At 43.2% G+C, this 288,358-nt stretch overlaps 3 protein-coding genes and 1 pseudogene across 7 annotated transcripts in view; 1 reads left to right on the plus strand and 3 right to left on the minus strand.

The window, feature by feature from the left end:
- Positions 1–45,490: 45,490 nt before the first annotated feature.
- On the minus strand, positions 45,491–135,945 carry LOC141107669 (cytochrome P450 2A13-like). 2 transcript variants are annotated; one of them, XM_073598567.1, is made up of 9 exons: positions 135,706–135,945; positions 132,036–132,198; positions 119,077–119,226; positions 117,962–118,122; positions 110,447–110,623; positions 94,309–94,450; positions 92,332–92,519; positions 59,673–59,814; positions 45,491–50,563 (listed from the first exon to the last, which is right to left on the minus strand). In XM_073598567.1, the coding sequence occupies exons 1-9, from the start codon at positions 135,874–135,876 to the stop codon at positions 50,376–50,378; spliced, it is 1,482 nt and encodes a 493-aa protein (XP_073454668.1). In that variant the 5' UTR covers positions 135,877–135,945; the 3' UTR covers positions 45,491–50,375. The 2 variants fall into 2 exon arrangements, with proteins under 2 accessions (XP_073454668.1, XP_073454667.1); XM_073598566.1 differs by lacking the exons at positions 45,491–50,563; positions 59,673–59,814 and adding an exon at positions 80,780–81,340.
- Positions 135,946–141,355: 5,410 nt separating this feature from the next.
- Positions 141,356–187,336, minus strand: LOC141107670 (cytochrome P450 2C23-like). Its single transcript, XM_073598568.1, has 9 exons — positions 186,992–187,336; positions 181,616–181,778; positions 179,788–179,937; positions 178,700–178,860; positions 158,035–158,211; positions 152,129–152,270; positions 151,746–151,933; positions 149,192–149,333; positions 141,356–143,701 (listed from the first exon to the last, which is right to left on the minus strand). The coding sequence occupies exons 1-9, from the start codon at positions 187,169–187,171 to the stop codon at positions 143,517–143,519; spliced, it is 1,488 nt and encodes a 495-aa protein (XP_073454669.1). The 5' UTR covers positions 187,172–187,336; the 3' UTR covers positions 141,356–143,516.
- An 8,112-nt stretch (positions 187,337–195,448) lies between these two features.
- The window catches only part of LOC141107671 (cytochrome P450 2C44-like), a 129,657-nt gene continuing 36,747 nt past the window's right edge, over positions 195,449–288,358 (plus strand). The window contains exons 1-4 of one of the 4 annotated variants that reach the window (XM_073598572.1): positions 195,449–195,631; positions 201,199–201,324; positions 257,124–257,250; positions 274,767–274,929. In XM_073598572.1, coding sequence (XP_073454673.1) covers positions 257,167–257,250; positions 274,767–274,929 — 247 coding nt within the window. In that variant the 5' untranslated portion in view covers positions 195,449–195,631; positions 201,199–201,324; positions 257,124–257,166. Of the gene's footprint in view, positions 195,632–201,198; positions 201,325–236,026; positions 236,046–256,834; positions 257,251–274,766; positions 274,930–288,358 lie in introns of those variants that run through there. The other 3 variants (XM_073598570.1, XM_073598573.1, XM_073598569.1) reach the window with 3 other exon arrangements.
- On the minus strand, positions 208,138–222,534 carry LOC141108908 (cytochrome P450 2C42-like; annotated as a pseudogene).

The raw sequence follows: 288,358 nt of genomic DNA on the forward strand, positions 1-288,358 counted from the left end.
TAAGATCTGAGGAGGACTTACTTCCATTTGAGCGTCTGTGTAATTCACAGACAAACTCAAAGCATGGTATTTCCCAGATCTACAAGATACTTACCATGATGGCTGAACCTAAAATACCGCCATCCATGGAAAAATGGGAAAAGGAATTAGTAGCACTTGTGAATGAACAGCAATTAGGAAACATTTTGAGAATGGTACATAGCTCAGCAGTAGATATAAATACTTTAGCAATGAATTATAAATGTCTGACAAGATGATACATAATACCAGATAAAGCACATAAATACCAATCAGGAAAAACACCACTTTGTTGATGAGGATGTAAATTGGTGGGAACCATGAGAAAAACAGAAATGGAAGGCGCGCACACCTAGTGCATTACCAGAGATAATTTAAAAATAAGAAATTTTTTTGTATAAAAGTGGGTACTCACACAATGCAACACAGTGCACCCTCTTCCTCAGAGCTAGGCCGAGCTCTGAGGAAGAGGGTGCACCCCTGAAACATGTTAGCTGTACCCCGTGTTCTGTGCATGTCCATGCACTGTGTTTATGGCCTTTTGTCACTAGGTGTGCGTGCCTTCTATTTCTGTTTTTCTTGTAGTTCCTTTCGAATTACCCTGAGGAAGGCAGCATCCACCTAGTTTTGCGATACCATTATATACCTTTCACACCACCATTTTATCTGACATCTGTTACTCCATACCTTGGAAGACCTATTAGCGCTGGAAGTGACTGTGGTGGGAACCATGGCCCATTTATGATGGGAATGCCCAAAAATAGAGGAATGCTGGGGGGAGGTGTTGCAACAGATACAGGAGAATACAAATATAGATATACATGAGGACCCATGGTTTTGTTTATTTCATGGTACAAAAAGTACAATAAAACCATATAAGAATACTGTGATACCACACTTGATGAATGCAGTAAAAAGATTGATACCACAATATTGGCAAGAACCAGAGAGCCCTACAATAGAGGATTGGGTTAAAAGAGTGGAAAATACATATAAAATTGAACACTTGCATTGTAGTGGGGAAGATAAGATTGAAAAATTTACTAACAGTTGAGAAAATTGGATAGAGTTTAAGAATACAAGGAAATATGCTGAAATATGGGGAATATAGGAGATGAGGAGATGGGGGAGAGAGACAGAGAGGAGGAAGAAGGAAATGGAATAGAATTAAGGAGAGGGGGAAGGGGAAGGAAGGGGGGGGGGGGAAGATGTTGGTAATATTAGATTATATGTATTTGGTATACTGGAAAAATGAATAAAGACATAATAAAAAATTAAAAAAAGAACCCCTGTAAGTAGGGATGCACTGATACAATTTATTTAACACCGAATACGAGTACCGATACTTTTTTCAAGTAATCACCAATACCAATTACTGATACCTATCGCCTAGGAAGAGTGGGTAGAGGGGTGGTTTGGGGGGGGGGGGTTGGTAGGGAGTTGGGTAAGGCTGGGGTGAGGGCAGGGTGGGAGGGGGGGAGTAGAGGGGTAAGTGAGGGCAGGGTAGTTAGGGTTGGGGTGAAATAGGGATTGTGGGATGGGAGAGTTGGGATGGAAAAGGCTGTGATCACTAGGGGGAAGAGGATGTGGGTGGGAGGGACATTGGGAGAAATGGGGGAAGAGGTGACAGCTGGTGGAGGGAAGGAGGACACAACACAGAGAGGGCAGGAGGACACAACACAGGGAGGGCACAGTACATAAGGCAGAATGGCATAGTACAGGGTGGGCAGGAGGGCATAGTAAGGGGGGTTATAAAGGCACAGTACAGGGGGTTAGGAGAGCACAGTACAGGGATTAGGAGAGCACAGTACAGGGATTAGGAGGGCACATTACAGTGGGTTAGGAGGGCACAGCACAGGGGGTTAGGAGGGCACAGTACAGGGGGTTAGGAGGACAAAGTACAGGCGGGTTAGGAAGGCACAGTACAGGAGGTTAGGAGGACACAGTACAGGGGGGTTAGGAGGGCACAGTACAGGGGGGTTAGGAGGGCACAGCAAGGGGGTTAGGAGGGCACAGCAAGGGGGTTAGGAGGGCACAGTACAGGGGGTTAGGAGGGCACAGTACAGGGGGTTAGAAGGGCACAGTACAGGGGGTAGGAGGGCACAGTAAGGGGGTTAGGAGGGCACAGTACAGGGGGTAGGAGGGCACAGTACAGGGGGTTAGAAGGGCACAGTACAGAGGTCACTGCTGGCAGGGCACTAGGCAGAGCTCTGTCTCCCATCCCTGCATTGTACACAGCCTGAACACATAGGGGTTGATTTACTAAACCTGGAGAGTGCAAAATCTGGTGCAGCTGTGTATGGTAGCCAATCAGCTTCTAACTTCAGCTTGTTCAATTAAGCTATGACAATAAAACCTGGAAGCTGATTAGTTTCTATGCAGAGCTGCACCAGATTTTGCACTCTTCGGTTTTAGTAAATCTCCCCCATAATCACTCTTAATCATTTACACGGTTACAGGTTGGCATGCTTTAGGCATCATGGTTGACATAGATCTACATCGCTGGACGACATGATTGACAGTGGATGTCAATTATGGGACTTTTTGTGTTTCCCACATCCTGTTACAGTACCATAAGTTGCACATACTTGTATTCCCTTTTATCAATAGAAATAAGGCAAATCATTTTGGGACAATATTTACAAAAGCCAACGTATTAATTACCAAAAATTTCAGGCATTAAAGAGAGACTGAACTCCCCCTTACTGACTTACCATGCCTTATTCTGCACAAGAAACAACATAATATAATCTAGTAGCTAACATCTAAGCTAACATCAATATACAGTCCCAAAAGAATAAAATACTGTATAAAATGTAGTGCTTTTATGTGAATATCATAAAACAGTAAAAAAGTATCATCCAATTCAGGTGCCACTGTGGACTTCACTTAGGTCTAGTGTGATCACCACCACCAATAACTGAAAGTAACACTCACTGAATGGTTTTACACTATATATAACATAGGTCAGAAAGGCTGGCCATGGCATACATTATACAATTTTCTTGTACAACTTTTCTTTAGATGTACCAAAACCATATAATATGATGTCACACCTAAACACTCTTTATGCAATCAGGCAGACCCTTGAACTACATAGTTGAAGGTAAATCTATATGAAATTAAACAAGAAAATTGTATAATGTATGGCTAGGTTAAGTGCATATTGTATAGACCAGTGTTTCTCAATTCCAGTCCTCAGGGCGCACCAACAGATCATGTTTTCAGGATTACCCTCAGGTAAAACAGCTGTGGTAATTACTAAGGCAGTGAAACTGATCAAATCACCTGTGCAAAATAATGGAGAGACTGAAAACATGACCTGCTGGTGTGCCTTGAGGACTGGAATTGAGAAACACTGGTATAGACTGCCGAAAGAAGAGACCCAGTGCTATTGGAGACTATCAGGGCTGCTAATAAGGCAGTACAACCGGCCCTCCTGTACCAGGCCCGGGCCCCATAAGATTAAAAGGGTGGCCCAGGCACCTACTGAGCAGGTGGGCTGGCTGTACTGCCTTATTGTTGATAACGATGCTCTTGTGCCTCCCCCTGCAGCACTGGCGGTTTCTCCTCCTCTTTCTTCCTCTGGCTGCACTGCAGGAGGATTGGTTCCAGTATCTGCACCCCCTCTGCTCTTGGGCCCCCCTGTGTGCTCCCCTTCCCCACAGTGCTGCCAGCTCCTCTCCTCTCCCTCCAGCAGGAGGGTTATTTCAGGATGGTGAGTGGGGGTAGGGGTGGAAAATATGTCTTATTTACCTGCCCCTTACTTTCCTGAATAAACACAGTGAGAGATCAGCACCGATCACTGTTTTGTCCATTCATCACTGAATCATAGTGTGTTTACTATGCTTCACTTTGGGAATGAACAGGATTCTTCAAAGTGCTTCTTATTGATTCATCTCTAGTGCAGCTGAGGCTGTAGAGAAAGTGACTGATGAATCTGTGTCCTCAGTCTCTTTCTCAGCCTCAAATGTGAGATATTCGGGGTCTGTTTAGATATTTCACCAAAGCCCCCTCAACAGGACAGTTAAAAAATGTAAAAATAAATAAATAAATAAAATGTAAAAAAACATGACTCTAAAAAATTATTTAAAAAAAGGACTAGCTCACATGTGCTTTGCTCCCTGAAGAGCTGTCATCATTTGGATCTCAATTCAGAGAGTATTTGACAGGTGGTGAGAAGGCATATTGCTTCTTCACCGCCTACTTTAACCCCTCACTTGTGTGCTGCAACCTCATGCTTTGCACGCGGTTGCTGGGCACTTGCAGAGCAGCGCTTTTCACTTGAATGGGTCTTGTTCGACAGGGGTATAATGTTTGCCATGGCTGTGAAGCATAGCATTGCAGCTGTGGCATGTGTACACCCCTAGCCACTGCCCCTGTTGCTAAAAGGGGTAGTAGTTGGGGGCTGGTGCTAAATTTTCTTGGGAGGGCGGTCAGCCACACCCCCTCCCCCCAGCCAGCCAGCCAACCAAAATTCCCCCACACCCCAGCACTCAATCGATCGCCGCTTACCCCCCATCGCTCAATCGCCACATCACTCACCGTCTGTCGCCCACCAGGCCCCCTGCCAACCTCGCCCCTACCCCATCCAGGTCGTGGCTTCGGTGGCTTCCCCCCTGAGTCCCCTTCCATGTCCTGGCAGTCGCTTTCCCTCCTAAACGAAGCCCTGCATGTAGATTAGGGGCTGGGTGCATGGATTGGGGGGGCGGCGCCCCTGTGCCCTGCATGAGTGACCACCACTGGCTGGAGGGCTGTAAAAGTGGGCCCAACCAGCCCTAAGGACTCATTCACACAGGTACTCTGGCCATATGAAAAAATCCACTCATTGGCCATGTGAATGAGTGGATTCTTTCATGCAACTGGAGCTGCCTGTACTCTAAGGGGGCATAGTGGCTGTACATACACAGCTACAGGTCCTAATTTGCAGGTGTGCAGGTGTGGGTAAGTGTCCCCAAACGCACACTGTAATTGTTTGGGGCCATACACCTGCACCCACATGCCTGTTAAATTAGGACCTGTGGCTGTGTTTGTATAGCTGTTGCATCCCTTTAGAGTGACATAGGCTGCCTGCACTCAGCTCCAGGCGGTTCCAGACACTGATTTACACTATACAGGCCACAGCACCCATGTAAATGAGCCTCAATAGCTCATTCACACACAGAGCTTTAGCAGGAATTTTGTTGTGTTTGTGTCCACTAATAATGATTTTAGTGTATTTTTAGTGAAAATATAATTGTATATTTTTGGGGTGGGGATTAGGTAGGCAGTACGGGGCCCTGTGATTTCTGTAATTTCTAACATCTGCCCAGGAGATTATTGTATAGGTAAACCTCTCACTTCTATGTTACCTGATCTAGAAAGGTATGGACAAGAAATCCATCAGGAGCGAGCTCAGCAGCTCAATGGAGGTATAATCCAAATACTGTACCATGAAGGAGAACAAAGTTTAAGTGCAAATAATGTTCTAGAACTTATATTAAAACAATCCTAATTAAAATAATACACAACTTTCAAAGCCCCACTTGGTTAAGCTGCAAAAGAAAAAGTAAAAAGCGGAGGGCAGGAGGCGGAGCCTAGCGGAGCAGACATGCATTGTTAGAGCTCCACACCGCTGAGGAGAGAAGAGAAGGACAAAGCGGAGCCTGCAGGCTCAAAAGGTATCCATTTGAACCTTTTTGCCCCAGGGAACAAACTGTGAAAGTTTGGGCAGGAAATATGGTACTGGGAGGAAACCGTGGCAGAAATAAAAATCACCTCACAAAGAGCTCACAGGCACTCACTGCAGCTGAAGCAGCTCCAGTCACCTCACAAGATACAGCATCAGGGCGCTCTCACAGACAGAAAATGTCACAGCAAGACTCTCCATTTGAGTCAGATACAGAACAAATCCTCTCACAAACTTCTCCACAAGCCTCCTCAGTATCCCCAGTAATATTATTACAATTTGAAAAGATGCTTCATAAGGCTTTAAAACAAACCTCAGACCAAATAACAAAAAGCCTAACCAAAGAAATAAGAGAGCTGGGAAACCGCACCGCAGATAGAAATAGAGCCAGACGTTCAAACTTGCGCATAAGGGGAATACCTGAAACTGTGACAGACCTGCAATCTACTATTACTGCTCTATTACAAGAACTAAAGCCAGATATCCCTATTGAATGTTTAGAACTGGACAGAGTACACAGAGCCCTCACAGCCAAAAAGAAAGATGGACCCCCACGTGATATAATCACAAAATTTCATTATTACAGAACGAAAGAACAAATACTAATTGCTGCAAGAGAAAAAAAGGAACTTAATTTTCAAGGACACAATTATCAAATTTTTGCTGACCTATCCCAACGTACTATTACTAAAAGACGATCCATGAAACCCCAACTAATGGAACTGCAACGCCACAACATTATGTATCAATGGGGCTTCCCCTTTTCAGTCAGATTTAACTACCAAGGTACAATTTACAGAAGCAGATCAGCAGATGAACTACAACAAACCCTTTTAAAATTAAATCTGACAGAACCCACAAGCAGCAACACTCCCCCACGCAGAAGAATGGCATCATCTTCACCTTCAGGCAGCACCCAGAAAATTTCAGAACAAAATGGGAATCATCATTCTCACAAAAGAGGCCGTTATGCCACATCATCCATGGACCAAGAAGATTCAATGGACTGACATCCTAATTCCTGATATCTCTTCATTTATTATACTAAGAGATGGTTCTCTATAAAAAACCTATATTTATAACTGAATGTAACTGCATTCTGATAGTCACACACTGTGTGGGATCATGTTACATTCCAGTTATATTTCTTATTACTTCTGATTCATATAGCCTTAGAATATATAAGTGAAATAAGGAAATTCTTGTTCAGTTATATATTTTCAGGTAATAACAATAGATTTATTACTTTTTAGGACAAATATGTTCAATAATCCAGAAGTAATGGAAGCTTTTTCTTTCTTTTCTTAAAACAAATATATTATTACCTAACTAGTTCCTAGAATTATGTTTTTGTTTATTCTAATCTGAAGCAATACAACCTCAATTTTATGAGTTAACATATCTAAACAGTTACATATGAATAAAATATGTAATTGTTTACTCTAAAAGGGTTAAAATCCCAAAATAATTCAAACTATCTTCATCAATACCAAAGTTATTAACAGTACCTTTCTAACTGAATTATTTAGCCTAGGGCAAGACTAACCATATACAACCACCCTGGAATAAATAATTTCAACAAAAACTATATTCTGCACTCCAATTAATGAAACATCATTTTGATGTCTTTTGACATAGCACTTCTCTCCTGTAAGCGGAAGATCCGTGTACCCCCATTAGCCCTCCTCATTCTCCCAACCATATTATGTGGGAGTGTGACGAAGGCACTTATTCCCCTGAGAGAGATATTTATTCTCTTTCACGGGTAAATTGTGATTACTTGCAAAAAATAATTTATACAATGTATCATCTAATCTCATATGTTTTTTGTTTACTCTTTACTCCAGAATTCACTGGTTTCTTTTCTATCTATTCATCTCTTCAGTCCACACAGGTTGATCTGCGCAGTCAGCTCTGCATAACAAAAAGTAAGTCAAAACTATTTGATCTATTGCCATGGCACCACTGAATATACTTTCCCTGAATGTTCAGGGAATAAATGTCCCTCAAAAAAGGACCAAAGCCTTCCGTACTTTCCATAACAAGAAGGCTCACATAGTATGCCTCCAAGAAACACACTTCACCAAAGATTCTACTCCAAAATATATTTCTCCTTTTTATCAACAAATTTACACGGCTTCTGCCTGTACCAAGCAAAGGGGAACTCTAATTGCATTTCACCGATCCACACCATTCACCTTATCATCAGAAATTAAAGACCCAGAAGGTAGATACCTGATACTCATGGGTTATATAATGGATACAGCAATCACGGTGATTTCCTACTACGCTCCTAACAAACAACCTACACCATTCCTCTCACATATATTACAAGTGATTAATACACACAAAATAGGAACAGTGATAATGTGTGGGGATTCGAACCAGGTCCTCCTCCCATTTCTAGATAAATCACCTTTTACACCATCCAAAATAACCTCTAGATTACCTTTTTCTCAACTTCTTTCCAAATACAATCTGGTAGATTCATGGAGAGAAAGTAACCCAATGAAAAAGAAATTCACTTATTTCTCGCACCCTCATCAAACCTTCACCAGAATAGATCATATTTTTCTAACAATAGGAATGATACCAGAAATTATTGCATCAGATATAATTCCGATTCCGTGGTCTGACCATAATGCAGTATACACTACTATAGCCTCAGCCATACCAAAAGCGCATGACCCAACGTGGTACTTACCGGACATAATGCTCAAACACCCACTACATCAGATGGCCATTGAACAAGCTTTAAAGGAATACATATCAATTAATAATACAACAGACATCTCCCCAATAACACTGTGGGAAGCTCATAAGCCTGTCTTGCGTGGTACAATACAAAGACAAATGGCACTATTTAAACGGGAACGCAAAAATCTAGCAAAAAAACTAGAACTCAATTTTAATGCAGCCTACATATCATTTCAAGATAATCCATCTCAGAGTACAAAATCTCATCTGGAAAAATCTAGATTGGAATACGATCTATTTCTCACTGAGTCAGTTGATAAATCCCTCAAACGCTCCAAACACAATTTCTACATGAATACAAACAAACCAGGTACATATTTGGCTCGGGCATTAAATTCAACTAACCAATACGTTTGAAATTATCAAAAAATGTTTACACTTGTAATCCAGTTAAAATAGTCCATAAATTTCACTCACATCTCGCAACTTTATACAAGACAAACAATGAATTTAATCCTACAGAAGCTGAATCCTTCTTCTCAAAAATAACCTTACCTGAGTTATCTCAGAATCAAAAAAGCAGTTTGGATCAGCCTATAACTATAGATGAAGTTGCTAACGCCGTAAAAGACCTAAAACTTAACAAAAGACCAGGCCCAGACGGCTACTCGGCTTTATACTATAAAACATTCTCAGAAATACTCTCTCCCATTCTCACTGAAACTTTTAACAAACTTCTAGATGGACATTCTTTTCGGCAAGAAACACTAATGGCAATTGTTTGTATGATCCCAAAACCCCTTTCTGATGATACTTCCTGTGTGAATTATGGGCCTATCTCTCTGTTAAACCTCGATATTAAATTATTAGCAAAAATAATAGCAAAACGCCTCAATAGCATTATAGGAAAATTAATACATAGAGATCAAGTAGGCTTCATGCCAAATAGACAGGCAGGCGATAATATACGCAGGGCAGTGTTATTGGCACATATTGCTAAAAAACGGAAAATCCCTTTATGTTTTCTATCTCTCGATATTAAGAGGGCATTTGACACAGTATCCTGGCAATATATGCAATATTCATTACAAAAATGGGGTTTTGGACCCCATTTTTTAACATGGATCAAAGCATTATATAATAAACCCAAAGCCTATATAAAATATGCTGGATACAAATCTGAAGCCTTTAATATCGAAAGAGGTACCCGACAGGGTTGCCCATTATCTCCCTTATTATTTGCCCTTATACTCGAACCCATGGCCCAATACATCAGAACAAACCAAACTATAACTGGCATTGAAGTAGGAGGTATTACACACAAATTATGTATATTTGCAGACGATATATTACTTTTTCTATCATCACCACAGGTCTCTGGTCCTAACTTAATACCAGCTCTTGATGGATTTGCAGCCCTATCCGGCCTTATGATTAATCCTAAGAAATGCCTAGTGCTTAATATTTCACTCACAAACATGGAATTGATCCCGGCTAGGGCTGCACTCCCATTCACATGGGCAGAAAAATCAATCCCATATCTTGGAATTCATTTAACAGCATCTCATTCTGACTTATTCTCAACCAATTATCCTCCTTTATTAAGACAGATCACAAATCTAATAAAACAATGGTCGCAACTTCCTTTATCCTGGATAGGGAAGATTAATGCAATCAAAATGAATATTCTACCCAAATTGCTTTATCTATTCAGAGTCCTCCCTATTCCAATTCCTTCCTATTTTTTGAGAATAGTACAAAAAAGAGCAACTTCGTTTATATGGGGCTCTTCTAAACCACGTATACCTATACACACACTACATCTTCCCAAAAATAAAGGAGGCCTGGGATACCCTAATTTTACTAACTACTACAGAGCAGCACATTTGGCCAGTCTGTCCAAATACCATGCAAAACAGGAAATCCCATTATGGGTATTTATAGAGGCTTCAGAAAATGACCCTCTATTAATATCAAATTTATTATGGCTTGATCCTAAAGACCGCTTTAAAATTCAGAATCCCATAACTAAACACTTCTTATCTCTCTGGGATAAACTAAAAACCAAATATCAGTTACAATCTCCACACAATCCTCTCCTTTCTTTTATCAGAAATCCGGCCTTTTATCCGGCATGGATCTACCCAAATTCTTTTAAAGCTTGGACAACATCAGGCATTCAGACACTAAATGACTTCATAGCATCTAAATCATTCCTTTCATTCCCATCGCTTAGAGAAAAATATGATCTACCAAACTCTGAGATATTCAGATATCTCCAAATCAAAAATTTCTATACACCATTCCTAAAGGGGGATACACCATTATCCCAATTATCCATTTTTGAATCAATCTGTACAAAAGATCCATTTGCTAAAGGTACAATTTCATCACTTTATAATCAATTATATGGAGTAGCAAATCTTAATAGACCCTCTTACGTTCAGAGGTGGGAGGAGGACCTGGGACGAACTTTAGAAGACACGGACTGGTCTAACATATGGCTCACATCTAAGTCATCTTCACCCAACATCTTAGCACTGGAGACAAATTATAAAGTCCTAACTCGCTGGTACCTTGTACCCGCTAGAGTGGCAAAATATTCACCTAATACCTCAGCTCTTTGTTTTCGAGGATGCCCAGAAATAGGCACATATTTACACATATGGTGGACGTGCCCAGTAATCCAAACCTTCTGGAAGGAAGTCTTCGTGATTGCATCTAAAATATTTAAAAAAATAATACAACCAGATCCATATTTAACTTTACTTAATCTAAAACCGGAATGGTTAACACTCTCTCAATTCAAACTTATGATCCAACTAATAACGGCTGCAAAACAAACAGTGGCCAAGGCATGGAAATCTCCTACATTGGTACTAGCAGAAACAATTCACAGAATGAATAATACAATGTCCCATGCTAAGATGGTAGCCATCGATCAAAATCAAATTCCAAAATTTGAAAAACTTTGGCATCCTTGGATAAAACAACAGTTCCCGTCAAACTTCAATGACTCTGTCCTGTTGCCATGGTAACAGATTAAATGTCTTACAGAGACACCCATTCTAAGGCTTCAAAGAGAACTAAAAAGAATAATAAACTGACGAGCGGGACAACCTTGTGGACCATACCTCTACCTTTCAACCCTTTTTCTTCTTTCTCTTTCCTTTTCTCCACCTTACGATTAAAGCTCATTATCAGAATTTATTTGACCTATATACACTCTACCTGAAAACAATATGTATAGTAGGTATAAATCATTTAAATACCTACAAAAGTAACTAAGGAAATGATATATATCTTTAATTTAGGTTTACGTGAACCCAATGTTTAATATTTGAAATTTCATGATATTTACCTATATAAACCCTACTGTAAAACAATGAGCTTACTTTATAGATCCTTGTAAACTTACTTTATGTATCTTTATAACATTGTATACTCAATAAACTTCTTTTGACAAGGAAAAAGTAAAAAGCAATACACTCCACTATTTCCCATTTTACTCTCAGAGCTCTGACAAAGTTAGTAGCGTCACTGGCCTAACTCCTACCGATGTGTTTCATCCAAATGGACATCATCAGGGGATAACATAGTGATGCCACTGTATGCCCAACATCTGTGAAGCCAGGTATCCAAATCTGCTATTTACATTAGCATGTGTACATAAAAAAAAGTAAAATGAATATTTAAATCACATAAAATAAGCCATATTGAAACATTCAGACGACACTCGTTTTTAAACTATTAATAAAAAAGCAATTCATATCGCACTCCATGTTAAAGTGTTTGTAAAGGCAGAAGGTTTTCTTTACCTTCATACATTCTATAATGCATTAAAGTAAAAAGCCTTCTGCATGCAGCCCCCCTTATGCTTACCAGAGCCCAATTTCGATCCAGCGATGTGCACAAGAGCCAAAGCTCTCTCTCGGCTCTCTCGCTCCTCATTGGCTTAGAGACAGCAGCAAGATCAATCACAGCCAGTGATCAGGGAGCAGGGGGAGGTGGTGTCTTATGGACACACAGAGTGGGGTTTGGGAGTGAGCAGGCACAAGTACCCCATAGCAAGTGGCATTTTCTCTCTCCCTGACTCAATGAAAAGTCTCTTTTATGCTCTTTATTGCTGTAGAAACTTGGAAGGGGTGAAGGAAAGCATGGGATACCCCAGGGGCATTTAATAACATGGGGACACTTCTCCTTCTCTGACAAATCTCTGAACACAAGAGCAGGAGAGGTAACGTTTGGGTGGAGCTCCGCTTGTCTGCCTCCTTCCCCCCCTCCACTGCCACATTTGGCACCTTTTAACAGGTACCCACTCCCACTTCCAGCTCAGTTTGCCACAGCAAACTGAGCTGGAAGTTTGGCCCCCACTCCTTCCCCACAGCCAGCCTATTCGCAAAGCGCATGTGCTTTTGACAGCACACAGTCACTAGGGCCCTGAGTTTAGGTTGGTACTCATAATGCCACAGGATAACTAGCTGCCTCCTTACGATATCCACTGACCACTCTTCAGTGAGGGAGAAACAAGGCCCACAATACCAAAGGACAGCTGGACACCTCCTTCCAACCTCCACAGGGCATCCTCCAATTAATATTCTCTATTGTCTTCCTGATTCTCCTCCCGGCCAATTAGGAAGCAGGCCTGCCTTTATACGCATGTGAACTTTAATGGTATCAAAGTCTTAGTTCGTAGGGTTCAATATTGAGTTGGCCCAACCTTTGTAGCTATAACAGCTTTAACTCTTTGGGGAAGGCTGCCCACAAGGTTTAGGAGTGTGTCTATGGGAATGTTTGACCATTCTTCCATAAGCGCATTTGTGAGGTCAGGCACTGATGTTGGACGAGAAGCCTGGCTTGCAGTCTCCACTCTAATTCATCCCAAAGGTGTTCTATTGGGTTGAGGTCAGGACTCTGTGCAGGACAGTCAATTTCCTCCACCCCAAACTCGCTCATCCAAACATATTGCCAAAAGTATTGGGCCATCCCTCCAAATCCATTGGAGGGATTATTTGGCAATCATTTGGATTATGGTCTGGGGTTGTTTTTCCAGGGCTTGGGCTTGGCCCCTCAGTTCCAGTGAAGGGAGCTCTTAAGGCGTAGGCATACCAAGACAATTTGGACAATCAGATCCTGAGGATGTTGCTTATGTTTAATAACTCCTTGAATGCTCAATGTTTTTATAATGGAAGAAATAGTGAATATTAGTCACAAAATAATCTAAGTGTAATATTAAGGCCTACTCACACCACTCAGCGCTATGTTACTAATAAAGTTAGTCACAAAAATACAACAATCATGTGAATTATGTCATATAACTCAATGCATGCGTACATAAAAAGCAGCCGCTATAAAAATCACATAAATTGCATAATCTAATAGTAAAGAATCTAGTCCAAAAGCACAATATTGTGCAACATCCAATACTATAGCAGTCAGTCCTTAAAACGTCACCGGCATTCATGTGTTTAATCGTATGAGCAATTAATTTTATGATTAACCACCCATGGAGTGATTTGCAGTTCTAACTACCCTTGTTATCCTGATGACATCCCTTTGACTTTCAAAAGCTTGTGATATACTTCTTGATGGTGAGTTTGAACCCCTAGGGGAGTGTGAATCACGCGGTGTGGATCTTGGTGTATGGATCACGCTTATTAACATCAACTTGGATTACCACCTGTTATCAGAACTTTTATCACCAAGTGTCATCCATCTGTTGCTCATACGATTAAACATATGAATGCTGGTCACATTTTAAAGACTGACAGGAGTGCTGCTAATGTAATATGAGTCACAAGTTTACTATCTCCTGTTTGTGAATGAACACAGAAGTGCTCCTTACTGAGCATTTCTGTGCTCATTAGTTAATGCTGAGCTGCAGAGAAGAAGGAAATTAACCACTTCAGCCCCGGAAGGATTTACCCCCTTCCTGACCAGAGCACTTTTTACAATTTGGCACTGCGTCGCTTTAACTGCTAATTGCGCAGTCATGCAATGCTGTAACCAAACGAAATTTGCGTCCTTTTCTTCCCACAAATAGAGCTTTCTTTTGATGGTATTTGATCACCTCTGCCGTTTTTATTTTTTGCGCTATACACGGAAAAAGACCGAAAATTTTGAAAAAAAATGATATTTTCTACTTTTTGTTCTAAAAAAAATCCAATAAACTCAATTTTAGTCATACATTTAGGCCAAAATGTATTTGGCCACATGTCTTTGGTAAAAAAAAGTCAATAAGTGTATATTTATTGGTTTGCGCAAAAGTTATAGCGCCTACAAACTAGGGTACATTTTCTGGAATTTACACAGCCTTTAATTTATGACTGCCTATGTCGTTTCTTGAGGTGCTAAAATGGCAGGGCAGTACAAAACCCCCACAAATGACCCCATTTTGGAAAGTAGACACCCCAAGGAAATTGCTGAGAGGCATGTTGAGCCCATTGAATATTCATTTTTTTTGTCCCAAGTGATTGAATAATGACAAAAAAAAAAAAAATTACAAAAAGTTGTCACTAAATGATATATTGCTCACACAGGCCATGGACATATGTGGAATTGCACCCCAAAATACATTTAGCTGCTTCTCCTGAGTATGGGGATACCACATGTGTGGGACTTTTTGGGAGCCTAGCCGCATACGGGGCCCCGAAAACCAATCACTGCCTTCAGGATTTCTAAGGGTGTACATTTTTGATTTTACTCCTCACTACCTATCACAGTTTTGAAGGCCATAAAATGCCCAGATGGCACAAACCCCCCCAAATGACCCCATTTTGGAAAGTAGACACCCCAAGCTATTTGCTGAGAGGCATGTTGAGTCTATGGAATATTTTATATTTTGACACAAGTTGCGGGAAAGTGACAATTTATTTATTTATTTTTTTTTTTTTTTGCACAAAGTTGTCACTAAATGATATATTGCTCACACAGGCCATGGGCATATGTGGAATTGCACCCCAAAATACATTCTGCTGCTTCTCTTGAGTATGGGGATACCACATGTGTGGGACTTTTTAGGAGCCTAGCCGCGTATGGGACCCCGAAAACCAATCACCGCCTTCAGGATTTCTAAGGGTGTACATTTTTGATTTCACTCTTCACTGCCTATCACAGTTTCGGAGGTCATGGAATGCCCAGGTGGCACAAACCCCCCCCAAATGACCCCATTTTGGAAAGTAGACACCCCAAGCTATTTGCTGAGAGGCATGGTGAGTATTTTGCAGCTCTCATTTGTTTTTGAAAATGAAGAAAGACAAAAAAAAAAATTTTTTTTTTCTTTTTTTAATTTTCAAAACTTTGTGACAAAAAGTGAGGTCTGCAAAATACTCACTATACCACTCAGCAAATAGCTTTGGGTGTCTACTTTCCAAAATGGGGTCATTTGGGGGGGTTTTGTGCCACCTGGGCATTCCATGGCCTCCGAGACTGTGATAGGCAGTGAAGAGTGAAATCAAAAATTTACGCCCTTAGAAAGCCTGAAGGCGGTGCTTGGTTTTCGGGGTCCCATACGCGGCTAGGCTCCCAAAAAGTCTCACACATGTGGTATCCCCGTACTCAGGAGAAGCAACAGAATGTATTTTGGGGTGTAATTTCACATATTCCCATGGCATGTTTGAGCAATATATAATTTAGTGACAACTTTGTGCAAAAAAAAAAAAAAATTTGTCTCTTTCCCGCAACTTGTGTCACAATATAAAATATTCCATGGACTCGACATGCCTCTCAGCAAATAGCTTGGGGTGTCTACTTTCCAAAATGGGGTCATTTGGGGGGGGGGGTTTGAACTGTCCTTGCATTTTATGCACAACATTTAGAAGCTTATGTCACACATCACCCACTCTTCTAACCACTTGAAGACAAAGCCCTTTCTGACACTTTTTGATTACATGAAAAAATTATTTTTTTTTGCAAGAAAATTACTTTGAACCCCCACACATTATATATTTTTTTAAAGCAAATGCCCTACAGATTAAAATGGTGGGTGTTTAATTTTTTTTTTTCACACAGTATTTGCGCAGCGATTTTTCAAACGCATTTTTTGGGGAAAAAACACACTTTTTTACATTTTAATGCACTAAAACACACTATATTGCCCAAATGTTTGATGAAATAAAAAAGGCCGAGTACATGGATACCAAACATGACATGCTTTACAATTGCGCACAAACATGCAGTGGCAACAAAATAAATACATTTTTAAAAGCATTTAAAAGCCTTTACAGGTTACCACTTTAGATTTACAGAGGAGGTCTACTGCTAAAATTACTGCCCTCGATCTGACCGTCGCAGTGATACCTCACATGCATGGTGCAATTGCTGTTTACATTTGACGCCAGACCGACGCTTGCGTTCGCCTTAGCGCGAGAGCAGGGGGGACAGGGGTGCTTTTTTTTTTTTTTTTTTTCTTTATTATTTTTTTGCTTTTTTATCTTATTTTAAAACTGTTCCTTTCATTTTTTTTTCTTTAATCATTTTTATTGTTATCTCAGGGAATGTAAATATCCCCTATGATAGCAATAGGTAGTGACAGGTACTCTTTTTTGAAAAAATTGGGGTCTATTAGACCCTAGATTTCTCCTCTGCCCTCAAAGCATCTGACCACACCAAGATCGGTGTGATAAAATGCTTCCCCAATTTCCCAATGGCGCTATTTACATCCGGCGAAATCTAAGTCATAAAATGCTCGTAGCTTCCGGTTTCTTAGGCCATAGAGATGTTTGGAGCCACTCTGGTCTCTGATCAGCTCTATGGTCAGCTGGCTGAATCACCGGCTGCATTCTCAGGTTCCCTGTTGAGACAGGAGAGCCAGAGAAAAACACGGAAGACGATGGGGGGGGGCATTCTCTCCCACTGCTTGTAAAAGCAGTCTAGAGGCTAATTAGCCACTAGGATTGCTTTTACATGAAAGCCGACCGCTGGCTGAAAAGAATGATACCAAGATGATACCTAAACCTGCAAGCATCATTCTGGTATAACCACTCAAAGTCGTGAATGCTGTACCTGAAGACAAAAAAATGGTTAACAATAAAGCACAGTAAACGGTAAAGTATAAAAAATTGCATACCTGAAAAGCAAACATGATAAAACATAATAACAATAAAACATTGCAGAATAGAATACAGTAAAAAAGAGCAGAACAATAGAGAGAATAGAGAGAGAGAGAATAGAGAGAGAACAATAAAACGACAACTATTATTTTTTATTTTATATTTTTGTTTGTGTTTTTTTTTTTTTTTACACTTTTTTTGTAACTGTAACTTTTATAACTGTAACCGGTTCCAGATTCGGGTCTCTCAAAATGCGATGGCATCTTGGGAGACCCTGTGAAAGTGTGTCCTAGTCTGTGCAATGCTGTACCCTACGCTAATACTCAACTAGTGAATGGTAGCGTTCAAAACATTCACCAATGCAAAGACCAGGATTGTCAGGACAGGAGGGACAATAATAGCGGGTGTCACGCCTATATCCGCGCTTGCTGCAGACACAACATCTTTTTTGGGGGGGTTCGTTGGGTAGGGGTACTCGGGAGGACATAAAGAAAATGCCTCTCATGCAGCCGACTGCATTTGGTTGGGGATATGAATGGGGGAAGTACGGGCGCTGCAGAAGTGGTGGGTTCCCAATTAGGATTGGCGAATGCAGCAGGAAGGGCATTATGGGCACGACGGGCCTGTGTTTGTCTTCTTTGTGGCAGCGGGACACTATTTGTGCTTGCCACCTCACCAGCTTGAACTGCACTTATGGGACTCGCCACGTCACCAAGTGTTACTGCAGTGCTGGTTTGACTACGACCGGGGTGTACTAGGCCGCTGGCGCTTGCCAGTTCACCAAAACGCTACCAAAAAACTGTTAACGATCGCAGGGATCAGGCCTGACTCTGCGAACGCTGCAGTTATGCGTTTAGTGTTTTGTAAGTGACAGTGATCGATCGATACTGCACTTGGGTGGGCTGGGCTGGGCCGGGCGGAGGGGCAAAACGCAGGTGCTAGCAGGTATCTGGGCTGATCCCACTAACACTGCGTTTTTGGGAACCCTAAACTGCTGGGGACGCCAGTATAGATCTGATCGGATCAGATCAGATATTGATCAGTTCAGATACTATACCACTAAGGGAGGTGTACGGTGCGTGCGTGGGTGTTAGCACTACTGGCACTAACCTGACGCTGCCTGGGGCTGGTGCTTGCCAGTTCACCAAAACGCTACCAAAAAAACTGTTAGCGATTGCAGGGATCAGGCCTGACTCTGCGAACGCTGCAGTTATGCGTTTAGTGTTTTGTAAGTGACAGTGATCGATCGATACTGCACTTGGGTGGGCTGGGCTGGGCCGGGCGGAGGGGCAAAACGCAGGTGCTAGCAGGTATCTGGGCTGATCCCGCTAACACTGCATTTTTGGGAATCCTAAACTGCTGGGGACGCTAGTATAGATCTGATCGGATCAGATATTGATGCGTTCAGATACTATACCACTAAGGGAGGTGTACGGTGCGTGGGTGTTAGCGCTACTGGCACTAACCTGACGCTGCCTGGGGCTGGTGCTTGCCATTTCACCAAAACGCTACCAAAAAAACTGTTAGCGATCGCAGGGATCAGGCCTGACTCTGCGAATGCTGCAGTGATGCGTTTAGTGTTTTGTAAGTGACAGTGATCGATCGATACTGCACTTGGGTGGGCTGGGCCGAGCCGGGCGGAGGGGCAAAATGCAGGTGCTAGCAGGTATCTGGGCTGATCCCGCTAACACTGTGTTTTTGGGAACCCTAAACTGCTGGGGACGCTAGTATAGATCTGATCGGATCAGATATTGATGCGTTCAGATACTATACCACTAAGGGAGGCGTATGCTGCGTGCGTGGGTGTTAGCGGTACTGGCGCTAATCTGTCGCTGCCTGGGGCGACGCATATCACCGCCGGGCGATCAGGGGGCTAAACCTTTATTCGGTAATAAACGGCGGGTGCCCTGACACTATAAAAAATAAACAAACTAACCAGCGTCACCCGTAACGGTTATACAGTGATCAGTGGTGAAAGGGTTAACTAGGGGGCAATCAAGGGGTTAAAACATTTATTAGTTAGTATATGGGGGTCCCTGACGCTATAAAACGCTGACGGCGAACCTAAATATTTACCTCACTAACTAGCGTCACCAGCGACACTAATACAGCGATCAGAAAAATGATCGCTTAGCGACACTGGTGACGGGGGTGATCAAGGGGTTAAAACTTTATTAGGGGGGGTTAGGGGGGTATCCTAGACCTAAAGGGGGCCTAACACTTACTGCCCTAACACTGTAACTGTCACAAACTGACACCAATACAGTAATCAGAAAAAAAAAACCTGCTTGGTGTCAGTTTGTGACGGGGGGGGTGATTGGGGGGGGATCGGGGGGCGATCGGGGGGGGATCGGGGTGTTTTGTGTGCCTGGCATGTTCTACTGTGTGTGTAGTGTGTTGGTGCACTCACATTGCAGTCTTCTCTCCTCGGCCCGGAAGGGAAAATACCGAGCTGAGGAGAGATGACATCATTTCCTCTGCCTCTGTGTACAATACAGAGGCAGGGAAATGATCCCATTGGCTGGGAGCGATCGCGAGGGGGGGGCCACGAATGGATGGCCTCCCCCTCACCACCGATCGCCGGGGGAGATTTGCCGACCGCCGCAGGCACCGGGGGGGGGGGGGTCCGATCGGACCCCCCACCCGCGGGCAGGCAAGGACATACCTGTAAGTCCTTTTGCCTGCCCGTGCCATTCTGCCGACGTATATAGTCGTGCGGCGGTCGGCAAGTGGTTAAGGACTCTGTGTCCTCAAAAGTGAAATATCAAGGATTTGTTTAAACTCCTGATATTTCCCAAAAGCCCATTGACAGTACAGTTTAAAAAAACAAACAAACAGTAAAAAAAAAAGAAAAAAAAAAAGTAATATTTAATTTACTCATTCAATAAAAAATGCTTAAAGTAGAACTATTGGCCAAACTTTTTTTTTCATTTTGGATAGGGTAAGGTTATAACCCCTGTCATCTGTGTCCCATTGCAGAGATTTCCCTTTATTTCCTGTCCAATAGCCAAAAGGAATTCCATGCAAACTAAGGGGGTTTCTTGGGGACCCCCAGGTCATCAGAACTAGTGTCCTCATTGGAAGATTTCCTCTCTATTACTTTTCTTGGGACTACCCAAAATGTGGGATTTTCTTTTACTTTCATTTTCAATGATAATGGTAAATAGGACAAATAGAGAGGGTGAATCCACTTAACGGGGGAACAGACAGCAATAAAAACTGACAATCATTCTAATTCCATCTCACTTTATCCAAAACTATATAAAAATAAAGTTTTGTCTTTAGTTATACTTCAGCTTAAATCAGGAACTTCTTATTGAACTATAACATTTCTATTGGACTATGACCACACTAGATAAAACAACAAAACATTTGAAAGTGTACAATGCCTTTCACAAATAAGGGTATAGTCATTCGCAATGAAAGGTCTAATTTTACATAAAATGCACAAGAGGAATTGTTCACAGTGAGTTCACAAATTTTAATGTAAAGCAATTTAAAAAATACATAAGTGTGGGATGAGTATATGTTTACGTAAAATAATTAATAGACATGTGCATTTTGTTTCATTCTGAATTGAAATTTGGACACATTTTTTGATACAACCAAATTTCCAAATTACAATAGTAATGAATTGAAAAAAATCCGAAATAACAAAACGGAATTTTAATCCAATTTGAACAAATTCCAAATTGAATTAGAAAACAAGAATAGAATAAAAGAGAATAGAAAATAAAGGAATAGATAGAAAATAATAGAATAGAGTAGAACAGAATAGAATAGAAAACAATAGAATATAATATAATACTAAATAAAGGAATATACAGGTAATACAAGATAATACAATAGAAAATAATTTATTAGAACAGAATAAAATAGAAAATAAAATATAATAGAATTGAAAAGAATAGAATAAAACAGAACTTAATAGAATAGAAAATAAAAGAATAAAATAAAAAAGAATACAAAATAAGGAAATAGAAAAGAATAGAATCCTATAAAATGACTCTTTGAGAATGGATTGTTCATGTTCCAAAACTGTTCTTACAGAGATTGGATAATTTTTGATTATATAATATCTTTTACATGAAGATATTACACAATAAATCACAAACCACATATTGAAAGTTTTAAAGTACAGTAGAAAGTCTACAGTCACATCAATTTGGTGAATAAAAAAAACTATTATGTTTATAAGAGGTTGAGATTTATTACAAGATTTGATCACTTGATCATGCTTACTGATCCTTTTGGCAAGGACCTAAATTAGGCCTCTGTTTGCCACGTAACACTTTACTGAAAGATCTAAGCGGTACATTTTTTTTTTGGTAACGTAGATTCATCAAGTGATATCTGCTGTTAGTAAGCCCCCTTTGTAATTTAGTGTATGTGTGTCAGCAAATGAAAGTATGATTTGATTCCAGGGCCAGCAGGATGTCTGATGTAAGAAAATGTTGTGATAGGTCGAACACCTGTGATCTGTAGCTCACAAAATCGGACAGTTCTCAAGATTGTGAGCAGCACAGAAAATGCATCAGTAAGTAATAACTTACCTCTGAAAAAATACAAATGTAGACGTAGTTGTACCTTTGGTGCATTTATCCCCTTCACGCCTAAGGGTAAAACAAATATTAACACCTGAGCACAATTTTGCACCTTTTAGTCCAAATGCCCTCATGTTCTTTTGGTGGCCTGATTGGGGACCAGGCTCCCAATTTCTTTATACAACTACTTTGTGCATCCAGGTGGATTATACCTTGCTTTTTTCAGGAAAAATTGGGCTTTCATTTGGTGGTTGTTATATTCTTAATATCTAAATTTTAATTTGGTCCTATAAGTATATAACTAAGGTTATGAAATCCCCTGTAATTTTGTGTAATTGTAAGGTCTTTTGAGCTAATGACTTACAGATGGTGACATTTGAATTGAGTTCTCAATTTCAAGAAGCTGTCAAGACATTTTGATTGATATTCTAAGTATATAGTTCATAAAGGTATTCCTTAGTAACCGATATCTTGTTTGAGAAACTGGGTGCTTATATAATTACTCTGAGCCAAGCTGTCTCACAAACTCACTTCTTGCTTTGTCTTTATTAGTCATGCTGTTCATATTATATTCCTGCTCTTAGTCCCCACCCTTAGAGGGGAGATGAGGAGGGGAGTAATATGGGAGTGTTTATTTTTAGGCATGCTTTCAAACAAAGAAACTGAGTTTTTTTTAAAGGAAGATGTAGGCTTAGACGTGACTTCTGCTACACTTCTACATTTCTTTCTTACTCTTCACTACTATAGAAACCCAGCATACAGACATTTTTACAGCTGCTCTCAGGACAAAGGAAATTGCAGCCATTTTAAGCATGTCTTGAATTTATTTTTTGAAACAAACAACTTTATCTCATATCTTGTTTGATCTTATTTGAAACCACATTTATTTTGTATTTGAACGTACAACTTTTGTAAATAGAAAGAGGGAATTTTGTGGGACTTTAAATGAGGGTACCCCATGTTAAGAGAAAATGACAACCTAAAAAAGAAAGTACAGTGCATGATTTATTTATTACAATCTAGAATACATATCAGATATTTTGTATCAAATAGATAGGTAGTCACCAGACTTATGCCCCGTACACACAGTCGGATTTTCCGATGGACAATGTCCGATCGGAACATGTTGTCAGAAATTCTGACTGTGTGTGGGCTCCATCGGACATTTTCCATCGGATTTTCCGACACACAAAGTTGGAGAGCAGGAGAATCCGTTGTCGGAAATTCCCATCGTGTGTACACAAATCCGACGGACAAAGTGCCACGCATGCTCAGAATAAATAAAGAGATGAAAGCTATTGGCCACTGCCCTGTTTATAGTCCCGACGTACGTGTTTTACGTCACCGCGTTTAGAACGATCGGATTTTCCGACAACTTTGTGTGACCGTGTGTATGCAAGACAAGTTTGAGCCAACATCCGTCGGAAAAAATCCTAGGATTTTGTTGTCGGAATGTCCGAACAAAGTCCGACCGTGTGTACGGGGCATTACACTAAATATGCTGCTCATAGCATGCAATACAAATTAAAAGTAGACATGGCAAATATACATGGTATTATACATCGATTGAAAGACAAATGTAATAAAGATAAGTAACTGTTGGCATCTAGTGGCACTCTACGCGTTTCCTGGCATTACAGCCATTCATCAGGAGTGTTATGAAGTAATATACTAGGAAAGAAAGAACAGGGATTAATGATAATACCCTTAGAATAAGGGGGGACAGGGGAATTATGTCCCAACAAAATGGAGATAGATTGGAATACTTACTAACAGCCTCAAGGCCAAGTCCGGTATCAGCCAAGGAAGATGGGGGTAAGAGGCATGATATCTCCCCTGGGGTTGAAATGGGGGAACCCTCCAAGGATGGAGAACAGCGCCTGGAGCTCAACATAGTGGTCATAGCATGATCCAATAAACTTTGTGTACACCAAAAGTGCATGGTGTTCCTAGAAAAAATGTGTCAAAATTGTCTTTATTACATTTGTCTTTCAATCGATTTATTATACCATGTATATTTGCCATGTCTACTTTTTATTTGTATTGCATGCTATGAGCAGCATATTTAGTGTAGGACTGGTGACTACCTATCTATTTGATACAAAATATCTGATATGTATTCTAGATTATAATAAATAAATCATATACTGTACTTTCTTTTTAATGTTGTCATTTTCTCTTAACATGGCGTACCCTCATTTAAAGTCCCACAAAATTCCTCCTTTCTATCTACCAAATCAGGGATGGAGGCCGCCATGTGTTTCTTATAGTGTGTGTCAGGTCACGTCCATTTACTGTATACAACTTTTGTTAAGTATTTTTGTAACTTTTATGTGGAAATAAATCACATGGTTTGATTCAAGCTGGCTCATCATACAACTAAGAAATTTGTCTTACAATCATCCAGAAAAGGCAGAATAGTCTTTTCACAGCTGTATATTGACTTATTACATTGGCGCATGCCAGTCAGTATCAATTTGGCAGAAGTTTTTTTTTTTATTATTTGAGATCAGTGCATAAAGGAAAAAGTCCTATATTCGGTGAGTAGAAATCATGGAATGTGTTGATTGTCTAGCTAATGAAAGCAAATTGGATTTTAAGGGTTTAGTGAATCATGTGTCTGACACTATTTTGTGGAAATCAATGTATGAATAATGTTTACATGCAAATGTTGAAATTGATAAGGTAGATTTTCATTAGCTGAAACAAAGAAAAAGTTACGTAATGTAATGAAGCTGGTTGCAGGTTTAATTCAATGGTTTATGATGTGCCAGAAAAAACATATGATTTGTTTAGTGAACAAATCAGGAGGTGAAAATGTTTCAGAAATTACACAAACACATAAGAATTTATCTATTGAACCTAATTGTTCAAACTGTGATATTGTTTATAACTATATTGAGCATTTGGAGAGTGAAAAGGAAATGCAGGATGTTACAATTTCAAAAAACAAACATATCTCGGTGGTTATGACGAGATATATCAAAACGCAGTCAGAAACAGCAAACGATTCTTATATACCAGATTCTCCTATTGAGGTAAACGATGCGACAGACGTGGATGTACGAAAGCAAAAGTTATTCAATAGAGCGTCTAAGCTTAAGTTGCAAATACTAGACATGTGCACACTGAAATATTTAGTTTCTGAATTTTGTTTTCGTCCGAAAAATAAATTTATTTAGTTACTCCCGAAATTCGTTTTTATTTATTTCGTTTTTCGTTAAAAATTGCATTTGTCCGAAAATCTAAATTAAGGTCGAATCTGTCATTGAAGGCTTATGGTGTCTGTCGAATGTTCAAAGAAGATTCGACGGAGCAGCTAAACTGTACGACGCCGTATAATTTACCTGCTCCATCGAATCTTCTTAGAACTTTCAACAGACACCATAAGCCAAAGTACGTGTGTACTTAGTTCTAGCTATTTTACTGCTCCTCCTCTTTGGTTATAATCAGCCAATAACATTCATCATCATCATCATTATTTTTATTTATCTTTTTTCCCCTACGTCGAATCTTTTCTCTCTATGTTGAATCTTTTCTCTCTATGTAGAATAATCTTGGACTAATAGAGTTAAGGTTAGGCACATTCAACCACAGGTTTGATGGACACAAATTGTTATTGTCATCTTAATGTCGAATCTCCTATCTATATCGAACTGTTGTAGCAACGAAACCGAAAATAAAGCATTTGTTTATGTCGGATCTTTCATTTTTCGGACTCTGCACTTTTGTTATCGTTTGTTAAAACGATAACGAAAATACCTGACATTCGGACGAAAATGCATTCGGACGAAAACGAATGCACATGTCTAGCAAATACATGATCAGTTGATGAAAATTTTGGAAGATATCCCACACTATGATTTAAGAGCAGATGCGTTTCACAATGGGGATGTCTTTGAAAGTTTTTGTGATTGTTTCAACTTGAGTGATGATCAAAGGAATATAATTTTCTGTTTATGGGTCCCTAATTTTATGGCACGGCGTTTAATCAAATTACCATATCTTGATAATCATGGAACTGGACTCCTTAAGAGTTACAATACATGATGACCGTTTTCATTTTAGAGAGAAATTCGCTAAGGCATTCAAGATGGTATATGCGTTGGAGGAAGAAAATTCAGCTTTAATAAGGGCATATGTTTGAAAATGTACATATTTAGATCCTGCGTCAATGGTGTTGGCTAGTCAAAAAGAAGATTTAGATGAGGCAGCTTCCGTTATAGATATTGTAAGAAGACAATTAAAACAAAGTAATTTAAAAACCAAGATATCTTTTATTCAAAATAGCAATTTTAAAAGAGACACCCAGACTAGGTTTAAAGAATATGATGCTGCCCCCTTCAGGAATGACAGGGTAAGACAGTTTGATCATAAAAAGCCACTTGTTTCTATTGTCAATGAGTAGGTCATTATAAATCGCAGTGTAGAAAGTATTTAAGAGATATTGAGTTGAAAAACATTGGGAAAGAAAATGGATTGATATCCATTCTACCTTCTGCCCCACCTTCAACAGAAGAAGTCAAGACGTTTTCTTCTTACACTCCTCTGAGGAAAGAGCTAAGAGAGATTGGTATGAATATGAATGCACATTCAACCAGTGAAATCAATGGAAGACAGCTATTATTGGCTTCCAAATGACAAAGAGAGGAAAAATAATTAGTATCTCACAATCTAGATTATGTAGCTCCCATATTTCTAGACAAGAGTGGTTGTCCTTTTTTATAAGCGAAAATGAATGGACAAAAGGTGAGAACTTTATTGGATACAGGAGCTCAGATCAGTGTCACTGGTTTGAAATTACCTGTTTTATTGGATGCAGCAATTTGTACAATTGTTGGGTTTAATGGAATAGGTGATTCTCAGGCTAAAATGTGTAAAAAAGTTTCTTTTGAAATCCCAGGTTGTTTGAAAACTGAAATAAACATGTGGTTTTGCCAGGGAGAAGAGAATATAATCGGTACAGATATTTTGTTTCAAAGAGTGTGGATAATTGATTTAGGCAATGAAGTGATTTGGAAAGTTTCAGTAGGCCTGTGGTAATTGATCCAGCCGATTTATTCAGAAGTGGGAAGCATCTGTCTGACAGAAGCAGTTGACATTGGTTACAAATGGCCTGATACAGGAGATAATTTGAAGTTAAAACAAGTGGTACAGTCACACAAAAAACTTTGGAGTCAGAGAGCGAGGTTGGGTTTTTTTAAAGGTATTGAGGTTAACATTGAAGGTAAAGACCATCCATTTGTCAAGCCATACAAATTACCACCAGAGTCTGATAAACCTGTTTCAATAATTATTCAAGAGTTTTTGGAACAGGGAATCATTGGAAAAGCTAATTCTGTGACAAATAATCCTTTATGGGTAGTGACTAAACGAGTGCATACAGATTCTTAATTGACTTAAGAATGCCGAACAACTACATACCATGTTGTTCGCCTATTGTAGTGAAAACACCAGACATCACAATTAAACGCTAACGCAAAAGTGTTTTCTGTACTAGACATTGCAAACGGCTTTTTTAGCATTGCTCTGGTCAAAAGCTGTCAATATAAATTTTCATTCATTTTCTATATTTCACCAGGCGTTGGAAAATTCTCTAGACCAGATTGTTTAATTCAGTATGTAGGGAACATTCTTCTTTCACGTGAAAATCAGGAGGAGCACTTGACTTTTCTGGGAGAACTGTTGACACTTCTGCAAGAAGAATGTCTCAAGCTGAATACACACAAAGTTCAGCACAAAGTTCAGCTCATGAAAAGTGAAGTAACATTTCTAGGAATTTTGATTGGTCCAGGGAAGAAGCAGCCTTTACAGGAACGTATTGAGGCTATTGCATCTTTACCAGGAACGTATTGAGGCTATTGCATCTTTACCTGTACCAACAACATTCAAACCATTGAGTTTTGGGGTTTGGTAAATTTCTCCAGAGATTTTATCGAGTCATTGGCAGAGAAGGCAAAACCGCTATATGATTTGTTAAAACATAAAGAGGAGAATAAATTTGGTCCCTGGCAGAAGTCCAGCAAAAGCTTGTGAAATGTTGAAAAATGATTTGCAGTCAGCTCCTGCACTAGCTACTGTGGATAAATAAGTACCATTTGCTTTGCAAGTGCATGCTTCAGAATTTGCCATCTCATTGGAGAATTCTTGGGTATTTTTCTCATTTGATTACTCCTGTAGAGAAGGGCTTCAACGAATGTGTCCAGCAAGTAATGGGTGTACATTATGCAGTAAAAGCAACAGAGCATACATTGGCAAGCAAGGCGCGTGCTCAGTGGTGCACAAGTGGCGTGACAGACCCTGTTGCCAGTGGCCCTATTTAAGCCAGCCTGTTACTACAGATTGCTGGATTATCTCCTCGGCTCCCTTGTGTACCTTGACCTTGCTTCCTGATCTGTGATTACCCGTTGTGCCCGGCCTTGCCTTGACCTCGCTTCCTGATCTCCTGGTTTGACCCTTGGCCTGCTCCTGGACTCTGCTTCTGCTTCCTGATCTCCCGGCTTGACCTTCGGCTTGTACCTGGACCCTGTGTATGACCTTGGCTCACTCCTGTGTATGCTCTGGACTGATTTATCTTTATGACCCCTGGCATGTCTCCTGGTTTCTCTGTTTACCTGAACTCAGCAAGTTCTGCTCTGCCGGCTCAGTGGCCAAGCTCATCAGACTGCAAACACGCACCTGGCCAACCTTGCTTCTTTGGGCACCGCACTTCCTGTTCCCAACTCCAGGAACACGCTGCACTTAGCCGCAAAGGGAGCCCTCTTAGCATCTCGATCTCCATACATGCACCTGACACCTCTCTTCTGTAGAGAGTCTGAGAAAATTGATGAACCTGTATTTGTTGATGGTTCGCGATATTGTATGTCAGGTAATTATAACAGTGGGTATTCAATTTGGTATCCAGAGCATAATCTTGCCATACAACACAAGTTGCCAGGACATTTTTCAGCTCAACGAGCAGGACTTGAAGCAGTAAAAACAGTATTGACAATTGACAAGGAAGAGAATAGAAGTCCATTAGTGATCTATAGTTACAGTTCATATGCTGTTCGTTCTCTTACTGACTACCTACCTATTTGGAAATGTAGAGGTTTTGTAGATTCATCCAATAAGACTCTTGTGCAGAAAGAGACACTTGAATTAGTTTTTGCAGAGAAAAATCCTCTTGCATATGCTATTGTAAAAATTCCATCACAAAAAAAAAAAAAGACAACAGTGAGATAACTGTAGGCAATCGAACAGCAGAAACTTTAGCAAAGGAGGCAGCTTTGCATGGAGAATTAGTGATTCAACCTTAATCGGTCCCAGTTAATGTTGTGAGGAAAACAGACACACAGATTCCCTCATTTTCAAAGGAACAGAAAAGGGATGCTTCTCTTTTTTTTCTTCTTCTCCGGGTGACCCCAAATCTTCCTTTGTTTGTGAAAATGGTATCATGACTTAGATTGATTTCTGCATCCTGTTATACCACAACACCTACAGGTGGAATTCACTAAATTCAATCATGAAAGTTTAGGTCATATTGGTAAGCAAAAATTGCTTGAAAAACTTAAAGAGAAGTTTTATTGGGACAAAATGGAAGAGACTGTAGACAATGTAATTAAATCTTGTCTAATTTGTGCACAAGTGAATCCTAGACCAAAGGGTCAGAAACCTCCTTTACAAAGAATTCCTCCAGCAGACGGACCTTGGTCCACTATACAAATAGATTATATAGGACCATTACCATCAGGGAAAAATGGATTCAGATTTGCTTTAGTTTTGGTTGACATTTTTTCAAAGTGGATCAAGATCTTACCAGTTCGCAAAGATGATGCTTTAACAACTGCTAGGATACTAATTAATCATGTTTTTCCAGTTTGGGGTATACCAACAAACCTCAGTAGTGACAGAGGATCTCATTTTACAGGTAAAATCATGCATTCAATGTGTAAAATCTTGGGAATAGAACAGAGATTTCATGTATCATATCATCCACAGTCTGCAGGTATTGTGGAAAGAATGAATAGGACTATCAAATCTAGAATTGCAAAAATGTTGTTAGACAGAGGAAATACTTGGGTTGATGCTGTACCATTTGTTCTTATGAGTGTCAGAAGCTCAGCATCATCAGCAACACAGTATTCTCTTTTTGAATTAATGACAGGAAGGAAAATGCCGCTTGTGTTTCCCAATGAACCTTTTTTGTCTACGCTGCAAAGAGAGGCAATAGAGAAAACAAAATGTTTACAGATGTTACAGGACAATTTGAACAATATTTTGCAACATGCAGCTACTTGTATGCAAAAATGGTTCCTTCACATATTTCTAAGTTTGAGAAAGGAGGACAACTTATGATAAAAATTTTCAGAAAAAGTGGACTGTGGCAAAGTAATTGGGAAGGTCCATTTGACATCTTGAATATTCAAGGTGTAATGGTGCAAGTCCAAAGACCTCTCAATTCAGTGAAAAATGCACGTAGATAACAAAAAATGGGTACACACTGATCAATCCAAATTGCATATGCCAAGATAATGATGCTGATTTCTTTTTTTAGGAATTATTTCTATAAATCTGACCTGGAAGAGTCATGGATTCTAAAAAGAAGGAAAGATGACAACAAAAGAAAAGAAAAGTTTTAAAGAGAGAAGACTTATCATCATCATCACAGGATTCATCTTTTCTCTAGTGACAATTTTATCTGTGGTAAAATTTATCACAAATTGTTCCAGCTATGCAGAGATGAACAGGATTGAAGATTTACACAACAAAGACATTACATTTTTCAGAAATAAAAGAGATGTAGACATTGATCTCAATATAGATAACAAAAGCGAGCAAGATTTTTTTTCCTCAGTTTAGGCTGATACGTATTCTTCTACATATTTTTGGTAAAAAAATCGCAATAAGCATCTATTGATTTGTTTGCGGAAAAGTTAAAGCGTCTACAAAATAGGAGGTAGTTTTATGGCATTTTTATTATTATTATTTTTTTTTTACTAGTAATGGCAGTGATCAGCGATTTTTATTGTGACTGCAACATTATGGCGGACACGTCGGACAATTTTGACACATTTTTGGGACCATTGGCATTAATACAGCAATCAGTGCAATTAAAAATGCATTGATTACTGTAAAAATGTCACTGGCGGTGAAGGGGTTAACACTAGGGGGCAGTGAAGGGGTTAATGTGTGTCCTAGGAAGTATTCTATCTGAAGGGGGATGTGGACTGTGCAAGGAAACTAACAGATCGCCTGTTCATACTCTGTATGAACAGAGGATCTGTCAGCTCTCCCCTCAGAAAACCAGAAACTGTGTGTTTACACACACAGATTCCAGGTTCTCCGTGTGCCCCGAGCGAGCACGGGAGCCCTGTGGTGATTGAGACAGCCGGGCACTCGCATCGGCTCCTTGGGCGAGCAGGGGGCGCACGCGCCCTCTCGTGGCCGTCTATGGTACTGACGTACCATGATGGCAATTCGCCTGCCTGTGCCATTCTGCCGCAGTACAACTGCGGCGGACGGTTGGCAAGCGGTTAATACAGATAACAAAAGTGATAAAGACAATGATATCAATATAGATGACAAAAGAGATAAATTTAGATATACTAATATCAATACAGCTGAAGATTTGTTTGGACAGGGATATGATTGCTATATGGAATTGTATTTCATTCATAGTAATCATGTTGAAGTCAAAGTTAAGATAGAATCTAAAACAAAATTTGTTCAAATGCAGGGATCTTATAAACTAAATAACAGAACCAGAACTTTTGAATGTATTATAATGGAAAGGGGTTTCTGGTCAGTATTTGTAAAAGGTAATGATTCAACAATTTGGTCTGGAGATGTTACTAATAATATGATAAGGTCTGGGAAATTACTTTACCCAGAAGTGCAATTTTATTACCTATTACAAAATGTTGTAAAAATATTAGATCCAGAACATTTAAATATAATAGGAGATGGAAAAGGGGACATTGTAAGAATATGGGATTTTAAAGTAACAAGAAAATTAGCTCAAAAAGTGTTAAAATTAGTATTACTGTGGTAGACATGATTGTTCCAAAAATTAAAGTGTCTCCACAGTCTTTAAAAATCATTGAAGATGAAGTTAGTTTGCATTTGATATGCAGTACACAGATATATTTACCTCAAAGTTCTGTCGTGAATAATAAGTCAGAATAAGTATGTGCCTTTTTAATGACAGGTTTCCAGCACAATAATTATTATTGAGTAATTTTTAACGAGGATATTTTTAAGATACAAAATCAATCTATATGACACAGTCTATGCATGTGAAACTTATTCACGGAGACATGTGATCATACGAAATAGTCATTTATTGGTTAACAAACACAAATAATCACATGAAATTAAGATACCGATTGCGTTACATGAACATCATGAAAATCAATAAAAACACTTGCAAAAATGGGCGTACCGTCCCTTTGACATAATACCACCATGATAACTTCTCGGTAGAATCAATAACCTTGACAATTAAACAGAACGTCTGTATTTCACACGTACAACCGTTACTATACTGCAGGTAAGTAAGTGGTTAAAAATGTGAAATAAATTAGACGTTTGTTTTGTCAATAAATGTGGCAACTATGCAAAAAGAAAAATATAATGAAAAATTTGAATCTTTAGAGAAAAATCTACAAGGCGGTTATTGATTCGGGAGAATGATTATCAATTGTACAATATTCAACACATCAATATTTGAGAGAACATATCAATATTTGAGGGAACATACAAGATAAAATCAACATGACATAATTACCCATTCCAGGATGGCTACTGTTCCTATTGGCTGGTTACCAGAGTTAAGATGGCTGCCGTAGTTTCAAAATGGATACTCTTAAAGAGGATTTACTTCTTGTGACCTCCGAGTTCTAAGTATTAGGTGTTGAGGAATCTTCATGAATGTAAAGATATGTATTCATGCATGGTGCATGAGTGTCAGTCTGGGAGTGTGTGTATCTCCCAGTGTCCCCCCTCAGGATGGATCCCTGAGCTTCCTTCTGAGCTCTCCCCCTGAGCTCACTTCCTCTCCATCTTTTTCTCTTTTCTCCCTCCTTTTTTCCCCTTTTCATGGCCTCTCCTTGCCTCTAAATACCATTTTAGATAATAAGACCATAAAAATTATAATGGCTCTGCCCAAAAGGATGTGGCTTCTTTTCTACTGGTTTAAGAGACTTAATTATTAACCTTTCCTGGGAATTTAGTGAGTTTAAATAATACCACCTTCAACCACCAGATGTCTCACATGTGTTTTGAGTTTATCCTTTTAAGTTAATACGTTCTATTTTCATAATGTGTATAATCTGTATGGTAAGAATAGTATATATCTTTAAATATTCTGGTAATCGGTCTAATGTAAAATACACTCAGTATAAGTTTGATTAGTCACCATTACATAACTTGGTTATATATATGTATGTCTTTAAATGTATGTCTATCAAAACTGGTCTATCTATGAAATACACACATTGTTATATATATATTAATCAATACTACATAAAAATGATTATCTATATGGATACCTGTATAACTTCTGGTATCTCCAATGAATATTTGTTTATCTAAACATAGGCTACAGTCTTACATAATTATAATCCTAATTATATATTTTTCCTACTACTAATTAGTTTCTTAAAACGCTTCTACTTATAAAATCACACTTTCATATATATTTTCTTCATACCAAAGTTGTTGGGTCCGCAGATGCCAAAATTATAATATGTCTCTGTGACCTACAATGTCATAGATAGTTTGAAATGACTTATAATAACCTTATAGATACGTTTAAAATATTTTTGACTTGCACCAACTTCAAATCTTTCCCACTGGATGTTTAGAGATGACTTGTTTATCTAAACAGTTCCTAAAAATTCACACAATGGGTTTTGTTAGCCAAGGTGTTAGCTATTTAAACAGTCCCTCACTTGAACACAATAGGTTTAGGCCAGGTGAGGTTATTTCTATGTGAGAATAGTCTGTATAACCTTGTTTCCTATGGCTGTAAGGGTAGTTTTCATTTATTCACTAATACCATGTAAATATCTCCTTGTTTTGTGACGAGAGCAGCCATTGGTTTTCCTCACAATACATGCTTGTAAAAGTCTTCAATATTTGACGTAGTAGAAAAACTTGGAAAAACATGAGAACGTCTATTTTGTTCTAAAGGTCTCCAAAAGGGCAACAGTTCAATGACTGCAATATCAGACAAAGGGCCTAGTGCTAAAGTACCTCAACAAACAGGGTGACTCTGCAGGTACTCAATAGCAATTTGTGCCAGTGTCCCCAACATTATAATTGTGAATGCATAGAGTCTAGGAATGGGACTTTGAAGGCACAACAGTATTGAACTACAAAAAAGTAGATTTGTTTAGGGGTTTTTTATTAATAAAGTATAAAAAGGACAATGGACAAACATGGATATTTAAAAACAAATCAGGCTAGGCATGAAACCTAATATTGGTACACCATAAGGATCCTGTCCTGCAAGCTTGTGTAGCATTTAGAGAGATTATAAGTATATAAACAAATCACTTAATTCAAGTGGAGGAGAAATACTTCCCCGAACATTGAACAGTGGACAGTCATACAGGTCTGGTGATCCAAGGTGAGATGCTCTCTAGTTGGTCTACATGTTTCACGTTACACAGAACGCTTCCTCAGGAGCTAGAGATTCAATTAGATATGGTAAAATTAAAGAAAACTGCCAATAAAAATTATGTGCAGATGATCGCGATTTGATCACAAGTAACAAATGTCTGATTTAAATTGAAGACAGCAAACGGCCACAACCTGGGACCTCTCAGATAAATGTAGCATCAGGTGTCCATGAATAGGAGAACAAGGGCTTTATAATTGTAATGCCTAAAGTAGTTGAGAGGGAACATAAGGATGCGCCGTCCGATCTAGCAGGGACCGGTGCTGTGGACGCATTGATCACGGTTCATCTGCTTTCTTTTGAGGCTTAAGAAACTCTCATATTTCTGCCAGTAAATATAAAATGTATTCCTTCATGAATTCACAACAGTTCATTATTAACTTGGAAAAGGAATGGTGAATTTTTGGGTAGCTTTCTTCACAGTACTACTAATATAATTCATAAAGGAATTTTTGGTAGTGTGAATTGGATTCATGATAAATTTATTTATCATCAAATAGGTGCATCGTTAAATGATACCGGTATATATGAGTGCTGCATGTCAATAGAAAATTATACGTTGAAATGTGCTTATGCATGTGTTGTTGTAATGTCTCCAAGGAAAACTCCATGTATTGATAAGAAAGGTGTTCCTGCAAATCCTCTCCAGATTAACCATTTCCTATCCAGAGCTCTCTTGAGATAGGGAAAGTTTGTCATTATATTGTGGAACTTTAATATTTCAGAATGGAAAATTTCTGCAAGGTTTCCACAATGTCAAGGACATTTGATAAACATGGAATTGAGTATTGAAAGATGGTTTGGAATTAATATTAGGAATCATAACAGAAATAAGCGTGGTATTGTTGAAGGCATTTTAGGAGGAGTTGGTACTATTGGATGTATAACAAACAGTATGGATGTTAGCAATTTAAAGTCTGATCTTGAAACAGCTGGGTTAGTAGGAAGTAAAGGTATTAAGGTACAAAGAAATTTAAATCAGATATTAGAAGATATGGTTATTAAAACAGCTAATGTAATGGGTCCATCTATATTACATCTTCAGAATATTACTCTTAATTTAATTACAAGCGAACAACATTCTCATATAGCCAGAGCATGCTTAGAGATCCAGACTGAATATTCCACTAATTTTTAAATAATTGCACAAACATTTCAGAGTGGAATAACTCCTCTTGGCATTTTACAGAATTTACCCAGAGAATATGTATATGCAATAAATCATACAGATTGATGGGTAAATAAATGGATAGGATGCAATCAGGATGTATGTTATAGTTCTTCTATGATTCCAATAGTAGGGAAAGAACAAATATTGGTTCAATTGCTGTCTTGGGATTACCAGTCAGCAATACATAATTATTATATTATAAATTACAGTATACAGATTTTGCGTTTAACAAAGAACAATTGGATCTGTCATCATGTTTACAATTCCACTCTAAAGTTAATTGTTTACCTAATCAAGACGAAAGTATATTTCATTCTTGTTACCATAATCATACATGATGTTCAGCAACAATAGAAAAAGTTGAAACTACTTTTAAATTAATTACTCTTGTAGCTAAAAAGAAGGTTTGTTTTCAAATCATGACAGACACAGAAAGGGTTAAAACTTTTTTCTCCGCTTGTACAAATACAGAAAACCTAAATCAAGGTTTGTATTGTATAAAAGGAGACATTGTAGCAATAAGTGTTAATGGGTTGAGGACAAATTTAACAAATATGCTTATGAAAAATATAAGTGTTCTTCCCTCACAATACAATATATCTCAGATAGATGAATTTCCTTCGGAAGAATGGGCAAATGTAATTCAAAAGGATAAAGGTTTATTAATAGCTTTAGCTAAAGAAACTTCAGAGTGCAAAAATATTGTTTAAACACGAACAAGGAAATTTGCAAGAAATAGCTCATCAATGGCCAGAGTTCTCAGGTAATAATTGGTGGAAAAAATTCAGTAATAGTATATCAATTTGGGGGGAAACTTCAAATACTTCAGCAGCAAGAAATATTTTATCGCATCCTATAGTTTTTATTTTTTATTATTAATATTATTATGTTATGCATTATTTTTCATTATATTTTTTATATGTTTAATGTTTAGAATGAAAAAATTATATTATCAAATTAGAAATGAAATCAAGAGAGGTGATGATTTGTTGCAAAATATGCTTAAAATAAAAATGGGTTCTGGAGTAGGGATGAGCTTCAAGTTCAAGTCGAACCCATATTCGACTCGAACATCGCCTGTTCGATTATTCGTCGAATTGCAAACGTTATGGGCCGTTCACGCCAAATTTGAGTGGCGCGTCACGGCCCATAATTCACTGCGGCAGCGCAGTGCATTGCTGGCTGATGATTGGCCAAGCATGCACTATGCCCCGCATGCTTGGCCAATCACAGTGCCGTCTGTACAGAGAGCTGTAATTGGCCAAAGCCAGGGTGGCTTTGGCCAATTATGGCTCAGGGGGTTTAGTACATGCCCCACACTATATAAGGCCGCCTGCATGGCGGCCTTGTGTAGTGTGTTGCGGTGGCGGCGGAGAGATAGACAGAGAGACAGTGTCATTTGATTTAAGTTAGATAGAGTAGGTAGGCGAGTCAGTTAGCTGCATATATATACACTGTATTCAGTTTAGCTAGATCCGTTCCTGTTATTCTCTTCCTAACATACTGACAGGCAGGCAGGTGTTTTTATAGTATTTACAGTTAGTGTACTGTGTCCTCTGCACAGTGTGCACCTAAAGCTACCTGAAGACAATTGCTGGTGTTCTTCTGATCCTATTAGTACCACAGGCAGGCAGCTACAGTATTTACAGTTAGTGTACTGTGTCCTCTGCAGAGTGTGCACCTAAAGCTAGATCCGTTCCTGTTATTCTCTTCCTAATATACTGACAGGCAGGCAGGTGTTTTTACAGTATTTACAGTATTTACAGTTAGTGTACTGTGTCCTTTGCACAGTGTGCACCTAAAGCTACCTGAAGAAAATTGCTGGTGTTCTTCTGATCCTATTAATACCACAGGCAGGCAGTTGCAGTATTTACAGTTAGTGTACTGTGTCCTCTGCACAGTGTGCACCTAAAGCTACCTGAAGACAATTGCTGGTGTTCTTCTGATCCTATTAGTACCACAGGCAGGCAGCTGCAGTATTTACAGTTAGTGTATTGTGTCCTCTGCACATTGTGCATCTAAAGCTACCTGAAGACAAATGCTGTTGTTCTGATCCTATTAATGCCACAGGCAGGCAGCTGCAGTATTTACAGTTAGTGTACTGTGTCCCCTGCACAGTGTGCACCTAAAGCTACCTGAAGACAATTGCTGTTGTTCTGATCCTATTAATACCACAGGCAGGCAGCTGCAGTATTTACAGTTAGTGTACTGTGTCCTCTGCACAGTGTGCACCTAAAGCTACCTGAAGACAATTGTTGGTGTTCTCATACTAATAATACTACAGGCAGGCAGTTGATTCTGCTAGCTGCAGTATAATCAGTATATATACATCCCAGCTTTGTACAGCTACATCTCACTGCAGGCTGTTATGCCCCGTACACACGGTCGGACTTTGTTCGGACATTCCGACAACAAAATCCTAGGATTTTTTCCAACGGATGTTGGCTCAAACTTGTCTTGCATACACACGGTCACACAAAGTTGTCGGAAAATCTAAACGCGGTGACGTAAAACACGTACGTCGGGACTATAAACGGGGCAGTGGCCAATAGCTTTCATCTCTTTATTTATTCTGAGCATGCGTGGCACTTTGTCCGTCGGATTTGTGTACACATGATCGGAATTTCCGACAACGGATTTTGTTGTCGGAAAATTTTATCTCCTGCTCTCCAACTTTGTGTGTCGGAAAATCCGATGGAAAATGTCCGTTGGAGCCCACACACAGTCGGAATTTCCGACAACACGCTCCGATCGGACATTTTCCATCGGAAAATCCGACCGTATGTACAGGGCATTAGTATGTCTGGAAGGCCAACAAGGAGAGGCAGACAGTCACAAGCCAATAAAAGAGGCCAAGCAGGCTCTGTGTCTAGAGGCAACAGTACTAGTCGTGGAGACAGTGCATCCTCATCAGCTTGTGGGCGAGGGACATGCTTGTCCTTTTTTTTGGCAGCTGGCCGCGTTGACCACCATGTCCTCCTGAGGAGTCCCCCGAACCGTTTGACCACAGTGTTGGGTACATGCTCCAGGAGGATGCCCAGCATTTTGAAGGCTCCAATGATGGTACCCAGCTAGAGGAAGGCAGTAACGTGAGCCCAGAGAGAGGGGGTGCCCAAGAAGGACAGCAATCTGGCAGTCATGTTCCCCCAGCTGCAGCATACTGCCAGGTTTGCTCCAGTAATGAGGAGGGAAGGGATTATGAGGAAGTCACTGACTCCACGTGGGTGCCTGATAGGAGAGAGGAGGAGGAGGAAGCACATCTCCAAGCATATCTCGCGTGGCCAAAACATCACACACTTGACCAGACATATGTCGACCTGCCATGCAGTTCGTTGGCAAGCGTACCTAAAAGACCCACACCAAAGGACAAAGTGGACCTCTCCTTGCTTCTCATCAGCTGGGATCTCCAACCCCACTATACCTTCAGTCCTCCCTGAAACCTGCACTGAGAGGAATGAAGGTGTAGAATTAGGTGTGTCACAGCCAAGTACTTGCGGGCAATCTGCTATCGGTACACCGACGTCAGATTGTACCAGGCAAATTTCCCTGCCCCAGCTGCTGCACTGCTGAAAGAAGTTCGCTCCCAGCCATCCACATGCCCAGCGGTTGAATGTTAGCTTGGGTAAATTGCAAGCACTTCAACTGCTGCCTTTTCAGTTGGTAGACTCTGCCCCCTTCCATGAGTTTGTGGAATGTGCAGTTCCTCAGTGGCAGGTTCCCAAACGCCACTTTTTCTCATGGAAGGCGATTCTGGCTCTCTACTGGCATGTGGAAGGCAATGTCTTGGCCTCGCTGGACAGGGCGGTCAGTGGTAAGGTGCATATTACCGCTGACTCATGGTCCAGCAGGCATGGACAGGGAGGTTACCTATCTTTCACTGCGCACTGGGTGACTCTTCTGGCAGCTGGGAAGGATGCAGGACAGGGTGCAGTAGTGTTGGAGGTTGTTCCGCCACCACGCCTCCAAAATTCTACTAGTGGTGATTCTGCCACACCTCTCTCCTCCACCCCCTCCTCTTCTTCTTCCTCCATGGCCTCTTCCTGTGCTGATTTGTCCTCGGAACCAGCGGTGCTCCGTAGGCATTCAAGGGGCTATGCAAGCACTCAGGCAAAAAGATGCCAGGTGCTTGAGCTGGTGTGCTTGGGGGACAGGAGCCACACTGGGGCAGAGATTCTGTCAGCTCTGCAGGGGCATGTTCAGAGGTGGTCGACGCCACGCCAGCTTAAGCCAGGAATGGTGGTTTGCGACAATGGCACCAACCTCCTCTCCACCCTCCAACAGGGACAACTGACCCATGTGCCCTGTTTGGCTCACGTCCTTAACTTGGTGGTGCAGCAGTTCTTGGTCAGGTACCCGGGCTTACAAGATGTCCTGAGGCAGGCCAGGAAAGTCTGTGTGCATTTCCGCCGGTCATATAATGCCAGTACTCAGCTGGCTGACCTCCAAAAGGAATTTAACCTGCCCAAGAACCGCCTAATCTGTGACATACCCACCCGGTGGAACTCAAGGGCGGCCATGCTGCAGTGGCTGCACACGCAGCAGAAGGCCATCAATGAGTACCTATGTGACTATGGCACCAGGACAGGGTCAGGGGAGCTTGGTTGTTTTTCCCCACGCCAGTGGGCCATGATCAGGGACTCATGCACTGTCCTGTCACCATTTGAGGAGGCCACGAGAATGGTGAGCAGTGACAGTGCATGCCTCAGTGACACTGTCCCTCTTGTCCACATGTTGGAGCACACGCTGAGTGGAATAATGCACAGGGCACTTGAGGCAGAACAGAGGGAGGAAGAGGAGGACTTCCTTACCTCTCAAGGACCCCTTTATCCAGACAGTGTTCCTGCGTGCCTGCCGATCACACAGGAAGAGGATGAGGAGGAGGAGGATTGTGTCAGCATGGAGGTGGAGCCTGGCACTCAGCATCAGCAGCAGTCTTCAAGGGATCATTTACAATCCCAAGAAACCCATGGACTTGTACGTGGCTGGGAGGAGGTGGCTGTGGATCATGTCGTCCTTAGTGACCCAGAGGACCCTGGACCGAATTCCTCAGCAAACCTATGCTGCCTGGCCTCCCTGATCCTGCAAAGCCTGCAGAAGGATCCTCGTATTCGTGGTATCAAGGAGAGGGATCATTACTGGCTGGCAACCCTCCTTGATCCATGTTACAAGGGTAAGGTTGCGGACCTTATCTTGCCGTCGCAGAGGGAGCAGAGGATAAAACATCTTCAAGAGGCCTTGCAGAAAGGTCTGTGCAACGCGTTCCCAGAGACAAATTCCTGTTCCTGGACAACATGTTGCTGAGGCTTCGATCAGTAGAAGGGGGTGCAGGGGAGAAGGTGGCTGTCTGACCGATGCGTTCAGATATGATTCAGATATGATTGATTCCAGCAACCATCGCCAGCGTCTTTTTTACATGGTGCAGGAATACCTAGGGGCAAGATCAGACTTGGACACCTTTCCCACCAAAAATCCTCTGGGTTACTGGGTCTTGAGGATGGATCACTGGCCAGAGCTTGCACAGTATGCAATTGAGCTACTGGCCCGTCCTGCATCCAGCGTTCTTTCGGAATGCACATTCAGTGCTGCTGGAGGCTTTGTAACCGATCACAGGGTGCGCCTATCCACCGACTCGGTCGATCGACTGACCTTCATTAAAATGAATCAGTGACTATCCTCTTCTTCCTCAATGATCATGCTGATAGCTTCTAATAACATTTTTGGTTCTGGGTGCCGCCACCAGTTGCTAAGGCCCAATTTTTCAGCCCCTGTTTAACAGGGGCGTGTAGTTACAATTTTTCACGCAATACTTTGCAGCAGGGCTCATTCCTGCACTCCAACTAGAGTATCTGTGAGGGGTTGCAGTGTTGTGGGACCAGTACCAGTGCCTAAGCCCCAATTTTTCAGCCCCTGTCTATCAGGGGCATCTAATTACAATTTTTGATGCAATATTTTGCAGGAGGGTTCGTTGCTGCGTTTAACTACAGTATCTGTGAGGGGTTGCAGTGATGTGGCACAGCACCAGTGCCTAAGGCCAAATTTTTCAGCCCCTGTTTAACAGGGGCGTGTAATTACAATTTTTGATGCAATACTTTGCAGCAGTGCTCATTCCTGCGCTCCAACTAGAGTATCTGTGAGGGGTTGCAGTGTTGTGGGACCAGTGCCTAAGGTCCAATTTTTCTGCCCCAGTTTAACAGGAGCGTGTAATTACAATTTTTGATGCAATAATTTACAGCAGGGCTCATTCCTGCGCTCAATCTAGGGTATCTGTGAGGGGTTGCAGTGTTGTGGGACCAGCACCAGTGCCTAAGGCCCAATTTTTCTGCCCCTGTTTAACAGGGGCGTGTAATTACAATTTTTGATGCAATCATTTACAGCAGGGCTCATTCCTGCGCTCCAACTAGAGTATCTGTGAGGGGCTGCAGTGTTGTGGCACCAGTGCCTAAGGCCCAATTTTTCTGCCCCTGTTCAACAGGGACATGTAATTACAATTCTTGATCTAATATTTCATAGCAGGGCCCCTTCCTGCGCCCACCAAGAGTAACTGTGAGGGCTTACAGTGTTGTGGCAACACCACCACCACCATGAAAGGCCCAATTTTTCTGCCTCTGTTCAACAGGTGCATGTAATTACAATTCTTGATATAATATTTTGCAGCAGGGCCCGTTCCAGCGCCCACCAAGAGTAACTGTGAGGACTTAGTGTTGTGGCACCAGCACCACCACCACCAAAGGCCCAATTTTTCTACCACTGTTCAACAATGGCATGTAATTACAATTCTTGATATAATAGTTCACAGCAGGGTGTTTCAGCGCCCACCAAGAGTAACTGTGAGGGCTTACAGTGTTGTGGCAACACCAACACCTAAGGCCCAAATTTTTGCAGAGTATATAGGGCAGGCCCCTACTTTCAAACATCCAACTTACAAATGACTCCTACGTGCAAATGGAAGGAGACAACAGGAAGTAAGATGAAATCTACCCCAAGGAAGGGAAATTCTCTCCTGTAAGAGTTAATATGGGAAAAACGTGTCTCCTCTTCACTGATGCTTTATCACCAATCCTTGTTTCAAAACCCCAAATTTTCAAAAAACATTTGTCATTGGGATAGAAAGTGAGGTGAAATCTTCTGAAGAGGTACACAGACAGCAAAACAAATGTTACAGGGGTGATAACCCTTCCCTATGTTTTCCAAAAAGATTAAAAATAGATTTTTTGGCTGGAGCTACACTTTAAAAATGTACCAGTTCAAAATTACAAACAGATTCTACTTAACAACAAAACTACAGTCCCTATCCTGTTTGCACCGCCTGTATACTGCTGTTCAGAGTATATAGGGCCTGGGGGCCCCACGCCTTTCCTTTTTTTAATTCGGGTGCGGAGTTCCCCTTAATATCCATACAAGACCCAAAGGGGCTGGTAATGGGCTGGGGGGGTACCCATGCCATTTTTCTCAATGATTTTCATCCATATTGCCGGGACCAGACATTACATTAAAGCAGTTTTAAATGACTTTTTTTCCTTTATAAATGTCATTTTGTGCAGGGACAGTTCTAATCACAGGAAACGTGCCACTTCACAGGCATACTATAGACACCCCCCAGGTACGTTATTGAAAGGAATATTTCACTTTTATTTTTTTCACTTTAAGCATCATTAAAATCACTGCTCCCGAAAAAACTGCCGTTTTTAAAACTTTTTTTGCATTGATACATGTCTCCTGGGGCAGGACTCAGGTCCCCAAACCCTTTTTAGGACAATAACTTGCATATTAGCCTTTAAAATGAGCACTTTTGGTTTCAAACGTTCGAGTCCCATAAACTTTAACGGGGTTATAAAGTTTGCGCAAACTTTCCGTCCGTTCGCAGGTTCTGGTGTGAACCGAATCGGGGGGTGTTCGGCTCATCCCTATTCTGGAGTTGCAAGCTCAGTTACAAATGACAAAACACTTGGAATTATTAGATCAAAGCCAGAGTATTTGTGATATGAATGGAAGTGTGAATTATATAAAATAAGAAATATGATTATTATTCATATTTCAGAGGGGAATGTTATATTCTTAATATCTAAATTTTAATTCGGTCCTATAAGTATATAACTGAAGTTATGAAATCCCCTGTAATTTTGTGTACATGTAAGGTCTTTTGAGCTAATGACTTACAGATGGTGACATTTGAACTGAGTTATCAATTTCAAGAAGCTGTCAAGACATTTTGATTGATATTCTAAGTTTATATTTTCATAAAGGTATTCCTTAGTAACCGATATCTTGTTTCAGAAACTGGGTGTTTATATAATTACTCTGAGCCAAGCTGTCTCTCAAACTCACTTCTTGCTCTGTCTTTAATTAGTCATGCTGTTCAAATTACATTCCTACTCTTAGCAGTCCATATGTGTGATGAACTAAATATAAGCAGACTTCACAACACTTGGGCGGTACCTCGAATATTCCTCCAGCCAAAAGATATATCAAAAAGTCGCTTACCAGATCAGTTGGACCTCAAATTATAGAGATCATAAGAGCCTGATGCATCAGCTTGCCGGCCACTGTAAGAGAACTGTTAGAATGCGCCCGGCGCGCACACGTGCGCATGCACGCATTCACGGGCATCGGCAGATTCCCTCGCTCACCAATGCGCATGTGCATGCGCTTGCGCGTCGCACTGCGTGCACGTGCAGGAGCACACCTCTGGCCACAATTGGTGCCAGACAGCCTATTTAAGGGTTTCTCTGACTTCTGACAAGTGCTGCTTGATCGTCAGCTGTATCCTGAGATTCTGAAACCCTGTTTATCTACTTGATTTCCTGTTGCTGAACCCTAGCTTTCCTGACCCTGTTTCTGGACTCTGATTACCGGTTCCTGATCCTGGCTTCCTGTTTGACCTTGCTCCTGTTAATGCCGTGGTACCTCGCTGCCCGCCCGTTGCTGAACCCGGCTTACCTGATGACCTTGCTCCTGTCTCCTATTTGGCTCCACGCTGTTTCTGAGTACCTGTGCTGGCCGTCCATCCTCTCAGTTTTGCTGGTTCCAGTTCTTTACCAGAAACCTTGCCTGCACTTCCCAGTCTGCAACACTTCCTGCAAGTTCCGCACGCAGCATTCACAGGCACTCGTGTTCCTCCTGATCCTAGCCGCCATCTGTTCCACCTCCAGTGGGGCTTGGATTGGAGATACAAGAGAGGCTGACCTCATCATTCCAGACTCCTACCAGGTACGTGATAGCCACGATTGTTATCACCTGTTCTTTAATCAGGGAGATACGTTCCCATCCAGCCTGAACGACCCAAAGTAGGTACTTTTATCCTATAGACTTGGAATTCAGGATCAAGGAATAAATTACGAGGTTTCCTCACAAAACGATGGTACTGCAAGCTTCTTTTTGTTCCCATTGCTTACGAATTTTATGTTTTCTGTAAATGCTTGCTGTGATCGGTTCAGTGACTCTGTAGTGAAATAAACCCTTTTGATGTTTATCTGCACTATGAAGCCTTCCTTCTTTTTTATCCTCCACTGAGTGGCCAGCTTGCAGTACCATCATTTTGTGAGGAAACCTCGTAATTTATTCTTTGATCCTGAATTCCAAGTCTATAAGATAAAAGTACCTACTTTGGGTCGTTGAGGCTGGATGGGAACGTATCTCCTGGATTAAAGAACAGGTGATAACGATTGTGGCCGGCAGGCTGATGTATCAGGCTCTTATGACCTCTATAATTTGAGGTCCAACTGATCTGGTAAGCGACTTTTTGATATATCTTTTGGCTGGAGGAATATCCGAGGTTCCGCCCAAGTGTTGAGAAGTCTGCTTATATTTAGTTCATCACACATATGGATTTTTGTTTTATATCAATATTGACCACAAGCCTCATGGCGTGATTATTGCTCACTGTTCACATGGACGTTTTGGGTTGTGTTTTTTTATTCATGCTTTTGTTTTAATAATTTTTACATTTTTTTTACTCACTTGGATATGTTTATTTTTTTTTTGTTTTTACACAAGTTTTTTTTATTCTAATGCACATTAGGATATTTGCTGTATAGCTAATTGATCACTGTATTATGATAAGATCACTGTTCACTGGGATGTTTTTTTCACTGTGTTTTTTCTTTTCTCTTGTTATTATATTTTTTTTGTTTTTACACAATACCTATATGGTAACATTTGGTTATTTAGATAATTTATGGTTACACTGTTTTCACTTATGTTCACTGTTTGATTAGTGTGAATTAGTGGATGCGCGCCTGTTCTTTTGGAATTATACAGACATTTTTACAGCTGCTCTCAGGACAAAGGAAATTACAGCCATTTTAAGCACATGTCTTCAGTTTATTTTTTTAAACAAACAACTTTATCTCATATCTTTGATCTTATTTGAAGCTACATTTATTTTATATTTGAATGTACAACTTTTGTAAGTATTTTTGTAACTTTTGTGTGGAAATAAATCACATGGTTTGATTCAAGCTGACTCAGTCATACAACTAAGAAATTTGTCTCCCAACATCCAGAAAAGGCAGAAGAGTCTTTTCACAGCTACATATTGACTTATTACAGTGGTAAATAGTAATGGATATCTCCCGATTTTTTTTTTAATTATCAAAGAAAAACGTGACCAAAATAGTAAAAAAAGAAAACATTTTCTTTTAAATTTAGCTGTATATTTCTTTTTACTACCATAACCTGCCATCAAAGAGCAACCCAAAATAAATTCTCCTGCTCCTGATGATTGCAGCGATACCACATACACTATATTACCAAAAGTATTGGGACGCCTGCCTTTACATGCACATGAACTTTAATGGTATCCCTGTCTTAGTCCGTAGGGTTATACTGAGTTGGCCCACCCTTTGCAGCTATAACAGCTTCAACCCTTCTGGTAAGGCTGTCCACAAGGTTTAGAAGTGTGTCTATGGGAATGTTTGACCATTCTTCTGGAAGCGCATTTGTGAGGTCAGGCACTTATCCTTAAAACCTACATAGTTACATAGCTACATAGTTACATTGTAGGTGAAGTTGAAAAAAGACACAAGTCCATCAAGTCAATTGTGTGATTTTATGTCAGTATTACATTGTATATCCCTGTATGTTGTGGTCGTTCAGGTGCTTATCTACAGTGATAGTTTTTTAAATTATCGATGCTCCCCACTGAAACCACTGCCTGTGGAAGAGAATTCCACATCCTGACCGCTCTTACAGTAAAGAATCCTCTAGGCAGCTTAAGGTTAAACCGCTTTTCTTCTAATTTTAGTGAATGGCCGTGTGTCTTATTAAATTCCCTTACCCGGAAAAGTTTTATTCCTATTTTGGGGTCACCAGTACTGTATATGTACATTGAAATGATATCCCCTCTCAAGCATCTCTTCTCCAGGGAGAAAAAAGTAGGTGCTCGTAACCTTTCCTCATAACTAAGGTTGTTCAGTCCCTTATTAGTTTTGTTGCCCTTCTCTAGACTCTCTCCAGTTACAGCACATCCTTCCTGAGGACTGGTGCCCAGAACTGGACAGCATACTCCAGGTGTGGACTGACCAGAGTCTTGTAGAGTGGGAGAATTATCATTTTATCTCTGGAGTTAATTCCCTTTTTATTGCATGCCAATATTCTGTTTGCTTTGCTTGCAGCAGCTCGGCATTGCATGCCATTGCTGAGCCTGTCATCTACTAGGACCTCCAGGTCCTTTTCCATCCTAGATTCACCCAGAGGTTCTCCTCCCAGTGAGTAGATTGCATTCATATTTTTGCCACCCAAATGCATTATCTTACATTTTTCCACATTAAACCTCATTTGCCATGTAGTTGCCCACCCCACTAATTTGTTCAGATCTTCTTGCAAGGTTTCTACATCCTACAGAGAAATCATTGCCCTGCTTAGCTTAGTATCGGTCGCAAGTACAGAGACTGAGCTGTTTATCCCATCCTCCAGGTTGTTTATGAATAAATTAAATAGGATTGGTCCCAGGATAAAACCCTGTGGGACCCCTCTTTCCACCCCTGACCATTCCGAATCCTCGCCATTTATCACTACCCTCTGAACTCGCCCCTGTAGCCAGTTTTCAGTCCATGTACTCACCCTATGGTCAATGCCAGCTGATCTTACTTTGTACAGTAAACGTTTATGGGGAACTGTATCAAATGCTTTTGCAAAATCCAGATACACCACGTCTACGGGCCTTCCTTTAGCTAGATGGCAGCTCACCTCCTCATAGGATATATATATATATATATATATATATATATATATATATATATATATATATATATATGGTTTGGCAAGAACAATTCTTCATGAATCCATGATGATAACTGCTAATGATGCTGTTGTCATTACTAAAATCTTGTATATAGTCCCTTACCCTAGGACCCTACGGATTAAGACAAGGGTGCCATTGAAGTTCATGTGTTTGTAAAGGTAGGTGTCACAATACTTTTGGTAATATAGTGTACAGGCCAGAAACAATAGTGCACATGTTGCTTTGTTGTCCTCTGACACTAACTGACTGACACTGATACTAATTAACAAAAAACATTTTTTTTTAAATCCTGTCCAATATATATACTGACCCTGACCTTTGACCCAAACACAAACCTTGGTACTGACCTAGATCAAACCTTGATCAATGTATTTTTTCTTTATTTTATCTTTTATTATTATTATTATTTTTTACACACACTTTTTTCTCTCTGGAAGGAGAGAGAAAGATACAATGTATCTTTCCTCTCCATTCACAGAGAGAGAAACAGAGGGGCAGGCTTCACAGTGACTAATCACTATGGTAGCCAATCAGAGGCTACCACAGCGATCAGGTGACCCAGAATCGGGAGACCCTGGTCTTTGTGCTGGGCAGTTATATCTGTTTTTTTTTTGGGGGGCACAAACAATCACCCCCCCTCGCCGGCCAACGGCCCCTCAACCTCCCCCCCGTCCGCTTGCTGTCTGCCAGTCGGTCCGGCATTTACCCCATCTAGTTGGCAGGTGATAGGCAGCCGGCATCAGGCAGCAGTTCCTGTGTCCTCTCCTCCTGGTTTCCACAGTGCATCTTCTCCCCTCCTCCTAGGCGTCCAAAAGGGTCGCCTGTCCTTTCAGCCAATCGGGACCCGCTTCCTGATTGGCTGGGAGGAGGATCAGTGTTTCAGTATCGAATATTCATTCGCTATTGTAACACACCTGGGTGGGTTCACATTTTCTGTGCCCTGAGCCCACCCAATTTTGAAGCCTATTAGAGCCTCTAACTGTAATCAGGTGCTTCAAAACCCCCTATTGGAATTCATGCATCCGATAGGGGAGGCGGTGCCCATGCGCCCTTAATAGACGGGCCGTCCCTGGTCCTGGGAGTGCGCTGTATGGCGTGCTCCCTGCACAAAGACAGAGGCATATATGTGGTCCCGCAGCAAAAAGCCCAGTCTAGTGAGGCTGCATATATGTGTTCTGTCGGCATGAAGATGTTAGACTTAAATCAAAGCGCCTCTAGCCACCCTCCTCCCTTATACTCACCTGTTCTAATCCATCAAGATATGGCAAATATTTACAGAAAAGATATTACAGATATAAGCAACAGTAAAATAAACAGGACAAAAAAGTGAAAAATACTTTAGTGCACTTTTCCTGAGTATTTGGTTCCATGCAGAATCCAATTTGCTTGCAGAGTAAGTCCAGTCTGATGCATCAGAGTCACTAGCTTTCAGAAACATGACTATCTCATTATCCTTAGTTTTGATGTAAAATGCATCCATCATTTCTGGTCCCTGATGAGGGCATTTACAAAATAACCACAACCAATCAAAGGGTCTCAGGGGTGTGCTGATTATTTCATTATGCTCCAGAAGACACAACTGTAATGCCATTTTTCTAAATATATCTTTATTTCCATGTTACAAGGTTTTACAACCCAACAACCAACATAAGGTATAACTGAACAGAACAAAATAATGATTTGTTAGAGAACAAATAAGATATGAATATTTTGTACATCTCACCTTAGGGCTGATGTGTTGTTTGGACCTTGTAGCATAGACATGTTTGGGGTCTAACTGGTTGGCACCTTCCCATACATCAGTGTAACCACTTTTTATGAAGGTAACTGCATAACATCAGAACTTATTGAGTATGGATAGCATTTTGATTCAGGAAATTAAAATGGCCAGATTCAGGATATTAGTTATATTATTGAATAATAAACAGTGGTAGCCTAAGTAGGTGTCAGGACAGATTTTCTTATAGGTCTGGTTCCTAATGACGTGTTTGGTGCTGTATCTCAAAAAATATACTAAACTTCAACTTTAGGCTGGCTGTGCATTTTTGTCAAAGGTGTCACCTTACATAGTTGCCTAGTAGAGACATGGGATTTAAATCTGACTGTTTTTGTCAATGACTTGCAAGTTTTGGAGAAAAGAGAGTGCCACTGTGTTCAGTATGATTCACCATTCAGACCACACAGTTTGGGGTTCATTAGACCTCTTAATCATCACAGCCATGCTTACACTGAGCTTGCCAGTTGGTGAGTTCTTGAAGTTCTAATATTTAATTGTTCTAGTTTATTATGTCCAGGGTGACATTCTTATCACACAAATTCCTCTCAGACTCTGCGTGGTATAAAGCCTATCTTGAAAGGTTTTGGAAAATTGGAAAACCCAATCATCTGTGGTGTGATGTCCAACTCTTTGTGGTCCACTGGTGAAGTAATATCAAAGTTCTGCAGAAGTGTGGTGAGAGTGAGAAAAATTTCCTGACGGGCCAGTCCTTCTCCTAAGCACATTCGCTTCCCTGGGGAGAGAAGAAGATATGAAAGCATTTCAATTTTACAAGGCACCCATGGATGGAAGAGGCATGCAAAGACTCCAATACTCCAATCAAGCCCAGGTTTATATGGAATTTTAATTTCAAAGCTAAATAAATAGATTTTTTGGGGGGACGGGTCATTGCACAACATAAGTTATTAAATTAAAGGATAAGATCACTTTTGAAACATGTTACATGTTCCACCTGTTTTTAGGGTCTAGCTCCTGCCTCCTTTGCCACCTCGATCCTCCCTCCCTGTGACAGTGGGCGGGGGAATCTTCTCCCCGCATCGGCTGTCATAATTTAAAAACAGTGTGGCCATGTGAGGCTTTGCCCACACAGCTGCATTATTCATTCACAGAGTTCTATGAATGAATTACCTACATCAACAGCCGGCCTCCGAGGCCTTCGGCTTGTAGTTCTCAATGAACTGTAAGGGAGCTGGTAGGCACTCTTGTAGACTATTAATTCTTCCTGCCATTCAGTAACTGCCTGCCATATGAGGTACAGGCAGACAGCTTGCTGAGAGTCTGCAGGATCCAGGCATTGTACCCATGATCTTCTTATTGCGAGTGCAGTACCTTACAGGCTCCTGTTTTAAAGAATAATACATGCGTGGTTTTTACCTGAAAAAGATGTGCATCTACAATTTTTTTGTGATAAAAGGTGAACTTATCCTTTAATCTTTTTAGGATTTTTGTAACTTTTGGGCACTGTGGTATAAATAAGTCCACCACTAACTGTCCCATGATATATATATATGTATATATATATATATATATATATGTATATATATATATATATATATATATATATATATATATATATATATATACCGTTATGCTCATAAGTTTACATACCCTGGCAGAATTTATGATTTCTTGGCCATATTTTTCAGAGAATATGAATGATAACACAAAAACTTTTCTTTCACTCATGGTTAGTGTTTGTCTGAAGCCATTTATTACCAATCAACTGTGTTTACTCTTTTTGAATCATAAGTAAAACACAAATTACCCAAATGACTCTGATCAAAAATTTACATACCCTGGTGATTTTGGGCTGATAACATGCACACAAGTTGACAGAAAGGGGTTTGAATGGCTATTAAAGGTAACCACCCTCACCTGTGATCTGTTTGCTTGTAATTAGTGTGTGTGTATAGATGGTCAATGAGTTTATGGACTCCTGACAGACCCTTGCATCTTTCATCCAATGCTGCACCGACGTTTTTGGATTATGATTTATGGGTAGGGATGAGCTTCGAGTTCAAGTCGAACGTAAGTTTAATTTGAACATCAGTCGCTCGTCCGTTCATCGAAATCCGAACATTATGGGCCGTTCGCGCCAAATTTGAGTGGCGCGTCACGGCCCATAATTCACTGCGGCATTGCATTGCTGGCTGATGATTGGCCAAGCATGCACAATGACGGTAAGAACGGAGAGCCATAATTGGCCAAAGGCAGGGTGGCTTTGGCCAATTATGCCTCAGGGGATTTAGTACACGCCCCACACTATATAAGGCCGCCTGGAAGTCAGCCTTGTGTAGTGTGTTCCGGCATTGAGAGAGAGATAGAGAAAGAGAGAGACAGTGTCATTTCATTTGAGTTAGATAGAGCAGGCAAGCGAATCAGTTAGCTGCAGTCAGTGTACTGTGTATATATATGCATCCCAGGTGTTGTATGTATATATATTTATATATATATATATATATATATATATATATACACTGTATTCAGTTTAGCTAGATCCGTTGATGTTATTCTCTTCCTTATATAGTTACAGGCAGGCAGCTGCAGTATTTTCAGTCAGTGTGCTGTATCCTGTGCAGTGTGCAACTAAAGCTAACTGCAGACAATTGCTGGTGTTCTCTTTCTAATAATACCTCAGGCAGGCAGCTGCAGTATTTTCAGTCAGTGTGCTGTATCCTGTGCAGTGTGCAACTAAAGCTAACTGCAGACAATTGCTGGTGTTCTCTTTCTAATAATACCTCAGGCAGGCAGCTGCAGTATTTTCAGTCAGTGTACTGTATCCTGTGCACAGTGTGCAACTAAAGCTCACTGCAGACAATTGCTGGTGTTCTCTTTCTAATAATACCTCAGACAGGCAGCTGCAGTATTTTCAGTCAGTGTACTGTATCCTGTGCACAGTGTGCAACTAAAGCTAACTGCAGACAATTGCTGGTGTTCTCTTTCTAATAATACCTCAGGCAGGCAGTTGATTCAGCTAGCTGCAGTATATTAGTGTACTGTATACTGGGCACAGTGTGCAACTAAAGCTAACTGCAGACAATTGCTGGTGTTCTCTTTCTAATAATACTACAGGCAGGCAGGTGATTCAGCTAGCTGCAGTATAATCAGTATACATCCCAGCTTTGTGCAGCTACATCTCACTGCAGGCCATTCCTTGTGTACCTATTCCAATACATCAAAGCTCCCATGCAAACCTCTCTCCTCCACCCCCTCCTCTTCTTCTTCCTCCATGTCCTCTTCCTGTGCTGAGTTGTCCTCGGAACCAGCGGTGCTGCCTAGGCGTTCAAGGGGCTACGCAAGCACGCAGGCAAAAAGATGCCATTCAGTGCTTGAGCTGGTGTGCTTGGAGGACAGGAGCCACACTGGGGCAAAGATTCTGTCAGCTCTGCAGGGGCAGGCTCAGAGGTGGTTGATGCCATGCCAGCTTAAGCCAGGAATGGTGGTTTGCGACAATGGCACCAACCTCTTCTCCTCCCTCCGACAGGGACAACTGACCCATGTGCCCTGTTTGGCTAACGTCCTTAACTTGGTGGTGCAGCGGTTCTTGGGCAGGTACCTGGGCTTACAGGATGTCCTGAGGCAGGCCAGGAAAGTCTGTGTGCATTTCTGCTGGCCATATAATGCCAGTGCTCGGCTGGCTGACCTCCAAAAGGAATTTAACCTGCCCAAGAACCGCCTCATCTGTGACATGCCCATCAGGTGGAACTCAACATTGGCCATGCTGCAGCAGCTGCACATGCAGCAGAGGGCCATCAATGAGTACCAGTGAGACTATGGCACCAGGACAGGGTCAGGGGAGCTTGTTTTTTTTTCCCCATGCCAGTGGGCCATGATCAGGGATGCATGCACTGTTCTGTCACCATTTGAGGAGGCCACGAGGATGGTGAGCAGTGACAATGCATGTATCAGTGACACTGTCCCTCTTGTCCACCTGTTGGAGCACACACTGCGTGGAATAATGGACAGGGCACTTGAGGCAGAATTTCCTTACCTCTCAAGGCCCCCTTTATCCAGACAGAGTTCCTGCGTGCCCGCCGATCACACAGGAAGAGGAGGAGGAGGATTGTGTCAGCATGGATGTGGGGCCTAGCACTCAGCATCAGCAGCAGTCTTCAAGGGATCATTTACAGTCCCAAGAAACCCATGGACTTGTATGTGGCTGGGAGGAGGTGGCTGCGGATCATGTAGTGACACAGAGGACTCTGGACCGAATGCCTCAGCAAACCTACGCTGCATGGCCTCCCTGATCCTGCAAAGCCTACGGAAGGATCCTCGTATTCGTGGTATCAAGGAGAGGGATCATTACTGGCTGGCAACCCTCCTTGATCCACGTTACAAGGGTAAGGTTGCGGACCTTATCTTGCCGTCGCAGAGAGAGCAGAGGATGAAACATCTTCGGAGGCCTTGCAGAAAGGTTTGTGCAACATGTTTCCAGAGCCTGGGAGGTTAAAATTTCCTGGTCCTCCTGGACAACGTGTTGCTGAGGCTTCAGTCACTCACAGAAGGAGTGGTGGGGAAGATGGCCGTCTGACCGATGTGTTCAATTTTTTAGTCCACAGCCCCAAGGTATGATCGGTTCCAGCAACCATCGTCAGCATCTGATTCACATGGTGCAGGAATACCTAGGGGCAAGATCAGACTTGGACACCTTTCCCACCGAAAATCCTCTGGGTTACTGGGTCTTGAGGATGGATCACTGGCCAGAGCTTGCACAGTATGCAATTGAGCTACTGGCCTGTCCTGCATCCAGCGTTCTTTCGGAACGCACATTCAATGCTGCTGGAGGCTTTGTAATCGATCACCAGGTGCGCCTGTCCACCGAATAGGTCGATCGTCTGACCTTCATAAAAATGATTCAGTCTTGGACCACCAGCTACCAAGCACCTGATGCTGATGTAACCGAATCATTTTTTTTTTATGTGAGATCCCTTTAAGACTGCCTATGCTGATGCTGAGTGACTATCCTGTTATGCTGAGTGACTATCCTCTTCCTCCTCAATGTTCATGCTGATAGCTTGTAAGAACATTTTTGGTTCTGGGCACTGCCACCAGTGGCTAAGGCCCAATTTTTCTGCCCTTGTTGTAAAGGGGTGGGGTTTACAATTTTTGATGCAATACTTTGCTCCAACTAGAATATCTGTGAGGGGTTGCAGTGTTGTGGCACCAGCACCAGTGGCTAAGGCCCAATTTTTCAGCCCCTGTCTAACAGGGGTGTGTAATTACAATTTTTGATGCAATACTTTGCATCAGGGCTCATTCCTGCACTCCAACTAGAGTATCTGTGAGTGGTTGCAGTGTTGTGGCACTAGCACCAGTGCCTTAGGCCCAATTTTTCAGCCCCTGTTTAACAGGGGCATGTAATTACAATTCTTGATCTAATATTTCACAGCAGGGCCCGTTCCTGCGCCCACCAAGAGTAACTGTGAGGGCTTACAGTGTTGTGGCAACACCAACACCTAAGGCCCAAATTTCTGCAGAGTATATAGGGCAGGCCCCTACTTTCAAACATCCAACTTACAAACCACTCCTACTTGCAAACGGAAGGAGACAACAGGAAGTGAGAGGAAATCTACCCCTAGGAAGGGAAATTCCTGTAAGAGTTCCTTGTTTCACTAAAAAGCCCAAATTTTCAAAATCCAATTGTCATTGGGACAGAAAGTGAGTTGAAATCTTCTGAACAGGTGCACAGACAGCAAAACAAATGTTACAGGGTAATCCTTCCCTATGTTTTCCAAAAAGCTTAAAAATAGATTTTTTGGCTGGAGCTACACGTAAAAAATGTACTAGTTCAAAATTACAAACAGATTCAACTTAAGAACAAACCTACAGTCCCTGTCTTGTTTGCACCACCTGTATACTGCTGTTCAGAATATATAGGGCCTGGGGGCCCAACGCCTTTCCTTTTTTTTATTTGGGTGCGGAGTTCCCCTTAATATCCATACAAGACCCAAAGGGACTGGCAATGGGCGGGGGGGGGGGGGTTCTCAATGATTTTTATCCATATTGCCGGGACCAGACATGAGATTAAAGCCGCAAGCAGTATAAATGACTTTTTTTCCTTTAGAAATGTCATTTTGAGCAGGAACTGTTCTAAAGACAGGAAACACTTTATAGGCATACTATAGACACCCCCCAGGCACGATATTTAAAGGAATATTTTACACTTATTTTTTCACTTTAAGCATCATTAAAATCACTGCTCCCGAAAATACGGCCATTTTTAAAACTTTTTTTTGCATTAATACATGTCCCCTGGGGCAGGACCCGGGTCCCCAAACCCTTTTTAGGACAATAACTTGCATATTAGCCTTTAAAATTCGCATTTTTGATTTCTCACGTTCAAGTCCCATAGACTTTAATGGGGTTAGAAAGTTTGCGCAAACTTTCGGTCCGTTCGAATGTTCTGATGCGAACCGAACCGAGGGGTGTTTGGCTCATCCCTAGTCATGGGGAAAGCAAAAGAATTGTCAAAGGATGTGTGGGAAAAGGTAGTTGAACTGTATAAAACAGGAAAGGGATATAAAAAGATATCCAAGGAATTGAGAATGCCGATCAGCAGTGTTCAAAATCTAATCAAGAAGTGGAAAATAAGAAGTTTTGTTGAAACTAACTCACAGTCAAGTAGACCAACTAAAATTTCAGCCACAACTGCCAGGAAAATTGTTCAGGATGCAAAGAAAAACCCAAAAATAACTTCAGGTGAACTACGGGACTCTCTGAAAACATGTGGTGTGGCTGTTTCAAGATGCACAATAAGGAGGCACTTAAAGAAAGATGGGCTGCATGGTCAAGTCGCCAGAAGAAAGCCGCTTGCAATATGCCAAACAGCACAGAGACAAGCTTCAAACCTTCTGGCACAAAGTCATTTGGAGTGATGAGATAAAAATTGAGCTTTTTGGCCACAACCATAAAAACTACATTTGGAGAGTAGTCAATAAGGCCTATGATAAAAGATACACCATTCCTACTGTGAAACACGAAGTTGCATCGCTGATGTTTTGGGGATGTGTGAGATACAAATGCACAGGAAATTTGATTAAAATTGATGGCAAGATGAATGCAGTATGTTATCAAAAAATACCGGAGGAACATACTTGGACATACTTGGGACATACTTGGACATTCCAACAAGACAATGATCCAAAACACAAGGCCAAGTCGACCTGTCATTGGCTACAGCAGAATTAAGTGAAGGTTCTGGAGTGGCCATCTCAGTTTTCTGACATCAATATCACTGAGCCACTCTGGGGAGATCTCAAACTTGCAGTTCATGCAAGACAGCCCAAGAATTTACAGGAACTGGAGGCTTTTTGCCAAGAGGAATGGGCAGCTTTACCATCTGAGAAGATAAAGAGCCTCATCCACAAATACCACAAAAGACTTCAAGCTGTCATTGATGTTAAAGAGAGCAATACACGGTATTAAGAAATGGGGGGGGGTATGTAAACTTTTGATCAGGGTCATTAGGGTGTGTCTGTTGTGATTATGATTTAAAAAGAGTAAACACAGTTGATTGATAATAATGGCTTCAGCCAAGCACTAACCATGAGTGAAAGAAAAGTTTTTGTGTTATCATTCATATTCTCTGAAAAATGGCCAAGAAATCATAAATTCTGCTAGGGTATGTAAATTTATGAGCACAACTGTATATATATATATATATATATATATATATATATATATATATATATATATATATATATATATGTGTATATTCCTGTATATCTATATGTATATATCTATGCCTTGCAAAAGTATTCATCCCCCTTGGCATTTTTCATGTTTTGTTGCCTCACAACCTGGAATTAACATGGATTGTTTGAGGATTTGCATAGTTTAAATTACAGAACATGCCCATAACTTTGAAGATGTTTTTTTTTTCATGTTTCCTTGTGGGGATGGTGTTGTTTGGGTGATGTGATGTGTTGGGTTTGCGCCAGACATAGCGTTTTCTTTGATGGCCAAAAAGTTCAATTTTAGCCTCATCAGACCAGAGCACCTTCCATTTTGGGAGTCTCCCACGTGCCTTTTCGCAAACTCAAAATGTGCCATTTTGTTTTTTGCTGAAAGTAATGGCTTTCTTCTGGCCACTCTGCCATAAAGCCTAATGCCGTGTACACATGAGCAGACTTTTTGACCGGACTGGTCTGACGGTCTATCCGACGGACTTTCCTAATGAATGGACTTGCCTACACACGATCAAACCAAAGTCTGACAGATTTGTACGTGATGACGTACGACTGGACTAAAATAAGGAAGTTGATAGCCAGTAGCCAATAGCTGCCCTAGTGTTGGTTTCACTCAGTTGGACTAGCATACAGATGAGCGGATTTTTCGACCGGACTGGAGTCCGTCAGAAAGATTTAAAACATGTTTTATTTCTAGGTCCGTCGGACTTTCGGGAAAAAAAAGTCCGCTGAAGCCCACACACGATCGAATTGTTCGATGGAGTTTGGTCCGCCGGACCAAGTCTGCCAGAAAGTCTGCTCGTGTGTATGCGGCATAACTCTATGGAGCGTACAGCTTATTGTTGTCCTATGTACATACTCCAGTCTCTGCTGTGGAACTCTGCAGCTCCTCCAGGGTTACTTTAGGTCTCTGTGCTGCCTCTCTGATTAATTCCCCCCTTGCCCAGTCCGTGAGTTTTGGTGTGCGGCCATCTCTTGGCAGGTTTGCTGTTGTGCCATGTTCTTTCCATTTGGTTATGATGGATTTGATGGTGCTCCTAGGCATCATCAAAGATTTGGATATTTTTTATAACCTAACCCTGACATGTACTTCTCAAGAACATTGTCTCTTACTTGTTTGGAGAGTTCCTTGGTCTTCGTGGCAGTGTTTGGTTAATGGTGCCTCTTGCTTAGGTGTTGCAGCCTCTGGGGCCTTTCAAAAAGGTGTGTATATGTAATGACAGATCATGTGACACTTAGATTGCACACAGGTGAACATCATTTCACTAATTATGTGACTTCTGAAGGTAATTGGTTGCACCAGAGCTTTTTATGGGCTTCATAACAAAGGGGGTGAATACATACGCACATGCCAATTATCATTTTTTTATTTCTGAAAAATAGTTTTATGTATATATTTTTCTAATTTTACTTTACCAACTTAGACTATTGTGTTCTGATCCATCACATATAATTCAGATTAAAAAACAACTAAAGGCTGTAATGTAACAAAATAGATAAAAAGACAAGGGGGGTGAATACTTTTGCAAGGCACTGTAGCTCCAAAAGAAGCACAGTCATATGCACGAAACTAGTCGAGCACGCCACTAGTATCTTGAAAAGCAGAAATGACATCTTCTGAGTTGGCTACTGTTACCCATCACTAACTACTGTTAGGAATTTACCTATTCAGATTACCATACATGCTATTGTATTGGGTTGATTGCCGTACTCAGAATGTTTCCAGGCCCCCTAATGTATCTATCAAGCCCGTTTGGACCCTGGATAGACAGTGGACTGGGGAGAAGGTTTTAATCACTTTTACTGATTTACATGTATTTTATCAAGTGTTTGTTTATGTTTTTCTAATAAACTTTGTGATACCCTTCTTAGTATGCCTATAAAGTCAATTTTTTTCATACCCTAGTTCTTGACATAATTTTGTATGAAGATTTTACATGATGTAAATGATTGCATTGGAGATTGTGACCTCACGTTTTTACATTTTTGTACGGTGGAAATTTGGGAGCCCACTGTGACACCTCTCCTACAATTGAAGCAGACACGAGAGGAGTGACTCATCCGTTATTTGGATATATATTTTATATATTTAGAATGTAATATTGACATGTTTGATTTATGTGAATTTTGCTGAAATTAAAGATTATCTTGTACCTGCAGAAAATGCTAAGAAGGCCTCATTCTTTTTAAAGCTCCCATTTTCATCTAAGAACCGCTCTGGAGTAAAAGTGAATGGATCAGAAAAGTACTTTGGATCATGTAGAATGAAAGACAGGGGGACAAATACATCTGTACCCTGCATAGAAAAGGAAACACAAATGGTCAGGTTACTGCAATATTAAGTGAGGTTAAAAGCACTTGGAATCTAACAGATAAAGTCCCAGTACACAAGGAATAGCCTAAAGGACCCTAGTGCAAACATTTATAATGGCTAAATTTAGGCCCATTGCCCTCCAAGCGGTTCTTTAGTCTGAAAAAAACAAAAAACAAATATTGTAGCTGCTGATGTTTAATAAAAGGCAGGGCCCTCTCTACTATTGATTGGACCCTGAGCAAACATTTTCTTGTGCTCTCACCTAAGAAATACAATAGATAGCAGCTGGACTCAAAATCAGTTTACTGCAGCAGATCAGGTAGTGATTGCGATTGGTTGCCAGAGGTTGCAGCATATCATTGCAGCTCACCAACTGGCTGCTAGAGGTTACTGCACATAATTTTTGCTCACTGATTGGTTGCTAGAGGTTACTGCACATCATTACTGCTCACTGGTTGGTTTCTAGAGGTCAAACAGGGCAGGTCAAACAGTAGATTACATATTCAGAAGAGCATGTAACAAAAATCAGGTATTAGATACTGTTTGCCTTTATGGTAAAAATACTTTTGTCTATGTGTTACATGGGCACATGTAAGACAGAGGTTTTTTGAATTGGTACATACAACATAAGGGGCAATCAAAGGTTCAGCAGTTCATTACTGTTCACTGATTGGTTGCTAGAGGTTACTGCACATCATTATCTCTAGAGGTTACTGCACAATTGTGGGTGTGGCTAAACTGCACTAAACAGTGAGGCATTGTTATATACCAGGATTTTGGGAGTGCACTATATACAGACTGCAGGGTTCTGGAGTACACTACAAACAGAGTGCAGGGTTGAGGAGTGCGCTATGTGCAGAGTGCAGGGTAGAGGAGTGCACTATATGCAGAGTTGAGGGGTACACTATATGCAGAGTGCAGGGTTGAGGAGTCCTCTAAGTACAGAGTGCAGGGTTAAGGGGATCGCTATGTGAAGCTTTGAGGGGTCTTCTATGTGGAGAGTGCAGGATTGAGGGGTCCTCTATGTGCAGGGTTGAAGGCTCCTCTATGGGCAGAGTGCAAGGTTGAGGGCAGAGGTATAACTAGAACCTTTAGGGCCCTGGCGCAAGGAACCATGAAGAGCCCCCCTGACCCCCCCCTCCACCCAAGCCCCGGGCTCCAGTTCTGGGAGGGTATTCATGGACACCCGCCCAGAGCCCTGTCTCCTGCGTGCCCCATGGGGTAAAGGGCTAATCGCAGCGGCCCTTTACCATGTGATCAGCTGATCACATATAAACAGACTTGCTGGTTATCATCAGTTTCCTTCCACAATGTGTCTGTGTGAGGAAAGGAGAGCCATTAAACGGCAAGACTGTCAGTACACTGATCATCAGTGCCCTGATTATCAGTGCAGCTCCATTAGTGCCCATCAGTGCCGCCTATAAGTGCCCATCAATGCCGCCTATCAGTGCCCATCAGTGCAGCCTATCAGTGGCACCTTTCAGTGCTCATCATTGCCAGCTATCAGTGCTCCTCAATGCCGCCTGTCAGTGGCACCTACCAGTGCTCATCAACGCTGCTTATCAGTGCCCATCAATACCGCTTATCAGTGTCCATCAATGCCACCTATCCGTGCCCATCAGTGCCGCCTAACAGTGCTACCTATCAGTGCCACCTATCAGTGTCCCTCAATGCTGCCTATCAGTGCCACCTGTCAGTGCTCATCAATTCCGTCTATTAGTGCCCATCAGTGCTGCCTTTCAGTCCTCATCAATGCCATCTATGAGTGCCACCTATTGGTGCTTCTCAATGCTGCCTATCAGTGCCACCTATCAGTGCTCATCTATGCCGCCTATCAGTGCCCATCAGTGCCACCTTTCAGTGCTCATCAATGTCGCTATCAGTGCCCATCAATGCAGCCTATCAGTGCCAACTATCAGTGCTTCCTCAGCAGGACTCTGAGCTGAGAGCATCTCTCTCATACAGCCCAGAGCCTGCACTGACAGTTCCTCCTCCCTCCTCACTTGCACTGATGGGAGATGAGAGAGCGGATCTGCTCCTTCTCCTCCCGCCACTCTCCCCCTGTGTGCAACGTGGGAAGTGTGAATGATCAAATTCAGCTACTGGGCTTCACACTTCTGGTGGTGCACACAGGAGGAGAGGGGCAGGAGCAAATCAGCTCTCTCCTCTCCCATCCGTGCAAGTGAGGAGGGAGGTAGAACTGTCAGTGCAGGCTCTGGGCTGTATGAGAGAGACGCTCTCAGTTCAGAGCCCTGCGATCAGCAACCCCGCTGGGGCCCCCTACAGTGCCGGAACACCAGGGCTGGTCGCAAGTGCAACCTTTGTGACCCAGGTAGTCCCGCCACTGCCCCTAGGTCAGTCTGTCACCATTATAATTCCCCCATGTCAGTCTGTCCCCTAGTATAATTCCCCCCAGGTCTGCCTGTTCCTTAGTACAATCCCCCCAGGTCAGTCAGACTGACCTAGATGGATCACACTGGGGTACATACTGATGTAGGGGGATTATACTGGGGGACAGACTGACTTGGGAAATGGGAGGACTGCACTAGGGGATGGACTGATTGGGGGGATTATATTAGGGGACATACTGGACGGTCACAGTGTGCACAAAAACAATCTAACCCCCCACCCAGATCAGCCTGTCACAGTGTGCACCCCCCCAGATCAGCAAGTCAGTGTGCAACCCCCCAGATTAGCAAGTCACAGTGTGCAACCCCCCCCAGATCTGCAAGTCACAGTGAGTACAGCCACAATCCCCCCCCACCCCGATCAGCCTGTCAGTGTGAAACCACCCTCCAGATCAGCAGGTCGCAGTGCGAACCCCCCCCCCAAGTCACAGTGTGCATAACCACAATCCCCCCCCCCCAAGATCAGGCTGTCACAGTGTGCACAATCACTCCCCCGTCCATATTTACACACAGTACCTAAGCTGCATGTGGAATTTCTTTTCTCCCGGGCACTTGCAGGTGCAGTTAGAATGGCATTGTTGCCCCCCCCCCCAGTGATGCTGATCCCACCCACACACAGCCGCGGTCTGCTCCTGGAAAGCAGCTGATCTGTGTATGACTGGAAGGGAAGTCGCACGATCCTGTTGTGACAAGAAACATAATTTACACAGGATGCCCGTGCAGGCTGCTGGCTTCACAAGGAACTTGTGCCTGTGTAGAATCCCTGCCCCCCTCCCTCTCCCTCGTCTGTTCTCATGTAGAGATCTGTAGAGCAGAGAGGGTTCTGAACGGCCGCTGACAAAGCAGAGCAGCTAGCAAGTGACCAGCGCAGGTCGCAGAACTCTGGCTTAAAAAAAGACCTAGCAGGCAGCAGCGTGGGTTTCGGTGCAGCTGCTTTTGGCCCCCCAACATCGATTGGGCCCAGGGCAGCTACCCCATGTGCCCCACATTAAAGATAGCCCTGATAAAAGGACTACCTGTCCAGGAATCCAGTGCTCACCTGTGCTAGTTCTTCACTAGTCTTCTGTTCCCTGGAGTCGGCATCTTAAGTGTGGGAAGCCAGTTGTGACTTCTTTATAGCGAGCTTCCCACTGTGCATGTGCGAGCCACACTGCACTTTGTGAATGGTCTTACAGCCTTCTGGGGTCTGTGACATGTCTCAGAAAGCTGTGTTCAGGTAGGGAGGTGGGTAAACTTCAGAACTGTCAAGACCAGTTATTTGCTCCCCCAAAAAACATAAATGTGTCCAAATATGGTAGAGGAGGGGGAAGGAGGCAGAAAAGCAGAACTTTCCCTTTTAGGTGAAGTTACACTTTAAAGCACAACTAGTCAGTGAAGCTACCGATCCTAGCTATGGACCAGTAATGAGACCTGTAAGGTGGGAGGCTTTAGAGCTCCCAAGGGCCTACAAAGTATGTCAAAATACAAGCAACTAAATGTGGTGCCTACCTTTCATATCTGTTGTACATGTTAGCACACTAGGGGCTAATCAAATGTCTTCCCCAATATTATAGCACCAGCTGAAAGATCCCCACAATTCCAGTAGGGAGATAACATAGACATAAAATCAGTGCTCACTATCAGCAATCCTAAAAGTGGTCCTAAAAGTCCCAATCCATAAAGATGTCCTTACAAAAAATTCTCAATCTTTTCCAAGTCCAATGTAGACCAAACAGCTTCAGCAACGTCCTCTCTGGTTGTGAATCCCTTGTAGTACTCCACTCAACAAGGTGAAAACATCTTGAAAAAATAATGCTATATAGTGTAGTATGTCTAATCAAATTGGTGTGTTTAAAATAATGCGTTTACAGTATATTGTGCTTACATCAAAATCATAAAGTAGTTTCCACTGAATCCAAAGATGTGTTCTTATATACAGGTAGGTACTCTTACCCTCATCTTTCTCAAACAGAGCCTTTCATAAAACTCCAATATGGATGTTTCTCGGTGTCTCTATCTCTCCTCCAGAAGAATTCTTCCTCCCCCTCTCGCCAGATTGCCGTTGGAAGCAAATGTAAGATTAATAATGTACAATCAATTAGTCCTCTCTGATAAGAAATCCTTGTTCTTACATCCAGAAAGACACATAAAAAAGAATGCTATTCAGTAAGCATTGTTATCATGGATATAAGTGCAGGCCTGGTGCAAGGATTTTTGACACCCTAGGCGAAACCTCATTTTGCCAGCCCCATACTGGCTCTGCCCCTGACTCCACCCCCTTTGCCCTGCCCATGTATACGGTGGAGGTGGCGGGGTGGAGAGTAAACAGACCTACCTGATTCCTACATTCACCTACCTGACCACTACACTGGCCTACCTGACCACTACGCAGACCCACCTAACCACTACGCAGACCCACCTGACCACTACACTGACCTACCTGACCACTACAGAGACCCACCTAAACACTACACTGACCCACTTGACCACTACCCTGACCTACCTGACCTACCTGACCACTGCACAGACCCACCTTACCACTAGGGATGGGCAAACGGTTCGACCCGAGCATAACTTCGGGCTGAACTTTCTTTTTGTTCGGACGTTCATTTAACAGCCGAACAAACAGGTCGTTCGACCATTTGTTTGCCCCCCCCGAACCGACCACAAGGCATTGCGGCACTGAACAGTGCATTGCAAGCCGTGATTGGCTGAAGCAGTGAAAGCTTCAGCCAATCACAGCACAGAGCAAAGTCAGAGTCATGATTGGATACTGTCATCATGACTTTATCCTATCATGGCTCATTCCCGCCCCACAATATAAAAGTATTCTTTCAATGGCAGCCATTTTCAGTGTGATTTTGGTTTGGAGAGAGATAGAACAGGGTTCTGTTCAGTGCTATTAGTTAGTGTGCTATAATGTGCTTTTTTGCTTCAATTGTCAGTGGAGAATAATAGTTTAGTGTCAGTCTAGGGATAGTGTGAGTGTAGTGAGGAGGACCATCATTCAGCTTTTCATAGTGTGCAGCTAGAGTAGGGACAGCTCAGATAGTTTCAGTGTAGTGTAGTGAGACCGTGTTAGTAATCTTGACATTAGTATATAGCTAGAGTAGGGACAGTTCAGATAGCTTCAGTGTAGTGACAGTTGAATACTGTCTATTTGATTGTGTTACTGCCAGTTTAATGCCAAATCGTATTGCTTGCGTCACTGCCAGTTTAATGCCATATAGTTTTGCATGCGTTACTGCCAGTTTAACGCCATATAGTTTCGCGTGCGTTACTGCTTGTTTAAGGCCATATCGTTTTGCGTGCATTACTGCCAGTTTAACGCCATATCGTTTTGCGTGCGTTACTGCCAGTTTAAAGCCATATAGTTCTGTGTGCGTTACTACAACTTTAATGCCATATAGTTTTGTGTGTTACTGACAGTTTAACGCCATATAGTTTTGCGTGCGTTACTGCCAGTTTAACGCCATACCGTTTTGCGTGCGTTACTGCCAGTTTAACGCCATATAGTTCTGTGTGCGTTACTACAAGTTTAACGCCATATAGTTTTGTGCGTTACTGCCAGTTTAATGCCATTTACTTCTGTGTGTGTTACTGCCAGTTTAACGCCATATAGTTCTGTGCGTCACTTTATGTTTGGCGCATTATATTGCAGTATATTATATTGTATCCCTGGAGTGTGTCTGTGTAGTGTGAGTACTCAAATTAAAGGGCACCAAACACCTCTTTACATTGATTAAAGTGCATCTACGTACAGATTTCAACTTCTCCTTTACATTTGCTTATAAGCACCGCCCTCTCCCTCCCAATAATGTCTGGGAAAACAACAAGGAGAGGCAGATGTTCCCTTGGCACTGTAAGGGGGCCAGCAACAAATGTGTCCACAGGCAAAGGTGGACGTGGTGGTCAGTCCTCAGGCAGGGCATAATTTTCTCTGTTTAGTGAATTTGCCCGTGCTATCCAGCCACAGCATGCAGAGGAGGCGGTGGACTGGCTTACTAAACCTTCCTCATCCTCTGTCACACAAGCAGAGACAACCTGCCTCCTTGTCCACATCTTATTATTTATTTGATTGAGTTATTTGACCACAGCGTCAGTCACTTGCTCCTTGATGATGCCCAGCCATTACTGGATTCAAATGCTGGTTCTGAGGTTGAGGATGACAGGAACATGAGCCTAGAGAGAGGGAGGAACACTGGTAGACAAATTGGCATTCGTGTTCCCCAAGCCACAGCGTATTGCCATGTTGTCTCCAGTGGTAATGATGGAGATGGAGGAGATAGAGATGATGATGATAATGTCACTGATGCGACTTGGGTGCCAGATAGAGTAGAGGAGGAAACTGAAGGTGAGGCGGCACAACCCCAAGGAGGTCGGCATCAAGAAAGAGTAGAGAGCAGCCACCCAATTCCCTCACATTCTGCAGCTGTTATCTCCCGGCCCAACCCCCACAGCTCAGCTGTCTGGGCCTTTTTCAGCACATCTGCAGCAGATTGCACTGTTGCTATCTGCAAACTGTCACAGTGTCACAGGCACATCAAACGTGGAAAAAACACCGACCATTTGGGTACCACATGCCTAACAAGGCATTTAACGTCCAACCACTCAGCCCGTTGGCAAGAGCACCTAAAAGCCACACAAAAGGGGCACAAATCTGTCCCTCCTCCTCTTCCTCCTCCTTACCCACTTCAGTCTGCCCCTGCGATACTGAGTCATTACCTTTCAGCAGCCTCCACTGACAGGGATGATGGTATAGCACAGGGTGTCCAAGGTCCTAGCAGCTCATCTACCAGCAGCTGTAGACCATAGGCGGCAAATTGTTCTGCCCCATCTTCTGCAGCGGAAAAAAAAATACAGTCCCTGCCACCCACATGCCCAGCGCCTGAATGCAAGCTTGTCAAAGCTGTTGACTCTCCAACTTCTGCCTTTCAGCCTGGTGGATTCTGCCCCCTTCCGTGAATTCGCACAATGTGCTGTACCACAATTACAGGTTCCCAGTCGATACTACTTTTCACATAAGGCCGTTTCATCTCTCTACCATCACGTGGAAGGGAATGTTCTGTCATCATTGGGCAAGGCAGTCAGCCGTAAAATCCACCTTACTGCTGACACATGGTCCAGCAAGCATGGGCAGGGATGGTATATTTAATTCACAGCACACTAGGTAACGCTGCTTGCAACTCAAAAGGATGCAGGACAGGGCTCAGTGCTGCAGCTTATTGTGCCCCCACGTCTCCATAGAGCTGCTGGTGATGATGCCAGACCTGTGAGCTCTACCCCCTCCTCCTCCTCCTCCGCCACCTCCATGCCCTCCTCTGCAGAGTTATCCTATGAACATCAGGTACCCCCTAAGCGTACAAAGGGCTTTTCCCAGAGTCAGGCTAAAAGGTGTCATGCAGTGCTTCTCCTGGTGTATTTTGGGGACAGGAACCAACAGTGGATTCTAGTGTGGAGTGTCTTTTCCAACCCAGACTGGACAACCACGCAGGAGGACCGCGGGAATTGTGCGGTAAAAGCATGAGAAAGTTGCAGGTAACGGAATATGTAATAATTTGGTAATTATACGTCTGTGAAAGTTGGGACAAAGGGAAACGAGTTGATTCTTACCAGGGTGGCCAGCTGCCTTGGGAGAATGGTAAGTCTGGAGCACAGCAGTACGGAGACACTCTGGGACAAAGCAGCGGTCACAAGGTTTCTCAGGAGGAGCATCGACCTGAGCAGCAAGAATTTTGTCACCCAAAGGAGAAGTAAGACTGGTGCGAACCACAGCCAGAATACGATCAGGAGGAATCATAGGAACCGGACCCGACTCCAACTTGGAAGTTTAGGAAAATTGTCGTGACAAGGCGTCAGCCCTTACAATGAGACAATGTAAATTGATCAGAATCCCAAAACTATACCTCTCACATGTGTTAGATAGAGATAGTGGCGCTAATATAAATTGTGTAAAATAATGAGTCAGAGCAGCATGATGCCTATGACCCTCTAATTATACATAAAAATAATTGTAATAATAGTGTCATGAAAAAAAATATTTTTATCATGAAAAAATTTTTTTTTCAACACCCAGTGAAAAGTGTCACTATAGATAATAAATTACAAGAATTGAATGATTAAGCTCAACAGTTGTTTTTCAATATAGATAGATATATATATAGAGTAGATAAATATTCTACTCTTCCACCACACCACCGTGATAGTGACACCACTCCCTCTGAAGAGCGAACTCACCAGATTGTATAGCCTCCCACTCTCGTGTTCGGCAAAACAGCAATTGAACCACACCTGGATTGCATGTGATGAACCGTGACTCCAATCAAGCCAGCTCCATATGTGAAAAAATGAATAAAGTGCTCCACATAGCGTGATACCATTTTGACAGATTTATTAAAATCACTCCAAACACTCTTCAATGGTTACACTCACTTTTAAACTGAAACAAAAAAGCCTTTGAACCAAAACCACAGCAAGCACAGCAAACAACAGGATCAGTGATCCAACGGTGCACCGCGGTCATAGCGGACCTGAAGTGTGATGTGGTGTATCTCTCAAATGGGATCCCATTTGAAGAAGTCTTTGACGAAACATATCTGGGGCATGGTTACACGGTATTCCATCGCACTGATATTAGACACCGCTGTCTGAGGAGGACTACACCGATTGGATTGCTGGGCCTTAGAAGGTTGGGTGAGAGATACACCAGATCACACTTCAGGTCCGCTATAACCGCGGTGCACCATTGGATCACTGATCCTGTTGTTTGCTGTGCTTGCTGTGGTTTTTGTTCAAAGGCTTTTTTGTTTCAGTTTAAAAGTGAGTAACCATTGAAGTGTGTTTGAAGTGATTTTAATAAATCTGTCAAAATGGCATCACGCTATGTGGAGCACTTTATTCATTTTTTCACATATAGAGCTAGCTTGATTGGAGTCACGGTTCATCACATGCAACTCAGGTGTGGTTCAATTTCTGTTTTGCCGAACACGAGAGTGGGTGGCTATACAATCTGGTGAGTTCGCTCTTCAGAGGGAGTGGTGTCACTATCACGGTGGTGTGGAAGAGTAGAAGATTTATCACACAAGAAGATTGAAAAACAACTGTTGAACTTAATCATTCAGTTCTTGTAATTTATTATCTATGGTGACACTTTTCACTGGGTGTTATAAAAAAAAATTTTTTTCATGATAAAAATAATTTTTTTCATTACACTATTATTACTATTATTTTTATGTATAATTAGAGGGTCATAGGTGCCACTTCCCCTGATCTCCCTGTCAAGATCAACGGCTCAACTATCAACCCATCTCCCCACGCCAAGGTCCTAGGTGTAATCCTGGACTCTGAACTAACCTTTCGACCCCACATTCTATCACTATCCAAAGCTTGCCGCCTCTGTCTTCGCAACATCTCCAAGATACGCCCCTTCCTAACCAATGACACCACAAAGCTTCTAATCCACTCCCTGGTCATCTCCCGCCTCGACTACTGCAACTCCCTCCTCATTGGTTTACCTCTAAATAGGCTATCCCCACTTCAGTCCATCATGAACGCTGCGGCCAGGCTCATCCACCACACAAACCGCTCAGCGTCTGCTACACCCCTCTGCCAATCCCTCCATTGGCTGCCACTCAGTCACCGAATTAAATTCAAGATACTAACTATAACTTACAAAGCCATCCACAACCTGGCCCCTAGCTACATCTCTAACCTAGTCACAAAATACCAACCTAATCGTTCTCTTCGCTCCTCCCAAGACCTCCTGCTCTCAAACTCCCTTGTCACCTCATCCCATGCTCGCTTTCAGGACTTCTCCAGAGCCTCCCCCATCCTCTGGAATGCTCTACCCCAATCCGTCCGATTTTCTCCTACTTTATCCACTTTCAGACGATCCCTGAAAACTCATCTCTTCAGAGAAGCCTATCTGGCCCCCACCTAACAACTGTACATTTATCTTCTCAATTCAGCACATCACCCACAGTTATTACCTCTTGTATCTCTTGACCTTCCCTCTTAGATTGTAAGCTCTAAGGAGCAGGGCCCTCTGATTCCTACTGTATCAAATTGTATTGTATTTGTACTGTCTACCCTCAAGTTGTAAAGCGCTACGTAAACTGTTGGCGCTATATAAATACTGTATAATAATATAATAATAATAATAGGCATCATGCTGCTCTGACTCATTATTTTACACAATTTATATTAGCGCCACTATCTCTATCTGTACACATGTGAGAGGTATAGTTTTTGGATTCTGATCAATTTATGTTTTTATTTAAGTGGCAGCTTTTTTCACTGTACACTATGTATGTACACACATTTTGTATTAATTTACATATCTTTTATATAGCTTTGCACTTTTCTTTGGCTCAGTGGAGTAAGAGGGATTCAGGGACGGCTTATTTGTATTTCTCTTGCTACAAACCAATGAGACAATGTAATTGAAACTTGACAAGAAAAGAGCCCGTCGCACCCTTCTGGGAGAGAGGCGTTTAGCCTCAGACAAGAATGTGAGATTCTTATGGTCAGTAAGAATGAGAACCGGCACAGTGGTACCTTTGAGGAGATGTCTCCATTCTTTCAGGGCTAAAATGATTGCCAACAACTCTGTGTCTCCAATCTCGTAATTGCACTCGGCAGGTGACAATTTCTTGGAAAAGTAGCCACAAGGATGCATAGCACTCTCAGAGGTAGGACGTTGAGACAGAAGGAGCGCCAACTCCAGTCTCAGAAGTATCAACTTCTAGGATAAAAGGTAACGTAGGATCAGGATGTGCCAACACACGAGCAGAAACAAAGGCAGCCTTGAGACTTTCAAAGGCCTTAATGGACTCTGGAGACCAACTCTGTGGGTTACCGTTCTTTCTGGTCATATCGGTCAGGGGCTTGACCAGAGGCGAGAAGTTACGAATAAACTTCCGATAATAGTTGGCAAAACCCAGGAAACGCTGCAGAGGACGTAACCCCACGGGTCGAGGGCTCTGTAGGACTGTCGAAAATTTCTCTGGGTCCATCGAAAAAAACAGCAGTGGAAATGACATAGCCCAGGAATTTAACCTGTTCCCGATGGAACTCACACTTCTCCAGTTTACAATAGAGATTTTTCTCTCTTAATTTCTGAAGCACACGACAGACATCTGTGTGGTGGCTCTCCAGGGACATGGAAAATATGAGGATATCATCGAGATAAACCACCACACATAACTACAACAAATCTTGGAGGACATCGTTAATGAATTCCTGGAAAACTGCCGGGGCATTACAAAGGCCAAAAGGCATTACGAGATACTCACAATCGCCTGTTCTGGTATTAAATGCAGTTTTCCACTCGTTGCCCTCCTTAATCCTCACTAGATTGTAAGCCCCTCTCAGATCAAGCTTAGTGAAAACCGTTGCTCCCTTGAGGCAGTCAAATATATAAATAATCAACAGGATCGGGTAAGCATTCCTAATCGTGAAACGACTGAGACCCCTATAATCAATACAAGGTCTTAGTTCACCGCTCCTCTTTTTCACAAAGAAGAAACCAGCAACAGCAGAAGACAAGGATTTGTGGATGAAACCCCTGAGAAAGTGCGTCTGCAACATTCTCCTCCATGGCTTTATCCTCCAAGACTGACAAAGGGTAAACCCGGCCACGAGGGGGAGTGGCACCAGGTTGAAGGTCAATTGCGCAATCATAAGGCCGGTGTGGAGGCAAACTACCGGCTTGACCTTTGTCAAAGACATCGCTAAAATCACGGTACTCCTCTGGCAGGTAGGAGAGTGAAGAGGTACACAGGACCTTGGCTACCTTCCGGAAGCATGTTTCACTGCATTGTGGTGACCAGGAGAAAACCTCAGCATGGAGCCAATCAAAAGAGGGGTTGTGCCTCTGTAACCAAGGATAACCAATAACCAGCGGAAACTTAGAAGAGGAAATCACTTCGAATTGGATTATCTCATGGTGAAGAGCCCCTACGCCCATGGACAATGGAACTGTCTCATGAGTCACATGGACAAGCTGTAGAGGTTTCCCATCAAGAGCCTCAATGGCAAGTGGAGTGTCACGCAGCTGCAGTGGAATCAAGTGCTTTGATACAAAGGCAGCATCAATGAACAGGCCTGCAGCCCCAGAGTCGATTAGAGCCTGTATCTCGATAGACGACTTAGCCCAAGAAAGGGTTAACCAAAACCAGGGGCTTATCCTTCAGGATAACTGGGGATGACACACAACACCACCTAAGGTCTGTCCATGACAGAACCTCAAGGTTCAGGTGTTCCCAGGACGGGTAGGACAAGACTTAAAAAAGTGACCTGCCTGGCCACAATAAAGGAACAGTCTCTCCCTCCTCCTAAAGGCTCTCTCATCCGCAGAGAGATGCGTGAAGCCCAAGTGCATGGGTTCATCTTCACTGACCGACTAGGTGCCAGGAGGCATGGGAGATGAGGGAGGCACGGGTGGGACTGCAAAGCTCGGAGGCAAATGTACAGGAGGCTTCCACAAGCACTCCTTAAAAGAAAGTCTTTCTCTGAGTCTGGAGTGAATGAGGATGGCAAACGAGATCAAGCTCTCCAGCTCAGTGGGTATATCGCGGGCTGCTATCTTATCCTTGATGGAATCTGAGAGACCATGAGAAAAAGCAGCAACGAGGGCCTCATTGTTCCAAGCAACCTCTGCTGCCAGAGTATGGAACTCAATGGCGTAGTCGGCAACAGTTCTCGTACTCTGTTTGATGGACATGAGGCACTTGGCAGCAGAAGCGGAGCATGCGGGAACATCAAATACCCTTTTAAAGGAGGCCACAAACTCAGGGTAACTCAAGACAATGGGTTTTTGCATCTCCCATAGAGGGTTAGCCCAGGCCAAGGCTCTCTCAGAAAGCAAAGATATCATGAACCCTACTTTGCTTCTGTCCGTGGGAAACGCCTGGGGCAGCATCTCAAAATATATCTCAACTTGGTTAAGAAACCCTCTGCATTGAACTGGATCGCCCCCAAATTGCCCCCAAATCGCTGGGGAAGTGGGGCGGAACCAGACATACCTCTTATAGAGGTAATACTCAAGGCGGGTGCCTGCACAGAGACTGGCCCAGCAGCAGGGAAGGCCTGCAACTCAGGTTGTAACGGAGCAGCCACAGTGGGGGATTCCAGGTGAGCCGTGCAACTCAGGAGCGTTAGTAACGCCATGGCAAACTGACCATGCAGTGATCTTGCTCATCCAATCTGGAAAAAATATTACCAACAAGTGGATTCACTGTATCTTCTGAATTCATGGCCTTCGCCTACTGTCAGAAACCATGAACCAGACCGAGACAGAAGTACAGTAAAATCACACTTGTTTATTAATAAAAATAAAAAGGTAAATAGAGTAAGCGTAGTCAAAGCATAGCCAGAGTCCAGTAACTGGATTGGGTAGTCAGCCAAGCCAGAGTTCATTAACCAGATCGGGTAATCAGCCAAGCCAGAGTTCAGTAACCAGATTGGGTAATCAGCCAGGCCAGAAGTCAGGGATCCAAGTAGAAGAACAGCAAGCAGGATAAGGAGCCAGAAGGGATGTCAGCAAAGCCAGTCTTTAAACAGGTACGCAGGAGATGGTTTCTTGTGATGTGACCAAGGCGAAGGCAGTAATGAAGTGAGCTGGAGATCTTTAAGTAGATGGGACTGACAAGCAGATCCATAACAGCTGGTTAACTGTGGAGAGAGATGAGAGCTGGCAATTAGCCGACAGCTGAGCGGCCAGCTCAGAAAAGGAAGGGCTGAGCCAGCCCTGACACACACACAGGTTAAAATGGCTATTCAAGGTTAATTTCCCACATTTGTGGCTTTTTAAATTGCAATTAGTGTCTGTGTATAAACAGTCAATGAGTTTGTTAGCTCTCACATGGATGCACTAAGCAGGCTAGATACTAAGCCATGGGGAGCAGAAAAGAACAGTCAAAAGACCTGGTGATGAAAACTTTACAAAGATGTAAAAGGATATAAAAAAATATCCAAAGCCTTGAATATGCCAGTCAGTCAGTACTGTTCAATCATTTAATAAGAAGTGGAAATTTTGATACCAAGCCAAGGTCAGGTAGATCAAGAAAGATTTCAGCCACAACTGCCACAATAATTGTTTGGGATACAAAGAAAAACCCACAGGTAACCTCAGGAGAAAAACAGGCTGCTCTGAAAAAAGATGGTGTGGTTGTTTTTAAGGAGAACAATACAATGATACTTGAACAAAAAAGAGCTGCCAGAAAGAAGCCTTTACTGCACAAGTTCCACAAAAAAAACTGGTTACAATATACCCAACAACTCCTTGACATGCCTCATTGGGCTTTTTTGTGGCATTGGCACAGTAAAGGCTTCCTTCTGGGAGCTCTTTTTTGTTCAAGTATCGTTGAATTGTGCGCCTTGAAAACAACCACACTGTGTTTTTGGAGAGCAGCCTGTATTTATCCTGAGGTTACCTGTGGGTTTTTATTTGTATCCTGGGCAATTCTTCCACCAGTTGTGGCTGCAATCTTTCTTGGTCTCCCTGATCTTGGCTTTGTATCAAAAGAGCCCCGAATTTTCCACTTCTTAATACTGATTGGCATATTCAAGGCTTTGGGTATCTTTTTATATCCTTTTCCATCTTTATAAAGTTCCATTACTTTGCTACGCAGGTCTTTTGACTGTTCCTTTATACCACTTCATGGCTCAGTGTCTAGCCTGCTTAGGACATCCAAGTGAGAGCTAACAAACACATTGACTATTTATACACAGACATTAATTGTGATTTAAAAAGCCACAAATGTGAGAAATTAACTTATTACCATTTTAACCTGTGTGTGCCAGCTTCTGTGTCTGTACAAGGCCAAACATTCCAGGGTATGTAAACTTTTTATCAGGGCCATTTGTGTGATTTCTGTTATCATTATGATTTAAAAAGGATCCAAAAAACTATGTGATAATAAATGGTTTCATGTGATCACTATCCTTAAAAAAAAGACAGTTTTTTGGCATGATCATTCATATTTTCAATATTAATGCAAACTTTTGAGCTCAACTGTACCTGACCAATACACAGACCCACCTGACCACTACACTGACCTACTGGACCACTACACTGACCTACCTGACTACTACACTGACCTACCTCATCACTACACTGACCCACCTGACCACTACACTGACCACTACACTGACCCACCTGACCACTACACTGACCCACCTGACCACTACACTGACTCACCTAACCACTACACTGACCCACCTGACAACTACAATGACCACTACACTGACCCACCTGACAACTACACTGACCTACCTGACCACTTTTGAGCTCAACTGTACCTGACCACTACACAGACCCACCTGACCACTACACAGACCCACCTGACCACTACACTGACCTACCTGACCACTACACTGACCACTACACTGACCCACCTGACCACTACACTGACCTACATGACCACTACACAGACCCACCTGACCACTACACAGACCCACCTGACCACTACACTGACCCACCTGACCCCTACACTGACCACTATACTGACCCACCTGACCCCTACACTGACCACTCTACTGACCCACCTGGCCCCTACACTGACCCACCTGATAACTACACAGACCTACCTGACCACTACACTGACCTTCCTGAACACTACACTGACCTACCTGACCACTACACTGACCTACCTGACCCACCTGACCACTACACTGACCACTACACTGACCCACCTGACCACTACACTGACCTAGCTGACCACTTTTGAGCTCAACTGTACCTGACCACTACACAGACCCACCTGACCACTACACTGACCTACCGGACCACTACACTGACCTACTGGACCACTACACTGACCTACCTGACTACTACACTGACCTACCTGATCACTACACTGACCCACCTGACCACTACACTGACCCACCTGACCACTACACAGACCCACCTGACCTACCTGATCACTACACTGACCCACCTGACCACTACACTGACTCACCTGACCACTACACTGACCCACCTGACAACTACACTGACCACTACACTGACCCACCTGACAACTACACTGACCTACCTGACCACTTTTGAGCTCAACTGCACCTGACCACTACACAGACCCACCTGACCACTACACAGACCCACCTGACCACTACACTGACCTACCTGACCACTTTTGAGCTCAACTGTACCTGACCACTACACAGACCCACCTGGCCACTACACTGACTCACCTGACCACTACACTGACCCACCTGACCACTACACTGACCTACCTGACCACTACACTGACCCACCTGACTACTACACTGACCACTACACTGACCATCCTGACCACTAAACTGACTACTAAACTAACCCACCTGACAACTACACTGACCTACCTGACCACTACACTGACCTACCAATTTCCTACACTGACCACAACACTCACCCACCTGATTTCTACTAACTGGCTGAAAAGTCCTGTACATTTCCAGCCTTCAGGACAGCCCTGCACTGCATACAGAACACCCACCCCCACCTCCCCAGTACAATGTACATTGGTGGATCCGCCTCACCTCTCCATGGCCTCCAGATTACATCATCAGGCTCTACCCAGCACTGGACACACAGAGTACTCCTTTGGGGTCCCACCACCCAGCCACTCCTCGGTATCCCTCGCTGGTCCACCAACAGCCGCTGTACCTCTGCACCAACTGCTCCTCCATCTGCACCATGCACCGCCCCTCCCTGTCCACCATTCTCGTACAACAGGCCACATCAGACCAGAGGATTCCCAAGGCAGGGGGAGGGGCAATAGGCTGCTGCGGAGGAACACACCTCATCGCAGGGAGAGGCAAATAGCCGCAGCGCAGCACACTCGGGCCGGCACTGAGAGGCGGGGTGAGTGGACCTGGCCCATAGAGCAGCCTAGCTGCCTTGGGCCCCACAAATATATGCAGCCCCAGGCCAATCTGCCTCTGCTGGCCACGCCCCCGACTAGGCCGAAGCTTACCTCGCCTATTGGTAGTGCCTGCCCTGTATAAGTGTATCATCAACAATACTCCAATGATAAGAATCTCCCATGCAAGACATTAAAAAAGGGCCCATAGCGCAGCAGTACAAGTTAAAATCCAATGTTTAAAGTGCAAAAACTTACTTACAAACAACAGCTTGTAAAAATGCCTGTAAACCTCAATTAAGATGGCTGCCACAGCACTTCTGATTTGTGATTATGCCACTTCCACATTTGATGTCCTTTCCGATGTGTTTTGTCCATTGGACTTCTTCCCAGGATGTGGGTTCCTAGAAAGAAATCTATTGGACGAAATACATCCGAAGTGATGCCAGAAGTGACATAATCACACACCAGAAGTGCAGTGGTGGCCATTTTGCAAGTACGTTTTTGCACAATAAACATTGGATTTTAACTTGTACTGCTGCACTATGGGCCCTTTTTTAATGTCTTGTATGGAAGAGTCCTAACATTGAAGTATGTAGGATCGGGGGATTGTTGATGATACAGTTATACCCATGATAACAGCGCTTACTGGATAGCATTCTGGTTTTATGTTTCTTTCTAGATGTAAGATCAAGGAATTCTCATCAGGGAGGACTAACTGATGGCACATTATTAATCTTACATTTGCTTCCAAAACCAATCTGCAGAGAGGGGAGGAGAAATTCTTCTGGAGAGGAGATAGGCACAGAGAAACAGACACATTTGAGTGTTATGGAAGGCTCTGTTTGAGAAAGATGAGGGTAAGGGTACATATATAAGAACACATATTTGGATTCAGTGGAAATTATTTTATGATTTTGATGTAAGCACAATATAAACACATTATTTTACCTCCTTCAGATCTGCGCTATAGCGGAATGATGGCTACAGCATGGACCTACTTTGCCGGGAGGCCGTCAGTAGACGTCCTCCCCTTTGCTCTGTGATCACAGAGTCAATGAGACCCGATCCCGGACCCTTACCATGTGATCAGCTGTCAGCCAGTGACAGCTGATCACATAATGTAAACAGAAGATCGGTAATCGTTTTTTGACAGCGTGAGGAGAAAAAAAAGCGGATCACCGGCTTCAGTGCAAGGTACATCGGTCCTGAAGGGGCCAATCAGTGCAGCCTAATAGTGGCCATCAGTGCAGCCTCATTAGCATACATCAATGAAGGAGAAAAATTACCTGTCTGCAAAATTTATTAAAAAAATATAAAACGATTTTCTATTTTTTTTTAACAAACAATAAAAAAACCTAGAGGTGATCAAAGACCACCAAAAGAAAGCTCTATTTATGGGGAAAAAATGATAAAAATTTCATTTGGGTACAGTGCTTTATGACCGCACAATTGTTGTTCAAAGAGCGACAGCGCTAAAAGCTAAAAATTGGTCTGGGCGGGGGGGGGGGGGGGGGTTAGGTGCCCAGTAAGCAAGTGGTTGAATACACCAATTGGATTAGACATACTACACTATACAGCATTTTCTTTTTTGAGATCTTTTCAACACTTTTTGAGTGGAGCACTACAAGGGATTCACAACCAGAGAGGACGTTGCTGAAGCTGTTTCGTCTACATTGGACCTGGAAAATATTTTTTTGAAGGACATCTTTATGGATTGGGGCTTTAAGGATTACTTTTAGGATTGCTGATGGTGAGCACTGATTTTTTGTGTATGCTTTCTTATCTGCTAGTGGTTTAATATGTTGTACATAACCATAAACTTTATTAGTACAAAAAGCAAAATCCCCACATTTTATATTTTAAAAGAGAAGTATGTTTTTTTTCAGAATCATACTTACCTAGGTGAATGCAGCATCGGTCTGATGCTGCATCTGTCCCATGCCGCCTCTGCACTGAGAACCGAGCGATCGACCATTACCGATGGATTGGTTCTCACAGCTCCCCAAGCAGAGAGCTGCTGACTGTCAATCAGCAGCTCTCTGCTCTGCCCCCCCTGCGCTCACTGGAGAGCTGAGCTGTGGAGGGGCGGGGAGCGGGCGTCTCAGGCTCTAAGCGGCTCGCTGAGAAAGGAATCAGTCCAGGCACCTGGCGGATCCAGGCTTTATTGTCATGATGATGCAATGCCTGGACTGATTCCAGTGATGTCAACAGAGAGTGGACTTCAGCCCGCTCTCTGCTAGAAACAGGTCACAGGAGTGCAAAATGAATTGCACTCCTGTGACCCATAGGGGAAGCCCAGCCAAACAAGCTCAGGCTGGACTTCTCCTTTAAGGCACCTCCCCCGTTCCAGATTGTCCATAGGTGCCCCAAACCAGTGCTGATGGGTACTGGGCATTTTGGCACCCCTGGTGGCCAGAAGGGATGCTGTCAAGGGAAGACTTGTAAACCAGTTACCTCACCCCCATGGGAGGAAAATATGTGGTTGGTCCTAATTTGTGATCTGGTTTTAAGGTCCCTCAGACCTCTTTCTAGCTCACTATGCATGTGAAAGTATATAAATATAAATAACCCACATTGATAAAAAAAAAGTAATCTATTTAATTAATATTTACCCTTTAGGTTCTGAAGTCAACCCTTCAAGTGTTGTGCATAAACACAAGTTCAGTACCATGGAGAGTTATTTCTGAATGACCTACAGAATGACCTACAGGATAATGCCCCGTACATACGGTTGGATTTTCCGATGGACAATGTCCGATCGGAGCGTGTTGTTGGAAATTCCGACCGTGTGTGGGCTCCATCGGACATTTTCCATCGGATTTTCCGACACACAAAGTTGGACAGCAGGAGATAAAATTTTCCGACAACAAAATCCGATCGCGTCAATTCCGACCGTGTGTGGCCTGTTCCGACGCACAAAGTGCCACGCATGCTCAGAAGAAATTCCGACACGGGACAGCTCGTTCTGGTAAACTTAGCGTTCGCAATGGATACAGCACTTTCGTCACGCTGCAATGTTAAAAATGGTTTAATACAGCGCACTCTCTTCTTCTTTATAATGTGACAAGAATTAAGTCGTTTTGCTGCTCATATTCACACACACTTCTCACAAACTTCTTTTGTTACTATTTATCGGGATTCCCTCAATATATTTTGATTTCTCACATCTGACAACATATTTTTTTTTTTTTTTTTGACTTTAATGTAGAATCTTTTTTTGTGTTTCTCTTTTTTAATTTTTTTTTTGGTGCTTTTGATTTGTACTCCCAAAAATGTTTGTGTGTTTTTTGTGACAAGTTCCCACAACACCATTGATATGTTGTTCTATTTAATCTGTAGGAGATTGTTTGGTGTTGTTGTCCCTTGTTAATTTCACATTTTATGTTAGAAATGTACCTGAATCCTCACCAACAAACTGTCCTTTTTGGATGAAAACACACACAGGAGAGTAGAATTTACCTAAAAATATTTTATTAAGGGGTCACAACTATAAACAAAGAGGGAGGCAACGCTGGAGAAACTGCAGAAGTGGGCGAAGCCTTGGACCCCCAGGGCAGACATCAATTATTTAAAAGCAAAATTGGTGGCCTGAGGAGTCCATATCTAAGGGAGGGCAGTCTGGTCCAGAAGTCCCAGAGATCCGGAAAGCAGCAGATGACATCTGTGTCCCCAGGCTGTGGTCATACGAGAGACTGCATCTTCTGTCAGACTAGACTGAACCCAGGGTCATCACTCTTTGGTCTTCCTTCCACGCCTCCTTCCACGCTGTGGCTGTGGTGGTGGAGTTGTGGCAGCAGGAGGAGGAGGAGGATCCTCGATCTCAATGACATCCGTCTTGTGTGTCAGTTCCCCACTCTCCCCCTTACGAAGGACTTTATAAATCAGGTCCTCAGAGATCTTGCGTTGGCCCTCCTGCATGCCCAGCAATTTGGTGGCAGCCATGCAGGCAAAGGCCTCTTCAGGACTGGGGAAGGCTCTGAGGGACGCCGAAGCCTCCTGGATCAGCCTGTATGCTGAATCCTGCACAGGACTGGGAGTGGCCTTCCTTGCTCGTTTATGTGGCAGGTGGAGGGGAGGAACCTGAGACTCAGTCAGGCTGCGACTTGTCCCAGGCTTCTCTTGGCTGACACTTAGCCCCGCCTCCTCCTGGCTGCCACTAATCCCCGCCTCCTCCTGGCTGACACTAATAATCCCCGCCTCCTCCTGGCTGACACTAATAATCCCCGCCTCCTCCTGACTGCCACATTCCACAGCCTCCTCCTGGCTGAGGTCTTCCTGTGTATGAAAAAGGGACATAGTTTTAGTTTTTTTTACATCAATCACACACAATTTTCACCTCCTGACTGCTGCAAATTCAATGTTAACAAATATAACAGACTATCCTTCTGAGCCCAGCATTTTGCATTCTTGTCCCAATTTTGGGTGACCACTACTGTCTATTGATATGTAAAACACTTTTTTTAATCAGCAATTAATGATCAATAATAACATCTAGTAAACATCATTTATTTATTGCCCAGAAATCTGTCGAAGAATGCTATACCTGACTCCAGCTGGGCTCCTCCACTTCTTCCTGGCTGGAAGGCCCAGGTTGGACATCGGAAGCCTCAGCTGGGGTGGAAGGAAGAGTGGAAGGAAGAGTGGAGAGGGATTCCCTGACTTCAGTGTGGTCTGACAGAAATCGCAGTCTCTCGTAGTACCACAGCCTGGGGACATAAATGTCATCTGCTGCAGCTCCGGACCTCTGGGAATCTGTGACCTTCTTGCGCTCCCTAAGATAAGTGCTCCTCAGGCCACCAATTTTAGCTTTTAAATAAGGGATGGTTGCTGTGGGGACCACCGGCTTCACCAACTCCAGCAGTTTCTCCAGCGCTGCCTGCCTCTTCTGTTTGTGATTATAGTGGGGGTGTCTCACTTGCCACAGACAGGGCAGCTCCCTGTACTTGTCAATAAACAGGGGCAGGAAATTGTGGTCCTTGAACCCATCCATTTTCTCTGCAAGACACAACACAAGACAAACCCTAATGTCAGGCCAAACTCCCCTAATCTTGTTACAATATAGGCTTCCATTTCGAAGCAGTATAGGCCCAAGTTTAGATCCTACCTTCGTTAGCACGATCGGCGTCTCCGATGCTCCTTCCTCCACTCACAGATCGTACGTAAGACGCGCGTGTTACGATTTATACACACTGCGCATGCGTATAACTCCGCCCGCCCCTGACGTTCTTTCTATTCTATTCCCCGCCCCTTTTCGTTCGGCGCAGTGGAGGAAGAGCACATGGCGGATAGACAGCAGGATAGTGCTAATTACAGCAACGAGGAGGAGGAGGAAAGGCCGGAGCCTGAAACGTCCCGATCCAGAAAGAGATTAAAGGACTCAAATATGTCCTTTGGGGAGATGTGGGAGATGGTGGACATCCTGAAGAAGGCCGACTATGATGGAAAGTATGGGCCTTACCCCAACCACAATGTCTGAAAGGCCAAGATCATGGCGAAAGTGGTCAGAAGTCTGCACCGGAAATTCAGGGTACGACGATCGAAAGATCAGCTCAGGAAGCGGTGGTCGGACCTGAAATTACGAGAACATGAGCAGTACAGAAAGATCCGGAGAGTGCTGCAAAAAAGTAAGTAGTTGTGCTGTGTTCCTATTGTTCTTGTGTTTATTACGTTCGTGCTGCTCCATGTGCTTTTAGGAACTGTTGTACAGTTTAAAATGGCAACTTTCATGTTCATGGGCACATTATTCGTTCGGATCACACATTTTTATTTCGGACGATAAAATACCATTGTTTAGGCCATATGCATTTGGCCACCATTTTGAGGCCCTATACTTGTCTTCAAAGAATTGGGTTGTGTAGATGGGTTTGTTACTAGAATGAAATGCACACTAGATTGTGTGTAAGGAGAGGACACTCAGCAGCTGTTTTCACATCTGGACACTGGAGCACTAGTGTGGGATACAAAAACGCCATTTTTATTAGGGGGCCACACAGGTGCTCCAGTGTATACTATAGGGGGGGGCTACATCTGTGAAGCTTGTACCAAACAGGTAAAGTATTGCAGCTTGACAAAGGACACTAAAAAAGCTACATCTTGGAACTCGGCTAAAATAGACAATTGTACACCACTTCCAAGCAATGTTTCATCTTTATAGTTCTGCCATCAAATATCTGTGTGCTAAGTATACCATTTTTGTTTTACATAGGGGAGAAAAGACTCGGAGGACACCCCTCATCCGAGGAGACCAGAGCCCCCCACCCACCCCCCCTCTGGAAGAAGGGGAAATCCACCCAACACAAGATGAGCAGGAGGAAGAAGACGTGGTGGAAGTAGTCACCACAACAGGTGAGTGTCTGCGACCACAGGCTCAGATAAGAGATGGATGGCGGCATATTTTTTAGACCTAATTTATTTTGGGTTTCCTCTCTTTTTAGGTGATCGTGAGATTGTGGATGAAGATCCTTTCACAACCGAAAGTGCCCAGATCCTGATCGGGGAGATCATGGGGTGTAATTTACAATTGGAAAACATCAAGCAAAACATCAATGATGTTATTCCAAAATATAAAAACATCATTGATGTTTTGGGGCGAGTTTAAAGCCCCTCCAAATCACTTTCTTCTTTTGTCTGCTACAATGTGCGAAATGTTTTTGTGATTTTTCCAAAAGCCAAATTTAGAGGATGCACACAGTGTGTCAACATGTGCTATCTGCCATCACGGGAGATCAATGGACGCGTTTTGGGGGTGCAACCCCTTCCTCAATAATAAAGTAGCGGTGAGGAAGAGCTTTCTCCCCCAAAACACGTCCCTTGATCCCCTGTGATGGCAGATAGCACATGTTTACATTGGGAAATTTGTGTGCATCTTCCAAATTTGGCTTTTCCTGGGGTGATTTCCCCCCATCTGAACGCAATATCAAACACAGTTCCTAAATACTCATGTCTGATATTGCCTTCAAGTTCTACCAAATGTGAACTTTGTAAGATCAAGATTTGTGTCTTTCTTGTGGGTTTTACACAGGCCTGTTTTCTATAAAATGCACATTTTGATTTTGGATAATGACACCACAGAAATTGTTATACAACAAACATGTTGGTTTGTCAGAAAAACCTTTGGTAAATGCACATGTGATTGTGCAGGTATTAAAAAGATTGCTCATCAAGAATGTGTGGATTATTGTCTCAACACTACAACACTTTTGGGGTGATGTAATTGTTGTTTTATGAGAAAATGGGGGTAATTTCCTAAGGGCAAATCCTCTTTGCACTACAAGTGCAGTTTCAGTGCAGTTGCAAGTGCACTTGTAGTGAAAAGTGTCTTTGCATTTAGTAAATAACAGCCAATAGTGCTTTGTATAAGGTTACACAATCACGACATTTTCTGGACTCCACACATTTCTGTCAGGGTCAGCTCAAACAAACACAAGCAGTAAATGTCCACAAAGAAGAGCCTGGGGGGAGATGCCTGTCGAGAACTTGAGGTCCTGCAGGCTTCTCCCTGTGGCCAAATACCGCAGGGTAGCGACCAACCTCTGCTCCGGAGTGATGGCTTGCCTCATGCAGGTATCCTGACTGCTGATATAAGGGGTCAGCGAAGCCAACAAACGGTGAAATACGGGGTCCGTCATCCTGAGAAAGTTCCTGAAATCATCAGGATTATTCTCACGGATCTCAGGGAGCAAAGGCATATGACAGAACTGGTCACGCTGAAGCAACCAATTCTTGGTCCATGAACTCCTCCCCACCCTGTTCATGGACTGGACTTGTGTCAAGGTCAGGACCCCAACACCAAGCCCCCGCACAGCACGAACTCTACGAGGAGTACGCATACGAAACATGGCTAGAAAACGGTCGGCTGCTCAGAACGAAGTAACAGAACGCACTGAAGAACAGCAAGGCCTGTGAAGAGCGACCTGAAAACCAGTAACGAATGAACAAGAATACAATGACTACTTAAAGTCACGTGGAACTTGCTTGCACGCACTGAAGAGCAGATACAAACCCACAAGCACAAACTGAACGGCAGAAAACGATCTGAAAGCCACGAGTCTGAAAAAGCGCGAATCGTCTCTCACCAAACTTTTACTAACACGAGATTAGCAAAAGGAGCCCAAAGGGTGCCGCGCTTGGTTCTGAACCGGCCTTCTCTAGTCTCGTCGTACGTGGTGTACGTGACCGCGTGGTTGTCGATCGGAAATTCGGACAACTTTGTGCGACCGTGTGTAGGCAAAACAAGTTTGAGCCAACATCCGTCGGAAAAAATCCTAGGATTTTGTTGTTGGAATGTTCGAACAAAGTCCGACCGTGTGTACGGGGCATTAGTGTTATGCCGCGTACACACGATCGGATTTTCTGACAACAAATGTTCGATGGGAGCTTGTTCCGACCATGTGTAGGCTCCATTGGACATTTTTTGTCGGAATTTCCGACAACAAAAATTTGAGAGCTGTACACAATTCCGACGCACAAAATTCCACGCATGCTCTGAATCAAGTACGAGACGGAATCGCTCGGTCTGCTAAAACTAGCGTTCGTAATGGAGATAGCACATTCGTCACGCTGCAAATTTTGAAATCTTTCAATGCAGCACATTCTCTTCTTCTTTATAATGCTAGAATTATGAAGTTGTTTTGCAGCTGATATTCACACAGAGTTCTGACAAACTGATTTCTTTATTATTTCTTGTGATCTCATGAATATTTTTTTTTTTTTTGCCAGATCTCCAGAATAATGTTTTTAATTTTTGTTTATAGTAATCTCCTGTTTTTATTAAATCAAGATCTCCTGTTTTTAATTTTTTTTTCTAGTGATCTCCATAATATTTTTTTTCGTATTGTGTGTCAAGTTACCACAACAAAATTATTAGCTTGTATTTTTTAACCTCAAGGAGATTGGTTGGTGTTGGTGTCCCTTGTTAATTTGACATTGTCTTTTTGAAATGTACCTGCCTACTCACAAACAAACTGTCCTTTTTTAATTTTAACACATATCCAATGATTTTAGACAAAAAATAGACATTTATTAGGAGTCAAAACAAAATAAACAGGAAGGCAACACTGGATAAACTGGTGAAATTGGCGAAGCCTTTGTACCCCAGGGCACACATCAACTATTTGACAGGAAAAATTGGGAGCCTGAGGAGTCCATTTAATAGGGAGCACAATCCGGTCCAGAACTCTGAGAGATCAGGAACAGCAGCAGGTGACATATATGTCCCCAGGCTGTGGGCTTACAACAGCCTGCGTCTTTTGCCAGACCAGACCAAACCCAGGCCATCACTCTCTTGTCTTCCTTACACATGCTTGCTTTCATGCTTGCTTCCAGGCTGTGGCTCTGGTGTTGGAATTGTGGAAGGAGGTGGAGGAGAAGGAGGACGATGGTCCAACTCACACAGCTGGGTTTTGCTTGTGAGTTCGCCCCTCAACCCCTTATTTAGGGCCATATATATCACTTCCTCACAAAAGAGGCGTTGGCCCTACCTCCATTTCCTGCATTTTGATGGCAGCAATGCAGGCATAGGCCTCAAGAAGACTGGGGGGTTCTGAGGTCCGCAGAAGCCTGCAGAATTAACCCAAGTGCTGACTCATCCACGTTCCTCCCCTTCCTGGGCCTTTTTTGTTGAAGGCGGAGGGGAGGGACCTAAGATTCGGTCAGGCTACTGGGCCCGGCCACCTCCTGGCTGCCACTTCCCTCCCGTCACCTCCTGGCAGCCACTTACCCTCGCCACCTCCTGGCTGCCACTTACCCCCGCCACCTCCTGGCTGCCACTTCCCCCTGCCACCTCCTGGCTGCCACTTTCCCCTGCCACCTACTGGCTGCCACTTTCTTCAGCCTCCTCCTGGCTGAGGATTTCCTGTGTATGAAAAAGGGACATAGTTTTAGTTTATTGTTCATCAATCACACACAATTTTGAAAAATATGTTGAACAATGCTATACCTGACTCAAGCTGGGCTCCTCCACATCTTCTTCCTGGGTGAAAGTCCCAGGTTGGACGTCGGAAGCCTCAGCTGGGGTGGAAGGAAGAGTGGAAGGAAGGGTTGAGAGTGATGGCCTGATTTCAGTCTGGTCTGACAGAAATCACAGTCTGTCATAGTACCTGAGCCTGGAGACATACTGTAAATGTCATCTGCTGCTGCTCCTGATCTCTGGGAATCCTGGACCTTCTTGTGCTCCCTATTATATGTGCTCCTCAGGCCACCAATTTTGCACTTCAAAAAGTTGATGTCTGCCGTGGGGATCTGCGGCTTCATATATTCCAGCAATTTATCCAGTGCTGCCTTCCTCTTTAGTCAATTTGTATAAAAGGGGTGTTTTGTCTGCCACAGACATAGCAGCTCTCTGTACAAATCAATGAATTTGGGGAGGAAATCATGATCGTTGAATCGATCCATTTTATCCGCAAGACACAACACAAGTCAAACCCTAATGTCAGGCTAAACTCGCATAAACTTGTCCCAATATAGGCCTCAATCTCTAAGCAGTATAGGCCACTGATGCCCCAAGTCCAAATTGTATCTTCGTTAGAACGATCGGCGCTTCCGCTACTCCGTCCTCCACTCACAGATCGCATGTACGACGTACGCGTGTTACATTTTATATACACTGCGCATGCGTGAAACTCTGCCTGCCCCTGACCTTCTATCTAGTATATTCCCCAGCCCTTCTCTTTCTGCACAGTGGGAGAGCACATGGCGGAGAAAGAACAAGTGCATGAAGACAGCAGCAACGACGAAAGCCCGGAGCCACAAACGTCCCGATCCCGAGGAGATTTAAGGCCTTTAATATGTCCTTTGTAGACATGGTGGATATCTTGAAGAGGGCTGACTATGACGAGAAGCATGGACCTTACCCAACCCCAAATGTCAGAAAGGCCAAGATCATGACTAAAGTTGTGAAAAGTCTGCAGAAGAATTTTGGGGTACGGCGATCCAAGGATCAACTGAGGAAACGCTGGTCAGACCTCAAATTGAGGGAGCAGGATCAGTTCAGAGAAATCGAGAGAATGCTGCAAAAAAGTAAGTATTTTGTCGTGCGTTCCTATTCTTCTTATTACGTTCATGCTGCTCCATGTGCTTTTCTTTACTGTTGTGCAGTTTAAAATGGCAAGTTTCAGGTTCGTGGGCACAGTAATCATTCGTAGTAAACATTGTTTGTTCGCTCACTAATACAATGTTTTTGGCAGATGCAGGTTAACTACATTTGTTCATGCCTATTTGGATTAAAAGAAGTGTATGACATTGTTGTCTAGATGGGTTTGTAACTAGAATGAAATGCAAACTTGATTCAGTGTAAGGAGAGGACACTCAGCAGCTGTTTACACATCTGGATACAGGAGCACTAGTGTGGGACACCAGAACAAACTTTTTGGGGTGTCCCACACAGGTGCTCCAATGGATACTAGGGGTGTCTCCATGTGTGAAACTTTACCCAAAAAGGTAAGTATTCCAGCTTGAAGAAAGGGAAGAAATCATGTCTTCAGCTTGGAACCCTGCCAAAACAGACAATTGTACGACACTTCCAAGCAATGTTTCATATTGCTATTTCTTGCCTCAAAAATCTGTGTGCTAAGTATACCTATTTTGTATTGTCATAGGGGAGAAAAGAATCGGGACGTAAGAGGACACCAGGGACCCCCAACCTCCTAAAAAAGGGGAAGTCACCACACCACAACCTCAGGATGTGGAGGAAGGAGAGGTTTATGAAGTGGGCGAAATAGTGACCACAACAGGTGAGTGTCTGAGATTACAGCTTCAGGTAATAGATGTGTGCCTGCATATTTATAATACATGGTGTGTTTTTTTTAAATTTTAGGTGATGTGGACGTTGTCGAAGAAGAATCTCATTCCACAAGTGCAAGTGCACACGTCCTCATCGGGGAGATCATGGTGTGCAATCGGGCTTTACAGAAGATCAAGGAAGACATCAATGATGTTGAAAAAAGTCTCAAAAATATTGTTGATGTTTTAGGCAGAATATAAAACACATCAAAATTATTGATTTTTTTTTTTTTATTTGAACTTTTCTAAAAAAATGTTGAAAGCCAAATTTTGAAGATGCACCCAGTGTGTCAACATGTGCTATCTGCTATCACAGGATATCAAGGTGCGTGTTTTGTGGGTGCAACTCCTTCCTCGCAACTTAAGTAGCTGAGAGGGTTGCACCCCCGAAACACGTCCGTTGATCCCCCATGATGGGAGCTAGCACATGTTGACCTTAGGCATGGGATCAGTAGTGAAATCCCCATTTTGTCTGCCAATTTGTGTGCATCTTCAAAATTTGGCTTTTACAGGGGTGACATCACCCCATCTGATGAAGGCAATATCAATACAGTTTGGACATACTAATGTCTGATATTGTGTTCAATTTATCAAAGTTGAGCTTTGTAATTTCCTGAGTTGTGTATTGTTTTATGTTTTGAAAAACGTGCCTGCTTACCACAAAAATATGTTGGTTTGTTCAAAAACCCTTTTCTAAACGCACATGTGAACGTGCACAGAGTACATTTTTTTCTACTCAACAATGTGTGGCTTCTTCTTTCAACGCTCAAAAGCAGTTTTTTGCTTAAGTTGGTGTTTACAGCGACAATGGGGGTTATTTCCTAAAGGCAAATCCACTTTGCACTACAAGTGCACTTTCAGTGGAGTTTCAGTGAACTTTCAAGTGCACTTTTGCAGTGCACTTGTAGTGCAAAGTGGATTTTCCTTTAGTAAATAACACCCACAGTGCTTTATAATTTGCATCAATCAGGCCATTATCGTCACGCCAAAAAATTAATTCAGGGTGATGAAAATGATAAATATTATTATCATTAATGCATTACATACATTAACAACAAAAAGAAGGTGTGTGTGTAGCAGACCCACAACATAATAGTGAGCTGAAGAAGAGATTGTCACCTCATGTATCAAAGAAATTACGTTGGAACTATTGAAGAAAATGGCCAAAAAAACCCACATTTTTAGAACCTAAGAGACAGCTAAAAGAAAAACAAGTAGTAAATCAAAGGAAATATTTTTCAGATTAAAATACACATTTATTTTAAAAATACATTTATTTAAATACATATAATGTGATGTTAAAGGATAAAACTTACCCTAATATAGTCCTTCTGCAGAACCTGAATGATGGCAGAACAGGTCTCTGGAATAATGATCCCCAGAGCCTGGGGGGAGATGCCTGTCGAGAACTAGCCTCTGCTCGGGAGTGATGGCTTGCCGCATGCAGGTGTCCTGCTTCGTAATATAAGGGGACAGCAAAGCCAACAGACGGTGAAAAACGGGGTCTGTCATCTGGAGATAATTCCTGAAATCATCAGGATTATTCTCCTGGATCTCCCGCAACAAAGGCATATGAGAGAATTGGTCATGCTGGAACAAACAATTCTTCGTCTATGAATTCCTCCTCGCCCTGTTCATGGACTGGACCTGGATCAAAGTAAGAACCCCAACACCAAGCCCCTGCACAGCACGAACTCTACGATGAGTACGTACCCGCAACATGGCTTAAAAACAGTTGGCTGGTCAGAACAAACTAACAGAACGCACTGAATATCAGAAAGGCCTGAGGAGAGCGAGCTGAAAATCAGAAACGAGCGGACCAGAACGCACTGGAAATCAAATACGTAATTAAAAATACACACTGAAAACCAGATACGAACTGACTACATGCACTGAAAAACAGATTCAAACCCACAAGCACAAACTGAGGAGCAGTAATGAACCGAAAAGCACGAAAATCGCGAATCATCTCTCACCAAACTTCTACTAACACGAGATAAACACGAGATTAGCAGAAGGAGCCCAAAGGGTGGCGCACTGGCTATTGAACTTCCTCTTTATAGTGCCTTCGTACGTGTTGTACGTCAGCGGGTTCTTGAGGATCGGAATTTCCAACAACATTTGTGCAATCGTGTGTATGCAAGACAGGTCTGAGCCAACATCCGTCGGAAATAAATCCCAGGATTTTGTGGTCAGAATGTCCGATCGTGTGTACGCGGCATTAGACAAGCGATTCCCCCATTACCACAGTCAGTGTTGATGGGGGAATCCCTCCCACGGTGCTATTGTGTTCTCCTGGTGGGGGGAGCCATCCCTGTCTGGAGAACACGATTACTGCTAACAGATATACTGTAGTCACAGTCAGTAATCGCATGCTAAAAATCCAACATGCTGGTTGTACCCAAGTCGAGTGGTGGATCGACTTGAGTAAAATCAGCTGGCCCATAGATGGATCAAATCTCAGCTGATCCTTGATCCATCTATAGCCAGTTTTAATCTTTACTGTTACTATAGGAGTTCCTGGCGGTTTGCAGACAGCTGCATTTGCCTGGTACACATTTAGAGCACTTTCACACTGGGATGTTGGGGGCGTCGGCAGTAAAGTGCAGCTATTTTTAACGGTGCTTTACTGTCGTTTTAGCGGCGCTTTTTGGCTGCTAGTGTGGTGCTTTTAACCTCCTCTAGCGGCCGAAAAAGGGTTCAAAGCGCCACTGCGGCGGCACTTTGCCGGCACACCGGCGGCACTGCCCATTGATTTCAATGTCCCACAAGCGCACCGTTCCAGTGTGAAAGTCCCCGGGCTTTCACACTAGAGTGACAGGAGAGGTGCTTTACATGCACTATTTTTAGCGATATAGCGCCTGTAAAGTGCCTAAGTGTGAAAGCAGCCTTATCCTATTAAATCTCACTTGGGCAAGCTCCCAAAAAGTGAAGAATAATGTCCTTAATGGGATACAGACAGAAAAAAAAAAAGCTTGATGAGATTCTGACCTCTAACTAGAGGGTCCTTTCACACTGATCAGTTTTTGATCAGTTTTTCAGTTAAGGAAAGAGAGGAAAAAATGCATGAAAAATGCATCCCTTTAAATCCTATGGAACTCTTCGCACTGGTCAGTTGTGTTTCAGTTGCGTTTTTAAAAGTCCTGCTTGCTACGTTTTTGGTGCGTGTTTGGTGCGTATATAGAGTCCTGTTACACTGATTTGTTTTTGATCAGTTTTTTAGTTAAAAAAGCAGAAGATTATGCATTTGTACCACGTTTTTACAATAGAACAGCGTGAAAGCAGCCAAAAATTCAACTGAATTGCAACTGACCAGCCTGAAGAGTTCTACAGGATTCAAAGGGATCTCCTTCTTTTTTTTTTTTTTTTAACTGAAAACTCATCAAAGACTGATCAGTGTGAAAGGGTCCTAAAATCTCTAAAATACAAATATGTTCTGCGTAGAGATACAATTAAGCAAACAAGCTATCTCTGCATAAATATTTTACCTTGGGAATAGTAAATCCACGAAACTGAGTAGTCCTGGAGACCTCATGTGGCAGGTTCATGGGCAGCACATCAGCATATCTCTGGATTTCATGAATGATGGCATCCGTATAAGGCATAGACTCCCTGTCTTGGGATGCTGGGACTCGCAAACTTCCAATCACTTGATCAATTTCCTCTTGTACCTTAACTAACATAGATACTTGGTCAAAGTCAGTAAGAAAAAATAAATAAATCAACCTTTAGCTAGAATATTAAAGCAGATCTTCACTGCATCTGAGCACCAGAAACCAAAACACATGATTTAATTCATTTTTTTAATATTCAAAGCAATTCTCCCCCCAACCATTCATGTCTCCATGCTTTATTTTGTTGAGAAATCACTTTGAAAAACACCCCCTAGCATTTCTGGCCGTGGCCATCTTGAGTAAGGGTAAATGATTCATGTAGCATTTAATTCTTGGAATTCATCTGCCCTTAGCTCAAGCATAGACACAAGAGAGTCTGCTTAGCTGAGATAACCTCCCCTCCTTAAGACTCCTGGGATCTATGACATAATTTGCTTAGGCAAGAAACCAGGACGTAACTCAAGAAATGTAAAAAAAACGGTTAAAACAAGTAAATATGATATACCTTCCTATCTACTTACTAATGCTAGCCACACGATGATTAACAAATAATCAATGTTTATTGGGATAGTGAAGTTTCACTTTAAAAAAACGCATCACTCAGAATCACAGTTGGGAAATGAACAAAGAATTCTACTTCTGCCGCATACACACGATCGGACTTCTCGTCGGAAAAAGATATGATGGCTTTTCCGAAGGGATTCCGCTCAAGCTTGACTTGCATACACACGGTCACACAAAAGTTCGCTGAACTTTCGACCGTCAAGAACTTGGTGACGTACAACACTACAACAAGCCGAGAAAATGAAGTTCAATGCTTCCGAGCATGCGTCTAATTGTTTCCGAGCATGCGTAGGAATTTTGCGCGTCGGAATTGCCACAAACGTTTGCATTTTCGGATAGGAACTTTTTCCAACCGAAAAATTGAGAACATGCTCACAATCTTTTGCTGGCTGGAAGTCGGTCAACAAAAGTCTGATGGAGCATACACACAGTCACATTTTTCAACGAAAAGCTCTCATCGGTCTTTTGCTGGCCAAAATTCAGATCGTGTGTACGCGACATTCCAGTATTTATCTCTTCTAGAGTGTTTCTCTGCTACAATGTGTCACAATTCCTGTTACCTGAAGAGCAGTTTCAAAAAGTTCTAGTGATATACATAAAAAAAAAAACCCAAATGTCCATGAACTTCAACCTTTAAAAACCTTATTAACTATAATGGATCTAGAAAATCAAAAATAAAAAAAATATTTTTAGCTTAAAAGACAAACAGGGCCAAAACTCTTTTGGCCCTATTTTCACCTGGGGAACAAGGTGCCCTCCATGACCCATATTCAGCTAAAATCTGCTGTCGGCTGATGCCATAGAAGTAATTCAGACTCTGGAGAGATCCTGAATTTAAAGATGGGATATACCCAGATGCCTGGACGGGCAGCTGGCCCAGCCTCTCAGCGAGCCTCTGAGAGCCTGAGCTACCTCCTGACAGTCACCGGCTCTCTGCTCACTGAAGACCAAGAACTGATTGATCAGCAGTCTTTGATTGCTCTGTTCTCTGTTTTCATTAGATTGATGCTGCATCCACTTAGGTGAGTATAAAAGTTTTTGTTTTTTTTAATCTCCAACTTCCCTTTTAAGATGGGATTGACAACCCATTCATAGATCTCCGTTCCAGCATGTTGCATTAACTAGCTAAAGTTGTACTGTACTTAAAATGGTATTAAACATAAAGATAAAAGCATTAAAGGGGTTGTAAACCCTTGTGTTTTTTCATCTTAATTCATCCTATGCATATCCTATTTAAAATAGATACACATCCCTCCACATTTAAAGCTCTCTGCCTTGGACTCTTACGTTTAACATCTGGATGTTTGAGAAGAAGCAGGAATCCATGTCTCAAGGTGGTGCTCACTGTCTCAGTCCCGGCCACAAATAAAGTTAAAGCAGTTCCATAAAAATTCTTCATGGTGAAATGTGTGGATGGATTATGCTTCTCCTGCAGGTAAGGAACATAGAATTTCAGTCATTGTATAATCTTTAGTGGATCAACTTAAGTGACCCTGGCTCAAAATAAAAATTAAACAAAAGACACACTGTAATGGAAGAGGACTACTACGTCTTATAGTGCCACTTGTTTTAGCCTAATAAATGCAGGTTTACCAAAGTTTAACCACTTCCCGTCGGTGGGCCTTATACGGCCCCAGGTTGAAGTGGTTATACCCATAGGTATGCACAGCCCATTGCATTAGGGTGTGCACCTCAAATCTCAAACACATATGTGTGTGTGCATGTGTATTTATACTGACGGTGTCAGAAGAGCATTGGATGTTGCCAGTAATATTTATTATTTTCTACAGCTTTATTTTATTTATTTAATTTGTTTTTTACATTTTTTTAGGAGCCTGGTGAAATATCAGGGGTGTAAACAGGGGGAAGCTGCACCACACGGGGTGATTAGGGTGTGCCCAGGCACACCTGGCACATCCTGTTCGCACACGCCTATGGTTATACCAGGATTATGGTTGCAGCTACAACCATGATCCTGGTATCAACCTTTGCAGCCGGTGATTTCCTACAATGTAAAAGAGATCTGAACGGCTATACAGCCAATGGATAACTTTTACAGGTGTCGGAAAGGGGTCCTCCATCCTGCCTCCACCGTCACCTTCAGGGGGCTCTCCCGTCCCAATGGGGAGCCCGGTAATTATGTGAATGGCTGCATCCGATGCCAAAGACAGAGAAAAAGGAACTGATATTGTTCCTTTTCCTCTGTGATATCAGAAACCAGAAGCAACTAGGATCTGTGCCTTCCAGTTTTGGTTCTTTGTTTACAAGCCGTTTCCATGCTTTGGAGGCCAGAGGAGAGATCTGGGGGTCTAATAGACCCCAGATCTCTCCATACAGAGGATCTGTCACCTCCCATGCTATCACAAGGGATGTTGCTCATCCCTTGTAATAGCACTAAAGATGATCCAAAAAAAAAAATAATTTAAATAAAGTAAAATAAATAATAAAAAAAATGTTTAAAGCACCCCTGCCCCCCCCGGGCTCATAGCAAATGCAAAAGCACACAAAAGTCCCCCATGCATATGTAAACGATGATCACACCACACACGTGAGGTATCGCCACAAACATCAAAGCATGAGCAATAATGCTAGTACCAGACCTCCTGTTTAACTCTAAACCTGTAATAGCTTTTAAAGCATTGCCTATGGATAATTTAATGTACCATAGTTTGTTGCCATTCCACAGGTGTGTGCAATTTTAAAGCATGACATGTTTGGCATCTATTTACTTGGCATAATACCATCTTTTATATTTTGCCAAAAAATGTGTTCTATATTGTGTTTGCATTCACTAAAATTCATGAAAGTGTATTTTTTCCCCAAAAATTGCATTTAAAAAAACGCTGTGCAAATATTGCATGACATTAAAAAATATGCAACACACACCATCTTATTCTCCAGGGCCTCTACCTATATATATCTATATATATAAAGGTGATACTCGAAAAATTTGAATATCGTGCAAAAGTTCATTGTTTCACTAATGCAACTTAAAAGGTGAAACTAATATATGAGAATGACTCATTAAAAGCCGTGATTTGTCATAATTGTGATGATTATGGCTTACAGCTCATGAAAACCCCAAATCCACAATCTCAGAAAATTAGAATATTGTGAAAAGGTGCAATATTCTAGGCTCAAAGTGTCCAAATCTAATCAACTAATTAAGCCATAACACCTGCAAAGGGTTCCTGAGCCTTTAGGTGGTCTCTCAGTCTGGTTCAGTAGAAATCACAAACATGGGAAAGACTGCTGACCTGACAGTTGTGCAGAAAACCATCAATGACCATCCATAAGGAGGGAAAGCCTCAAAAGGTAATTGCAAAAGAAGTTGGATGTTCCCAAATTGCTGTATCAAAGCACAATAATAGAAAGTTATGTGGAAGGGAAAAGTGTGGATGAAAAAGTTGCACAAGCAGCAGGGATGGCCGCAGCCTGGAGAGGGTTGTCAGGAAAGGCCATTCAAAAGTGTTGGGGACTTTCACAAGGAGTGGACTGAGGCTGGAGTCAGTGCATCAAGAGCCACCACACACAGACGGATCCTGAACATGGGCTTCAAATGTCGTATTCCACTTGTCAAGCCACTCCTGAAGAACAAACAACGTCAGAAGCGTCTTACCTGGGCTAAAGAAAAACAGACCTGGTCTGTTGCTCAGTGGTCTAAAGTCCTCTTTTCTGATGAGAGCAAATTTTGCATCTCTTTGGAAACCAAGGACCCAGAGTATGGAGGAAGAATGGAGAGGCACACACTGCAAGATGCTTGAAGTCCAGTGTGAAGTTTCCACAGTCTGTTGATTTGAGGAGCCATGTCATCTGCTGGTATTGGTCCACTGTGCTTCATTAAGTCCAGGGTCAATGCAGCCGTCTACCAGGAGATTTTGGAGCACTTCATGCTTCCTTCCGCAGACGAGCTCTATGGGGATGCTGACTTCATTTTCCAGCAGGACTTGGCACTTGCCCACCCATTACTGTACTTGATTGGCCAGCAAACTCGCCTGACCTGAACCCCATAGAGAATCTATGGGGCATTGCCAAGAGAAAGATGAGAGACATGAGACCAAACAATACAGAAGAGCTGAAGGCCGCTATTGAAGCATCCTGGTCTCCCATAACACCTCAGCAGTCCCACAGGCTGATAGCTTCCATTCCACACCGCATTGAGGCAGTAATTGCTGCAAAAGTGGCCCAAACCAAATACTGAGTACTTATGCATGCTTATACTTTTCAGAGCTCCGATATTGTTCTATGTACAATCCTTGTTTTATTGATTGCATGTAATATTCTAATTTTCTGAGATTGTGGATTTGAGGTTTTCATGAGCTGTAAGCCATAATCATCACAATTATGACAAATCACGGCTTGAACTATTTTGCTTTGCATGTAATAAGTCTATCTCATATATTAGTTTCACCTTTTTAAGTTGCATTAGTGAAATAAATGAACTTTTGCACGATATTCTAATTTTTCGAGTATCACCTGTAATGTTTGGGGGGGGGGTTTAAGTAATTTTCTAGCAAAAAACACAGATTTTTACATGTATGACACAAATGTCAGAATTGGCCTGGGGGTCAAATAGTTAAATTAATATATGAGGTCAAAGCATGTCCTACTAAATTTACAAAAATGTGGGGTTCATGGTTGCTCTGGTCATATATACTCCTTCTAACTGGCTCATCATAAACCCTGCCACTGCTTTGATGCTTAAACTGTTCTGGTTACTCATTCAAGGTATTCTTGTGATAGAAGTGGGTGAGGAACTATGTGTTTCTATTTACACTATGAGTGAATGCGTGTAAAAGTACTTCACCCATTTTTGCCCACATACCACAGCCTTTTAGCTGGGAGGGGGAGGGCTTGCCGATCGCCACAACCACTGTGGTTGTCACATAATCGGGAGCCCAATCTGATGGCTCATGATCATAACTAGAGACCAGGAGTCCATTTCTTGCAGATCACCAACAGGTATTTTTCTATATTTGCAGGGTCTTAAAACATGGGGAAATGTCTACCTAAAATCTAAACTACAGCTTGGGGAGTGTTCACAGACCATGACTATAATGCGTTGCGCCACATGTGTGCCAAGTTTAATGCAGTATGATGAGTTGACAATCAGCACCACCTTTGGCTCGTAGTTGTGAAACATTGATCCCATTGTAAACTGCCATTTGGCAGTAGATAGCAGAATTGCCTCCTTCTCCTATATGACTAAGCCCTGTGGGTGGGGCAAAACGCGTCAGGGTCATGGCCTAGATGGAGTCAGGCTGAAGCCACTTTCACTTGTCTGACATCTGGGCTATTTTGGGTGTGTGGCGTTTGGGTTTTCATCTTTTCATGTGCTTATATCAAGCTGGGATGGGCTCTCTTCATGCCAGCACCCTTTTAGTGTGAGTCACTGGAGTTAATAGGGATGGGGCACCCTAAGCTTTCTCATTTTATGGGCACAGTATTGGATAGGTAAAATTGTAAATACATACAAACTGAGTTGTAATCTAAAGTCCATTTATCAATGAAGATACAAAATGAGAGAAGAAAACAATCTATATTAAATAGATTAAAGGGTTAAAGTATAATAAAAATATATTATATCCATTATTTAAAATGCTGCCTTTCTGTTCTGAAGATAGGGTTAAGAAGCCCGCCAACTTTAACGTAAGAAGAGTCCAGACGACTCCAGCATGTGCACAAATAACACACACTGGATACATGACATGTTCAGATCAATCATTGCTAACCAGTCTAGCTCAGAGTACACTACTAAAATATTCCTTCAGCTTTATGACGAAAGATCCACTGACCTCTTTAGAGCGAAGACCCTAGTATAAACCTTTTGTTTCTATACTAAATTTATATTAAGTAATATTAAGTTAAAATTAGAAGTAAAATATGCATACAGTACATACAGTATCGCACACAAGTTAGTACACCTCTCACCTTTTGTAAATATTTTATTATATCTCTTCATGTGACAACACTGAAGAAATGACACTTTGCTACAATGTAAAGTAGTGAGTGTACAGCTTGTATAACAATGTAAATTTGCTGTCCCCTCAAAATGCCCAAGAGGGTTAATGCAGTGCTTGAAAAATAAAGGTGACCACACAAAATATTGACACTTTGGGCCCAATTTGGACATTTTCACTTAGGGGTGTACTCACTTTTGTTGCCAGCGGTTTAGACATTAATGGCTGCATGTTGAGTTCTTTTGAGGGGACAGCAAATTTACACTGTTATACAAACTGTAAACTCACTACTTTACATTGTAGCAAAGAGTAATTTCTTCACTGTTGTCACATAAAAAGATATAATAAAATATTTACAAAAATGTGAGGGGTGTACTCACTTTTGTGAGATACTGTATATGTAAAACATAGCATAACTTATATTAAACTTAAATTAAAGTTTTTCATAACAAAATTCAACATAGTTGAGCAAAAATGTAATATATAATAATAGAAAAAAACATATATCTGAATGGAAGGATAACTGAATAGCAAAAAGAGAATAAAAATCTTCAGTTATACATAAACTTATGAATGAATTGCACAAACAATTACAAAAGAAATTGAAGAAGGCTGAGGAAGATTTCTACAGATTGTTATACTGCGATACTTCTGTCCCATCACAAAAAATATTACAGCTGAACTCCGGAGGAATTGTAAAATTATTTATTAGACCCTTCAACTCTAGCATGGATTTTAAGGGGAACCCCACACAAATATCTTGAAAAAAGAGTAGTGTCCCCCTAAAATCTATATCAGACCCTTACCTAAGCATGCAGTTTGGTCGGTCAGGAAAAGGGGGGGACTACCTTACCATGGTCAGTGCCTCTTCCCCACAACCCTGCCCTGGTGGGCAGTGGGCTTATCTGAATCTAGAAGCCCCCTTTAAAATTAATGGGAACCCAAAAAATAAAGGGTATATAGTACCCCTACTCATTTATAAAAATATGTCAATCATATATAAAACATGCACAAACAATAAAAATTAAGAAAAACCAAAAAGTCCCACAATATAAATCCACTAACATTCATATTAGGGATGAGCTTCGAGTTCGAGTCGAACTCATGTTCGACTCGAACATCGGCTTTTCGCAAATTCGCCGAACAGCGAACAGTTTGGGGTGTTCACGGCAAATTCGAATGCCGCGGAACACCCTTTAAAAGTCTATGGGAGAAATCAAAAGTGCTAATTTTAAAGGCTTATATGCAAGTTATTGTCATAAAAAGTGTTTGGGGACCTGGGTCCTGCCCCAGGGGACATGGATCAATGCAAAAAAAATTTTTAAAAACAACAGTTTTTTCAGGAGCAGTGATTTTAATAATGCTTAAAGTGAAACAATACAAGTGTAATATTCCTTTAAATTTCGTAGCTGGGGGTGTCTATAGTATGCCTGTAAAGGGGCGCATGTTTCCCGTGTTTAGAACAGTCTGACAGCAAAATGACATTTGAACCAAAAAGAAAAAGAAATTGCGCTAAGTGCTAAGTATAAATGATAATAAAAACTGAAATAGGGGACCGTGAAGGAAGTCCTGCAGCTAAAACACAATAACCCCAATACAAGGGCACATAGAATATACAGAAAAAACAGTGTAGCACTGGAGCAGTGAAGAAGAACACATATGCTGATATATGTAAATATACCAGAACCCACAAAATTATCATGAGTCAATAAGTAATACTAAACTAAATCAGTGTAACGCTGGTTTAAAGTGATACAATGCACATATATAATAAGGACACGTGTGAATTATTCACCTAAAATTTGTATCATCATGAATAATAAAATTCATATGAGTGATAATCCTTATAAACGTGAGTCCATATCCTAAAGGGTGTATACAAAGAAAAAAGTGCAAAATAGAAAATAAGGTTCATAAGTGTCTCAAACAAGAGGATGAATTCAAAAAAATCCAAAAAAGGCTATTGCAGGGTTCAGGATTGCATGATCCACCTTTAGTGCAGCCCACCACCAGATGGTAAAATTAAAGGCTTACCAGAAAGCCTGCAACCGCCCTTACTCAGGGGGGGTCAGTACAGGCTTAGTAGTGGAAAATATCCGAAGATGATGTATTCCCTGAACTGTTCTCCTGCTCTCCTCACCAAACAAATGGTCCTCAACAACGGGGACTCCAATGTGGAAAAGGTGCTCCCATGGATTCCTTCAATACTCCTGATGCACGAAGAGTAATCTCAGAGAATTCTCGGACCAGAGGCTTGCAGCAAGCGATCACCCACACTACAGACACATTCAGTCCTTGGCATTGAAGATCTGACAAGTGGATGAGTGAAAAGTTTAAATGATGAGAGAGATAGTGGAAAATATCCGAAGATGATGTAGAGTAATCTCAGAGAATTCTTGGGTGAAAAGTTTAAACGATGAGAGAGATCTGCCAGATGCAGCCAAATCCGTGTGGTGTGGAGCCCCCCGAGTGATCCTATACGATGGGGGTCTGCAGCGTTCAGATGAATGGGCGATCAGGGCGTAGCTGTCTATGCAGCTGCTCTAGACAGCTACGCCCTGATCGCCCATTCATCTGAACGCTGCAGACCCCCATCGTATGGGATCACTCGGGGGGCTCCACACCACACGGATTTGGCTGCATCTGGCAGATCTCTCTCATCGTTTAAACTTTTCACCCAAGAATTCTCTGAGATTACTCTTCGTGCATCAGGAGTAGGGATGAGCCGAACACCCCCCTGTTCGGTTCGCACCAGAACATGCGAACAGGAAAAAAGTTCGTTCGAACATGCGAACACCGTTAAAGTCTATGGGACACAAACATGAATAATCAAAAGTGCTAATTTTAAAGGCTTATATGCAAGTTATTGTCATAAAAAGTGTTTGGGGACCTGGGTCCTGCCCCAGGGGACATGGATCAATGCAAAAAAAAGTTTTAAAAACGGCCGTTTTTTCAGGAGCAGTGATTTTAATAATGCTTAAAGTCAAACAATAAAAGTGTAATATCCCTTTAAATTTCGTACCTGGGGGGTGTCTATAGTATGCCTGTAAAGGGGCGCATGTTTCCTGTGTTTAGAACAGTCTGACAGCAAAATGACATTTTGAAGGAAAAAACTCATTTAAAACTACCCGCGGCTATTGCATTGCCGACAATACACATAGAAGTTCATTGATAAAAACGGCATGGGAATTCCCCAAAGGGGAACCCCGAACCAAAATTAAAAAAAAAAAATGACGTGGGAGTCCTCCTAAATTCCATACCAGGCCCTTCAGGTCTGGTATGGATATTAAGGGGAACCCCGGCCAAAATTTAAAAAAAAAAATGACGTGGGGTTACCCCTAAGGGTCTGGTATGGATTTTAAGGGGAACCCCGCGCCAAAAAAAAAAAAAAAAAAACGGCGTGGGGTCCCCCCAAAAATCCATACCAGACCCTTATCCGAGCACGCAACCTGGCAGGCCGCAGGAAAAGAGGGGGGGACGAGAGTGCGGCCCCCCCTCCCTCCTGAACCGTACCAGGCCACATGCCCTCAACATTGGGAGGGTGCTTTGGGGTAGCCCCCCAAAACACCTTGTCCCCATGTTGATGAGGACAAGGGCCTCATCCCCACAACCCTGGCCGGTGGTTGTGGGGGTCTGCGGGCGGGGGGCTTATTGGAATCTGGAAGCCCCCTTTAACAAGGTGACCCCCAGATCCCGGCCCCCCCCCCTGTGTGAAATGGTAAGGCCATTTCACGAAAAAAGTGTCAAAAATGTTAAAAATGACAAGAGACAGTTTTTGACAATTCCTTTATTTAAATGCTTCTTCTTTCTTCTATCTTCCTTCATCTTCTGGTTCTTCTGGCTCTTCTGGTTCTTCTGGTTCTTCCTCCGGCGTTCTCGTCCAGCATCTCCTCCGTGGCGTCTTCTGTCTTCTCCTCGGGCCGCTCCGCACCCATGGCATGGGGGGGAGGCTCCCGCTCTTCTCTTCTTCTCTTCTTCTCTTCTTCTTTTCTTCTTTTCTTCTCTTCTTCTCTTCTTCTCTTCTTCATTTTCTTCTCCGGGCCGCTCCGCAATCCATGCTGGCATGGAGGGAGGCTCCCGCTGTGTGACGGCGCTCCTCGTCTGACAGTTCTTAAATAACGGGGGGGCGGGTCCACCCGGTGACCCCGCCCCCCTCTGACGCACGGTGACTTGACGGGACTTCCCTGTGGCATTCCCCGTGACGTCACAGGGAAGTCCCGTCAAGTCACCGTGCGTCAGAGGGGGGCGGGGTCACCGGGTGGACCCGCCCCCCCGTTATTTAAGAACTGTCAGACGAGGAGCGCCGTCACACAGCGGGAGCCTCCCTCCATGCCAGCATGGATTGCGGAGCGGCCCGGAGAAGAAAATGAAGAAGAGAAGAAGAGAAGAAAAGAAGAAGAGAAGAGCGGGAGCCTCCCCCCCATGCCATGGGTGCGGAGCGGCCCGAGGAGAAGAAGATAGAAGACGCCACGGAGGAGATGCTGGACGAGAACGCCGGAGGAAGAACCAGAAGAGCCAGAAGAGCCAGAAGAGCCAGAAGAACCAGAAGATGAAGGAAGATAGAAGAAGCATTTAAATAAAGGAATTGTCAAAAACTGTCTCTTGTCATTTTTAACATTTCTGACACTTTTTTCGTGAAATGGTAGGGGTACTTATGTACCCCCTTACCATTTCACACAGGGGGGGCCGGGATCTGGGGGTCACCTTGTTAAAGGGGGCTTCCAGATTCCGATAAGCCCCCCGCCCGCAGACCCCCACAACCACCGGCCAGGGTTGTGGGGATGAGGCCCTTGTCCTCATCAACATGGGGACAAGGTGTTTTGGGGGGCTACCCCAAAGCATCCTCCCAATGTTGAGGGCATGTGGCCTGGTACGGTTCAGGAGGGAGGGGGGGCCGCACTCTCGTCCCCCCCTCTTTTCCTGCGGCCTGCCAGGTTGCGTGCTCGGATAAGGGTCTGGTATGGATTTTTGGGGGGACCCCACGCCGTTTTTTTTTTTTTTTTTTGGCGCGGGGTTCCCCTTAAAATCCATACCAGACCTGAAGGGTCTGGTATGGAATTTAGGGGGAACCCCACGTCATTTTTTTTTTTAAATTTTGGCCGGGGTTCCCCTTAATATCCATACCAGACCTGAAGGGCCTGGTATGGAATTTAGGGGGACCCCCACGTCATTTTTTTTTTTTATTTTGGTTCGGGGTTCCCCTTTGGGGAATTCCCATGCCGTTTTTATCAATGAACTTCTATGTGTATTGTCGGCAATGCAATAGCCGCGGGTAGTTTTAAATGAGTTTTTTCCTTCAAAATGTCATTTTGCTGTCAGACTGTTCTAAACACAGGAAACATGCGCCCCTTTACAGGCACACTATAGACACCCCCCAGGTACGAAATTTAAAGGGATATTACACTTTTATTGATTGACTTTAAGCATTATTAAAATCACTGCTCCTGAAAAAACGGCCGTTTTTAAAACTTTTTTTTGCATTGATCCATGTCCCCTGGGGCAGGACCCAGGTCCCCAAACACTTTTTATGACAATAACTTGCATATTAGCCTTTAAAATTAGCACTTTTGATTTCTCCCATAGACTTTTAAAGGGTGTTCCGCGGCATTCGAATTTGCCGCGAACACCCCAAATTGTTCGCTGTTCGGTGAACTTGCGAACAGCCAATGTTCGAGTCGAACATGAGTTCGACTCGAACTCGAAGCTCATCCCTAATCGGGAGTATTGAAGGAATCCATGGGAGCACCTTTTCCACATTGGAGTCCCCGTTGTTGAAGATCATTTGTTTGGTGAGGAGAGCAGGAGAACAGTTCAGGGAATACATCATCTTCGGATATTTTCCACTACTAAGCCTGTACTGACCCCCCTGAGTAAGGGTGGTCGCAGGCTTTCTGGTAAGCCTTTAATTTTACCATCTGGTGGTGGGCTGCACTAAAGGTGAATCATGCAATCCTGAACCCTGCAATAGCCTTTTTTGGATTTTTTGGATTCATCCTCTCGTTTGAGACACTTATGAACTTTATTTTCTATTTTGCACTCTTTTCTTTGTATACACCCTTTAGGGTATGGACTCACGTTTATAAGGATTATCACTCATATGAATTTTATTATTCATGATGATACAAGTTTTGGGTGAATAATTCATATGTGTCCTTATTATATATGTGCATTGTATCACTTTAAACCAGCGTTACACTGATTATAGTTTAGTATTACTTATTGACTCATGATAATTTCGTGGGTTCTGGTATATTTACATATATCAACATATGTGTTCTTCTTCACTGGTCCAGCGCTACACTGTTCTTTCAGCAAAATGACATTTCAAAGGAAAAAAAGTCATTTAAAACTACTCGCGGCTATTGCATTGCTGGTCCGACAATATACATAGAAGTTCATTGATAAAAACGGCATGGGAATTCCCCACAGGGGAACCCCGAACCAAAATTTTAAAAAAGAATGACGTGGGGGGTCCCCCTAAATTCCATACCAGGCCCTTCAGGTTTGGTATGGATATTAAGGGGAACCCCGGCCAAAATTTAAAAAAAAATGACATGGGGGTCCCCCTAAATTCCATACCAGACCCTTCATGTCTGGTAAGGGTATTAAGGGGAACCCTGCACCAAATTTTTTTTAAAAAACGGCTTGGGGTCCCCCCAAAAATCCATACCAGACCCTTATCCGAGCACGCAACCTGGCAGGCCACAGGAAAAGAGGGGGGGATGAGAGAGAGCCCCCCCTCCTGAACCGTACCAGGCCACATGCCCTCAACATTGGGAGGGTGCTTTGGGGTAGCCCCCCAAAACACCTTGTCCCCATGTTGATGAGGACAAGGGCCTCATCCCCACAACCCTGGCCGGTGGTTGTGGGGGGCTGTGGGGGGGGGCTTATTGGAATCTGGAAGCCCCCTTTAACAAGGGGACCCCCAGATCCCGGCCCTCCCCCCTGTGTGAAATGGTAAGGGGGTACAAAAGTACCACTACCATTTCACTAAAAAACTGTCAAAAATGTTAAAAATGACAAGAGACAGTTTTTGACAATTCCTTTATTTAAATGCTTCTTCTTTCTTCTTTCTACTGTCTTCCTTCATCTTCTTCTGCTTCTGGTTCAGACCTGAAGGGCCTGGTTTGGAATTTAGGGGGACCCCCCACGTCATTTTTTTTTAAAATCTTGGTTCGGGGTTCCCCTGTCGGACCGGCAATGCAATATCCACAAGTAGTTTTATATGACTTTTTTTCCTTTGAAATGTCATTTTGCTGTCAGACTGTTCTAAACACGGGAAACATGCGCCCCTTTACAGGCATACTATAGACACCCCCCAGGTACGAAATTTAAAGGAATATTACACTTTTATTGTTTGTCTTTAAGTATTATTAAAATCACTGCTCCCGAAAAAATGGACGTTTTTAAAACTTTTTTTGCATTGATCCATGTCCCCTGGGGCAGGACCTGGGTCCCCAAACACTTTTTATGACAATAACTTGCATATAAGCCTTTAAAATTAGCACTTTTGATTATTCATGTTCATGTCCCATAGACTTTAACGGTGTTCGCGTGTTCGAACGAACTTTTTTCCTGTTCGCATGTTCTGGTGCGAACCGAACAGGGGGGTGTTCGGCTCATTCCTAATTCATATCAATGCAATGTAATGCAGGTCACATAGTTACATAGTTACATATTAGGTGAGGTTGAAAAAAGACACAAGTCCATCAAGTCCAACCCATGTGTGTGATTATATGTCAGTATTACATTGTATAACCCTGCATGTTGCAGTCGTTCAGGTGCTTATCTAATAGTTTCTTGAAACTATCAATGCCCCGCGCTGAGACCACCGCCTGTGGAAGGGAATCCACAGGCCGCTCTTACAGTAAAGAACCCTTTACGTAGTTTAAGGTTAAACCTCTTTTCTTCTAATTTTAATGAGTGGCCACGAGTCTTGTTAAACTGCCTTCTGCAAAAAAGTTTTATCCCTATTGTGGGGTCACCAGTATGGTATTTGTATATTGAAATCATATCCCCTCTCAAGCGTCTCTTCTCCAGAGAGAATAAGTTCAGTGCTCTCAACCTTTCCTCATAACTAAGATCCTCCAGACCCTTTATTAGCTTTGTTGCCCTTCTTTGTACTCGCTCCATTTCCAGTACATCCTTCCTGAGGACTGGTGCCCAGAACTGGATAGCATACTCTAGGTGCGGCCGGACCAGAGTCTTGTAGAGCGGGAGAATTATCACTTTATCTCTGGAGTTGATCCCCTTTTTAATGCATGCCAATATTCTGTTTGCTTTGTTAGCAGCAGCTTGGCATTGCATGCCATTGCTTAGCCTATCATCTTCTAGGACCCCCAGGTCCTTTTCCATCCTAGATTCCCCCAGAGGTTCTCCCCCCAGTGTATAGATTACATTCATATTTTTGCCACCCAAATGCATTATTTTACATTTTTCTACATTGAACCTCATTTGCTATGTAGTTGCCCACCCCATTAATTTGTTCAGATCTTTTTGCAAGGTTTCCACATCCTGCGGAGAAGTTATTGCCCTGCTTAGCTTAGTATCATCCGCAAATACATATAATGTAATGGTGGTGATGTGAAAGTGGAACTGTGATAGGTAGGCAGGGAATCTGGCCCTAACAGACACTGGCTGGGAGGGTCACTAACTGACACTGACGTCGCTAGTGACACTAATACAGCGATCAGTGATAATACTGTACTAATGACACTGGCTGGAAAGGGGTTAACATCTAGGGGCGGTTAAGATGATACTAAAGGTTGTAATAATAAAAAAAATAACAAACATTTTATACTTACCTGCTCTGTGCAATGGTTTTACACAGAGCAGCCCCAATCCTCTTCTTTTTGGGTCCCCCACCAGCGGTCCTGGCTCCTCCCTCCTGCCAAGTGTCCCCAGTAGCAAGCCTCTTGCTATGGGGGAGCTGGATCAGGCTCAGCCCCGCCCCCACTCTCTCCTCATTGGCTCACTGGCTGTGATTGACAGCAGCAAGGGCCAATGGCTCCCGCTGCTGTGTGAGCCAGTGAAGAGAGAGAGATCCGGTAGAGTTCCTGCTCTCATGCACATTGCTGGATCAAGATGGGGCTCAGTTAAGTATAAGGGGGGGCTGGGGACCCAGAAGATATGTTTACCTTAATGCATAGAATGCATTAAGGTAAAAAACATTCTGAATTTAGAACCACTTTAACCACTTCAGCCCCGAGCCTCTTTCTGAGATTTGGTGTTTAACAGGTTTTTTTTGCTAGAAAATTACTTAGAACCCCCAAACATGATATATCTCTATATATAGATATATATATATATATTTTTTTTAATACCCTAGAGAATAAAATGGTGGTCATTGCAATACTTTCTGTCACACCGTATTTGCGCAGCGGTCTTGCAAGCGCAATTTTTTTTGGAAAAAAATACACTTTTTTAAATAAAAAAATAAGAAAATAGTAAAGTTAGCCCAAAGTTAGTAAAGTTAGCTGCCGATAAAAGTGATCTTGTGGCTTTTATCTGAAAGTGGATCGCCCACTGAAGAAGAGGATACCGGGGTTATGGTAGCTAGCTGCTGCCATAACAACGTTATCCCTCTTCAAAGTACTGACATATAACAACGGCGGGCAGTCCATAAGTGGTTAACTTTGTAATGTGTACTGTGTTAAAGTGGTTCTAAAGTCTCAATTTTTTTACCTTCATGGATTCTGTCCATGAAGGTAAAAAACATTTTTTTCTGTGCAGCATCCCCCCCCCCCAATACTTACCCAAGTCCCCTCTGAATCCAGCAATGTGCATGAGTGCCTCAGCTCTCCAGGGACTATGTCTTCTCTTTGGCTAAAACAGCAGCTCCCGCTCACACCCGCTAAGCCAATCAAGAGAGAGAGGGGGCAGGGCCAAGCTACAGCTCTGTGTGTGAATGGACACGTAGAGCTGCAGCTGGGGAGCGCGCCTGCTTGTGTGCCCCCATTGCAAGCTGCTTACTCTGGGGGCACTCGACAGTAGGGAGGGGTCAAGAGCACCGGCAAGGGACCCGAGAAGAGGAGGATCTGGGCTGTTCTGTGCAAAACTACTGCATAGAGCAGGTAAGTATACCATGTTTGTTATTTATTTATTTTTTTTAAGAGACTTTCATATCACTTTAAATGTGTAATGTGAGCTGCTTTTACTTACTAATCTGCACATTTGTTTTGCCCTGCTTTTCAGGGAGAAGAAACAGCCAGATCACTATTCCTATGTACACAGAGTTCTATGTGTTTGTACACATAGAACTCTGTGTGTGATTGTACACAGCCGATCAGCAGGTTTCAGCTGAAATCATTTGCTGAATCCGCTGCCAAACTCATGCTGTGTTAAATCACAGCAAAGGTTGACAGGGGGCACGCACATACGCACCCCAATCCGGGAAGAAGGCCGGTAATGTACATGTACGTGACCGTGCCTGTATATGCCCTCTGCTCGCAGTATATGTACTGTGAGCGGTCAGCAGGTGGTTAAGCTGATTCTGTCTGCCAGCTCCTGCCGGAATGACTGACTCCTGTGCGCACATGCAGGATGACGTCATCCCCCACTGTCCAATCAAAAGGCTTAAAATCAGGCACCTGGAAGTAGCTCAGTGAGAAGAGACAGCAGGTGGCGAGGGATATAATGATCACATCAATGGAAGATGAAGGTGAATATTTTTAGAAGTTTAGTTCCACTTTAGGTAATAAGTATTGCAAACACATGTAAAGGTGTTTTCATTGGGACAAGCGGAGTTGACGGTAGGAACGCATCAAACCAATCAACAACCAACTGTCATCTTGCAGTTTTTTTCGCTGCACTTTCCAGAAATATAATCAATATGTCTGTACAAGTACTGAAGGGGAGGTGACAACACAGTTTTCTCTAACTCTAATGCCCTGTACACGCGATCGGAATTTCCGTCAGAAGAAACTTGGATGACGGAATTCCGCTCAAGCTTGCCTTGCATACACACGGTCACACAAAAGTTCTCTGAACTCTCGACCGTCAAGAACGCGGTGACGTACAACACTACGATGAGCCGAGAAAATGAAGTTCAATGCTTCCGAGCATGCGTCGAATTGTTTCCGAGCATGTGTCGTTTTTTGCACATCGAAATTGCATACAGACGAACAGAATTTCCGATAGGAACTTTTTCCGACGGGAAAATAGAGAACCTGCTCTCAATCTTTTGCTGGCTGGAATTCCGCCAGCAAAAGTACGATGGAGCATACACACAGTCGGAATTTCTGACCAAAAGCTCACATCCAACTTTTGCTGGCGGAATTTCTGATCGTGTGTATGGTGCATAACAGAGAATGTGTTGTCACCCTCTTGGTTGGGTTGTCTAGCAGAAGTGTGTGACTCAGAAAATTGTCTGGACAGAATGACAAATCTTTTGGTTGTAACACAATTCATATGTGTGTATTTCAAGTTGTTCTTTAAAAAATAACCCAAATAATAATGTAGCGTACCTTTTCCATCTGGATAAGGAAACTGTCTATCAGGTGACGCGGACTGCTTGGATTCAGGGTGTCTTGGATGATTTCTATTTTCTCTTTCACAAACTGCTCCAGCTGCAGAATACTCCTGTATGCCCTATGATGGGGGCCTGGCACATATCTCATCAGTACATCATATATATCATAGAGCTGCGTGACAGAAGAGAGGAAATTAGCATTATGCATATGAAAAATTTACTTAATCTCAAACCAGATGTGAACCTTAGAGTGGTACTACATATACCCAGAAAAACATCATCGTAGTACTTTGTATAGTACGACCCCCCACCCCACAGCCCCGCCCCGCAGCCCCGCAGCCCCGCAGCTTCCTACTGTATACTAGCTGTCATCTTGACAGCTGATATATGCAGCTAAGAAGATAGTGTCCGCAGTTAGTGAGAGTTACTGTATGATGCAGAAATGTTATCATTGATTCATTGTAACCTTTAATTTGTATATTGTGTCAGTTAAAGAACATATCAACCCATCATTTCATATGCCTGATATGCGTCTGCGTACCATGTGCTTGTATAAACAAGCATCCGGTTCTTTTTGTATTGCTTCCTTTATGTGAAATCTCTGGTGTTCCTGTCAGTCCCTCTGCTTTCCTAATAAAAACTGACGCCACTAAGCATGAGAGCACAGCGTGGTCAGAATTCTGGCTGTGCTGAGAACTCAGCCTGCTCTCCTCCAATGATCAGACTTGTGCTGACAGACCCCCCTCCTGCACAGTCAATCACTGGGAAGTGAACTACAGGTTCTCCTCTTACAGATCTCTAAGCTCCTTATGCAACTGAGAACAGAAGATATGTGATCACTTAAAAAAAGGGGAAAAAAGGTATTTGTAATGTTTATATATATATATATATAAACATTATATATATATATATATATATATATATATATATATATATATATATAAGTTTGCACCAGTTTTGCCTTTCATTTATTTTTTAACAAGGTGAGGGTTTACATAAACTTTAACATAACCTTGCAAGGCTAATCTGCTGTGGCTATGTCCCTCTGATCGAAAATACACTCTCTAATCCTATCACCAAACATTTTTTAGCTACATTGGGTAAGTTCAAGTCAACTCATGGTCTTCAGTCACCACACATACCTATCCTTTCAATCCTTAAAAATCCCTCGTTCTACCATGCCTGGAGTTCTCCTATCTTCTTTCAGGTGTAGACTGCAGCTAACCAATTTGGACCACATAAATTGGTAACAGCTATGTCGAATAAATCATTCCCTACGTTATGTGAGAGTCACGAGTTACCACGCTCTGAACTGTTCCACTATCTTTAAATCAAAAATGTCTATGTGCCCTATATACTAGCTTGAACTATGCCTACTCACATGACCGCTTCAAAAGCATCTGCAAGTATGATCCCTATGCCAGAGGACTTATTTTGTTTCTCTATGCTCAGTTGATAGCTAAACTTGGTGCAGGCCCACCATCCTATGTTGTAAAATGGGAGGATGATATAGGGTGAACTTTGGATACAGCGGGATGGTGTGTGATTTGGACTGTGACCAAGTTCTTCTCCCCAAATGTTATGGCTATGGAAGAAAACTATAAAGTACTTATCCATTGGTACCTGATTCCTGCCAGAATAGCAAAGTTTGTCCCTAACTACTCTGCGGCTTGTTTTCGGGCTGTTCTGACCTAGGCACTTTCATATATAGTGGAAGTGTCCAGTGGCTCTTGCAATCTGGAAGGCTATCGTTGATCTGGCCTCACAGATATCTGATGCTGCCATCTTGTCTGTACTTTCCGTGGTGCTTTGAACCTTAAACCAGCCAACCTACAGTGGATATAAAAAGTCTACACACCCCTGTTAAAATGTCAGGTTTCTGTGAAGTAAAAAAATTATACAAAGATAAAGAATTTCAGAACTTTTTCCACCTTTAATGTGATCTATAAACTGTACAATTCAGTTGAACACAAACTGACCTCGTTTAGGTGGAGGAAAGTAAAAATAAGAAACTAAAATAATATGGTAGCATAAGTGTGCACACCCTTAAACTAATACTTTGTTGAAGCACCTTTTGATTTTATTACAGTACTCAGTCTTTTTGGGTATGAGTCTATCAGCATGGCACATCTTGACTTGGCAATATTTACCCACTCTTCTTTGCAAAAACATTCCAAATCTGTCAGATTGCGAGGGCATCTCCTGTGCACAGCCCTCTTCAGATCACCCCACAGATTTTCAATCAGATTCAGGTCTGGGCTCTGGCTGGGCCATTCCAAAACATTAATCTTCTTCTGATGAAGCCATTCCTTTGTTGATTTGGAAGTATGCTTTGAGTCGTTGCCATGCTGAAAGATGAAGTTCCTCTTCATGTTCAGCTTTCTAGCAGAAGCCTAAAGGTTTTGTGCCAATATTGACTGGTATTTGGCGGGGACGTGCAGTCAGGGAAGGCAGGTGAGGCACCTGCCATGAACATAAAGAAAAAAAAAAAAGGAACAACTTTGAGGGTTGTAGCTTGGCGAGAATTTGGGGGGTAGGTAGCTGAAGTCCTACCTCACCACTGGTCAAAATTTGGGGCTCCTATCACCTATGGTTCTGGAGACAAGGGGCTCCTTGTGCAACCTGCCAGAATCTACATAGAGAGCAGTTTAAATACAAGCTGACACACTCTGTTTGCAGACTGAGAGGATGAGCTCACAGTGCCTCTCCCCACTTCTTGTCAGAAGCACTGAGCTCAATGGACAGCTTGGAGCCTTGGACCAATGGTAAAGTACCATTGGCCCAAGCTGTCCAATAAAAATGGACACGCCTCTCACTGCAGTGTCATAGAAGGAGGGAAGTGTCTAAAAGACAAATGCTCCCTTCCAGCCCAGACCTCTTCTCTACAAGGTATAATATTTACCCATAATCCCATGTTTTTCTCACATAGTTAAGAGGCGGAATGAGAATCTTCTGCTGCTGAAAAGGTACAAGCTAAATCATATATTATTATGCTATATGTTATAAGATAATAATTTATTATGTATCTATTTACTGTGAAATTACTGGTATGAAGTTATAACTTCAAACTTCAGTAATTTGTCCATCAAGCCACCTGCTTGAGTACGGTTTTTGAAAATATAGTAAATTACTTTAAAAATAATATATAATAAATATTTGTATATTACTTACTTATGGTAATTAACCCCTTGCCACCCAAGCCAATTCTGACACTTCTTTCCTACATGTAAACATCATCATTTTATTGCTAGAAAATTACTCAGAACCCCAAACATTATATATATTGTTTTAGCAGATACCCTAGAGAATAAAATGGTGTTCGTTGCAACTTTTTATGTCACATGGTATTTGCGCAGCAATTTTTCAAACGCATTTTTTTGGGAAAGAATCTGTTTCATGAATAAAAAAAAATTAAAAAAAAAACATTAAAGTTAGCCCGATTTTTTTGTATACTATGAAAGATGATGTTACGCCGAGTAAATAGATAAATAGATACCTAACATGTCATCCTTTAAAATTGTGCACACTTGTGGAATGGCGCCAAACTGCAGTGCTTAAAAATCTCTACAGTCGACGCTGTAAAAATGTTTACAGGTTACATATTTAGAGTTACAGAGGAGGTCTAGTGCTAGAATTTTTGCTCTCGCTCTAAGGCTTACGGCGTATGTAACCTGTGTGTATCTGGCTCTGATATTAGCCAGTGCTTCCTCAGCCACTGACCACACCGCACATCCCTGGTATTTGGAACTGTTCATAATTCCCTCTATCTTGACTAAGGCCCCTGTTCCAGCTGAAGAAAAACAGCTCCAAAGCATGATGCTGCCACCACCATGCTTCACTGTGGGTATGGCGTTCTTTTGGTGGTGTGCAGTGTTGCTTTTGTGCCAAACATATCTTTTGGAATTATGGCCAAAAAGTTCAACCTTGGTTTCATCAGACCATAACACATTTTCCCACATGCTTTTGGGAGACTTCAGATGTGTTTTTTCAAAATTTAGCCGGGCTTGTATGTTTTTCTTCGCAATAAATGGCTTCCGTCTTGCAACTCTACCCCATAGCCCAGACATATGAAGAATACGGGAGATTGTTGTCACATGTACCACACAGCCAGTACTTGCCAGATATTCCTGCAGATCATTTAATGTTGCTGTAGGCCTCTTGGCAGCCTCCCTGACCTGACCTTTTCTTCTCGTCTTTTCATCAATTTTGGAGGGACGTCCTGTTCTTGGTAATGTCGCTGTTGTGCCATATTTTCTCCACTTGATGATGACTGTCTTAACTTTTGTACCCTTCTCCTGACTTATACCTTTTAACAATGAGATCCCTTTGATGCTTTGGAAGCTCTCTGCAGCCCATGACTTTTGCTGTAGGATACGACTAAGAAAATGTCAGGAAAGACCTACTAGAACAGCTGAACTTTATTTGGGCTTAATCAGAGGGGTTAAATGATGGCAGGTGTGTGCTGACTCCTATTTAACATAAGTTTGAATGCGATTGCTTAATTCTAAACACAGCTACATCCCCAGTTATAAGAGGGTATGCACACTTCTGCAACCACATTATTTTAGTTTTTTATTTTTACTTTCCCCCTAAAAGATTTCAATTTGTTTTTCAATTGAGTTGTACAGTTTATAGGTCACATTAAAGGTGGAAAAAGTTCTGAAATGATTTATCTTTGTCTCATTTTTTTTACATCACAGAAACCTGACATTTTAACAGGGGTGTGTAGACTTTTTATATCCATTGTAACACATAGCCAATTCAAACTTTTATTGCAGCTCACAACAGCCCCAAAACAAACCGTAGCTAAATATTGGAAGTCCCCGACTCCTATCGTAGCTGAAGCCAAAAATAGAGTGAACCACGCCCTGATCCATGCCAAAATGGAAGCCATCAGTCAAGACAAAATTTGTAAATTTGAAAAAATATGGGATCCCTGGGTAAAGCATTGCCTTCTCCTTGATTTCGACAAGTCAATATTGTTATTGAAGAAATGTATTCTGGAGAGCCGCACTCTGATAAAAGCCTTTATTGTAATGAATAGTCAACGTGATGTGTGACAACAGAAGCAGGACAAATACTGACGCGTTTCACAACATCATTGTTGCTTAGTCATAGCTAAGTCAATATTGTTACCTTGGTAGACCTTCCTTTTCGCTGTCTCCTGTAATCTTTCCTCCCTATTTTTTGTCTCTTTTTCTTTTTGTCATGGTGCAGTAATGGCATGGTTCCCAATCGAGGACCTTGTCTTTAACTACACCAGTTTACCACAGCTGGTCCTTCTCTATTGCAAAGATTGTAGAGATTTGCTCTTTACAGTATTTCACTTTTTATTTTTATTTGGAGATGGCCACTTCAGCAGTTTTGTCAAAAGTAGCTTTATGTTTGCTGCCTACAGCGAGTTTTGTGTCTGACCTCGACTTTTGTAACTTTTGATCTCTCTACCTGATGCCAGACCAGTACATGTCTATGTCTATTTATGTATCATTCACTGTACCTGAATTGTTCCTTTTACATTTAAGCATTAATGAACAAATTTGACAAGAAAAAATAAATAAATAAATAAATAAGTAATTGTGTTCCTATTCAAAAAGGAACTCTCCCAGGCACTTGGGATTTGCTCGAGATCAGTGGTGCATCTGTGCACATGTGGCAGGTTTCCGCACATGAACACAAATGCCGCCAACGTCTGACGAGGAACGCTGTAATGCCCCTTGTGGTATGCGCACATGTGCCATAAACTCGTGACTTACTAACACACTGCCCCCTGCGATAGCTGTGACGTAGCAATCCCAGGTGGCAGCAGAGCCCAGCCTTAGCCAGAAGCCCTGAATGAAGGAGAATTAACCAAAAAAATAAAAAATGTTAATAAAAAAATAAAAAATACATTTTTTAGCAATTTGTGGGGAGGAGACAAAGTACGACATTGTTGTTTAGGTGAGTTCAGTTTCGCTTTAACTTCTTTGCACAGAGTGCAAACAAATATGCAGCCTCTCGGTGGCCGCATATTTGCGTGCTTCGACAGTGCTGTGCCGACACAGTGACTGGCGGCTCATGGAAAATTCCCGATCACAAACGTTTTGGATCATGTGGCCACCGTGACAGTCAATCGCTGCGGTCAAGTAGCCATAAGCCCTACCCCACCTCCCGGCATAGCCAACCACTTAAAGAGCCGGAGGCAGCACGCGCCAATGGGTTAAAGTATAGCCAAGTAAAGTAAGATCATAGTGCACTGTTAACTATAACTATTGTTTGTATTGCTATTATAATACTAATGTTATAAATTAAAGCAGAAATGCACCCAAAAGGGGCAGTGTCATTTTCCACCACCTCCCCCCTCCTCTAAAACTCTTGGACTCAGGTAGGTGTCCTTTTATTAAGTCAGCAGCTACAGTATTTTTATTTTTTTGAGGGGGAGCCTGAAGGTCCCCTTTCAAGTATATACTATGAATCCAGATCTCCTTTAACCCTATTGCTGCCAGGTCCGTATGTCTTACGGACCTGACATCGGGATTGTGCGTGAAACTGACACAATCCCAACACAAATAAAGTTACACCCAAGCACATAAAATCCCCCCCCCCAATTTTTTTTGAGGCCCCCACCCCCACATATACGCACATACGAAAGTAAACACATGCGTTGGGGGCGCCTACGCATGAAAACGTTGATACACATGTCACATATCGCCGCACACGCCAGAGGGAGAGCAGAAATTCTAAAACAAGACCACCTCCGTAACACTAAACTGATAACTATAAAGAGCTTTTGAAGCGTTGCCTGTAGAAAATATAGGGTGCTGAAGCTTGTCCCCATTTCACGGGAGCAATGTAAGGTTGGACATGTTTGGTATCTATTTACTCGGCGCAACCTCCTCTTTTATATTTTACCAAAAATGTGGATAGTTTATTGCGTTTTTTTGTGTGCCCTAAAATTCACTTTAGTGTGTTTTTTACTGAAATTTAGCATTCCCTAGACCTTTGCAGTAATAACGTGTGATATAAAAAAATTGGAACTACCAAAATTCTCTAGGGTGCCTGCTTTCAGAAAATATATAATGTTTGGGGTTTTTGCGTAATCTTCAGGCCAAAAATTATTTTTTAAACATGTGTGCAAAAACGCAAAAACGGCTGTGAAAAGGTTAAGCCTGCCCACATGCTACAAAAGAGTAAAAGAAAAAACTGGGGACAAAAAATGTGCAAGGGATGATGTGACCATCCTTCCATTGAGATCCTGAGTAATGCTAAATAGCCAATATCCCATGAGAAATTACTCCTGAAGTGTGATTGGGGTTACTTATCATTTCCCTGGATCTTGTTGGAAGGACGATGATGTCGCCTACACTCAGGCACTGTAGGCAGAAGCTCCACCATTTTTTACATAAGTCATCCTTACAGATATTTGGAACATCCAGTGTACCACTCAGAGTTGTCTTTTGTACATTTCTTGTATAAATACACCTCAGTGTGTAGTTTGGATTCTGATAATATACAAAATGAGCTGTCTAATTACCTGACCCCAGAATGAAGACATGGCTTCAAATATGTTATACACAATTTGAAGCATCCTTTGGAAATTAGGGTCTTCATAACTGTATCTGTCGCCAAACATTATGGAGCACATGATATTAGCTGACAACTGGCTGCAGTATATTATGGGATTGAAGGGCACACCTGAAAAAGGAAAAAGAATACAGCTACCAGTTAACACAGTTAACACATGCTAAAATGAGTGCTTATTCATGAATCTAAAGAAAGCAGTCTCCTTGCCAGTGTAAAGCAATCTACTTGTACAATCTTTGTACAATTGTCTTAAGATTTAACTAAATGATGTAATATGACAACCTAATTAAGCAATTATATACTGTGTGGTCAACCAAAACAGTTTTACCTTGTGCTGTTATGTATCTCCGTGTTAAGTTTGCTTAAAGTATTAAAGAGAAACTCAAATGGTTTTGGATCAATTTTATCATTGATATATAAGTAAATAGAGAGAGAGAAAATAAAAATCCAATCTGCAGCACCTTGTAAGTTATCTGACTTGAATTTCACTTTGTTTTAGCCCTGTTGTTTCACTATACAAGGTAAATAATGGATTTCAAACACAATGTGCCATTGTTGAGTTCTCAAGGAAGGAAGGGATGCAGGCTGTCCAACATCCAAAGAAATCCACAGAATGTTTACGGAGATGACACAACTGACAAGAGTCACCAATGACAAGACATTGCTCCTGTCAATGGTGTAATTTCCGTAAACATTCTGTAGCCTTCTGTGGATGTTGGACAGCCTGCATCCCTTTTTCATCAAGAGCTCAATGACAGCACATTGCATCTGCTTGGAATCCATTATTTACCTACAATGAAAAAGAAGAAAAGTTACTATAGAGGGAGAGTTACTCAACCAACATGTGAAATTTGAATGACCTATGTAAGTTGATAAGAAAAAAAAAATCATACCCAATTTTGGATTACCTTTGGTACAGCCCTTGTATAGGACTACTCTAGTCAATAGGAATATGTTATGTTAAATTAATAAAATCGGTAACTTTTTTTATCCTATCCAAAGCCTGTAAATGTGACCAAGCTGTGTAGATTTTATCCAGTGGTTTCTGTGTTAAGATCCACATACCATGGGTTCCTTTAAGGGCCTCCACCAGAATTTGAGCTTCCTCTTGAATTCGTTCCTCAATGCTTCTTTTACCCACGCCAAAAGTTCTCAGGGTCTGAGTTGAGAAACGACGAAGCTGCTTCCAACGCTCACCATTACTGAATATTATGCCTGAAAGATATATTGAAATGATGTTCCAAAAGTTTCTTACCAGTTTTCTTGGCGTAAGGAAAATTAAAAAGAATGGGTTTGGTAACAGTAGAGAAAGTTGGGTCAAGAATGGCACTGGATCTCAAGGTTGTTTAGATTCTCAATGAACTTGAAACAGGTGATGGACCTCAAATAGACAGTATAACAAGCATAATTTAATTATATAAGTGCGCTAATAATGAACTTCCTAATAAATAAACCGTGAAGTAAAATAAGTGATAGATGATAACCAATCAAAATTCAAAAATTAAAACAATACTAATAATGATTAAAAATATATAGCTATCTTCATAAAAACATCCAGGTAAATTTCAGAAGAAAAAAATGATGAAGAATAATACCAGCAAACATATAATAATCTCAATCCTTAATAAATCAAACAATTGTTTTCTGTATGTTCAGAGAAAAAAATCCATTATACTAGTTTTGGCCGATTTCTTCAACCAAACAATCAAAACGGGGCTGCACATCTCAGCCCTGCAGTTCTGAGGCTTAATGGATGGCGAATTAAATCCTCCCAATTCGTATTTAAAATAATGCAAAGAGACAAAAAGAGAAATCTCATTGCGCAATGAAGCTACTTTATAGAATCATCTGCATCCGCAGCATATTCACTCACATTTCAACAGAAGAATAAACAGCGCTTGTGAAACAATCAGGAATTTTTTGTTTTCCTTCCTCTCAACGCTGACACTGTGTATCGGATAACGTCACTAGCTCCTCCCAGTGACAAGTGATAACAAGCATACCTCCCAATTTTCTGGAAAGCTAAAGGAAACACCTTTTAGCACACAGTATGTAGGCAAAGGGCATGTCTCTGCCTCGGCCTTGGTTAAACAGACCACAAAGATCTGATATACATAAAATTATTGGTTAACCCCTTGACGCTGAGGTCACACACGGGGCCCCACTAGACTGGGCTTTTTTTCTGTGGGGCCACATAATCGCACTTCTCCTTTTGTGCTGGGAGTGTGCCGTATGGTACGATCCCAATACAGACACCTGGTTCTCACTGTGAGCCCCGTACTTGAGCTTCACGGTCACCTGATCGCTGTAGTAGCCTCTCATTGTCTATCACAGTGATCAGTCACTGTGAAGCTCACTGTCACATACCTGGTGATGGAGCCTGATGTGGAGAGGAAGGCAATCTCTTACACCTCCGGCTCAGTACTCCTGATAAGGTAACAGGAGGTAAAAGAGCCTGGAGTGGCACGGGTGCCTGGTAATTCTGGTGATGACAGTTGCAGATGAGAGGTCTGTGTGCATTTGGATGCAGGCTGGAACGTGACGCATGGCAGCAGGCACAGTGGATTGGAAGACAGTCCTTAGGCACTTGCCGGTCATGGGCAGCAAGCACTCGGTAGGCTGGCAGGTGGCAGACGCAGGTACTTGGCAGGCTGCAGGGGTAGGGATAGCCTCCATGGGCAGGACACAGAGCAGAGTCAGGCAAGCCAGGTCAGTTACAGAGCAGCAGGCAGAAGAATATTCAGGCTCAGGTTGAAGTTAGCAAGAAATTTGCCGTTCGTGCATATTTATGCACCTATGCACATTGGGTCTTTCCTGACAATCGGTATGGCTAATAGGAATTCTCCATTTGCACATAACTTTTTGCCTGGGTTGATTTCATCTTTCCTGAAACCCGTCCCCTGTTTTCCATCTCTATGAATGGATGAAAAAGATACAATGTACCTTTCTCTGTCTTTGCAAAGAGAGAGAAAAAAAAGTGCGTGTAGAAAAAAAAGAAAAAAATAATAATTAAAAAAAAAATAACTAGATCAAGGTTTGATCTAGGTCAGTGCCAGGGTTAGTGTTTGGGTCAAGGTTAGGGTCAAAGGTGAAGGTTAGGGTCAAAGGTCAAGGTCTGTATTTTTTTGATATATTTGATATATTTTTTTAAAATTAATATTAGTCTTAATTAGTGTCAGTGTGTTTTGGCTAGGATTAAAAAAAAAGAAAAATGTGCACTATTGTTCCTGAGCTGTACTAGGGGTACAAACAACAAATGACATACACATATGTGGTATCACTCCAATCGTCAGGAGCAGGAGAATTTATTTTGGGTTGTTCTTTGGTGGTAGAATATGATAGTAGCAAGAAATATACAGCTACATTTAAAAAATATATACATTTTTTTACTATTTTGGGCCAGTTTTAATTTGATAATAATACCGTAATTAAAAAAAAAAAAAAACGAAGATGTATCCATTACCATTTACCACCAAATGAAAGCCCAATTTGTCCTGAAAAAAAAAAACAAAGTATAATCCACCTGGATGCACAAGTACAGTTTTACTAACATGTGTCAAAGTTGCAAAATTGGATTTAGGCATTTAGATTTGCACGAAATGGTTAAACCATACAAGCACTTTTTAACATCTATTTTTCCTTTCTTTTGGCTTTTCAAAATAACAGATGCAGTAATATTGAGGTTGGATAAAACGTTTAGTGCGGCATAACAATTTTAGTAATAAAGTAATACATTTTACATAGGGATATACCCATTACAACAAAAAAGGGATAACTGAGGCTGAACAAGGGACAGAGGTATTTGATCTCAAAAAAGGGACAGTCCCTTCATATGAATGACAGTTGGGAGCTGTATGACATGTGCTGCTTCTAAGATTCCAGTTGCCCCTGCAAACCAAGAAAAGTGGGTTAAAACCTTCAAGTGGGTCTATGATCAAAATAAAAATGTTTATTTCTGCAATGTATTTTAATTATTCCTAGCCTACTCCCAATAATCGGAATGATCTTGATGACCCCCCACACATTTACTTCCTTGAATTCGGTAATAAGTAGTCACTATGCCTTGTAAGTAGGCACTGCTGTGTCACGCATTTCACAGAGCCTGCCTTCTGACTTACAGAGGTGCTGAGAGGAGGAGTTTCAGGAGTCGGAGTCTGCATGCTACAATGCATTCATGGCTGAAGCCTGCCTTCAATCTGTGTGCTGACTTGTTCTCTGTAGCCTGACGCAGCACTGCTAATAAAAACATCCAAATCTGAGAAAGAATGCAAAGCAGCAGGTCTGTTTTGCCTTTCTTGAACTCGGTTGTTTTTGTTCATATACCGAGGGCCGATCCTAGGGTCATAGATGCCTAGGAGCAGAAATATTTCTGGCGCTCCCACATGGACGTGGTCATCTTACCAACTCCTCCCATTTAAACATGTTTCTATGGCAACAATTCAAACACAGAGATGTCCCCCTAAGGAGTCTTTGTTAGCCTGGGATCCTCCCAAGATCTCTTAACAATAAACAAAATACAGGAAGAGAAGCAGAGTACCCTAATGGGACCTGGAGGGGGGGTCTCTCTAATGGACACAGAGAGGGCTTCTGTTAGAAAATCTGTTAGAAAAAGCCCTCAAACATACTGCAGGAGATGGTCAGAGACTGCAGACATGATACAGGAGATGGTCAGAGACTGAGGAAATGAAACAAGAGATCAATGCAGCCTACCAGTGCCCACTAAATGTAGCTTACCGGTGCCCACCAAAACCAGCCCTATCAGTGCCCACTAAATGCAGCCTACCAGTGTCCACCAAATGCAGCCTTATCAGTGCCCATCAAATGCAGCTTATAAGTGTCCATCAAATGCAGCCTTATCAGTGCCCATCAAATGCAGCTTATCAGTGCCCATCAAATGCAGCCTACCAGTGCCCACCAAATGCAGCCTACCAGTGCCCACCAAATGCAGCTTTATCAGTGCCCACCAAATGCAGCCTTATCAGTGCCCATCAAATGCAGCTTATTAGTGCCCACCAAATGCAGCTTACCAGTGCACATAAAATGCAACTCACCAGTGCCCACCAAATGCAGCCTACCAGTGCCCACCAAATGCAGCTTAACAGTGCCCACAAAATGCAACCTACCAGTGCCCACCAAATGCAGCCTACCAGTGCCCACCAAATGCAGCTTAACAGTGTCCACAAAATGCAACCTACCAGTGCCCACCAAATGCAGCCTACCAGTGCCCATCAAATGCAGCCTACCAGTCCCCATCAAATTCAGCCTACCAGTGCCCACCAAATGCAGCCTGCCAGTGCCCACCAAATGCAGCCTTATCAGTGCCCACCAAATGCACCCTACCAGTGCCCACCAAATGCAGGTTATCAGTGCCCACCAAATGCACCCTACCAGTGCCCACCAAATGCAGCCTTGTCAGTGCCCACCAAATGCAGCCTTGTCAGTGCCCACCAAATGCAGCCTATCAGTGCCCACCAAATTAAGCCTTATCAGTGCCCATCAAATGCAGCTTATCAATGCCCACCAAATATGCCCACCAAATGCAGCCTACCAGTGCCCACCAAATGCAGCCTATCAGTGCCCACCAAATGAAGCCTTATCAGTGCCCATCAAATGCAGCTTATCAATGCCCACCAAATGCAGCCCACCAGTGCCCATCAAATGCAGCCTATCAGTGCCCACCAAATTAAGCTTACTAGTGCCCACCAAATGCAGCTTATCAGTGCCCACCAAATGCAGCCTTCCAGTGCTCATCAAATGCAGCTTATCAGTGCCCATCAAATGCAGCCTACCAGTGCCCACCAAATGCAGATGACCAGTGCCCACTATATGCAGCTTATCAGTGCCCACCAAATGCAGCCTTGTCAGTGCCCACCAAATGCAGCCTTGTCAGTGCCCACCAAATGCAGCCTATCAGTGCCCACCAAATGAAGCCTTATCAATGCCCACCAAATGCAGCCTACCGGTGCCCATCGAATACAGCCTATCAGTGCCCACCAAATTAAGTCTACTAGTGCCCACCAAATGCAACTTATCAGTGCCCACCAAATGCAGCCTTCCAGTGCTCATCAAATGCAGCCTTATCAGTGCCCACCAAATGCAGCTTATCAGTGCCCATCAGATGCAGCCTACCAGTGCCCACCAAATGCAGATGACCAGTGCCCACTATATGCAGCTTATCAGTGCCCACCAAATGCAACTCACCAGTGCCCAACAAATGCAACTCACCAGTGCCCACCAAATGCAGCCTACCAGTGCCCACCTAAAGCAGCTTACCAGTGCCCACCAAATGCAGCCTACCAGTGCCCACCAAATGCAGCCTACCAGTGCCCACCAAATGCAGCCTTATCAGTGTCCATCAAATGCAGCTTATCAGTGCCCACAAAATGCAGACTACCAGTGTCCACCAAATGCAGCCTTATCAGTGCCCATCGAATGCAGCTTATCAGTGCCCACCAAATGCAGCCTATCAGTGCCCACCAAATTAAGCCTACTAGTGCCCACCAAATGCAGCTTATCAGTGCCCTCCAAATGCAGCCTTCCAGTGCTCATCAAATGCAGCCTTATCAGTGCCCACCAAATGCAGCTTATCAGTGCCCATCAAATGCAGCCTACCAGTGCCCACCAAATGCAGCCTACCAGTGCCCACCAAATGCAGCCTTATCAGTGCCCACTGAATGCAGCCTACCAGTGCCCACCAAATTCAGCTTACCAGTGCCCACCAAATGCAGCCTACCTGTACCCATCAATTGCAGCCTTCCAGTGCCCACCAAATGCGGCCTACCAGTGCCCACCAAATGCAGCCTTATCAGTGCTCCTCAAATGAAGCTTATCAGTGCCCACCAAATGCAGCCTACCAGTGCCCACTGAATGCAGCCTACCAGTGCCCACCAAATGTAGCTTACCAGTGCCCACCAAATGCAGCCTACCTGTACCCATCAATTGCAGCCTTCCAGTGCCCACCAAATGCGGCCTACCAGTGCCCACCAAATGCAGCCTTATCAGTGCCCCTCAAATGAAGCTTATCAGTGCCCACCAAATGCAGACTACCAGTTCCCACCAAATGCAACCTTATCAGTGCCCATCAAATGCAGCTTACCTGTGCCCACCAAATGCAGCCTACCAGTGCCCACCAATTGCAGCCTACCAGTGTCCACCAAATGCAGCCTTATCAGTGCCCACCAAATGCAGCCTACCAGTGCCCATTAAATGCAGCCTACCAGTGCCCACCAATTGCAGCCTACCAGTGTCCACCAAATGCAGCCTTATCAGTGCCCACCAAATACAGCCTACCAGTGCCCACCAATTGCAGCCTACCAGTGCCCATTAAATGCAGCCTACCAGTGCCCACCAAATTCAGCCTACCCGTGCCCATCAAATGCAGCCTACCAGTGCCCACCAATTGCAGCCTACCAGTGCCCACCAAATGTAGCCTTATCAGTGCCCACCAATTGCAGCCTACTAGTATCCACCAAATGCAGCCTACCAGTGCCCACCAAATGCAGTCTACTAGTGCCCAACAAATGCAGCCTTATCAATGCCCATCAAATGCAGCCTACCAGTGCCCATCAAATGCAGCTTTTCAGTGTCCACCAAATGCAGCCTTATCAGTGCCCACTAAATGCAGCCTACCAGTGCCCACTAAATGCAGCCTTATCAGTGCCCATCAAATGCAGCTTATCAGTGCCCACCAAATACAGCCTACCAGTGTCCATCAAATGCAGCTTATCAGTGCCCACCAAATGCAGCCTACCAGTGACCACCAAATGCAGCCTACCAGTGTCCACCAAATGCAGCCTTATCAGTGCCCATCAAATACAGTTTACCAGTGCCCACCAAATGCACTCTTATCGGTGCCCACCAAATGCAGCTTATCAGTGCACATCAAGTGCAACTTGACAGTGCCACCAAATGCAGTCTACCAGTGCTCATCAAATGCAGCTTATAAGTGCCTGCCAAGTGCAACTTATCAGTGCCCATCAAATGCAACCTACCAGTGCCCATCAAATGCAGCCCACTAGGACCCACCAAGTGCAAACGACCAGTGCCCACTATATTCAGCTTATCAGTGCCCACCAAATGCAGACTAACAGTGCCCACCAAATGCAGCCTTATCAGTGCCCATCAAATGCTGCTTATCAGTGCTCACCAAATGCAGCCTACCAGTGCCCACCAAATGCAGCTTATTAGTGCACATCAAATGCAACTCACCAGTGCCCTCCAAATAAATGTAGCCTACCAGTGCCCACCAAATGCAGCTTATCAGTGCCCACCAATTGCAGCCTACCAGTGCCCATCAAATTCAGCCTTATCAATGCCCACCAAATGCAGCCTATATGCAAATATCCATGTACTGCATTTTAACAAATAAAATGGTGTTTGATTAAACTGCCGTGTCTTATTTGAGAGTTGAGCTGTCTGTGGAGGCAGGGGCGTACCTGCCGCTGAATGCCTGCAGGAGGGAGAGGAGGAGAAGTGAGCATTCAGCGGATGCAGGAGGAAAATGAGAGATTGATTCCTCTAGATGCAGTGATCCCCACCGCTTTTTCTATCCAGCTTCCTTCTGCTGCTCAACTTGTGCTCTCCAACCCCATGTGCCCTTTCCTTGCTTTCTCATAGTTACATAGTTACATAGTAGGTGAGGTTGAAAAAAGACACAAGTCCATCAAGTCCAACCTATGTGTGTGATTATGTGTCAGTATTACATTACATATCCCTGTATATTGTGGTCATTCAGGTGATTATCTAATAGTTTCTTGAAGCTATCAATGCTCCCCGCTGAGACCACCGCCTGTGGAAGGGAATTCCACATCCTTGCCGCTCTTACAGTAAAGAACCCTCTACGTAGTTTAAGGTTAAACCTCTTTTCTTCTAATTGTAATGAGTGGCCACGAGTCTTATTAAACTCTCTTCTGCGAAAAAGTTTTATCCCTATTGTGGGGTCACCAGTACAGTATTTGTAAATTGAAATCATATCCCCTCTCAAGCGTCTCTTCTCCAGAGAGAATAAGTTCAGTGCTCGCAACCTTTCCTCATATCTAAGATCCTCCAGACCCTTTATTAGCTTTGTTGCCCTTCTTTGTACTCGCTCCATTTCCAGTACGTCCCTCCTGAGGACTGGTGCCCAGAACTGGACAGCATACTCCAGGTGCGGGCGGACCAGAGTCTTGTAGAGCGGGAGAATTATCGTTTTATCTCTGCAGTTGATCCCCCTTTTAATGCATGCCAATATTCTGTTTGCTTTATTAGCAGCAGCTTGGCATTGCATGCCATTGCTGAGCCTATCATCCACTAGGACCCCCAGGTCCTTTTACATCCTAGATTCCCCCAGAGGTTCTCCCCCCAGTGTATAGATTGCATTCATATTTTTGCCACCCAAATGCATTATTTTACATTTTTCTACATTGAACCTCATTTGCCATGTAGTCGCCCACCCCATTAATTTGTTCAGGTCTTTTTGCAAGATTTCCACATCCTGCGGAGAAGTTATTGCCCTGCTTAGCTTAGTATCGTCTGCAAATACAGAGATTGAACTGTTTATCCCATCCTCCAGGTCGTTTATGAACAAATTAAATAGGATTGTTCCCAGCACAGAACCCTGGGGAACCCCACTACCCACCCCTGACCATTCTGAGTACTCCCCATTTATCACCACCCTCTGAACACGCCCTTGTAGCCAGTTTTCAATCCATGTACTCACCCTATGGTCCATGCCAACGCACCTTATTTTGTACAGTAAACGTTTATGGGGAACTGTGTCAAATGCTTTTGCAAAATCCAGATACACCACGTCTACGGGCCTTCCTTTATCTAGATGGCAACTCACCTCCTCATAGAAGGTTAATAGATTGGTTTGGCAAGAACGATTCTTCATGAATCCATGCTGATTACTGCTAATGATATCATTCTTATTACTAAAATCTTGTATATAGTCCCTTATCATCCCCTCCAAGAGTTTACATACTATTGATGTTAGGCTAACTGGTCTGTAATTCCCAGGGATGTTTTTTGGGCCCTTTTTAAATATTGGTGCTACATTGGCTTTTCTCCAATCAGCTGGTACCATTCCAGTCAATAGACTGTAAAAATTAGGAACAATGGTCTGGCAATCACCTGACTGAGTTCCCTAAGTACCCTCGGATGCAAGCCATCTGGTCCCGGTGATTTATTAATGTTAAGTTTCTCAAGTCTAATTTTAATTCCGTCCTCTCTTAACCATGTAGGTGCTTCCTGTGTTGTGTCATGAGGATAAACACTGCAGTTTTGGTTACTGAAGCCCCCCGATTCACTCGTGAAGACTGAGGAGAAGAATAAATTCAATACCTTTGCCATCTCCCCATCCTTTGTAACCAGATGTCCTTCCTCCTTCTTTATGGGGCCAATATGGTCTGTCCTCCCTTTTTTACTGTTTACATACTTAAAGAATTTCTTGGGATTTTTTTTGCTCTCCTCCGCTATGTGTCTTTCATGTTCTATCTTAGCCAACCTAATTGCACCCTTACATTTCTTATTGCATTCTTTATAAATTCTGAATGCTGTGGATGATCCCTCAACCTTGTATTTTTTGAAGGCCTTCTCCTTTGCTTTTATATGCATTTTTACATTGGAGTTAAGCCATCCAGGATGTTTGTTCGCTCTTTTAAATTTATTACCCAATGGGATACATTGGCTAATGCCCTTATTTAATATGCTCTTAAAGCAAACCCATATTCTTTGTTCCTAATATTTTATCCCAATTTATGCCTTTTAGCAAGGTTTGTAGTTTAGGGAAGCTCTTTTGAAATTCAGTGTCTTTGTGTTCCCTTCATGTCTCATCCCCCACAGCTCTGCTGGGTTCCTCCTCCCCCCTCTCACCGGCTGCTGCAGGGTATCTGTCAGGATGGAGAGTGGGGAAGGGGCCAGCAAATGTGTCATTTACCGACCCCTTCCTTTTCTGAAAGGAGAATCAGTGATCCGATCACTGACTCTGTCCATTCATAATTGAGGCATAGTAAGCTGCTTCAGTTTGTGAATGAATGGAAAGCTCTGTACAATGCTATTCCTATCCATTCATTCTGTACAGCTGAGGCTGCAGAGATGGAGATTGAGGCTTGTGTCCTCAATCTCCTTTCTCTGTCTCAAAGGTGGAACATCGGAGGTCTGTTTAGACCCCTGATATTTCACCAAAGCCTCCCAACTGAGCTCCTAAAAAATTGTAAAAAAAGAATCCAAAGATAATATAAAAAAAAGTAAAAAAATAATTTAAAAAAATAACAAAAATAAAAAAACTACTGACACCAGTGGTGGAACTACCAGGGTCACAAAGGTTGCACTAGCGACAGTGTTTAGCCACCGGGCTTGGAGGGAAGGGCACCGGTCAGGGCTTCATGGTTTCTTGCACCCAGTCCCTGAAGGTTGTATTTACGCCACAGTGTGGAGGGTGCTCTTTTAACAAGTGACCAAACTGGCCAGCTGGACCAAGGTCTAAAGGGAGGTATGTCAATCCATATATAAGAGCTGTTTTACCTGTCAAATAATATATATTTCTGCCTAGCCATTCCTGCGATTTACAGCCTTACTAGGAAGACTTTTCTTTACTGCAATTAGGCAATAGGGACGAGCCGAACACCCCCCCCCCCCCGTTTTGGTTTGCAGCAGAACATGCGAACAGGCAAAAAATTTGTGCGAACACTGTTAAAGTCTATGGGACACGAACGTGAAAAATCAAAAATACTAATTTTAAAGGCTTATATGCAAGTTATTTCCAAATAAAAGTGTTTGGGGACCTGGGTCCTGCCCAGGGGACATGTATCAATGCAAAACAATGTTTCCGGTTTTTTTTAGGAGCAGTGATTTTAATAAGACTTAAAGTGAAACAATAAAAATGAAATATTCCTTCAAATATCGTGCCTGGGGGGTCTCCTTAGTCTGCCTGTAAAGTAGCACATCTTTCCCATGTTCATAACAGTACAACAGCAAAATGGCATTTCTAAAGGAAAAAATGTCATTCAAAACTGCTCCTGGCTGTAATGTATTGTCGGATCCCAGCAATATACATAAAAATCATTGAATGAGTTCCCTCCCCCCAGTCCATTACCAAGCTCTTCAGGTCTGCTATGGATTTTAAGGGGAACCCTGTGCCGGCTCTCTTTTCCTGCGGCCTGCCAGGTTGGGGGGACCCCCATGCCTTTTTTTTTATAATTTTTGTGCAGGATTCTACTTAAAATCCATACCAGACCTGAAGGGCCTGGTATGGATTTTGGGGGGACCCTCATGCCAAAATAAAAAAAATGGTGCGAGGGTCCCCCCAAAATCCATACCAGACCTGAAGGGCCTGGTATGGATTTTAGGGGGGACCACCACGCCATTTTTTTCTTACATTTTGGCCAATCATGGCTCTCACAGCAGAGCACGCTGTGATTGGCCAAAGCATGCAGGTCAGGTGCATGCTTTGGCTAATCAGCAGCCGTCGATGCACTGTGATCTCACAGTGCATTGACGATCTTGCAGTTCATTATGGGGCATTCCACCGGTGCTCGAATTTCCATCAAACGCCTCATAATGTTCTAAGTTCTGCGAACGGGTGAACACCCAATGTTCGAGTCAAACTTAAGTTCAACTCAAACATCGGGCTCATCCCTATTAAGCAACATAGCGTGGTCTCCTCCCCACCCTCAGTCTGCAATTGGTCAGTGAAGATATAGCAGCACAAAAATTAACGCTTTGCTCTCACCTTCTGCTAGCAGGCTTCTTGTAAGCACATGTGCATGCATGACACGTGATTGGCTCTTTGCTGCCCCTCGCTCTTCCAGTCGGAAGGATGGCAATTCAGCTTTAAAGTGTTTGTCAAAACTTTTTATTTTTATTTTAGATAAAGTAATGAATGATTAAAATATCTACCACCTAGAAGGTTATTTCTTGTGTTGCCTATGCCCGGTGGGGAGATTTCCTTCCTTTCCTTCACTTCCTGTCATGGAGGTGCAATGATAAATTAAAGGAAATCTCTCAAAAGTGAACAGAATTCCCATCTTGGAGAGTTGTCACAAGTTAGAGGATTTTTTCCTAACTTCCTGCTCTGGTAACGGTTATAAAATGTTGGATTTCCTTGTCCGTTTTGTCTAGGTGACAGTGGTCATCAGGACAAATAGGGAAGTCAATCTAGTGGGCACACAAACAGCAATGAAAACCTGATGGACAGTCTAACCCATGGGTGCTCAACCTCTGGCCCTCTAGATGTTGCCGGACTTCAGTGACTTTGGGAGTCATGCTTGTAACTATCAGCTTTGCAATGCCTCATGGGACTTGTAGTTCTGCAACAGCTGGAGGGCCACAGGTTGAGCACCCATGGTCTAACCCTTCTCTACTATCCGAAGAAAAAAACAAAACAATAATCATTCCCCAAAGTGGTAAGCCCATGCTTTTAATCTGGACTGAGATCTCAGCATGTTCTGAATGTTTCCTTAACATTCCTTAAAGCATATCTAAACCCAAAAACAAAAAGTTATATATTGCAGCCAACCTGTTCCTAGATGCGATGGCTGCATTAATTTTCTTTGATAGAGCAATTTCCTTTATTATCATCCAATGATCCGCACTCTCAGTGCTGTTTGTCCATATCATAGAGGGGCATGGTTCTGTACTCCTCAAAGAACAATTTCATTGTTAACAGTCAGCAGAGGCAGAGAGCACAGAAATAAAAGCACTGCTATCAAAGTCTCCAGCAAGATCAACAGGTATATTCTGAACTTATCAAACTATTATAATAAAAAGTTTTCAATTATATATTTACCAGACCAAAAGAAACCAAGAAAGAGAAGTTCCTTCTTAGGGTTTACGTACACTGTAATGAATTAAATGCTCACTTTAGATACTGCACCTCAATTGGGGATCTGTATCTGAACATCTGGAACATCTGGTTACCCCAAAAAATATCGGTCCATAGAGTTTTTTATTGCAATGAGACCTTTTGTCCATAAAGACATTTCATGAAATGGTCTGACCTAGAAGTAATAACAGCTAGTGCTGAATGTAGCCGTGACATGACTTACCATGACCTTTGAAATATTGCTCTATAGATGGCGTTAGACCTCTCATTCCAAACACATCACTTTGGTCAACTAGAGCTTCTTTTACAGCATCATAGCCACACAGGACAATGACTCTCCGTGGACCAAGATATATGGTATATACGTCACCATACTTCTCTTTGATCTAAAACACAAAAGACATTTTACATGTTAGGGTATACCAAAAAAAATATTTTTTTAATGAGCCTTTGTCCCATAAGGTAAATGCAATTGAATGGCCTTTTCATGGTAGGGGCAATTTCATGTGGGATAATGGAAGTGCACTTCATAAAGTCTGCTGTGGTGCTGCAATTATTAGTGTCATGGATGTATTGTATATTGGACCATATATATTGTATACATGTATAGGTTAAAAAAAAAGTAAAATATAAAAGCTCTGTCAAAAAGCTGTGGCCTCCTTTATATAAAATATTAAATATAATACCATGAACCAAAATGAATCCTTATCTTTCAGTTTCCTTTAACAAATGAGCCAACACATTTCACAATTTTGCATTCTTCCAGAAATGCATCCCTCATAGAAATCACTGCTGGAACCCAATTTGAAAGGTCTGCACCCATGTGGGAATGGTTACCAAATTCTCCAAGGTAATAGGTAAGCAGCACAAGCTGAAAAAGGGACTGCCAAGGGAGAACACTGAAACCCTCACTACAAGACAGAGAGACTGCCAAGACCAAGAACCCGTTTTCTCTGCAAGGTTGAATAAAGACACAATTGCATCCAGTTTAACCTGTGTGGGTGTGTGTGTATTATGTCATGTCATGGCTGACAGCGCATGAGTAGAGAAGAGCCGACAAGCAGCTTTCCTGACAGGAGATCTGCACTGATAATCAGTGCAATGATTATCACTGCAATGATTATCACTGCAGCCCCATCAGCGATGCCCACAAGTGATGCCCACTAGTGAGGCCTGCCAGTGCCTCCTCATCAGTGCTGCCTATCAGTGCCCATCATTGCCACCCATTAGTGCTGCCTATCAGTGCCCATCAGTGCCACCCATAGTGCCACCTATCATTGCCGCCTATCAGTGCCCAAAAAGGCTGCCCATCAGTGCCGCCTATTAGTGCCCATCAGTGCTGCATATTAGTGCATCCCCATCAGTGCCACCTTATTAGTACCCCTCAGTGCAGCCTCATTAGCGCACATCAGTGAAGGAGAAAAATTACTTATTTACTAAATGTTATAATGGAAACAAAGAAAAACTTTTTTGTCAAAATTTTCTGTCTTTTTTCATTTGTTTAGTAAAAAATAAAAAACCCAGTGGTGATTAAATACCACCAAAAGAAAGCTCTATGTGTCTCAAAAAATGACAAACATTTTGTTTGGGTACACCATTGCATGACCACGTAATTGTCATTCAAAGTGTGACAGCTCTGAAAGCTGAAAATTGGCCTGGGCAGGAAGGGGTGAAAGTGGTCGGTATTGAAGTGGTTAAGTTCCTCACCAGATGATACTATATGTTAAATGAGTAGGGGGCGCTAGTGGTTACCAGTGAAAGAATTTGAGTGAAAAATTACGCTTCCCTGAAGACGTTCATACGAAACGTACGTCGGAGCGGTACCTTGCAAGATCTCTATTTCTTCACTGCCATTATTGTGTTCATTCCAACATTGGGACTTTAACATCACTATTTTTGTTTTATGATTGTGTGATAATAATTTTTCACTCAAATTTGGTACAACATATGTTTGCATGCTTATGTCAAGTTTTTTCCCACATTGAGACTTAGCTGTTTCACTGTTTTTTCTTTCACTGGTAACCACTATCGCCCCCTACTTATTTAACATATTCATTGATCTCTTGCTCACCAAGGAGAGCAGCTTATTATCAAATTATTTTCTATTAAGTTTTTCACAATTTTTGGCGCCGAGTTTGTATTTTCTATATCAGATGATACTATACTCTGGTTAAGCTTCATGCTATCTTTCCTGATTCGTCATATGTGTGTTTTGGGGACAGCCCATCTAGGGGCTGTCTAGATCATATTTTCTGGTCTTGCGACAAAATACAATTGGCCTTGGGCACTGTGGTATCATTATCATATAAGTTGGGGGAGCACCACAAGGAGATTGGGGGGAGGGGATTTGGAGGGAGGTTGACAGGGGATAAGAGTTGTTCTAGGAGGGGAAATTAGGGTCTGTACTAGGAATGGTGATTTGGGAGATTTGTGTTGTTGTGTTGGGAGGGGGATGGGGAAGAGAATTTATGCTAGGAGGGGGGATTTGGGGGGTTTGTGCTAGAAGAGGTGATATGGTAGAGGGGGGGGGGATTTGTGCCAGATTTGTGCCAGGAGGGGAAATTGGGGGAGAGGATTTGTGCTAGGAAGGGGGATTGAAGGGAGAATTTGTGCTAGGAGGGGGGATTTGGCGTATGAGGAGAGGATTTGTGCTAGGAGGGTGATTTTTTTGGGGGGGATTTGGGAAAAACAGTATTTGGAGGGGAATGAGGGGGCAAAAATGTGTGCTGGCAAGGGGGATTTCAGCAGGGGGGCAGATTTGTACAGGGAGAAGCGGGAATTTATGCTCAGGGGATAAGCATTCAGATTAGTGCTTGATTTTTTTCAGGGGGGGGGGTGGATATTTGCTGACCCATAATGCTTATACATCTTGAGGGGCGCAGTTTGGTATGTTTGCCCTGGGCTCTAGATGACCTCGTCCCGGTACTGGCCTAACGTTTACATTGCAAATAGTTTGTAAATATTTGGCTGTTCCTATTCAACAGATCTAATGATCGACTTTTGTTGAACGGGTTGTTGGAGAATTTTATTTTAACAACGGCTGTAGCCAATCGGCTGCAATGCTGATCAGTGTATTCTGACAGCGGACAGTCCCCAGTCCCTGCTGTCAGACTGCAATAGCACAGTGGGGAAGATGCCTCCATCCACTTTGCTTGTGTGGATGGAGGAATCCATTTTTTATCAATCAATCCATTGGCTGGACAAAAAAACAAACAAAAACCAATCCATTTAACACTGTACATCCACACATTTCTGCTTTAGCTGACAACACAGCTGCGCGACTGCAGATACCGTGCCAGTGCATACTTTTGCACTCGCTGACACCACAACAACAGACAAAGCCATACACAACTCTGCTCCGAGCTACATCACCAATCTCATCTCCAAATATCACCCAAACTGTCCTCTTCGCTGCTCTCAAGACCTCCTGCTCTCAAGCTCCCTTGTCTCCTCCTCCCATGCTTATCTCCAGAGCCTCTCCCATCCTCTGGAACTCTCTACCTCAGTCTGTCTGGCTATCTTCTACTGATCCCTGAAAACTCATCTTTTCAGGAAAGCCAATCACGCATCTAACTAATATTTTACCACTTCCATCAGCTCATTCCCCACAGTTACAACCTTTTGTACCACCTGCCCCACCCTATTGGATTATAAGATCTTCGGAGCAGGGCCCTCTTAATCCTCTTGTATTTTATTGTATTGTAACTGTATTGTTTCCCCACTATATAAATCCTGTATCATAATAATATTAATAATTAATCACATTCAGTAAACGTTCATACTTTTTCTAGTCCAAAGCCATATATACCCTTTATTGTGGAATGGTAAATATATACTGCTTGGTACAGAAAAGGGTTTGTGATGGTAACATATGGTTTACTGCTTTCATTTACCTGCTTCAAGGAGTCCAACAGTTTTCCTGGTTTAAGTTGAAGAAGATTCCCAAAGAAAGGCAGTGGGGTAGGTCCAGGAGGTAAGTTGCTTTTCTTGTACATGTGATTCCATGTGTAACGACACAGGATGGCAGAGACCAAGAATACCAGGAACAGAGTGAGAAGCTCCATCCTGAGCCGGGGATACTTCTGATCTGTACAGTGACTGTCTTATGTGACGGTGATGAAATAGATGTTGCATGTAATTAGAGGTATATAATGAAACTTCCCTAAAGCTATTTAGAAAAAAGGATTGGTTAACATACTTAAAGGGAAAGTATAGTATATTATCACTGAGCACATGTTCTAAGTTATTATTGTTGTATTAAGCTTATAGCTAACCTCCAGGCCAGCAACTAAATACATACAGTGCTGTAAAAAAGTATTTGCCCCCTTCCTCATTTTTATTTTATTTTTTTGCATATTTGTCACACTTAAATGACTCAAATCATCAAAGAAATTTTAATATTACACAAAGATAACCCAAGTAAATCCAAAATGCAGTTTTGTAACCATGATTTCATTTATTAAGGGAAAAAAATGTCCAAACCTGCCTGGCCCTATGTGAAAAAGTAATCGCCCCCAAAGCTGACAACTGGTTAGCATTTGCGATAACTGGCAATGAGTCTTTCACATCTCTGTGGAGGTATTTTGGCCCACTCTTCTTTGCAGAATTGTTTTACTTCACCCACACTGGAGGGTTTTCGAGCAGGCTTACTGAACGGCCTGTTTAACCACTTGCTTACTGGGAAATGACAACTGTGTGGTCATGCAACACTGTAACCATATGACATTTTTATATATTTTTTTTTTTACACAAATAGAGTTTTTTTTGCTAAACAAACAAAAAAGACTGAAAATTTTGAAAAAAAACTAAAGTTTTTCATATTTTGTTATAAAATTTTGCATACAGGTAATTTTTCTCCTTCACTGATGGGTACTGATGAGGCTGCACTGATGGGCACTGATAGGATGAACTGATGGGCACTGATAGGTGGCACTGATGGGCACTGATAGATGGCACTGATGGGCACTGATGAGGAGGCACTGGTGGGCACTGTTTAGGTGGCACTGATAAGTGACACTGATGGGTGCTGGTAGGCGGCACTGATGATAAGGCACTGATTGGCAGCACTGAGGGGCACTGATAGGTGACACTGATTAGCAGTACTGGTGGGCACTGATAGATGGCAATGGTGGGCACTGAATAGCACCACTGGAGGGCACTGATTAGCAGCACTGGTAGGCACTAAGGGGACCGATGTCCCTCTAACAGAAGCCGGTTAACGGCTTTCTTCTTTTCTTCACGCTGACAGCGTAAGGGGAAAAAAGAGCCAAGAACAGACTTCTGCTTACTTCCGTGATCAGATGTCATTGGCTGACAGCTGATTATGTGGTAAAGGGCCCGCTGTTATTGGTCCTTTACCCCAATCTCTGACCAGCCATGTCCCAAGGACAGAGTATGGGTGCCAAGTGGCTAAGGTCATGATATAGCATCTTAATTAGATTTAAGTCTGGACTTTGACTAGGCCACTTCAAAACCTTCATTTTGTTTTTTGAGCCATTCAGAGGTGGACTTGCCGGTATTTTTTAGATCTTTGTCCTGCTGCATAACCCAAGTGTGCTTCAGCTTGAGGTCACAAACCAATGGCCAGACAATTTCCTTCAGGATTTTCTTGTCAGGACCTGGACGACTTGCCAAAATTGATGGAACCATGAATTTTGCGCTCTACCAGAAAATCCTGAAGGCAGGTTTGGACAGCTTTTTTTTAACTTAATAAATTAAATCATCATTTAAAGAAAAGCATTTTGTATTTACTTGGGTTATCTTTGTGTGGTATTAAAATTTCTTTGATGATCTGACTCATTTAAGTGTGACAAATATGTAAAAAAAAAATTAAAAAATCAGGAAGGGGGCAAATACTTTTTCACAGCACTTAATATAAGGAAGCTGCCAAAAGATTTGCATTTCTGTCCATTCAGTTCTGAGATTCAGACTGCCCTGCCACACAACACAGCCCTGTCTGGCAGGGCAGAAGACCTGACCTTTTTCTGTTGCAGTTAAGTAACACTTGCAGGTCTCTCTTTCAGCAGGAACATGGTCCGTTCCGGCACCTCCAGCACTGAATGTATGTAATGGCAAGGGGTGCTGGGATGTACCGGAAGGTCTATTGGTGCTGACTACTGGGGATCTATCGCCACTGGGGGGGGGGGGTTATTATTGCTGAGAGAGATTTACTGTTGAGGAAGGGGTCTATTGTTTCTGGCTGCTGGAGGGTCTATTGATGCTGGCTACTGGGAGATGTATTGTTGCTGGTAGGGGGTTTATTGTTGCTGGCTGTAGGGGATATATTCTACTACTTTTCTTGCTATCATTTACCGATTCCATAGAAATTACTTAGCACCACAAAATGATACTTGGGTCTGTCTGGGGCAGAATTGGGGGGTGGATAGGTTGTGGAACTAAGGGACGGTGCTTGGAGTTGGGTAGGGGGCAGAAACAAGGCGTGACTCGGAAGGGGGGAGTACCTGCACCTATTCTCTGAGAAAAAGAGCCCTGTATATAAAATCAGACATTTAGGCAGTGTTGTATTTATTTTTGCATGATTTTTAAATGCAAGTGATGCAAGTATCTAAGTTTGACTTGCTATCAGACTCTTCCAATCTATAGTGAGGGGGAAAAGTATTTGATCCCCTGCTGATTTTGTACATTTGCCCACTGACAAAGAAATGATCAGTCTATAATTTTAAAGGTAGGTTTATTTTAACAGTGAGAGACAAAATAACAACAAAAAAATCCAGAAAAATGTATTTTAAAAAGTTATAAATTGATTTGCATTTTAATGAGTGAAATAAATATTTGACCCCTTCGCAAAACATGACTTTGAACACATCTCAGGAGGGATTTTGTCCCACTCCTCTTTGCAGATCCTCTCCAATAGGGATGGGCCGAAGACACCCCCCAGTTCGGTTTGCAGCAGAACATGTGAACAGGCAAAAAATTTGTGCGAACACTGTTAAAGTCTATGGAACATGAACATGAAAATCAAAAGTGCTAATTTTAAAGGCTTATATGAAAGTTATTGCCATAAAAAGTTTATGGGAAACCGGGTACTGCCCCAGGGGACATGTATCAATGCAAAAAAAGTTTTAAAAACGGCTATTTTTTCAGGAGCAGTGATTTTAATAATGCTTAAAGTGATACAATAAAAATGATTATAAATAAAATAAATAAATAAATAAAATGAAATATTCCCTTAAATATCTTGCCTGGGGGTCCCCTTAGTCTGCCTTTAAATTAGTGCATCTTTCCCATGTTCATAACACTACCACAGCAAAATGCCATTTCTAAAGGAAAAAATGTAATTTAAAATTGCTCGCGTCTGTAATGTATTGTTGGATACCGGCAATATACTGTGGATAAAAATCATTGAAAAACAAAAAGCGTGGGTTCCTCCCCCCCAGTCCATACCAGGCCCTTTGAGTCTGGTATGGATATTAAGGTGAACCCCGTGGCAGAATAAAAAAATAAAATGGAGTGGGGGTCCCCCCCAAAATCCATACCAGGACCTTATCCGAGCACGCAACCTGGCAGGCCGCAGGAAAAAGGGCGGGAAGAGACAGCCCCCCCTCCTAAACCTTACCAGGCCACATGCCCTCATCTCTTGCCCGATGGTTGTGGAGGTCTGCGGGTGGGGGCTTATTGGAATTTAGAAGTCCCCTTTAACAAGGGGGCCCCCAGATCCCACCCCCTCTATGTGAATGGGTATCGGGTACATTGTACCCCTACCCATTCACCAAAAATAGGTATAAAAAAAGTTAAAATGACAGAAGACAGTTTTGGACAATTCCCCCACGCCATTTATAAAAAAAATTTAGTGCGGGGTTCCCCTTAAAATACATACCAGACCTGAAGGCCTGGTATAGATTTGGGGGGGGGGCACGCCATTTTTTTAAATTTTGGTGTGGGGGTTTCCCTTAATATTCATACGAGACCGAAAGGGCCTATTATGGACTGGGGACGGGGAACCCACGCCGTTTTTTTCAATTATTTTTATCTATATTGCCGGGATCTGGCAATACATTACAGCCGCAAGCAGTTTTAAATGAATTTTTTTCCTTCAGAAATGTCATTTTGCTGCTCTCATTCATTACACTATGTTCGACTCGAACATTGGGCTCATCCCTACTCTCCAAGTCATTAAGGTTTTGAGGCTGAGGTTTGGTAACTCGAACCTTCAGCTCCCTACACATATTTTCTATGGGATTAAGGTCTGGAGACTGGCTAGGTCACTCCAGGACCTTAATGTGCTTCTTCTTGAGCCACTCCTTTGTTGCCTTGGCCGTGTGTTTTGGGTCATTGTCGTGCTGGAATACCCATCCATGACCCATTTCCAATGCCCTGGCTGAGGGAAGGAGGTTCTCACCCAAGATTTGACGGTACATGGCCCCGTCCATTGTCCCTTTGTTGCGGTGAAGTTGTTCTGTCTCCTTAACAGAAAAACACCCCCAAAGCATAATGTTACCCCCTCCATGTTTGAGGGTGGGGATGGTGTTCTTGGGGTCAAAGGCAGCATTCCTCCTCCTTCAAACATGGTTGATGCCAAAGAGCTCAATTTTGGTCTCATCTAACCACAACACTTTCACCCAGTTCTCCTCTGAATCATTCAGATGTTCATTAGCAAACTTCAGACGGGCCTGTACAGGTGTTTTCTTGAGCAGGGGGACCTTGCGGGCACTGCAGGATTTCAGTCCTTCACCGCGTAGTGTTACCAATTGTTTTCTTGGTGATCCCAGCTGCTTTGAGATCATTGACAAGATTCTCCCATGTAGTTCTGGGCTGATTCCTCACCTTTCTTATTTTCATTGAAACTCCACAAGGTGAGATCTTGCATGGAGCCCCAGTCCAAGGGAGATCGACAGTTATTTTGTGTTTTTTCCATTTGCGAATAATCGGACCAACTGTTGTCACCTTCTCACCAAGCTGCTTGGCGATGGTCTTGTAGCCCATTCTAGCCTTGTGTAGGTCTACAATATTGTCTCTGACTTTTTTTAACAGCTCTTTGGTCTTGGCCATGGTGGAGAGATTGTAATCTGATTGATTCATTGCTTTTGTGGACAGGTGTCTTTTATACAGGTAACAAGCTCCCTTAAAGGGAGTGCTCCTAATCTCAGTTTGTTACCTGTATAGAAGACACCTAAGACACCTAGGAACCAGAAATCTTGCTGATTGATAGGGAATCAAATACTTATTTTACTCAGGGCTGAGTTCTGCTGTCTGTGTCAATGGAGCATCTTTCCTTGGGAGCACTCAAAGAGGAGGGGCCTGGAGCGTTGTTGGAGAACCCCAGAAGAAGAGGACTGGGACTGCCCTGTGCAAAATGACTGCACAGAGGAGGTAAGTATAGGCATGTTTCTTATTTTTATAAAAACAAAATGTGAGGGTTTACAACCCCTTTAACATTTGTAAGGAGATACACATGTAAAGAGAATTCAACAGCAAGTACAATGAATTACGCATGTAATTAATAAGGAAAACAGTAATCTCTGCTCAGGGTGAACAGCGTTGAAAGTTTATTTAAAAGAGAAGAGTTACACACTAAAAGTAAAGATTAGAGAGTGGAGCAATTAGCGTGCACATGTGGAGGTCAGACATAGTTAATACATAGCTCCCAACTGTCCCTGATTTCAAAGGACTGTCCCTGATTTCGAGGGACTGTCCCTGATTTGGAGCAATGTCCCCTCTGCCCTCTTTCCTCCTCATTTCTCCCTCGTTTTGGTCTGATCTATATAGTTGTATATAAAATGCACTATTTATCTTTCAAAAAGTGTTTCCTAGTGCTAACCTCCTTTCATCCAGTTTCTAAATTGCTGCATTTGTAAATTTCAAAAGCCAATATGAAAGAATAGTAGTGGTAGCAAAAAACCACTTGTGGGTTTAACTAAGCTTTCTTTATTTTGTTTAATTCTCCCTTTAGGGGGCGTGACAGGGAGGCATATTCACAGAAACACATGCTTTTAGGCTTAAAGTGATATTAAAGTCTCGTTTAATTTCGTGCTCCTGGCTCCTCCCTCCTGCTGAGTGCCCCCCACAGCAAGCAGCTTGCTATGCGGGCACCCGAGCTGCTGCTTTGTGTGTGCCTGCCGCCTTTCTCTCCTCATTGGCTCACTGACTTTGATAGACAGCACCAGGAGCCAATGGCAGCCGCTGCTGTCTCAGCCAATGAAGAGGGAGAGTCCCTGGCCTTCCTGGCTCTCGTGCAACATCGTTGGATTGAGATGGGGCTCAGGTAAGTATTAGGGGGGCTGCTGCAAACAGTTTTTTTTATCTTAACGCATAGTATGCATTAAGATAAAAAACCTTCTGCCTTTAAAGTGGTTCTAAACCCTTAAATATACCCAGTAAAGTGACTGGCCTCAGGTGATACGCAAATCCTCCTACATAAGTTGTACTTGTTTTTCTGCAGCATTTTTTTCTCTACATCCGGTCAAAGTCTAGAATGTATGAAGCTTGTCTGAGCTGTCAGAAGACAAGGGGCAGAGAGCTGTAATTAGACACTGCAAAACTCAGTAAGCAGAGCTCTAAGAGCTGATTGGAGGGAAGGGCTTTTTTCTCTTTGTAAGAAATGATTCATGCAGATAGCAGAGGAACAAAGCAGCAAACAAAAATCACACTTAGTCCTCGTTCACATTGACTGTGGCTTTGAAATCACGCGACTTCATCTGAAATCGAACGATTTCAAAGCTGCATATCAGTGGGATTTTGGGTGTGACTTGGAAGACATCTGTCTGGCTTCGTGCACAGATGTCTACGCAAGTCGTACCTGAAATCATCAAAAGTAGTGCAGGAACTACTTTTTTCAAATCGGTGCAGCACCGCAAAGTCGGCATCGCACCAATTTGAACAGTGTGGTTGCCAGCAATAGGGTGCAACTTGTCATGCGATTTGACCTGTAAATTCGCATGACAAGTCGCTCCAAGGTGAACGATGGCTTAATTATTTGGATTGAGACAAGTACACATTGTAGAGGGATAATGCTTTATTCAAATATCATGTTTTTAAGTATACACCCACTTTAAATCTTGGGAAGTTGCCACATAAGGCCTACCAACATATAAATATTTAGCATTTATCACATTCACTTAAACATGGCCAAAGATGAATTGAGGTTTGACCTCTAGTCTTCAGCAGGGACTGGCCGAATTTCGATCCAAGCATGGCCATCCTCCTTCAAAAAAAGTCAAATGTTAGATCGACTTCTCATGATGGAATTTTTTTTCTTGATCAGCAGCTGCAGCCAATCGACTTCAGCCACTCATCAGTGTATTTTGACAGTAGTGAGTCCCCGTGGGGAGGGTTCCTCTATCCACTTTGCTTGTGGCTGAACATAGAAAATGAATAACCAGGCCAGCCTTTTTGAACAATTAACACATGGAACAATAACAAGAAACATTAATTTCTGTTATTTTGGAACACCTTATCAGCTTTACCACAACCTACACTCTGGATGCAGAGTGTCGAGACTAACTATCTTTAAACATTGCACATCAAGACCTGGAAGAAGAGAGAACAACAACTTAATAATATATTTCTGCAAAATAATTCCAACACGCAAAAAGAGCCTAGCGTTAGCATATACTGTAAGCAAGTAATATTGCCAATTGTTCATTAGTAAAACTATAATCATTATTTTTCTTTATAATAATTAATATTTTAATGCTGGGCTATTGCAGTTTACATTCTCTAATTTTTCTCGTCCCCTCTCATAGTCCTACTCTCGGGGAAGAAAGATGACCTTGTAGTTTGGTGGGATGTTTTCTAAACCAGTCTCTGTTGGAGTGATGTCAAGATTTTTTGGATCCATGGCAGACTTAAGTGTGAATTTTTGTAGAAGGGTGGTGAAGAAGAGGAAAAGCTCCATGCGTACCAAGCTTTCTCCAATGCATAATCTTTTTCCTGAAGCAATGACAATATACATATTAAAGTACATATAAAAGAACAGAAATTCCAAATGCTAAAGAAAATGTAAGAGAACTTGGGTCATTCAGTATTCGGTGTAAAGCCTGAATTATTTGAGGTTTCAATAAAGAACTATTTTATTCTGCACTCTGGAGATTGAAGACCCAGGACATGGAACATCATGTAACTAAAAAATTAAGGTATTTTGGGCATTTAGAATAGTTTCTTTTTTAAAACTAACTCCGCCATTAGTTGGGGTGGGGGGCGGAAAGAGTGGTCCCCAGTGCAAGTAACCATGACTGGCCCTTCCCTCTGAGCCAGGGGCCCTTCCCTCCAAAAAAGGGGATCTTCCCACTGATCCTGGTGCCCTTTATTCCAGTTGTGAGACCCTTTATTACAGTCTCCCAACGGGACCCTTTAACATGTTCTGCAGCAGGCCTCCTTCCTGCTGTCTTGGGTCCTCCCCACAGTGGTGGAAGGCCAGGACCCAATTGCAAGTGTGAGCTTTGTGACACTGGTAGTTCTGCCACTGGTGTCAATAAGTTTTTTTATTTTTGGTATTTTTATTTATTTATTATTTTAATTATTTTCTACTATTATATTTCATTTATATTTTATTTTTTATTTTATTTTTCATTTTTTTTAGGAGCCTTGTTGGGGGACTTTGGTAAAATATCAGGGGGAGCATCGTGCTATGAGAGAAGACTTATTACAGCCACTTCCCGTGCTATTCTGCATGTGTTGGCTGGGACCCGATCTACCCATCTGCTGTCTGATTGACAGGTAGATCGCCTCAAAACCCCTGGGGGCTTCTCAGTTGAGAAACACTGGTCTAAACAGACCTCTGGTGTTTCACCCTTGAGATAGAGAAATCAGATTGAGGACACAGGCCTCAATCTCCATCTCTGCAGCCTTAGCTGCACAGAATATATGGACAGGAATAGCTCTGTATAGAACTTCCTGTTCATTCACTAACTGAAGCATAGCAAACACCATTTACTATGCTTCAGTTATGAATGATTAGACAGTGATCAGTACCAATCACTGACCCTGTCCATTCAGAAAAAGAAGGGGCCAGTAAATTGCATTTACTGGCCCCATTCCCCACTTTCCATCCTGACACATTCCCCACAGCAGCAGGTGGGAGAGGAGAGGGGGAAAGCTGGCAGTGCTGGGAGGGGGGGACCAGGGGAGCATACAGGGGTCCAGGGGGAGCAGGAAACAAGTAACCTGGATAGGAGGGGCATCATAAAAAGGAACCAATGCCCTCCATTTTTCTGTGGGAGCGAGAGTAGGAGAAGCAGGCTCTCAATGGCTGCAGGAGGAAAACGGAGGGCATTGTTCCTCTATATGCCACTCCTCCTATCCAGGTGTACAGGGGAGCCACACTGGCCCCCTGGAGCATGGGGTCGGGTCGCAGCTTGCAACCCCCGCGACCTCTATGGTTACACCTCTGGCTTAACCTCCCTTCTTTGATAAGCTCTACACACAGCAAGGATGACTTGTTGAACATTTTCAATCTCCTTTCTAATTTATACAACAACAAATAAGGAGCATATTTATTATACCAAGCCAAGGAAGGTTATCTCGAAGCCAAACCTTATGCCGCGTACACACGGTCGGACTTTCCGGCATACTTGGTCCAGCGGACCAGAGTCTGCCAGACAATCCGACCGTGTATAGGCTCCGGCGGACTTTTTCCCAAAAGCCCGCCGGACCTAGATTTGAAACACGTTTTAAATCTTTCCGTCGGACTCAGTTTCTGGTGGAAAGCCCGCTCGTCTGTATGCTGGTCCAACGGACCAGATACGACGCAAGGGCAGGGTATTGCATTTCGCGCTCGCTGCACTAGGAAAAACAAGTTTTCCTATTGCGGCGAGTGCGGGGCATACCAGGCCCTTAGGTCTGGTATGGATTATAAAGGGAAACCCCTACGCCGAAAAAACGGCGTGGGGTCCCCCTTAAAATCCATACCAGACCCCGATCCGAGCACGCAGCCCGGCCGGTCAGGAAAGGGGGTGGGGACGAGCGAGCGCCCCCCCCTCCTGAACCGTACCAGGCCGCATGCCCTCAACATGGGGGGTGGGTGCTTTGGGGGAGGGGGCGACCTGCGGGGCCCCCCACCCCAAAGCACCTTGTCCCCATGTTGATGAGGACAAGGGCCTCTTCCCGACAACCCTGGCCGTTGGTTGTCGGGGTCTGCGGGCGGGGGGCTTATCGGAATCCGGGAGCCCCTTATAATAAGAGGGCCCCCAGATCCCGGCCCCCCACCCTATGTGAATGAGTATGGGGTACATGGTACCCCTACCCATTCACCTAGGTAAAAAGTGTCAATAATAAAACACACTACACTGGTTTTTAAAATAATTTATTAAACAGCTCCGGGGAGGGGGGTCTTCCTCCGGCTTCGGGGGTCTTCTTCCGGCTTCGGGGGTCCCTCCGGTTACTGTTCTCCCGGCGTCCGGTTGGTTCTTCTCCGCTCTCTCCGGCCTCTTCTCCCGGTGTTCCAGTTCTTCGGCCGGCTCCTCCGCTGTCTTCATGCCGCTCTCTTGCCAGCAGAGGTCCGGACTTCTGGGCTTCTTGGCTTCTTCCCTCTTCTCTTCTCCAGATGTTGACACGACGCTCTCTCCGGCTGGACTGCTCTCTGAGGGCTCCATTGTGACTTATATAGGCGGAGACCCTGCCCCCTTTCGATGTCACAGTCCCTGGGCATGCTGGGACTGTGACGTTTTAGGGGGCGTGGTCACCGGGTGATGTTGACCTTGCCCCCTAAAACGTCACAGTCCCAGCATGCCCAGGGACTGTGACATCATAAGGGGGCGGGGTCTCCGCCTATATAAGTCACAACGGAGCCCTCAGAGAGCAGTCCAGCTGGAGAGAGCGTCGTGTCAACATCTGGAGAAGAGAAGAGGGAAGAAGACAAGAAGCCCAGAAGTCCGGACCTCCGCTGGCAAGAGAGCGGCCTGAAGACAGCGGAGGAGCCGGCCGAAAAACTGGAACACCGGGAGAAGAGGCCGGAGAGAGCGGAGAAGAACCAACCGGACGCCGGGAGAAGAGGAACCGGAGGGACCCCTGAAGCCAGAAGAAGACCCCCGAAGCTGGAGGAAGACCCCCCTCCCCGGAGCTGTTTAATAAATTATCTTAAAAACCTGTGTAGTGTGTTTTATTATTGACACTTTTTCCCTAGGTGAATGGGTAGGGGTACCATGTACCCCATACTCATTCACATAGGGTCAGGGGCCGGGATCTGGGGGCCCTCTTATTATAGGGGGCTCCCGGATTCCGATAAGCCCCCCGCCCGCAGACCCCGACAACCAACGGCCAGGGTTGTCGGGAAGAGGCCCCTGTCCTCATCAACATGGGGACAAGGTGCTTTGGGGTGGGGGGGCCCTGCAGGGCGCCCCCTCCCTCAAAGCACTCACCCCCCCATGTTGAGGGCATGCGGCCTGGTACGGTTCAGGAGGGGGGGCGCTCGCTCGTCCCCACCCCCTTTCCTGACCGGCCGGGCTGTATGCTCGGATCGAGGTCTGGTATGGATTTTAGGGGGGACCCCACGCCGTTTTTTCGGCGTAGGGGGGCTTCCCTTTAAAATCCATACTAGACCTAAGGGCCTGGTATGACCCGCGACGGGGCTCGCAAGGTGTCAATCTCGCCGATAAAAGCGGCAAGATTGACTTCCTTTTCTAGTCCCGTCGCACCTGAGTCACATTCAAAATGAACAGACTTGTCCATGTCTCTGATGATACTTTGCAATGATTCCTTTCTTGTGTACTACTTATAGTGCCCCCTATCATTACCCATAGGAGCTACCTTGGACTCATAACCTACCCTCTTGGCCAATGCTGCTCTCCTCCGAGTGACACTACATGCCATAGGGCTTACTAGGTAAGATACTCTCTGTCCTCTTATCAATTCCACCTGCCCAATAGAATCTATGTTGCCCTAAAACTTCCCTCCCGCATTTACTCTATCTAGGTAGGCATCGTAATTGCAGCCTTATTTCAAAGACTACCTAATTAAAAAACCTCCAAGCCAGACACTTCATACGTGTCACTGCATCACCATTACATCTTTAGTTGGTAGCTGATTACATTAAGTAAGTACCCTTTTGATGACTCGTGTCTAGTCAAATTTAAAGTAATCATTAGTACTCTCTTTCAAGCAATTCATTCTTTCACTCAGGCTCTTTTTCAACTGATCGCCGATTTGGCTTACTCCAGCGACTGTCTTGCTGTTTAAGTGTGTATCCACCTGCAGGCACTCTGTGTCCTTTCTATTCTACCTGCTTTTAGAGAAAAACGTGAGTTTATACTTTTTCAATGAGATTCAGTTACACTACTCATACACTTATACACATTTTAGCTTCATGCAACCGACATGTAACTATCTCCTGCCCTTTGTATGTTAAACTCAATAATTACTTATATAATGTCAATACACTCCATTGCCAGGTTTGCTGCATACCCCCTGCAGGCACAATTTACGGCGCGGCCTGCTCACTCCCCTGTGGTGACGCCTCCGTGCGGCCTCCCCTTGGCACTGACGCCGCAGGTACATTTGCATTGCCAGGATCGGTGGGTTCCCTGGGTTGCATGTCTATCCAGCCACAATATTGACTTTTTTGAATGTATACGATGTACTGTATTGATAAATAATTGTCGATTACATGATGTCTTCTATATTTTCATATACAGAACCCCCTTTATATATCCACTTCTTGAGCTCTTGTTCCCTGAAGAAGCCAATGTCTTGGCGAAACATGTAGGAAATTGAGCCCCCTCTCTGTCGGCCACTTCCATCTGGCCTGCTCCATCATACTATGGGTCATATACAGTATACGTATTGATTTTAATGTGTTTATTGTTCTAAGTGTAATTTTTGATTTTTGTATTACCATTAATAAACTTTGTAACTTTTGTCTTTTACAAATTTTCTTTTCTCGTGCTTTTCTTCTACATACCCCTTGACCTGAGCACCGTTATAATCCCCCGTCCACATACCCAAATAGCTATCTGATTATTTTGGGGATGAGGTGCTGCATCCTATGGTACCACCTAGCCACCCTTACAATGTGTGGTCAAGTCTGTTCATTCTGAAAGTCCGCCTTAACTCCGGCGAAAGTCTGTCGGAAAGATGGGCGGACTTAGCCCGCCGGAAAGTCCGGTCGTGTGTGGGCAAGTCCATCCATTTTAAAGTCCGGCACACCTGGCGGACAAAGTCCGTCAGAAAGTGTGCCGGACCAAGTATGCCAAAAAGTGCGATCGTGTGTACGGGGCATTAGAAGTAATGTGCTTCATAAATCATAGGGGTCCTTTTTTAAAGCAGAGAATGTGACTTTCAGTAACATCTTTTGGTGGAGAACCATCCAGGTCCATGTTTTAAACCAGAGTAATTGATTCTCCACCAGTGAATGTTTGTGAAAGTCACATTTTCTACTTAGTAAATAGACACCCCGAGTATAAAAATAGTAAAACAAATGTGACATACCTGCAGCAAATGGCATGAAACCATTATTTTTCTTAAATTTTCCATTCTCATCCAAAAAGTGATTGACATTAAATTTTCCTGGAGTTTCAAACTGTGATGGGTCATGCAAAACAGTGGTCAGCACCGGTAGAATGTTTGTACCCTGCAATAGAGATCTGAGTTAATGTATGCCAGGCTAGATTAAGTGATTGGACCTTGTGAGGGATAGGCTTCTTCAACAAAAACAAAAGCTCATGCATACAACCTGCATAGTGCATGCACATGGACAAGCTTGCATAGAAAGCATCATTGTCTTCTTCTCTTTTCTCTTTTCAAACCGCCAATACCTCAGGCTCTTATCTGTATGTACTGCATGCCCCCCTTTCTACTTCATTGGCCAGAGCTGTGTAGAGGAAGAAGTGGAAAGCAGAGACTGAAGAGGAGTCAAACACGGCATCATCACAATGCCAAATCTTTCTACTGGCTGTGGCCCATTTATTGGGCTTGTCCAGAGGGAAATCATCCATCTGGCAACTCAAGAGATAATTCCATGAAGCAAGCAAAGAACAGAGATAGCATAAACCCTACCAGGCTTCAATAACACAAATACATTCTAAAACACTCAGATACTGCGACCTAGAGCTACCTTGATCTCAAAGTAGCAGCTCAGTAGATTGTAGTGTTGGTATTCAGAAGAAGGGATACAGCCAGTTGGCTGGTGTGTCCAAGGTGATGTCTAGAGAATGACTACATGTAGGATCTTAAGGTAGATTTTACCTTTGTTTTTCAAAATACCAGGTTTACCAGGAAAGAAGGAGGTGGCAACTTATTAGGGCATGTTCAGTAAAGAAAAATGTATCCTTAAAACGGTATTAAAGTGATTGTAAACGATCACCTTGTAAAACAACCCATTCAGTTTAAAATATAAATGAAAGGCAAAACATTTGCGTATATATAAAAAAACAAAAAAACAAACATTTTTCCCCCATTTTTATAAGTGATCACCTTCAATCCGTTCCCTCTGATCTCAGCTGCATAGGAGCTGGGGGGAGGAGAAGCAACAGCACACTGATCTTCCTAGTGAATGGCTTGGGGGGGGTGTCAGGTCTGATCATTGGAGGAGAGCAAGCTCCCAGCATAGCTAGAGAACTGACCATGATATGTTCTCCTGCTTAGTGTGGTCAGTTTTAAATAGAAAAGCAGAGGGTCTGGCAGGAATCATTATAGTATTGTACTACTCTGGGGAAGGTAACATTGTACTACTCTGGGGAAGTGATCAGAATTTTTTTTACACATTATGATTGCTTATACTAGTGAATTCCACGGGTATAAACAACCATTTTTACTAAATTAAACTGATTCCTTCAGTATTTATTGTAATTAGCTGTGATTGGCCATGGCTAATCACATGGTACACATGGTAAAGATGGGCTGTGATTGGTCCTGTCTGTACCATGTGATCACTGTGAACAATCACAGCTAGCAACACAATTATACACAATGAATGGTATGAAAGAAAGCCATTCATTGTTTACAGTTATCATGTGATCTGCCGTGATTGGTCACAGCAATCACATGGTACTGACAGTGGGCCGGTACACGGATCAGCCATCGGACGTGTCCGGTGGACACAGCTGGTGACAGATTGCACTGAAGTGCGGCCACAGGGCTCCACATTCCTGGAGCACATCATATGATGTCCAGCTGGAAAGACAAAAGTGGTTAATACTTCTCTGCAAATTTTTATTTTTTATCTTAATAGGGCCCCAGGAGGTTTATGCCATAATGTGCTAGTATGCACCCCATATTAGCACTTTATGTCAGATTTACACAGTTACCACTCCAGTTGGTCCTGGGTGCTTCCATTTTCACCTGGTCTTCCTTCTAGGTTCCCTCTGCATACACACGGGAGTCACTTCATTATGGCACAGAGGGGGTGCTGTAAATGTGGCCTGTGCTGCACATGTACAGCTCAGATTACATTACTGCTGACAGACCAGGAGAGGTATTTATGATAGAGATTTATAAAAATCCCTGTTTGTCAGTGGTTTTTCAAATTTTGAGGTGTCATAGGCTATAACAGTGATGGTGAACCATTGGCACCCCAGATGTTTTGGAACTACATTTCCCATGACACTCATGCACTCTGCAGTATAGTTGAGCATCATGGGAAATGTAGTTCCAAAACATCTGGGGTGCCAAGGTTCGCAATCACTGGCCTATAGCAATCACAATGAAACTCTCATAGATCCAGCTTCAGTAAACTAAAATGCATTGGCTTCTTTTTGGACATTGTCACTAACCTTCGTCCTGCCTGTTTGGGTTTTACACAGTGCCATGGCTTTGACCGTCTGTGGCTCAATGATTAGTTGTGAATGAACTGCCTAGCTTTGCTACTGCCTTACCAGTATGTCAATTCAACATTGCAATTACAGAGTAAAGTACAATAATCTATCCACCAAACAGCGCTCGTCTGTCATTGATCTGGCATCATGAAAATTAAAATGTAATTATTTGAATGGATTATTGCAATCATATAATAGCTGTCACATACAATAATCCTAAGAGCTTCTACCTTGGGGAGGTGATATCCACGGAGGGACACATTGTCCACGGCTGATCGAATACACCCCATAGGTAATACATCACTAATTCTTTGAACCTCATGTATAATAGCATTCATATACGGCATCTGGTTCCTATCTTCCACCCTTGGGTCCCGTGTTCGACCAATGACCCGATCAATCTCCTCATGAAGTTTATCTACAGTTAACAGGAAAATATCAAGAATTAGGACGGTGGATGGATGAAATCCCTGATTTCACCAAGCTAAGACGCACTGAGGATAAGCATAAGACACACTTTGGGAGAAAGAGCTACAATGAAGCGATCCCCAGTGATAGTGGTGCCCTGTAAATACTTTTCCTGTTTGATATTTAGATAGATGGCAATGATTACCTTGTATCTCTGGATACTTTATAAAATACAAGACTCCAAAACTCGTTGTAACCGATGTGGTCTCTGCTCCTCCCAGGAACATGTCAAAAGCTGTGGCCAGCAAGTGTTTGTAATGAAAACACGTATCGGAATCCAGTTTTTCCTATGGTTAAAACCAGACGTACAGATTGTAAATATTTAATAAGCTTGAATATCAAATCAGCAACAATAGAGTGGGACACTGATCTGGCATCAGAGAAGGAGAGTTTTGGCATAATTTCATTCAATTATCCTATAAGAGCATTTTAAATATATCTCTGAAGGTAAAAGTCCTCACCAGATGGTATCTGGTCCCATATCGTTTCTCCAAATTCTGAACTCCTCACCTCTGTTTCAGGAATGTCATCTTCAAGTCACTATGTACCACATATGGTGGGAATGCTCTAGAACAGGGGTCTCCAAACTATAGCCCCCAATTTGTTCAGAAACTACAATTCCCATCATGCCTAGCAGTGGCGGCTGGTGCTCAAAATTTTTGGGGGGGCGCAAACAAACTGAAAAATACTGAACCCTCCCCCATCAATTGCAGCCTCACTGTGCCCATCAAATGCTGCCATTCTGCCCATCAAATGCAGCCACTGTGCCCAACATGTAATAAGAATATTCCTGCGCTACCCAATTGGAAAAAGAAAAGAAAACAAGAACTCAGAAAAATAGTAAAAACGCACGTATGCGACTGGACAGCTGCATGCACCAAAGCAAGGGTCAGACATAAGCCCAAAATCAAACTGAAGTATAGGGGTGGGGGGGGTGCTGCGCTAACCAGAAGAAAGCTGTAAATCTCTGTCTAGCGGTGCTAGGTCAACTGCTTGAATTGTAGCTAAAACGCCAGGTCCTGAGCCTCAATCGCGTCCCTATATCCACGCTTGCCGGTGTTGGGTTATCCTAATGGCAGCTGATTACAAGTGGCTATGGTCCTATCAGGGGTCCTGGACCAGCGCGGATCCTAGCTCAGCCTCCACATCTCAGGTATGTATGTACAGGAATATGCAGGACAAAGGTACTTGATAGTGAAGTATGTATTAACCAGTTAATGCTTTATTAAAAATCTTTAAAGTGGAGTTCCACCCACTTTTACAACTCTTCAGCATCCCTCACTAAACTGTGCACTGTAAACAAATTGGATATTTTTTTTCTCAGCACCTACTGTATATCTGCTGTATTCTTTTTTCACTTCCTCCTCCCTGGCCGCGGCCCATCGCATCATTTCCTGTTTGCAATGCCTCCTGGGAAGGGGCGGCAACTTCCTCTGAAACTGCCGTTGCTATGGAAACCTGACCTGAAACCTATTACACTGCTTGTGCTGCACTGAGCATGTGCAAGATCTGCAAGGATGAGATCCAGGAAGAAATACAGTCTGGCTTCAGCTTCCCACACTTAAGATGGCCACGGCCTGCTGTAAGTTTATAAAATAAAAAACTACTGCTATAAACTAACAAAACAGAGCTTAGTTTACAGACTAACTTTACTAGAATACATTAGGCTTGTGTATTATAGGGGTATTTTTATTTAAAAAGTATAATTTCGGCCGGAACACCACTTTAAGTAGATGTACTCACATAAAAACAATGCAGAGCAAACCTCTCTCCTACGAGCAGTGAACTCGTTCTGTGTCTAGCAATGTGAAACAGCCTATTCCGTCCCTACGCGTGACATCACCGATCACGTGACTTCTTCAGGGGAACTGAAGAAGTCACGTGATCGGTGATGTCACGCGTAGGGACAGAATAGGCTGTTTCACATTGCTAGACACAGAACGAGTTCGCTGCTCGTAGGAGAGAGGTTTGCTCTGCATTGTTTTTATGTGAGTACATCTACTTAATGATTTTTAATAAAGCATTACCTGGTTAATACATACTTCACTATCAAGTACCTTTGTCCTGCATAATTCTGTACATACATACCTGAGATGTGAAGGCTGAGCTAGGATCCGCGCTGGTCCAGGACCCCTGATAGGACCATAGCCACTTGTAATCAGCTGCCATTAGGATAACCCAACACCGGCAAACGTGGATATAGGGACGCGATTGAGGCTCAGGCCCTGGCGTTTTAGCTACAATTCATGCGGTTGACCTAGCACCGCTAGACAGAGATTTACAGCTTTCTTCTGGTTAGCGCAGCACCTCCCCCCCTATACCTCACTGTGCCCAACATATTCAGCCATTGTGCCCATCATATGCAGCCACTTGTGCCCATCGTAAACAGCCACTTGTGCCCATCATATGCAGCCATTATGCCCATTAAACGCAGCCACTTGTGCTCATCATATGCAGGCACTTGTGCCCAATATATACAGCCACTTGTGCCCATCATATGCAGCCACTTGTGCCCATCAAATGCGGCCACTTGTGCCCATCGTAAACAGCCACTTGGGCCCATCATATGCAGCCACTTGTGCCCATCAAATGCAGCCACTCGTGCCCATCATATGCAGCCACTTGTGCCCATCAAATGCGGCGACTTGTGCCCATCGTAAACAGCCACCTGTGCCCATCATATGCAGCCATTATGCCCATTAAACGCAGCCACTTGGGCCCATCAAAAGCAGGCACTTGTGCCCATCATATGCAGCCACTTGTGCCCATCAAATGCAGCCACTTGTGCCCATCATATGCAGCCACTTGTGCCCGTCAAATGCAGCCACTATGGTGCCCATCATATGCAACCACTGTGCCCACTGACCCCCCCCACTCGCGGGGCTCGCAGCTCTGGCAGCACAATCCAAACCCCCCCCACACTCGGCTCTGACATTATGGCACTTACCACAACCTCCACTCCAACGTGTGTCTCAGAGTCCTCCGCTCCTCTTCCTAAGCGCTAGGTATCCAATAGGGTGGCCTGGCGCTTTGGCCAATCAGGAAACAGGTCTGACGCCCTGCCTCCTGATTGGTGGGGAAGAAGGTTAGTGTGAAAATAGCGAAAATTAATTCGCTATCATCACACAATTGGGTGGGATCAAGACGCACTCTCTGCACCCCGAGCTCACCCTATTTTGAAGCCTATTAGAGCCTGTGTCTCTAATCAGGTGCTTCAAAAAGTACCACCCCCTCCCACCCCTGCCATAGGAATCTATGCATCCGGCATCCTGAAAGGGGCCGGGCACATGGATGGGGGGGCAGCGCCCGTGCACCCACAGTGCACGGGCCGCCACTGATGCCTAGTCAAGTCTGTGAATGTCAGAGTTTTACAATGCCTCATGTGACGTGCAGTTCTGTAACAGCTGGAGGGCCGTAGTTTGAAGATCCCTGCTCTAGCATTAAGGGATTTCTTTAATAGAGCCTTTGCCTTACTGGGAAGGGTTACTGGAGTCTTAGTACCACAGTCCTCATGTATTGCTTTTTTGAAGGATCCACGTGCAACTCAAAGATTAATATTTTTTTATTCTCTTGTTTACTAAATTAACTATAGCCTGATTGTGGAAAAAGGCTTCAGTTTCCATAACTCTGATGAGGCAGACAGTATCTTGCATTATGACCCACAAAAAACTAGCCAACATCCTTAATGATACGGGTAAGTGCTTTGAAAAGGTTTGGAGCCCATGGGCGCTCTAAATGCGTATATTCACCTCTAACTCTTCTACATGATTTATCAGGTGGTCACTACAGTCCCCGGGATTCTTCTTTCTTCTCTCTATTCTCTCCTCCCCCCTAATCTCCCCCTCTTATTTCTGACTTCTCTATTACTTCTCTTTCCTTCCCTATTTTTGATTATATATAATTTGTTGATTGTTACACTGCAGATGCATGCTTTATAGTGACAACTACATTGTCCTATGTGAAGTAAATAGGATTTTTCAGACCCACTTTTATATTTATTTTCTGAGTCACTTTAGCAATCATTGTTCAAAGGTCATTTTCTATCTGCCTGACATGGACTCTGGTCGCTAATGCAGTGATATATGGGAGAGATTTGGATACGGGGTCCTGACCAGTTTGGGGGCGCCAATATCACTGACTATACATGTGTACAAATATTCATACTTGCCATTACCTGTATACTCAAGACCTTTGGTTCCATATTTTGATTTCTTAAATATCACACCATTTACTGCAGACCTGGACATGGTGGGCTACTCCTATGGGCCGTTTACCCTCATCTGGAGATCCTTTTCAGCTTTTTATTTTATTTCTATGATGCCTGTATGAGCTACATACTTTATCTTAAATTAAGAGTCACAGACTATATATGCTTGAATGGTCCTGAGGAAGCAGGAGTCCCACGAAACGTGTCGACCAGACCAAGCTCTCACTGAACTCTTGTATCTTCATAATATGTACTCTATACTGTATAGTATTAACTGTATGTCTTTTATGCTATAAGGCATCTTTTAGCTGTATAAAAAAAATTTTAATAAAAAAACTTGTTTTAAACTATATGTACTGTGTAAAATGTTCTTAGAGCCATATGTAAAGTCTCACCTCCATTGCTCTTCCCTATTTCTTTTGCAAACATATTTTGGGATGATGCCAATGAGAACATGATATGATATGGCATGTCATTCTCAGTCAACTCTTTAAAATCCGTTACACTAGCTATAAATGTTGTTTCAACAGAGGATTATTGTCACATTGATATTAATCCTGCTTGTCACAATCATTTTTCTATTGGCTTTCTCTACAGGATTGTATTCTTAAGTCCTTACTAAAAAATATTGAAAGTAAAATCAACACAAATAGAACAAATTACAAAAGAGATAAGTGTGCCAAAATATAAGGCACAGCAATGTTTAAGCTTGCACAATACGGATGTTTTTTTTTTTTATGGAGGGTATTTGAAGAAGAATTCCAGTTATGGATAATTTGCAATAGTTACACTGGTCCAGCTTGAATCAATGTGACTATATACCATATCTGTGTGATCCCTCTCATCTCATGGAACGCTCTACCTACTCACATTCGCATGGAAGAAAACCATCAGGCCTTCCGAAAGAAACTCAGGACCTACCTCTTCTAAGAAGCCTTGAGGCGATTCAGTTCGCATTTGCAGCGCTATACAAATCATTCATTCATTCATTCATTCATTCAGTGGAAATCACTGAAGTAGATAACACTACTCCAGTGATCTCCATTAGATGCTCAGTCCTGGGCCTAGCAACTTCCCTGCTGCATTGTGAACACAGAAGGTCGGCTGATTGACATGGACGGCATTCAGAGATCACTTTGCATTTTCTCAATGAACAGTGTTCTCTGATTGGATGAGGGGAGAGGCAGGGCAGTGAAGTCACTTTCTCCACCTTTTCCAATCCACTAAGAAAATGCAAAGCGTTCTCTGAATGGGGCCTGTTTCAACCTCCTGTGTTCACAAAGTAGCAGAGAAGCCACTCAGGCATGGTCAGTAGAGTGTCCCTGGATTTAATTTAGAAAATCGAGTCATTTTACAGTACAATAGAATTGCACTTTACCTCCTCACAAGTCTACAAATCGGCTGACTTTTTGGAGAAATTGCACTCAACTAATGTTGGGGGTGACACAGTATTTGCCATGAGCCACAGAGTGCTCCCTCTAAAGGCTAATCTACAAATCTCTAAATGTAATGCAATCACAAAATCAAGTGCAAGCATAGTAAATGCGATCAGAACATGAGAATTACTTACAACAACCCATTGTAGTAAAGGTGAGATTCAGTGACACATACAGAATAGATTTACAATGAAGGTAGAAAAAAATTGACAGATATTTGAGCTAATTGACAGCTAAAAAGTAGCCCAGAAATAATTGGCAAAAGTAGACCTAGAAATCCAAAGGATGAACCTCCTTTGGTTCTGGTCAAATATTTGGTGATTACAGAAAGGTCTTATCCTTCCTTTACTATGGGTTCAAAGTAAACACATTGTATGGAATGCCAACTGAATAAAATTATTTGTTTACTTGCTCCATCCTGATGAGGAAACAGTCAATGTAATCTCGGGGGCAGGCTGGATCCAGAGTGTCTTTATGGTTCTTGATGCTCTCCCTCACCATTTCTTCTAGATCTTTTAAAAGTGGAAAGATTTTTTGGTGTGGTCCAGGTATATATTTCATGATACTCGGGTACATGTCATACAACTGTGGAATACAGAACAGAAAAATATTACACCAAGCAAGATAGATAATGATTCAAGAAAGGGGCTAACATGGTATGGTTTGGATTAGACTCTATTTAATTTGTCTATAGTGTAGATATATTCTACACTAAAGACTAGTCTCTCTCAATCCTTTAACATGGAGGAACCCTTGAAGTAACTTTCTGGTCTCAGGGAACCCCTGCTATAAATTACTATATTTACAGCTTACTGTATATTAGTGTGATGGTCAGTAGGAAGAATGCTCCTTACATCATTAGTATCAGTGAGAACTTATCTGAGAGGCAGAAATTGTTACTAGCTCAAGGAACCCGTAGCAACCTCTTGAGGAACCCTGGGGACCTACAGAACCCTGCTTGAAAAAGGCTGCCACAGACAAATCAAATAATGAACTTTGAATATTGTATAACATGAGTTGTTTGTCCACTTAAAGGCATATTTTTCTTTTTGGCAGATGCTTGAATGTCCAATCATGGTTTTTAATGAATCTTAGGGACCTGAGCATTCAGATGTGCATAGCTCTAGTAGTATTTACAAGCAGGTCCCACTCTTATGTCAATTATATATTCATATACAGTATCTCACAAAAGTGAGTACACCCCTCACATTTTTGTAAATATTTTATTATATCTTTTATTGTGACAACACTGAAGAAATGACACTTTGCTACAATGTAAAGTAGTGAATGTACAGCTTGTAAATTTGCTGTCCCCTCAAAATAACTCAACACACAGCCATTAATGTCTAAACCACTGGCAACAAAAGTGAGTACAAAGTGAAAACGTCCAAATTGGGCCCAAAGTGTCAATATTTTGTGTGGCCACCATTATTTTCCAGCACTGCCTTAACCCTCTTGGGCACGGAGTTCACCAGAGCTTCAACAGGTTGCCACTGGAGTCCTCTTCATCTCCTCCATGATGACATCACAGAGCTGGTGGATGTTAGAGACCTTGAGATCCTCCACCTTCCGTTTGAAGATGCCCCACAGATGCTCAATAGGGTTTAGGTCTGAAGACATGTTTGGCCAGCACATCACCTTTACCCTTAGCTTCTTTAGCAAGGCAGTGGTCGTCTTCGAGGTGTGTTAGGGGTCTTTATGTTGGAAAACTGCCCTGCGGCCCAGTCTCCAAAGGGGGGGATCATGTCACAGTACATGTTGGCATTTATGGTTCCTTTAATGAACTGTAGCTCCCCAGTGCCGGCAGCACTCATGCAGCCCCAGACCATGACACTCCCACCACCATGCTTGACTGTAGGCAAGACACACTTGTCATTGTACTCCTCACATGGTTGCTGCCACACACGCTTGACACCATCTGAGCCAAATAAAGTTTATCTTGGTCTCATGAGACCACAGGACATGGTTCCAGTAATCCATGTCCTTAGTCTGCTTGTCTACAGCAAACTGTTTGCAGGCTTTCTTGTGCATCATCTTTAGAAGAGGCTTCTTTCTGGGACAACAGCCATGCAGACCAATTTGATGCAGTGTGCTGTGTATGGTCTGAGAACTGACAGGCTGACCCCCCCACCCCTTCAACCTCTGCAGCAATGTTGGCAGCGCTCATACGTCTATTTCCAAATGACAACCTCTGGATATGACGCTGAGCATGTGCACTCAACTTGTTTGGTCGACCATGGTGAGACCTCTTCTGAGTGGAACCTGTCCTGTTAAACCGCTGTATGGTCTTGGCCACCGTGCTGCAACTCAGTTTCAGGGCCTTGGCAATCTTCTTATAGCCTAGGCCATTTTTATGTAGAGCAACAATTATTTTTTTCAGATCCTCAGAGAGTTCTTTGCCATGAGTTGTCAAGTTAAACTTCCAGTGACCAGTATGAGAGAGTGAGAGCGATAACACCAAATTTAACACACCTGCTCCCCATTCACACCTGAGACCTTGTAACACTAATGAGTCACACAACACCAGGGAGGGAAAATGCCTAATTGGGCCCAATTTGGACATTTTCACTTAGGGGTGTACTCACTTTTGTTGCCAGCGGTTTAGACATTAATGGCTGTTTGTTAAGTTATTTTGAGGGGACAGCAAATTGACACTGTTATACAAGCTGTACACTCACTACTTTACATTGTAGCAAAGTGTCATTTCTTCAGTGTTGTCACATAAAAAGATATAATAAAATATTTACAAAAATGTGAGGGGTGTACTCACTTTTGTGAGATACTGTATATACTGTATACTAGAAGTTGTGGAAAGACCCAGAAACACTCATAATCTTACTGTCAAAGTCTCATAAAGATGTAATGATTCAGTGGGTAGCTCTGCGTTCCTGACCAAATCTACAAAGGAATATACTGTAACTTTTCGGTGATTTGTTTATTCTGTTGCTGGTTAAATTGAAAGGAGAATTTCAGCTTTTGGGTGGACATTGATATGTCGAACCAATTATTACCCTCTTTTACTGAATCCAGCAATTTCACCATGACTGCTTGAAAAAAGGCTGACGCGTCCTTCAGAGAAAATTCTACTGGTAAGAGTAATGCCTGGTACACATGATGAGATTATCGGACGAATGATCATCCATTTTTTTATTTATTTTTTGCATGCTAGTCTCATATCAAAAATAAAAGAGGTTACTAACGAAAATTCTCGTACAACAGAATAAAAATTCGGAAGTGATTATATGTATTGTATTTGTATTGTATTTTCAGACGACAACTGTACTGAATCGTACAATCTGGTACCGTATGAGAAACATTTTCGTGCTTGTCCCATAGGATTATTTTGCATAAATTGTTGTGATTGGCTCTCCAAAGCTGTGAACTAACAATCAGATTATCATATGGTCCTTTTGAAAGTCGCATTTTTTGTTCGATTTTCTGATCATGTGTATTGGCCTGAAGGATTTTTTTTAGTAGTGGCTGTGGCAAGTGGAAAGAACTGGGAGCTTGGGTGTAGAGGTTTCATCTGTGGAATTCCAGAGAGATATGAAAAGCATAAGGGGGTTTAGACCACCAATATTAACCAAGAGCCAAACAAAAGCAAAGTTTTGGCTGGAGGTTGATGGGTCAATTAGTAATATACGGTAATTATGTTGATGATTCACCCAGGCAATGATACCTAAATGATCATGTTTTCCTAAGGAAAAGTAATTTAGAAGAAAAATCATCATGTCTAAGGCTAACCTTACTCTTTTAAAGTTATACTATAATGGCTTTGGTTCAGATTTATTTCATGACCATTGTAGGGACATCACAGCAGCGGCTGCTTGATTTGATGTTACCTTTGTCTGACTGAAACATCAAATGAAGACAAACAATAAAGAATGGGTCACTGCTGATGAGTCACTCTGATTAGCTGCCCACGTCTGTGTATAAAGTGTAGCTTGCGCTACTGAGGTACGTAAACAGGCATTTTACTATACCTACCAACTCAAAAGTAAAATGCAATTTTCAGATGCAATATTTTATATTTGTTTGTCAAGACCTGCTATTTTTATAGTCCTGATGATAGTAAAAAAAGAAATAATGTACAAAGCCATTACGCTTTTCCTTTGTTCACATAGAGGAACATACGGTAGTTATATGAAAGTTACTATGGAATTAAAAAGGAAAGCTAAGTCTGAGATATAGAAGCAGTTAAAAAAAAGAGGCTTCCAGTTAAAGTACTGTGAACCTAGCCTGTGTGATGAAGTGTCCCTCAAGGTCACAGGAAATGGGCAGAATGATGTGAGTGTTGCTCAGTCTAAAGCATGGGTGCTCAACTAGTGGCCCTCCAGCTGTTGCTGAAATACAAGTCCCATGAGGCACTGCAAGGCTGACAGTTACAAGCATGACTCCCAAAGGCAGAGGCTTGATGGAACTTGTAAATCAACAACAGCTGGAGGGCCTAAGGTTGAGCACTTATGGTCTAAAGAGTACTGGGAGCACTAGAGGGTAGAGGAAGCTGAGGACATAGCTGAGGCGTGCAGAGGGTGAATACAGCTTCATCATTAATTTTTATGGGGAAAGGGGGAAAAAAAACTTAAAAAATTAAAAGTGGAGTTCCACTTTAAATATGAGGTATAAAGTCAATGACATTAATAGGAAAGAAAAATTACAGGGAGATCAACAGCAGGATTTCAAACCGGCCCAAGACATGGAGTACTGCAATGAGTATTATAAACTATAGGGTATAGTTGGAGAATTCATAACATTCGCTGCTTGGATGTTTTACTGACCGCTGAGCGTTTAGAGTGTCCAGGGTGAATGAACATGATAGCTTACTGCTGTCAATGGCTGCTAAGGAAGCAGGGGTGCCTGCATCTGCTGCGTCCTTAGCAACTACTGGCATCACCCAGCCCATTTACTTACATGGCTGGGAATCCCTGGCCATGTAAACAAAGGGGCAGGAATGGGGGAAGGGGTGCCATAATTTCCTAAATATGGCCAACTGGCCATATTTGGGAAATAACATACAAGATCAGATCTGTATTGGCATTTTTTTTCTTCTAGCAAGTTGTCGGGTGTCAGGTATTGTGATTGATGTGGATCTACATTGCTGGGGGACATGACTGACACATTAGATGTACATTACATCATGGAATTTTTTTTTTTTTTAATTAAAGAACTTGTCAAAAACTGTGTGTAAATGTATTTACACTTTACATTTTTTTATGGGTAGAGGTACTATGTCTGCTTTACCCAATCACATGGGGGAGCGTTATATGGGGGGCTCCCTTATTGGTAATAGTGGTTCCAATAAACCCCAAGTCTGCAGTCCCACACAACCACTGGTCCAAGGTTTTGGGGAAGAGGCCCTTGTCCTTATCAACATGGGGACCATTTGCTTTGTCAGGGTGGTCTTCCCTGGCAATGTACACCCCCAATGTTAATAGCATGTGGCCTGGTATGGTTCAGAAGGAGGGGGGGGCACACACTCTAGGATTATAATCTGGTATGGATGAAGGGAACCCCTGGCACCTCTGTTTGAAAAAAATTTAGTTCTGCAATAGGTTGTATACATCATATAGGTGTGCCACTTCACAGGCAGGGCATCCCCTAGGCCAGTGATGGAGAACTTTGGCACCCCAGATGTTTTGTAACTACATTTCCAATGATGCTCATGCATTGTGCAGTGTAATTAAGCATCAGGGGAAATGTAGTTTCAAAAGATCGGGGTTGCCAAGGTTCCCCATCACTGCCCTAGGCAATGTATTTAATGGAGATTTTCATTGTTAATGCTTCACTTTAAGCATTAGAAAAATTGTCTCTCCCGCCAAATGGAATTTAAAAAATGTGCTTTGCTTTGGAACATGTGCATCAGGTCAGTGCCCAGCACCCCATGCCATTTGTTTGACAATCCCTTCCTTATTAGCCTAGACCAGGGGTAGGCAACCTTTTGAGCACAGTGTGCCGAAAAATGTTTTCAAAGAAATTGAGCATGCCTATTTTATAACAAAAAATGTCAACTTCACACTCCTAATCACGAAAAGGTTTTTTATAAAGTAAATGCTGTAAACTACTTTAGTAGTGAGAAATTAACATCCTGCACTCTCACGCCTCAAATGATCCCCAATGCCTGCAACTCCACACCTCAGATCACTGTCCCCCCTGCAAATCTGTTTCACCACTGTACCCCCCTGCTCATCTGTCCCACCACTGTAACCCCCTGTACATCTGCCCCACCACTGTACATCTACCCCACCACTGTACATCTACCCCACCACTGTACTATCCTGCACATCCGCCCCACCACTGTACATCTGCCCTACCACTGTACTACCCTGCACATCTGCCCCACCACTGTAACCCCCCTGCTCATCTGCCCCACCAATACACCTCCTTTCACATCTGCCCATCTGCTCTACCCCCTGCTTTTCTGCCCCAACACTGAACCCCCCTGCTCATCTGCTCCACCACTGTAACCCCCCTGCTCATCTGCCCCACCACTGTAACCCCCTATACATCTGCCCCAGCACTGTACCACCCTGCTCATCTGTCCCACCACTGTAACCCCCTGTACATCTGCCCCACCACTGTAACCCCTGCTCATCTGCCCCACCAATGTTCCCCCTTTCTCATATGCCCCAACACTGTGCCTCCATGTTCATCTGTCCTAACACTGAACTTATCTGCTCATCTGCCCCACCACTGTAACCCCGTTTCTCATTTGCCCCATGACTATAGTTCCTGCACATCTGTCCCACCTCTGTTCCCCCTGCTCTTCTGCTCCACCTAGTACCCCCTGCTCCTCTGCCCCACCAATGTACCTCCTTTCTCCTCTGCCAAAACACTGATGCCCCCTGCTCATCTTTCCCACCATTGTAACCCCCTCCTTATCTGGCCCAACACTGAACCCCCCTGCTCATCTGCCCCATCACTATACCCCCTGCTTTTCTGTCCCACAGCTGTACCCCCTTCTCATCCCTTCCACCACTGTACCTCCTGCACATCTGCCTCACCACTGTACCCCCTTGCTCTTCTGTCCCACCACTGTAACCCCCTGCTCATCTGCCCCCCTCAATGTACCCCTTTTCTCATCTGCCCCACCACTGTACCTCCCTGCACATCTGCTCCACCGCCGTATCCCCATGCTCTTCTGTCTCACTACTGAAACACCTTCTCATCTGTCTTAACACTGAACCCATCTGCTCATCTGCCCCACCACTTAAACCCGCTTTCTCATCTGCCCCACCTATGTACAACCTGCACATCTGTCTCACCTCTGTACCCCCCATGCTCTTCTACCCCACCTCTGCTCCCCCTGCTCTCCTGCCCGACCACTATAACCCCCTGCTCATCTGCCCCACTAATACACCTCCTTTCACATCTGCCCCACTGCTCATCTGGCCCAACACTGAATCCCCCTGCTCATCTGGCTCATCACTGTACCCCCCTGCTCTTCTGTCCCATTGCTGAACCCCCTTCTCATCTCTTCCACCACTGTACCTCCCTGCACATCTGCCCCACCGCTGTACCCTCCTGCTCTATTGTTCCACCTCTGTACCCCTCCTGCTCATCTGCTCCACTGCTGTACCCTCTTCTCATCTATGATATGCGTGATATGCAGACTGGTAAAAGGAAGCAGAGATGAGACACATCTACCTGTCCTGGCACACTCATCCTGCTGATCCACCTCTCGCATCCAGTCCATGTGCTTGTATGTGATGCATGTGATGTCACATACAAGCATCTGGAATGGATGCGTAATGATGAGCTCAGGTCAGGGGCATTTTCTGAAAGCAGTGGGCATGTGTGCAGGATCATAAGTTGGGCCCCCGCAGCTGAGAAAAAGTGGTTGGGTATGATTATCATTGCGCTGAATACTGGCTGTGGCTCAAAAGGGACACAGAGTGCCGGGGTTCAGTAGTAAGTGACGCAAAGGTTCAGGAATAATTTCAACAAAGTTCCCAGAAGCTCAACAGTAATTCCACAAACTGTCACCTGATTGTGGTTTTCTCAATCACAGTGAAATCCCTTCTGAGATTGGTAGTGGCAATCAAGCAAGTTGTCTTCCTCCAGATGGTGGACGGGGCTAGCAGGACTGTGATTGACCTCCTCCTGGAAACAGGGACCCCATCCCCCCTAGCAGAACTGCACCCTATCTCTTCCCCATCACAAAAGCTGACGATCGCAGTTACAGCAAAATTAGAGAACCGAACAATGTTCCCCATCTTTTACAATGTGTGGGGGCACAGTCTCTCCCCCTCAGTGCAGGTGTGGCATGGGGAATTCTGAAATTGGAATGCATTAGTGTCTCACTGACACTTCCCTGCGTTGCTCTGCTGATGGGGAGGGAGTCGAGTGGCGGCAAAAGAGGCTTAGCGTGCCGCTTGCAGCACCAGTGCCGGGGGTTGCCTACCCCTGGCCTAGACAATTGCCATTGCTGTTTTTTTTCTTTATATTTATAGTAGGTGACCACGATATTGTGTCAATCTCGCCGCTGTTATCGGCGAGATTTGACACCTGCGAGCCCGGTCATGGGAGCCAGCGTCAAGCTAGCTCGCTCATCGGAAAAGGAAAAATGAGCGACAAGCAATACCGACAGGTGTTTGGTATGAATCATGAGGAGGAACTCCATGACAAATTGTAAATAAAAATCGGCATGGGTTCCCCTCCAAGGGCATGCCAAGCCTTTAGGTCTGGTATGGATTTTAAGGGGAACCCCCTACGCCAAAAAAAAGACGTGGGGGTCCCCCCAAAATCCATACAAGACCCTTATCCGAGCACGCAGCCCGGCCGGTCAGGAAAGGGGGTGGGGTTGAACGAGTGCCCCCCACTCCTGAACCGTACCAGGCCGCATGCCCTCAATATGGGGGGTGCTTTGGGGAACGGGGGTGCCCTGCGCCCCCCCACCACAAAGTACCTTGTCCCCATGTTGATGAGGGCAAGGGCCTCTTCCCAACAACCCTGGCCATTGGTTGTTGGGATCTGCGGGCGGAGGGCTTATCGGAATCCGGGAGCCCCCTTTAATAAGGGGGCCCCCAGATCCTGGCCCCCCACCCTATGTGAATGAGTATGGGGTCATCGTACCCCTACCCATTCACCTGGGGAAAAAGTGTCAATAAAAAGACACACTAGACAGGTTTTTAAAGTAATTTATTAGGCAGCTCCGAGGGTCTTCTTCCGACTTCGGGGGTCTATTCTGACTTCTCCGCTCTCTCCGGCCTCTTCTCCCGGTGTCTGGTTCTTCTCCTGCTCTCCGGCCTCTTCTCCCGGTGTCCGGTTCTTCTCCCGCTCTCCATCCTCTTCTCCCGATCTCCGGCCTCTTCTCCAGGTCTGCGGTTCTTCTCGCACTCGCTCATCCCCACCCCCTTTCCTGACCGGCTGGGCTGTGTGCTCGGATAAGGGTCTGGTATGGATTTTGGGGGGGACCCCCACGCCGTTTTTTCAGCGTAGGGGGTTCCCCGTAATACCTAAGGGCCTGGTATGCTCCTGGAGGGGAATTCCTCCTCGCGCTCACTGCAATAGGAAAATGTGTTTTTCCTATAGCAGCCAGCGTGAGATGTACAGTACCCTGTCGCCAAGAACCAGCGCGATGGGATCGTGCTGGAAACACAATATCGCGGGCAGGTACTGTAGCTCTCATTGACTTCAATGGGTTTGGATTCAGCCCCCAAACTTTAGTAATGTTCACTGAACCCTGCTCAAACCCAATCCAGGTATGTTTGGCTCATCACTAGAAGGGACCAGTGGCAGAGCAGGCTAGTGGGGAGTGTACAAGGATTAAGTACATTTTAAAGCGGAACTCTGGGTTGGAGAAAAAGTTACCCCTTCGTACTGTGAGGGTTAAATGCTCATCTTGAATACAGGCATAAGAATAAGGAGAAATATTTACGTATTCTTTGTTTTTTGGCTTTATCCTCTTAGTAAGAGTGGTCTCCCAAAGATGCATTGTTGTCCAACCAGCCACAGGTCTTTGACATCATCACATGCTATTACTCATAGTTGTCATGCTGCTGTTCCAGGAATTGCCTGTGTTTCCCAGTCCAGCCTGTGGGGCACACTCCTCCAGGGTCTGTTCCTCCTATACACTGCACATACAAAGTCGGGAGCTGAACACCAGTTCCTTGTAGATAATAAGCAACATAGGTGTGCATAGCCTATTGCATTAGGGTGTGCACCCCTAAGCTCAAACACCCATTCCTGTGTGTGTGTGTGTATGTATATGTACATATATATATATATATATATATATATATATATATATATATATATATATATATATATATATATATATACGCACACATATACACACACTCTTATAAATAAAAGTAAACAAACATTTTAAAACATGGACGGTGTTAGTAGAGCAGTGGACGTGTCAGTAAGGTAGTGGATGGTGTCAGTCAGTAGAACAGTGGACGGTGTCAATAGAGCAGTGGACTTTGGGGAAATCTGCACTGCACAGGGTGATTAGGTTGTGCCCATGCACACCCGGCACAACCCCTGCACACACCTATGATAAGCAATCTTATTGTACCAGCAGAAATACAGACACTCCAAACAGCTGCTTCTTTCTGATGCATGCAACCCCTTCTAAGAAAAAAATAAAAACACAGAGAGAGGCAGCTGGATAGTGTGTCTGTTTATGCTGGTATAATTGCTTTTTTACTACAAGGAACTGGTGTGCAGCTCCAAATCGTCACATACTAAAATAAGGCTAAAACTAAAACAATTCAGATGACTAAAATACAACTAAAAGTAAAATGGCATTTTAGTCAAAAGACTAAGACCCCTTTCACACGGACTTTCCGATCAGGTCCGCCTGTCAGTTTTTCAGGCGGACCGGATCGGATGCTCCATTCACCCCTATGGGGCAGTGGATGTCAGTGGTGACATGTCCGCTGACACCTGCTGCTATCAATCCGATCCTGTCCGGCAAATACAGATGGATGGTGGCCCTATTTTATATCTGTCTGGCGGATGGGATCGGATGGGATTGGATGAAAACAGACAGGCGGTCCATTTTTATCAGATCTCCCCATAGAGGAGAGCGGGACTCTGACATGTCCGTTTCAGCACAGTGAGCGGAGATGGACATGTCATCCGCCTGCTCAGCAGGGATCAGCGGATCGATCCCCGCCGTGCAAGCAGAGTCCTTCAAACGGATCCGCCCCGTATGAAAGGACCCTAATGCCATGAACACACAATCGGACATTCCGACAACGAAATCCTGGGATTTATTTCCGACGGATGTTGGCTCAAACTTGTCTTGCATACACACGGTCGCACAAATGTTGTCGGATATTCCGATCGCCAAGAACCCGCTGACGTACAACACGTACAACGGCACTATAAAGAGGAAGTTCAATATCCAGTGCGCCACCCTTTGGGCTCCTTCTGCTAATCTCGTGTTAGTAGAAGTTTGGTGAGAGACAATTCGCGCTTTTCAGCCTCGTGCTTTTCAGATCGTTACTGCTCTTCAGTTTGTGCTTGTGGGTTTGTATCTGGTTTTCAGTGCATATTTTTATATTACGTATTTGATTTTCAGTGCGTTCTTGTCCGCTCGTTTCTGAATTTCAGCTCGCTCTTCTCAGGCCTTTCTGATACTCAGTGCGTTCTGTTAGTTCGTTCTGACCAGCTGACTATTTTGAAGCCATGTTGTGGGTACGTACTCATCATAGAGTTCGTGCTGTGCAGGGGCTTGGTGTTGGGGTTCTTACTTTGACCCAAGCCCAGTCCATGAACAGAGGGAGGAGGAGTTCATTGACCAAGAATTGGTTGCTCCAGCGTGACCAATTCCCTTATATGTCTTTGTTGCGGTAGATCCGTGAGAATAATCCTGATGATTTCAGGAATTATCTCCGGATGACAGACCCCATTTTTCACCGTCTGTTGGCTTTGCTGTCCCCTTATATTACGAAGCAGGACACCTGCATGCGGCAAGCCATTACTCCAGAGCAGAGGCTCGTCGCCACCTTGCGGTACTTGGCGAAGGGGAGAAGTCTGCAGGACATCAAGTTCTCGACAGGCATCTCCCCCCAGGCACTGGGGATCATTATTTCAGAGACCTGTTCTGCCATCATACAGGTCCTTCAGAAGGACTATATTAAGGTAAGATTTCTCCTTTACCATCACATTATATGGATTTAAATAAATGTAATTGTCAAATAAATTTGTATTTTAAACTGAAATATATTTCCTTTGATTTTCTGCTTGTGTTTCTTTTAGCTGTCTCCTAGGTTATCCAATGGGCTTTTTTTTGGCCATTTTCTTCAAAAGTGCAAACGTAATTTCTTTGATACATGAGGTGACAATCTCTTCTTCAGCTAACTATTATGTTGTGGGTCTGCTACACACACACCTTGTTTTTGTTGTTAATGTATGTAATGCATTAATGATAATAATATTCATCATTTTCAGCACCATGAATTAATTTTTTGGAGTGACGATAATGGCCTGATTAATGCAAATTATAAAGCACTGTGGGTGTTATTTACTAAAGGAAAATGCACTTTGCACTACAAGTGCACTTTCAGTGCACTTGAAAGTGCACTTTCAGTGCACTTGTAGTACAAATTTAATTTGCCTTTAGTAAATAACCCCCATTGTCACTGTAAACACCAACTTAAGCAAAAAACTGCTATTGAGCATTGAAAGAAGAAGCCACACATTGTTGAGTAGAAAAATGTTTGCTCTGTGCACATTCATATGTGCATTTAGAAAAGGGTTTTTGAACAAACCAACATATTTTTGGAATAAAAATTTTTTTTGGACAGTAGAAATATCCTTTTTTGTGGTAAACAGGCATGTTTTTAAAACCATAAAACAATACACAACTCGGGAACTTACAAAGTTCAACTTTGATAAATTGAAGGCAATATCAGACATTAGTATGTCCAGACTGTGTTGAAATTGCCTTCATCAGATGGCGTGATGTCACCCCTGTGAAAGCCAAATTTTGAAGATGCACACAAATTGGGAGTCAGAATTTGGATTTCCCTCCTGATCCCATGCCTAAGGTCAACATGTGCTAGCTCCCATCATGGGGGATCAATGGACGTGCTTCGGGGGTGCAACTCCTTCCTCTTAGCTACTTTAGTTGCGAGGAAGGGGTTGCACCCACAAAACGCGTACATTGATATCCCATGATGACAGATAGCACATGTTGACACTGTGTGCATCTTCAAAATTTGGCTTTCAAAATTTTTTAGAAAAGTTAGAAAAATAAAAACAATTACAAAAATTTTGGTGTGTTTTAGATTCTGCCTAAAACATCAATGATGTTTTTGAGTCTTTTTTCCACATCATTGAGGTCTTCCTTGATCTTCTGTAAATCCCGATTGCACACCATGATCTCCCCAATGAGGACGTGTGCACTTGCACTTGTGAAATGTGTTTCTTCTTCCACAACATCCACATCACCTAAAATAAAAAAAAAACATGTCATGTATTATAAATATGCAGGCATACATCTATCACCTGAAGCTGTGGTCTCAGACGCTCAACTGTTGTGGTCACTATTTCGCCAAAATCAAACCTCTCCTTCCTCCACATCCTGAGGTTGTGGTTTTGGGATTTCCCCTTCTTTAGGAGGTTGTGGGTCCCTGGTGTCCTCTGGCGTCCTAAGTCTTTTCTCCCCTATGTGAATAAAAAAAGGTATACTTAGCACACAAATATTTGAGGGCAGAAATAGGAATATGAAACATTGCTTGGAAGTGACGTACAATTTTGGCAGAGTTCCAAGCTGAAGACATTATTTTTTCCCTTACAAAAGCTGGAATACTTACCTGTTTTGGTAAAGTTTCACACATGGAGACACTCCTATAGTATCCACTGGAGCACCTGTGTGGGACACCCTAAAAAAGGTGTTCTGGTGTCCCACACTAGTGCTCTTGCGTCCAGATGTGTAAACAGCTGCTGAGTGTCCTCTCCTTACACTGAAATGAAAAGTTTGCATTTCATTCTAGTTACAAACCCATCTAGACAACAATGTACTAAACTTCTTTGAATACAAATAGGCCTGAACAAATGTAGTTAACCTGCATCTGCCAAAAACATCGTACGATGTTTACTACGAATGATTACTGCGCCCACGAACCTGAAACTTGCCATCTTAACCGCCATCTTAAACTGTACAACAGTAGAGAAAAGCACATGGAGCAGCATACAAGTAATAATAATAATAGGAACTCACAACAACTACAACATTTTTTGCAGCACTCTCTTGATTCTTCTGTACTGATCCTGCTCCCTCAATTTGAGGTCTGACCATCGTTTCCTCAGTTGATCCTTGGATCGCCGTACCCCAAAATTCTTCTGCAGACTTTTCTCAACTTTAGCCATGATCTTGGCCTTTCTCACATTTGGGTTTGGGTAAGGTCCATGCTTCCCATCATAGTAGGCCCTCTTCAAGATGTCCACCATCTCCACCATCTCTACAAAGGATATATTTGAGGCCTTAAACCTCCCCCGGGATCGGGACATTTGTGGCTCCGGGCTTTCGTTGTTGCTGCTGCTGTCCTCATGCACTTGTTCTTTCTCCGCCATGTGCTCTCCCGCTGCGCCGAAAGAGAAAGGCAGGAAATATACTGTAAAGAAGGTCAGGGGTGGGCGGAGTTTAACGCATGCGCAGTGTATATAAAGCGGAACACGCATGCGTTGTACGTACGATCTGTGAGCGGAGGAAGGAGCAGCAGAAGCGCCGATCGTTCTAACAAAGGTACAATTTTAACTTGGGGCATCAGTGGCCTATACTACTTATAGATTGAGGCCTATATTGGGACAAGATTATGCGAGTTTAGCCTGACATTAGGGTTTGTCTTGTGTTGTGTCTTGTTGATATAATGGATCGATTCAACGATCATGATTTCCTCCCCCAATTCATTAATTTGTACAGAGAGCTGCCCTGTCTGTGGCAGACAAAACACGCCTTTTATACAAATCGACTAAAGAGGAAGGCAGCACTGGATAAATTGCTGGAATTTGTGAAGCTGCAGATCCCCAGGGCAGTCATCAACTATTTGAAGTGCAAAATTGGTGGCCTGAGGAGCACATATAATAGGGAGCGCAAGAAGGTCCAGGATTCCATGAGATCAGGAGCAGTAGTAGATGACGTTTATGTCCCCAGGCTGTTGTACTACGACAGACTGCGATTTCTGTCAGACCAGACTGAAATCAGGCCATCACTCTCAACCCTTCCTTCCACTCTTCCTTCCACACCAGCTGAGGCTTCAGACATCCAACCTGGGACTTCCACCCAGGAAGAAGATGTGGAGGAGCCCAGCTTGAGTCAGGTATAGCATTGTTCAACATATTTCTCAAAATTGTGTGTGATTGATGAACAATAAACTAAAACTATGTCCCTTTTTCATACACAGGATAGCCTCAGCCAGGAGGAGGCTGTGGAAAGTGGCAGCCAGGAGGTGGCAGGGGAAAGTGGCAGCCAGGAGGTGGCAGGGGAAAGTGGCAGCCAGGAGGTGGCCGGGCCCAGTAGCCTGACCGAATCCCAGGTCCCTCTCCTCCGCCTTCAACAAAAAAGGCCCAGGAAGAGGAGGAGTGTGGAGGAGTCAGCACTTGGGTTAATTCGGCAGGCTCCTGCGGCCCTCAGAACCCCCCAGTCTTCTTGAGGCCTATGCCTGCCAACAAAAAGCAGGAAATGGAGGTGGGCCAATGCCTCTTTTGTGAGAAAGTGATATATATGGCCCTAAATAAGGGGTTGAGGGGCGAACTCACAAGCAAAAAAAAGTGCAGCACCGACCTCAACTGAGTCTCCTCCCAAACCACCCATTCCACGAAGGTGCTGAAGACCTCAAAATATGCGCAAGAAATGGAACAGCCCATCGGAAGACACCGGTCAAGATAAAACTGCCCTTCCCAACGACAACCCAGCAAATGCTGACTGTCCGGGTGCACTGGTAGCAAGCGAAAAGCGGATTCAATATCCGTCTTTGCCATCAATGAACCCTGGCCCAACTTCTGAACCCAACGAATTGCGGCATCAAAAGAGGTGTACGACACTGCAGCCAAATCCGGAGAAATCGCATCATTCACCGACGTCCCTTTTGGATACGACAAATGATGAGTTAACCAAAATTTGTTGGGTTCCTTTTTGGGGACAACCCCCAAGGGGGACATGTGTAAGGACGACACGGGGGGGGTGCTCGAATGGTCTAGCCATTCTCCCGAGTTCCACCTCCTTCGCCAATTTGTCAGAAACAACCTGTGGAAATTGGCGGGTGCCGAGGCGGCGGGGTCACTGGCCCCGAACACGGGATCCGAAAACCATGGGCAAAACCATCAGCTAAAAAACGTGCCGCCTCCCTCCGCGGATACCTATCTAGATACGGCGCCATCGCGGGGAGGTTTACCGGCGTCTTCCCTTTTTGAAGCTGACTCGGCGGGTTGGGACTTTCCCTTCTTAAAACACTTGGCATAACTGTGGGAGCCCCCGCAACCAGAGCACTCGTGACGGAAGCGACAGTTCGTGCCAAAACGGCACGACCCCTCGTTATACTGCCAACAAATTCCTTTTCGTTGTGAGGCCGACTGTCCAGCGGTACCTGAACCGCCGCCCCCCCCAAGAAAGGGCTGTCCCGACACCCGTGCTTGGGACATAAGCTTCATCCAAAGCCCAATGTCCTTATGATCCCAACGCAAGCCCGGACGCAAAGCTTTGCGCTGTCGGAATTGCTCGTCATAACGCAACCAAGCAACACCCCCATAAACCCGATAAGCCTCCCCAATGGCATCCAGATAACAAAAAAGCGGAGAACAATTCTCCAGCGCTTTTTCGCCAATCACACTAGCCAAGATGGCAAACGCCTGAAGCCAATTCGCAAAAGTGCGCGGAATAAGCCTCCAGCGACGCTTCTCTTCCTCCTCCTTCTTGCTTTCGTCTGCCTACCCTTTGTCAATATTAAATTTTTCCAATGGCAAAAGAGAGAATATTTCAACATATTCCCCTTTCCAAATTTTTTCCCGTACGTCTGGCTTTCGAATGGACCCCCAGTGGGCCCTCGAAGCACACGTAAATTTCGCACTTCGCCGCATCCGCCAACCGCACCTTATCCTCAGCAGACTCCTTCCCTTTACTCGCGTCCGCCCCAGTCACTTCTGTCTGCGACGCGGCCGTTACGCTATCACCGGGGGACGCCCTTGCCCCCGAGACCGCCACCGGCCCCGTTGAGGGAACCGTGGTGGGAAAACTAGAGATCCCGCCCAAGGCAGCCGGAGCCCATGCCCCAACAGGCCCTTGAGATGTGCTAGGAGTTCCCGCCGGGTCAAAACGAGCCAACAAATCCCGAAAACCTGCAAAAAATGCGGACAAAACCGGCGCGGCACCCGCATCTCCCCCCACAATTCCTGATCCACCTGTACCAGCCCCCGCAGAAACCCCCACTGCACCCCCCCCACCTGACTACTAAGTATAGGTAAAATTGGCGACTTACCAGGCTGCAGCCGCACCGCCACACGACTAGCCGTCTGTCCGGATCCCAGCTGACTCCTCAAGGCAGGACGCCTCCCGACTGACCGATCATCATCATCATCTGCGCTGGTAATCTCGCCGGACTCAGCCGAAGAATCTTGCCGTGGTGACGTCCCCTGCCTCCCTCGCAACGACGACTCTTCACCTGGGCTCCCGGAAGCCTCCTCTTCTGCCCCAGGCACAGTTCTCACCCCCGAAGAGCTGCTGGGCACTGTAGTACCCCCAGCTGCAGCAGGGACGCGCTGTCTCTTTAAGGGGCGTGTCCCCCAGCTTGAAGCCTTGTACTGCTCCCGGCCTGCGATCCCGCTGGCGAACCAGCAGAGGGCGCTCCAACCCCCCTGCCGTTCGTGTCTGTTCCTCTCTCATGCTGAATCCTCTTCTGTGCAGCGGCCGTGGAGGGAGCCGAACGCTCCGGAGCCCTGCGTCTGCGGCTGGCGGGGGACGATGGCGGCACCCCCCCAGTGATAATCCACCGGTCCTGTGGCTCCACATCGCTCTGAGCAGCTGAGGGGTAAGTCCGCCCCCACCGCTGACACCGCTGCTTCTCCCACGCCGAGCCGTCCTCCCCACCGTGACATCCATGCGGGGGGGGAGGGGGATGGCTGCCGCCTGCTCCGGCCTGTGTTGCGAGCTATAGGAGAGCGCCGGGGGGTAGGATTCCTCCCAGGGCCCCCACCGGAACTGATAGGATGCAGCCCGGCAGCAAGCCCTGGAGGGTCCCTGGGATAGGGGCTCCTTCTAGCCTGTTGAGCCCGTGGGACAGGAGATGGGCTCAGGCGCTCCAGAGGGCGCACCTTCCTGGCTCGTTTTCGCCCTGGGGGAGAAGGGGCAGGTGAGGGGGAAGCTCCCGACCCCCCAAGCACATCAGATAGCTGCTGTTGCAGCCACTGAGGGCCCCGCTCGACCGCTGCGGCCCTGACCTGAGCCAACAAGGCATCAAGATCACTCATCTCCCTATTTCTCTAACCTGCAGGTGATCAGCAAGGGTGTCCCTAGAAGATGTCTCCTCTCCAACTTCTCTGAATGATGAAAAATCCACCCCCTACACCGGACCCCAAGCCTCTGGACCCTGCCCCATCTGCTTCCTACCTCCAATCAGGTAAGAGATGACTTCGTGCCCCCACCACTGACCTGACTGACCGTTACTTGACCCCTGTTCCTCCCATAGCCATGCAGCCCCTGCGTCCATTCTCTTCTATGCGTCTCACTGTATTAGTGTCACTAGCGATGTCAGTGTCAGTTAGTGACCCTCCCAGCCAGTGTCTGTTAGGGCCAGATTCCCTGCCTACCTATCACAGTTCCACTATAAGTCGCTGATCACCACCATTACATTGTAGCATTTATAGCTGCGTAAATTGCAGTATTCATTTATTTTAGCCACTAGAATGCATTTGCATCTATGCGCATGTGTAAAAACTACAAATACGTTTCTCAGGGAGCGTGAGTTTGGAGCATTCTTTTCATGCCCCTGAACACAACACACAAATAAGCATTTGACGCTTGCATGTGTATGGACACCTTAGCTAACAACACTTTGTTTTTCATGCCCATGTGCATGGGGCCTTGGTGGGGACTTCCTTTGACTTTGGGAGATGTTTCTCTAATTTTCTTCTGCATCGCTGGGACAGGAAGTAAAGGGATATTCCCCCAATGGCACACAGACAGCCAAAAAATAACCTGGTAGGGGTTTTAACCCTCCCCTACTCTATCCACAACCAAAAAACAAAAGATTAATTTTAAATTCACAATCATTGAGTCATTACTTATTTGTGAGAATTCACAGGCAGAAATAATGTATGGTACTCCGTGTTCTCAGGAGAAGTTACTCCGTGTTCTCAGGAGAAGGTACTCCGTGTTCTCAGGAGAAGGTACTCCGTGTTCTCAGGAGAAGGTACTCCGTTGTTCTCAGGAGAAGGTACTCCGTTGTTCTCAGGAGAAGGTACTCCGTTGTTCTCAGGAGAAGGTACTCCGTTGTTCTCAGGAGAAGGCGGTATCCCAAAACATGATAATCCTTGAAATACCAGATTAAGGCTGCTCACCCTCCAACATGCAAAAACATAACCGAAAGCAAGCAGTGTTTTTTTTTTGGTGGTGGTGGTTAAAATCGTGAAAAAAAAAATCATGCTGATCTTGGCATCCTTAACTTCTAGGTATTAAAAGATTTAGGGGTCTATATATTAAAGCAAACATTTTGTGAATGTCTTCTCTTTTGCGCAAAAGTAATAAGTTATACCTCTTGTGTTTGCAATTTGTATGTAATGCCAGTTTATTTGTTGCCTTTCTGCATGTGAATGTTGCATTTCCTAACATTCGATACTAATAAAGAAATAGCCATGAACATTCAACCCTAAGGCCCCTTTCACACGGGCTTTCCGATCAGGTCTGCCTGTCAGTTATTTTTTTAGGTGGACCGGATCGGATGTTTCATTCACCCCTATGGGGCAGCGGATGTCAGTGGTGACATGTCCGCTGACACCTGCTGCTAACCAATCCGATCCTGTCCGCCAAATCCAGATGGATGGCGGCCCATGGTGGTAGTGGAAAACAGACAGGCGCTCCATTTTTATCAGATCTCCCCAAAGGGGAGAGCGGGACTCTGCCAGGTCCGTCTCAGCACAGTGATCCTGTCATCCGCCTGCTCAGTGGATCGATCCTCATCGTGCAAGTGGAGTCCTTCAAATGGATCCGCCCCATGTGAAAGGACCCTAAAGCTAAATTGAAATTTGACGTCAAAATGAACACTGCTACCTAAAACCCAGGTGTGTTGGAGAGTGGAGGAGAGCACCAGCTGTCGGGGGGGGGGATTGTGCTTAATTCTATCACCCAATACAAAGCGAGCATTAACCCTTGCAGTGAGAAGGATAACTTTTCTCCAACCTGGACTTCAGCTTTAAAGTCCCTACTGTACGATGAACCTGTTATGTTTTCTAGTATGGGATAAATATAGGTTCACTTCAAGAAACTTCTATCACGTTTCTCAACCTTTTTTCATATAAGCCACCCTTTAAAAATTATGGACAGTCTTGAGGCACCCTTTAAAAATCATGGACAGTCTCAAGACACCTCTTAAAAATGATGGACAGTCTCGAGGCACTCTATTCAAAAATGTAATGTAAATGTAATAGTTTTACATAATGCAGCACCATCCACACAAGTAGAACACCCAACATTAGCGGTGATTTATTCTTCCAAAGCAAATACACTTTTGCAAACTGGTACTGATTGTATTCCAATGTTTCTCATATCCTTCAATGTTTCTCTATCACTCAGCTAATGTGACCCCAGTGCTGATGGAGGGGGGCAGAGGAGGAACAAGCAAAGATGCTTTGCAGGCGACTGACATCCTCCTTATCAACTGATGATGCCATTGGTCATTAGGATGCCGGCAGCTAATAGGTTGTAATGTTGCACAGTAAAAACCTGTGGTTTTGTGTAATAAAAGGCAGGCTTTATCCATACGCCAGCTTGCATGCAATTTTTAGGCATTTTGCCAAGGCACCCCCCGAAGAAACCTCAAGGCACCCTGGTTGAAAAAAGGCTGGTCTATCATACTAGAGTTTGTTTGTTATTTTAGTCTGATATCTGATAGTGTTTTGTACTTGCCTGGCCCCATACGGAAGAAATTTTTTCAAACGAATCCCTCATGTCATGCAGAATCTTCATCCATTTTTCATCAGTGTACTCAAAACGTCTTCCGACCACCAGATCAGCAATGATATTTGAAGAAGCACAACTGAGTACAGTGCTGGGGTTAAAAGGCTGCTCTGAAGAGATGAAATAGGAATGATGGTAAGAAGAAACCAATTCTATAAGTCACCAGCCTGTCCCAACAAATGTCTTGGTACGGTAATTTCATGCGGTGCTGTGACAAGATCACCAGCAACCCTGTGGGCCTGATTTACTAAACTGTAAAGTGCTATGAGCTGAAGTGATTCTAATGCCGCGTACACACGAGCGGACTTTTCGACGGACTAGGTCTGACAGTCTTTCCGACGGACTTTGCAGCGTACGTCCGCCGGACTTTCAAACGAACGGATTTGGGCACACACGATCACACCAAAGTCCAACGGATTCGTACGTGATGACGTACGACCGGACTAAAATAAGCAAGTTGATAGCCAGTACCCAATAGCTGCCCTAGCGTTGGTTTTAGTCCGTCGGACTAGCATACAGACGAGCGGATTTTTCGACCGGACTCGAGTCCGTCGGAAAGATTTGAAACATGTTTTATTTCTAGGTCCTTCGGACTTTTGGGGAAAAAAAGTCCGCTGGAGCCCACATACGATCGAATTGTCCGCCGGACCAAGTCTGCCGGAAAGTCCACTAGTGTGTACGCGGCATAAGCCAGATTTAATGAAATGCCAAGTGAGTTGAAGTGAACAAGTGTGCGCTTCAAACATCCAATCATGCTATAGGAATTTTGAAAATATATAGAGCTTTACAATCACATGATGAGATGTTCAAAGTGAGCACAGGTTCTCTTCAGGTCAGGTACCTTGGTGAAGCCATAAAGCCAACTAGATGCCCTTTGGGGTGCCTCAAAATGCAAGTTATAGCAACCTGTCACTAAATTAATGGTCACATACCATCCAAATTTTGGTAAATAAGTTTTCACTCTAGGCAAATATTTATTTTTGAAATGTCCTTTCTATATCTGTGTATATTTAATAATGTAGTTGTATGATACTCACGGTTAGTACTTCTGAAATAATCCACTAAATATTGTGCCTCTGCCTGAATAGGCTCTTCCAATGTTTTTTTGCCCATTCCAAAGTCCCTAAGAGTCAGTAGGGAAAACTGTCTAAGTTGCTTCCATAGCTCTCCATTGACAAGAGTCAATCCTTGAAAAAAAAAAAGACCTTTTCAGAAACACAGCAAAAAGAGCAATATTCAATAGCAACAAACAAGAAATCATCTATTGACCAACTGAAATCCGATTGTTTGCTGTAGGTTGAGGCACGTCCACTTCCTTATTGCTACCATTTTATTACATAAGCCTGTTGGAGTAGTAGAATATGTATAAAGAATCAAATTGTGAACAATCAATTTAAAAGATGCATATCTAATTACCTACATATTAGAGTTGATTTACTAAGACCCCTTTCACACTGGTGCGCTTTTCAGGCGTTTTAGTGCTAAAAATAGTGCCTGAAAAGTGAGTGCTTTCACACTGGGGCGGTGCACTTGCAGGACGGGAAAAAAAGTCCTGCAAGCAGCATCTTTGGGGCAGTGCCGGAGAGGTGTATACACCGCTCACAAAATGCCCTGCCCATTGAAATAATAGGGCAGCGCTGCCGAAGCACCTGAAAAGTGATTCAACAGCGCTATCAACACTTTCTTCGGCTGCTAGCGGGGGGGTTAAAAGTGCCCCGATAGCGGTCGAATAGCTCCGCTATAACAGTGGTAAAGCGCCGCTAAAACTAGCGGAGCTTTACCGCTAACATCAGCACCGTCCCCTTGTGAAAGGGGTCTTAGGCCCCATACACACTATTACATTTTCTGCAGATTTTTGTCTTCAGATTTACCAAAACCATATAATATGAGGTCAAACCTTAAGAGTCTTAATTTGTATGCAATCAGGCAGGCCCTTGCACTACATGGTTTTGGTAAATCTGAAGACAAAAATTTTCAGAAAATCTAGTGTGTACAGGACCTTAAACTGGAGAGTGCACAATCAGCTTCCAGGTTTTTTTGTCAAAGCTTAATTGAACAAGCTGTAGTTAGAAGCTGATTGGCTACCATGCACAGCTATATCAGATTTTGCACTCTCCTGTTTTAGTAAGGCTGGCCATACACTATACAATTTTCTGATTCAATTTCCTTTAGATTTACCTTCAACTATGTAGTGCAAGGGCCTGTCTGATTGCATACAAATTGAAAGGGTTTAGGTTTGACCTCATATTATATGGTTTTGGTAAATCTAAAGGAAAGTTGAACAGGAAAATTGTATAGTGTATGGCCAGCTTAAGTCTCAGTTCACACCTATGCAGTTTGCTTTTGATCCGTTCCTGCAGTGCTTTTTGCTGTGTGTTTTGAGTTTTTGCACATGCGATTTTACCGCAGTTTTCCCACGCTTTGCGTTTTGCTTTTTTTTTTGGGCCAATTTGTTGGCATATTAAAAACTGCAAAACACAAATCATGGCAAAATCGCGGTAAAATCATGACAAAAACACACTACATTCTTTTCTGCAGCTTCTCCATTGAAGTCTATTGAACCAAAAAAGCAAAAAAAAGCACAATTTTGCCTTTAAAAAAGTCCCTGACCCTTTCCAAAAATGCAGCGGCTGAAAAAAGCATAGATGTGAATGTGTCCCATAGGAAACCATGTTCAACGAACAGTAGTGTGTTTCTGCAAAAAGCACCAAAAAAAGCATTGGTGTGATCCATGTCTAAGTCAACCCCTATTGGGTTTTTATGCAGTATAAAAAAAACACTCAATTTTCTTTAGAAAACATCTCATAAATTTAAGTGAGCCATTTCTTAGTAAATATTGTCTTTGCGTACATTTTTATCACTTACCACTTTTGTTATAAAACCTCTCAAATACAGGAATAGTTCCTCTTCCTAGGAAAACATCTCCAAGGTCCAGCAGGACCTCTTTGACCGCTTGGTATCCAACCACAATGACCGTGGGTCTGCTGCCAAAGTGAATGGTGAAGATAGGACCATACTTATCTCCCATCTGTTGGAGAATTAGACAGATATATAGATACGTTTTTAGTAGGTAATTTCTCTGAAATCTACAGACGTAGATAAGTTCATGGTGGTCCATACAAAGTCTGCATTATTATTCATGAAGGAAAACCAATGGATTCACTTATCATCACTCCCTGCTTCACTAGTCACCAATGGAAGCAAAGAGCAATACAGTGTGCACTTTTGAGTATGAGGAAGAATGTGATTCACTCTCCTCTCTTCATGTGATGGCCCAAGGGATTGGTCGTTGGTTGCTCAGGCATCATTGCTGTCAGATGGGGGTGGGAAGAAGGCACAAACTTCAGTGTAAGCTCTAATTTCAGTAGTAGTACTAACATCACCCTGTGCCCCCCCCCCCCCCGCAATTAAGTGATGAGTACCTGAGTGTCCCCTCCCTCCCGGCAATCTTCTGGGACACATCACAGGTCCCAATGGCTCTTGCCATTGAGAGAGCGCAGCGCAACTCGCGCATACGCAGTGCGTGTCCCCGGTTGTGAAGCCGCAAACTGTCACAGCCGGGCACCCACACTTACAATGTCGGTGCCGCGAAGAGGAGGGGGAGAGAACGGAGGCTTCGGGGGGCCTCATCACTGGACCACTTTTTGTAGCTGCTGACTTTTAATAAACTCAACAACCAGTAGAACTCAGCTTTAAGCCACGGTCCCATGATTATCCAATGCCAGGTCCTTCTCCTCTATGTTTACTTCATGGATGGGTCCTCCTTCCAAGTGTCCACATTACTACCTGTGTGCGGTGGACAATTCCCATTAGCCAGCCAATGGAGGGGTCCTCTTAGGATCCAGTAGAGGACTGATGTCAGAAATAGAGGAATGAAGGGGATGGGTCGGCAAGCGTTAACATGCAGAGCTGGATCGGCCGCCCCTGCAGGTGAGGGACCTTTGAGGGTGATGACACAGGTAAAAAAACTGGCTTCACTAAGTAAGCAAAGCATAACACCTGGAAGGATGGGTTGAGGCTGGGTTCACATATGAGCCGCATGCGGCTCACACCAGGGGTCCTGTGCGTCCTGGTTCACCGTTTCAGGTCCAATTTCAGCCAAATTTTTGGCTGAATTCGGACCTGAAAGGGACCAAAAGATGCAAATGCACCGTAGAGAGCTGGTCAAAATCTCCTGCTATTGCCAATTGGATGTGGGGAACCTGTATCCAATTTGCAATGGTGTGAACCCAGCCTCAAGAGGGGAGGGAGGGTTTGGTAAAAATAGATTTTGCCTGGAGTTATGCCGCGTACACACGAGCGGACTTTACGGCAGACTTTGCCCGGCGGACGGGATTTCTTCGGACAATTCGATCGTGTGTGGGCTCCAGCGGACTTTGTTTGCTCAAAAGTTGGACGGACTTAGATTTGAAACATGTTTTAAATCTATCCGTCGAACTCGAGTCCGGTCGAAAAGTCCGCTCGTCTGTATGCTAGTTCGACGGACAAAAAGCCACGCTAGGGCAGCTATTGGCTACTGGCTATGAACTTCCTTATTTTAGTCCGGTCGCACGTCATCACGAACGAATTCGACAGACTTTGGTGGATTGTGTGTAGGCAAATCCGTTCATTCAGAAAGTCCGTCGTAAAGTACGTCGAAAAGTCCGCCAGGCAAAGTCTGCCGTAAAGTCCGACCGTGTGTACGCGGCATTAGGCTTTAAGCAGTTCTATAAGCCTTTCAGTCACATCAGCAATACACCTGAAGTTATATTATGGAGAGGACGAGAGGAGGAGGGGGTTGTTCTGTGGTCCTAACTTACTTCCTATCCCAGGGTGACAATGCTGCTTGTCACAGTACAGTGAGTGAGAGTTGTCACTCTGGGACAGGAGGTGTGTTACTGGCAGGATCACCAGGTGAAAATAAAGGGAATAAAGCCTGAAAAAGAAAACTGATGGAGCCACCATATCTAAGGATTGGAAAGCTGCAATATATTATATTTTGTTCTGGGAGATTAGATGTGCTTTAACCCCCTTTTTTTACAAGGTAATTAAAAAAAAATCCCTGGTACTCACAGGGTTAAAACTGCAGCCATGAGCTTAGTGTTGTTTTTTAAGCTGGCATCATGCAAAAGTGATCCAAGAAGCTGTAGAGCCACCCAACCACTTTTATGGTACTGAGAAGGTACTTCTCTCCTCTGGCAAGTGCCGCAGAGGTTTCAGGCTCTCCTGTTCCTCCGGATAACACAGGGCCACAACCCATTGTCTGGGAGGAGATCAAGGAATATCTATTCCCCAATCTTCTCTGCAATTAATGAACCCAAAAGCAACTTGTATTACATCACTTCCAGATTTACAGCTGTAATTCCTCGGCAACTGTACCCCAGATGATGACCGTGGAGTCGAAACTCGTCGGGTGGACCTCCTGTTTGCATCGCTCTTTGTTACATACATGCTTTTTTCTACTCTTCCAAATGTGAGTGTTTTATTCTATTTTTAATAAATTGCCTTTTTTATACGGTATCACGCTATGTTAGCCCATCTTTTCATTTCATGATATATCCCTCCTGACATTTATCTTCCACCCTCCTCATGATGATTCGAGCCTTCAAGTCACTATTCTGTGACAGTCCAAGGTCGATTGATTGATACAGATCTAGGACCAGTTGTTTCCAACAGATGTGTTCAACCTAATAAGCTCTGCAGACTTGGGTGGTGTAAGCCCCGCCAAGTCAATAACATCTGGTAAGCCTCCCCCTGTTTATGGTGGTGGTACTTCTGTTTTTTCCTTCACAGTTCATACCGGTGATTGGAATCCCCCATATGTCTACCGGGACTGCACATCTAATTGGATTTCTTTGGACTTTACAATTCACCATTTCTGTTTTTTGAACTTTGTTTATTGCGCAGTTATACTAGCACATTATTATACTAGCACATTTTCAGAAATTATTCTCATTTTTTCTGAGTTTAAACTCACACTCACTATGTGTTAATCCTTGTTTATTTGATGTGTTTCTGTTCAATATTAACACCCTAATTTCTATCTCTCACTTTATTTATGGTATAGTCACCATACTAGCACATTTTTCATTATACCAGCATTTTTTTCTTATGTTTCTTTTTTAACGGGGCTGCACATCTAATTGGATTTTTTTGGACTTTATAAATCACCATTTTCGTTTTTTGGACTTTGTTTATTGTGCAGTTGTTATACTAGCACATTATTATACTAGCACATTTTTCAGAAATTATTCTCATTTTTTCTGAGTTTGGACTCACATTCATTATGTGTTAATCCTTGTTTATTTGATGTGTTTCCGTTTAATATTAACACCCTAATTTCTATCTCAAACCTGATTTATGGTAAAGTCACCATACTAGCACATTTTTCACCATACCTGTATTTTTTCAGAAATTTCACTTTTTCTTTGGTTGATTCACATTTCACCATGTATGAATCTCTGTTTATTTGATATATTTATGTTTAAGTCACATTTATATAATTTATGCAAATTTGCTTTTTTGCAACCTTAGCGCTGCACTTACCATATTTATTGGCGTATAACACGAACAGGCGTATAACACGCACATTCATTTTAAGAGGGAAGTTTCAGGAAAAAAACTTAAATTTTAAATAAGGGACTTTGCAGCAAAATAAGGGTCAGTGCCCATCTGCAGCCTCACCATTGCCATCAATGCAGCCTGATCAATGCCCGACTGCAGCCTCACAAGTGCCATAAATGCAGCTTCATCAGTCCACATCAATACAGCCTCACCATTGCCATCAATGCAGCAGCCTCACCATTGCCATCAGTGCAGCCTGAACAATGCCCATCTGCAGCCTAGAGGAGACAGGGAGGGGGTGGGACGAGTGCCGACAGATTACATACAGTGAGAATCTCCTATGATAGACAGAACAGTGGTCCAGTGGCAGCCCAGGAGACGGGACTTCCTATTACAGAGGCTGCCAAGTAAACAGGAGATTCTCACTGTATGTAATCTGATGGCGCTTGTCCCGCCCCCCCCTGTCCCCTCCAAGGCAGCTAAAATTGAAGTATTGGCGTATAACACGCACACGCTATTTGCACCCAACTTTCATGGTGAAAAAGTGAGTGTTATACGCCAATAAATACAGTATTTATTCACAGTTTTTGCTTTTTGTCTACAAGCTGTGCTGGTTGCTAGGTTGCAGGTTCACAGCGCAGTATTCCTTTAACTTTATTAACTGTACTTATAGGGAACAGCTAATCAAGCACTATCTGTACTTGATTAGCTGCAATGGAGGGCAGGGAAGACACTGGGGGTCAAATAGACTGCTGAAGTCTCAAAAAAGATAACCTGATGCCTGATTCTATGAGAGAGGGGGCTTGTTTGCCCCCTTGTGATGGCAAGAAAGGTATTTTCTTTTATATAATACTCTTTATTTATAACAACTTATTAAAAATTCTATATATTCATAAGTCTTAATATACAACAGATCAAAACAATAACCATAAATATACACTATATAATCTAATTGTCAAGTACAATATACACATATACAATACACCCATATGTACCTGGCATGCTTGACCAGCTCAAGAAAGTTAAGTTTTAAAAAATTCAAAGAGTGTTAAAAAATGCATTTGTACAGCAATGCCAATGTGCGTGTTGCAAGCACACCTGTATGTAAATAGCAATTGTGCCACACATGTGAGGTATCACCACAATTGTGTCATAATTCATGGTTAACTTTAAATTAATCATTTTTCCCTATTCTGCGGGAGCATGCAATTTTAAGTCTTGGCATGTTTGGCATCTATTTACTAGACACAATCCCACCTTTTTTTTTTCAACCAAAAAATGGGTATTATATTTTGTTTTTGTTTATCAAAATAAAGTAATTTTTTTTTCCAAAAGTTCTGCATTTGATAAATAGTTGAACAAATATTGTGTAACATAAAAAAAATGTACATGCCTACTTTGAAAAAAAAAATATGTTTGTGGGTTTAAATTCATTTTCTAGCAAAAAATGCAGATTTCAACATGTGTGTAAAAAAAAAAAAAAAAAAAAAAATCTGCCATGTGTTATTGTCCCTCCTAAAATTGAACTATTAATGATCTCCTAAAACTGAACCCGTTACTTTGCCTAATATGGTGAAAGAACAGGTGCGCTTTAAGATAACTACCAGACATGAAGACATACCTGTAAGAGTGACTAAGGTGGGTATGGTGACACTTTTTATGATGATTACATTAAGAAGACAGTAAATCCTTCATTACCTTTATTAAGCTTGGCAGTAGACCTTTTGACTGAAGTTGGAGAAAGTTCCCCAGAATGGGCAGAGGAAAGGGACCTGGTGGCATGTTCCTTCTCCTCCATGCATACTTGCTGTAATACAAGACTAAGAAGAAAATGACAAGTCCCACCAAAACAAAGGTGACATTATTCAGATCTAGCATGTCTCTACCAATAACCAGAGCAGCTGTGGATCCAAGCTTCTCCTGCCGGTGTCTTTCTTTCTATACATTAACTGGGAATGTGGGCGTTTCACTGTTTTCATGGATATGTGCAGAGGAAATCTGTCTTTGAATGCTGCTTTTGTGTATTTACATCAGGGCTCTGCAGGGTCCCTAAGCGGCAGAACCACTGAGTGTGTACAAAGGGGACAATTCCAGCTATAAATAATTATGTATAAAGGTGATTGGACTGTATACAGAGAACCGAGACAGGACTCCCGATCCCTAAGGTAAATAGGAAAATATAAAGAGGGAGATAAAACTCACTCTGAAGGAATAGTGGGACTTTAAAGGGAGATGATGTGTCTGTTTGAAGGTGAGCAGTATCACAAAAGTTAATATAAATTTTATTGAAGACATATAAAATGTACAGTAAAAAAGTTCCAATCAAGCGACATAATACGACCGTACAGAAACTTTTACTATGAAATCAGTTGTAGTCAGCCAACATGTTTCACATATTTGCTTCATCAGGGCATTACAAGCATCACAGATTTCATCTGGTCTATTAAAATCAGGGGGGGCCAGGGGAGCTCAGGCCCCGCTGCAGAGTGCAGGGTGCGTCTGTCGCATTCGGACCGCTGCTGTACTTTCTGTAGAATTTGGCCACACTTGCACATACTGCTACAAGATTACCATTTACTGTGAACACGGTCCAGTTCCCCTACTGGCATGGCCCACTAGGACCTGGCATCCATGGGTCAATTAGCGCTGGGTGGTCCATAGAGAGGCGTTTGGTTGGTTGTGATGTGTATTCAGTGGCCCCCCTGATTGATTTTTGGGAAAGATGCAACCAGTTTTTCACACCTGGATTTGGGGATCCTCTGCCATTCCTCCTCGTAGATCCTCTCCAGTCCTGTCAAATTAGATGGTAAACGTTGGTGGATAGCCATTTTTAGGTCTCTCCAGAGATACTCAATTGGGTTTAAGTCAGGGCTCTGGCTGGGCCATTCAAGAACAGTCATGGAATTGTTGTGAAGCCATTCCTTCGTTATTTTAGCTGTGTGCTTAGGGTCATTGTCTTGTTGGAAGGTAAACCTTCGGCCCAGTCTGAGGTCCTGAGCACTCTGGAGAAGGTTTTCGTCCAGGATATCCCTGTACTTGGCCACATTCATCTTTCCCTTGATTGCAACCAGTCGTCCTGTCCCTGCAGCTAAAAAACATCCCCACAGCATGATGCTGCCACCACCATGCTTCACTGTTGGGACTGTGTCGGACAGGTGATGAGCAGTGCCTGGTTTTCTCCACACCTACCACTTAGAATTAAGGCCAAAAAGTTCATTCTTGATCTCATCAGACCAAAGAATCTTATTTCTCACCATCATGGAGTCCTTCAGGTGTTTTTTAGCAAACTCCATGTGGGCTTTCATGTGTCTTGCACTGAGGAGAGGCTTCCGTCGGGCCATTCTGCCATAAAGCCCGACTGGTGGAGGGCTGCAGTGATGGTTGACTTTCTACAACTTTCTCCCATCTCTCGACTGCATCTCTGGAGTTCAGCCACAGTGATCTTTGGGTTCTTCTTTACCTCTCTCACCAAGGCTCTTCTCCCCCGATAGCTCAGTTTGGCCGGAAGGCCAGTTCTAGGAAGGGTTCTGGTCGTCCCAAACGTCTTCTATTTAAGTATTATGGAGGCCACTGTGCTCTTAGGAACCTTAAGTGTAGCAGAAATTTTTTTGTAACCTTGGTCAGATCTGTCCCTTGCCACAATTCTGTCTCTGAGCTCTTCGGGCAGTTCCTTTGACCTCATGATTCTCATTTGCTATGACATGCACTGTGAGCTGTAAGGTCTTATATAGACAGGTGTGTGGCTTTCCTAATCAAGTCAAATCAGTATAATCAAACACAGCTGGACTCAAATGAAGGTGTAGAACCATCTCATGCATGATCAGAAGAAATAGACAGCACCTGAGTTAAATATATAAGTGTCACAGCAAAGGGTCTGAATACTTAGGACCATGTGATATTTCAGTTTTTATTTTTTAATAAGTCTGCAAAAATGTCAAAATTCTGTGTTTTTCTGTCAATATGGGGTGCTGTGTGTACATTAATGAGGAAAAAAAAAAAGAACTTAAATGATTTTAGCAAATGGCTGCAATATAACAAAGAGTGCAAAATTTAAGGGGGTCTGAATACTTTCTGTCCCCACTGCACATCATCCACAACGCATATAGCGTCTCTGTTGTGATGCCAAATCCTATCTTTCTCTGGACCGGAGAAAGATGGTACAGGACTGTGATTATATCGCTCCATGAATGGTCGGGTGAGTGAACCATAGGCCTTTTAGCTGCCTTCTTTTACTTTGCCTCCTGCTGTTTGTTACTTTTCAGCCAGTATTAGGGCTCTTTCACACGGGACGGATCAGTGATGATCCGCCCTGTGAACACCCACTTGCTCAGCGGGGATCGCTCCGCCGATCCCCGCTGCGCAGGAAAATGACAGGTCCGTCGCTGCACACTGTGCTGCGACGGACCTGTCAGAACGCCGCTCTCCTCTATGGGGGATTGGGTTATGACGGACCGTAGAGTCCGTCGTCACCCGATCCGATCCGAAAACGGATGGAAAAGTAGGGTTTTCCTCCGTTACACTTTTCGGATCGGAGCGGGTCGGATGTCAGCGGACATGTCACCGCTGACATCCGACGCTCCATAGGGATACATGTATGTCCGTTTTTCATCCGAAAACGGAAGGATGAAAAACGGACATACGGATCCCCCGTGTGAAAGAGGCCTTAGCCAGCTTCATAATAGCATCATTGAGCTATTGTTTTTCCAACAGCTAGATCCTGTGAATACATGCAATTCCATTCTGAGAAACTGTATATCTATGCCTTCGGATTGGATACTAACTGTGGATTATAATCATCTCCCAACACTGACAGCTATGTCTTGCTATAATCTTAATTAAGGCTGTTTCTGTGGGACCAGCATCTTGTCTCAATCAACCACCGTTTACCAGGGTTTTTTGTTAAAAGGGTTTCTAATTAAATATAGTGACAAAACAGACTTTGCTATGTATGGTGCATGTCACTGAAACCATTAGTATGATCCATAAAACACTATTTACTCCAATTAACAATAGCCTTGCTATAGGTATGTGCATGCATGGTTGAAGCGTGATGCAGCTGCTCTTAAACAGACAACGTTGTCTATTTTTAATATGATCTTGGTGTTGGTGGTGTGTACCTGGTCTTGCCTTTTTTTGTATTAAATATATTTTTCTATAATATAATTCATCTCTTATTAAGCAGCATGGTCTGCCTGTGTCTCTTTTCAGTGGGAATCTTTCCCCTGTAATCTTCTCTTTCAATACTTTGTCTGATCCTATCTTAAAGAAGAACTTAATAAAATAGTTGGGGACTACATAGCAACTAGCGACTGTTAAGACAAGTAAAACTGTAGTCAGGAGTATGTAATGTACAGCCAGGGCTGGTGCAAGCATTTTTGACACCCTAGGCGAAACCTCATTTTGCCGCCCCCCCACTTTGGCTCTGCCCATGACTCCACCCCCTTTGCCTTTGTAACACATGTGACTTGACACATACTCTGACCTACCTGACACATACACTTACCTACCTGACCAGGGACAGTGCTAGCCTATTTTGTGCCCTAGGCAAGACCAGCTAATTGGGGGGAGGGGAGAGGGGGGCAGGAGGGAGGGCTGAGAGAGAGGGAGGCTGTGAGAGAAGGGGGGTTGCGAGAGTGGGGGCTGAGAGAGGGAGGGCTGGCTAAGAATGGAGGGAGGGCTAAGAGAGGGGGGTTGAGAGAGGCGGGTGGGCTGAGAGTGACGGGGGGGCTGAGAAAGAGAGGTAGGAGGGATGAGAGAAAGAGGTAGGGCTGAGAGTGGGGGGTTAAGAGAGTGGAGGCTGATAGAGACGGGTGGGCTGATAGAGACGGGTGGCTGAGAGAGAAGAGATGGGGCTTAGAGAAAGGGGGGCTGAGAGAGGGGGGCTGAGAGAGAAGGGAAGGGGCTTAGAGAGAGGGGAGCTGAGAGAATAGGGAGGGCTGAGAGAGACGGGTGGGCGAGAAAGGAGGGGGGCTTAGAGAGAGGTGGGTGGCTGAGAGAGAGAGGGGGGCTGAGAGTATAGGGATGCCTAAGAGGGGGGGGTGGCTGAGAGAGAAGGGAGGGGGCTGATCAAGGGGGGAGGGGGCTTAGAGAGAGGGGGAGGGCTAAGAGAAGGGGAGGATTAAGAGGGGGGTGAGAGGGGAGGGGGCTTAGAGAGAGGGGAGGGGTGAGAGAGAAGGGAGGGGGGCATGAGAGAAGGGAAGGGGCTGAGGGAGAAGTGAGGTGGGCTTGGAGAGGGGGGGCAGAGAGATAAGGGAGGAGGGCTGAGAGAGGGGGGAGGGCTGAGAGAGAAGGGAGGGGGGCTGAAAGAGAAGAGAGGGGGCTTGGAGAAAGGGGGGCTGAGAGAGAAGGGAGGGGGCTAAGAGAGGGGGAAGGGGGGCTTAGGGAGAGGGAGGGGGGAAATGGGGGGATGAGAGACCCCTAGCCCTGTTCCTGCAGTCCCACCTCTGTCCCAGTCTCTGTCTGCAGGTGTGTATGATGATGACAGACAGTACCTTCCATACCATGATGCCAGTCTCCTGCTTCGATCTGTACAATTCGAGCGACTCCCGCAGCAGCCTGCGTCTCCTGCCTGTCCTCTGTGATAGCTCTGTGCCCCCAGTGAGCGGCGAGCCTGTCCTCCAGCTTCGGGCCTTCACAGCGTGGAGAGGAACTTGGAGCAGCCCATGCTCTGGAAGCATGGGGTACGCTGCGCCCGATTGCCTCCTGGGGGAGGAGGGGTCAGGGGGCGAGGTCAAGGAGGAGGCGGTGCCACGTGGAGATCTTTTCCCGAGTCTCGGGCTCTCGGGCTTATCTGCCCTCAGCCGGCCCCTCGCTGTTCACTGCCATGTAGCGATGGATGCCCGGCCACCCACACCTCCCCAACTTCACCCATCAGAGAGCGCACCGGGGGCTGGGGGTTGCTGGACTTGTGACACTCGCTGGCTGATATCCTGATAGGAGAGCAGAGAGGGGGATTACTGTCTGGACTGGAAACACATTAGAGCGGAGAGCCAGGGCGGGGGTGCTGCTTGACATGGCTCTGTGGAGGACAGTGCGGGAGTAAAATAGCCAACGGCCGGGTGCCCTAGGCGGTTGCCTAATCCGCCTAGTGGTAGCACCGGCCCTGTGTTACAGCACAGATTACAGCGTGCAGCGGTCATAACTAGTAACGTAAATCACAGCATATACAGTACATAAATAAGGAGTATGTAAAGTACAACAGTGTAAAGAAAAACACACAAAACGATGGTGGGTAGTGGAAAAAAAAAAAAAAGACTGGTCAGTGAGTGAAAGAATTTTCTATTGTCAATGTCAGTGGAAGTTAAAATTTTGCTTCAGTGCGATAAAAAATACCACCTCCCGGGGCATTGGTGGTCAGTGGGAGGGAAATTTCCCCCAACCCTTTCCAGGCAATAGTAGTCAGTCTCCTAACTCCACTGCCCCTCTTCCCAGAGTTTGGCGTTCAGTGAGGGCCCATTCAAACCAGGGTTTTGCAGTAAAACACTTTATGTGCAATGGTGCACTGCTGTACTATTCATTGTGAATCGTACTCCAACGCACCTTCTCAGCGGAACTTGGTGCATGTCTGATTTTTGGTCCACTGTGGTGTGCTGGCAGCCTCAATGCAATTCACGCTAACGTGTGACATAACATGCATTGGATGAATGACAGCAGTTCACCCTGGTATGAATGGGTCCTAAAAGTCCCCACCCTTCTTCTCAGGGTTTGGCGGTAAACGAATAAGCCCTACTTACCTTCTTCCCGGGCATAGGTGGTCACTGAAGGCCCTCACCTGCTTTAAAAGCATTGGTGGAATGGGCAGAGCTTAAGGTGTCGCAATGGTAACCCCGCCTAAGCTCCAGTGGGTCCATGCGACCTCCCAGTCACATTAAGTTGGGGGTCAGCAACTCAGTGATTGTGATCTACCCGTTGATCATGGGCAGGTCATGCTTGATTGCATCCCTTCCCTAGAACCCAGACAGCATTCACTGCCCTACTAACACCAACCTCTGCCCTACTAACACCAACCTCTCCCCTACTGACACAATCCTCTCCCCTACTGACAAAGTCCACTGCCCTACTGTCACCGTCCACTGCTTTACTGACTGACACCGTCCAATACCCTACTGACACCAATTTCTGTCTTACTTACATGTCCACTGCTCTACTGACACCATCCACTGCTCCACTGACACCACCTACTGCTCTACTGACACCATCCATCTGGCACCAACCTCTGCCCAAATGACACCATTCAGCGCCCTACTGATACTGTGCACTGTTTTACTGACACTGTCCACTTTAATGCAGACTAAGTTTATATTTTTACAGTGACATTTGTTTTATTATATTTTTCAAAGTTTTAATTACTATTTAGTTAGGCCTTGCTATTTAATTTCCTAAAAAAAAAAAAAAAAAATTAAAAAAATAGGACACCAAACCCCCGTGATCTTTGACCTCTTTATGTTGTTCAGGTAGATCTCCACCTCTCAAAGGCTGCCTACCCCTGCATTAGGTTTTAAACTGTATTGCTGGGGGAAAAGTGCTTGCCGTGTCACCCAGTATAGGCAATTCAGTAAACTAAGAGAGCCTGGTCCAGCCAGGCAGGGGCCTGCCCAGGCCCATCCCGACCCTCTCAGTTTACATTTTCACCTACACAGGGTGACAGGGCAAGCCCTTTACCCCATTGGTGCACTCTCTGCTCAGCACCCCCGGCCAGCCCAAGTAAGCCTCTGCATGCAAGGTGGGCAGTGAAAGTGGTAAGCTTGTACCTCAATCTGGAGGTCAGAATGCTTCCCCACCCACCCTGGGGAGCCCAAGGTCAACTTTTGCATCAGAGCCCACATGCTTTAAGCTACGCTTTTGATTTTGTGGTCAGTGGTGAGTTCCATACTACCCCCCCCCCCCCGTCCCCCCACCCCTTGAAAAGCAATGGTGTTCAGTAGTGTTTCTTTAGTGGTGTTACCACCTCACTGTCAGAAACCATGAACCAGACCGAGACAGAAGTACAGTAAAATCACACTTGTTATTAATAAAAATAAAAAGGTAAATAGAGTAAGCGTAGTCAAAGCATAGCCAGAGTCCAGTAACCAGATCGGGTAGTCAGCAAAGCCAGAGTTCAGTAACCAGATCGGGTAATCAACCAAGCCAGAGTTCAGTAACCAGATCAGGTAATCAGCCAGGCCAGAAGTCAGGGATCCAAGTAGAGGAACAGCAAGCAGGATAAGGAGCCAGAAGGGATGTCAGCAAAGCCAGTCTTTAAACAGGAACACAGGAGATGGTTTCTTGTGATGTGACCAAGGCGATGGCAGGAATGAAGTGAGCTGGAGATCTTTAAGTAGGCGGGACTGACGAGCAGATCCACAACAGCTGGTTAACTGTGGAGAGCTAGCAACTAGCCGACAGCTGAGCGGCCAGCTCAGAGAAGGAAGGGCTGAGCCAGCCCTGACACTCACCCCATTTCCCCCCAACCTGAAAACCCAAAAAGCATTGGTGGCAGTGGGGTTCTCTTCCCCAGAAAAGCATTGGTGGTCAGTATTATTCCCCACCCAGAAAAAGCATTGGTGGTCAGTGGTATTTCTCCCCACTCCTTCCTCAAAAAGCATTGATGGTCAAGGGAAACACAGAGCACATTTACCTGTTTCAGGAGATCACTTTGTCCGGCAGTATGTGCATAGGTGTGGAGCCAAGTATCAGAACAACCATTTTGTTGAAATCCTGGCACAGTCCCGCAGAACCTGGGACAGTTAAGTAAGGGGTTGCTCTAACCTTTGTAATAAGGTAGGGGATGGCTCTAACCTTTGCCTTGCTGTCTGCGTCCTTGTTACAGATTTTTCTTACCTTCCTTGAAAGCATGTGTGTGCCATCTGAGAACATGGTGATAGTGCACATACTAGCTGCCTAATACATTATGGAACCCCCCTCTTATGGGCCTGGAATACATGCCATTTTGTGGTAGGTCTCCTTTGAAATACATGTTGACCTCAGCTTGTCAGTCCACTTTTGCTGACCTTGACTTGTCATGTATAAACCTAAACCTGATCCACCTGTCTTTACCTAAGTGTATCTCTACGTGTATAATTAGCCATAATCTGTCTACTCTGGCCTGGACCTGTCCTATCATGAGTACATATCCTGATCTTTGGCAGCATGCTAACGCCAACCCTCACAGTTCAGTAAATCCTGCCCAGAATCACATATTTTCGCTACACTTCAAACTACTTATTGTATTTTGGTTGTTACAGATTCTATACGATCACATCCTTTGAAAGCTATCACATTTTGCAGCCATCCAACAGGCCCTACGGAATGACCCAACTATGGACTTGCTATGATATGATCTCTGTGTGGTAGATATGGGTAAGTGGATATCCTGCTTCCGAGATTCTATACAGATTTCATCAGCACATTAAATATTTTCAGAGCTGTTTTTCAGACTGCTGACCATTCCCTGTCTTATTTAGTTTATCTCTGTCCTCTGATGACTCTGTAAATGCTTAAATGCAAGATTTGCTGAAACAGTAGAGTTCTGTTTGGTTTGGCTTGTGTCCATTGTAGACATAGCTTTCTGCTGAACTGCATTAAAGAGAAGGAGTTTCTGGGGCCTTTAGGGGGGATTGTAATTCTGCAGCAACAAAAGCGATAATCTGTATTTGCATAAAAACAGATTACACAATGATGTAAAGATTAACGGAACAATCATTATTTATTTGTTACTTATTTTTAGCGCTACACAATATCTCTCATATATAGACAAATAGTCTGTGTCCTCCACACAACTAAAATAGTTGTAGTACTACCCTTAGGGAGATAAAACACATAGGGGATGATTTAATAAAGGAACTGAGTCAGCACTTCAATAGCTTTTCCACTGTTTCTGGATAGTCCCGTATACCAAAGACAGAATCAGTTCTGTCAAATAACATATAGGAATATACACTCACCGGCCACTTTATTAGGTACACCCGTTCAATTGCTTGGTAACACAAATTGCTAATCAGCCAATCACATGGCAGCAACTCAATGCTTTTAGGCATCTAGACGTGGTGAAAATGACTTGCTGAAATTCAAACTGAGCATCAGAATGGGGAAGAAAGGGGAATTAAGTGACTTTGAACGTGGCATGATTGTTGGTGCCAGATGAGCCAGTCTGAGTAGGCATAGTCCACCTGTTGCAAAAAAATAAATAAATGCACCCATGTCGAGTGATAAAAAATAAAAATGTCCTTTTTATTTTGCTTTGGAACCTGAAAAGCATTGTAGCTGTGATCACCAGATCGTGGTTGCAGTGCCCTGGTTCAGAGCAAACAGAACAACGGTTCACAGGTTTTACTGGTAAAACTCAGCTTAACAGGTAACAAGCAAAGAGTCCTTTCCCTGACTGACGCTAACTTTGGCTATGCCAGCATACCTGCATAGGTAGAGTCCATGAGTGCAGTCCAGAATGCATGTCCAGAATGGCAGGTGTGCAAGGAGATGGGGTCCCGACAAGTCAGTTTCTAAAAGCGGATGCAAGTTCCAGCAGCCCTTCTACATAGTGCCAATAAGCAGCTTCCCAAGCCGAGCTTGGTGGAAGTCTCTCCAGCGTCTCACCGATGGCTCTCTAAAGACCCTTTGGGCTCACACGTGCTCTCTCGGGATTCAAACCCCTGTCCCTTTTATAATCACCCAGGGAGGGCTGGACCCGGAAAAGCTCACAAAATTAGCCTGGGGAAAGTAGTAAAAATATTAACCACTACCCCCTGTCTAGGGCAGCCATAACTAACTAACTTACAGTGGGCAACCTGCCTACAAGAGGACTGTGTCTACATCAAACAGCTACAGCCTCTGGCAGAATGTCTAGCCTTCCACACTTACCAGAGTGTGTCAAAGGTCTATTTACCCCAGTTTTACAGTGTGGTTCCATCCTCCAAACCCTACTTCCCTACAAGACACAGTAATGCCGCGTACACACGAGCAGACTTTTCGACCGGACTGGTCCGACGGACCGAGTCCGGCGGACAATTCGACCGTGTGTGGGCTTCATCGGACCTTCAGTGGACTTTTTCGGACGAAAATCTGACGGACTTTAGATTTGGAACATGTTTATCTTTACGTCGGAACTCCGCCGGACCCAGTTCCCATCAAAAAGTCCACTCGTCTGTATGCTAGTCCGACGGACAAAAACCGACGCTAGGGCTGCTATTGGCTACTGGCTATCAACTACCTTATTTTAGTCCATCGTACATCATCACGTACAAATCCGTTGGACTTTGGTGTGATCCAGTCCGCTTGTGTGTACGCGGCATAAGAGGTCAGACGATGGAAGCACAACATACAGCTGGGTTCACAAGAAGAGATGAGTTTGGGATAAGTCTGAACCCAGAAGGAAGCTCTCAGTTCTAGCCAATCAGCTAGGGCGGAAAAGCTGCTGCACGTAGACAAAGGGGCAGGGATGCTCATGACATATTTGAGCTTATAAGACCATATTAGGTCAATAACATTGAGGAAAAATTGTAGTAATTCAAGGTTGAGAAAAAAGGAGACCTGGACCGCCAGATAGGGAAATATAATATACACTAAATTGTCAAAAGTATTGGGACACCTGCCTTTACACGCACTTGAATTTTAATGACATCCCAGCCTTACGCCTCGTACACACGATTGGGTTGTTGGCCAACAAAACCGCGGAATTTTGCCCGAAGGGCGTTGGCCCAAACTTGTCTTGCCCACACAATTGTTGGCCAACAATTACGAACATAGTGATGTACTAGACGTACTAAGTGGTTTTTCAGCTCTTTAGCGCCACCCTTTGGGCTCCTTCTGCTAATTTTGTGTTAGTAGATTTGGTGATTGTTGATTGTATTGTGTACTGTGTACACCACCAGAAAAGTAGTAGCAACTGTACTATGGGTGCACGGTACTGTGTACACCAACAGAAGTGTAATAACAACTATGGGTGTACTGTATTGTGTACACCACCAGAAAAGTAGTAGCAAATGCACTATGGGTGCACGGTATTGTGTACACCACCAGAAGTCTAATAGCAACTATGGGTGCACTGTATGTATTGTGTACTGTGTACACCACCAAAAGTATATTAGTACACAGTACACCAGGAACGGCCTTCAGTGAGATATAGCTAAACTGTATGCAGTGGATAGATATATATATATATATATATATATATACAAGACTATCTGTATATATATATATATATATATATATATATATATATATATATATATATATATATATATATATATATATATATATATATATATATATATATATATATATATATTAAATACACTGCAGCTAACTGAATCACCTGCCTGCCTGAAGTATATTAGAAACAGTACAACAGGAACAGCCTGCAGTGAGATATAGCTAAACTGTATGCAGTGAATATATATATATATATATATATATATATATATACGAGACTGACTGTATATATATTAACCACTTCCCGCCCGGCCCATAGCAGATGACTGCCGGGCGGTGGTTCCGTTATCCTGACTGGGCGTCATATGACGTCCAGCAGGCGATCGGTGGCGATCGGTGGAGCGGTGTGTCAGCCTGACACACCGCTACACCGATCTTGGTAAAGTGCCTTCGGCGGAGGCTCTTTACCATGTGATCAGCCGTGTCTAATCACGGGTGATCACGATGTCAATAGGAAGAGCCGTTGATCGGCTTTTCCTCACTCGCGTCTGACAGACGCAAGTAGAGGAGAGCCGATCTGTAGCTCTCCTGACAGGGGGGTCTGCGCTGATTGTTTATCAGCGCAGCCCCCCCTCAGATGACCACACTGGACCACCAGGGATCGCCACTAGACCACCAGGGAAGGGGCAACATGTGGATGGCCAGGTATGTACCCCATGGCCATCCACATGTGCCCAATGTGCCCAATCTATGCCAATCAGTGCCCACAAATGGGCACTGATTGGCACCATTATGTTTCAGTTCTGCCCAGCAATGCCACCAATCAGTTTTATCAGTGCCACCAATCAGTGTCACCTGTCATTGCCCATCAGTGCCCATCAGTGCCACCTATCAGTGCCCATCAGTGCCGCCTATCAGTTGCCATCATCAGTGCCTGTCAGTGCCACCTCATCAGTGCCACCTCATCGGTGCCCATCAGTGCCGCCGTATCAGTGCTCGTCAGTGCAGCCATATCAGTGCCCATCATTGAAGAAGAAAACGTACTTATTTACAAAAAGTGTTAACAGAAACAAAGAAAAACTTGTTTTTTTTTCAAAATGTTCGGTCTTTTTTTATTTGTTGCACAAAAAATAAAAACCGCAGAGGTGATCAAATACCACCAAAAGAAAGTTTTATTTGTGGGAACAAAATGATAAAAAAATTGTTTGGGTACAGTGTTGCATGACCGCGCAATTGTCATTCAAATTGCGACAGCGCTGAAAGCTGAAAATTGGCCTGGGCGGGAAGGTGTCTAAGTGCCTGGTATTGAAGTGGTTAAATACACACTGCAGCTAACGGAATCACCTGCCTGCCTGAAGTGAATTACAAATGGTACACCAGGAACGGACTGGATACAGTGGATATATATATATATATATATATATATATATATATATACGAGACTGACTGTATATATATATATATATATATATATATATATATATATTAAATACACTGCAGCTAACTGAATCACCTGCCTGCCTGAAGTATATTAGAAACAGTACACCAGGAACAGACTGCAGTCAGATCTAGCTAAACTGGTTACAGTGGATATATATATATATATATATATATATATATATATATATATATATATATATATATATATATATATATATATATATATATATATATATATATATTATATTAAATACACTGCAGCTAACTGAATAACCTGCCTGCCTGCTCACTCTAAATGACACTCTCTCTCCGTCCACACCAATGACACACTACACGAGGCCGACGTGCAAGCGGCCTTATATAGTCTGGGGCATGGACTTAGTCCCCCTGAGCCATGATTGGCAAAAGGCACCCTGCCTTTGGCCAATTATGGATCTCTTAGCTGAGGGCGCTGTGATTGGCCAAAGCATGCAGGTCATTGTGCATGCTCTGGCCAATCATCATACAGCAATGCACTGCGCTCCCGCAGTGCATTATGGGGCATTACACGCTGCTCGAATTTGGCACGAACGGCCCATAATGTTCGTTTTTCGAAGAATGGGCGGACAGCCAATGTTCAAGTCGAACTCATGTTCGACCCGAACAGAAAGCTCATCCCTAGTCAGCATACAAAGATATTTTGGACAATTTCATGCTCCCAACTTTGTGGGAACAGTTTGGGGATGGCCCCTTCCTGTTCCAACATGACTGCGTACCAGTGCACAAAGCAAGGTCCATAAAGACATACATGAGCGCATTTGGGGTGGAGGAATTTGACTGGCCTGCATCAGAGTCCAGACCTCAACCCGATAGAACACCTTTGCAATGAATTAGAGCAGAGACTGCGAGGCAGGCCTTCTCGTCCAACATCAGTGCCTGACTTCACAAATGCACTTTTAGACACTCATAAACCTTGTGGACAGCCTTCCCAGAAGAGTTGAAGCTGGTATAGCTGCAAAGTGTGGGCCAGCTCAATATTGAACCCTATGGACTAAGACCGTTATGCCATTAAAGTTCATGTGTGTGTAAAAGCAGGCGTCCCACTACTTTTGGTAATATATTGAACTTTTATATGCAAGGAATTTTTTTTTTGAGATGACATTGTCACTTATAAAAAAAATTAATAGAAGCCCCAATGGATACTGTCACTTTAACCAGTACAGCTGCTTTTGCGGGGTTTGGTGGCCTAGCCTATTACATTCACATGGATATTTAAAAAAAAAGCATTGAATTGAAAAGAATGTAGTTTCCTTTTTAAGGAGCATTTTCATCTAAGTGTTCTTTGATCTTGAACCCATTAGGAGTTTCAAACTGTGAGGACAGTGCTTCACAATGGAAAATATGTCAGAAAAACAAACCTAATTCAGCAAGCTTCCCTCAATTGTATGTCAATAGACACCACATCATGTCTCTCAGTACATTATACGGTCAGTATGACAAAAAGATGACCCCGAACAATAACTCATTCTAAGTAAATGGGTTCAGATGTGATGGACTTGGTCTATGTTTTACTGTAGTTTTTTTTTAGCCCGATACTTACTACTTATATTTTTTGTTTTCAAACACAACAATTAAAGCCCAACTCTCCGATCCCTTACAATTAAGCTGTGTCCACACTGTAAGGGTTACTTGTTTGTTTTGTCTAGGGGAGAGGAGACATACCTTTACCTACTCTACCCTGGTAGACAATGCTCCCTCATGGTTCAGGGGTGCACTATTCCTCTGCGTAATCATGCCCAATGCAGGGCTATGAACCGTAGACACTACAAGGACCAGTCTAGTAGCAAGGAGCAGCGGAGGATTGTGTAAGGAGATTTTCTTTTTTGTGTCTACTAGACCCAAACAAGCAATTAATCCTTGCAGACCAATGCAGTCACAACACCACTACAAGGGATCATTTTTACGTTTCCCAGTGTTTTGGCTTTAAACACTGGGAGGTTATGGAAAATGGTTAACTTTAGCCTTGGATATGTCCATTAATTTGTAATGAAAGAAGAAAACAGAGGGCGGGACCATTTAAGTGTAGATAATTTGTTCACAAAGGATTAACAGAAAAAAATACACAGTGAAATAAAAAAAAAATATGTATGAGTACAGTTTTTCTATGTGACTACATTTGAGTGCATTTTTTCATGTTAATGGGTTTTTTATGTGAGTGCATTTTATTTATTTATTTTTAAATGTGAGTGCATTTTATTCTTTTAACTCTTTGTAAAAAAAAAAATATCTACACTCAGATGGTTGTGCCCTCCTTTTTCTTTTTTCAATACAGTTCCGGAAGACTCACCCTGACTCTGGGCTCTAAAGGAGCAGCAAGCTATCTAAAAGTGAATCTTATTGACATTTGACCATGTAGGGGGCCACACTTGTTAACATTCAGGTGACCTAAGGTGTTCTGCGCCATAATACATTGTTTTTCTTATCCTTTGTCCATTAATTTTCCTTTGTATGAACAATTTATAGCTAACACAAATCATTCACGAGGAACAACCAATACTATTTTTATATTGTGTAAAGGCTGCCATACTGTTTATGGCTTGACTTTCAAAATTCAAGCCATGGTTGCCCCTGTTGGCACCACCCGGCATGACAAAAGTCAATTGTTCAATCAACTTTTGTTAAAGGAGGCAGGTGGAAAAATGTCAAAGGGTGGCTACAGTCAATTACCCGCAGGTACTGTTTGGCTAGTCTGACAACCACGGCATCAGAATACAATAGCTAGCAAGGGAGATTCCTCATCTCTGCTGTTTTGCTTGGAAGGAGGATTCTGTGTAATTTCTTTTGTAAAACCACAAAGGAAATGTATGTGTGTATTACCAGCTAATTTGTTAATTTTAGGATCCTTAAAGTATCTCTGCTGATAAACTCTTATGCCACGTACACACGAGCGGACTTTTCGACTAGACTGGTCAGACGGACCGAGTCCGGTGGACAGTTCAACCGTGTGTGGGCTTCATCAGACCTGCAGTGGACTTTTTCGGTCGAAAATCTGACGGACTTTAGATTTGGAACATGTTTTAAATCTTTACGTCGGAACTCCGCCGAAAACAGTTTCCAATCGAAAAGTCCGCTCGTCTGCATGCTAGTCTGACGGATGAAAACTGACGCTAGGGCAACTATTGGCAACTTGCTATCAACTTCCTTATTTTAGTCCGGTCGTATGTCATCACGTACGAATCCGTTGGACTTTGGTGTGTTGGCAAGTCCGTTCATTGGGAAAGTCCATTGGAAGTCCGCCGAAAGTCCGTCGAATAGTCCGTCGGACCAGTCCGGTCGAAAAGTCCGCTCGTGTGTACGAGGCATAACAAGTAAAATGTTTCAGAGCTAGAGAGGAGAAAAAGGGGTCTAGTTATAAAAGATTTGCTGTGTGAGTACTTCAAGCATTTGCACATCTGCCATGAATAATCATCATAAGGGTTACATGTATTCTTCCTATGATCGTCAGCTCCCTTTAGTGGCCATAATGTGTTATTATCCTTGATTGAGGCATTTAAGGAAAATACCACATTATGGCCGCTAGATGGAGATAACAATCAGAAGGAAATAAACATATTACACGCATTACGGCGATTTATTCATGATGGTTGTGCCAGTGCTTGAGGCACTCACACAGCATTTTTTCTAAAGGATAAGTTCACATTTTGAACATGTTACACCCGAGTTTAGGGTGTAACATGTTACATACTGAAGCACCTCCCCTCCTTGCTCCCCAAAACTCTCCCCATTGACATAAGGCAGAGGTTCTTCTTCTCCCCTGATCCCGCTGTCACATTTTAAAATTGGTGTGGCTGTGTGGGGCTCCACACGCACATCTGCATAATTCATTCACAGATATCTGTGTATAAATACACTACAAGTGCTTTCTGCCATTGCAGCAGATGAACTTTTATTTTCAATGGACTGCAAGCATGCTGATCAGCCTGCTCCTAGTCCATGCATACTTCCCATAGCTCTGACACTGACAGCCCATACAGAGGTACGGGCATAAAACTGTAGGCAGTGTCTGCAAAAGCATGACATTGCACCCACGATCCACTGATCACAGGTGCAATACTTTGCAGGTTCCTGTTGAAAAAGAAATAAATGCAAATTTTTTTACCTGCAAAAAATATGTGAATGTATTTTTTTTTCTTTTTTTAGAAAGGTGAACTTTATCTTTAAATAGACCACTTTGTGTGTCTTCATAAACGTGCAATAATTTTCATGGCCATGCTATAGGCAATCCAGGGAGTCCCATTTCAACTCCCTCTTTGTTGTTTAAGGTATAGTGATTTTGAACATATTTCCTTTATTTTTTTTTATTTATTTTTTAAAATTTTATTTATTAAACACTTCAGCCTCGGAAGGATTTACCCCCTTCCTGACCAGAGCACTTTTTACAATTTGGCACTGTGCTAATTTAAGCTGCTAATTGCGCGGTCATGCAATGCTGTACCCAAACTAAATTTGCGTCCTTTTTTTCCCACAAATAGAGCTTTCTTTTGGTGGTATTTGATCACCTCTGCGGTTTTTATTTTTTGCAATATAAACGAAAAAAGACCGAAAATTTTGAAAAAAAAATTAAAATTTCTACTTTTTCCTATAAAAAAAATACAATAAACTCAACTTTAGTCATACATTTAGGCCAAAAAGCATTCAGCCACATGTCTCGGGTAAAAAAAAAAAAAATCAACAAGCGTATATTTGTTGGTTTGCGCAAAAGTTATAGCGTCTACAAACTAGGGTACATTTTCTGGAATTTACGCAGCTTTTAGTTTATGACTGCCTATCTCATTTCTTGAGGCGCTAAAATAGCAGGGTAGTACAAACCCCCCCCCCCCCCCCAAATGACCCCATTTTGGAAAGTAAACACCCCAAGGAAATTGCTGAGAGGCATGTTGAGCCCATTGAATATTTTATTATTTTGACACAAGTGATTGAAAAATGACAGAAAAATAAATAAATACATTTTTAAAATTGGCACTGAAATTATATATTGCTCAAACATACCATGGGCATATGTGAAATTACTACCCAAAATACATTCTGCTGCTAATCCTGTGTATGGGGATACCACATGTGTGAGACTTTTTGGCAGTCAGCTATTTGCTGAGAGGTATGGTGAGTATTTTGCAGATCTTGCTTTTTGTCACAAAGTTTTGAAAATTGAAAAAAGAGAAAAAAAAAAAAGTTTCTTTTCTTTCTTCATTTTCAAAACAAATGAGAGCTACAAAATGCTCACCATGCTTCTTAGCAAATACCTTTCGGTGCCTACTTTCCAAAATGGGTTATTTTTTTTATGCTATCTGGACATTTCAGGGCCCCTGTAACTGTGATAGGTAGTACGTGGCTAGGCTCCCAAAAATTGTGAGAAATTCGACATATTCCCATGGCATGTGTGAGCTTGGGATGTCTACTTTCCAAAATTTGGTCATTTGGGGGGGGGGGTTTGACCTGTCCTGGTATTTTATGCACAACATTAGAAGCCTCTTTCACACATCACCCACTCTTCTAACCACTTGAAGACAAAGCCCTTTCTGACACTTTGTTTACATGGAAAAATATTTTGTTTTTGCTAGAAAATTACTCTGAACCCCCAAACAATATATTTTTTTTTAAAGCAAAGGCCCTACAGATTAAAATGGGGGGGGGGGTGTTGCAAATTTTTTTTTTATACCGTATTTGAGCAGCGATTTTTCAAACGCAATTTTTTTGGAAAAAAAACAACACTTTTTAATTTTAATGCATTAAAACACACTATATTGCCCAAATGTTTGATGATCTTATGCCGAGTACATGGATACCAAACAAGGCATGCTTTCAAATTACTTACAACCATGCAGTGGCGACAAACTACATACATTTTTAAAAACATTTAAAAGCCTTTACAGATTACCACTTTAGATTTACAGAAGATGTCTACTACTAAAATTACTGCCCTCGATCTGACCTTCACGGTGATACCTCACATGCATGGTGCAATTGCTGTTTACATATGACAACAGAAGACGCTTGCATTTGTATTTGCGCGCAATCAGGGGGGGGGGGACAGGGGTACTGTTTTTTTTTCCTAATTATTTATTTTGCTTTTTTATTTTACTTTTACACTGTTCTTTTAATTTTTTCATTTTTTTTTTAATCATTTTTATTGTTATCACAGAGAATGTAAATATCCCCTACGATAGCAATAGGTAGTGACAGGTACTCTTTTTAAAAAAAAATGGGTCTATTAGACTCTAGATCTCTCCTCTGCGCTCAAAGCATCTGACCACAGATCTGTGTGATAAGATGCTTTGCCAATTTCCCAATGGTGCTATTTATATCCGGCAAAACAAAAGTCATGAAATGCTCGTAGCTTCTGGTTTCTTAGGCCATAGAGATGATTGGAGCCGTTCTGATCTTTGATCAGCTCTATGGTCAGCTGGCGGAGCCACCGGCTGCATTATCAGGTTCCTCATGGGACAGGAGAGCCTGAGAAAACCAAGGAAGACGACGGGAGGGGGAACGTTCCCTCCTGCTGCTTGTAAAAGCAGTCTAGCGGCTATTTGCATGTCACAAAATTGATCTTGCAATAGCCAATACCTGGTCATATATAAAAAAGTGAAATCTTGCTGAAAAGCATGCAAGAAGCTGGCATAACAATCAATACAAATGTGTAAAAATATTAAATAAATAAATGGGGCACTAAAATGTTAAAATGATCAAATGCATAAAGTTAGAATGCATGAAAACGCAAAAAAAGCAATAAAAGAGAAATATATAGTCCCAAAAAACAAAACCAAAAAAATAACTTATAGAGATTGTCCCTAAAAAAAAGAATCTTGCAGGGAAAAGTTTGGTGCACACCATAAACTTTCAAGTGCTCCACCACCTCAATGTGCAATAGAAACTCTTACTGTACCAGAGCTGATGCTCAAAAAGAACAAAGTGATAGCAGCGTAGGATCCTCATTATAATGATACAGTCATTTATTCCATAAAAAACAAATAGTGCACTTACATGTTAAAATCTTGGCAATCAGCACAGGTAGATGAGAACACCACAGGGCTGTTAGCAGAGCAAAGGAGGGAGAGACCGCAAAGCTGTCAGTCATCTTTATGTAGAGCAACAATTCTTTTTTTCAGATCCTCAGAAAGTTCTTTGCCATGAGGTGCCATGTTACATAGTTGGTGAGGTTGAAAAAACACACAAGTCCATCAAGTCCAACCTGTGTATGTGCTTTTATGTCAGTATTACATTGTATATCCCTGTATATTGTGGTCGTTCAGGTGCTTATCCAATAGTTTTTTTTAACTATCAATGCTCCCCGCTGAAACCACCGCCTGTGGAAGGGAATTCCACACCCTTGCCTCTCTTACAGTAAAGAACTCTCTACATAGCTTAAGGTTAAACCTCTTTTCTTCAAATTTTAATGAGTGGCCACGTGTCTTGTTAAACTCCCTTCCGCGAAAAAGTTGTATCCCTATTGTGGGGTCACCAGTACGGTATTTCTAAATTGAAATAATATCTCCTCTCTTCTCCAGAGAGAATACGTTCAGTGCTCGCAACCTTTCCTCAATATCCTCCAGACCCTTTATTAGCTTAGTTGCCCTTCTTTGTACTCGCTCCATTTCCAGTACATCCTTCCTGAGGACTGGTGCCCAGAACTGCACAGCATACTCTAGGTGCAGCCGGACAAAGGAGAAGGAAAACCTCTGAAACTTGTTAGCGCACCCCTCCCCCCAAAAGCACCCCCACTTTTCAAAGACATGAAGGGGTTGCCACAAGGCAGACTGCTTCTGACAGCTTTGCGGTCTCTCAATCCTTTTCCCTGCTAACAGCCCTGTGGTGTTCTCATTTTCTACCTGAGCTGATCGTATGTTTAACATACAGTATATGTGTGCTATTTGTTTTAATGGAATAAATTACTGTATCATTCTAATGAGGATCCTGCGCTACTATCTATTTGTTGTTTTGGGCTCCTTGGATCTTCCCGAATCTGCTCCTGACAAGCTGCAGAATCCCTGAGAATTTGTTTTGACCCCTCTCTACTTCAAATTGACGCTAGAGACTTCCGATTGTTGGAACGGGACCTTGTAGTGCGTTTTACTGGTAATAGTAAGTGTCAAAATAAGCATGTGTATATCAATGGTCCCTGTTGAGGAAAAAGGCATCCTCCAGATCAACTGTGATGTCCTCTAGCACCTCCTCAGTAAATGGATTAAACCCATAAAACCATAAAAGGAAAGCCAAAAGAGCCACATAGTGTAAAACCGTATGAGGATTTTTTATTAAAACATGTACCAACTACTTACAGAAATCACAAGTGAAAGGTGGCTGTACAAACACTCCTTCCTGGGAGTCGGATAAATAACTTCCTGGTTTCAAACTACATGATGACGTCAAACATAATAGCTCCACACTACGCGTTTCATCACATCTGACGTTGTTGGGGGCGTGGAACACTTAGGGTGATCAAAAAGGGTACACAATATTTGTATGTATGGGACTTTAAAAAAAAAATCAACAAAATAATGCATATATTTAAAATTACAAATAATTATACAAATGTTATAAATAAGATGTGGTGCTTTGATCGCCCATCAATCCAATAAAAAATGTCTTTTCCTAGCATTCTCAAAAAACAAGGTCCACAGTGGCAAACTTATATCTTTTTTCTAATGCCAGGAATAGCAAAATGCATGAGAAAAGTTGACTGGCTGTCATGAGTGTCACAAAAACCTCCACTTGCCAAAATTCTGCATGGGTATTTAAAGAAGCACTGTTGGTTTTTACTCTCGAGGGATGAAGATGACCTCTTGAGCTGGAGGGATATTTTCTATGCCACTTCCTGTTGGAGCAACATTGAGTTCTTTGGGGTCCACGGGTGACTTAAGAGGGAATTTTTGTAGAAGGGTTGTGAGGAAGATGAAAAGTTTCATTCGTACCAAGCTTTCTCCAGTACATGCTCTCTTTCCTGAGATAGGGATGTAAAAAAAGCAAAGAACATAAGGATGAAACTATCTTCATATCTACCACCAAAAAAATGTACATAGAAACAGTAAAGCACAAAATGCAAATGGCATACATCCATTATTGTTTCTAAATTTTCCATTCTCATCTAAAAAGTGTTTGACATTAAACACTTCAGGAGTTTCAAACTGTGAAGAATCCTTTAAGACGGTGGACAGTACTGGCAAAACATCTGTACTCTGCCAAAAAAAAAAACAGGATTTTCAAGTTTCTGTGACTTACTTTAATATTCACCTCCTCTCTGGCATTGTTCCCTGCAGAAACTCTACTCCTGCCAGCCACCAGTTCTCCTCTATGTTGAATGAAAGACAATATTGCTTAATATACTTTGTTTTAACCCAGGACGTCATGAACACCCCTGGGGGTTTTTTGACTACCTTTATTTTGACTACCTTAATCTAGAAAAAGAAGCTGGCACAATGGTATATGTTAGTTTTTGTGCATCCACCTTTGTGTTGTTATTTTAGTCCCTGGTAAGAAATTTATACTGATATGTATGTTTCAATTATGTTTATTATGTGTGTATATTATGTTTAGGCAGTATTTTCTTTTTTCTTTCTGGTATGTTGTTTTTGTGTCCATTGTTCCTTTTTGGTTCGCACCAGAACTTCCAAACACTGCGAAAGTTCAGACCTGAATAACGAACCCCATTAAAGTCAATAGGGCCTGAACATCAAAAATCAAAAGTGCCCATTTTGAAGGTTTATATGAAAGTAATTGAGCATACAATGGTTATAGGGGTCCGGGTCCTGCCCTGGGGGACATGCATCAATAAAAAAAAAGTTTGTGAAAAACGTCATTTTTAAATGAGCAGTGATTTTTTTTATTTTTAAAGTGAAAGCATACAAATGAAAAATTCCTTTCAATATAGTGCCTGGGGGGTCATCTGAGTCTACCTGTAAAGTGGCAGATCTGTACCATGTCTAGAATCTGCTGCAGCAATAATTGCATTTATAAAGCCCCCAAAAAATTAAATTTTCCCTGCAAGCTGCCTTTAGTTTGCTCAGCAACAGCTGGGGAGCCATTGTGTATGATGAGACCACAATGTAGTGCACTGGGAACAAGATTAGAGGTTTTTTGGATACATTCTGGTGTCACTTTGACTTTGGATAGAAGTAACGGGTGCGTAAAAATTAGTCTTTGGGTGTCGGTGGCGCCTTCCCACCATAACTCTATAGAGGCAATCTTGGTAAAAGCAAGAATTGGCCTTGCTGTAAAAAAATTGCAATGATATGCAGCTATCAAACAGGTGCAGAAAATTGTTCTTTGGGTGTCGGTGGCGCCTTCTCACCATAACCCTATAGAGGTACTCTTGATGAAAGCAAAAATTGGCCTTGCTGTAAAAAATGCAATAATATACAGCTGTCAAACAGGTGCAGAAAAATTGGTCTTTGGGTGTTAATTGTGTCAATGAAACCTATACCAAAAACATTCTTCCAGATGAAATGACTGAGCACCCTCAAAGCTAGGCAGCCTCGAAGTCCTGCAGAGATTCCACATCCCAAAAAGACTTAATCAGTGACATCGGCATCAGGGGCTTCATAGCTGGTAATCCAGGACTGATTTATTTTTATAAAAGTCAAACGGTCCACGAAGTCTGTGGAGAGACGCGTTCTATGATTAGTAACAAAACCTCCTGCAGCACTGAATGCCCATTCTGAAAGCACGCTGGATAGTAAGGGCAAACTCACTAAACAGAGAAAATGATGCCCTACCTGAGGACTGACCACCACGTCCACCTTTGCCTGTGGACACATTTTTGCTGGCCCCCTTACAGTGCCAAGGGAATGTCTGCCTCTCATTGTTGCCCTCCCAGACATTATTGGGAGGGAGGGGGCAGTGTTTATAAGCAAATGTAAAGAAGAAGTTGAAATCTGTACGTAGATGCACTTTAATCAATGTAAAGAGGTGTTTGGTGCACTTTAATTTGAGTACTCACACTACACAGACACACTCCATGGATACACTACAATATGCTGCAATATAATGTGCCAAACGTACAGTGACGCACAGAACTATATGGCGTTAAACTGGCAGTAACACACGCAAAACTATATGTAGTTAAACTGGCAGTAACGCACACAGACGTAAATGGCGTTAAACTGGCAGTAATGAACAAAACTATATGGCGTTATACTGGCAGTAACGCACACAAAACGATATGGCGTTAAACTGGCAGTAACGCACAGAGAAGTAAATAGCGTTAAACTGGCAGTAATGCCGCATACACACGATCGGAATTCTCGTCGGAAAAAGCTATGATGGTTTTGCACCACCAGCCAGTGCACCATCCTTTGAGCTCCTTCTGCTAATCTCGTGTTTATCTCGTGTTAGTAGAAGTTTGGTGAGAGATGATTTGCGCTTTTCAAACTTGTGCTTTTTCCGATCGTTTTACTGCTGTTCAGTTTGTGCTTGTGGGTTTGTATCTGTTTTTCAGTGCATGTAGTCAGTTCGTATCTTTTTTTCAGTTTGTTCTTGTCCGCTCATTACTGATTTTTAGCTCGCTCTTCACAGGCCTTGCTGTTCTTCAGTGCGTTCTGTTTAGTTTGTTCTGACCAGCTGACCGTTTTGCTCGTCGTAGAGTTCATGCTGTGCGGGGGCTTGGTGTTGGGCTTCTAGCTTTGACACAAGCCCAGTCCGTGAACAGGGCGAGGAGGAGTTCATGGACCAAGAATTGTTTGCTCCAGCGTGACCAATTCTCTCACATGCCTTTGTGATCCAGGAGAATAACCCTGATGATTTCAGGAATTTTCTCTGGATGACGGACCCCATTTTTCACAGTTTGTTGGCTTTGCTGTCCCCTTCTATCAGCAGGCAGGACACCTGCATGCAGCAAGCCATCACTCCCGAGCAGAGGCTAGTGCCACATTGCGGTACTTGGCGACTGGGAGAAGCCTACAGGACCTCAAGTTCTCTACAGGCATCTCCCCCCAGGCTCTGGGGATCATTATTCCAGAGACCTGTTCTGCCATATTGTATTTCTTTCATCATTCCCTAATTACCATGATTGTAATATGCTGTGAATGTCCCTTTTGTCCTCATGCATGCTGGAATTTTTAAAAGTTTGTTTTTTGTCCTTCATGCATATTTGCCTTCACTAATCTCCCCAGCATGCTATCCTGGGCCCATATACACCTAGCCTAGTCACGTAACAATGTATTTTGTCAGTTCCATTGTAGTACTTTACCTTTTTTTTGGCGGGGGGCCAAAACTTGTTTGGAACCCTTCCTCCCCCAAACCGCTAAGTCAACTGATACCAATCCTCTGTCTGCTGACTTTGCCAAACCCGTACACATAATACCTACCTCTTTTGTGGTCATATTTATGGATGAATTCACCAAAGTGTGTAGTGAAAGAGCCTGCCTGAATACTTTCAAATGGTACTGTTTAAAGTTTTGTTCTCCTATTATCTTGATAGGTAATTGCAGAGTGTAAAAATGTGCTTCCATTTGTACAGTGTGTATTCATATTTTTGTATTATGACACTTCTTACCTGTCCAGAGGGTTGCCAATAGTGTAAGTAAGCAGGGGCTGGCAAAGTAACATGCATTATTTATGCATTCAGCTCTGAATGAAGTGGAGAGGGTTACCTGTCCAAAACAGACCCCCCTAAAATTTTTACAATGGGCCATCAGAGAGGGTGAGAAATCTGATAAGTGGGCCTTATTTTTTTGCCTTTAAATACTCCTTAAAATAAATGTTATACTGATGTTGGCCAAGAATGTTTGTGTCTAATCTGCTTGCAATGTTTATGTGCAAAATTACTATTTTTTTTTTTCTTGTTTGACTCCACAGTTTCCTTCAGCGCCACAGGAATGGCAGACTGTGACTTCCCAATTTGCCCAGCGGTGGAACTTTCCTAACTGAGGAGGGGCAATTGATGGGAAGCACGTCCACTTCATCCCACCACGTGATACTATTATAATTACAAGGGGTTTAATAGTATTGTGTTGATGGCGGTGGTGTTGGCGACATATGAGTTTCTGTATGTGGACGTGGGGAGGAATGGCCAGATGTCAGATGGTGGAGTTTTGGCCCGGACCGAGTTCTATCGACGTCTCGAGGTTGGTGGCTTGGGATTGCCACCTCCGGAGGAGAACATGGAAGGATTGCCATTTGTCTTTGTCGCAGATGAGGCATTCGGTCTGGGTGACCACGTGATGAGGCCATTACCCCAGGGGACCCTCACCCCAGAGAAGAGGGTTTTTAATTACCGGCTGACCAGAGCCCGAAGAGTCGTGGAAAATGCATTTGGGATACTGGCCAGCCGGTTCCTCCTATTTCAAACAGCCATAAATATGGCAGAGCACAAACTAAATCACATAATTTTATGTTGCTGCATCCTGCATAACTTTTTGAAATGCAATAATCCTAATTATGTTGCCTCAGTTGGGCCTGAGGCCGTACTTCAGGAAATAATGATGGCCCTGGAACCTGACCATCCTGGCTTGCCCCCCCAAAGTGCCCGTGAAGTGTGAGAAAAATATGTAGAATTTTTTATGGGTAGGGGGGCCATTGCTCTGCCAGCAAATTTTGAATACATTTTCTCTTTTATCAGATAAAATCTTTATTTTCATTTACTGCTTGGGTTTATTTTTGCTGTCTCCTAGGTTCTCCTAGTGCACTTGTAGTGCCAAGTGGGTTTTCCATTATTGAATAACACCCATTGTCACTGTAAACACCAACTTTTCGGGGAAGGGGTTGCAGCCACAAAACGTGTACATTGATATCCCCTGATGGCAGATAGCACATGTTGACACACTATGTGCATCTTCAAAATTTGGCTTTTAAAATGTGTAAAAAATGTGTCCGCAAATATCAAAAATGGTGCCATTTTTGGGTATTTATATTCTTCCTAGTACATCAATCATGTTCTTCAGTTTTTGTTCTCATTTGTTTTTTGCTTTATAAAGTCTAAATCCCAACTACAAAACATGATGTCCTGGATTAGCCTTTGGGCACTGTCACTGGTGAAATGATGTGTTTGTTCTTCCACAACCTGCACATCACCTAAAATAAAAAATACACCCCATGTATTAAAAATATGCTGGCATACATCTATTACCTGAATCTGTGGTGTCAGACACTCACCTGTTGTGGTGACTATCTCCACCACCTCTCTTTCCTCCACATCCTCAGGTTGTGACATCTGTTCCCCTTCTTCAGGAGGTGGGGGGGTCCCTGGTGTCCTCTGATGTCCTGAGTTTTTTCTCCCCTATGAGAATGAAACAAAAGGTATACTTAGCACACCGATATTTGAGGCCAAAAATAGGAATATGAAACATTGCTTGTGGGGGACAATTGTCTGTTTTGGCAGAGTTCAAAGCTGAAGACATGATTTTTTCCCTTACTAAAGCTGGAATACTTACCTTTTTTGGACAAGTTTCACACATGGAGACACCCCTAGTATCCACTGGAGCACCTGTGTGGGACACCCTAAAAAGTTTGTTCTTGTGTCTCACACTAGTGCTCCTGAGTCCAGATGTGTAAACAGCTACTGAGTATCCTCTCCTTACATTACACTGAAGCAAGTTTGCAATTCATTCTAGTTTCAAACATATCTAGACAACAATGTCCTAAACTTCTTTTTATACAAATTATCATGACTAATTGTAGTTAACCCTGTATCAGGAAAATACATTGTATTTAGTTGGCAAACGAACGATGTTTACTACGACCGATTACTGTGCCCACAAATATGAAAGTAGCCATTTTAAACTGTCCAACAGTAAAGAAAAGCACATGGAGCAGCATGCAAGGATTAATAAGAATAGGAACACACGAGAACTACTTACTTTTTAGAAGAACTCTCTTGATCTTTCTGTATTGATCCTGCTCCCTCAATTTCAGGTCTGACCAGAGTTTCCTCAATTGCTCCTTGGATCGTCGTACCCCAAAATTCCTGTGCAGACTCTTCACAACTTTAGTCATGATTTTGGCCTTTCTCTCATTAGGGTTGGTGTACGGTCCATAATTCCCATCATAGTCAGCCCTCTTCAATATGTCCACCATCTCCACCATCTCTACAAAGGACATATTTGAGGCCTTAAATTTCCTACTGGATCGGGACGTTTCTGGCTCCGGGCTTTCCTCCTCGTCGTTACTGCTATTATGCACCTGCTGTGTCTCCGCCATGTTCCTCTCCCCCACTGCGACGAAAGAGACAGGGAATATTCTAGAAAGAACGTCGGGGGTGGGCGACGCAGGCGGAGTTTCACGCATGCGCAGTGTATATGAAGCTAACACGCATGTGTTGTACCTACGTTCTGTGTGCAGAGGAAGGAGGAATGGAAGCAACGAACATAATAATGAAGGTAACATTTTAACTTGGGACATGAGTGGCCTATATAGATTCTATATTGAGGCCTATTTTGGGATAAGATTAGGAGAGTTTAGCCTGATATTAGTGTTTTTGTATTTTGTTTGGTCTTGAAGCAAAAATGAAACAATTTAAAGACCCAGACTTCCTCAGCGAATTCATAGACAGATACAGGGATATATGCAATTTGTGGGAGGTGAAAAACCCCTTATATCGCAACAAACCAGCAAGGAAAGCATCGCTGGAGAAACTGCTGGAATTTGTGAAGACTCGGGTCCCCGACGCAGACATCAAGTTTGTGGATAAGAAAATTGGTAGCTTGGGAAGCATGCATAAGAAGGAGCTTCAGAAGGTCCAGAAGTCCCTGAGATCAAGAGCAACAGCAGAAGACGTGTATGTACCCAGTCTGTGGTACTATAACAAGATGCGTTTTCTAGAAGACCAGATTGAAGCCAGGGAATCACTTTTGACTCTTCCGGCCCCCCTTCCATCCACACTTCCCTCAACCCCAGCTACGGCTTCTGAGGACCAACCTGGGCCTTCCATCCTGGAAGAAATTGAGGAGCCCAGATGGAGCCAGGTATAGTATTTTTAAACATATTTTTTGTGGGAAAATTATTGTTGTTAACTAGATGTTATTATTGCTAACAAATGATTTAACAAAAAGTGTTTTACATATCAATAGACAGTAGGGGCCAAAAATGATTGTGACAAGAATGAAAAATGCTGGGGTCAGAATGATAGTCTTTTATATTTATTAACATTCAATTTGCAAGAGTCATGAGCTGAAAATTGTGTGTGATTGATGAACCAAAAACTAAAACTGTCCCTTTTTCATACACAGGAAGACCTCAGCCAGGACGAGGCTCTGGAATGTGGCACACAGGAGGAGGCAGGGGTTAGTGTCAGCCAGGAGGTGGGGTTCGGTGTCAGCCAGGAGGTGGTGGGGCCCAGCCTCACCCAATCCCAGGTCCCTCCCCTCCGCCTTCCAACCAAAAGGCCCAGGAAGGGGAGGAATGTGGAGGAGGCAGCACTTGTTCTCATTAAGGAGGCTAATGATGCCTTGAAAGACCCCTCGATGCTGTAGAGGCCTATGGCATCTATATAGCCTCAAATTTGCAGCAAATGGAGGAGGGCCAACACCGCAAATGTGAGAAAATCATTTTTGAGGCCATCCATAAGGGGTTGAGTGGCCAAATGACGGATGACGTCCACTTATGTAGGCTCGCCCATCCTCCTCCTTCTCCTCCTCCTGCCACACCTCCACCTCCAGAGCCACAGCCTGCAGGAAAGGCTGCAGGGAAGGCTGCAGGGAAGGCTGCAGGGCAGCATGGAGGGAAAGTTGCACGGAAGACAAGAAAGTGATTGCCTGGGTTCAGTCTGGTCTGACAGAACACGCAGCCTGTTGTAGTACCACAGCCTGGGGACATACATGTCATCTGCTGCTGTTCCTGATCTCTGGGAGTCCAGGACCAGCTTGTGCTCCCTTCTATATGGACTTCTCAAGCTACCAATTTTTTTATACACAGAGTTGATGTCTGCCCTGGGGGCCAAAGGCTTCGCAAATTCCAGCTCTTTCTCCAGCGTTGCTTTCCCTCTTTATTTTGTTATTATGAGCTAGAATAAATGGCGATTTTTGGTTATGAAAATACTTGCCGATGTGTTTTTCTTCAAATAGGACAATTTTTTTGTGAGTAGGCAGGTACATTTCAAAAATACAATGTCTAATGAACAAGGGACACCAAGCAACCTCCTTGAGGTTTACAAATACAAGATAATAATAGTGTTGTGGAAACGTGACCTAAAAAAAAAAAATATGGAGATGACTATAAAATAATTACAAAAAAAAAAAAATACAACAGGATATCTTGATTAAAAAAAAAATGGAGATCACTATAAAATAATTAAAAAAAACAACAGGAGATCTTGATTAAAAAAAAAATAACTATAAAAATTAATTCTAAACATTATTAGGGACATCTGGCTTGAAAAACAAAAAAGATTATTCAGGAGATCATGAGAAATAATAAAGAAATCAGTTTGTGAGAACTCTGTGTGAATATGAGCAGCAAAACAACTTCTAGCATTATAAAGAAGAAGAGAATGCGCTGCATTGAAAGATTAAAAAATCTGCAGTGTGACGAATGTGCCATCTCCATTACAAACGGTCGTTTTACCAGACTGAGCGGCTCTGTCGCCTACTTGATTCTGAGCATGCGTGGTTTTTTGCGCGTCAGAATTGCATACACACAAACTAAATTTCCGAACATGCTCTCAATCTTTTGCTCGTGGAAATTCGGCCAGCAAAAGTCCAATGGAGCATACACATGGTCGCATTTTCTGACCAAAAGCTCTTATCTGTCTTTTGCTGGCCAAATTTCCGATCGTGTGTACGCGGCATAACGCAATCAAATAGACAGTGTTCAACCTACACTGACACTATCTGAACTGTACCTACTCTAGCTATACACTAATATAAAGATTACTGACATGGTCTCACTACACTACACTGAAGCTATCTGAGCTGTCCCTACTCTAGCTGCACACTATGCAAAGTTGAATGATGATCCTCCTCACTACACTCACACTATCCCTAGACTGACACTAAACCAATATTCTACACTGACAATTGAAGCAAAATTGCACAGTATAGCACACCAACTAACTAATAGCATTGAACAGAGCCCTGTTCTATCTTTCTCCATGCCAAAATCACACTGAAAATGGCTGCTATTGAAAGAATACTTTTATACTGTGGGGCAGGAATGAGCCATGATTGGATAAAGTCATGATGACAGTGTCCAATCATGACTCTGACAGTGCTCTGTGCCCTGATTGGCTGAAGCTTTCACTGCTTCAGTCAATCAGGGCTTGCAATGCACTGTTCAGCGCCGCAATGCATTGTGGTCAGTTCGGGGGGGGGCGAACAAAAGGTCGAATGACCCATTTGTTCGGCTGTTTGGTGAACGTCCGAACAGCGAAAGTTCGGCCCAAACCATTCGCCCATCCCTATCCAGAACCTACTGGATAGTTCTGGGACTTAGAGGTCACAGGAACAGAGTTCAAGCCTGGATATTTATGGAGTCTCCTCCAATCCCTGGGTAGGTAAAGCTCAGCAGGTGGGGAGATATTATATCAATTTTCTGGAGCCTGATCATGTGGGAGTCCAGGGTCCAGTTGCCTGGAATGGATCACTCTTTGGGGGGCTCTGCCCCTGGGCAGAAAAATAAGTCGGCACAACAGCATACTGTATGTCAGCCTTTTTGTGAATTCACCTTCTAGTGTTGTTTTTTTGCTACAGTTCCTGTTGAGAACTTTATAGGGATATATACAGTGTGTTTATATTATGTTTATTATGTATGTTTATTATGTTTAGGCAGTTTTTTCTTTTCTCTTTCTGGTACATATGTAGTTATTTTATCCATTATATATACTTTTTTTATGCTCATGTAGCATAAACTTAGAGGACAAAGAAACAGAGATTAGGTCTGAATATTTATGGAGTCTCCTCCAATCCCTGGGTAGGTAAGGTCCACTAGGTGGGGAGACAGGATATACATTTTCTGGAGCCTGACCATGTAAGGGTAGGGTCTAGTTGCCTATAGGGGACCGCTGTGTTGGGGGGCTCTGCCCCAGGGCAGGAGGAAGAAGCTAGTAGAAGAGAGTGAGAGAGAGCTGAAGACTTATATCCCTACCCAGCCTTAGCAAGGTTTAGCCGGGCCTGTTCATCAGGAAGCCTGTGCAGCAGCCATCTGGACTTCAGGATTAACTCAAAAGAGACTGAGTGAGTAACTTTCATTCTTCACACCCCAAGCTTGGACAGAGGAGGGGCAGCAAGGTGCAATATTCTGCTAGCCCATAACTGGGTGACTGCTTGGAGCCATTAAAACCACCCTACACTTTTAGCTGGGGATTCAAGAGAAGCCAGCTGCATTAGCATTTCCCTGTGGAGAAGCACCTGTATTCAGCAGTTGGAACTTTTGTTATCTGTTTTGCTGTACTATCAATCCTATGAGAGGACATCTTTGCAACGTAAATTCCTAGCAGCCAGAAAGTTAGCAAGTCCTCAAGTTGTGTTCAAGTTCTACAGTTTTGGGCATCCCATGTTTCCACTCCCCATACAAGTTTTAACCCCTTAAATAAACAAAAACATCCCCTGGACTAGTTCTTGAGTCTGCATGAAAGCTGCAAAAATCCCTGTAGCCTGGTTGTGTGCTTAAGGGGGAACCTGAAAATTCAGCGCCCTTTGTGGGGGTAGTGCTACACACATTTGTGTATATTTTTGAACTGTGATTGCACATGTAATTTGGATTTTCTATTTAACATTTTTGGTTGGAGGTACATGTCAGTCATGAATAAGGCCTGGATGGTCGAAACATGTTGACTTATTTGTGGCTGTAATACTCTGCATTAAATAAAACTCATCCCGCTGACATATTCTGTCGCTTTTTTCTGGATCCAGTGTTCGAGAGGTCTCAGCAACCATTTTGCCAGAGTACTGATTTCAGAGTTGAATTGGATGATTAAGGGGGGTATTTGCACTGCATACTTTATTTCTACTCTGTGACTACCTTAGTCTGGGTTCACGGTACAATACTACAAAAAAATGATGCTAACACTTGTGCTTCCCCCTAAAATACTGAAGGCCATAGATGATTCATTTTTTCCACTTAGCCAATGGAACTGAATCCCCCTTTCTGGGATATTGTATTCTGACTGCACGGTCAGAATACTAGTCCTGTAGGGGGAAGTGAAGAGGTCAGGATTCAGAAAGCCTCACCCTGCCACCGCTCTTCATTGCACTGTGCTGACCAGGCTCCTGCTGTGCTGATGTGAGTGGGAATTCAGTTGGATCTGGCAGCCTTTTTCAACTAGGTTGCCGCAGCACCCATGAGAACCTCAGACAGAACCCTACAAAGGCTGGTCTAGAGTGCACCTTTAAAATTTTGTTTTGGCTATTTATAGATTGTGAGCCAATGTAATGCAGCTATTACAAGTGCATGATGCCAAGCTCCTTTACCTTTGGAATTCTGTATCCATGGAAGTCTACATCCCAGGTAGTGGAACGGATACACCCAGATGGAACAGCATCAATAATTCTTTGGATCTTATGAATAATGGTATTCATAAATGGCACCATGTTTCTGTCTTCTTCCTTTGGTTCCCGTGCATGACCGATCACTCAATCAATTTCCTCATGCAGCTTTTTTTGTTTAAAAAATAAAAAAGAGTCGATATCAAAATTTTTTAGATGTTCAAGTTATGGCACTTGTACATTTTTTTTTAAAGAGCAATGATAGAATGGATGTAAAAGAATACAGATTACAAATACAATCTGCCCTGAACCACAGCTGCATGAGATCCTATATTTGATAACTAAATAAATGAAATTACTTTTTTTTTAATCAAATCCACTGTGCCCTGGACAACATAAAACAGACTTTGAAAGGTCCTTCTACAGTACCTAAGCTGCTCATAGACATTACAGGGCAGAAAACAGCTGTATCGGATGGCAATGAACTCTGCCTATCGTTGTCATTGCTGTTCAAACACTGAACCTGTTAGAACCTTAATCACAGATGTCAGTGTAGCACCCTGATGTTTAGGCAGGTTTGCTCCTAAAATTAACCTGCCAGGTGTAGTTACCTTGGCTCATTGTTAGGGATCTATTGAGTTCACCCTAAGTCTGGAATTGCTGCACTTCTCTCCTCTCCTGCTAGGTGGCCGGGTACCTGGTGACATTAGATAAGAGAAGGGCAAAGCGAGGAAAGATTAGGAGTATATGGGGTATCTCAGCCAATGGGCAGGGGTTTTCTTAAATCCCTTGGCCTGCTGGGAGAACCTATATATTTATTTAGGTGGAGTCAGGTGATCAGGGTTCTGTGCCACCTGGACGGCTGTCATGTATTGTATTACTCTGGCCTATCCCGGGCACATCTGGCTACTAGGCTGTCTAAGGGCCTATCCAGCAGCAAGAGAGCAGTGCAGTCCAACCAGAAGTGACAGTTCTGCCGGTCGGAGAACTGGTCATGGTCAAAGGTAGAGGGGAAGCTGTCGCCACTAAGGGACCATCCACCTTATTAACAGGGACCACAGTGAGTAGCTGAAACAAGTACCAGAGCAGAAGAATTCTCACCAACCAGGGATGGTGAAAAATCAGGAAACTTCAGCAGGTGTCAAGCCAGGGACCCAGCCAGCAGAGGTGACATTTGCAGAGCAGCGTTGTGTGTCAAGCCAGAGACCGAGCAGGCTAGTGGGGTGAAGCTTGATAAGTATCTGGAGTGCCAAGCTAGGGATCCAGCAGAGAAGTGGGGGTGACGCTTGAGGAATATACTACAGTGAAGATTGGAAGAGCTCAAGGGATTCAGTGGCAGTGAATCATCTAGTTTCGTGAGCGAGAGACTGGGAGCTCAGTGGATTGAAGAACTACAAGAAGTGATTGTAGTGGAAGTGATGGAACTGTTACACCTTGTGTTTATAAACTTTTAAAGACTGTTGCCAAAGGAGACAGCATTCGTACACATGCAGATGTGGCGTCTTGCTGGATGCCTTTCCCTGCATGGCTGTCTTCCTGTAGAAGTCTTGGAGTCTGCCAATTAACATTGCAACTGCTTAAGGGTGTCCTAGCCCTGACCCTCTCTCCCAAAGTTCTGTTTACTAGAAATAAAATCTCTTTGCATTCAAGAAGTGTCTGGCACCCATGAATCTAACTTGCACTACACCCACTATGCCTCATAACCCACTCTGTATGGAAGGATGTCAGCAGTTCTTGGCTCTAAAGGTTCTCATTAGACTAGAGTAGGCTTGGGACCTTGCTACATCAGCATTCACAAACTCTACTATGTCATGTAAGAGGACTGCTTGCATTGCATGATGAGAAAATGGAGCAGTCCTCCAAAGGATAATAAAGAGTTATAACAAATTAGAACACATCTTCAGAGTTATTGACCATATTAAAATATCCAATATAAGATGTTAAACTATATATTCATTTTAACTACTGTTTTTATTGTCTTACTGAAATTGTGCCCATATTGAGCCTTTCAGACACAAAACATTTATTGGACACTAAGCAATAAAAATCTGTTTCTTTGTGTTTTGATGGCCATTATTATTATTATTATTATTATTATTATTATTATTAATAATGTTATTGTTATGTTTGGCTGAAATTCAGAATTAACCTCAAGTATTTCCTACCTGTGGATTTTGCAGTGTTCATGTTGTACTATATTTAATTTTTAAAACGGTATTGTTATGATCTCTCAAAACTAAACTAAAATGTATTGATCCAGGAAGTGTAGTCATGGATGCTTACCTTGAACATCTGGATACTTTATAAGATGCAAGACCCCAAAATTGATTGTAACAGATGTGGTTTCTGCTCCACCAAGGAAGGTGTCAAATACTGTGGATATTTGGTTGGGTTTGTCAAAACAAGTTTGAGAATCCAGCTTTTCCTATGGAAAAAAAGGTCAACTTGATCAAATTGTAAAAATGTTATTTTCCAGTTGCACTCATTTAAAATAATTATTTACAAAGCATACCCACAGTTGAGCATAGGTTTCCAGTGTCATCCCATCATAAAAATAAAAACAGAGACGGTCTTGTTTATCCAAACGAGAAGGAGCTGCTCTTGTATCCTATAAGACAACCTTTCTTATCCTGGAGAACCCTTGAAACAATTTTTAGGTCTTGGGGAACCCCTGCTGAAACCAATTTACTAGGGGTCAGTAGGAAAAATGCCCCTTACTTTGATGATCAGAAGTAACCTCTACAGTGGTGGTTAGAATGCCATCACTAAAGATCACTGGTGTTATGCCTCTGATTGTGACAAGTGGTGTTTTCCCTGGAACTATACAGGCACCATCAAATTGGAGGTCACTCAACCACAGCTCAAGGAACCGCTAGCAACTTCTGGGGGAACCCTAGGGCTCCATGGAACTCTGGTTGAGAATGGCTGCTATAGCAACTAGACTCACCCTTTTCTTCTTCAAGTGTAGTGTGTAATTTATGGCCATGGACCACAAACATTTTTGTTTCATAAATACTTTAATAAAGAGTCTGAAAGTTGTGGGACTAGGGCTAGTAAACAAAAATCAGATGATAACCTGCTCCATTCTGATGAGGAAGCAATCAATGTAATCTTGTGGACATGCTGGATCCAGAGTCTCCTGATTGTTTCTGACACTCTCTTTCAAAATTTCCTTTAGGTCTTGTAAAAGAGAAAACATTCTTTTGTGGGGGCCTGGCAGATATTGCATGATATAAGGAAACAGCTGCAGGAGAGAAAATGTTGACATTGTACAACAGTGTTGTTCAGACCTCCTCTGTGGTGTTTGCCAATAGTGCATATATTCCAGTTCTCTTTAGGAAATCTCTGATAAAGTTGATATGCATCTTTCCATCTGTTACTAGTTAGAAAAGTTATGCTTCTACCCAGAGTTCTGGAAAGCATGAACTTTTGGTAGTCATCAAGGAAATGAGTTGTGAAAATCCGGAATACAGTTCTAGAAAAGCTGCTAGTTCTATGAAATTATAATAATTATCATAGGTTCTTTTCTCAGGGTCATTGACAGCTCTGCCCCAACTTTTACTGGGGAACCTATCAGGGTGGTTCCTGATCTTATGAATACTGTGTTATCTGTGTCATGGTGATCGCATGCTGGCTGGAAGCTTCATTCACAAAATAAGCCATCAGCCTGCATGCAGGTGGCATTGCAATCAGGAGACAACATGCTGCCAAATGCATTTTTTTAATATTGTGATTGTATCTAACTCTTATGCCCCGTACACACGGTCGGATTTTCCGATGGAAAATGTCCGATCGGAGCGTGTTGTCGGAAATTCCGACCGTGTGTGGGCTCCATCGGACATTTTCCATCGGATTTTCCGACACACAAAGTTGGACAGCAGGAGATAAAATTTTCCGACAACAAAATCCGATCGCGTCAATTCCGACCGTGTGTGGCCTGTTCCGACTCACAAAGTGCCACGCATGCTCAGAAGAAATTCCAAGACAGGACAGCTCGTTCTGGTAAACTTAGCGTTCGCAATGGATACAGCACTTTCGTCACGCTGCAATGTTCAAAATGGTTTAATACAGCGCACTCTCTTCTTCTTTATAACGTGACAAGAATTAAGTCGTTTTGCTGCTCATATTCACACACACTTCTCACAAACTTTTATTTGTGTTTTTTTAGTGGGATTCCCTGAATATATTGTTATTAGTTGTCACATCTGACAGTTTTATATTATTATTTTTTTTTTTTTTTTTGATTTTCTGCCTTTTTTTTTCTTTAATGTTTTGATTTTTTCCAAGGCTGATCTTTGTTCAATGTTATTTTTATTTTTACTCCAGAATATTTTTGGGTGTGTTTTGTGTGTCAAGTTACCCCAACACCATTGATATCTTTTATTATTTAATCTCAAGGAGATTGTTTGTTGTTGGTGTCCCTTGTTCATTTCACATTGTATATTTGAAATGTACCTGAATCCTCACAAACCAACTGTCCTTTTTGAAGTAAAACACATAGGAGAGTATAATTCAAAACAAAAATCCTTTATTAAGGGCTCAGAACCAAACAAAGAGGAAGGCAACACTGGATCAACAGGAGAAATTAGCGAAGCCTGGGACCCCCACGGCAGACATCAATTCTTGAACATCAAAATTGGTGGCCTGAGGAGTCCATATGTAAGGGAGGGCAGTCTGGTCCAGAATTCGCAGAGATCCAGTTAGCAGCAGATGACATCTGTGTCCCCAGGCTGTGGTACCACAAGAGGCTGCATCTTTTGGCTGACCAGACTGAACCCAGGGCAATCACTGTCTGGTCTTCCTTCCACGCTTCCTTCCGGGCTGTGGCTGTGCAGTTGGAGATGTGGCAGGAGGAGGAGGACCTGGCGGAGGACTGGGGGGACCTGGAGGAGAAGGAGGAGGAGGAGGAGGACCTGCAGGAGGAGGAGGACTAGGAGGACCTGGAGGAGGACTGGGGGGACCTGGAGGAGAAGGAGGAGGAGGAGGAGGACCTGCAGGAGGAGGAGGAGGACCATCCCAAAGGTGTGTCTGAGGTGTCATTTGGCCCCTCATACCTTTCTCAAGAGCCTCCAATATGAGGGCCTCACACATGACTTGTTGGCCCTCTTCCATCCTCTGCATTTTATATGCAATGAAGGCAGCAATGTTCTCCTCCATGGTGTGGGGTGCTCCCAGGACCTCTGTAGCCCTCCAAAAGAATCCTATAGCAGCCTCCTCTAGGGCACTCCTCCTACTGCCACTTTCTCTTTTCAGGGGGGGTGGAGGGACCTGCAGATCAGCCAGCCGGCTCAGCCCGGCCACCTCCTGGCTGAGCCATCCCTGTGTATGAAAAAGGGACATTGTTGTAATGTTTTGCATCATCAATCACAATCCTGAATTAGTACTCCCAACTAACATCTAGTTAACATCATTGATTGGACAAGCAGAAATATTTAGAGGAATGCTATACCTGGCTCAATCTGGGATCCTCCACATGTGGCCTGGAAGGCCCAGGTTGGGCGTCAGAAGCCTCAGCCGGGGGGGGAAGGAAGCGTGGAAGGAAGACTGGAGAGGGATGACCTGGGTTCAGTCTGGCCTGCCATAAAATGCAGCCTGTCGTAGTACAACATCCTGGGGACATAGATGTCATCTGCTGCTCCGGATCTCTGCGAATCCTGGACTTTCTTGCGCTCCCTTAGATATGTGCTCCTCAGGCAACCAATTAATATCTTTAAATATGTGATGTCTGCCGTGGGGATCACCTGCGTCACAATTTCACACAATTGCACCAGTGCTGCCTTCCTCTTTGTTTGGTTCTTGAAATGGGGGTGGTTAATCTCCCACAGACAGGGCAGCTCCCGTAACATATCTATGAATACTGACATGAAGTCATTATCTTTGAGTAGCATATCCATGTTCACTGCAAGACACAACACAAGACAAAGCCTAATGTCAGACAAAACTCTCCTAATCTTGTTACAACATAGGCCTTAATCTAGAAGCAGTATAGGCACAAGTTTGTCTTTTACCTTCGTTCTTATGATCGGCGCGTCCAATGCTCCTTCCTCCGCTCACAGATCGTACGTAATACGCACGCGTGTTACGCTTTATACACACTGCGCATGCTTGTAACTCCGCCCGCCCCTGACGTTCTTTCTAGTCTATTCCCCGCCCCTTTTCATTCGGCGCAGTGGGTGAAGAGCACATGGCAGAGTTACAGCAGGTGCATGCTAATTCTAGCAACGAGGAGGAGGAGGAGGAGGAAAGCCCGGATCCGGACACGTCCCGATCCAGAAGGAGACATTTTAAGGCCACAAATATGTCCTTTGGGGAGATGTTGGAGATGGTCGACATCATGAAGAAGTCCGACTATGACGGAAAGTATGGGCCTTACCCCAACCCCAACATCAGAAAGGCCAAGATCATGGCGAAAGTGGTCAAAAGCCTTCACAGGAATTTCGGGGTACGAAGATCTAAAGATCAGCTCAGGAAGCGGTGATCGGACCTGAAGTTGAGAGAGCCAGAGCAGTACCGAAAGATCCGGAGAGTGCTGCAAAAAAGTAAGTAGTTGTGCTGTGTTCGTATTCTTTCTGTCTTTATTACGTTCGTGTTGCTCCATATGCTTTGATTAATTGTAACGTTTAAAAGGGCAACTTTAATGTTCATGGGCCCATTATTCGTTCGTATCAAACATTTTTCTTTCGGCTCTAGAACACCATTGTTTAGGCCATATGCATTTTCCTACATTTTTTTTGGGCCTACTTGGATGCCAAATAGTTGTTTGTGCAGATGGGTTTGTTACTAGAATGAAATGCAAACTAGATTGTGTGTAAGGAGAGGACACTGAGCAGCTGTTTTCACATCTGGACACTGGAGCACTAGTGTGGGACACAAGAACACCATTTTTATTAGGGGGCCACACAGGTGCTCCAGTGTATACTATAGGGGGGTCTCCATCTGTGAAGCTTGTACTAGGTAAAGTATTGCAGCTTGACAAAGGGCAATAAAAAAAATACATCTTGGAACTCGGCTAAAATTGACAATTGTACCCCACTTCCAAGCAATGTTTCCTATTTCTAGTTCTGCCATCAAATATCTGTGTGCTAATTATACCATTTTTGTTTTACATAGGGGAGAAAAGACTCGGAGGACACCCCTCATCCGAAGAGACCAGAGACCCCCCACCTCTGGAAGAAGGGGAACTTACACCAACGCAAGCTGAGCAGGAGGAAGAAGAAGACGTGGTGGAGATTGGCACCACAACAGGTGAGTGTCTGCGACCACAGGCTCAGGTAAAAGAGATGGATGGTGGCAGATTTTTGAGACCTGTTTTTTTTTTTTCTTTATCTCTTTTTAGGTGATCGTGATGTGAGGGATAGAGAACGCTTTACTTCAGAAAGTGCCCAGATCCTGATCGGGGAGATCATGGGGTGTAATGCCGAACTGCAAAACATCCAGCAAAAAATCTATGATGTTATTAAAAAAAATAATAACATCATTGATGTTTTGGGGCGAATTTAAAACCCCACAAAATCACTTTTTGTATTGTGGTTCAATCTTTTAAATTTTTTGGAAATGTTTTGAAAAGCCAAATTTGGAGGATGCACACAGTGTGCCAACATGCGCTATCTGCCATCACGGGAGATCAATGGACGCGTTTTGGGGGTGCAACCCCTTCCTCAATTATAAAGTCGCGTTGAGGAAGGGCTTGCTCCCCCAAAACACGTCCCTTGATCCCCCCTGATGGCAGATAGCACATGTTGACATTGGTAAATTTGTGTGCATCTTCCAAATTTGGCTTTTCCAGGGGTGATTCCCCCCCCCATCTGAACGCTATATCAAACCCAGTTCCTAAATACTGATGTCTGATATAGCCTTCAGGTTTTACCTAATGTGAACTTTGTAAGTTCAAGTTTTTTGGCATTCTTGTTGGTTTTACACAGGCCTGTTTTATCTGAAATGGACATTTCAATTTTTGATAATGCTACTGCAAAAATTGTTATACAACAAACATGTTGGTTTGTTTTAAAAACCTTTGGTAAATGCACATGTGATTGTGCAGGTATAAAAAAGTGGCTTACTCAAGAATGTGTGGATTATTGTCTCAACACTACAACACTTTTGGGGTGATGTGATAGCTGTTTTATGCAAAAGTTGGGGTTATTTCCTAAGGGCAAATCCTCTTTGCACTACAAGTGCAGTTTCAGTGCAGTTGCAAGTGCACTTGTAGTGAAATGTGTTTTTGCATTTTGCATTTTGCATTTAGGACCTAACAGCCAACAGTGCTTTGTATAAGGTTACCCAATCACGACATTTTCTGCACTCAAAACATTTCTGTCAGGGTCAGCTAAAACAAACACAAGCAGTAAATGTCCACAAAGATTTTCTTTTTTTTTTTTTTATTTTAAAAAGGCTTCACATATTGTCTGGCATATTGATAGCCCCCCTACGCGCAAAGAACTCCAGGTAGCGTAACCGGACATCACGGGCACTCAGGGAGGGTAAGCCAGGACGGCCACTTTCAAGCGCCGTCAGTGTGGTTTGATGTAGGATTCCGGCCTCAGGCCCAACTGAGCCAGCATAGTTGGCCGAATGTTTCCGTAAAAAGTTATGGAGAACACAGCACGCAAGTATTATATGGTTCAGTTTATACTCTGCCATATGGATAGGTGTCAGAAATAGGCGGAACCGGCTGACCAGGATTCCGAATGTGTTCTCCACCACTCTTCGGGCTCTGGCCAGCCGGTAATTAAAAACCCTCTGTTCCGGGGTGAGGGTCCTCATCGGGAATGGCCGCATCAGGTGGTCCCCCAGCGCAAATGCTTCATCAGCAACGAACACAAATGGGAGTCCTTCCACATTGTCCTCTGGAGCTGGCAAGTCCAAGCTGCCATTCTGGAGACGCCTGTAGAACTCCGTCTGGGTGATGACTCCACCATCGGACATCCGGCCATTCTTCCCCACGTCCACATACAAGAAGTCGTAATTAGCTGACACCACCGCCAACATCACTATACTATTAAACCCCTTGTAATTATAATAGCACGACCCCGAGTTGGGTGGTGGGACGATGTGGACGTGTTTCCCATCAATTGCCCCTCCGCAGTTAGGAAAGTCCCACCACTGGGCAAAGTGGGAGGCCACAGTCTGCCATTCCTGTGGCGTGAAAGGAAACTGTTGAGGAAAAAACAATAAACATTACTATTTTTACTCTGAAACATGGCAAGCAGATTAGACACAAACATTATGGGGCAACCTCCAGATAGCATTTATTAAGGGGAATTTAACAAGGCCAAAGTATAAGGTACACCTATCATACCCCCCCCCCCCCTCATGGGCCATTTCTAACATTATGGGGTGTGTGGAAATCTTGGACAGGTAACCCTCTTCACTTCATTGAGAGATGAATGCCTAAATAATGGGTCTTACTTGGAACAGCCCCTCCTTAGTTACACTATTGGCAGACCACTGGACAGGTAAGAATTGTCATAATACAAAGATATAAATACACACTGTACACATTTGAGGACATTTGGACATTATGCTATTACCTATCAAGATAATAATAGGATACAAAAACTTTAAACAGTACCATTGGAAAGTATACAGGCAGGCCCTTGCACAACATGCTTTGGGTAATTCAGCCATAAATCTGACCACAAAAGAGATGGGTATAGTGTGTATGGGTTTGGCAAAGTCAGCAGATAGATGATTGAGGATAGAGAATTGGGATCAGCTGACTTAGCAGTTGGGGGAGGGAGGGTTACTAAAAATTATTTTGGGACACCACAAAAAAAGCCTGAATTTAAATAAAAAATAACATTACCAAACATTTTAGGGGGTGTTTGGGGTAAAGCACTACTATGGAGCAGAAAAAATACATTGTTAAGTGACTACATGAGGTGAATATAGGCGAGGAGATACCATGCTGGGGAGGTTATTGAAGGGCAAATATGTATGAAGGACATAAAATAATAATTACATAAAAATCCAGCATGCATGAGGACAAAGGGGACATTCACAGCATATTCCAAGCATGGTAATTAGGGAATGAGGAAAGAAATACAATATATTATCAAACATTAAAGACAATAAAATGTGATATAAAAGGATAAAAATCTTACCTTCATATACTCCTTCTGCAGGATCTGGATGATGGCAGAACAGGTCTCTGGGATGATGATACCCAGAGCCTGGGGGGAGATGCCTGTCGAGAACTTCAAGTCCTGCAGACTTCTCCTTGTGGCCAAATACCGCAAGGTAGCGACCAGCCTCTGCTCCGGAGTGATGGCTTGCCTCATGCAGGTATCCTGCCTGCTAATATAGGGGGTCAGCAAAGCCAACAAACGGTGAAATACAGGGTCCGTCATCCTGAGAAAGTTCCTGAAATCATCAGGATTATTCTCACGGATCTCACGGAGCAAAGGCATATGACAGAACTGGTCACGCTGAAGCAACCAATTCTTGGTCCATGAACTCCTCCCCACCCTGTTCATGGACTGGACTTGTGTCAAGGTCAGGACCCCAACACCAAGCCCCCGCACAGCACGAACTCTACGAGGAGTACGCATACGAAACATGGCTAGAAAACGGTCGGCTGCTCAGAACGAAGTAACAGAACGCACTGAAGAACAGCAAGGCCTGTGAAGAGCGACCTGAAAAACAGCAACGAGCAGGCAAGATCACACAGAAAACTCTGATACGAACTGACTGCACGCACTGAAGAGCAGATACAAACCCACAAGCACAAACTGAATGGCAGAAAACGATCTGAAAGCCACGAGTCTGAAAAAGCGCGAATCGTCTCTCACCAAACTTTTACTAACACGAGATTAGCAAAAGGAGCCCAAAGGGTGCCGCGCTTGGTTCTGAACCGGCCTTTTCTAGTCTCGTCGTACGTGGTGTACGTGACCGCGTGGTTGGCGATCGGAAATTCCGACAACTTTGTGCGACCGTGTGTAGGCAAAACAAGTTTGAGCCAACATCCGTCGGAAAAAATCCTAGGATTTTGTTGTCGGAATGTCCGAACAAAGTCCGACCGTGTGTACGCCCTATTACACTGCTATAGACCTGTAGGCTTTACTGACCTCTGGTCATAAAAAGGGTTAATGCATTGGATAGAAATTCATAAGCTTATAATAAAGACTATTCAAATAAAATGTACCTCAAATCATTATACTTCACCTTTACAATACGATATTCAGCTGGTTGATACAGGTTACCACATACCCAAATCTACTCTCTCTACTCCTCACCTCACTCCTTCAGTCTCCTCTCGCATTACTAACTTATTTACTGACATATCAGCATGAATGTCACACCACTTCCTCAGACTCTCTAAAACTGAGCTCATAATATTCCTTCCTGCCCATGTCCCTCCCCCAACTTCTCTATCAAGGTCAATAATACAACCATCAGTCTCTCTCCTCATGCCAGGGTACTAGGTGTAATCCTGGGCTCTGACCTGTCCTTTCAGCCCAAAATCCAATCACTGATCTTGAAGACTTCAGCTCCATAATATCTCCAAAATACGTCCCTTTTTAACCGTTGAAACTACTATGCAACTTATTCACTCCCTTGTCATCTCTTGCCTTAAGTATTGAAACTCCCTTCTCATAGGCCTACCTCTTTACAGGCTATCCTCACTTCAGTCTATAATGAATGCTGTTGCCAGACTCATCCACCTTACCAACAGTTCAGTGTCCGCCTCACTGGCTTTCCCTGCTCACTGGCTTACCGTTGGACAATGAATAAATTCAAAACACTAACAATGACATACAAAGCCATTTACAACGCTGCCCCAAATTTACAACTCTGCTCCTCTAAAGACCCCTTGCTCTCTATCCCCCATGTCTCCTCTTACCATACTCATCTCCAGGACTTCTCCAGAGCCTCTTCCAACCTCTGGAACTCCTTTTCACAATCTTGGCAGCTATCTCCTACTCTGTTCGCTTTTAGGGGATCCCCCAAAACTCATCTATTCACAAAAGCCTATCCTGCCTTCAGCTAATAACCAAATCTTTAATTTTTCCCATCAGTTCACCCCCCACAGTTATTACCTATTGTTCCACCAGCCCCTCCCTATTAGATTGTAAGCTACCAGGAGCAGGATCCTCCTAACCCTTCTAACCTAACTCCTGTAGGGTTTTTACTGGTTTTGTTAAAGGGATTTACTATCATTTAGTGTCTCAACGGCTATAAATTAATGGGATAGGAAGTAAGGAAAAATCTGCAGCCGCAACATATATATATATATATATATATATATATATATATATATTATATATATACAGTATGAGAGCACCACTGACAGTGCTGTATTGCTGTTTACCTAAATTTACTTCCTGTGTGGTAAAACAGTTGTCACCATGACAGAGAGCTAGGGCCACCAAGCTTTTTAAAGAGAGAGTGCTGCTGGGATGTACTGGGCCAGTGAGCAGCGCAGAGAACTGGGACCTGTGTGCAGAAGGAATGCTGGAGACTGTGTTGCTGTACAGATCTGCAACTCCTGACTTTGATAATGAGACTGCTGCTGCTCCTGACTCAGAGAGAGACTGCTGTCACCATAGATGCACCAGGACCATCGGCAGTGGTATAGAAACTTTGGCACTTTTTTTACATTGATCTTTCTACTATTGCTAACACTCAAAATTTGCCACCCGAGGAGAGTTGGCACTGCCTTTTTGTAATTTTCCTGTTTACCACTGGATTACAAGTACTCCTAGTTAGGAGAGAGCGCTCCTACTGGAGACCCAAGACTGTGGGTCCACTGGCCAGTAGCTTAGATAGAGCTTTGTTATTTCCAGAATAGGGGTACCTATGTAGTTTGTCTAACCACTCAGTATTGCTTTACCTTGACATGCTTGTATTCAATGTACTTTGCATTAATTGCCCTATTGAGTTGCCACTACTCACTTTATTTCCCTGCAGGGCTTTTGGTTTTCATTAAAGCCCATTTAAAACTACAGGTGTGTTGGTGAGTTAGGGTTCAACTGGGATGGGTTATCACTTAGGACACAGAATGATCTATACAACCAGCAGCTCCTCTGGGAGTAGCTATTAGCTCATATACTGTAAGCTTTAACATTATAATATGACTTGGAAAACTTTTATTTTAATCGCTATGAAAATAACAGCTGGTGATACTAAAATAACGGTCTCTGTCCGGGCACTTTGTGTTATGGGGTGACAATGCTCTGTCTGTCTCCTGTCTGTAAATCACCCCTTCACATGGTCTCCCAAAGGAAACTATAAGCTTCTGTGCTGATGCACATTGCCTAGGCATATTCCATTGTTGTTATCATTAAAGGGGTTGTAAACCCTCAAGGTTTTTCGCCTTAATGCATTAAGGTGAAAAACCTTCTGTGCTGCAGCAGCCCCCCCCCCCAGAGCTCCCCCTTTTAACTACCTGAACCCGATCGTTCCAGTGACGGGGATGAGCACAGCACCTCCATCTGCTGTTCCGGGTCCTCATTGGATAGATTGATAGCAGCAGGAGCCATCAATCAATCAAATCCAGTGACACTGGAGTCGGGAGCGGGGCCGAGTCCTGCTGTGTGTGTCAAGGGACGCAGGAGCAGGACTCGGGAGTGCACCCGCACGAGTGCCCCCATGGAATGCGGCTCTCCGTGGGGGCGCTCGAGAAGAGGAGGAGCCAGGAGCTCAGCAAGGGGACCCCAGAAAAGGAGGATCGGGCCACTGCAAAACCCTTACACAGAGGAGGTAAGTATAGCATGTTTGTTTTTTTTGTTTTTTTAATGAACCTTTACAACCTCTAAAAAAGGCCTTTGAAAAAAAATAGTTACAGCCAGCAATATAGTGATGGGGCTGGATTATCCAAAAGGACCCTTTTTGGCCCTGCTAACCCAGCTTGACCTAAGTTCAAAGGCAAAGCAATGCATTATGGTCACAACAAATTCAGTCTGACAAATGTACCCATTAATTTGCTTGGACCATAAAATTCATACCCAATGGATCTGCCCACAACTCATAGCAGCAATGAACCTAAACCTCACTCCCATTCCTGCCCCTGAGATGTAAGTGAGAGTAAATCTCAAAAAAGCATCATTAGGAACTCTCCTCTTAAGCTGGCCATAGATGGATAGAATTCCAAACAAATATTCTTAGGAAACATCTTAGGAAAATTCTCAGAACATTTGAATGCCTTTCAAAACATTTACTTTTAACATTTGATTTTGGAATAAACAAAGACTTTATGGGGGGGCGCATGTGCGGAGCCTAAGCGAGCGGTAATGCTGGCTTAAAGCTCCGCTCCAGGGAGAACCACACTGGAGTACACCGACTAGCATTGGCTCCCCAAACGACACCCACAGATGTCTTCTGCCACAGAGAGATCTATGCTATGCTGCTATGGTCCTCGGAGGCTCCAAATCGAAGATTAAGTCCAGGAACATCAGGGACGCTCTGTCCCGGCCTTCTGCCAAGCACACAGCCTTCACAACCAAGCACACCACGCTCTGTCAAGTCTCAGCTCCACAATCAGACGCTCCAGGACATTAATGGCGAGTCAGATTCAGATGCTGGCAGCACACACACAGTGATACAATCTGGAATGTTTAAGCAGTTTGAATGGATGCTGCAGAAAGCACTTAAGCAAACTTCAGACCATATCATTGACAAACTGGCACGCGAGATCAGGGGTGGATGAGTTAGAGAATCACACACAGGACTACACTGCTGACTTTGAGAATCTCAAGGAGGAGAATTTGGTATTGCAGTCTTAGAAGACCAGGAGAATAGGGCCCGTCGATCTAATCTACAGATCAGGGGGGTCCCTGAGACAGTGTTGGATCTGCAAGCTACTATGATGGCCCTGTTTCAAGAACTGCAACCTGCCATCCCCGTGGAAAGACTAGAAATACACAGAGTCCCCACGCAAAACCAATGGTCCATCTCCGGACATTATAGCCAAATTCCACTACTACTGCACCAAGGAGCAGTTACTCGCAACTGCCAGAGGCAAAGATTCCCTGTCCTTTCAAAGTCATGCTTACCACCTATTTGCGGACTTACAGTGGCAAAGAGACGCTCTCTCAAACTCCATGTTCAGATACTTCAATGTAATCAGATTGCATACCATTGGGGATTTCCATTTTTTGTCCGCTTCACCCATCTAGAAACCAAATATTCCTGCTGCACGGCTGAGGAATTACAGACAGCCCTGCAAGACTTGGGCCTACTGGACCGTACCCCACACAGGGACACGTCGCGCAGATGATCGGCCTCTTGCTCCCCACAAAACTCAGCAGCTGCCAGCACAGATCACACACGCCAAAATCTCTACAAACGTGGTCGCTTTGATAACCTTGCAACACCCGCCAAAGACTCGATGGACTGACTTCACCTAAAAGATATCAATTGGTTACAATTAACCCTCTTTACTATCCTCACAAGCAGATGAAACTCTCCTACGATGGTCTGGAACATTCCCTTCCACATACTCTGGCTTTCCTCTGTTACCAAGCCGTAGGGATCTTTTTTGCTTGAGTTCAACGGGGCCCATTTACCTGGACTGTTCAGAACTCCCCTCTTTGGTCACTCCTGACCCACAGGTTTTTCTGGTTGGCCTCGAACAAGTCACTGATATTTTTACCCAGGACCCCTCTCTCAACCATAGGCCACGTCGTTGCACAAAATTGCTTCCACGAGTCCGTATATGTATATATATATTTTTGAATAATCTCCTTTTTTTTTTTTTTTTTTTAATTATTTATTTTCTATTTATTTTTTTCAGGCCTTCCACTACTTTCTTTTGGTCATTGTCGTTCCAGAGTGACGAAACAGTAGCACCATAGGTCCTTATGGTATGATTGATTTGTTGTTTTGGGCTTTGCTATCCTTTCACCTATGTTATTGAAAACCAGTTCCACCTCAGGTGCCTCTGTAACACCGACTGTTATAAGGTTTCTGACAACCATACACTGTAAAATGTTTAGTTCTAAGTTTCTCATAAGTCTGATGCCTGGGGTGGATGCATATTGTCCTTAATAATGCCATGTTGCATATATATATATATATATATATATATATATATATATATATATATACACATACATACAGTTAATTGTTGTTTTTATCCTCTGGTTTTGTTCCCCCATGGGAACCTCTTGCTCCCCCATTTACTGCCCTCAGCCTCCTGCTCCTAGCTTGCAGGATCCTGATAGTAGCTACGGAGCCTCTATGGGACTGCTAGACGCTAGCCTAGTACACTCCTGTTATGTTATTGTTCAACAATGTGTTGTGTTTTCCTCACACAAGGTAAACTTAATTATCCCTTCGTTATGGTTACTATTCTTCTGAATGTGACACTGCTTTCTAAATACTCTGCTCTCTGTATTTCTTTAGCAGTGATGAGTATTATGCTAGAGAATTTTATTATTTAAACACCTGTTACCGTCTCTTAAACTTCCCCCTTCTCAAGTGGGGGAGACAATCTGTAAACAGGACTTTGGTCTGACCTCAATATGGTCAACTAATAGCACTAACTAGCATTTACAATCTTTAGTGTTAAGCCCACTATGGCTATACATTATTTTTTTCCTACATGTGTTTCTCCACACTTAGCAGTCAATCCTTGTAGCCCTTACCTTTACTATATTGTATTTCCCTATCAGACAAACATCATTATCTGGCAGCCCTTGCTCCCCTTTAGACATAGCCGGGCTCTCTAAATATTTATTCTGCTTTCCTAGTCTATTTTGATTACTTTATCTCACCAACCCAGCATGTTCCTACCTTGTTCACCACCCCATTGGGACTTCACATCTCCAAACACACATTCCTTACTCTTCTTACACCAGTTTGCTTTCACATTTCCACACCCCCTTCCCTTTTCCTCTACTATCCTTCTAGTACTTACTTTCCTTTCTCCCTTCCTTTTGTATTCCCCCCCCCCCTATTTCCTTCCCTCCTCCACCCCCTTCTCTCCCCCTCCCCCCCACTCCCTCTCCTTCTTCTCCCCCCACATCCTTTCCCTCCCTCCCCCCCCCCCATTCCCTTCCCCCCCTTTCCTCCTCATTTCCTCCCTACTTTTGCCCTTCCTTCTCTAACCCCCTCCCTATATGGTAATCACAGATCCCACGGCTGTCACCTGGGTTCTCCCAGACCTAAAACTTCTCCAGTACAGAGCAAAGTCCGCTTTCCTACACCTGGCTTGAGTCTACTAGCAGGTAACTATTTATTAGATGGCAGCTCAATCAACCAACTCTGGACAACCGTTAATGCTTTCATTTATATATACTTTTTTATGAATATTTTTTTCATGGCTTTTAATTGTATCCAATTTCATGCAGCCACATATCCACTTGGGTCCCTCAACATATCCCCTGAGGAAGCCCCCACTGGGCGAAACATGTAGGGATTAGGGACTACAGTACCGAGTGACTGTCTATACCCAAATAGATTTTGATATGTACTGCTGTATGTCAAATCCATGTCATTATGTCTAGCCAGCATAATTTTAAATTTTTGTACATGTTAAATAAAATATGAATTTTATTTTATACTTTGATGTCTGTTGAAACTTCCTTTCCTGCCACCCATAAAGTCCCACCAAATTATTCTCCTGACTAAATCTATTGTTCAACAATATTTCAGACTACTAATAGTTTTGTTCGATTCTTCTTTGTTCTTTCTGGTTCTGTCTCTTTCTTCTCTCTTCAATTTCTTCCCACGGTAGATGCGGTTCTTTATTTGGGATTTGTCTTCACCATTCTTACAACCAACGCAAAAGTACTATGGCCCCCTTAACCATTCTCTCTTTGAATGTTCAAGGCTTTAATAGCCCACACAAGCATACCAAGGCACTAGGCTCATATTATCTGCCTACAGGAAACTCATTTTATGGGAAAATCTACCCCAAAATACCTTAGCACCTTTGAAGTAAATCATACAATAAATATTATTGTATCTGTGTATTAATTTGTCTAATCCCTATAGTTAGTTAGTCTATTAAAACTCAGGGCAGATACCTGATTCTAACTTGTCATATATCACTGCGATCACAATTGTGTCATACTATACTCCTAATAAGTGCCCGACAGCCTTTATCTTGCATCTTCTCCAGGTGGTGGATAAGCATACATTCGGAATGGTCGTTCTGTGCGGGGACTCAAATCAAGTGATTTTCCCATTCTTCGATAAATCTTCACCAGACCCGACCTCTAGCCCAATCGAATTGACATTCCAACATCTACTTTACAAACATAACTTAGTTGACACTGGGTGTGAAACCAATCCTGTTAGTAGGCGATATACGCATTACTCTCACCCGCACAAATTTTTCTCTCGCATTGACCACATTTTTTTTACGGCAACCATGAACCTGGAGATCATATCTGCAGTTATCACCCCTTTTTCTTGGACAGACCATTGTGCAGTATGCACCACAATAGCCTCCTCAATCCCCCAGACTTAAGATATGTCCTGGTGTATCAACAACACCACTCTCTCCCACCCCTCTCACCGCTTGGACCAGGGCCGGCCCTACCATGGGACCCGATGGAGCCATGGTTCCAGGCGGCACATTCAGGGGGGCGGCAAATTGCCGCCCGCCAGCCAGCCCGTTCCGCCTGCTCCACTGCAGATCCCACTGTGAGGATTCGCCGAGAAAGGTCCCCCATCAGGTACTGTCTGTCCTGTACTGCGCAGGCGCAGTGCTTGCGCAGTACAGAGGACAAAGGAGACGCCGAAAGTCTCCGAACATGAACAGCTGTTGATGAGCTCTACACGGCGCCTGCGCTTCAGAGTACATTGTGCCACATGCTCCTGCTGTTCATGTTCAGAGACTTTTGGCGTCTCCTTTGTCCTCCCTACTGCGCAAGTGCAGTACAGGGTGGACACTATCCGATGGGGGACCCTTCTCGGAAGAACACCGGGCTCCTCACAGTGGGATCCGCAGCAGTGGCAAGTGACAATCCGCAATGTGTGCCAGGTGACGTGGCAAGCGACAATCCGGTACGTGTGGCAGGTGACGTGGCAATCGACAATCCGGTACGTGTGGCAGGTGATGTGGCAAGCGACAATCCGGTACGTGTGGCAGGTGACGGTGCAAGCGACAATCCGGTACATGTAGCAGGTGACATGGCTATCGACAATCCGGTACGTGTGGCAGGTGACGTGGCAAGCAACAATCTGGTATGTGTGGCAAGCGACAACCCGCTACGTGTGGCAGGTGGAGTCGTGGCAAGTGACAATCCACTTTGTGTGGCAGGTGGTGTCGTGGCAATCCGCAATGTGTGGCGGGTGGTGTCGTGGCAAATGACAATCCACATCTGAAGGCAGGTGACGTTGGCAGGTAACACGCTTAGGGCTCCCACTGATTCTGCATTATGGTGAGTTGAACTATTTTATTTTATATAACAATGTAATAATAGAAATATTGCACTTCAATCATTTTTTTTGTGATACGGCACTGCATCGCTTTAACTGACAATTGCGCTGTCGTGCGACGTTGCACCCAAACAAAATTTACATCCTTTTTTTTAGAGCTTTCTTTTGGTGGTATTTGATCACTTCCGCAGTTTGTATTTTTACAGGTCCTCTTTATACTCCTTTACATGTATAGAGCCATTACAGGTCCTCTTTAGTTACCATGATATAAATTAATGGATGTGGGGGCATTTTGGTGGGCGTGATTTTTTTTTTTTTGGGGGGGGGGGGGCAGCATTTCATTATTGGTACCAGGCAGCACAATGTCTTGGGCCGGCACTGGCTTGGACATTGAATGCGCTCTCAAAGACTATTTCTCTAACAATAATACCGACGATATTTCTGCCCTGACATTGTGGGAAGCTCATAAAGCTGTCATTCAGGGTAGATTGATTTAACAGGCTGGATCCCTAAAGCGGGACCATAAAACCCTATTCCAAAAACTAGAAGCTAATTTTAATGCAGTAAATTATAAACACATATACTGCGCTGTCAAAAAACCAAATGAACCAAAAAAGTGTAAAAATGTAGCAGCCAGCAATGCAATAGATAAAGTTGCAATAAAGGTAAAAGAAATGGGTGAAATGTGCAGCGCTTAAACAATCATTTAAACCATGAACAGATATGGGCAATCAGCCCCACCGTTAAAAGAAGAAGGCATATAGCGTAATTCCGTATAGGAACATGTTTAATGTATAAAAAAGCAAAGGAAATACACTCACGTTTAGCAGTAAAAACAAGCGCTTATAAAAAGGATGACAGTGGTCTCAGCATGTTCTCCCGACGCGTTTCAACTTAAAAAGTCATCATCTGGGGTGCTGGACCACTGTACTAGCTGAGTATTTATAGGTACTGGTTACCCCCATAACAAGTAGCAGCTCCGTCTGATTTGGAATGCAAAATCCCCATAATTTGTTTTTACTGCTAAACGTGAGTGTATTTCCTTTGCTTTTTTTACTGTCACACTTTATGCATACATCTGAAGTTAAAGACTGTCACCATATTATATGCACTTACAGTATATGTGGTTGAGGATTATCATTATATTTTATATATGAAGTTGAAGATCGTCACTGATTTTTTTTGGACATTGCACGTTGAAGTTTCCTTTTTATAGACATTATATGTCCTATTAGAGGACTCTTTGGACTCACTTGTGCACATTATTCATTTATTTTATTCATATTGTTTGTCACGGTTTATATGATTGTTTAAGCGCTGCACATTTCACCCATTTTTTTAATTTTAATGCATATCATGCTGTTTTTCAGTCCACTCCTAATTCCACCACTAACTCACATCTCGATAAGGCCAAAGTTGATTTTGATCTGTTTCTTACCGATTCTGCTGATAAACTTATTCACAAACACCAACATATGTCCAATCTCAAGGCCAACAAACCCGACACACTTATGGCACGCACACTGTGGGCGATCCACCGCTCCATGATGTCTATGAGATTAAAAACAACACACGATACCTATACAAGTAATCCTGTTAAATACTGGAAGTGTTTTGCTCCAATCTCGCCAAACTCTATTCACCTTCTCCAGACTTTGACCCTGCTAATGCTGACGCCCTCTTTTCCCGGATTACCCTTCCAACACTTAACCAAGCACAGCAGGATCTACTTGAGTGTCCTATTACAGACATGGAAGTTACGGTGGCCATTAAAGCGTTGAAGCCACACAAAAGACCGGGACCGAATGGTTTTCGCTACTTATTATAAACATTTTGCACCCATCTTGACTGAAACACTAACTTCTACAATTTCTATGTTACCCAAACCTAGATCAGATTCCTCTTCTTGCACCAACTACTGTCCCATCTCTCTCCTGAACCTTGACATCAAACTGCTAGCCAAGATTCTTGCTACCCGATTGAATACCATTATAGGTCAATTAATTCATCACGACCAAACAGGCTTTATGTCAATTCGTCAAGCCGGAGACAATGTCATACACGCCCTCTTACTCTCCCACGCAGCCAAGACCAGACGCATCCCAACATGGTTTCTATCCCTTGACATTAGGAAAGCTTTTGACTCTGTCACTTGGCCGTACCTACAATACACTCTTCAACGCTCTGGTTTTGGGAGTCACTTCCTGACTTGGTTCTCCTCCTTATATAATAACCTGCGAGCATACATTAAATAAGGTGGCTATAAGTCAGCGATGTTTGACATTAGGAGAAACATTAGGCAAGGTTGTCCCCTTTCCCCAGTACTGTTTGCCATACTCATTGAACCTTTGGCACAATTAATCAGGTCAGTCCCTGATGTCAAGGGGATAGAACTGGGAGGCCACACCACAAAGTATGCCTCTTTGCAGACGATATACTTATCTTTTTAACCTATCTACACATCTCCGCCCCCAAATTGCTTTCCATGCTAGGGAGATTTGCTCATATCTCCGGTCTGCACGTCAACCCCAAAAAATCGAATGCGCTCAATATATCCCTGTCAACACCAACCAACACCAACTTCAACAAGCCATGTCCTCCCTGTCATTCACTTGGGTGTCACATCATCTTCCATACCTAGGGGTACAACTCACTGCCTCCACCACTGATCTCTTTGCTGTTAACTACTTACCCCTACTAAGACAGGTAAATAATCTCATGGCTCATTGGTCCTCCCTTCCCCTATCCTGGCTCGGTAGAGTACATGCTACTAAAATGTCAATACTGCCCAAATTTTTATATCTGTTCAGAGTACTACCCATCCCTGTACCATCATATTTTTTACCTCTTACGCAACGCAGAGTAATGTCATACATATGGGGTGCTAGCAAACCTTGTATCCCCAAATCCACCCCATATATTTTTCTAAACTTAAAATCCCAAATTTTACATCCTAATATTATCCAGCGCAACTCGCACAACTGCCTAAGTATCACACAGCAAAAGAAACACCACTTTGGGTAGCAGTCGAATCTGTTGACTGCGATCCCATTTCTGTAGCAAACATGCTATGGCTTCATCCGAAAGACAGAGCTTCTATTCTAAACCCCATTACTAAACATTCCCTAGTTATCTGGGACAAATTCAGGGACACACGTAATCTCCAATCTCCTCATAACCCCCTCCTTTCCTTCCTCAGGAACCCTGCATTTTATCCAGCCTGGGAATCACCCGCCGCATTCGCTGCCTGGTCTGACGCCAACCTATTCAGACTTCACAAACTAGTCTCTAACACTGCTATCCATGCATTTCCTACGGACTCCCTAGGTCTGATATATTTCGCTACCTGCAAATTAATTTTTTTATATGTCATACCTCAGAACAGGATCATCTTGAGTCAGATGACACAATTCAAACATATAAGAGTGACCCCCATATTAGGGGACTCATATCAATTTTATACCAGCAATTACAGGTCGTTACAGATAGGACACCACCTTCATACACCTTAAAATGGGCACAGGATTTGGAGCGCACATTTGAGATCGCAGATTGGGCTAGTAACTGGATGGCCACTAAATCCTCCTCTCCTAATGTCTGGGCAATTGAAAATAACTATAAAGTCCTAGCTCGTTGGTACCTGGTACCGGCGAGGATTGCAAATATGTCCCATCATATCCGGGAACCTGTCTTTGAGGCTGCTCGGACCAAGGCACCCACATACACGTGTGGTGGCAATGCCCTGTTGCCCGAGTTCTAGAAGAACATCTTTGCTATGGCCTCTAAGGCCCTGGAAACTATTATTCTTCCTGATATGGCAACGGCTCTTTTAAACCTTAAGCCAGATGAGCTTACCCATACTCAATTCCAATAATTAGTACAACTTACTACAGTGGCTAAACAAACCATAGCCAAGGCGTGGAAATCTCAAACATTGGTTGTGGCTTAAGCTAAATATAGAATGAATAGGGCTCTTATCTATGCTAAAATGACCGCCATTGAAAACGACAAGATATGGAAATTTGAAAAAATATGGCAACCGTAGGTCAAGCACTGTTTACCCCATGACCTCGACAAGTCCCTATTATTGCCTTGGTAAATGTACCTCTCTTTAATCTGCTTATATCATATCCTAATCCAGAACTGCACTACCGTCCTGGGAGGCTTCTCCCCTTCTGCATCTGCTCCCCCCCTTATCTCTATGTCTGACCCCTTAGGGGGTGGGCGCTCTACAGTGACACACACTGACTACGTACCCACACAGAACCCTAGACTCGCTCAAACCCTCATTCCTCCTTTCACCCCCCCTTATTCTCTTTTTACATCTTTACTCACGTGAAGCATCTATCTGGGACATCGTCTTTCTATTCAAGTTTCAACTCAACAATGGTTCCGGTACCCATCTACCTTAACAGCGATCATTGATTACTCCCTGAATGTTTTATGTCATGCATAATCGTTGACATTTGTACACATTTCCTACCCTTGTAAACTCGTATTTCTTTTTACTCATCCTAGATAAGGATGAGGTTGTTCACATGCCTGTTATCTTATGTAAACGATTTATGACAGTTCTCATATGTTTTTGTATCTCCTTGACTTTCCGAACCCAATAAAAATTAATTGGCAAAATTGACTTTATGAAACAGAAACCACGTACACCGTTAGAAGTTTGTTCAAGATAATTTTTCCATCCTGCTGTTTCAAATTTTCTCGTCATTGCGGTCTAAAGCAAGCGTCGATTTGACCAACTAATAATTAGAGAAATGAACAAACTTTCTTAGAAACATTATTTTCCCAACAATTTTTGTTCAATATTCTTTCTATCTATGGCCAGCTTTAGACTGTTGTCACAAATGTCAAGTATCCTGTATATTTCCTATCACTTTCTGTCTCAGTGACAGTGGTCCATAGGACAAATACAACCCCAGCTTGGGTGCAGAGAGCAATAGAAATCTGACAGTGATTCTAACCCTACTTACACTATCCAATGCTAAAAAAAAGGTTTGGATAAAGACGCGTTGGGGTTGATTTACTAAGATCAAATTTACTGTGCACTTTTGAGAATGCATTTACTCCAAAGCTTAGTAAATGAGGGAGAGCTCTGCTGGCTTCTATCATCCAATCATGTGCAAGAAAAAATGCCTTTTTTTTATTTTCCTTGCATGTGATTGGTTGTTCTTTGTAATGTGAAGCTTTGCCTCACTTACTAAGCTCTCTGGGGCAACTGCACTTGCAGAGTGCAACTGCACTTTCAAAAGTGCACAGTCTATTTGCCTTTGATAAATCAATACATTTGACTTTATTATCATGACTGATATCAAAGCAAGCTTTCAGTGTGTGAAAAACTTTGGGTACAACGCTCTAACATTTGCTGGAAAATGGTTTTAATGTTAAAGTTTCCCATACTATTGGTGACATAACTGCTTCTGTTGATGAGATATCTGTATTTGAGTTCTCCAGTCTATACACATGCTGTGCCCATTATAAGCGATGGTGGCACATACACCGCAAAGGTGGGTGGTAATATCCAAAATCTCTGGGTGAAAAGGATGAGGATTCGGGAATCTGATTTAGTCGACCAAGCTACATTTCTAAGAAAAATATAGCTTTTGGGTGGATTGGTCCTTTGACCACTTGCTGCCAAATCATGCACCTGGTACGTCATTTGACGTCAAATGGTTGTCCCGAGGTAATGACTGCAGCTTCAGGTATCACCCCGATACCATTTTTGATAGCTGATGATCGGCTCTTTTGTAATAGCAACCGGAGTGGCTAACTAGTCAGCCTGATGAGAATACCTCCGGGAATTTATAGGAGCAACTGATTATATCCGTAGACCTGAGTGGAGGTCAACAGTATCCACAGGTGTGGTAGTGCAGGGGGAATCAGCTGCTTTACAACTAACAACAACACAGTTAACAACACAGTGAAGCGGTTTGCTGATACAAGTCACTCATTGGACAATATTATAAATACATAATATAAGTAAATTATATAAATACAGCTAGAAAGAGCTAGTGGTACCTATAATCCATAAAATCAGAAGATTGTAAGAACAGAAGATTGTAAGAAAATGTTATATACAGTATTATAAATACCAAAAAGTGTATCTATATATATAAAAAATGTATGTATAATACATATGTGTGTATAAATGGAAGACTGGAAACAGCAGTAATGGTGACATATGTCAGCATCTGTATATGTGGATGGGCTCATATGATCAAATAAATGATCTATGGGGACAGGGTGGAAGTCCTATTGGAACTGTGCAAGTAAAAAATGATTTGAAAAAGGGTTGAAGAATAAAATATAAATTACGAATATAGATATGAAAATCTAAATATAGATGGGAAATGAAAAAAAATAGAAATAAAAAAATATCCATCTATCTATCTATCTATCTATCTATCTATCTATCTATCTATCTATCTATCTATCTATCTATCTATCTATCTATCTATCTATCTATCTATCTATCTAGCTAGCTATCTATATATATATAAAAACAAAAACAAAGATAACCAGGGTTGTCAACCTTATTGGAAAAGTAAATTAAACAAAGTAAGTGGAGAGGAAAACAAACCAACCTGAAAAAAAGGGGACGATGGGATAATGCACAAGATGGATGAGTAAATTTATTACTCGGCACAGTGGTGTAGTGGGTAGCACTTTCGCCTAGCAGTAAGAAGGGTCGCTGGTTCGAATCCAAACCACGACGCTACCTGCCTGGAGTTTGCATGTTCTCCCTGTGCGTGCGTGGGTTTCCTCCGGGTACTCTGGTTTCCTCCCACACTCCAAAGACATGCTGGTAGGTTAATTGAATCCTGTCTAAATTGTCCCTAGTATGTATGAATGTGAGTTAGGAACCTTAGATTGTAAGCTCCTTGAGGGTAGGGACTGATGTGAATGTACAATGTATATGTAAAGCGCTGCGTAAATTGACGGCGCTATATAAGTACCTTAAATAAATAAAATGAATAAATAAATTACGGTGTAATGATGTTATGATGATGGAATGAAATATGAAGAAAGGGTGGGGTAACATGGTGGGAGTGGACAAGGATCGCTAGTCAACAATGTAAGGGGGGATGGGTGTATGTATCAGGCCAAAGATTAAAGAATGGATAGAGAACCTAAAAGGCTAGAAATCAGAGGATCGTGTTTACCTCCAATTCTTCATTCAAGCCTTCAGGCGTTAAACTATTAAGTTTGTATATCCAAAATGTCTCTTGTGCGTACAGTTTCCTAAACCTTTCACCTTGTGGTAGAGAACCTGCAATCCATTGGGTGGCTGTGACCCTGAGAAGTGTAGAGTCTTTTATGTGGTGGGTGTCGAAGTGGCATGCTATACTGAATCTAGGTGGGTCATCACTGAGGCCCCTCCTATGTTCTCCAAATCTGTCTCAAAGCGTCCTGATGGTATGTCCCACATAACACTTCTTGCAGGGACATGTGATAAGGTAGATAACATAGCTTGAAGAGCAGGTGAGGAATACCTGAATGGTATATGTATTGCCACTTCGATCAGTGAAAGTTTTTTGGCCATGTGTGACATGGACACATATGAGACAGGGCTTTTTGCAGCAACGGTACATACCGTTGAGAGATAGCATCCTGGGGATGGAAATTTGGATGTCATGGTTGTTATTCAACCTGATTTTGAGCGAAGTGGCAATACATATCTAATGAATTTTTGAGGCATAAATGGGGAAAGGGATTTTCCTAATTTTGTTGCATCTCGGTGCAGAGATTAGCAGCACTGAGATGCATTAAAAAAAAAAGAGGAAAGGGTTAAAACAAGTATTTAAAAAAAAATTGTTTATTCTACACAATTCTATCAGCACTTCATTTATGAACACTTTACTTGTAAAAAGCACATGCAGGAAGCCTATATATAAAAAGGAAAATTATTAAAATTATTAAAACAGTTATAATTATGTAGGGCCATGAGTTGTTTTTTTAGGGAAGTTTTGTAAACTTATTTAGTATAAACTTAGTTAGTATAAACAGCCCATGCAGAGCAACACACTTGTAACTCACTTGGTAAAAACAATTACAATTTTCCATTGGTAACTAGTAACAACTATTGCCATGGGCTCATGTATTAAAGTAGAGGAGGTCAAACAGGAGAAAAAAGAAACAGGATGTCCTCTCCGGTTTCCTTCTTGAAAGGAGGGACTGAGGGGGCTTCCTGAGTGCACTGTCACTGAATGACCTTAAAAGAGGGGTTAAAGCGGAGGTCCACCGATCTACAAATACTGCAGCTGCTGTCTTTTAAAATAAGGACACTTACCTGTCCGGGGCGCCCGCGATGTCAGCACCCGAAGCCGATCTATCCCTCAGCTGTCGGGTGCTGCCACCGCCATCTTCGGTAAGGGAATCAGAAAGTGAAGCCTTGTGGCTTCACTTCCTGGTTCACTACTGCGCATGCGCGACCTCACTGGTCCCTGCTGTCTTCTGGGACCTGTGTGTCTCCCAGAAGACAGCAGGGGGGGGAGGAGAAGGCGCCGGAAGTGGCGTAGATACCCACGGGTGGCTTGGGTATCTATGTCCGGTAGTGAAATGGTTTCTCTCTGTGCAGGCAGTGTGAAGTGGTCTTTCTCTGTGCAGGCAGTGTGAAACTGTAACTTTCTGTGCAGGCAGTGTGAAGCTGTCACTTTCTGTGCAGGCAGTGTGAAGTGGTCTCTCTCTGTGCAGGCAGTGTGAAGCTGTCACTTTCTGTGCAGGCAGTGTGAAGCTGTCACTTTCTGTGCAGGCAGTGTGAAGTGGTCTCTCTCTGTGCAGGCAGTGTGAAGCTGTCACTTTCTGTGCAGGCAGTGTGAAGATGTCACTTTCTGTGCAGGCAGTGTGAAGCGGTCTCTCTCTGTGCAGGCAGTGTGAAGCAGTCTCCCTCTGTGCAGGCAGTGTGAAGCTGTCACTCTTTGTTCAGGCAGTGTGAAGCGGTCTCTCTCTGTGCAGGCAGTGTGAAGCTGTCACTTTCTATGCAGGCAGTGTGAAGCTGTCACTTTCTGTGCAGGCAGTGTGAAGCTGTCACTTTCTGTGCAGGCAGTGTGAAGCGGTCTCTCTCTGTGCAGGCAGTGTGAAGCTGTCACTTTCTGTGCAGGCAGTGTGAAGCGTTCTCTCTCTGTGCAGGCAGTGTGAAGTGGTCTCTCTCTGTGCAGGCAGTGTGAAGCTGTCACTTTCTGTGCAGGCAGTGTGAAGCGGTCTCTCTCTGTGCAGGCAGTGTGAAGCTGTCACTTTCTGTGCAGGCAGTGTGAATCGTTCTCTCTCTGTGCAGGCAGTGTGAAGCGGTCTCTCTCTGTGCAGGCAGTGTGAAGCTGTCACTTTCTGTGCAGGCAGTGTGAAGCGTTCTCTCTCTGTGCAGGCAGTGTGAAGTGGTCTCTCTCTATGCAGGCAGTGTGAAGCTGTCACTTTCTGTGCAGGCAGTGTGAAGCGGTCTCTCTCTGTGCAGGCAGTGTGAAGCGGTCACTTTCTGTGCAGGCAGTGTGAAGCGTTCTCTCTCTGTGCAGGCAGTGTGAAGCGGTCTCTCTCTGTGCAGGCAGTGTGAAGCGGTCTCTCTCTGTGCAGGCAGTGTGAAGCGGTCTCTCTCTGTGCAGGCAGTGTGAAGCGGTCTCTCTCTGTGCAGGCAGTGTGAAGCTGTCTCTCTCTGTGCAGGCAGTGTGAAGCGGTCTCTCTCTGTGCAGGCAGTGTGAAGCGGTCTCTCTCTGTGCAGGCAGTGTGAAGCTGTCACTTTCTGTGCAGGCAGTGTGAAGCTGTCACTTTCTGTGCAGGCAGTGTGAAGCGGTCTCTCTCTGTGCAGGAAGTGTGAAGCGGTCTCTCTCTGTGCAGGCAGTGTGAAGCGGTCTCTCTCTGTGGGAGCAATCATTGTGAAGCAGTCTCTCAGAGAGAGACTGCATGATTGCCCCCAGAGAGACTGAGAAAAAGAGCTTGCCCCTTCCCAACACCCAGTACACAGACCAAGGAAGATGAAGGACTAAAGACTGTGCTGTCACTGCCACCACACTAAGCACTACCTGTGGAGTCTGGAGCTTCTCTGGTGAGTGAGCACCACACCACTGGGCAAGCCAAGCAAGCAGAGTAGCCGAGAGTCACAGTGAGCGCAGCAGGCTAAACATGCAAGTTCTGCTGTCTCCCCGGCATGACCACCAGACTCACCAGGGTGCAGGCTCCTCCTGTGTCAATTGCGGGTAGTGAGAAAAGCACATGCAGGCGCACGCCGGGGCACTGGCCAGATTAAGGGCATCATGGGCCTGGTTCTGCAGTGAAACAGGTTTAGGAGTGGCAGGGAAATGAGGTAAGTAATGTTATATTCCAGCTCTCATCTTACTGGCCACCCTCCTGTGTTTCCAGGAGCCTGTGCCCACACTTGGTCACAGCCCCACAGGTGTAATGCTAGGGAAGCCTGGCACTTGATTTACCAAGCTTCCGTAAGAGCCGTGTGTCGGTGTGTGCTCTTAGGTGAAAGTTTTCAAGCCATCAGAATACAATGATCACTGCCAGCAGCTATAGCAGCCAGCAGTGATTGCCAAAAAAATAAATAAATAAAGACTCGCTGGTTGTACTGAAGTCAGTTGATAGACCGAATTCTGTACAACCAGTCAGATTGACATTTCTGCTGAACCACCCATTATGGGCGGTTTTAACCCTTTCTTCGACTGCTAGCGGGGATTAAAAGCGCCCCACTAGTGCCGCTAAAACAACGGTAACGCGCCACTAAAACGAGCAGCGATTTACCACTACCGCCCACACCACCCCAGTGTGAAAGTACCCTTAGGTATTCGATGTGCAAACAATAAGGTGAGAGCACATCTAATACCTACAGAAAGTAATGGCAAAATGGTGGAGTTCAAAGTGAACCGTGCCATTACCTGCAGAGATTGGCATTTAGGGAGTTAAAACAGGCAGGGATGAAACGTAATATCAACTCCTCACTGCCTGTCAAATGCCTCTGAAAAGTGACCTGAGCATGGATCACATTTCAGAGGAGTGGCAGTGCCTGCTGCAAGTTAATACAAGCCTTTGGGCTCACACTGGTGTGCTGCGGTTTGGCTGCAGTTCGGGTATACTGTAGGGGTGCTGAAATGAATCGCTGCATCGATGCATCGCGATTCGGGTGTCCCTGATGCAGCATTGATGCATGTGACTGTAAAGATTGATTGCCGGGTGACATCATCCCGACTTTTGTTGTGTGTGTACAATGCATGCCGCTCATGTGACTGCCCTGCCCGCCTCTCACGTCTCTCCTGATGTCAGCCGAGAATTCTCAGCCCCGCCCGCTGACTGTAGCTATCAGATCAGAAGAGAGGTGGGCGGGGCTGAGAATTCCCCGCTGACATCAGGAGAGACGTGACAACAGAGAGGCGAGGCGGGCAGTCACATCACGATGACTGCTGGCCACGAGTGATCGTGGGCACGAGAGGCAGAACAGGGACGTGTGTGTGTAAACACACGCATCCCTGTTCTGTTCTGTGAGGAGTGACAGATCGTGAGTTCCTAATAGCTAGGAACAACGATCTGTCATCGCCCCTAGTCAGTCCCCTCCCCCTACAGTTAGAAACACACACAGGGAACACAGTTAACCCCTTTATCGCCCCCTAGTGTTAACCCCTTCCCTGCCAGTGACATTTTTACAGTAATCAGTGCATTTTTATAGCACTGATCGCTGTATAAATGCCAATGGTCCAAAAAAATGTGTCAAAAGTGTCCGATGTGTCTGCCATAATGTCACATGTCCCGATAAAAAAATAAATAATAAAAAAATTTTAAAAATCGCAGATCACCGCCATTACTAGTTAAAAAAATAAAAATAAAATAAAAATGTTATAAATCTATCCCCTATTTTGTAGACGCTATAACTTTTGCGCAAACCAATCAATATACGTTTATTGCGATTTTTTTACCAAAAATTTGTAGAAGAATACATATCGGCCTAAACTGAGGAAAAAAATAGCTTTTTTTTAAAAAAAAAAATGGTGATATTTATTACAGCAAAAAGTACAAAATATTGTGTTTTTTTTTTCAAAATTTTCGCTCTTTTTTGTTTATAGCGCAAAAAAAAAAAAAATAACAGAGGTGATCAAATGCCACCAAAAGAAAGCTCTATTTGTGGGAAAAAAATGACATCAATTTTGTTTGGGTACAACAATTGCACGACTGCGCAATTGTCAGTTAAAGCGACGCAGTGCCGAATCGCAAAAAATGGCCTGGTCATTCAGCAGCCAAATCTTCCGGGGCTGAAGTGGTTAAGGGAGCGAGGTTATTTTTAATTCAAAGCAAAGTTCCAGTCAAATTTTTGTTTATTAAAAGTCAGCAGCTACAAAAAAAAGTGTATCTTCTGACTTTTAATAAAAAGACACTCACCTGTACCACAATCTAGCGACGTGGCCACCCAAACCCTCCCTTCTCTCCGCCGCCTGTCCACGGCGCTGGCAATACTACTGTGGGCATCCGGCTGTGACAGCTTGCAGCTTCACAGCCGGGTGCGCATGTTGTGCTCCTGTGCCATCCTGAGTGGCCGGGCAATCTTTTGGGACCTGTGACGTGTCCCAGAAGATTGCAAGGAGGAAGGCGGCCCAAGCGGAAGTGGGAATCGTGATGCATCACAGAATCGAATCGTTGACCAGATAATCGAATCGTGAGACCAGTGAAGATGCGGACCTCTAGTGTACTGGCGGGTTTCACAGTCCCTCAGACTTCTTTTAGGTTGCACCAGAGGCGTACCTAGTGAAAATGGCGCCTATGGCAAGCACTGAAACTGCGCCCCTGTCAAAACATTTGAAACCCATCTTTCAGATAACCTTAACAAAGAAAACAGTTAACAAAGCTACAAGTCAAACTGTTTAATCTTCCAATTAACAAATAATGCAGTAACATCAGCACCCTTAAATGCAGTAACATCAGCACTCAAAAATGCTGTGCCAGCGCCTCTGACACTGTACAGAGGTAGAGAGGGAGTAGGATCACCAGCAGCCGGGTGCCTTAGGCGGCTGCCTAGTTTTCCTAGTGGTAGTGCTGGCCCTGTCTGCTTGGCACACACGCAGAATCGCACATCTTTAAGTCATCATCATCTGTGTTTGTGCGTGTGTGCCAGGCTCAAGCAGAAGCAAGCAGCCAATCAAATATAGTGCTCAATATGGATTAAAGCGGAGTTCCACACAAAAAAGGAACTTCCGCTGTTCGGAATCCTCCCCCCCTCCGGTGTCACATTTGGCACCTTTCAGGGGGGAGGTGGGGGTGAAGATACCTGTCTAATACAGGTATTTGCACCCACTTCCCGTCACCCTGCGCTGTCTGCTGGGACACACACGGGTCCCAGAGAGAGCAGCGACCATTCGGATTGCGCAGCGCGACTCGCAAGGCTTCACTTCCTGATTCCCTTATAGAAGATGGCGGCGGCAGCACCCGAGAGCCGAAGGACAGATTGGCTTCGGGTGCCGACATCGCGGGCGCCCTGGACAGGTAAGTGTCCATATTTTAAAAGTCAGTTGCTGCAGTATTTGTAGCTGCTGACTATAAAAAAAAAAAATTGGCGGACCTCCGCTTTAAATAAATATGCACAGCCATAGATTTCATAAATAAACTGTAACAAAGTGATTTGTGCAGCAGCAGGTACTACTTGCACAAATTACTTTATTACACTTTATTTATGATATCTATGGCTAAGCATATTTATTCGATCCATATTGTTTGAGCACTATATTTGATGATCAAGATCATGGTGACTGACTGGTGACTTACAGTAAATTCTGTACTAGTACCTGCTGCTAGGCTGCAGTGCTAATCCTTCCAGGTGCTGCTGCCTGGGGGTTCCAATTTTTTCTTTTCTCTCTAGTGATGTGCGTTCTCTCTAGTGTTCTCTTCTCCAGCCTCCAGGTTCCCCTCCAGAGACCTCACTGTCACCGACCACGTCACGGTCACGTGACGTCACACAGACCCAGGAGACCCCGCTCCGGGGAGAAGTTGAAGCAGCTGCGCAGAGGAGGGTAGGTGGAGCATTAGGCTCTGCCTCCACCAGTTACCCTACGGCTACGTAGACGACCCGGGCGGTCACTCTGGCCAGAGTCAACTCATCAGCCATCATGGGGGTGCCTGTCGCTTCCCTCCTTACTTGCTAGTGAAGTGCCGTGCCCGCGCCGCGCTCCAGCAAACCGGCCGTGGCTCCGGGGACTAGATTAGTGGACTAGATTAGTGCGGGAGGCGGCCGCGAGAGGACAGGTGGGACTTTTTTTTTGTGCGAGGGCAGCTTTTTTGCCCCCCCCCCCCCATGCCATAACCTAGATACGCCACTGGATTGCACATTTTTGCAGCATTTTCTGAATGTGCACCAAAGATGCAGCATGCAGGACATTTTGTGCACTTTCAGAACATGCATACTTACCAACTGTCCCGAATTTCCCAGGACATTCCCGGGATTTAGACTCTTTTCCCGATTTTATTAATTCCCGGGAAATGTCCTGAGAAATCCACTTTTTCCCAATTTTTCGACGCTACCGCCGCTAGAGGTCCGCAGCCGGCGGAGACAATGTCTTTGCCAGCCAACATTTTTGAGAAGACCAGAAGTGGAGTGGAGCTGGGTGACTACAATAGAAACCGAGCTGCTCCCCCCCGCCCCGCTCCGCCCACCCTCTGCCCTGCTCCGCCCATCCACGCTCCGCTCCTCCCCGCTGCCAGTCTGTTATGGAAAGAGGCGGGGGTGGTTCTATTGTAACCACGCGGCCGGCGGAGACATTATTTTGTTACCCCTTGGCCTTCTGTAATGGCGGCGGATTCACCGCTGGGGACTCCTGATGTGACAGGGGGCTCCGCAGGGGACTCCTGATGTGAGTGGGGGCTCCGCTGGGGACTCCTGATGTGAGGGGGGCTTCACTGGGGACTCCTGATGTGAGGGGGGGCTCCGCTGGGGACACCTGATGTGAGGGGGGACTCCACTGGGGACACCTGATGTGAGGGGGGACTCCGCTGGGGACTCCTGATGTAAGGGAGGCTCCGCTAGGGACACCTGATGTGAGGGGGGACTCCACTGGGGACTCCTGATTTAAGGGGGCTCCGCTGGGGACTCCTGATGTAAGGGGGGCTCCGCTGGGGACACCTGATGTAAGGGAGGGTTCCGCTGGGGGAACCTGATGTAAGGGGGGGGCTCCGCTAGGGACATCTGATGTAAGGGGGGGCTCCGCTGGGGACACCTGATGTAAGGGAGGACTCCGCTGGGGACACCTGATGTAAGGGGGGGCTCCACTGGGGACTCCTGATGTAAGGGGGGCTCCGCTGGGGACTCCTGATGTAAGGGGGGCTCCGCTGGGGACTCCTGATGTAAGGGGGGCTCCGCTGGGGACTCCTGATGTAAGGGGGGCTCCGCTGGGGACTCCTGATGTAAGGAGGGGCTCTGCTGGGACTCCTGATGTAAGGAGGGGCTCCGCTGGGGACATCTGATGTAAGGAGGGGCTCCGCTGGGGACATCTGATGTAAGGAGGGGCTCCGCTGGGGACTCCTGATGTAAGGGGGGCTCCGCTGGGGACTCCTGATGTAAGGGGGGCTCCGCTGGGGACTCCTGATGTAAGGAGGGGCTCAGCTGGGACTACTGATGTAATGAGGGTCTCCGCTGGGGACGTCTGATGTAAGGAGGGACTCCGCTGGGGACGTCTGATGTAAGGGGGCTCCGCTGGGGACTCCTGGTGTAAGGGGAGCTCCACTGGGGACACCTGATGTAAGGGGGACTCCTGATGTAAGGGGGACTCCGCTGGGGATGCTTGATGTAAGAGGGGCTCCGCTGAGGACACTTGATGTAAGGGAGGGCTCCGCTGGGGGCACCTAAAGTAAGGGGGGGCTCCGCTAGGGACATCTGATGTAAGGGAGGACCCCGCTGGGGACACCTGATGTAAGGGGGGGCTCCACTGGGGACACCTGATGTAAGGGGAGGCTCCGCTGGGGACTCTTGATGTAAGGGGGGGCTCCACTGGGGACTCCTGATGTAAGGGGGGCTCCGCTGGGGACTCCTGATGTAAGGGGGGCTCTGTTGGGGACTCCTGATGTAAGGAGGGGCTCTGCTGGGACTCCAGATGTAAGGAGGGGCTCCGCTGGGGACATCTGATGTAAGGAGGGGTTCCGCTGGGGACGTCTGATGTAAGGAGGGGCTCCGCTGGGGACGTCTGATGTAAGGAGGGGCTCCGCTGGGGACGTCTGATGTAAGGAGGGGCTCCGCTGGGGACGTCTGATGTGAGGGGGGCTCCACTGGGGACATCTGATGTAAGGGGGGCTCCCCGCTGGGAACACCTGATGTAAGGAGGGACTCTGCTGGGAACACCTGATGTAAGGACAGACTCTGCTGGGGGCACCTGGTGGCAGGCGACGTGGCAGGGGATACACTCAGGGGGTCCCACTGATTCTGGATTATGGTGATTTGAATGATTTCATTCTATATTACAATGTAATAATAGAAATAATGTGCCTCAATCATCCTGACACCATAACAACCATGGTGCTGGGATGATTGAAGCGCTAACGCCAGGTGTTTGGAGTATCTTTATCTGCTGATTTGTTAAACTCTGGAATACACATTTCTTTTGTGTTGTAGAATCTGGGCCCTCCATCCCTTTTCCTCTCTCCCTCCCTCCCTCTTTTCCCCTTTCTTTCTCCATCTCTCATTCATCTCAGATTCTACCCACACTCCCATGTCAACCACGCCTATGTAAGCCACGCCCACTATTTCACAAAACCACGCCTATTTTCTGGAGCCACATTTTTCTTTTTTACTATGCCACACCTACAAACGCATGCCCCGCCCCCTAATTATAATAAGACTCCACCTACAGCCAAAAAAAGTGTCCCTATATTTTTTTTTACAATGTTGGCAACTATGATTATGCATTAAAAATGTGCAACCTCTATGGGACCAGGGACAACATGCAGGAAGACTGCCAATACACCAGCACTGCAGCCAAACCGCAGCATACCAGTGTGAGCCCACATCATACCACCAAGGGGGGGCAAGGTACTGGCACAGGCTGCTAGAGAAAAAAAACCTCTTTGGCTGCAGAGAAGTGAAGGGAGGAGGAGGAGGAGGAGCTCACTTACTTGGACGGTCCCCGCCTCCCAGGAGACTCACTGGATTCCAGTGTGGGCGGGGAAAGAGAGAGCAAGTCCAGCCTCTGCCAGCCATTCGTACGGAGGAGGGAGGGGCTGGGCGGGGCTAGGAGGGAGGGGCTGTGCTGTGCTCTGTAACACAGACTGTCAGCCCCGACAAGAAGACATCGCTGGCTCACAGTACTGCGCATGTGTGGTTCTGAGCTGACACACAGAACGGCCCAGGGGGGGATTGTATCCCTGCCCGGACCAGCACATGACCAGGAGGCATGGATGACATGTGACAGCAACTTTTTCAAATATCAGTTCTACCAAACCTAACACAGCCTCCTGACGCCCACAGTGCAGTGTATGGAGGAAGGCACAGTGTGTTAGAGGCTAAATCTCATATCACTACCGATCAATACAGCAGTCATGACTGACTCTCAAAGTATAACAACTGCCTTGCTGGGCTTTGTGTCTTTTAGTATATTGCTGATTTATGTGAGGTTCCTATGGAGGAGAAGTAAGATGCCCCCTGGTCCATTCCCACTGCCAATACTGGGGAACTTCCTGCAACTTTACTCTGATGGATTACTGCCAGGATTGACAAAGGTAAGTGTGACATCATACAATCATACAACAATATCATACAATCATACATCAATATCATACAACAATATCATACAATCATACATCAATATCATACAACAATATCATACAATCATATCATACAATATCATACAACAATATCATACAACAAAATCATACATCAATATCATACAATCATACAACAATATCATACAATATCATACAATCATACAACAATATCATACAATATCATACAATCATACATCAATATCATACAACAATATCATACATCAATATCATACAACAATATCATACAACAATATCATACAATCATACATCGATATCATACAACAATATCATACAACAATATCATACAACAAAATCATACATCAATATCATACAATCATACATACAATCATACAATATCATACATCAATATCATACAATATCATACAACAATATCATACAATATCATACAATCATACAACAATATCATACAATCATATCATACAATATCATACAACAATATCATACAATCATATCATACAATATCATACAATCATACAACAATATTATACAACAATATCATACAAATATCTATAAAACTACTGGCGCTGAGCATTTATTAGAAGTGTCTGTGGAGTTTATGGTCTTTTAGCAAATAAAGTTGTATTTACTTTGGACATGAAACTCAGTTCAAGATAATGTACTGTTGTTGCTTATCCATAGCTTCCAACTGTCCCTGATTTGGAGCAAAGTCCCTCTGTCCCTCTTTCCTCCTCATTTGTCCCTCATCTTGGTCTGATCTATATAGTTTTATATAAAATGCATTATTTATCTATCAAAAAGTGTTTCCCAGTGCTGAACCTTTCATCCAATTTCTAAATTGCTGCATTTGTAAATTTCCAAAGCCAATATAAAGGAATAGTAGTGGTAAAAAAAAAAGCACTTGTGGGTTTAACCTCCCTGGCGGTATGATTAGGCTTCACTTCCTGGTTCCCTTACTGAGAATGGCGGCGACAGCACCCGACAGCTGAGGGATAGATCGGCTTCGGGTGTTGACATCGCGGGCGCCCTGGACAGGCGAGTGACCTTATTTTAAAAGTCAGCAGCTGCAGTATTTGTAGCTGCTGACTTTAAAAAAAAAAAAAAATAGGCGGAACTCCGCTTTAACTAATACATTTTTTTTGTTACTTCTCCTTTAGGGGGTGTGGCAGGGGGCGTGTCCTATGCCTACCTACTTTTGCTAGTAGGTGTCCCGCATTCCCATCTCAAAAAGTTGGGAGGTATGCTTATATTAGTGTTTATTACTCTGGGAGCTGTTTGAGTTCTCCTGAGTACCACAAGGACAAGATCTAGTTTGCCCAGATCCAAGGTAGATGAGAGGACTTTGTGATGGGGAGGACTCTATGGTGATGGGGGGGCCTTTGATCTATAGGGGGACTTGGATGTGCTGGCGAGACTCGGACATAATGGGGGACTTCTGACGTGATGGCGGCCTCTGACGTGAAGAACCCTGTTGTGAAGTTGAGAGCACTGATGTGGCTTCTGACATGAAGATTTCTCGTTGATATGTAACATTTAGAACAGTGGTCTCCAAACTGCAGCCACGGGGGCCGGATGCAGCCCTTTGCTTGCCTTTATCTGGTTTTTGGGGCACTATTCCTCCCACTAATACTATTCTGCCTACTGACACCAACAATGAGGCACCATTTCTGAAACTGACACCAACAATGAGGCACCATTTCTGAAACTGACACCAACAATGAGGCACCATTTCTGAAACTGACACCAACAATGAGGCACCATTTCTGAAACTGACACCAACAATGAGGCACCATTTCTGAAACTGACACCAACAATGGGGCACCATTCCTCCCAATGATACCAACAATAGGGCACTATTCCTCCCCCTTATACCAAATGTGGCGATGTTTAGTTGCACTGATGCCTAGAAATTTTCCGCCCCCACTAGCTACAGTTCTGCCCCCCCTAAAGTAGTAAACTGGCCCTTTGTTTAGAAAGTTTGGAGACCCCTGATTTGGAGGCTTTTTACATTTTTGGCTGGGGTGCCTCAAGATTTTGCATAGTTTTAAAAGGTGCCGCAACTGTAAAAAGGTTGGTTTATATGATCAATGCATGAATCTAGAATTGACCCCAATTTTTCAATCCTTTTGTTAACCACTTGACCACTGGGCACTTAAACCCCCTTCCTAACCAGACCAATTTTCAGCTTTTGGTGCTCTCACATTTTGAATGACAATTACTCAGTCATGCAACACTGTATCCATATGAAATTTTTGTCCTTTTTTTCACACAAATAGAGCTTTCTTTTGGTGGTATTTAATCACCGCTGGGTTCTTTATTTTTTGCGCCGTAAAAGAAAAAAGACCGAAAAATCTGTAAAAAAATACATTTTTCTTCATTTCTGTTATAATATTTTGCAAATTAGTAATTTTTCTTCGTATATTTTGGCCAAAATTTATACCGCTACATATCTTTGGTAAAAATAACCCAAATCGGTGGATATTATTTGGTCTTTTTGAAAGTTATAGAGTCCAAAAGCTATGGTGCGAATATCTGAAAATTGATCACACCTGAATTACTGACGGCCTATCTAATTTCTTGAGACCCTAACATGCCAGAAAAGTACAAATACCCCCCAAATTACCCCTGTTTGGAAAGAAGACATTCCAAGGTATTTAGAAAGATGCATGGTGAGTTTTTTGAAGTTGTCATTTTTTCCCACAATTCTTTGCAAAATCAAGGTTTTTTTTTTACTTTTTTTTTTTTCCACAAAATTGTCATATTAGCAGGGTATTTCTCACAGACCGCATATGCATACCACAAATTACACCCCAAAACACATTCTGCTATTACTCCCGAGTACGGCGATACCACATGTGTGAGACTTTTACACAGCGTGGCCACATACAGAGGCCCAACATGCAGGGGAGCACCTTCAGGCGTTCTGGAGCACCCAGGCCAATTCTGACATTTCTCTCCTACATGTAAAAATCATCATTTATTAGCTAGAAAATTACACAGAACCCCAAAACATTATATATGTTTTTTTAGCAAAGACCCTAGAGAATACAATGGCAGTCATTGCAACTTTTTATCTTGCATGGTATTTGCGCAGCAATTTTTTTTAACGCTTTTTTTGGGAAAAAAAACTGTTTTGTGCTTTACAAAAACCAAAACAGTAAAGTTAGCCCAATGTTTTTGCATAATGTGAAAGATGAAGTTACGCCGAGTAAATAGATACCTAACATGTCACCCTTCAAAATTGCACGCGCTTGTGGAATGGCGCCAAACTTTGCTACTCAAAAATCCCCATAGGCGACACTTTAAAATTTTTTACTGGTTACATGTTTTGAGTTACAGAGGAGGTCTAGGGTCAAAATTATTGCTCTCGCTCTACCGATCGCAGCGATACCTCACATGTGTGGTTTGAACACCGTTTTCATATGTGGGCGGGACTTACGTATGCGTTCGCTTCTGCATGCGAGCACACAGGGACAGGGGCGCTTTAAAATTTTTATTTTTTTTTTTATTGTTCATTTTACTTTATTTATTTTAGTTTGATGCTTTTTTCCAAAAAAAAAAAAAAATTTGACCACTTTTATTCCTATTACAAGGAATGTAAACATCCTTGTAATAGGAATATGGCATGACAGGTCCTCTTTATAGTGAGATATGGGGTCAATAAGACCCCACATCTCACCTCTAGGCTGGGAAGCCTGAAATTTAAAAAAAAAAAAAAAACTATCCTGGCTTCGATCGTAGCTGTGAGTCGGTAGAAGCATGGGAGGGGGGGACATCCCCTCTCGCCTCCCGTAAGAACGATCAAGCAGTGTAACAGCCGCTATGATCATTCTTATGGTGTAGGGAATCGCCGGCTGAAAAAGCTGATATCTGAATGATGCCTGTAGCTGCACCCATCATTCAGATATTCCCGCACAAAGTCAAGGACGTTGTATGACGGCCGGCGGGCGGGAAGTGGTTAAAACGCATTTTTTTTTTTAACACAAAGTTGTCCATTTATACAATATTTCTACCACATAACATGTACATAGCAAAAATGACACCCCGAAATAGAGCATGGCTCGGTATGGCGGGGTATTGCGGAGTATGGCGGGGTATTGCAGAGTATGGCGGGGTATTGCAGAGTATGGCGGGGTATTGCAGAGTATGGTGGGGTATTGCAGAGTATGGCGGGGTATTGCAGAGTATGGCGGGGTATTGCAGAGTATGGCGGGGTATTGCAGGGTATGGCGGGGTATTGCAGGGTATGGCGGGGTATGGCGGGGTATGGCGGGGTATTGCGGAGTATGGCGGGGTATTGCGGAGTATGGCGGGGTATGGCGGGGCTTTGCAGAGTATTGTGGGGGTATTGCAGAGTATTGTGGGGGTATTGCAGAGTAATGTGGGCTTTGCAGAGTATTGTGGGGGTATTGCAGAGTAATGTGGGCTTTGCAGAGTATTGTGGGGGTATTGCAGAGTATTGTGGGGGTATTGCAGAGTATTGTGGGGGTATTGCAGAGTAATGGGGGCTTTGCAGAGTATTGTGGGGGTATTGCAGAGTATTGTGGGCTTTGCAGAGTATTGCACAGCAGAAGGGATGGCTGAGCATGGATGGATGGATGGCTGGATGTCTCTGTGCAGCGCTGTGGGCACTACACATGCAGCCCACAGCGCTGCAGCCATCCACCCATCTCCCTCTCCTCCACAGTGTACCGATCGGTACACAGGAGGGGAGGAGAGGAACCGGCGTCATCGGATGACGCCGGTCTGTTTACATGTGATCGCGCCGTCATTTGACGGCGCGATCACATGGTAAACGGCCGCGATCAGCGGCCATTTACCGGTATCCGTGATGCGCCGGGTCCTCTGGACCCGGCGGTCACGGATGTGCTCGGGTGCGCGCCCCAGGGGGCGCGTGAGAGGGGAATTCCGGGAGGACGTCATATGACGTCCTCCCAGAGTTAGGCAACCGCCCTGAAGCCGTCATTCGGCTATGGGCCGGTTGTTAAGTTGTTAAACAGACTTAAAGTGGATGTAAACCCAATGTCATCCTTTCTAAACTACTGCCATAGGGGTTATCTATAAGGATATACATGCCTCCTGCATGTATCTTTACCTGTCAAATGTCTCCCCTCTGTCTGTTATTAGAGCCGAAAAACTGCAGATTCTGTGGGTGGGTCTGTTGTCTGGAGCTCGGTGGGTGGAGTCGTGATGTCAGTAGACTCCCCGCCCACCTCTACACTCCCCTTGTCAATATGCATTTTCTCCTGTGTATTTCTTACACTGAACTTCTGCTATGATCTCTAACATCCAGTGAAAAGACAGGAAAGTAACCACATGACTTCAGCATGCCAAATCATGCTGAGGTGTGGAACAGCCAATCCTTGCAGAGCTGCTGAAGAAAGGAGTGGGGGAGGGAATTAAAAAATAATGCATGTCTTAGGATAGTGCACGAGATATGTAAATCACCTGTCACTCACAGCAAGGGGGAGGATTTGACAAAGTTTTTCTCTGTTTGTCAAGATTTATCTCACTGAACAATAAAAGAGGATTGCTCAGAGCTGGATTAACTCTTTGTGGCAAGACTGGGCTCAAATGATAGGAAATCTTATACTCTATATTATGACATCAAAAAAAAAATTTCGAGTTTACATCCACTTTAAAGTATTTTTTTTTCAGGATGATTGCATGGTCATTATTGTAAGGTGTATGTACCTATCACTATATAGTGGCTGTGCAAATTTTCCCATGACCAGTTTTATTTTATTTGTTGTGAATCGTCAACAATATTTCCCTTTTAAAGAGAAGGCGTGAAAGATTTTCCAGCATCAGAATCATGGTAGTGTTTATTTCAAGACCCCTTCTACAGTATATCCAAATATTGCATGGAAAGCACATTCTCTAACCCCAGGGAAAACCTTTTGGATATACAGGGGATTGGATAGAACCCAAGGAGAGCTAGGAGCCAACAGAGACACAAACAGCAATACCAATCCTCTACACTTTCCTTTTGCAAAATGAATTTCAAAGTCTGCGGTTAGTCTGAAGTTTTTTTTTTTTTTTAACATGAGGAAGGGAAAATTTGGGGATTGATTTGAATTTTTTTGTTTACGGTGTCCCTATTGGAAAGCTATGCTCCTATTTCCTACCCATATATCACCATGACAGTGACATTTTAGAAACTAGTGAGCCTGAGATTCCTGGGAATAGGTTGAGGGGCTTGTAGTGGCACACACACAGGAGATAATCACGGCGTGCTTTGATTGTGACATGACAAGCCTGCATATTTTAATAACTGCCTGTTTATAGCCCCAATATATGGGCTATAAACAGGCAGTTATTAAAATATAAAAAGTCAAATTAGTGCAGCGCAATAAATGAGTCCATAAACAAGTATGGGTGCAGTAGAAAGTTATCAGCAATGAAAGGGCAGGGAAACCTCGTGAGGAGAGAACAGTTCTGATCCGCTGTATAGTCTGAGTGACTGATCCACCACCAAAATCAAACTCTATTGCCGCGTACGCACAAGCGGAATGTCTGGCATAAAAAGTCCGATGGAAGCTTTTCATCGTCTATTCCAATCGTGTGTATGCCTCATCTGACTTTCTTTTTCAAAAATTCTGACGGACCTAGAAATAGAACATGTTCTAAATATTACCGACAGAACCAATTCCTATCGGGAAAACCGATTGTCTGTATGCTGTTCCGACGGACCAAAAACGGCGCATGCTCTGAAGCAAGTACGAGACGGAGACTAATGGCTACTGGCTATTGAACTTCCTTTTTCTAGTCCTGTTGTAAGGGTTGTATATCACCGCGTTCTGGACGGTCGGACTTTGGTTTGACCGTGTGTAGGCAAGACCGCTTGAATGGAATTCCGTCGGAGAAACCTTCGGAGTTTATTCCAATGGCAAAACCGGTCGTGTGTACAGGGCATTACCAGATGAGATGGACCTCTGAATTACTAGAAGGTCACACGGGCTTGTATCCACATACGGGATAGAGGCAGTAGGTAGATGAGCCAGATGGAGCAGATGATCCAAGGACCGGTGTGTAAGATGGAGAAAAAAAAGCGCAATCTAAGTGCTCTCTGCAAGGTAATTTATTGAAAAAATCTGCAACATATAAAAAAGGCTAGTAGTAGCCAAGACAGAAATGCCGAAATGGGAATCGGAAAAACAGCAATAAAAACAGCATGAATAACGCCAATATAAAACACAGCACACTGCCAGAGATGACCGTGGGTGACGTCCGAACAATAGCTCCTCCCCCTTTTTGTTATTAAAATATGCAGGTAACAAGTGGCAAATTTTACAAAACATGGGCATCAAATGAGCAATAGTTGCAACATGCGAGCAACAAATAGGCAATCATTACAATATGTGAGAATTTGAATACTGGTAAGATTGGTGACAATGACTGGAGCTCAGTCTGCCTCCCCCTTCTCTTTCCTTTATTCCAGGTCAACAGCAATCATTATTCTAGTATACACGCCCGGGCCTTTTTTTTTTTCTATAATAAAAAAGAAAAAAAAAAAAAGGTGCAGGTACCTTCCTCCTAGTCACCCCGTCTTCACCCCCTACCCACCTCCAAGCACCATCCCTTGTCTCCACCCTCTACCCACCACCCGGTGATGTCCCTTTTTAGGGAATACAGCATCACTTGTGCTGCTAAATAATTTGTATGGAATTTGTTAGTGATAAGAGGAAAGGCTTTAAAAAAGATCCCCTGCAGCCAGCAACCATAGACCAATAGACCCAAAATACCCCCCCAGCAAAAATAGATCCCCCTCCAGCAGCCAGAAACAATAGATCACCCACCCCCTCAACAATAGATCCCCCAACAACAATAGACCCGCTCAGCAGCAATTGACCCCTACCAGCAACAACAGATTCCCCAATATCCATCAACAATAGACCCCCAGATACAAAATACCCCCCAGCAACAATAGATCCCCCTCCAGCAGCCAGCAACAATAGACCACCCACCCCCTCAACAATAGATCCCCCAGCTCAAATAGACCCGCTCAGCAGCAATGAACCCCTACCAGCAACAACAGATTCCCCAATATCCAGCAACAATAGACCTCCCAGATACAAAATACCCCATCCCCCCCATCAACAATAGACCCCCCTTCAGAAGCCAGAAACAATAGACCCACCCAGCAACCATAGATTCCTCCACTAGCAACAAAGACCCCCTCAGCAACAATAGATCTCCCACCCCCCCCCCACAGTAATAGCAGGTCCAGCAGCCAGGATCAATAAACCCTCCAGCATACAAGCACCCCTTGCTAGCCATTCCAGTGTTTGAAGTGCCTAGAACTACATATCACAGCATTCCCACTGAAAAAAAGTCTAAGGGCTCCTTCACACGGACGTGTCCATGTACGGAGCCCGCTCTGCTCAGCGGGGGATCGCTCCGTCGATCCCCGCTGGGCAGGAAGATGACAGGTCTTTCTCTGCACACTGCAGGGACGGACCTGTCAGAGCGCCGCTCTCCCCTATGGGGGATGGGATGATGATGGACCGTAGAGTCCGTCGTCGCCCGATCCCATTCGCAAACGGATGGAAAAGTAGGTTTTTCCTCCGTTACACTTTTTTGGATCGGAGCGGGTCGGATGTCAGCGGACGTGTCACCACTGACATCCGACGCTCCATAGAGGAGATGGAGAAAAACTGACAGGCAGACCTGAACAGATCGTTCGTGTGAAAGAGCCCTTAATGTAAGTTGAGCTTGAATTGGTAGAATTTATTAAATATATACTCTATACTGCATAATATCTCAGCACTATATAAATATGGAAAACATGCTGATGCTGCAGTTTTCAAAACAGTGTATGTATGTACAGTATATCCAACTTTTTTTTTTAAGTTTAGGATAGAGTCAGGGGCCTAACAACAGACCATGGGTGCTATTAAAAAAAATTTGATGGGGCCACCCAGTGACATCTCTGTGTGATACCTGGAGTGTCAACACTGCCATTGATCTTAACATAAGATATGCCTAAATCAAGGCCAGATACAGAGAGCTGTCAGCATAGTCAATACACTACAAGCTGATGCAATAGGCAGTATAAAACACGGAATGTACAACTCAGCCTACAAAATGGACATTGTGGAATAGAGAATGTCCAGCACAGGGTTTAGAATGTCATGGCGTAGAATAGAGAATGTACAGAAAATTGTTTAGAAGGATGCAGGGTGGAATAGGGAATATACAGTGCAGAATACAGAATGAGATGGCATGGAAAGGGGAATGTATAGTATAGCCTACAGAATGGGGCATTGTAGAACAAGAATAGTACTGCACAGTGTACAGAGCAAAGAGGTATGGAATATGGAACGTACAACATAGTGTACAGAATGAGGCAGTGTGCATATACAATATAGTGTACAGAATGAAGTAATGTGGAATAGGGAATATACAATATAGTGTACAGAATGAAATAATGTGGAATAGGGAATATACAATATAGTGTACAGAATGAAGTAATGTGGATTAGGGAATGTACAGAATAAGGCGGTGTGGAAGAGGGAACATACAATATAGTGTACAGAATGAGGTTGCATGGAATAGAGAACATGCAACACAGTGTACAGAAAGGCAGTGTGGATTAGGGAACAGACAACATTATAGCAGATAAGAAGTTATTCACTGTGTGGTGGGCATTGCTATCATCCCTATAATGAATTATCAAAAGAAAGATTTTTCCCTGGGATTATAAAGGTAGCCACTAAATTCTTATAATAAAAGTTATACATTTTATTGATACATATAATTAATAAAACATGACGTTTAAAAAATATTTATTTCTCGAACATCACGGGACACAGAGCCACAATAATAACTGATGGGTTATGTAGGTACCACTAGGTATTGGACACTGGTCACACCCTAAGCAGGAAGTTCAACCCTCTATATAATCCCTCCCCTTCCAGGGATACCTCAGTTTTTACGTTAGTGTCTTAGGTGTTAGACGTGTAAAGATGTCCTGTGCTGAAGCTCCAAAGGGAATATCCTGATATCCTATACTGGGGCAAGCCAGGCGAACCAGATCTATTCAAAGTGTCCTTTCATGGCCGAATTGGATGGTACCCAGGCCTCGTGTCCGAAGAAACAAGGTTTTACCTGTAACGCTTCTCTTTTTAGAGAGCTGGACCCCGCATATCAGAAAAGGGTCTTTAACACCTTATTTCTGGCTGGGTGCTTTACAGGGCCAGAACTGCAGGATCCCCCTATTTGTAGGGGGCCCCAGTCTCAGACGGTTTTTTTAAACGGAGCCCACCGTGAGAGGTGAAGCTTGGGTCTGTATATACAGAACCCTGCGGCTGGATAAGCTAAGAGGAGATTCCACAGAATTTTGAATTCTAGTAGGTTTTCTCCTTTAAGGTAAATGCATGCTATGCCTATTGTGACCACCGGGGGCTGCCAAGAGCACATACCTTCTCATGCTGATTTCTGTCTCAGCGTTTGACGCTGCACAAGCTCCTCCGACCGGCTCCAGGTAGGATGGGATGGGGGTTTTTTTCCTCTGGGATATTCCCCCCAGGCTAAGGGGAGGCCGCAGGAGGGCTGTAAGGCGGTTTTACACCGCACTGTCACCGCCGCTGCCAGGCCGCCATTGCACGTGCAGGCTCCATCTGCCAGCCTCTCTCCTTCCTCCTCCACCCCCAGCCTTCATCCATGCTTATCCCGGAAGGGTCGGCTCGTGCGGGAAGCGCTCGTTTTTTGAAAAAACGAGGGGGGGGCGGGGCGTCAGCGTGCTCAGACGCCCACATTGCCAGAAACAGGGCTATTTAAAGCACACTTTACAGGTGCTCTGAGCCTTTGGAGGGACACAGAGCTGACAGTCGCATGTAAGGTGGGACACAGGCATTCTCCTAGGCTGCATTTACTAAGGGAACACCAGACTGGGCATTTGGTAGCAAGGCTTTTGCCAGAATACATCGCTCAGCAGTCAGTGTTCATTTTGGATACCTCCACCTTGTTGCTTTGCACTATGGGTAGAAGAGGTTCAAATACCCCCCAGAACCAGAGACACTAGGGGATCTCATTCGGGTTCTGAGGACCCCCTGTCTGCAGCATCTTCCCCCCTGAGGGGCCAGGGACGGCTAGCCAGGGAGAGCCGTTGGGGTCAGGGACTGCACCTGCTTCTGGCACTTCAGCCCCTGTATACATTACACAAGAGGTTTTTTTCCTCAACCATTACTGGAATAGAGGAAAGATTAATGGCCGTGATTACGTCTTCACTCAGTGGAAGAAAACGCACTAGGCCTTCCTCTGTTCCCCAAGACCCTCAAGTAGAGGAGCTCTGGGATAAAGGAGATGAATCTCTTTCAGAGGATCAGGATGGGACAGATGATTCCTCCTCTGAGGAATTAGGTGGAGAGGGACCCTCTTCGGCTTCCCAAGTGGAGAAAGTCTTAGTACAGATCCTTACTGGATTGGTCCACTCCACATTTAAGTTGCCCATATCTGAATCAGTTAAGGAATCTTCTTCTTCTTTGGGGTCGCTGAAACCTTCCCAAACAGCACATGCTTTTCCTGTTCATAATTTACATGAAAAGCTTCTTTATTCTGAGTGGGATCACCCAGATAAGCATTTTCTTCCGCCGAAAAAGTTTTCAATACTTTATCCTATGGAAGAAAAATTTATTAAAATGTGGGGAATACCGGCCATTGATGCGGCCATTTCCTCTATAAATAGTAGTCTGACTTGTCCTGTAGACAACGCTCAGATGCTCAGGGATCCTGTGGATAAAAATATGGAATCCTTATTGAAGGATGTTTTTTCCTTCGCAGGATCAGTGGCTCAACCTGCAGTAGCAGCGATTGGAGTCTGTCAATACTTAAGAGACATCAAAGTTCTACCTGAACAACAGGCCCAGGGGTTCGCTAACCTTCCAGCGGCCTTATGTTATGTTGTTGATGCCATCAGAGATTCTATCATGCAAACCTCTCGTCTTTCACTTGGGTTGGTGCATATGCGTAGAATCTTATGGTTGAAAAATTGGTCAGCCGAAGCACCATGTAAGAAGCTGTTGGCTGGGTTTCCTTTTCGTGTTGCAAGGTTGTTTGGAGAAGACTTGGATAACTATATCAAGAGAATCTCTTGTGGGAAAAGCACTCTCTTACCTGTTAAGAAGAAGAGTAAGCTTCCCTCTTTCAAACGGACTCTTTCCCCAGCGCCAGGGGCATCAGCCTCCAGGCAGTCACGACTGCCTCCTCCATCTGGGGCAAGAAACAAGAGTCAACCCCAGGGACAAAAGAAGTCCTGGGGGAAGAAGTCTACTAGACAAGACACTAAGGCCTCTTCATGAAGGGGCGCCCCCGCTCGCTCGAGTGGGGGGGAAGACTGCTACAGTTCTCAAAGCTCTGGCAGGAGGACTTCCAGGACAGATGGGTAATCTCCATGGTAACCTTAGGGTACAAGCTGGAGTTCCAAGAATTTCCCTCTCCTCGTTTCCTCAGATCAAGTGTCCCCAGAGATCCAGAGAAGAAGCAGTCGCTCCTTCTAGCGTTAGAGCCACTTTTGTCGCAAGAGGTCATTATGGTGGTTCCCACAAAGGATCAAGGATTGGGCTTCTATTCCAACCTTTTTACGGTCCAAAAACCAAATGGGGATGTCAGACCCATTCTGGATTTAAGAGATCTGAATCGATTCCTAAGCATTCAGTCCTTCCGCATGGAATCAATTTGGACAGTAGTCTCCATCCTGCAGGGAGGAGAATTTTTGGCATCGATAGACATCAGAGATGCATATCTACATTTGCCCATTTTTCCTGCTCATCAGAAGTTTCTGCGCTTCGAGATAGGACGGCGCCATTTCCAGTTTGTGGCTCTGCATTTCGGGATAGCCACTGCACCTGTTCACAAAGATCTTGGCTCCTCCTCTGGCCAGATTAAGGGCTCAGGGTATAACTGTCATAGCAGACCTAGACGACCTGCTCTTAATAGACCAGTCGGTAGCCTCCTTGAACAGGAACTTGAGGACCACAGTCATGTATCTGGAACACCTAGGTTGGATCCTCAACCTAGAAAAGTCTTTCCTAAAACCAGTAAGAAGACTGGAGTATTTAGGTCTGATCATAGATACAAGCCAGGAGAAAGTATTTCTTCCTCAGGCAAAGATTACTGCTTTAAGGGAACTGATTCTGACAGTCAGGACCAAGAAGGGCCTTTGTATGAGGCTGCTAGGAAAGATGGTGTCTTCATTCGAAGCAGTACCCTATGCTCAGTTTCATTCAAGACTGCTGCAACACAGTATTCTGTCGGCCTGGAACAAGAAGGTTCAGGCATTAGACTTCCCGATGCACCTGTCTCATGCGGTGCGTCAGAGCCTCAATTGGTGGCTAATACCCGAAAACCTGCAGAAGGGGAAATCCTTTCTACCGGTTACCTGGACGGTGGTAACAACAGATGCCAGTCTGTCAGGTTGGGGAGCAGTTCTGGAACAGTCTGTGATCCAGGGGCTATGGTCCAAGACCGAGAGGACCTTACCCATCAACATTCTGTAGATCCGGGCAGTATATCTAGCCCTAAAGGCCTGGACTATCAGGCTACAGGATTGCCAGGTCAGGATTCAGTCCGACAATGCCACAGCAGTGGCTTATGTCAATCATCAGGGAGGCACCCGGAGCCGAGCTGCTCAAAAAGAGGTGAACCAGATCTTAGTCTGGGCAGAGATGCATGTGCCATGCATATCGGCAGTTTTCATTCCAGGGATAGAGAACTGGCAGGCGGACTATCTAAGTCACCAGCAGTTACTCCCAGGGGAATGGTCTCTGAATCCTGATGTCTTTTGGGCCATATGCCAAAGATGGGGGGTTCCAGATGTAGATCTCTTTGCATCCCGATTCAACAAGAAGATAGACAGATTTGTGGCAAGGACAAGGGATCCTCTTGCATGCGGGACGGATACTTTGGTGATTCCGTGGCATTGGTTCTCACTGATTTATGCATTCCTGCCTATTCTGCTACTGCCACGACTCCTTCGCAGGATCAGGCAAGAAAGGAGGTCAGTACTTCTGGTGGCCCCCTCTTGGCCCAGAAGGACTTGGTATGCAGAAATAGTAAGGATGACGGTGGGTTCCCCGTGGACCCTACCGGTACGCCCAGACCTGTTATCTCAAGGTCCAGTGTTCCATCCTGCCTTACAAACGCTAAATTTGACGGTTTGGCTATTGAGACCCACGTTCTGAAGAGTCGTGGGCTTTCAAGTCCTGTGATATCTACCTTGATCAATGCAAGGAAGCCAGCTTCCAGAATGATTTATCATAGAGTCTGGAAAGCTTATGTATCCTGGTGTGAATCCAGGGGTTGGCATCACAGAAAATATGTCATAGGTAGAATTCTTGATTTTCTACAGTTAGGATTAGAGATGAAACTGGCCTTGAGTACCATCAAGGGCCAGGTCTCGGCCTTATCAGTATTGTTTCAACGGCCACTTGCTTCACATTCTTTGGTCCGAAACTTTATGCAGGGGGTGACGCGTCTTAATCCTCCGGTTAAGACGCCCCTAAACCCCTGGGACTTGAACTTGGTTCTGTCGGTGTTACAGAAACAGCCTTTTGAACCAATACGTCAGATTCCTTTGGTCTTGCTGACAAGGAAACTCATTTTTCTGGTAGCTATCTCTTCTGCTAGAAGAGTATCAGAATTAGCAGCTCTTTCCTGTAAAGAGCCTTATTTGATTGTACACAAGGATAGAGTGGTATTGCGCCCTCATCCTAGTTTTTTACCGAAGGTGGTTTCAGATTTTCATCTAAACCAAGACATTGTTCTGCCTTCCTTTTTTCCAGATCCCTGTTCTCCGGAAGGGAGGTCACTACATTCTTTGGATGTAGTAAGAGCAGTCAAGACCTATCTGGAAGCAACTGCTCAGATTCGCAAAACGGATGTTCCTCCGTTTCAGATCAGGGCACATTCCACAAGGGCTATTAGTGCTTCTTGGGCAGTGCATCACCAGGCCTCTATGGCTCAGATCTGCAAGGCTGCAACCTGGTCTTCAGTCCATACATTCACCAGATTTTATCAGGTGGATGTGAGAAGGCATGAGGATATCGCCTTTGGGCATAGTGTGCTGCAGGCAGCGGTACAGGGTCCTCAGGTCTGATTGCACCCTACTTGGTTGTAATTCCCCCCCCCCCCCCTCAGTTGCCATTGCTTTGGGACATCCCATCAGTTATTACTGTGGCTCTGTGTCCCGTGATGTTCGAGAAAGAAAATAGGATTTTTTATAACAGCTTACCTGTAAAATCCTTTTCTTTCGATGGACATCACGGGACACAGAGGTCCCGCCCCTCTTCTAATACACTTATATTGCTTTGCTACAAAACTGAGGTATCCCTGTAAGGGGAGGTATTATATAGGGGGTTGAACTTCCTGCTTAGGGTGTGACCAGTGTCCAATACCTAGTGGTACCTACATAACCCATCATTTATTACTGTGGCTCTGTGTCCCGTGATGTCCATCGAAAGAAAAGGATTTTACAGGTAAGCTGTTATAAAAAATCCTATTATTGCGTGGTTTACAGATGAAACAGACCAATAGGCATGTTGCACTTGTCAATATAAATACTTGTTTTGCAAAAAAAACATCTTGGCACTTATGTGTTTTATTAATTATTAATTAACTTTTATTATAAGAATTTAGTGGCTACCTTTATAATCCCAGGGAAAACACTTTCTTTTGAGGGAACATACAACATAGAGCATTGAATGTGGTGGTGTGGAATAGGGAACGTACAACATAGGGTACAGGGTGAACAATAACAGGCTGCTGCCATTCTGGAGGGGCCTGGTCCCCTTACTGGGCCCTTGCTTGCCTCAGGTCCCATTGCAACCACATGGGCTGCTATGGCATTTGTTCCACCACTGGATAGATTAACCACTTCCGGATCGCCGCACGCCGATATACGTCCTAGCTTTGACGGGGGATATAGTTGTTATGGCAACAGCTAGCTGCCATAACCCCGGTATCCTTGTGTTTGGCCGGCGGTCCGCTTCAAGAAATAAAAGTGGTCTCTGCGGTGGATTCACCGCAAGATCACTTTTATCGGCGTGGGGGGGGGGAACCCCCCGCCTCCCGCCGCACTCCGGTGCCCTCCGTCACTTACCGGAGCCGTCGGGAACGGCGGAGGTGATCGGATGTTCTTCCTTCCTTGGCATGGAGACGAGTGAGGGGAAGATGGCCCCCACCTGTCTCCATGACATTGTAAAACGTCACTTCCGCCCATAGCTCTTAAAGAGCCATTTTTTTTTTCTAATTTTTTTTTTTTAAATGAAAATTTTTTTTATTTTTTTTTATTGCACTTTAGTGTACATATGAGATCTGAGGTCTTTTTGACCCCAGATCTCATATTTAAGAGGTTCTGTCATGTCCATGTCATTTTTTTCTATTACAAAGGATGTTTACATTCCTTGTAATAGGAATAAAAGTGACACAATTTAAAAAAAAATTGTGTAAAAATAAAAAATAAAAGTTAAAATAAATAATAATAAAAAAAAAATTTAAATGCGCCCCGTCCCGCCGAGCTCGCGTGCAGAAGCGAACGCATACGTGAGTAGCGCCCGCATATGAAAACGGTGTTCAAACCACATATGTGAGGTATCGCCACGATCGGTAGAGCAAGATCAATAATTTTAGCCCTAGACCTCCTCTGTAACTCAAAACATGCAACCTGTAGATTTTTTTAAACGTCGCCTATGGAGGGTAAAAGTTTGTTGCCCTTCCACGAGCGGGCGCAATTTTGAAGCGTGACATGTAGGGTATCAATTTACTCGGTGGAACATTATCTTTCACAATATTAAAAAAAATTGGGCTAACTTTACCGTTGTCTTGTTTTGTAATTCAAAAAGTGTATTTTTTCCATAAAAAGTGCGCTTGTAAGATCGATGCGCAAATATGGTGTGACAGAAAGTATTGCAACAACCGCCATTTTATACTCTAGGGTGTTAGGAAAATAAAAATGTATAATGTTTGGGGGTTCTAAGTAATTTTCTAACAAAAAAAAAAATATTTTTAACTTGTAAACAACATATCTAAAAAAGAGGCCCGGTCCTTAAGTGGTTAAAGAAAAGTTAAAACTCCTGTCGGTTTATTTATTTTGCTGCCTTTGTACTCCCCTCATATACAGCTATCCCCAGAACAGATGTCCCAATGAAAGATTTCCCATCACCTCTTGTTCTGAGGGCAGCTATATAATATTTGGATTTTTTTCCCCACTTTCTTTCTTAGTGAAAATTGTCACTAGTAGAAATAGAGGGGTGAATCTCCCCAATGAGAACACAGACAGCAAAAAAAAAAAAAAAATTGACAGAGGGTCTAACCTTTCCCTGTCTGTGCAAAAATGTAAAAAAAAAGTTGCCTGGGGATAAACTTTAATAACTATTCAAAATAAGTAGACATTCAATTGATACAGAGCCTTATTTAATAAGGAGCAGAATACCAAATGCACATTCCCAAATAATCCTTCAAATGAAATTTTTTTTTTTTAAATTCATCTACAGATATCCAAAAAGTACGGTCCCGTCTGCACTGTTTACTTTGGTTCAAGGCCTACTATTGTTGTTACTGGCTATCAAGCCTTAAAGGAAGTGTTCACTGATTCTGGTGATGCTTTTCTGAATCGAGGAGCCATACCTACTTTTGACCGTCTCTTCAAGTATGAAGGTGAGGAGCAATACTTTTATTTAGAAGATACCTTCTGATTACATGTGAATGTTTTGCATTGAATCTTTCTTAGTTTATTTTACAAGTCTGTATGTATAAATTCCTGATGGAGCGATAATGCCCTCCTTATTTCTCCAAAATATGTATGTCAGCCCACGTTCATATCAGCGCGATTTGACAGGTCAAATCGCAGCCTATTGCCAGCAATGGCACTGTACCAATCCGAGCAACACCAACTTTGCCGCGCCGCACCAATTTCCAAAAGCAGTTCCTGCACTACTTTTGGCCACTTCGAGGGCAACCTCAATAGACATCTGTGCATGAACCTACACAAATATCTTTTAAGTAAGCCCCTCCCCCCCCCCCAAAGTTTGACTGAAATGCGACTTTGAAATCGTGCCAGTTCAGATGAAGGCACGCAATTTCAAAGCCGTGTTCAGTGTGAACAAGGGCTCAAAGACAAAAACATTTAAATTTAAACAAACTAGACCGGTGTTTTCTCAACTCCAGTCCTCAAGGCGCCCCAACAGGTCATGTTTTCAGGATTTCCCTAAGATGAAACGGCTGTGGTATTTACTAAGGCAGTGAAACTGATCAAATCACCTGTGAAAAATAATGGAAGACCTGCAAACATGACCTGTTTTGGCGCCTTGAGGACTGGAGTTGAGAAGCACTGAACTAGACTGAAAAACTCACTCTGAAAAAATACATTCTAGTTTACAGCTTAATTGTCAGAAATCAGACCCAAGTTGTATAGAAAGCAGCTAACTCTGGATAACCTATGAAGGAGGTTGTGGAACTTCTAGCATTATCATAAATAGTACTTAGCACAATCTGGAAAACCTCTTAATGGAATTATGTTGCAAATGCCCTGTCGTAAATAGTCTGAAGGACTGGGGTTAGTGATCTACACTACTGGCAAACAGAGAAACCACCCAGAGTTAATTTTAGGATTAAGTTCACCTGCTAGTGGCACTGTGGTGCTCTGGGCTGATTGCTGCAGTTCCAGTGTCCACCAGCAGATGTCTTTCAGAAGCCAGCAGGCTTTAATGATCAGTTCCACCTGTGTTCAGCTGCCAGGTGGCAATTTAAAGAGGAGTTCCACCTAGGGGGTCGGGTAAAAAAAAAAAAATTAAAAGTCAGCAGCTACAAATACTGCAGCTGCTGACTTTTAATTGGACACTTACCAGCTTCACAGCTTGGCACCCACTGCGCATGCACGAGTGGCGAGTCACTATTTTGATTGCCTCCTTCTTACCAGAGCCTTGTTCCTGTTATCCAGATCCGGATCCGGATCCTGATCCATCCTGCTGCCTTGCTCCCGCTCTTTGCCCTAGTACCCAGTTTTGTTTCCCCCCTTCCGTCCCCTGTATTCTCTGTTACCCTTGTCCTTATATTGTAATTATTTGTATATAGTCAGTTCTTAGGTTCATTAGTTATTTTGTCATTGGGGTTTGTCCTTATGTACTGTTTGCTGGGGTTGTTCGTGTTTGCTGAAGTTTCTTATGTTCATTGTTTTCTGTGTATGCTTGTTTGTGTGTTTTCACTTTGAATAAATCTCACCTAAAATATATATCTACATAGTTTGGTCTTAGTTTCCGTGCATAGCTATACAGTATGTATCTGGTCTCCTAGTTGCTGCCAAATCCTGACAGTTACAAAGCACTAGGGACAAAGGGAATGTGAAATGATTTGATACAGTACACTGTAATCTGTAAGATTACAGTGTACTGTATGTGTTATGTATTTTTCACTGTTTTGAATTTGCGGCCGGGCTCCGCCCCCATGCGTGGCGGCGCTTACAAGTAATGGAGCCTGACACAGTGATGAATCGGGCGGAGGACAAGGCTCGCGGACACAGCGGGAGGAAATTGCAGGATCCTGAGGACAAGGTAAGTAACTTTACCAGGATACTGCGATGTAATCCCGAGTGTGGCTTGGAGTTACTGCTAGGGCTGCAACTAACGATTATTTTCATAATCGATTAGTTGGCCGATTATTGTTTCAATTAATCGATTAATTGGTTAATAACCTTAAAAAGTAGTGTGGTGTATAATTTAGTTAATATGTAAAGTTTAAAAAAAGGCAATTTATTCCTAAATATCTTTATATGCAGGGGCAAATATAAATCACCAACTATATGGTTAGGGAGTAAAATCTTTAATCCACTCTGAGACAGAAGAGATATGCTCTATATACTATTCGAGGTTGAATCTGGTAAATATCATCAGACTCAGATCAAATTTTTTTATTTAAAGAAGAAAAAAATTCTAGACTGTTTTGCAGATTTTCAAACAGAACTGTAATATGACATGCTTTTCTGCAGCTTCTCCATTGAAGTATATTGAACCAAAAAAAGCACAGTTTTGCCTTGAAAAAGGTCCTTGACCCTTTCCAAATACACAGCAGCTGAAAAAAGCATAGATGTGAACATTAAATGAACTCTAGTGCATGTCTGCAAAAAGCACCAAAAAACACATGGGTGGGAACCAGGCCTAAGACATTTAGTAACATAATGGAGTTAAAAAAAAATAAAAAATTAGCCCTTTGTTTTTTTATTGTGCAACAGTAAAAGTAATATTTACAGTAGATTATTTGCTCTTTTTGTACTATGTAGGGCTAATTTTAGCTTTTTTAACCCCATTATGTTACTGGCCGATTAATTGATAATGAAAATAATCATCGATTAATTTCATAATCGATTAGTTGTCGATTAATCGATTAGTTGTTTCGGCCCTAGTTACTGCTTTTGGTAATGAAAAGTCACTCCGAGCCACACTCGGGAATACTGTCGGGGAAGTTAAGGGACTGTCTGCTAAAGTATAAAAAAAACACTTCAGCACTCCTACATCATAACCTCAACTCTTTTGATTGGGTGGGGATTGGCTTAGCGAGCCCCTCTGGAGGCAAACAAAAAGCTGATGCTGCAACTCTTGATTTCTATTGGAACTATGCAGGAATTTTAAAATCTTTGCATGAGGACAATTTATACATTTATTTTTTACACATGTCAAATTTTGCATTTTTTGCTAGTAAATAAATTAGAACTCCCAGATATTATTCAGTATCTCACAAAAGTGAGTGCACCCCTCACATTTTTGTGACACTTTGCTACAATGCGATTGAATCGCATCCGATTTGCATAACATGTGAACCAAATTGCTTTCAATGGAACCGGTTCACATATGTCAAGGGCGGCTGCAGTCTGTTTTTAAAAAGATTCCTGTGCATTTTTTAGTCCAGTTCAGGTGCGATTTCAAGTAAAAATTCACACCTGAATTTCACCTGAACCAGTGAACAAAACAGTACCAGACACCTTTTAAAAACCATGCTGAAACCATGGCTGTAAATATTTTAATATATCTTTAATATATTTCTTCATGTGACAACACTGAAGAAATGACACTTTGCTACAATGTAAAGTAGTGTGTTTACAGTTTGTATAACAGTGTAAATTTGCTGTCCCCTCAAAATAACTCAACACACAGCCATTAATGTCTAAACCGCTGGCAACAAAAGTGAGTACACCCCTAAGTAAAAATGTCCAAATTGGGCCCAAAGTGTCAATATTTTGTGTGGCCACCATTATTTTCCAGCACTGCCTTAACCCTCTTGTGCATGGAGTTCACCAGAGCTTCACAGGTTGCCACTGGAGTCCTCTTCCACTCCTCCATGACGACATCACAGAGCTGGTGGATGTTAGAGACCTTGCGCTCCTCCACCTTCCGTTCGAGGATGCCCCACAGATGCTCAATAGGGTTTAGGTCTGGAGACATGCTTGACCAGTCCATCACCTTTACCCTCAGCTTCTTTAGCAAGTCAGTGATCATCTTGGAGGTGTATAACGGTGGCCACACAAAATATTGACACTTTGGGCCCAATGTGGACATTTTCACTTAGGGGTGTACTCACTTTTCCTGCCAGCGGTTTAGACATTATGGCTGTGTGTTGAGTTATTTTGAGGGGACAGCCACACTGTTATACAAGCTGTACACTCACTACTTTACATTGTAGAAAAGTGTCATTTCTTCAGTGTTGTCACATAAAAAGATATAATAAAATATTTACAAAAATGTGAGGGGTGTACCCACTTTTGTGAGAGACTGTATATCTTCTGGAAGTAGACGCTCTGTAGAATAAAATGGTGGCAGTTGCAGTTTTTTCCTTGTCAAAAGAAGTTTATTGAGTATACAATGTTATAAAGATACATAAAGTAAGTTTACAAGGATCTATAAAGTAAGCTCATTGTTTTACAGTAGGGTTTATAAAGGTAAATATCATGAAATTTCAAATATTAAACATTGGGTTCACGTAAACCTAAATTAAAGATATGTATATCATTTCCTTAGTTACTTTTGTAGGTATTTAAATGATTTATACCTACTATACATATTGTTTACAAGTAGAGTGTATATAGGTCAAATAAATTCTGATAATGAGCTTTAATCGTAAGGTGGAGAAAAGGAAAGAGAAAGAAGAAAAAGGGTAGAAAGGCAGAGGTATGGTCCACAAGGTTGTCCCGCTCGTCAGTTTATTATTCTTTTTAGTTCTCTTTGAAGCCTTAGAATGGGTGTCTCTGTAAGTCATTTAATCTGTTACCATGGCAACAGGACAGAGTCATTGAAGTTTGACAGGAACTGTTGTTTTATCCAAGGATGCCAAAGTTTTTCAAATTTTGGAATTTGATTTTGATCGATGGCTACCATCTTAGCATGGGACATTGTATTATTCATTCTGTGAATTGTTTCTGCTAGTACCAATGTAGGAGATTTCCATGCCTTGGCCACTGTTTGTTTTGCAGCCGTTATTAGTTGGATCATAAGTTTGAATTGAGAGAGTGTTAACCATTCCGGTTTTAGATTAAGTAAAGTTAAATATGGATCTGGTTGTATTATTTTTTTAAATATTTTAGATGCAATCACGAAGACTTCCTTCCAGAAGGTTTGGATTACTGGGCACGTCCACCATATATGTAAATATGTGCCTATTTCTGGGCATCCTCGAAAACAAAGAGTTGAGGTATTAGGTGAATATTTTGCCACTCTAGCGGGTACAAGGTACCAGCGAGTTAGGACTTTATAATTTGTCTCCAGTGCTAAGATGTTGGGTGAAGATGACTTAGATGTGAGCCATATGTTAGACCAGTCCGTGTCTTCTAAAGTTCGTCCCAGGTCCTCCTCCCACCTCTGAACGTAAGAGGGTCTATTAAGATTTACTACTCCATAAAATTGATTATAAAGTGATGAAATTGTACCTTTAGCAAATGGATCTTTTGTACAGATTGATTCAAAAATGGATAATTGGGATAATGGTGTATCCCCCTTTAGGAATGGTGTATAGAAATTTTTGAATTGGAGATATCTAAATATCTCAGAGTTTGGTAGATCATATTTTTCTCTAAGTGATGGGAATGAAAGGAATGATTTAGATGCTATGAAGTCATTTAGTGTCTGAATGCCTGATGTTGTCCAAGCTTTAAAAGAATTTGGGTAGATCCATGCCGGATAAAAGGCCGGATTTCTGATAAAAGAAAGGAGAGGATTGTGTGGAGATTGTAACTGATATTTGGTTTTTAGTTTATCCCAGAGAGATAAGAAGTGTTTAGTTATGGGATTATGAATTTTAAAGCGGTCTTTAGGATCAAGCCATAATAAATTTGATATTAATAGAGGGTCATTTTCTGAAGCCTCTATAAATATCCATAATGGGATTTCCTGTTTTGCATGGTATTTGGACAGACTGGCCAAATGTGCTGCTCTGTAGTAGTTAGTAAAATTAGGGTATCCCAGGCCTCCTTTATTTTTGGGAAGATGTAGTGTGTGTATAGGTATACGTGGTTTAGAAGAGCCCCATATAAACGAAGTTGCTCTTTTTTGTACTATTCTCAAAAAATAGGAAGGAATTGGAATAGGGAGGACTCTGAATAGATAAAGCAATTTGGGTAGAATAGTCATTTTGATTGCATTAATCTTCCCTATCCAGGATAAAGGAAGTTGCGACCATTGTTTTATTAGATTTGTGATCTGTCTTAATACAGGAGGATAATTGGTTGAGAATAAGTCAGAATGAGATGCTGTTAAATGAATTCCAAGATATGGGATTGATTTTTCTGCCCATGTGAATGGGAGTGCAGCCCTAGCTGGGATCAATTCCATGTTTGTGAGTGAAATATTAAGCACTAGGCATTTCTTAGGATTAATCATAAGGCCGGATAGGGCTGCAAATCCATCAAGAGCTGGTATTAAGTTAGGACCAGAGACCTGTGGTGATGATAGAAAAAGTAATATATCGTCTGCAAATATACATAATTTGTGTGTAATACCTCCTACTTCAATGCCAGTTATAGTTTGGTTTGTTCTGATGTATTGGGCCATGGGTTCGAGTATAAGGGCAAATAATAAGGGAGATAATGGGCAACCGGGTACCTCTTTCGATATTAAAGGCTTCAGATTTGTATCCAGCATATTTTATATAGGCTTTGGGTTTATTATATAATGCTTTGATCCATGTTAAAAAGTGGGGTCCAAAACCCCATTTTTGTAATGAATATTGCATATATTGCCAGGATACTGTGTCAAATGCCCTCTTAATATCGAGAGATAGAAAACATAAAGGGATTTTCCGTTTTTTAGCAATATGTGCCAATAACACTGCCCTGCGTATATTATCGCCTGCCTGTCTATTTGGCATGAAGCCTACTTGATCTCTATGTATTAACTTTCCTATAATGCTATTGAGGCGTTTTGCTATTATTTTTGCTAATAATTTAATATCGAGGTTTAACAGAGAGATAGGCCGATAATTCACACAGGAAGTATCATCAGAAAGGGGTTTTGGGATCATACAAACAATTGCCATTAGTGTTTCTTGCCGAAAAGAATGTCCATCTAGAAGTTTGTTAAAAGTTTCAGTGAGAATGGGAGAGAGTATTTCTGAGAATGTTTTATAGTATAAAGCCGAGTAGCCGTCTGGGCCTGGTCTTTTGTTAAGTTTTAAGTCTTTTATGGCGTTAGCAACTTCATCTATAGTTATAGGCTCATCCAAACTGCTTTTTTGATTCTGAGATAACTCAGGTAAGGTTATTTTTGAGAAGAAGGATTCAGCCTCTGTAGGATTAAATTCATTGTTTGTCTTGTATAAAGTTGCGAGATGTGAGTGAAATTTATGGACTATTTTAACTGGATTACAAGTGTAAACATTTTTTGATAATTTCAAACGTATTGGTTTGAAAGATTTGTTAGTTGAATTTAATGCCCGAGCCAAATATGTACCTGGTTTGTTTGTATTCATGTAGAAATTGTGTTTGGAGCGTTTGAGGGATTTATCAACTGACTCAGTGAGAAATAGATCGTATTCCAATCTAGATTTTTCCAGATGAGATTTTGTACTCTGAGATGGATTATCTTGAAATGATATGTAGGCTGCATTAAAATTGAGTTCTAGTTTTTTTGCTAGATTTTTGCGTTCCCGTTTAAATAGTGCCATTTGTCTTTGTATTGTACCACGCAAGACAGGCTTATGAGCTTCCCACAGTGTTATTGGGGAGATGTCTGTTGTATTATTAATTGATATGTATTCCTTTAAAGCTTGTTCAATGGCCATCTGATGTAGTGGGTGTTTGAGCATTATGTCCGGTAAGTACCACGTTGGGTCATGCGCTTTTGGTATGGCTGAGGCTATAGTAGTGTATACTGCATTATGGTCAGACCACGGAATCGGAACTATATCTGATGCAATAATTTCTGGTATCCTTCCTATTGTTAGAAAAATATGATCTATTCTGGTGAAGGTTTGATGAGGGTGCGAGAAATAAGTGAATTTCTTTTTCATTGGGTTACTTTCTCTCCATGAATCTACCAGATTGTATTTGGAAAGAAGTTAAGAAAAAGGTAATCTAGAGGTTATTTTGGATGGTGTAAAAGGTGATTTATCTAGAAATGGGAGGAGGACCTGGTTCGAATCCCCACACATTATCACTGTTCCTATTTTGTGTGTATTAATCACTTGTAATATATGTGAGAGGAATGGTGTAGGTTGTTTGTTAGGAGCGTAGTAGGAAATCACCGTGATTGCTGTATCCATTATATAACCCATGAGTATCAGGTATCTACCTTCTGGGTCTTTAATTTCTGATGATAAGGTGAATGGTGTGGATCGGTGAAATGCAATTAGAGTTCCCCTTTGCTTGGTACAGGCAGAAGCCGTGTAAATTTGTTGATAAAAAGGAGAAATATATTTTGGAGTAGAATCTTTGGTGAAGTGTGTTTCTTGGAGGCATACTATGTGAGCCTTCTTGTTATGGAAAGTACGGAAGGCTTTGGTCCTTTTTTGAGGGACATTTATTCCCTGAACATTCAGGGAAAGTATATTCAGTGGTGCCATGGCAATAGATCAAATAGTTTTGACTTACTTTTTGTTATGCAGAGCTGACTGCGCAGATCAACCTGTGTGGACTGAAGAGATGAATAGATAGAAAAGAAACCAGTGAATTCTGGAGTAAAGAGTAAACAAAAAACATATGAGATTAGATGATACATTGTATAAATTATTTTTTGCAAGTAATCACAATTTACCCGTGAAAGAGAATAAATTTCTCTCTCAGGGGAATAAGTGCCTTCGTCACACTCCCACATAATATGGTTGGGAGAATGAGGAGGGCTAATGGGGGTACACGGATCTTCCGCTTACAGGAGAGAAGTGCTATGTCAAAAGACATCAAAATGATGTTTCATTAATTGGAGTGCAGAATATAGTTTTTGTTGAAATTATTTATTCCAGGGTGGTTGTATATGGTTAGTCTTGCCCTAGGCTAAATAATTCAGTTAGAAAGGTACTGTTAATAACTTTGGTATTGATGAAGATAGTTTGAATTATTTTGGGATTTTAACCCTTTTAGAGTAAACAATTACATATTTTATTCATATGTAACTGTTTAGATATGTTAACTCATAAAATTGAGGTTACACTGCCTCAGATCAGAATAAACAAAAACATAACTCTAGGAACTAGTTAGGCAATAATATATCCGTTTCAAGAAAAGAAAGAAAAAGCTTCCATTACTTCTGGATTATTGAACATATTTGTCCTAAAAAGTAATAAATCTATTGTTATTACCTGATAATATATAACTGAACAAGAATTTCCTTATTTCACTTATATATTCTAAGGCTATATGAATCAGAAGTAATTAGAAGTATAACTGGAATGTAACATGATCCCACACAGTGTGTGACTATCAGAATGCAGTTACATTCAGTTATAAATATAGGTTTTTTATAGAGAACCATCTCTTAGTATAATAAATGAAGAGATATCAGGAATTAGGATGTCAGTCCATTGAATCTTCTTGGTCCATGGATGATGTGGCATAACGGCCTCTTTTGTGAGAATGATGATTCCCATTTTGTTCTGAAATTTTCTGGGTGCTGCCTGAAGGTGAAGATGATGCCATTCTTCTGCGTGTGGGAGTGTTGCTGCTTGTGGGTTCTCTCAGATTTAATTTTAAAAGGGTTTGTTGTAGTTCATCTGCTGATCTGCTTCTGTAAATTGTACCTTGGTAGTTAAATCTGACTGAAAAGGGGAAGCCCCATTGATACATAATGTTGTGGCGTTGCAGTTCCATTAGTTGGGGTTTCATGGATCGTCTTTTAGTAATAGTAAGTTGGGATAGGTCAGCAAAAATTTGATAATTGTGTCCTTGAAAATTAAGTTCCTTTTTTTCTCTTGCAGCAATTAGTATTTGTTCTTTCGTTCTGTAATAATGAAATTTTGTGATTATATCACGTGGGGGTCCATCTTTCTTTTTTCCTGTGAGGGCTCTGTGTACTCTGTCCAGTTCTAAACGTTCAATAGGGATATCTGGCTTTAGTTCTTGTAATAGAGCAGTAATAGTAGATTGCAGGTCTGTCACAGTTTCAGGTATTCCCCTTATGCGCAAGTTTGAACGTCTGGCTCTATTTTCGTAATCTTCGAGCTTAGTTTGAAGTATTAAATTCTCTTTTTTTAATTGTTCCAATTCTGTTATATTTTCTTGGGTTGTAATTTCAATTTCATCCATTTTTATTTCTAAGGCTGCGGTGCGGTTTCCCAGCTCTCTTATTTCTTTGGTTAGGCTTTTTGTTATTTGGTCTGAGGTTTGTTTTAAAGCCTTATGAAGCATCTTTTCAAATTGTAATAATATTACTGGGGATACTGAGGAGGCTTGTGGAGAAGTTTGTGAGAGGATTTGTTCTGTATCTGACTCAAATGGAGAGTCTTGCTGTGACATTTTCTGTCTGTGAGAGCGCCCTGATGCTGTATCTTGTGAGGTGACTGGAGCTGCTTCAGCTGCAGTGAGTGCCTGTGAGCTCTTTGTGAGGTGATTTTTATTTCTGCCACGGTTTCCTCCCAATACCATATTTCCTGCCCAAACTTTCACAGTTTGTTCCCTGGGGCAAAAAGGTTCAAATGGATACCTTTTGAGCCTGCAGGCTCCGCTTTGTCCTTCTCTTCTCTCCTCAGCGGTGTGGAGCTCTAACAATGCATGTCTGCTCCGCTAGGCTCCGCCTCCTGCTCCCCCGGCAGTTGCAGTTTTTTATGTCACATATGTTTTCTTCAGATTGTAAGAAAATACAGGATTTTAAAAGTGCATATAAGATAATCAATCCAAGACTTTATCTTGAAAAGATAAAAACATTACAATTTTATTAATATATAAACCTTTAAAATAATAAAAACATTGTGCATATCACATGTTCTCTTTGGTCGTTATTTCATAGCAGTAACAATGATAAAATGTTTTGCCCAGATAGGTTTCTTCAGGAGAATGTAGATTTCAGACTACATTTTAATTAATAAAACAGTAACAGACACACATCAAAATGACTTTATACCAGTAAACATTACTGGCTAGGACTCCTTAACACTACCCATGATTATTAACAACATTGAACACATGGTTGTATTGTTCTAGTGTCTGAAATAAGTCCTTTTAAATGGTCGAAGAAGCCTTAACCAACAATGTAAAAATGTTTACAGGTATAATGTTATTTTGATGTGTGTCTGTTACTGTTTTATTAATTATTAATTTGTATATAGCCTCATACAGTTAGCGGTATTTACCCTGAAGAAGTCTATCTTGGCGAAACATGTTGGGGAACTACATAGGGCTGGGAGATTTTCTATAAAAAAATCTACGATTTTCTTAAGAACTCGATTCACGATTCGAATCGAGTTTTTTTTTTTTGGACACTGCACAGTCCTGAGGAGCTGCGGGCAGGAGTTTTTTAGGCGATGCCGCGGCTTCGGCCTAGCCCACGGCGTCTGGCCTCGGGGACTAGGTCAAAGCCCGCGCCCTTACCTAAACTCCTGCCCGCAGCTTCTCAGGACCGGCGCGGTGAAAAAAAAAAATCTAAAAAAATAGATTTGCTTAAATTTTGAATCGATTTGACCTCTCAACTCGATTCAAGATTTAAATCGATTTTTTTTCCCAGCCCTAGAACTACATCATTGTTATTGCTAGGAAACGATGACTAAAGAGACTATGTGATATGACCAATGTTTTTAATAATATTTTAACGTTTGCAAAAGTATTCACCCCCCTTGGCATTTTTCGTGTTTTGTTGCCTCACAACCTGGAATTAACATGGATTGTTTGAGGATTTGCATCATTTAATTTACAGAACATGCCCACAACTTTGAAGATTTTTTTTTTTTTTTTAATTGTGAAGCAAACAACAAATAGGACAAAATAACAGAAAAAGTCAATGTGCATAACTATTCACCCCCCTAAAATAAATACTTTGTAGAGCCACCTTTTGCAGCTATCACAGCTCCAAGTCGCTTTGGATAAGTCTCTATGAGCTTACCACATCTTACCACTGGGATTTTTGCCCATTCCTCCTTACAAAACTGCTCCAGGTCCTTCAAGTTGGATGCTTTGCGCTTGCGAACAGCAATCTTTAAGTCTGACCACAGATTTTCAATTGGATTGAGGTCTGGGCTTTGACTAGGCCATTCCAACACATTTACATGTTTCCCCTTAAACCACTCAAGTGTTGCTTTAGCAGTGTGTTTGGGGTCATTGTCCTGCTGGAAGGTGAACCTCTGTCCTAGCCTCAAATCACACACAGAGTGGTACAGGTTTTGCTCAAGAATATCCCTGTATTTAGCACCATCCATCTTTCCCTCAACTCTGACCAGTTTCCCAGTCCCGACTGCTGAAAAACATCCCCACCGCATGATGCTGCCACCACCATGTTTCACTGTGGGGATGGTGTTCTTTGGGTGATGTGATGTGTTGGGTTTGCGCCAGACATAGCATTTTCTTTGATTGCCAAAAAGTTCATCAGACCAGAGCACCTTCCTCCATACATTTTAGGAGTCTCCCACATGCCTTTTCGCAAACTCAAAACGTGCCGTTTTGTTTTTTGCTGAAAGTAATGACTTTCTTCTGGCCACTCTGCCATAAAGCCCTACTCTATGGAGCGTACGTCTTATTATCGTCCTATGTACAGATACTCCAGTCTCTGCTGTGGAACTCTGCAACTCCTCCAGGGTCACCTTAGGTCTCTGTGCTGCCTTTCTGCTTTCTGATTAATGCCCTCCTTGCCCGGTGCATGAGTTTTGGTGTGCGGCTGTCTCTTGGCGGGTTTGCTGTTGTGCCGTGTTTTTCCATTTGGTTATGATAGATTTGATGGTTCTCCTAGGAATCATCAAAAATTTGGATATTTTTTTATAACCTAACTCTGACTTGTACTTCTCAACAACATTGTCCCTTACTTGTTTGGAGAGTTCCTTGGTCTTCATGGCTGTATTTGGTTAGTGGTGCCTCTTTCTTAGGTGTTGCAGCCTCTGGGGCCTTTCAAAAGGTGTGTATATGTAATGACAGATCATGTGACACTTAGATTGCACACAGGTGGACATCATTTCACTAATTATGTGACTTCTGAAGGTAATTGGTTGCACCAGAGCTTTTTATGGGCTTCATAACAAAGGGGGTGAATACATTTGCACATGCCAATTATCAGTTTTTTATTTCTGAAAAATAGTTTTATGTATATATTTTTCTAATTTTACTAACTAACTTAGACTATTGTGTTCTGATCCATCACATATAATTCAGATTAAAAAAACATTTAACTGAAGGCTGTAATGTAACAAAATAGGTAAAAAGCCAAGGGGGGGGGGGGGGTGTGAATATTTTTGCAAGGCACTGTATATTGACAAAATTGTAATGTTTTTATGTTTAAAAAAAAAAAAGTCTTGGACTGATTGTCTCATATTTTCTTACAATCTAAAGAAAAAAATTGCACAGGTGTTTATCAAATGCATATTTTTTGAAAAAAATACAATAAAATGAATTTGAGTGCAGGCAAAAGCAAATATAATATCCACTTTTTGATAAAATATTAAAGATGGGGTTGTGTAAAATAAATAGATACCAAACATG

Source organism: Aquarana catesbeiana, linkage group LG09, assembly GCF_042186555.1.
Source record: "Aquarana catesbeiana isolate 2022-GZ linkage group LG09, ASM4218655v1, whole genome shotgun sequence".
NCBI classification, from domain to species: domain Eukaryota; kingdom Metazoa; phylum Chordata; class Amphibia; order Anura; family Ranidae; genus Aquarana; species Aquarana catesbeiana.

What these genes read in the sequence shown, in the direction of transcription:
- LOC141107669 (XM_073598566.1), bottom strand. Translation starts at nt 135,876, where the DNA reads ATGGAGCTTCTCACTCTGTTCCTGGTATTCTTGGTCTCTGCCATCCTG. An exon ending in GGCCCTTAAAGGAACCCATG is followed by an intron (nt 118,123 to 119,076) that starts GTATGTGGATCT and finishes TTCCTTTTTCAG; the next exon opens with GTGTGCCCTTCAATCCCATA. An exon ending in GTGGATTTACTATTCCCAAG is followed by an intron (nt 81,341 to 92,331) that starts GTAAAATATTTA and finishes TTTCATACACAG; the next exon opens with GAAGACCTCAGCCAGGAGGA.
- LOC141107670 (XM_073598568.1), bottom strand. Translation starts at nt 187,171, where the DNA reads ATGCTAGATCTGAATAATGTCACCTTTGTTTTGGTGGGACTTGTCATT. An exon ending in GAGGTTTTATAACAAAAGTG is followed by an intron (nt 179,938 to 181,615) that starts GTAAGTGATAAA and finishes TTTTTTTTCAAG; the next exon opens with GATTGACTCTTGTCAATGGA. An exon ending in TTTCTTCCGTATGGGGCCAG is followed by an intron (nt 158,212 to 178,699) that starts GCAAGTACAAAA and finishes TGTATTCCACAG; the next exon opens with TTGTATGACATGTACCCGAG.